The sequence below is a fragment of the Sciurus vulgaris genome, assembly GCF_902686455.1.
Source record: "Sciurus vulgaris genome assembly, chromosome: 7".
NCBI lineage: Eukaryota > Metazoa > Chordata > Mammalia > Rodentia > Sciuridae > Sciurus > Sciurus vulgaris.
Window position 1 is genome coordinate 142,516,658 of NC_136467.1, and position 288,358 is coordinate 142,805,015.

The 288,358-nt window shown below is 42.9% G+C and overlaps 4 protein-coding genes and 3 long non-coding RNA genes across 16 annotated transcripts; 3 read left to right on the top strand and 4 right to left on the bottom strand.

Moving 5' to 3' along the window:
• Nucleotides 1-7,704: 7,704 nt before the first annotated feature.
• Nucleotides 7,705-32,098, bottom strand: TFAP2A (transcription factor AP-2 alpha). Of its 5 annotated transcripts, XM_079148810.1 has the most exons (8): nucleotides 30,543-32,097; nucleotides 21,439-21,496; nucleotides 21,062-21,299; nucleotides 18,000-18,051; nucleotides 15,681-15,912; nucleotides 13,675-13,793; nucleotides 11,621-11,762; nucleotides 7,705-9,768 (listed from the first exon to the last, which is right to left on the bottom strand). In XM_079148810.1, the coding sequence occupies exons 1-8, from the start codon at nucleotides 30,613-30,615 to the stop codon at nucleotides 9,480-9,482; spliced, it is 1,203 nt and encodes a 400-aa protein (XP_079004936.1). In that variant the 5' UTR covers nucleotides 30,616-32,097; the 3' UTR covers nucleotides 7,705-9,479. The 5 variants fall into 5 exon arrangements, with proteins under 5 accessions (XP_079004936.1, XP_079004934.1, XP_079004933.1 ...); XM_079148808.1 differs by having other exon boundaries at nucleotides 21,062-21,496; nucleotides 30,543-32,098; XM_079148807.1 differs by lacking the exon at nucleotides 30,543-32,097 and adding an exon at nucleotides 26,171-26,304 and having other exon boundaries at nucleotides 21,062-21,496.
• Nucleotides 32,099-104,429: 72,331 nt separating this feature from the next.
• Nucleotides 104,430-211,178, top strand: GCNT2 (glucosaminyl (N-acetyl) transferase 2 (I blood group)). 5 transcript variants are annotated; one of them, XM_079148957.1, is made up of 4 exons: nucleotides 104,430-105,067; nucleotides 132,352-133,812; nucleotides 205,036-205,128; nucleotides 210,537-211,178. In XM_079148957.1, the coding sequence occupies exons 2-4, from the start codon at nucleotides 132,891-132,893 to the stop codon at nucleotides 210,725-210,727; spliced, it is 1,206 nt and encodes a 401-aa protein (XP_079005083.1). In that variant the 5' UTR covers nucleotides 104,430-105,067; nucleotides 132,352-132,890; the 3' UTR covers nucleotides 210,728-211,178. The 5 variants fall into 5 exon arrangements, with proteins under 5 accessions (XP_079005083.1, XP_079005084.1, XP_079005085.1 ...); XM_079148958.1 differs by lacking the exon at nucleotides 104,430-105,067 and adding an exon at nucleotides 105,142-105,622; XM_079148959.1 differs by lacking the exon at nucleotides 104,430-105,067 and adding an exon at nucleotides 105,142-105,607.
• On the bottom strand, nucleotides 115,997-155,730 carry LOC306666732. Its single transcript, XR_013765384.1, has 3 exons — nucleotides 155,602-155,730; nucleotides 144,548-144,692; nucleotides 115,997-117,469 (listed from the first exon to the last, which is right to left on the bottom strand). It is a non-coding gene; the product is annotated as an uncharacterized lncRNA (long non-coding RNA).
• On the top strand, nucleotides 146,301-151,705 carry LOC306666733. The gene is made up of 2 exons (XR_013765385.1): nucleotides 146,301-148,831; nucleotides 148,936-151,705. It is a non-coding gene; the product is annotated as an uncharacterized lncRNA (long non-coding RNA).
• Nucleotides 193,451-196,092, bottom strand: LOC306666734. Its single transcript, XR_013765386.1, has 2 exons — nucleotides 195,620-196,092; nucleotides 193,451-195,576 (listed from the first exon to the last, which is right to left on the bottom strand). It is a non-coding gene; the product is annotated as an uncharacterized lncRNA (long non-coding RNA).
• A 33,520-nt stretch (nucleotides 211,179-244,698) lies between the features above and the next one.
• On the bottom strand, nucleotides 244,699-266,051 carry LOC306666465 (uncharacterized protein C6orf52). The gene is made up of 6 exons (XM_079148594.1): nucleotides 264,908-266,051; nucleotides 262,085-262,173; nucleotides 259,895-260,239; nucleotides 259,490-259,580; nucleotides 255,893-255,938; nucleotides 244,699-245,405 (listed from the first exon to the last, which is right to left on the bottom strand). The coding sequence occupies exons 3-6, from the start codon at nucleotides 259,963-259,965 to the stop codon at nucleotides 245,263-245,265; spliced, it is 351 nt and encodes a 116-aa protein (XP_079004720.1). The 5' UTR covers nucleotides 259,966-260,239; nucleotides 262,085-262,173; nucleotides 264,908-266,051; the 3' UTR covers nucleotides 244,699-245,262.
• A 272-nt stretch (nucleotides 266,052-266,323) lies between these two features.
• PAK1IP1 (PAK1 interacting protein 1) lies at nucleotides 266,324-284,883 on the top strand. Of its 2 annotated transcripts, none has more exons than XM_079148593.1 (10): nucleotides 266,324-266,480; nucleotides 275,332-275,494; nucleotides 277,994-278,114; nucleotides 278,190-278,264; nucleotides 278,754-278,806; nucleotides 279,177-279,322; nucleotides 279,411-279,508; nucleotides 282,352-282,451; nucleotides 283,394-283,514; nucleotides 283,663-284,883. In XM_079148593.1, exons 1-10 carry the CDS (start codon nucleotides 266,397-266,399, stop codon nucleotides 283,857-283,859), a joined length of 1,158 nt encoding a protein of 385 aa, XP_079004719.1. In that variant the 5' UTR covers nucleotides 266,324-266,396; the 3' UTR covers nucleotides 283,860-284,883. The 2 variants fall into 2 exon arrangements, with proteins under 2 accessions (XP_079004719.1, XP_079004718.1); XM_079148592.1 differs by having other exon boundaries at nucleotides 266,326-266,480; nucleotides 275,329-275,494.
• The last annotated feature ends 3,475 nt before the right edge of the window (nucleotides 284,884-288,358 follow it).

Below are 288,358 nucleotides of genomic sequence, written 5' to 3' on the forward strand. Positions count from 1 at the left end.
TCCTCTCACTCCTCTTCCCACAGCCTAAACATGTTAGCGGACATGTTTCCACTGACAAACTAAAACTGGGATCTTGAAGGCTTGACTTAAATAAACATCTGGACATGGATGTGAATATTGAATTTGACTCATCCCCCAAGAACCCTCAGTCTTTTCATCAGACTCTTGAAATGAACCAAGACCAGTGGGAATGGCATCGAAGATCCATGCAGGTAGAAATAACTCATTACTTTCAAGCACTTCCCTGTCTTTTTGGGGGGAATCACCAAAAAGCTCCATAGAGTTTCACCTCATAAGGATCTGCTGTATTCTAAGTCTGCAGAACCAATGGACCAGGTCCATTGACATTGCCTTCCTCTTCTTAGCATCATGAAATAAACCTCTGCATGAAAGAAAACTACCTAAATCACTGAAATCAGTCTCAATATAGGGTGATTTGGGATTTGGAGAAAACTATTCTTTACCCTGATGTTCTCATTTTACAAACAAGTGGAAAGCTGTGTTCTCATAATAGAGCTCCTCCGTTTGTGTGTATTTGCATAATAATTGCTACACAAAATCAAACCTCATGCTTCCTCTTTCTCATTTGGCTTCGTAATTTTTTTCCCTAGCATCAGAAATACTTTTTATATCTGCTTCTAAAGTCTTTTCCAGAGTTCATCTTTTCATTCTGTGGTTCCTGTTCTCTTTTTGGTCTAATGAATAAAAGACATTTTCTCCTGAAGCTCAAAGTCCAGCCAAACTATTGAATCAGGATTTCCACTTTTACCAAGAGGGTATGATCTGAAGGCAGAGATCTTCAGATTCAACTTTTATTTACACCTGTCCCGGCAACAAAAGAGTGTGTACATGTGCATCTGGGAACCTGCACTGGGGACATTTTGTCATGGCCGTCTGCGGCAGAGTCCATCATTACTATGCTTCAGGCTGGGCCTTTCTCTGTATTTTGCTGAGCTTGTTTGTGCCTGTCTTTTTATCCCACTGGGCTGCGCAAACACTCCGCAGAAGCAGTCGATTTCTGAGGTTTCAACAAAAAAAAAAAAAAAAAAAAAAAAAAACTGAGATGAAACATGTTTTCGCTTTGAGGGTGACCTTTGACCTTTCTTTCCAATACACCTGACACCAGGGGCTCAGAAGACCTGCTTGGGTCTGGGCTGCTGATGTTGCGTTTTTGTTGTCGGTTCCCTCTCTTCCCCCTCCCTCTCTTTTTCCCTCCCCCCCTCAACTCCATGAAAAGTTGTTGCAATAATCGCAGCTCCCTGCTCTGTCAGGGCCAAGGAGGCGGGCGGGCGGAACACGCAGGGTGTTTTGTTAAATGCTCCCGTCGTTCGCAGGGGCTGGGACTTGATAAAAGGAGACAGTTTTCTGAAAAGATTTGATTGAAATGGCGTGTGCCAGGGCTGATGGGAGCCAGCGAGGGACAAAGCGCAGAGAATCCATGGACACTCGAGCAATTATGCCTCCACGCTGAAGGTGGATTAGCGCGCTGGAAAGAAGCATATGTTTGGCCCGGGGCGACACTTCCCCCCGGCTGAGCTTAGAGAATGGGAGCGCGGAGAGCGGCTGGACCCGGAATATCAACTATCTGCGAAGCCCCCCTCCCCAGCCCAGCCCAGCCTGCCTCCCTGCACCCGCCCCGGAAAAGTCGGAGTGCATTTTTACAAAGAGCAAGGGACCGGGGGCTGGGGAGGGAAGGGGAGGAAGGGGAGGAGGGAGCTCAGAGGTACAAACGGGCCTGGGATTGCGCCACCCAAGACTTTTCCCTCTAGGGTCATCCTCATGGGACACCCTAGCCTTGGTGTGGAGACCCAGAGGGGGCCAAATCAAAGCTTCCCCATGGAATCTCCCACTGCTAAGGTGGTTTGTTAGCTAGAATGGGTTTTGGAAGGTTAATCGAATCGTTGCACTAAAACAAGGTCTAAAGGACTTGGTAAAGATTCTAATAGCCAATGGTAGGCGCTAGAATGGGCAGAAGGCGCTGCGCGAGCCAGTGGGTCCCCAGGCGCGCCTTGGGTGTAGGTGAAGGAAGGCCCCTGGAGATGTGTCAGACAGATATTTGGTGAAATGATTTGAAGGTGGAAATCTCCAAGAGGCCGGTGGGAGAGAAAGGGCGCACAGGCCACAAGTCGGATCCCCAAGCCTCTGTTTAGAGATCTAGTTCAGGGATGCTGAAACTTCGCGCTGTCCTGGGAGTGGTGGAACCAGAAAGTTTCTCAGGTTCTGCCTCCAGTCACGAATTCAAGCGCCATTCCCATTTAAAAAAAAAAAAAAAAAAAAAGTCCTGAAAACCCTGACCCGAAGCCTCGTGGCTCTCTCGCTGCACCCACAGCAGTGGAAGAGGGGTGGGGGCGCAAGCAAGTCCCAAACCTCTCTCTCAGACTTTTCCTGGAGTTTAATTGGGTCTAACCTGGACGCGAGTACTGGTGACCGCCGCCCACACCCGCCTCTGACTGTCCTTGGTGACTAGCCCAGTCCCCGCTGGTCCCCATCGGCCTAATCCCAGGCGGGACTCAGGTCCAGTTCCACCCCCACCGCCCCATCCACTCCGCCCCCACCACCAGACCCTCAAAATCAAGTTGATTGCTCCTAATAAGACGGGGCGCGCGGTGGAATTTGGTGGGGGTAGGATTTAGCAAGGGTGGTACCCCTGATGGCAGGCAGGTCGCGGGTGGGCGGGGTAATAGCAGGTCACCCGGGGCGCACCGCACCTCCTCCTCCCAGGCGGTGGTCCAGGCGCCTGGAGCCGGGCTCTGGCGCTGGGGACTGGTTCCATGCTGTGGACAAAGGCTCAGCTCAGACTTGGGGGCTCCAAAAAAGACAAGGGGCATCCTGAGATAGGATATGGTAGCTGACAAAGCAAAGGGAAAATTGGTCCTCGCATTAATTCAGTGCCGGGGGGGGGGGGGGATTATTTTGAGCAATACTAGCTAAATTTAGTTTGGCCATATATGTATTTTATCATATGTGTGCGCGTGCGTGTGTATATATCCCATATTCCCAGGAGAAGTCGGATTTTAAAAGGGCGATGAGCAAGAGAAAAGTGGAAGAAATTTGTTCCCAGAAAAAATAGGAGCTACATTTTTTGAGTTGTAAAACTTGAGTTGTGATATCTTAAAACTTCAGGCCAGAATGGATTCCCTCAGAGGCTGCATCATTTTCATTTGGAGGGCTTGCATTCAGGATTGTTATTAGAATTCAAAGGATTGAGGGGTTATTTATTTATGTCTGTGCTGAGGGTTGAACCACATGCTAGGCCAGCTGTCTACCCCCTGAGTTACTTCTCCAGCCCCAGGACATGATCTTTACTTTCATAAGAAGTTTACCTGCAACCTGAGTTGGGCCACTTAAAAAAAAGAAAAAAAAATTTGGCCCTGATGTTGAAAATATTCCCACCATCTAAGTAGATATCTTACGGAAATCCAAAGTCAATCTACAAAACTTGCCCCAAGATGGTCAAATCCACTTTTAGTCAAAGAGTTGAAATTCTCCTCTGTGGAAACACAATCTTCCTGGGCTTCCTTCCCTACAGATTCTCCAACAATACACTAAGCATTACAGTTTTGTTCAGAAATAAACCTCTCAGTGAAAGTAATTTGGTTCTGCTGTCCTCTTCAGACATCAAGGATGAAACAGAAATACAGTCTTACATATTTGAATGCCCAAATTCAGTCTAGAATCAATCTCTCCCCCACCCCACTCCACCCCTGTCATGATCATAAGCTGCAGATTTTTTTTTTTTAACACAGGAACTTCCCACCAATTATACAGTTTTCCATCCCAACATCCTCCTGTCTTCTCATTCTGATGGCATTCCTGCTGTCTACCATGGGAAACATCACTTACTTCCTTGGAGGTGACACTTAAGTGCATGGAATGTTTCCCATCTCTGCCCACACAGGCCAAGATAAGTTTGGGCTGCTGCTTTTGTAAGATGGAAATCAAGGTCTCTTTCCATCATACAGTTGCTCAAGGTTTTTAAATGATCTATCTTACACTAATTCATTCACACCTTCAGACACACAGTTGACTAATCCCTGATCATGAATGGGGTCTTTGGTTCTAACTCTTGGTGAACTTAGCAAAGAATGTTTTTAAAGACAATCTTCTAGAAGGAACTGGTGATGGAGTCACGCTTTTGCAGTTTCTGGCCTGAGCTGGGTTACAGGGAGGACAGAGTCATTAAGAACAGTAATAATCATAGGAAGTTGAGATGGCATACTTGTGCATCTTTGTTATTATACCAAATTTAATATAGAAAAGAATTGTTCATTGAAATTCACAAGGAAAAATATCCTTAAGCATCTACGAGGGGAGGCAGAGGTGTGAGAACTGGTATTACCTGTTGTTTTCTGTGCCTTCATTTTTCTGGAAAGGGGTGGTTGTTGTTAGGAGTTGAATTGGGCTTGTCTTTGGTGTGTGTGGGTTGTGCGCGCGCTCGCTCTCTCTCTCTCTCCCCTTATCCCCTTAGATTTCCTTTCCTGCATGGCACTAAGCAACAGGGAAACAGATACATAGATGTGTTTCTTCAAATCTCCAATTTAAATAATCAAGTAAATTAAAAAGCAAATTTCAGTACTCTTGTCTCAAGACCACTGCCATCTCTGCACCTGTAACTCAGAGAATAAAAACACTGGTTATTTATGTTGTACTTTTTGCCTCTCTGATCTCCAGCGAGTTGACCTGATTTTTATAGCCCTTTTACCCAAGCGATGAAGATTCTTCCCCCACGTCACATCTCCTCCACCCCATAACTGAGTAGCTTAGGAGATCTGTAACTGGGATGAAGCAGCTGTTGGCTTCATGCCGTCCTCTAACTTGATTATTCTTTGGACACGTTAGGCAAGCATTAGTGATTGATAATGACGCTAATTAACCCCTTTCCTTTCCAAACAGTAAACTGCTGCCAGCAGGATGCTACAAACAATAAATATAAAACACTGCATACATCAATATCTGTTTAAAGCACAACTTCATTTGGGCACATTTAACTGTACTGCTTTCAGTTAACAATTCGGTATTTATTCAAGCACTTCTCCAAGAGCCCAAGGGTGAGAGACAGAGGAAGAGAGGGTTAAGAAAAGGGGCCTATGGCTTTAAGACCACAAAATGTTGTCATACCTGTCAGTTGCAACAAAGTTAAGCTCTAATGAAAACCATGCGTTTTCTTTTTTTTAAATTTCAGGTCTATACTTTTTAAAAACTTAATGAATCCAGCTTTGTTCTTAACCTACTTAAACTTAACACAAGTCTGATGACCACATATGATTTTTTTTTTCTTTCTTTGTTGGGGAAATCAACTCTCCTTCCTGACAGAATTATTGCAAATTTACTTTCAGTTGAAAAAAGAATGGGGAGATATTGTTTTGTACAGTGGTAAAATCTGGACTTTAAGCAGGACTTGGAGAAACCAGGGCAAATTGGATCTAATTGTGCAGTCTAACATAACCTGTGTTGTAAAGAAATGCACATTAAATTTGGAATTTTGATAAATGAATATTCCTAGCAAGTGAATAAAATGTATTCAATTAACTAAAACCCTGTGCACTTCTGAACTGAAGTGGAATCGACTGTAATTGATTTATTTGAAACCAGAGGTTAAGGACTGAATTAGCTAAGTACAACTGGGTATTTCAAGCCACTGACTTCTCAAATGTCAAATCCCTTCTATTTTAAATATTATTTCAGCTGCGGGGCATTGCAGTTCTGATGGTAGTTCCATCAAGAACACAAATTGTATTAATATTCGATTTTGGGGAGGAATGGGTCCGATTGTGATTTTTAAAGAGTGTTGGAGAGTAGAAGGGGCAAAGATGATAATCAAGCCAAAAAGAGCATTGTGTTTCCAGAAAAAAATGGGGTGTGTGTGGTGATTAGCATAGTCTAATGAGTAGCTTCATAATTCAACTTTGTGTCCTAATTTGATTTTATCCAAAGCGAATCACTGTTGTTAATATATAAACAACTGGCTGGTCAAGTAATCACCAAGTGCTTTAGGAAGTATACAGTGGTCACCAGAGAAAGTCAAAATCCACATAGCCTTTGGTTAGTTCAATAAAAATTACTATTTTTGGTAACAACCTCCCTAATCCCATTGTGTATATGGGATATATATATATATATATATATTCTTTAAATTTTTATTAAAAAAGAGGGACAATATTATGATCCTCAAATCTTCCAACTACAGAATAAAAATAACTAATTCCCTGCATTTGGAAACCATTGTTTATTATGACCTTGTAATGTTCTAACCCACTATTTCCTTTCTATCTTTCTCAGGATGCAAGGATTATATTGGGTTCAGGCTTTCCAACATAACAAGCATCTGTAAATCCAGATATGAATGAATGGTATTTAATAAGATCGTTTTCGTTTTAAAATGAGTATTTATGTGTCGTTGGAGAAAGAGCAGCAATGTATGGCTGTTTATGAATGCTATTGTGCCTGAGGTTAGGATCCCCCACACAATCTGAGATGCAGCCAAGAAAAACAGCCCTGATAGACAATGCTTCACTTCACCTGCTACGATGCTGAGTGCATTTCATTTCTGTCAAGAGTATGTACAGTTAGGGTTCATTCGCCTCATTATTTTGTTACATCTACGTCACAGTTAACCAGTCTCTCTAGGAAATAATAAATAACCGCTTTAAAAAACAATTGCTGCCTTGCGTTCTGAGAATACTTTCCATTTGAATTTTTTTTTTAAACCCACCATTGTTATGAATTCTCTGGCTTTGGAAAATAGAATTTAGACTCCACCAACTCGTTTGTTGGTCGAGATTGATTTTACCCTGCCTTCCATAAGGAGATTAGAAAGCAAAAGGCTGCAAAATGGACACTCTCTAATGCTTTGCTTCCTTGGTCCTTCAGAATGTCAAACCACATGAACAGATGTTAAGTCCCCCTCCCCCAGTATATTTACCTAGACACTTTTCCTATGACCTTCCTATAAACCTTCCACTTAACCAACCTCCGTTTTCTTGTTAAAAACCCTCCTCACTTCCAAAGCAAAGAATTTCCAAATCAGTTGACAAAGCCCTGACTTCGCCATCTTTATGTACAGGAAGTCCTCCCTCTCCTCAGAGCTCAGCACACAGTTCTGTTATTGTGGAAGACAGATAGGAGTGGTCTGACAGGCAGGCTCCACAGCCCTCCCCCACCCTCTGCACCCCACCTCAGAGACCATTTTGTATTTCTAAAAGGTCCTAGGAGGAGCCCTGTGGTGATCGAAAGGGGTGGGCCGGCATTTAGGGGGTAAGCTGAAAAGATTCCAGGGATCAACATAATTTCCCACTCCCCTCTGCTACCTCCAGAGCTACTTAAGGACAGCCCAGGAGTAAATTCATCTCTAGGTAAAATATTAAAATAGATGGAGACAAGTCGCCCTCTCTTTCTGTGTCCCTCCCATGTCTATTTCTACCCTGCTTCTTTTCTTCCCCCAGAAGAGTAGAGCTACTTTTAAGTTATTGACACGTCCTAGCCACAGAGAAGCCAGAGCAAACAAGTGAAGGTTGAAGTGGGTATTTCCTTCTTGCTAATGAACGAATAATTTAAATTTCAGCTATCTTCAGAGACAGATTCCAAAGTAGTTATGGGGGGAGGGATCTTCTACTCTTCCGTTCTCCATTATCCTTGTCATCCTTAATGATTGGTTCCGGAGGTTTTGTATTTGGGTTTCCAAAACGCAAATGAAAACCTAAAGGATCAACATAAATAAATAAAACTTTATTTTTAATAATAAAATTAATGTTTCTGATAAGGAAAAGATAGTATGTCATTCCTTTAGCAGTACAAACAATCTTTTATCCAAAAGAATACATTGGGTTTTATTGTGTCATTTGTCTGAATACAGACTCAGTGGAATATCTAAATGATACCCTGCTCTGAACTCCAAGTTGAAAGTAAGTTTTTATTATACTTGAGGGAAACAATGGGTTCAGCTGCTTATTGCAAGGAGCAATTGCCAAGGGAGAGTTAAACTCAATTACTGTAACCATACTGAATAAAAAATACTGCCAAGAACAAAAATACGCCTGGGTAAAGACAGCCACTGAATAAAAAAAAATCGACATAAAGCGTATCAAATATTTATTTATCTGGGCAACAAAGGACTATGATACATTGACAGGCATGGAAAGTACTGCCAGCACAACTCAATACAATACAACTAGAACTGCTTCCAATATGGCCAGTGAAAATACAGAATACCAGGTGGTCCCAAATGTTTGGAGTTCTTTGAACAAAAAGAGCGAGAGAAAGAGGAAAAATCCCTAACCCTTGGTTTAAAGACAATATTCATTTATTGCTCAAACGATGCTTTTAAGGGAGGACAGTGGAACAAAATAAACTTTTTTTTTTCTCCCCACAATACATAGAAGGGTTAGCAAACCACTCAAGTTTAAAATTTTTTCCAGGGTCCAATATCACTTTTTTTTTTCAGTTCAGTGATAAGCTAAATGTAATACTAATTATGTATAAATTTTTATTTTACTTTTTTTTTTATTTGTTCAGCTGTTTCATTGTCGCCTTTAACATGCTACAACAGGGCTAAACTCATGAATCCCAGAGGGGGGGAAATCCCCCAAACCTTGAATTTCTAAATAAGTACCATGAACCACATGAGGAACTAATAGGGAAGATTCAAAACCCACTAAACAAGAGGTAAACGAGATCACCAGATAAATAAAAAAAAAAAAAAGCGAAAAACAGACTCACCATATTTACAAATCCCATTAAATTACACATAAATAAATATATACAGAGACATGAACACTGATTCCCTTATATAACTGTGAATCGTGTTGCCGGAGAAAGTTCAAGTTGGTCGCTTTACCTTGAAGAGGGAAAACTTCTACAACTGAAGACATAACATAGAACTTCGTGTATTTGTGTTCAAGTTTATTCACAATACTGATAAAAATGTCATTATCTTCTTTGCCTTTTTTTTTTAAGTATGGCTACAATCTGAACTGAAGGATGTAAGGGAAGGTGGTGATTCAGAAGCTCATATAATTTTTTTTAACTTTTTTATGTTCTTTTTTTAGAAAAAAAAGTTTTTAATTTTTTTTCTTTTTTCCTTTTTTATTTATTTATTTATTTATTTTGAGTTGTTGGATTTGCTGTTGTTTAAAAAAAAAAAAATTTCACAAACTCGACAGAACTCTTCTTTGCTGGCTTCACGGCCTGTTCTGTTCTCTTAGGCTCCACATGAGGGCGAGGGGCGTGGGTACCGGTGGGGAGTCGGGGCGCCGGGCGGGTCGACAGCGGCTGCCCCACTGGCAGCGGAGAGAGCAGTCCCGAGGACCCCGGGCGCCGGAGGGCGGCGGCGGCGGCGGCGGCAGCGGCAGCAGCAGCAGCAGTAGCAGCAGCAGTAAGGGTCGCCGGTCCAGAGCTGTCACCTGCCGGGTGGGGGAGGGGCCGGGAGGGTGGGCGCGCGCGGGCTGGTGAGGCAGGCGGGCGGGCGGGGCGGGAGGAGAGCCTCACTTTCTGTGCTTCTCCTCTTTGTCACTGCTTTTGGCGCTGTTGTCCGTGTGGCTGTTGGGGTTGTTGCTGAGGTACATTTTGTCCATGGCCTTGAGGGCCTCGGTGAGATAGTTCTGCAGGGCGGTGACCGCGGCGCACACCGCCGGGCTGCCGAAGCCATGGGAGATGAGGTTGAAGTGAGTCAAGCAGCTCTGGATGCCGGGCTCCAGGATGGGGTTGGGCCGCGAGTTCCCCAGGGGAGATCGGTCCTGAGCCAGCAGGTCGGTGAACTCTTTGCATATCTGTCTGCAGCACAAGTAGAGCGGAGAGAGAGGCGTGAGGCTCCCCCAGGGCAGGGCCAGCAGCACACAGCACACCACTCTCCCTGCAGTGGCCCCTGCCCCCATCCAGCAACACCTGGCAGGACCCAAGGCCGCACACACAGACTTCTTGTGGCCACACGCTGGGTGACCCGTCACTCCTCCTGTCCACTAAACCATCTTTCCTTCCTTAAATGCATGTCCATCCGACCCTTGCAAATGCCTGCATCACCCCCTCTCTTTTTCTCTCTCTCTCTCTCTCTCTCTCTCTCTCTCTCTCTCTCTCTCTCTCTCTCTCTCTCTCCCTCTCCCTCTCTCCCTCTCTCCCTCTCTGTAAGACACTACACAACCCTGAGATCCAACCAACGTCTAGCCCCACCCTTCTCATACCAAACATCCTAGACATGGAAAACCATTTCACAGAAAGTTAGACCGGAAGTCAGCAACACTGCAGGGCTGATATAAGTATCAGCCTTCCTTTTCCAAAACACTTATAGACCCTCTTCCCTGCTCCTCTAGAGAGAACTCAGCATCTGTCTGTGGAATGAAGTTTCCACTATTCACCTTCAAATCAAAGCAGGCTGAATTTGGATGGAGAGGCAAAACTTTGCTCAGGATTATTTTGCTTTCAAAAAAAAGTTGGCACACAAAAAAAACCTGTTACTTGATGATAATTCAAGGTGATTTAGAGGAAGAAGAAACAGACATTTTGTTTTCCCATCCCCCCATCTCCCCAACACACACACAACTTAAGGTAAAATCTTTAGGGAAATTGTAAATGTGGGTGTGCTTAGGAAGCCAAGGAAGAGGGAAAGTTGAAATTTCAGAAAGGGTCTTGAAAAGTCACAAATGTCACAAATGCAGGCAGAGGAGGCCAGTGCCCAGAAAGCTCTGCTCCTAAATCTGAAAGCAGGGGCTAGCAGGGGCCTTTCTGAGGCAGGGCAGCCTGGCCTTGGGGGCCGCAGGGGTGGGAAGGAGGAGGAACAAGGAGCATTGGCTGCCTCCCTTCACTGAGGCCAGCTGATGTCCCCAGGCCAGAAATCCTGTCCCACCCAAAGCTCAGCTTCACCCTTCTGGTTCCATGCCCTCCTCTGACATCGACTTTTGATAATTAAGGGCTTCCAAACAAGCCTTTTAATTTCCAGAAAACATATCAAAACAGTCATTTTCTTTTCACACACCACCTGGAGAAATCTTTTCAGCTCAGGCACCAATGGGAATATAACTTAGGCCATTTTGAAACCTATTTGACATCTTGCCTGTAGGCTAAAACTTGTGTGGGTGTGGGTGTGGGGGTGGTGTGAGAGAGAGAGAGAGAGAGAGAAACAGACAGACAGACAGACACTGACTTCTGAAGAGGGAAGAGAAAGGAAGGTAAGAACTGAAATACAGGATTAGGGTAAAAGCAGGACAGTTCTGACTTCCCTATTTTGCAGGCCACTGCTTCATCTTTGCCCTTGAAGAACATACTGATGGGAGACAAAAACTGACACAGACAAGCCCACAGCCCCTTTGAGGATTTGATCCTGAGCCCTCTCACACAGTCCCAAATCCACATTCAGCTTCGAATTCCTCCTACATCTCAACCCATACATATTCATTTAAATTTTTTAAAATGAGAAGGGAGAAGAGAGGGTCACTCTGGGCCCACACTAACGGTCCCAGCTGTGTTTCTTCTTTCATATAGATCAGGGTTTCTAAGACTGTATTGTAACTTCAGTATTTATCACAGCAAAGCTGATGGATGCCAAAGGGAAGAGGAGAAAATGGAGCGCAAAAACAATTTTTCTTTCTCTCGACAATGAGACACAGAGACCCTGCAGAGGTAAATGCCTTACTTTGTAGCCAGAAGCATGTTTTTTCTTGTCACTTGCTCATTGGGATCGGAATGTTGTCGGTTGAGAAATTCAGCTACTGCTTTGGCAGGAAATTCGGTTTCGCACACGTACCCAAAGTCCCTGGCTAGGTGGACGGCTTCTCCTGGCAAGGGGGGAGAAGAGGGAGGTTAGGGCAAGGGAATGAAAAGAAGTGGGATCCAAACTTCCCTCGACTCCCTTATTTTCTTAATTTCAACCCAAAAGTTGAAGGAAATGCAAACTACTTGTTTTCTCATTTTAGTCACTTTTTTTTTTCCTTCTCTATGGGATCTGGTGGGTGTGTTTATCAGTAAACATAACATCTGTCCTAAAAAGCCAAGATGGTTTGAAAATGTGAATCCCATCCACCACCTCCAGTTCCTTTCTCCTTCTTGACTCACACTTCCCCAACTTCTCTTTTAAAATGGTGCTTGTATTCCAACCTCACACCTATCAACACATTCATAAATGATATTCATAATTACTCCTCGAGCTTTTCTGCAAGGGAACAACTGGGGGTTTACATTTTAACTTGATCACATATAATTATCTGTTCATCCAAACCGATTAACCAGGAGGATTTGAGGGTCACTCCACTGAGTCTGTCTGTGTTGTTGATTTTCGAATCTTTGGTTTTAATTTCCTGAACCAGTTGGTTTTTACTGCAGGGCTTCCTGCCATTAGCTCCAGCTCCGGAAGAACGCATGCGCCAATTAGAGCATCAAAGCCCTCTCCGCAGAGCTTGTTTCCATAAAATGGAGCGGATCACAAACAATAACAGTTCTCCAGAAACTGCCTCCCTGCTACAGCACTCAACCCCCAAACCCAGACCAACTCTCACACTGCACCCCGAGCCACCACCCCCATTTCCATGGCATGTAATTCTTTGGGGTAAGACTCTGGATTCTCTATGTACTGCTATTATTTTCATAGAATGCTACTGTAGTTGAGTTTCAGGCTCTGAACAATTGCTGGTTTTTTAAACAGTTATATTATTATCATTTTGGCACCCCTAACAGATGGAAATCATAGCAGTCCTCCTCAAATACGTAGTTTTAAACATTTAAAAAGTAATTTACAAAGCTATAGCTTGGGTTCAATTGCAAACTGTCTCCTCAAATACAAGATGTAAATAAGATAAAATGCCTCCTTTAAATGTGAATGTTACTTTTAAAACCTACCTGATAATTTAAGCAGCTTTCTTTTTTCCTATGAGCATTTACCACAAGATAGGAAGACAAACGAGAGCTTTACATTCATTCCAACACCCAAACTTAAGCCAATTTAGTATCACAAAAAACATGGGAATCTAGAGGGGACAGGAATGAGAATGGACTCCAATGACAGTTTATCTAGAGCAGGGAGTGAGGACAGGCTTGGTTTCTTGTTTTGAGGAGTTTAGAAGGTGTGTATGTGGGAGGGGGGTGTGCACGTGTATGTGGGTTAAAAACTGCCATAAGAAAACTTTCTTGCAGTCTTGTAATTCTTTTTTCTTTCTATATCCAAACAATCCAAAGTCTAAAATTGCTCACTTTCTTCCCTTCCAGGAGAGAAGTACAATTAAACAAGAGATAAGGGAGCATATGTTTGGAAAACAAAAACCTACAAGGGCATATAACCCTGAGCTTTCAGGACGGTCTTAAATCAGGCTGCAGGTCAAAGATTCCCAAATTAATTCAGGAAGTAATGGTCACGCATTTCTCAAACGCAGATGTCAGAATAACTTAAGTGATTTACTGCTGAGTACTTTAAAGGAGACAGAAACTTGGAGAATGTGCAGTTCTTAAATTTGTGCATTGTTTAGGTCAGAAATGGGCTGGGAAGGTGTAATTTTGTGGTAGATGGGAAGAAGGAAGGAGGATAGGAGTACATGCAAATAGTTTTTCAGCATGCAAGAATTTCGTTCACTTCCAGCTACATTCTTTGGAAAGATGAAACTGCCCAATTGACACAAAATACACCCAAACATCTGGTCACTAAATAGTATCCATTTCTGAGAAGGCAGTCCCTTCTAGTTAGCAACTGGATTTGCTTACCCTCCACTAGTGATGTGAGTAGGGTAACGTTGGCAGCTTTACGTCTCCCTGCTGGCAGATTTAATCCTATTTTGTCCAGTTTTTCTCTTAAAGATCTTCCTCCATTTTTAGACTTCGCCCTGTTTCATAAATATATGAGAGATAGGGATTTAGAAAACATCAGGTTGCTCTGCATCACATTAAAGTCATTTTGAAAGCGTCCTAAAATATGCCCTCAAAAATTCAGAAGTATGGCCCCAAGACATTTAAAGGAAGGGGACCTAGGAAGGAGTGGTACAGAAAGATTAGAGGAGATAAATGCTTGTTAAACTGTAAAGCACCCCCAGCGTTTGGTTGTTACTGCAACTATTGTGGCAGGTTGGAAGGTTCTGATTTCCCAACTCTCTAAAGAAGAACCACAAACACCGTTCTGATCTCTAGAGTTGGAGGCATTCTTGAGTGCAACTGATTACTGTATATTTTCCCTGTTGTTACAATCACACAAATCCCAGTGGGGTCTTTAAATTGTCTTTGCAAGATCTGCAGTTAGGTTGTTCAGAGTAACCAAAGTTATCATCACTCTCACGTTTCATGCTCTGGCTTTAGCCCCAATGGGAAATTCATTTCACCAACTGTTTACATGCATGTCACCAGCCTAACTGGAAATGTCAAAGGCTGATATCAGCCTTAAAATATTTCCCTGATTTCAGAGACAATGGAGGCGGTTCTAAATAGATGTCTAAATAGACTCCCATAATCAGAAAGTGGTTAAGATAAATTGTTTAAATAAAACAGCAAATTAATTAATTTCAGATTTTATTCCCTACTCAAGTGCTCTTTAATTGTGTGGATTAGATTATACTCCCCTAGGTAAACAGTCTCCAATATTGAAGATGGGGGAAGGGGAGGAAAAAGCAGAGGGCAGAGAGAAGATTGTGTCAGTGAAAGATTACAAAGGGAAAGCAAAGTGACTGAGAAAGTGGAAGAGATGAGATTCTCTGCTTTCAGAACCTTCCCAAACCCCCTTAGAGGAGCTAGAGGGGATATACCCACCAGGGTAGAACTCTGAGTCCACACATAGATAAATAAATGAACAAGGTCAAAATAATGAAGTTCTTAGGTCTTATTTAAGAAGGAGAAGGGAGAGGAGAATAATAAACATACTAAGCAGGTAAGTTCAACACAGGACCTACAATCAACAACACTGGGTAGAAATCTAGAAGGAAATGAGCAGCGGCGAGAAACCTGCTGGAGGGAAGGTGCTTTACCTCGCTGACTCTTACAAAATCTTATCTGCGAAGTGAATCATTCCGACCCCGCAGGGGCGAGATGAGAATCCCTGGCCACGTATAACACATGCATTCTTTGGTAGCGACTACACATAGTGCACGTAAATGGGCCTGCTCGCTGCCTGGCACACATGGCAGTAAGTCAGAACCGTCAGATGCCTCTGGCACCGGGGATCGCCGTCTAATGGGAGGTAACAGCGACCAGGGGGCGTGGCGTGCGCGCTCGAGTTGAAACCATTCCCTCTCTACCGCTAAAAGTCATCCTACTGAAACCCGATTCAAGGGACGGCCAGGTACCCTCAAGGTCTCTACACAGTGGTAGAGCAAAGCGAGGAGCCTGAGGAAGTCTCCCTGGGCTTGCAAGGTGTGCGCGAAAAGGCAATCGGCGGCTGCACGGCGCCCCGCGGCTGCGGCGGCCGGGACTGAGCCCGCGGCGGAGCGAGCTGCGCGTGCGCGCACAGGAGCACGCAGGACCCCGCGAGCGCGCGGCGGCGGACGGGGCGCGCGCCAGAAGCCCCGCGAGCGCGGGACGGTGGCGGAGAGCGCAGGCGCGCGCTGCTTCGCTCCGCCCCCCAGGTCCCACCCACTCGGCTCTACGCTCTTCTCCCCGCCCCTTTCCTTTCCCGCGAAGGGAGGGCGGTGGTGCGAAGCGCGTTTGCGCCACCGCCGCCGCCCCGGCGCAGGCGCATTGCTTCCCGTGCCGCGGGGCGGGACGGGCGGGGCCGCGCGGGGCCTCACCTCCGGAGCACTCCGCCCAGCAGCGACGCGTTTAGACACTCGGGCGGTGAGAGGCGCCGCTGCACTTCCGCCACCGTGACCTTGTACTTCGAGGTGGAGCTGAGGAGCGAGAGGCGACCCGGAACTGAACAGAAGACTTCGTTGGGGTTCACCACGCCACCGAAGAGGTTGTCCTTGTTAATAGGGATGGCGGAGACGGCGTTGCTGTTGGACTTGGACAGGGACACGGGGCCTGCGGAGACAGATGGGGAGGCCGCGTGTGGGCGTCGAGGAGCCCCCCTAAAGTCTTGCCCGACTAGGGTTCTTGCCCCGGGCAGGGGCGGGCTCCCAGACTTGTGCCGCTAACCCCGCTTTCTTCCCGTCCAGCTCTGAAATTCTGGAGCTCTTTTTTCCCTTTTTCTCACCTCCCTTCCTATTCCCTGTCCTAATCCCTCCTCCGAATCCAGCCTCTGTTCCTAGGCTCCAGCCAGGCCTAGGAGTCTGCCCTGACCCTTTCCTCTTCGCCTAAGGGGTGCTGGCTAGAGATGGGTGGTGAAATTGCGACCCCTCGGGCTCTGAGCATCCGAGCGGAGTGGGCCCAGACAAGGTGCAGGAGAATGGGCTTAGGGGGAAGGGGACGAAGTTGCATTTGCCAACCCAGGGTGAGTTATGTGTCCTTTGGAGTTTTTGCAGGGCGAGGGATTTAGTGTTGGGGAGAAATTGCTTCAAGATACCTATTATTAAAACCAGCCTACAGTTTTAGATGGCTAAAGCAGCCAGTAAATGAGCATTTCAGATAAGGCACCAAGCTGGGAAGTGGTGCAATCTGTTGTCCCACACCGCTCATCCTGTCCTTTTGATAAATAGTTCCTTTCTTATATTCCATTTTGAAAAAGATAGGTTTTGGAAATCCATTTCAAGCCCAGTTTTGAACTGGTTGGCGGAGGGGGTTGGGGGTAAAGAACAGGCCCACCGTAGAATACTAGCAACGGGTCCTTTTGTTGAGCAAATACTTAATGGCCCTCTCGGCTTAAGCCTTAAGCGACTTCACTGGGAGGAGAGTACAGTATTCTGCCTAGTTAAAACCATGGGTCTTCATGGTTGCACCTAGCTTTGTTAGGGGAAAAAAAAAAAAAATTCAAGACCAGCAGAAAGTATACTAATGGGTTACCTTTCTCAACATCAGTATAGCTCAGATGCATTCACAACCATTTTAAGTACAGTGCATTTGTATTTTAAATTTCCACCTGGAGACATACAGTATGCACACACTGTCACCACAGTGCTCCTCATGCGTTCTTTAATGGGGATATTCTAGCCGTATGGGGAGGTGGGGGGCTCTAGGTTTTGGATAGATCACTTGTGACATTAATAGCTCTGGGGAGGCTAATAGAGACAATAGGAGTTAAACGAACTCTTGAGAGATTACTAATAAAAGAGCCAATTATCATGTCGACTTGGAAAGAGCATCTCTTAAGATTTATCCCTTGCACATCTAATTTGACGTGACAAAGACTTCACAGATGCAAAAATGAAACTTTAAACTAGCTAACAATATACTGATTGGGGTTAGAAATGAGAACAGTTTTATATAGCATCGTCCTCTGGTGGTGCCTAGAATCCTGAAATGTAACATTGCCACCATAACCAAAAAAAAAAAAGGTGCTACCAAGAGTGAATAGCATTTAATGGAGGAAACTTTATTTCTACTCACTAAACACAGTTCAAATTACAGATCCATCCAAATCACTTGACACTAACAATCTTCGCTCTGAGCAAATATGCTAATAATCCTGACATCTTCAAAATGCTAATTTTAAGCAAAAGCTAAATTTTTGTTAGCCTAATTCACAAGAAGTTTTAAAACCCTTAAACTCAACAAACAAGAAACTAAGAACATAAAAGCCATCCCCCCCAAGCTCTGGTAAGGAGTGCTTCATATCATCAGTCCTTATATTTACATGAAATTGTACTATTTTAGCATGGTACACTTCTTAAAACTCATGGCCTTAACTCCATAGAATGAATTAACTAAACTATTAAATGGTTTCAAAATTGAAATGCTGCTTCCAAATCAGTTCAACTATTGCACATTTCATGTGTTTGTCCAAATATCATTAAACTAAATTAAATGGTCAAATCATGACTCAGAACAAAGCTAGCCTGTTGCCATTACCAAGATACTGAAAGCTGATTATTTAAGCACAGTTCTATGACTATTTGCTAATTCTGAGCCTTTAGGAAATCCTATTTGAAAAAAATAAATACAGTTCTGCAAGTTCTCTTAAATAGCACTCTGCCTGTAAGGACATGCTTGGAATGCAGAAGGAAATGGCTTACCTTTCTTAATTACAGTTTGATCTGGGATGTTAATACCCGGGTCTTCTACATGCTGCAACAAAAGGATACACATGGATGTAAGTGTATAATCAAAACAAAAGGAAATGAATATTCCCTGCAAGATGGGGGGAGGGGAAGGTGTAGAATAGAAATTCTCCCTCCCATATAATGACATTTATATATAAACATCTCATCTTGGCTTATTGGAATTTGGGGCTTTGCAACTCAATAGGTTTCACTGCACACCCACAGCCAATTTCTCCTCCTCCAGCAAATAATCCATGTTTGAGGGGGGTGGGGTTGGAAATAAAACTTTCTTTAGAAATTAAGTTTTGGAGTGTCTAATCTTTCTCACAGTTAGTTCAACCTTTAGAAATGCACCTAGCTTTAGTTTGGCGCCTCAGCGGCTTCGGACTTCAGTGATGCCAGTGCGCAGGTAGCAAAATCCAGAGAAACACAATAGAACAGGAGGGTGTTGGAAACCGTTCAGGTAATGTAATAAAGAACAAACACAGTACACCTTCACTTATGGAAAACTAGAAATTAAAAAAAAAGACTACTGTCTGCACTGCATGTGACAGGAATATGAAAATTATCAAAAATAAAAAATCTTTGAGGTTGCTTTCCTGATGTCCAGCAACAGACTTGTCAGTGCAGATTTTTTTTCCCTTTTTTTTCTTTTTTTTTACAGATGGATGGGTATATGTGTGTGTGCTCCAGTCAAAACGTGATTAGAAAGTAAAATGAAATCATGTTTCCTAATGCAGAAACTGACAGGCAATATAATGTCTGGCTGTGTTTACAAATTAGCACCAGGGCTGCTGAGATAGAAGATTTCGCAATCGTTACCAAACACAGGCATTACCATTTAAAAAACTATTACTTCCTTCTCTAGTCTTTGTCCAACAATAATACTGATTCGAACATTTTCCATTCTGTCTTGGATTTATGCTCCTGTTAATTGTGCCTGATCGCAATGATTCCGGGTGGATGGTACTAAGTTGCTTTATTACAGGTTTTATTATACTCAATGCTCTCATTTGTAACTTGCCTAAAGTGCTTCTGGATTTAAGTATAATTAAATTGAGAAATGTTCAGAAATGACTACTGCTGCAGTTCTTGTGTTTTAACTATATGGGGAAATATGATCCCTTTATGCATGCACCCTAAACCCATAAAGTAAATGTAGTGTGGCATAATACTTTTATTTGTGTTATTTCTAGACCTTGTCCATACAGGGAAGACTGTTAAGTTTAAAACCCCACTGAGATATTAATGATTAAATAATTTTCACCATCGATTGGATTTTCTTAAATATTTAGCAGTCATTCTTATTAAAGGTTAACTGTTGCAGCAATGGGAAAATTGAAAACAACCCTTTTCCTGACCCAAATTCCTTTGAAAGAATTTTTTTTTCTTAAAAGGTGGGGGAGGGAGAGGGAAGAGCTACAATTGGGTTTCCTTGGTTTTATTTGATTTTTTGGTTAATTTCTCCTACAGACCAATTTCACCACAAAGAGTGATCATACAGGTATTAAGAAATCCCACCAGCCGCCTGAAATCTTTGCAAAGTAGAGCAATTCTAATTCACAGTAGCTCCAAAAGCTTACAGCATTTTTTTGGTGATTTAAATATTTCCAAAGAGCAGGCAAGGAAAAGGAGTCAGAGACTGAGAAAAGGAACTAAAAGGATCACAACTGCCAATTCTTTTTAAAATTGCTCCTTCATAAGTCATCGTCCCTTTTATTTTACTTCCCCAAAAATGCACGTTAAATATTTGTTTCTAAAAACATGTAAATCTGAACACACACACAATGCTCATTAACGCTTACACTGAATCAAGTGCCCGCTTTCTTGTTTTCCAAGCAAGGCTGCTAAACATAACCAACAAATTTGTGATTAACTGGGCCAAATGAGAGTTGTAATAAATTTTGTTTTCCTATGCAACTTAAATAATGTTTTAAATCTCCCAAGCAAGCAGGTAAGTTCATATGACCATTTTCCTTACAATCTAATGCAGTAATCATTAAACTGTCAACGGACATACTGCTGCTGTATTTGATGCAGTAATTTGAAATAGCATTTTAGCAAAAATCACATCCAGATACATTTCCTCTCCAAAGAAAAGCAGCTTTAACAGAACCCTTTACAGCTTTAATAAAATTATTGACCTACTCTAATTCCATTTTGGGAAGGATGTGAGGAAACCATAAATATATAGAGTTGAAGCAGAGACGCTGGTTTAAATTTAATTTCAAAAAGTATTTTCAAATTATCAATAGACTGGTTTGCATTGTAAATAGTAAATGTGATAATGCCATGCTTATTTAGGAATCATTTTAAACTACATTTATTGATAACTGAATTAGAACTCAAATAACGTATTACCCAATAGTCTCAAAACATTTAATTTAATATGGGGTGTAGCAAGTTCTGATAGGCGTTGGGAACCTAGCTAATGATTTATGAGGTCACCACTTAGCACCCCTAGGAAGAGAAGCCTGCATTTTAATGTCTCTCTACTTGGATTTGCTACTTACTTTTCTTTAATCAGAATAGGGTACGTGTAACTTTTGGGTCTCGCTAGAGCTTGTAAAATCCGGCTAAACGGATCTTCATTGTATGTCTTCCACATTTTTCTTTTACATTGTGAGGGCCTTTGATAGGTTCTTTTGGTTAAATTTAACAGCTTTCCCAGGACAGTGAGAAATCCCCATGCCACACTCAGCGGTGGAATTAGATCTTCTCACAATCGAAACAGTTTACTGTGGTCGAGAGGGGAAGATATAGTTAATGGTGACATTCCTCTGATTTATTTCTGTGTTGGTGGACATGGTAATGGAGGCATTGTTTGAGGGAGCTCCAGGAACCATTGTTCTGGGGGCAGTCGCAATTGCTTTTTAATTTTTTAATTCGGCTGTTTACGTCGGTTCTCGAAGCACCCCCACCCAAACAAATATTTTATAAAGGAAATGTCATCGAGGAAAACCCTACGTTCCCAGAATCTTCTCTTGCGGGTAGGTGAGAAGGGGGGATGCGTTCCCTCCCGCGCGGCCTCTTACCGGGACGTCCTCGATGGCGTGAGGTAAGGAGTGGATCGGGAGGTCTCCAAGTCCCGAGCCAAGCCCGTGCGGGCCGTGCAGGAGGTCCTCGTGCCGCCGGTAGTCCCTGCGAGGATCCAGGCCCGACAGCTGGTGGGGCAGCCCCCGGTGCGTGTGCAGGAGCCCAGACTCCTGGCTCTGCCTCTGGCCGGGCCAGCCCGGGTGCTGCGGCTGCGGCTGGGCGTGCAGGGGGTTCAGGCTGTAGGGGTCGTTGACGTGGGAGTAAGGATCTTGCGACTGGGGGTAGATAGGCTGGTAGGGCGGGGGGAAGTAAGGGGGCTGGAAGTCGGCATTGGGGGTGTGGGACAGCGGCGGGGCGCTCGTGTAGGGAGATTGACCTACAGTGCCCAGCTGGGGCAACCGCGCCGTCCCGTTGCTGGTGCCGTCGTGACGGTCCTAGAAGAAAGAGGGAAAGGAAAGAAGAAGAAATCAGGCGTCGAGTTACAACTGTCTCCACTAAATGCACTCAAGTCTAGGTGGGAGAACTCCAGTTCCCCTCCACAAACCGCCGGGGGGAAAAAATCAGCTTAACGCTGTTCATTTCGGAAAATACCCCAGAAGTGAAACAGGCAGGCCCTTCCAAAAAAAAAAAAAAAAAAATTATACACACACACACACACACACACACACACACACACACACACACAGCAAAGGAATTAGACCGTGTACCTACAGGGCACAAGAGACTCTCCTCAGGCGTTTCTTTCAAAGGGGGAGAAGATAGAAAAGGGTCTCTTGGAATACAGTCCCTTCAATTGCAGCGTGAAACCTCCCTTAAGCAAAATTAAAATTCCTACTAAATATTAAACAGCAGAAGCGGCCTTTTCTTGTTCCCCGGATTTGAACCTGCCTGCCACTGAGTTATTGTTTACTCTCTTCCATTTATTTGGAGGGAAAAAAATCATAAACCTTCAAAGATTATTACCATTTCATGACTATTTAAATAGAAACATGTTTCGCACAGGGGCTGTAACGAAAGCACACGTTTAAATTACCAGCTTAAAGAAGCTTTTAAGTGCAGGATCAGGGATCTGTCTTTTCCGCTTCCTCAGTTAGGAGCTTTTTCTCGACAAGGTCTATTTATGATAGAAATGGGGAGAGGGGGACATCAAGTCAGGTTTAAAACAGGAAGATTCAGCCTTATTTGGTTTAAAAGCGAGAGGTGCACCCCGGGGCGGAGGCCCCCGCCCCTTGCACCCCAGCCCCAAAGGGCAGAAGAAACGCCTGACTTAATGTTCCTCTATTGCAATTCGCTTGCAAAACAAGCAGAGTTGGTTCCAGGGAATGCGAACCCTCGGAGGTTCAGCCGCAGACCCTGAGGGTAGGGGGGCACACCGGGCTGCTTTTTTCCTGCAGACAGATTAAGCATCAAATGTTGAGAACACCTCGGGAACAAATGAAGGCGCAAGGAAATAGAGATGAACATGGCGAGAAACACGCCTTGGGAAGCAGCTGCGGGGTAGGTCTGAGTGCGCGAAGAGGTCGAGCGGGGGCGGGGTGGGTGGCAATGCATTAGATTTAGGGATGGAAAAGGGCGAGAGAAAGAAGGAAAGGAGAGAGATGCAAATGGAAGAAGGTATCTCGAAAGAAGCCTGGGCATGAAACCCGAGGTCTCGGGCAGCTTCGCGGCACCAGGTTTCCAGAATAAAATTCCTAAGGAAACAGGGATGGGGGTGGGGGTGGGACTCACCATAGCTGAAAAACTGTGAACTAACATCTGCGAAGAGTCTGGGGTAACGAGTCAGGGTGGAAAAAAAAAAAAAAAAAAAAAAAAGCAAGCCCGGAGCACCCGGCTGCCCAGCCGCCCGAGCGCGCCCCACACAAAAGGCGCCGAGAGCCCCGCGCCACCCAAAGACTCCAGTCACGGCGCGGACGCTCCACCGAGCGCCGGAGCCCCGCTCGGATCCATGCGAACTTGAATCACCGATTCGCGCGGCTCCTTCAGCTGGTCGAACCCACAGTCTCTATCCTGCCGTGATCGGTTACGATACAAAGTTCTTTAAAAAATGAAGAACCCCAAAAAAGGAAAAAGTGTGTATGAGCGTGCGCGTGTGTGTGTGTGTTTGTGTGTGTGTCCCTTAATCCGTGTCTCCCCTCTTTTCTTAGCGGCGGCTTCACTTGAGCTTCTAATAACCGCGCTGGGCAGCGTTCCTGGAGCCTCCTAATAGCAGATATTCATGACTATTAATATTACACGAATACTTAATAAGGGAAGAATGCCTGGAAATCGAGCGTGAAGCGGAGAGGCAACTCGCGCCGGAGCCGGCTCTCAATGCAGTCCATTGACGGGAGCCTCAGTGTAGCAAATCGGAGGTGGGGAGAGGGAGCGCGAGAGACAAAAAGCGGGCGAGAGAGGGAGCGGGCGAGCGCGCGGGGGGCCGCGGCGCGGCGTCTGGCGAATCACAGGGAAGGGGCAACATTTTAAAAGGTTGCAGGGCATGCAAAAGTGAAAGAGAAAGAGGGAGCGAGGGAGACCGAGGGACGGAGCGCAGAGAGGGAGAATGTGTCTGCGTGCGTGTGTGAGAAAGAAAGTGTGGGCGACCGAGAGGAGCTGGGAGTGGGGAGAGGGGAGGGAGGGAAGGAGGGAGAGCCCGAGAGGAGGAAGGGAGGGGAAGGGGGAGGGAGGAGGAGGAGGGGGCCGAGCCGGAGCCCGCGGAGGGGGAGGCCGGGGGAGGGGGAGGGGAGAGGAAGCCAGCGAGGACAATCAGACCTAAAAGACTGGGGCAGACCTCGGGTTGTAGCGGGGGTCGCGCGTAGCGGGCAGGAGCTGCCGGGGACCGCGTCCGAGCGTTCATCGGGCTCTCCGCTCCGGAGGCACTGCCCAGTCCTCTCCGGCCACGGGCTCCTCTGCTCCGCAGCGGAGTCTGGGACTCCGGACTCGACTGCCCGCTCCCGCGCGGCTCCTCCAAGGCCCAGTGCCCGGACTGAGACCGGCCAGTCCGCTTCATGGGCCCTCTCCTCGGCCTCCTCTCGAGCTTCCCTCGGACACAGGGACCAGACCGTGCGCTCGCGGCCGCTGTCGCTCCTCGCTTTACTCTCCCGGGCCTCGGCTCGGGGAGGGGGAGCCGGGACGCGGCCCGGGGCGCGCACAGACACGAGGCGGCCCAGCCCGGGCGCCGCTGGCACGGGTTCCCGGCTCCCGGCACAAACCCGTCCGACTGGCTGGGCCACTCCCGCCCGACCCCCCCCCCCCCCCCATGACACGGCTCTCCCTGCGCTGCCTGTCTGCCCGCCGGGTTGTCAGAACAAGCGGCACCTTGCCTTCTGCGTGTCCCTGCAGAGCCCTGGCATAATCAGACAGCCCCTAGCCGGCTCGGAAACCCGAAATCCCCGCTCCAGCGCTGGCCCACAGTGGCCAAAGTTGTAGAAACAGCCTTGAGTTTCTCTGGTTTTCTCTCCCTCTCGTTTCTCATCCTTTTTGGCCTCATTCACACACACCCCTACGGAATCCCTCTGAGGGTGCAAGTTCATCTCCCGCCTTCCTTGTCCTGGTCCCTTCTGTGCGCGGAGCTGCGCAAAGGTTCGGAACCGGCCTGCCAAGGGCGCCCCCACCTAGAACAGGGTTTCGGCCTCCACGAAAGTAAAATGCCCCAGCCTCGGGCCAGAACTGAGACCGGTACAAAATGATCGTCCTAGCAGAAGATATGGGGTTCCGTTTCATCCCAGCCCGTCCGCAAAGCCCCCCTCCCCCAGGCCCGAAAACAAAGCAACTTGTGTGACGTGAGGTCCCTGCGTCCCTCCCCATAAGCGATAGAAGTCCCTAGAGAAGCGCCGGTACCCGTGGGATGTCACCCTATGCCCTATCCACCCGGATTGGGGGCAGGGCGAAAAGGGGGAGCCTGAAAGAAGAAAGATGTAAAATAGCATGCAGAAAGAAAAGGGAGGAGGGAGTGGGTAACACATCGTTCGCATACTCAGTTTTTTATTTCAAGTGACGGCAAGACTCCCGCCTCTGTGCGGGTACACAGACATCACTGCCTGACACTCCCAGCTCCAAATGCCAAAAGGCAAACGAAAAAAGAGAAAGAAATAGCAAAAGTCGTAGCTGCTAGGTATTTATTCAGACGATCTCGAGCCTCCTACGCCCACTCTCTCCCCTGGACTCATCGGTTCATTTAATGGGGTTTGGGAAGGCAGGGTAAGGCTGGTTCCCAGAGCCTCCCTCCGATGGATCATTCGCTCTCTGGCCTCCCTGGCTGCCCCAGAGAAGCTCTGGAACCCTAGGTTTTATGCGTTCCAAAGGGCGCGCTCTGTGGGCTGGCGGGCTCGCAGCACCAGGGGCTGGCCCACAGACGCGCCAGGATTCCCACGGTCGCTCAGCTGAACGCCAGCGGCTGCTGGGGCCGGTGCTCCCGGACCCAGAGGCCAAAGGGATCCATGCAGCGCATCCCCACCACCGCCACCACCACGGGGTGTATCCACCCAGTAGCTCAACGGGAGAAGCTGCTTAGAACTTTTTGAAACAGAGGAGAATAGGAAGTAAGCCCAACATCTCCCAGGCTGAACCCACTTACAGAGAGGTGCAACTCATCTCAGAAGGAAGTGTGAGGTCCCTTCTCCAAGTCCAAGAAGAGAACCTCAGAAAGAGAGAAAAAGAAAGGAAGAAAGAAGAAACTGAACGTACAAGTAAAAGAAGAAATACTAAAGATCAGAGAGGAATTTGAAAGGAGAAAGGGTTTTCTTTTTCCTTTCTCTTCCTGGTGATCTGGGCCCCCAGAATCTCTGAAGAGACACGCGGAATGCACAGCACGTGCCCAATTGCCAGCGATTGTCTTAAAAAAAAAAAAAATGCTCGTCTTCTAGCCCCTCTCTTAGACACCAGCTCAAAGTGGTCAGAGGAGGGGAAAAGTGGGACAACGGCTTCCAGTGGGGGAATGAAAAAAGGGAGCATCTACATTCTCCTTCCCCAGATTCTCCGCGTTCTTCGGGAGAATCGGAGGGCCGGCGCGGCGCTGGTTAAAGTTTGTCCCACCCGCATTTCGCAGCTGGCTGCAAGGAAAGGAGGAGGAGAGGCAGGGTCGAGCTCCGAGTCGATGGCCGCAGGGATGTCTGAGCCAGCACCGCGCTTACCTCGCAGTCCTCGTACTTGATATTATCCGTCAGTTTCCAAAGCATTTTCATGGATCGCTGTGAATGGATTTGCCCCTCTCCGCCTCGCACCCAAGTGGAGCTACTCTCTGGGTAAGCGCAAAGTGCCGGCTGCCGGCTGCCGGCGGTGAGCACAGGAGGAGGAGGAGGGCGAGGAGGAGGAGGAGGGTAAGGAGGAGGAGGAGGAGGGCGAGGAGGAGGAGGAGGGCCAGAAGGAGAAGGGCGAGGAGGAGGAGGAGGAGGAGGGCGAGGAGGAGGGCGAGGAGGAGGAGGAGAGAAGGGAAAGAGCTCCCGTGTGCGCTCGGAGATCTCCCTCTAATGGTAGAAACTTTTCCCTTTTCCAGCTCTTTACCAACAGCCTAATCGCCTCATTAGCATATCAACAATAGTCCAATTGCTCGCCAGTACCACAATCTGCCGCCGGCCGCTCCGACCCAGGTATAAAGGCCTCTGCAAGCTGCGAACTTGCTCTTAGAGCGCACGCCTGCCTGCTAGCCGAGAAAATCTTGCCCGACTCCACCTCGGTCCCCTGCCCCAGAGGCCGCTACCCCAGACCAAGTCTATCCCATTTCCCTTCCTCTCTCTTGGCTTTCTCCTAGCCAAAGACACTTTCCACAAAGCTCCGCACTAGGCAGGGTCCGAGTGGCTGCGAATGGGGACCAGCTTGTAGTACCCCCACCCCCACCCCGGCCAACACCACGACCCGCGCTGCCCTTTCAGCACCATCCAATTTTATTAGAAATCATTATCCCTTTCGCAATTAAAATAACCACCAAACCAAGACCAACGAAGTCACTCCAGGATTTTTGCCCAACGAGAGATCGCCTGGACTCAAGGCAGCTACCCCCTCGGGCCGCAGCGCCTTGGGAGTTTTATTGGCTTTATGCTTTCCCCCAGGTTGGAGATTCTGCCAAACAGCTACAGTCGCTGGGCTGGGGTTTGCGAGCTCTTAATTGCCGCGTGTAAAATAAAAGTTGTACCCTGAAGAGGTTACTCCACCGCTCTGGGGGTTAAATGACTTTCCTCCCGTTTGTATAAAGCTAGGACCAACTGACAATTCAACTTGTTGTTCGGGTTAAGGTTTCTTAGATGCGACTACACAAGAATACAGAACTTCTTTTCTATGGAGACACTCGGTGGCTTCTGGAATTGAGCCCAAATACAGACTGGAGTGTGCCTGCAAATCTAGGTATCTTGTCATATGTGCATCAAAATAAATCATTGGGAACCAACTCTTTTCTGTGCTAATCTGCTCCAGTTTTCCCAAGTTCCCCCTTTTTAATTAAAGAAGGAAGAGTTCCTTTATGATTTGATGTTACTAATGCGGGGCTCACTGGCAGCACAGTGCCCGGCTGGCTGACAAGGAACCTGGAGGCTGGGAAGCCACCCCCTGTCCAAGTTGGCCAGTTCAGTGTCTCTGGCTCCATACAGGGGCCTGCATGCTCCACTGGAGCTTCTGGCCCCACTTCTGTTTTAGTCAAATACTTTTTAAAATGAGAAAGGAAAAGAGAAAGACCTAGTGTGATATTTCAAATACAGAGTAATTCCTCTGGCTGAGCTTTCCTATGCATCCTCCAAAAAAGTTTCTCTCTCCAGTTTAAATACTGCAAACTCTTCAACAATAGTCAGTCTCCCCTCAGAGACCTCTGATTCATCTGAGTCTGTTTTTCAAAATATCCAGGCCTCGCAGGTTCCACAGTGCATCCTGCACGTGGGTGGAAGCTGTGGAAATCCAAGCATTTTCTAACAGGTGGAAGGGAGGCAGGAGGAGGGAGGAACCCACAGAGGGGCAATGCTCCCACCAGAAAAAAGCCAGAGCCCCCCTAAAAACTAGGGACAGGGCTAGAGTAGGCCAGAGAATTCAGTGCTGGAGGAATGACCTCCAGAAGCTCTGGACACTGCCTTGAACTGGATTTCAACCTATGGATTGAGAGCAGTTTCTTAGTCAAAGGAGCTGGAGGCCTGGACTCCGCTCTGCCTGGAAAATGATCAACGTCTAGGGCCAGATTCTGTGGGCCTGTCGCCCAACGCAGTGGTTGATGTGAGGAGCCAGAGTACTGACCCAGTGATAGCCACAGCCACAGTGCTCCGTGACCTGTAGGCCAAATCCTAGTCCTGAGAACAAGATTTGTATGCCCCGTAGACTCTCTACGTTATGCTTAAGGGAACTCAGAGTTTCGCTTTCTTTTCCTTCGGTTTGCGGGTTGGAGAAGGCATTTAAGGCCTTTCATCCTTTCCAGCTCCACCTCCACCCTCCTGCCCTGTCATCACCGCCCAGTGCCCCGCAGATCTCTGGCTCCAAACCGGCCGGCCTGCTAAACTGTTGTTGTATCCCCGCCGAGGGTGCTATTGACGTGCAGATTGAGGCCTGCCAGCTCTGTGCCGCCTCCCGCAGTGTGGGTGCTGATGAAAGGCCTGGGAGAGTGGCCGGGTAGCCCCTGGAGCCAGCCAAGCTACATTTGTGTGAGCTGCATTACCACCAGTCACTTCATTGCATGTCAATGTCCCAGCAGTGCTGAGATCCAGGGTCCTGGGTCAGCAGCGCCAGATTTGGGGTTATGGCTCAGGGATTCAGGCCCGATCTGGGGAATCTAGTATCTCTATGAAGCCAAGAGAAACAAAGAGACAGGGAACCAGCATGACCTTGGTTTTTCTGGTTATTGCTACCTAATGAGAGATGGGTGTCAAAAGACCCAGGCTGGTGCATCAGACACTCTGGCCCCCAAGCCACAACAGATTCAGGCCTCCTGACACTTCCCAAACTGTGAGTGCCCAGGAGCAGGCCCTCAGCTCCCTCCTTCTCCCTTTCAGCAGCAATCTCTCTGTTTTCAAATCTTAGACTCACTGGAGACCCAGCCCCAGGCCAATCCTGGACTGCAGGTGCCCTCTCACTATCTGAGAATTTTGCAGCCTCGTTTGTCCAAATTTAAGGAGAAAATCCAAAAGACTTTTAATGAAGAACTCCCTCAACCTTCAGCCCCAGAGAAGAGTATTAGGAAGGGCCTTTTGAGCTCACAGGGTTGGACAGAAATCGATGTGGATTCCCAGGATTTGTGTTTGGTGTGGGATTTGCATCATTAAACCACAAATTTAGTCTGATTTAGGGGATGAAATTGCACTGAGCATGGTTTACTTAGGAAAGAATATAAAAATACTCTTAACAAAAGTAACAAAGTAAAAGATGAAAATACACAACGCCTTCCTTTCCCCAACTCCAGGGAATCTAGTGAAGATGGAGAATTCTCTAAAATTTACTTTTAACGTCCTAAACAAGAAACAAAACCAAAAATTGCCCCAGGAGGAGCAGGGTCTTGATTTTTCCTTTAGGAAGGTCGAGGCGTTCGGTTCAAATTGCCCCTCAGGCTTGTGGCACAACGAATCTCACCCTAACCAGGCCTCACTTGGCCGGGGCGAAAACAGGGCCCCGCGGTTCCGATTATGAAATCCGCGACAGGGGAGAGGCGCTACTTCGCCAACCTGACCAGAGCCGCCCTTGTTTCCCGTAGGGAAAATGCCTGGAAGTTAAAAGGAGAGCGCTGGACGAGTGTTCAGTGGCCAGGATCGGGTCTGGGGCTCAGGAAGTGCAGGACGTGGAGCCTAGCCAGCCTTGTGGCGCCTGCGGCCTAGCAGGGTCAAGTTTGGCAGGCGCAGCCCTCCGAAAATTCCCGACCCCCTGCCTCATCACCCGTCATTTATCCACAAGCCTTAGCCCGCGCGGCAGAAGCTCACTTCGGGAAGCAGACTGAGTGAGTAGCTAAAGTTTGGACAAACTTAAGTATTTCTCAAGGGAGAGCGCTCCCCGCTGAGAGCCAGCGCGGCGGAACCCTTTCCATTCTGCTCACTCACTAGGTCCCCGAAATCCGAGGACACCAAGAGAGACAGGTGCACCGGGATCCCACCCCGACGCGCAGCCCGGGGTCTAGGGCGAGGCCGAGGCACAGCGAGCCGGGAACCTTCACCACCGCGCACCGCAACGCCAGCCCAGTCCTCCCCCCGTCTGAATTAGTCATCCACCCGAGTTTCTATTGGGGATGGGGGTGGGAGGGTGGGAGAAAAAGCTGTAACACAAACCACAAGTGACCCCGGGGGCCACCTGTGGAGCGTGCGGCGGACTTTTCGCGGCGCCTGGCCCCGAGGGCGGCGCGCTTTGCCCCCAGCGCCGCGGCCGCCGCCTGCGCTCGTTTTTCCTGTCTTCTCCCTCTGGGAGCACTCCCTCCTGGGCGCTGCCAGGCGTGCCTCACCTACGACTCCCCTGCCCTGGGCCACGGCGCTTCCTCTCCGCCTCCCCCCTCCCGGCCCCCATCCCCCGCTCCACCCCCGCCCACCTCAGCCCGGCCAAGGCAAACCCGCGTACCTGCCAGTCCCCCATTTTGGCAAGTATGGACATCGCGGCTCGGCGCTCCTGGCGATGGGTCCCCGCCGGGCATGGGCTGGAGGGCTCGGCCGGGCCCGCTCCCTGGAATCGCTTAGGCAAATCCTCCTTTTTACCTGCTCACCAACATCTCACCTGGTCATAAAGAGCTGGGTTGCTACCTGCCGACGCATGCGCGCTGGCCCAGGAATTTACTCCGCCAGCCCCAGTCCCAGCACCTCGCGGAGCTGACCTGGGAAGTGATGGATTTATAGCCGCAGCAATCTCGCCATCAGCTCCAGCTTTTCCCAACAGCCCCAACCCGCTTTCCCGGTCAGTCCCTGGCCAGGGAACCGAAGCGGACTGACTGCTGAGGTTTGCTGGGCGCGACGCGAGTATGAGTCTGTGTTTTCGCACCCGAGTAGTGGGGGCATCTACGTGCTCATCCCAGGGCTCCTCTGCCCTGGGAACTTTTTTGGGGTTAAGGGATTCTCCACCCTGGGTGAGAGGTGGGGGATGGGGGGCAAGACCCGAAGAAACAGCCTGACGCTGAGAGACTCGGTGGTGCACCTGGAAGCTCGCGGTGGGACCAAGTCCCTCCCCCGCTCTTCGCCCGCCCACGAGGGTCCGGGCACTGCCCGCCTTAACGGATCTGAGTCGGCCACCCTCAGGGCCGTCTCGGCGTTGGATTCTAGATCAAGTGTTGCTTAATAGGTGAACACGTTCCTGATTCTGTTTCATCTCTGCCTTCTAGATTTAGTCTCCGCCCGCAGCAGAGAGAAAAGCCCTGCAAACACACACACACACACACACACACACACACACACACACACACACACACACACTCATACATTTGACACTTCCATATGAGGCCCACCCCGTGCCATTTTCAAAATGCCCCGCTTCTAAGGCTTCCCAGCTCTTTATTTTTTCCATTAAAATTTTGGAAAAGGGAGAATGGGAGCGCTGGTGGCTTTGGGATGCACAACTGGGGTTTTTGGTTGGGGTTTACTTTCCCATGACAGATAAAAATCACTCGAATGATTTCACGGCTGCTTCTAATTAGAGGGGAGCTTTAAAAGAAGCCACAGGATTTGGGGCTCCCAAGGAGCACACCTCCGTCGGGTCAGGAACCACACCTGGCCAGGAGGGACGCCGGGGTGGGAAGATTCGCCTCGGGCCACGGCCCCCCAGCAGCCGTGCCAGCCCATTCCCCGCAGTATGAGATCGGGTTGTCCTGAGTTTGGGTCTAGGACCCAATTACTCTCCCAGGCTACCATCACGGGGACTTCAAGACGAACAAAGAACCGGTTTCAAATCGTCTTCTCAGACATGTCAGGCAAATATGTGTAAAAGGTCAGTTCCTCACCGCAGAATGGAGCAAACAGGTCGTCAGTTCCGAAGGCTCCCCTTTCCAACCCTATGTTTGAGCTTCAAACCTTGGGGAACCTGCTAGACTGTTCTGCACCCTCCTGGGTTTCCCAGGGAGGGGGTGTCCGTGGAGTCCCCCTTGTCGTCGTTTCACTATTTTACTCGTCCCTAATCTGCGGCATTATCATTTCAGTGCTGCTTCCCTAGTTGATTGGAAGCTTTCTTGGATCTGTGTTAGAACCTTGGTCAAGGAGTTTGGGGTTTGTTTGTCGGTGTTTTTGTTTGTTTTGTTTTGGCAAGAATTTAAAATAATAATTAAATGGTGTTTTTAGCTCATAAGCCTTTATTCTGCAACTTCCCTGACATTTTCCAGACTCTAGAAACGAGTGGTGAAGCCTAATTTTTGAGTCCAAGACCCAAGTGAAGGATTGCCTGTAGCTCTCTAGAATTCCGGCGGGGGGCGCTGCGCTCTAAGTGAGCCCTGGTTTCGGGTCTAGACAGCCCCGCCTCTCCCGATAGTGAAAGGATCAACCTTGGGATTCGGCTGGGTGGGCCAGGCCCAGCCCAGGAAGAGGCAACGGGCGTGTGTCGGGGGCTGGGTGGGGCGCGAAGAGTGTCGTCTCCACCCTGGATACTTCTTTTGAGAGACAGATGACACGTGCGGGAAGAGGGAAGCAAAACTGCGGGCGGGGTTAAGTTCGAAGTCCAGCCGCTGGGCAGGGTTGAGGGAGGATGGGCTGGGGTGTCCGCCCTTGGGAAGGAGAGCCCTAGGTGTCGTTCTTGCTGGGGAAGGGAGAGGTTGGAGGAGGAGGAATTAGGGAGCAGCCCCGGGCTGGAATTGAGCTTTGGAGTGAAACCACTTGGAGTCCGCTTTCAGTTATCTTCTACATTCACTGGTTGTGTGATCTTAGGCAAGTTACTGAATTTGTCTGAACCTCAGTTTCCTCCTTTGTTAAGTGTGTAATGGGTGGGAATTCAACAGGAGAAGGCGAGCAAATTGCTTAAGACAATGTCCATTGGATAACGTGAGCTCCAGAGGCTGGTGAGCCTTGTCAAGGATGGTCTACACCACTGAGTCTTGTCAAGGATGGTCTACACAGCTACCTCCTCCATGGAGACTTGTAGCACCCAAGATGGGATCAAGTCAAGATGATCAACTGATGATTGTCCCTTCCTCATACACATCTCCACTGGACACTGGTCAATTTGCCCCTTCTGGGACTTCTTTCTCAAGCCCTGGTCCTGCCAGCTTTGCATCCTACCCTTGCTACCAGAACACTGACTTTGCTCCTCAGAACCTTTCCCCACCTGGAATTCCTTCCCTGCAGCCCTGGGGAACTCAGCCACCTCCCAGAGCAAGGCATGATAGGTGGGAAGTTGGCACCTCCCCAATTCATTCTACACCTAGGTTCCAGTCAGTCTTAGAGGCCCAGACCCCTGCCCAGCATCTGGGCAGGCCTAAGGCCACTAACTGCCTTTAGCACCCCTTCTTAGCATCCAGGCAACCCCTGGAAGTGTGGCCTGGGAGCTCCTTTGAGTGAGAAACTTGTGCATTTTAAAATTATCTTGTTTTTCTGCTTGTTTAGGAGGATAGCAGTGAACATTCTCCCCCACCCCCTGCGATGCCACCACCAAGCAGGTTCTGTGGCCCATGGGCCCTGGAATTCCCCACCTGATCACAGACTTTTCTGTGTGCCATTTGTTGTGGGAGGTCTGAGCCGTGAGAAGGGATGGGATGACCTGGTGACAGATTGCTCAGTGCTCCCAACTTCAGGTAACACAGAGCTCCTTCTCTCCGAGGCCTGTGGTGTGAGATAAGCCAGTGGAAACCCTTCTCTGGCTTAACCCTCCTCCCAGCACCCTTGGTCCCCCAAATGAAGCAGGATAAATCTCTTCCTTAAATTTAATCTCTACTTCAATCTCATTTTTATCCCACCCTGGAAGCTCCAGACTCTTTCTCACCTATTTATTCAACAATGGGTGTACTCCCAACAGCTCCTGCCAGAGGGTCCTGAAAGGTACTTGGAAATCTGGACCCACGTCACTTGTGTGATGGCCTCGGGATCGCTTTCCCTTTTGGGGAGCCCGGGATCACTGGGCACGTTGAGTGATGGTTCTCTGCACTGCTTCTTCCCCCTGAAGTGGCTCCTCCTTTCCGCCCTTGGGCCAGGGCAAGTTCAACTCAACTTTTGTTCTTTCTTGTGCCACTCGGGGTAATCAACTGACCCTCAGGGCTACAGCCAGGACGGAAGAACGCGAGACTCCTCAAATGAAAAGGTGAGGCAGACTGAGCGTTTTGCCACCCTGGACCTGGCTCCTTCACAGGGAGCGATGAGGGCCCCAAAGTCCTCTGGACTCCCCAGTGGGATTAAGGCAAAGGAACAGGAGAAAGTAACCACTGGAGAAAGTAACTAAACCTCTTAGCGAAGGCACCCAGGGAGAAGGTGGGGAAGGGAGGACCAGCCACCCGGGTACGCATCCGGGATGTTGCACCCTGGCGCTCCGGACTGCGCGGTTTCACCTCAGAATCAATGGATATGGAAGGTCTAAGGCGCGCAGCAAAGGGGAAGGCCCAGAGACCATGAAGTCCCACAGGCTGGAGAAGCGTGTCACCGCTCGGTGCGCCCGGTCCACTTGCGGCCTCCGGGCGCTCTCGGCCCTGCGCAACAGGTGCAGCGGCTGTCTCCGCCGCCCGCTGTGCCAGGGCCGCCGCTGCGCACTGGTGCGGAACCACTATCAGAACGAGTTTGCGCTTCTGTTTACAAAGCAATCCTGCCATCAAAAGAGGAACAAAATCACCACTTATCACACCCTGTCATAAAGTAATCTGCCCCGGAGGGAAACCCTAACAGAGGACCGCGCAGAGTGTGGGGATGGGGTTTGGGGAGAGGGGGTAGAGGAATGGGGGACTCCCCAAACCCGCCTTCAGAATAAATCGCCAGGTCCAGTCGTGTCCCGACAGGCTGGGAAAGACAGAGGAGGGTGCCCTGGATTCTTGAAACAGGTGTGAGTGGAGTGCCCACTCTGGGCCTGGGACCCTTGACTTTTTGGAATTGGCCCACCTGCAGCCCCCTTGGGTGGATGTTTACTTTCCTAGTCTTCAAATATGTTCTAAAGACCCTTCTAAATAGATCAACGGAAAGTGAGAGGAAAACAAAACAAAACAAAACCCAACTGAGTTCTTGGAGACCCTTTTGGTGTGTGTTTAGGGCGTAGGTAATTCCTGAGAGGTGGGAGAAGATTTTAATCCCTCCTCCAATCCACCTGTCCTCCTCCCACTCCTGTGCTTGTTCCTAGAGGGGTTAAGGTAGCCCAAGTAGTACCCGTGAATGGTGTGGAAATGGGGGAGAGACAGAAGCCCTGGGAACTGATAAGCTATTCCTGTCCAGCTTCAGAAGCCTCTGGTTGCCTCCCCTCCTTCCTGGTCCTGCCTCATCTAGAAGGAGGTGAGAAACCCTGCAGGTATTCAAACCCACACTAGTGGAGTGCCTGATGTGTCCTCCTTGTTTGCCTTTCCCAGGATCAAGAGAAGGGTCCCCTCCCTTCAGATGTCCCTGTGAAGTGTCCTTGGTATCAGCAGTTCATATCTTAATATAACCAGATTTTGAGTTTATACCTTTGCGATTCTGGACATTCAAACCACCCCCTCCCCAGGTCTGGTGGCCAGCAGTTGCTGAGTTGGGAGTTGGGACTCTAGTGCATGTGATCAACTTTGATTTGGGACTCTTGCTCCCCATAAGTTCAGCCTGAAAAGTGTCTCATCACTAGCCTTAAGAGATCACTTGGGCTCCTTATGGGCCTCTAAGCCCAACGTGAGTGAAAGAGCAGTATGGGGGAGACATGTGGGCATGCTGCTCAATGTCAAATGATCGTTTCCGCCTATTGAAGGCCTAGGAAAGGTTGTTCCATCCTGTTTAATTCCTCGTGAAAACAGAGAATCCATGTTATGCTTGTATCATTGGGCAAAATAATCTGTAAGGTGTGGAATAGTACTTTCCAAAGACTGAGAAATTAAATTGGAAGGCAGGATTTCCAAAAGCACAATGGGAGAGGATCTCTGATCCTTCTCAAAAAAAAAAAAAAAAAAAAAAAAAAAATTAATAAATAAAATAAAATAAAAGTCATCTTGGGCAGTTGATAACCTAAGCAGTTGCTTTCAAACTTTGCTATATATTAGCATCATCTGAAGAGTTTTAAAATCTGAATGCCCAAGCATCTCCTGGAACCAAATAGATCAAAATTTCTGGGGATAAGATTCAGGCAAAAACATTTTTAAGAGCATCCTAAGTGATGCCAATGTGCAGCTCAATTTCAAAACCAATGGCTTAGGTCAGTACTGCTCAAAGTTTGGTCCTGGAATCAGCAAGATCGGTATCACCTGGCAACTTTTAGATATGCAGATTCTCAGGTGGCCACTGAAATTTCTGGGGGTGGGACCCTAGCAATTAATATTTTAACCTGCCCTCTCAGTCATGCTGGTATACTAACAAATTTGGGAACCATTGAGGGAAATGTGTGCCTCTATCTGTGTCAAACTTTTGGGGTTGCCTTTTAAAACTCACAGTTACTTTTCATCTGTGACCTTATAAAAACTGAAGACCCCAGATTTATATTTCCTCTTTTGGGAAACAGGGCACATCTCCATCCTAAATATGGCAAAGTGCAAATCTCTCAAACAAAATCGCTCTCCATTCATATTAGCCAATTTAACAAGTCCAACATTGCTGCTAAACTCAGCCATTTGTGACATCTCCTGGTGGCAGGGGTGCTTTTTCCGGGGTTAAAGGTTTAGAAACACAACATAGTGTGTCCACGTCTAAGAACAGAATCAGCCTTTGGGTGACAATAAAGTTTATTTGGGATCAGATGTCACTTTTATTCCCCCATTGGGCTTCTTTTTCTTCCAGTCTCCCCTCTTCTCCCTTCAGTCCCAACTTCTCACACACTTGGTGTCTCCATCTCACTGGCTCAGTCCATGAGTTTGGCACTTGTTCTCTGAATGTGAAACCCCCAAACAGTGAATTCTCCAGTACCCGACCTCTTCCTGCTAAATTAGGGGGAGAGAGATTTCGGCTCTCTGTTCCATTGTCTCTCCAAACTTGCTGGGATAAGTCTGCTGACCAGGCGAGCGCTCAGTCGCAGAGCCCTCTAGGACTCTCTCCCGCTGCATGGGCAAGTTTTCTATAATTGTACTTAAGGCCCCCCGGAGTTGGGTTGTTGGAGCGGCTTGGATGACTTTTCCTAGGCAGGCGGCCAGGCACGGCTGCAGTCTCAGCTTTACGCACCAACCGCAAGGTGAACGCACCAAATCCTCTGGTTTCGCAAGCAGCTCCAGGTAGGGGCCATTTCCCCACCCACCAAGAAATCCTCAGGAGGCTGCGGTTGGCTCAGCTACGCTTCGGGAGGGCCCCGCTCACCATGCGGGGTACAGGGGTCTTTGCCTGGAATGACAGTATTTACGCAAACAGGTGGGCATCGCTTCCCAGCTACGCAGAGGGGACGCGCAGGGGCTTCTGGCAACCGGCGCTTAGACCCCCCAAAATTTCAAACGCCTCTTTGCTTTACCCATCCCGCCAACTCTCAGGTGGCCAGGCGGTGGCTCTGAGGCCAGCCCTAGGGCTGCCTGCAGCACGAGTAAGGGGCAGCCGCACGGGGCGCTGAGGCTAGCCCTCGGGATTGACCGTCCCTGCTGCGCGCTCTGGCGCCAAATCCCTGCTGGCCAGGAGGCGGGGAGCTGATTTGGCTCCTTCCCATTCAGAATTTAGAGACTTGTGGAGACAGAGAGTCTCCTAAATTGAAGCAAGTCTCCTGAAAGTCTGGGAAGGAAGCCTCAAAACTTTCTACCATGCAAAGCCCGGGCTGTCGCCAGGGGTCGGTCCTGGTTGCTTTTGTGCAGGCCCTGGAACGTTCGCCCAGTACTCCCCTGCCGGCAGGATTCAGGATCCTAGACTCCCGTCAAGGCTTCGTTTACTTTCAGTTTGCACTGACTAATGGCGGAACAGGCCGTAATGCGTGGTCTGGGATTTTCTCAAGTATTTACCACTTAATCTAAAGATAGGAGATAGGGCCTTCTCCTTTCTTAAGCACATCCTGAGGATGTGCTCATGGGGACCCGCAGACTCCAGATTCTACTGCTTTCTCAGGAGACCACAGACTTCAAAAGAGCAAACCTTTGTTGCCATTCAAACCTTTCAGACTTTAGTTTTAATCACTGATACTTTCTTAACAATGGAGTCTTATTCCTTTTGCACGTGTTGCTGAAAGGCTAGATCTATAGTAAAAGTGCGATGCCTGTAGGTATTTTGAGCCTGTACGGATTATTTATCAAACATCACAAAAGGACAAACCAGTTACCTTTGGATTTCCAACCTCAGATTCAAAATTCAAAGATATGTTATCTTTGCTCCCCAAATCTGTATTTATTTTTCTTTAGGTCATTGCCTTTTCTTTTTCCTTTCTTTTTTCTTTTTCTTTTCTCTCCTCCCCCTTCTCTTCCTCCTTCTTCTTTGCAAAATAAAACATTATCTAACATGTCTCTGGAACCCTGGGGAGGGGCATTGTTCAAGTGGCCCTGTGTTTATTTCAACATGGCAAATTGCGTTCAAAATTTAAGTTGACAATTTAACAAGACCAGATCAAGTATATGAAGTTTTGAAAGAACTGACAGAGCACTGTTTCCCAGCTCAAAATGTGCTCTTTCTGCAACTTACAATGTAAATTGTATAAATTGTATAACCTTTCTAATTAGATAATTTCAGCCACGATGTTGTGCATATAAGAATTATACAATTTTCCTTTGAAGTGTGGTGCTCCGAAGAATAAAAAGGAAGTTTTCTCTCTGGTAATGATTGAAAACAAACACCAAAACCTGACGATTTATACACACAGTCCCCTTTCCCACTCGACTTGTCCCTTTGAGAATTACTATTTAAAATACCAAAGTTATAGGATATTGAGTTAACTGTGGTCTTCAGCCTAAATATTTGATTTCTAATTCTGAAAAACCTGTTTTCATTTGCTTCAGGAACTTTTAAAGGAAAAGTTGTCTAAGATGCATAGTTGAACAAGGACTCAGACAATAGCATTTGACTACTTTTAATCTCTATCTAAAAACTTTAAAACTATGGTTTGAATGAAACTCTCAGATGTACTAAATATAGAATAAATACTTAAAATTGTTGAAATAGATGTTTTCCCATTTTATTATTAGAGCACTCAAGCAACTATTATATAAAATTCAGGTTAAGTACCACATGTAAATAATACATATCCCATTTATGTATTCTTATGGTGCTCAAACATTTGTACCAAAAAGGATATTTACATGATTTTCAATGTCTTTTTTCTTTTACTTCTACTATTAGAAAGAGAATCTAACAATGCAAAACCTCTTCAAACAACAAAATTTCTTTGACCTTGGCAAGTTCTGGTGTGTACCTCCAACACTAGATAGGAAGAATCTGACTTGTGATGTTTGAAATTAAACAGCACCTGGCTCAAACCTCTGAAAGAGAAATTCAGTATGTTTTCCATGGTTTTATCCTGTGGAAGAAACTGCCAGAATAACACAATGTTTAGGACCTTAAGAGTGTTCATTACACTCATTACAGGTGTGTGTATACTGAGCCCAGTTCAGGAGCATATACCCAGCCTAGTGCAAGTACATTACCTGAATCCAGAGTCACTTAGCTTGTTGGTGGCTGTTAGTTGGCTTTCCATCACTGGGACAAAGTAATGAGATTATCGACATATAAGAAGGAAAGATTCGTTTTGACTTACAGTTGCAGAGGATTCAGTCTCTGGTTACTTGTTCAGTTCCTTTGGGCCTGTGACGACGCAGTGCATCATGTTGGGAGTATGTAGGGAAGAAAACCACTCACCTCATGGTGTCTGGGAAGCAAAATACAGAGGAGGGGACCAGAGCCCCAATATTCCCTTCTAGGGGATGCTCTGAATGATCTCACTTTGCACACATTCTAAAGCTTCCATCACCTCCCAATAGCACCACAGGCTGGGTCCAACCCTTTAGCACACAGTCCTTTGGGGACATTTCAGACCCAAATCATAACAGTGGCCAGGCAGCTGAGGACTAGCTGCCCAGGCTGGTGACCTTCCCCTGACCACACCTATTATTGAGCCAATCCATTGCATCCTGGATTAATAAAAAATAAAGGATTTGGGCTGGGGAGATAGCTCAGTTGGTAGAGTGCTTGCCTCACAAGCACAAGGCCCTGAGTTCGATCCCCAGTACCGCAAAAAATAAATAAATAAATAAAAATAAAAATAAAGGATTTGGACTAAAGAATGCTAGTGAACCTAAGCATCCAATCTGGTTTAAAGAAGTTGGAATTAAATACAGATACTATGCGTGTATTGTTAATTGCAGGCAGGAAAAGTGCAAGGTTGATAAAAATCATCTCCACGGCCTTGACTCTGGACAAAGCTAGAGAAATCACTCCTCAGTCTCATGTCCACATTTCCTTGGTGACCATTTCCCAAGAATGAGTTCAACTTCCTCTGAAAGTTACAAGAAAAGCCGAAAACTCAGGCACGGTGGTCTATACCTGTAATCCCAACTCCTTGGGAGGCCGAGACAGGATTGCAAGTTTGAAGTTGGCCTGGGCAACTAGCAAGATCCCCAGCAACTTAGCAAAAACCTGTCTCAAACACTAAAAAAGGCAGTCTCTAAATAAAATATAAAAAAGGAGCTGGAGATGTGGCTCAGTAGGTAAGTGCCCCTGTGTTCAATCTTGGGTACCAAAAAAGTTCTACAAAAAATTATAATAAAAAGACTGGAGATGTAGTTCAGTAAAACGTCCCGGGGTCTAATGTCCAGTAACACACACACAGACACATGCACACAAGAAAACATCAACTCCTAGTTTGAATATGCCTACACTTATCTGTGTCTTGAACAGTTTGGTCACACAACTAATATTTTGTGACAGTAAAGTTCAGTACCAGGACTCCACTTTCTGTATTTTAGTTCTTAGTTTTGTAGCATTACATTTTCATCTATTAGTACATTTGTGAAGTTTCTTAGAGCAAATTCTCCCTTTTCCAATTGATAGCTGATGGAAAGGCAGAAATAATTCTGTAGAAATTACTATTTAATTGGGAGGTATTAGGGGGTGATAAGAAACTTGGCAAAAACAAGAACAACATTTAATGAGCTGGGAATTTTTTTTTTTTAAATAGAAGTATCTACCCAAAGAGAATATTTTGTTCATCAATAATCGTTACATAGGGATGAGGAAGCAGCTCAGTGGCAGAGTTTACCTAGATGTGCAATGCCCTAGGTTGGCAACACACACACACACACACACACACACACACACACACACACACCCTATAGTATAAAAATGAATTGTGATAACAGATAACTAAAAGAAATCTCCAATAAATTTGACTCTACTTATTCCTATGACACCACATCTCATTAATTTCTATAAAGGACGATGTGACTTGAACATTCAGAAAGAGGTACACTTCCTATTTTTAAGAAGTTTTCACAATCTCTTTGCAAAGGTACATTTGGAAGCAAAATGGAATCATGGTGACTAATATTTTCTCCGAAATTCCTAATTCCATGATGAAACATATGGATCATCAGCAATCTCAGTACCATCAAATAAGTAAACTAAAGACAAACAACAAACAAATCTCTAATGCCCCTTCCCCAAACATTTCACAAATATTCTACGTAGATGTAACTGGTGCAGATTAGAACTGGAATTCTTTTCCTAGACATTTGCTGCCCCCATGTGTCCCTTTAGGAAATTGAGTGTCAAAAATAATTCATGCTCATTTAGCATGTATTTGGATTTAGATAGTAACAAATGCCATCAGAGAAACACTCTACAGACATAGAAAGAGCACCAGAAACACACAGAGAGGAGAGGGAGCGCCTGACTTTTGTCACAGACTTCTGGGCTCATTCCCAGTAATTACATAACCTCTCAACATCGTAGACCTTCAGGCTTGAAATGGGTGGTATGCTGGTGGGATGGGAAAGTTAGCCAGATTTTCTCTAAGGTCCCTTCTTTCTCTAATATTTGGCCACTCTCATGGAGGACAACAAAAGAGACCTAGGAAAATCCCATTTTTAGCTAAGTTGTCGACTTGGAACTCTGCCAAAAACTCATGAATGAATTTTTTTGTTTCATCATTGGAATCCATGACCTTGGTTCTCTGTCATCTTGACAAACTTGCTTCTCAATGTCTGAGTAGCTCTGAGCCTGAGAAAACAAGAAGGAATTCATTCTCTTTAATGTCCAACAATTACACGGTACACTACTTGTGACTTCAAAATCAGAATCATTTTCTGTGTTTATAGTATGTATCAATAACAGGTACCTCCTCCCCCTACTTTCTTGATAACAGAACCCAGGATTTGTTCAGTTATCAGACCACCACATGTCTAAGGAGAGGCTGTGTGTCTCCTTTGCCCAAAGGGATTATCAAATGAATTCATTTATTTGTTTGTTTTCAGTACTGAGGATCTAATCCAGCAGCATCTGCCACTTAGCTATATCCCAGCCCTTTTTATTTTTTATTTTGAGGCAGAATCTCACTAAATTGCTAAAGCTGGCCTCAATCTGTGATCCTCCCATCTTAGCCTCCTGGGTCACTGGAATTACAGGTGTGCCACCAAGCCCAGCCAATAAGTTCAATCTTATTTATTTCACTTCCATCACCTTCCATATGATTATTAGTGATATGAACTCGATTACCATTTGCCTTGAATATGTAAAGCCTTAGCATTTTACTATCATATCCAGATGCTCTGTTCTCAACATTTAGCTTTCGTGACCGTTTGAAAACTCCTGCAGTCGAATTGTTCTTCTATGTTATGTATTTCCTTATTGTTATTTTTTAAAAATTATTTTGCAGTTCTGGGGATGGAATCAGGGATCTTGTGCATGCTAGGCAAGTATTCTGATGCTGAGCTTCACCCCCAGCTCTAAAGGAGTGCCTTTAAGGTTTTTTTCCCTTACTTTAAGCTTTTGTTGTTGTTTTCCTCATTGATATACTCATTGCCACTTGATGACTTATAAAACCCTTGAACTCTTTTAATATGTGTTTTATTCTCTACACACGTGAAAAGTTAATGGAATAGATATTCATCTGATATGCCCAGCTCTCAGTTTATGAACCCAACTTTGGGTATCATACATTAGTGCTGAATGTTCACCGAGCTGCACACCATAACTGACAAAATCAGCAAGGTAAGTGGCTGTATCCTTTGTTGCTTGGGGCAACCTGACTCTTGTCTTTGGCATTCTTGGGTTTCCTGAGCATACAGGCACACTAGTAAAACATGGGTCTTACTACGTGAATTACATGCACGTGTACCCAGAGTTAAACAAGGCCCATTTCTAAGACAGCTCTGACTTTTATCCTGATCACCATCTATTATGACACGAAACTGAAAAATCCAAAGCCCCAAAGGCAGGAAATGCACCATTTCAGGCTAGCCTGGATGAATTTCCAGTTTCTCCATTACCAGATGGCCTAATATTTAACTGAATAGAAAACAGATTTAGAGTGCAGAAAATATTCAGGTATCCTTATCTCAATAAGGGGCCTGTTATGCGACTTCTCTCTGTGTACCCAAAAGCCTATGACATTTAGTGGGCATTTTTACCGACAATAGCTGGAAATATCTGACAGAGAGGAAGTACATAGATGTGCATCCTTCGAGTCAGCTGCAGAGTGACAGGCATGACCTCATTGTCCTTAGAATCACTGCTCAATCTGATAGAAGAGCAAAGCACCAGGAACTATCTGCAGTCTGTTCTTTCCCAAACGTCAATGCAATGATTCCCAAACGTCAGTTCCCATTCCCATGTTTTGCCCATTCTTGCCCAAAGAGGCCTGATCAGCTTCAGTATAATTTATATGCTTCTTACAGACTGCTGCTGGCATGGGTGGAGAAATGCCACCATGGGCATTTGGGAATGTCGACGGGTTCTCTGAGCAGCATAGGCCTGGAAATGGAAGAACCAGATTCGAATGTCAGCTAGCCACGAGTTGGCTGCAGGTCCTCAGGCTAGTTCCTTCTTGTCCCTGAGTCACATATCTTGACCTGGAATACAAGAGTGTCCATGGTAATGATTCCTGAGGCCCTTCCCAGATCTAAGGGGCCGTTTAAGTCAGATCCACACATCTATCCACTGAGTGCCTGCAATAACACAGCCTCGAGACAAGAACTCTAACAATGATACATATAACTAAGGAAACCGTTCAAGATGGACGACATCACCAAATGTGTCCAGTTCATCACCTTCTGATGGAAGTCAGGTAAACAGTTCAGTGCATTTACAAGCAATCCTGTTTTAGAGGCATCACTATTCATTAGGCAAAACATTTTCACTGATGCGTGTCTCACTCCAAACCCTATCTTATAAAATCCAAATAACTTCTGTCTGGCATGCAGATAATATGACATTTCATTGTACTATTGGCTTCCTTAAAGAGAGCTATGTGAATACATGCCAATAATATTCAGGAATATCATAAAAATTACACCATTTCCTTAAGGGAATTGAGTCATACAATGAATTTTGTATAATAATCTTTATAACCAACTTTGCTGGTTTTTAAAAACAGGATTAGCATTACAAAGTTCTTCACTCTCTAAGTATATAATTATGCTACATTTGCATATTTAAATATACAAAAGTCAGATAAAAAAAATACATTTATTTTAGCCACAGACACCTGGGCCTGGAAAATCAGGAGAAGTTGGCCAATTCTTCTTTTGTCATTCACTCAGAGTGATGATAGACAACTGGCAAATTTTAATCTATCCTATTTTCCAATGTCTAAAGATTTGGTTGTTTTTCTTTATAGCTTATTGCAGTACTTAAGAATCCTCAATGTCTGATTTTGAAAGTTTCATTTAATCTTCATGCATGGATTTATATCTAATTTTTTTGTTCTGTCTGTGTGAGATGTAGACAGCTGTTGGAAACTGTTCTTTGCACAGTGACTTCTCATTCTTAGTCATTATCTCCAAGTGAGGCAACGTGATGTAGTTCTTTCAATTAGTCATTCAATTATTCAGAAAATATTCATATTTTCATAACAGTGCCATGAACTGTTCCAGCTTTTGAGTTTAGAACAGTGAAAACAAAATACAAAAATCTGCCCTGTTGGACTTTGTATTCTGGGAAGAGAAAGCAGATCATAAAGAAAATAAACAAGTAACATATGTGATATGTGCCAGAGGCAGTAACACACGCCTGTAATCCCAGCCACTCAGAAAGCTGAGGCAGGAAGATGGCATGTCCAAGGTCAGCCAGGGCAACTTAGCAAGACCAAACCTGCTCAAAATAATAATTAAGAAATAATAAAATAAAAGGGATTAAGGATGCAGAGCACCCCTGGATTTAATTCCCAGTACCACAAAAGAAAAGGATAGATAGTATGTTAGGAAACAGCATGGGCCAAAAGGAGACAGACATGAAGAAAAGGAAGAGCTTGGAGGCACTGAGACAGTGGGTGGTTTGCAATTTAGAAAAGGATTCCCCCAAGGATATCATCAGAGAAGTATTCCAGGGAGAGAGGCTAGAACGTGCAAAGGCCCTGAGGCAGAAACATGACTGACTTGTGTAATAGGAGTGAGTGAGCAAAGGCAAGAGTAGTGACAGCAGAGGCCAGGAGAAATTGTGACAGGTGAGGGGCTGGGGGATGCAGGTGCTCACAGTGAAGAGCCTTGCGAGCTGTTATAAAGACTTTGGCTTGCTAGGTGCGGCTCAGGAGGACGAGGCAGGAGGATCACAAGTTCAAAGCCAGCCTCTACAACTTAATGAGACCCTGTGTCAAAATAAAATATAAAAAATAAAAAGGGGCTGAGGATGTGGCTCTGGGTTAAGTGCCCCTGGGTTCAATCCCTGGTACCAAAAAAAAAAAAAAAAAAAATAGACTTTAACTTCTGCTCTTGAGTTAGGAGCCTTTGGGTACCTTTGAGCCAAGGAGTGACATGATCTGGCTCATATTGGAAGGGTCTCCTTGGCTGCTGCATCACTGCAGGGGGACAAGCAAGGAAACAGGAAAGCACTGGTGCACTGGGGGCCTGGAGTGGGAGGCAGCAGCTGGTGGAGGTCACTAAGAGCATGCCCGCAGGTGACCAGGGAGGAAGCTCAAGAACCAGCCTTGGGTTCTTTGCTGTTGGCAGTCAGGGAGGTGAAGGGCGGCTCCAAAGTGTGCCGAGGAGGAACAGACCAGGCAGTGGAGGGAAGCCACAGAGCACAGGTCGAAGTTCCAGCAAGAAGGAGTGAGCAGCAGTGTCAGCCACCCCTGTGAGCCGGAGCTGGAGGAAGACAGAAAGAACACTTTGGTTTTGGCCACACAGATACCAGTGGATGCGGAAGACAGAAAACCAGCAGAGACTGGAACCAGAGCCCAGCAGTCGTAGCCAAACTCACCACATAATTCCCGGATACTGGAGCCGATCACTGATCCTTTGACCCTGGGCAGGGAAGACGGGAACCATCATCCCACGCAGGACGGTCCAGTCTTAAAGAGACCATGTTGGCGAAGCTCCCCCATTCCACTGGGGTCGCCCTCACACAGAATGCATGGTTTCAACCACAGGTATTTATTTCTCACCGTTCTGGAGGCTGGAAGTTCAAGATCAAGATGCCAGCAAGAGGGCTGGTTTCTGTGAGGCTTCTCTTGCTGTGCCCAAACATGGGTACCAAGGGGGAGAGAGAGAGAGAGAGAAATGTTTGTGGGGTTCCTTTTCTTTCTTCTTCTCCTCTTCCTCCTCCTTCTTTTTTTTCCAGTATTAGAGATGGAACCCAGGACCTTGTCTTGCTAGGCAGAGGCTGACCTCTGAGTCGCACCCCAGTCTTATCCCTCTTGTTATAAGAACACTGACCCAGGCTGGGATGTAGCTCAGTGGGTTCCATCCCCAGCACTGCAAACGAACCAACCCCCACACTAGACCCATTGATTAGGACCCACTCTTGACCCCATTTAATTCTACTTCCCCAGAGGCCCTATCTCTGAGTACAGCCATTTTGGAGAGCTAGTCTTTCAGTCTATGAATTTGGAGAAAAGACATGATTCAGTCCCTTACAAAGTCCCTAGCACTTGTTAGTGCTCAAAACTTAATTCGTCCCTCAATTAATCCATTATGGTTTATTCAGCGCTTTATTAATTTTATAATTTAGAGCATGAAATATACTAAAACGCATAACCTCATTGAGAAATTTAAAGATATGTATTTAACTTGTTTAACAAAAAGCTAACTGGCACCTAAGAAAAAAGTTGGCCAATACTGCCACCTACTGGAACCTTGTTCAAAGTTCACTTGTGGGACTTGCTCCTTTGTCAGTACCTGGAGTTTAGCTGCCGCTGCTGGGATTATTTTTCTCTTTGAAGTAAGTGTGAAATTAGATGGTCTTGTTTTCAGTTTAATCCCTGGATAAGTATTCCAAAAAAAATGCTCAAAGCTTCTAACATGACAGATTAGGTTTTCCAATTTGGTGAATTAATTCTAAATTTGACAAATGTAAGTTGTAGACAGGGAGTAATGGACGGGGGGGGGTGGCGGGGGGAACAAAAACAAAAACAAAAACAAAAACCTCTGCCTCTGGAAACAACTTAAAGCTTCATTGGAGTTCTTTCTTTCTTTTTATTTATTTTTTTCATCCAGCATAAAATGTTTGGTCTGCTGGCTCACACAATCCATGAACAAAGGGGATTACACTCAGAAGCCTGGTTGTGGAATATGAAATCTTCAGACCTTAAACTAACACATGTTCACCTGCTGATTGTGAGGGCCAAGTTCTGACATTGGAGAGTTGATTTAGCTGGCCGCGTGATGATGGGGAGGACCCTCTGCCTGAGAGAAATGCAGCTGACTTCCTAATGTGGAAGTCACATTAGTTGTGAAGAGAAAAAAACAGGCATGTCTTACTTTGCTGGGTAGAACGAAGATGATACAGCCTCTGTGTGAAATCACACTACATAAGCGTGCACACATGCTTGGCCTGCGGGTGGAGCTCAGTGGCCTAGTGTGTGTGAGGCCCTGGATTCCATCGCCAGCACTACTGGGGGGAAAAAGCGTAGGGGAGGGGGATTATATTTTGCTGCAAACAACAGAAAACTGATTGCAGTATTTAAAGCTGTTTCTCTTACTCATTTAAAAAATCCAGGTATACCCCGGCCTATTGTGGACCAGGCTATGTGGACAATGACCCAACAGACACCATTTAACCCTGAGACTCCATGACACGTAGGAAATGCTTCTCCTGTGGGAACATCCCGCCTCTGTACCCATCAACAGTTGCTTAGCATAGCATATTTGGCAGCACAAAATGGCAATTCTTATATAATGTAATATTGTTCTCTTTTTGGTTCCTATTTTTCTTGGACAGTATACCCTGTCAGAGAATGATTGTCTAGATGTTAGTAAACGTTCTTTAACTTGTACCCAACTAAGGTTGTTTTAACATACTTCCTCTTCTCCTTATGATTTTTAGATCTCATGATGCTAGTTTGTAGTTTTGAATCATAAACAGCTACTTATGATTAATGTACCGACATGCTTTAGTTATAGTATAAAAACCCCTGCAACCCTGTGCTTGGGCCTGTTCTCCCAATAGCCATTTTGGGGCATTGTGTGTGACAGTCAGCCAGCCCGCTAATAAAGACTCTCAAATTTGAACTTCTCAGTGGGGATCGGTCTGTTCTACAGGTTGTGCCCCACAACAGGCCTTGGTTTGTAAATGAATTCTATGAAGTATGGACCCAGTTTCCTTTACCTTTTTTGTTTGTTTGAAAACATTTCAGTTTTTATATTATTGTGGAAAGATATCTCTTGTTGAGCATAAAAATTTTGGTCAACTATTTTTTTCTCAATGCATGAACAGTATCTTCTGTTTTCTAGAATTCCTTGTTGCTACTGAAATGTTACTTGTTAGTCTTGCTTATTTGAAAATAATTTTGCCCTTCGTTGCTTCTTTTTTTTTTTCTTTCTTGCGATGCTGAGCATTGAACCCAGCTTCCTTTATCTTGTCCTCTGCCATCAAGTGGCTATTTCGTGGTTCAACAGCTCCAATTATCAAGTCCACATTTGAGCTAGCAAAACACTTTTCCAGTTAGACTTGGTAAGAAATGTAACATGCACTTGGGCTTCTATTCTAGTGTCTGGAACTTGGTTACATAGCCACCACTATGAAAGAAAGGCTGCAAAATGCAGGGTTGTTTTTAGCTGGACAGCTACATGAGAAACCCCCCAAAATCTGGAGTGCTGATACAGAAAAAGTGGGGTAATGGATGTTGGGACAAGCAACTTGTAATATATACCGTGGTATGTTAACCTTTATGTGACAGGGGAATAAAAAATACGTATACGATGTATTATGTATTTGGAAAAAGTTGAAATACTAGAAATAATAAGTATCTAGTAATGGTACATGTCTTTGGAAAGAAAATCCAGACAACTGGGGGAAGGGGGAAGAACAGATCATTTTTGCAACTCACCTTCTGTGGTTTGAAATCTTATATTATGGCCATGTGTTTCCTATAGAAAAAAATTAGAATGCAAAAGCTAACATTGGACTTTGTCATTTTCATACCTGGATCTACTTTTTAGCTAAACATTTTCCCACCTCCCGCTTCATTGAGGTATAACTGGCGTATAAAACTGCATAAATTCAAAGAATAAAATGTGATATTTTGATGTACATATACATTGTGAAATGATGACCACAACCAAACTAATTATCATGTCCATCATCTTTCAGTTTCCATTTTTGGGTACCTGGGCATAGTGGGAGTATTTATGATCTACTCTCTTTAGCTAAAAGTTTCTAGAGGGAAGAAATTCGACAAGAGAAGTGAAATCCCTCTAATAGAAGAAAAGACATCGGGAAACATGAGCTGTAGGCTTGCTTTTCGTCTTTTTGCAGTGCTGGAGATTGGACCCAGGGCCCGGTGCAGGCTGGGTAGGTGCTCTACCACTGAGCCCCATGCCCAGTCTGTGAGCTGTGTTTTCATCAGGATCACTGGAAAGACGAGATTCATGCGCCGTCACACGCCCTTGACAAGATTGTGTGGCTGGAGCACATGCTCCTTACACATCCCCCAAAGGACTGTGTGCTAAGGCATCTTGCCCTGGGTGGTGCTTCAGGAAAGTGGTGGAGCCTTTAAAGACGGGGGCTGGCGGGAGGGCTTCCTGTCATGGGGAGTGTGTCCTTGCAGAGGGTGATGGGACCTAGCTCCTTCCTCTTTCTCTCTTTCACTTCCCAGTCATGAAATGAATGACTTGCTTCCCCCTCACACACACTTCCACCCATGATGTGCTACCTTGTCATAGGCCCCAAATCACCTCAGCTAACTGATCGTGAACTGAAGCCTCCAACATTGTGAGCCAAAATTAAGCTTCTACCTTTGTATCTTGATTGTCTCGGGTACTGGTTATAGTAACAGAAAGCTGACTAACACAGATGAGGTTTGAGAAAAGCTTGGAAGAAATGGAGGCAAATTAAAAACTTGGGATAAATAAAATGTTTGTTCTTCAGAGTCACTAACTTTCCTTTATTATATGCCTGCACTCTGCCACTTATGCCAATAAATGTACAAATAAAAAATTCACATTTGAACATCGGCATTAAATATCCTGGACAAGATGCTCAAATCCGGTGAACATATTTGAATGCTTAACTTTTATTTTTTTCTCCAAGAGGAAGACTGGAGGTTGAGATATGTGCCAGGTGTCTCAATTCAGGGCCTTGTGAGAGGTGGCACTTGTGAGTTTTGCAGCCCACGGGGCTGCACCTGACTGGGTCAGTGACACTTATCTGTTGCTCATGCCTAACGTGCCTTTAACATGAGAAAAATATCTTCTCGTTCTACAATTTAGAAACGAACCTTAAAATCTCTAGCAAGGCATATGCAAGCCAGGCCGCAATGGCAAGCGATAGAATACCCCCCGGGCTCATGAGGAGCCTTTCAGCACTTGCTGCTCCCACTGGAAATGGAAGAGTGTGGCGCCTGGGAGGTGCCTTCTAGAATGTTCTCTCAGAGGAGGGGGAATCTCCAGACTGATGGGGAACCACTGGTAACTTAAGACCCTGAAACTAAAGGACACCCTCTTGGCCAGGCTCGGTGGTCCTCACCTATAATCTGAGATAGTGGGGAGGCTGAGGGAGAAGGATCACACATTCAGGGTCATTCTGGACAACCTAGTGAGGCTGCCTCTCAAAATTAAGTTAAAATTTAAAAGAAGCTGATAGGCTGGGGATGTAGCTCAGGGGTAGAGCGCTCCTGGATTCAATCCCCAGTACCAAAAAAAAAAAAAAAAAAGAAGAGAAAAGAAAAACACTTTTAAGGAGAACTTCTATGATTCAGAGCCGAGAGGCAATAGGCTTAGCAGAGGAGAGAGTTCTCAGAGAGCTGCATTCCAGTCCCAGAGACACAGCCACTGTCGTTAAGCATTAAGGTTAGAGTTTTAAAAGGATGCAGGGTTAGTAATGAAGGCACCATTTGCAGTGGACAGAGGCCCAGGAAGCTGACATTGGCCTCCTTAATTTTTTCTCTTCACTACTTTAGGTAAGAAAATATTCACCCCCAAAGTGGGGTATGTTGGGACATTTAGCATCTATAAAACTATATATTAATGTTTTTCTTCACCTCAATATATACGAATTTAGTGTTGTACCGATTTAAAAATGAATTTGCAGAGGATCTAGCAGTTCCTCACAAAACTGAACATACCTACATCAAGATCCAGCAATTCCACTTCTAGGTTATTTATTCAGCCGAGTTGAAAGCATAGATCTTCAGAGAGGATTGTGGGGAAACGTTTTAAGATTTATTCATGATATCCAACAACTAAGAACAGTCAATAGGAGAATGAACAGAGCAACTGTGGTAAGTTCATACAATGAACAAAAGCAATAAGAGTCAAACTATTGATACATTCAACAATGAATTAGAAACACACTGTGCTCAGTGAAAGAAGCATTACACAGAAGAGCACTGGTTTTTGTTTGTTTGTTTTCGGATCAGTGAGGCCTCCACATCTGTAGGTTCTGCATCCCAGAACTGAAAATGAACAGGAAAAAAATTTTTTTCATCTGCACTGAACATGCAAAGACCTTTTTTCTAGTCATTATTCCCTAAACAATACAGCATAGCAACTACTGACATAGCATTGATAGCATCTTAGGTATTATAAGTGATCTAGAGGTGATTTAGATTATATGGGAGGATGTGCATAGACTACATGCAAACACTGCACTATCCTATAGAAGGGACTTCAGTGTCTGGGAATTTTGTGTGGGGGAAGTCTGGGAACCAATTCCCCCAAGGATACTGAGGGATGACTGTGTGTGTGTGTGTGTGTGTGTGTGTGTGTGTGTGTGTGTGTGTGTAATTCTAGAACAAAAAAACCTAATCTGTGGTGTGGGGAGAACAATGGTTGTCTCTAGAGATGGGAGGGTGGGAGCAAGAATCAATTATAAAAGGGGGCCTTTTAGAACTTTCTGGGGTGATCTTTACTGCATTTTAACAGAAGTTTGCTTAGCACTGATAGAGAATATTCCTTGCAGGTCCTCGAATGGCACGCTTAGGAACTTTTCAGTAAACAAATACTGACCTCTAATAAAATAAATCTATGTGGCAGTATATGGGGAGAAGGGTACTGCTGCCCTTGATATACTTTGGAGTGCATCCAAAATAAAACAAGAAAAATGGATTGATGCACAACCAAAGATAGGTAGGTAACAGAGGAAGCCAAGTAGAGTGTTGACTGTTGAATCTGCTTAGTGAGTGTATAAGAGCTCACTGTACAGTCCCTTCAACTCCCAGGTTTAAAAACTTTTATAACAAAAGTTGTAAAAACTGATGCTGAATTAGAGCTCTGATAAAGAGCTTGGGCTACAATCTTACATATCTTCGAAGAAAGTATTCCCATGAAGTTGAGCAGTGTTTGTGGGGAAGTTGCAAAGAGAAAATATGTCAGCAACTGAGAACAGTTTTATTGTGCATCTTGGTTTCTCCAAACTGGGACATAATAAAGCCTCAGTAAACGTTCTTTGAATGAATGAAAGAAATGAATAAAGGAGACAGGGCTAAACCAGTGACTCCAAAACCTGTAATGGAAGGGTGATCCTAACAAGAATATTGCAGAACACCCCATGCAGACATATTTAGACTGAAGCATAAATAAATGTCTAAAGCAATCAGACCTTAATATTCAGTGTGACCAGAAAGGCTTTTTTTTTTTTTTTTTTTTTTTTTGGTATTGGTGCTTTACCATTGAGTTATATCCCCAGCCCTTTTTATTTTTTATTTTGAGACAGAATTTCATTAGATGCTGAGGGTCTCACTAAGTTGCTGAAGCTGGCCTCAAACTTGAAATCTTCCTGCCTCAGCCTCCCAAGCTTCTTGGATTACAGGTATGCGCCACCACACTCAGCCAGAAAGGGAATTTTGAAGTGATACCTAAGACTAGCATGTTGCCTTAACAACTTGGATCTTTCTTCAGCAGCAAGGCACACTCCAGAGCAAATGATAACTTCTGTTCTGAGAAAGCATAATATAAAGCCAGGCTTCTGGATGCATTTTTGGAACATGGTTATAATGATTCTGCTAAGAACTGGTGCATTCTGTTTCAAGGACCCCTCAAAATACACAGAGCTCAGGGAAGGAAGACTGAACCTGGGCCTTGCTAGGAAAGCCATCAATCTGGAATTTTCTTGGGACTCAGGTGGTCCTGAGGTCTTAAAAATGGAGGGCGTCAATACATTCATCTAAAGTTCACTCTTTTTTCCATGAAGTTGGGGCATAGGAAATCTGCCTAACCCAGTGGTTTCTAAACCCTGACTGCACATTAACAGCCTCAGGAGAGGTTTACATGGTATTAAAAGCTGAGTCCTTGACCCAACCAATGGAATCAGAATCTCTGGGATTAGGATTGTGGTTAAGCACTGATACACAAGCAGGTCTAGAGCCAACTGGCTCAGACACTCAAAACTATGGGAAGTCGGAAGAGCCAGAGTCCTTGAAGCACAGCCTGGCCCAAACTAGAGTGGAGCCCCTTAACATTGGTCAAGGCGTGGGGAGAGGGCTGGGAGTCATTATAACCTGGGAAGCCTGGGCCAGAGGCCAACAGATCCAGTAACGGGACTGACTTCTTGCTCTGAAAACAGAATACGATAATGACAAGCTTTATTGTTATCATTATTTATTTTCCTTTCACCTTACTAAGGCATTCTTGTGTCCACCCTTCAAGTGAACTGTCTCATGAGGTGTGAGGATGACCTCTAACCTCCAGTCTTGCTTGTAGGCTTATAAAAGACTTTAAAAGACTTACAAAAGCCTTTTTGTTCTTTTTGTTGAAATCGTTCTACTTCCTGGGCCTCTCATCTGTAGATCCACTCTCTGTCTCTGCCACAATAGTCGTGGGAGAACAGGACTAGGGCCCAGGCTACTTTTGCATCATGACTACAGTCTTTGAATTAGCACTGAGGAAGCATCTAGAAGAAAAATTGTGCGGTGTTCTCCAAGGATGGAGTGAACAGATGTTATTTTTCCCCCAAATAAATCTCTGCAAAAAACTTGAAGCCTATTATCATTTATAAGTTTCTACCTGAGTAACATGTTTTTGTCACTTATTTCACTGCTGTAACTAAAAGTCCAATGCTTTTAGAATGTGTCCTTCTGTATAAAATTTATTGCAGGAACTGGAGATGTTTTTCAGTGACAAAGAGTGTGCTTCATGGGCATGAGTCCCTGGATGTGATCCCCGGCATTGTAAAAAGAAAGAAAGAAAAGACATCAATACAGAAAAAAATGTCTTGAGATAAATTTAAAACCATCTTCTAGTTACTGTAACAGATTTTGGCCACATTTAGGTTCCCTAATGTTCGATGTATAGATCCACTACATGAGAAACTCAAGGAACAAAGAAAGTGTTACATTTATTGCCACAATAAGCAAAACGGAACATTAAAAAATATGTGTTCATAAACAAGAGCAAAGATGGTATGACTGTATGAAATTAAGGACATTACAGCTGGACTGCATAGGAAGAGCCCGACTGATTTCTTGCAAGAACATTTCCATCAAAGCTCATACATAGTCAGCAAATGAAACGGCAGGCTGGTGAGCTCAGTGAACTGCCAGTGGAATCGACACATTATTTCCTAGCATCTGTTGGTGGGCATTATGTAAAATTCGAAATGCAATGTGTTTTCAGGGCAGCCTTCTTTTGTTACCCACCCAGTCAATTTTCATGGAAATCAATGTGTTTACCTGAGCCCCACGTGCAGGCACACGCACGCATGTGGGACTGAAGTTCAACTACAGATACAGCAGCGCGTCAGCGGCCACACCCATGAATTTCGATGCAACTCAGTGTTCCACCACAGGTGACAGGTGTTCTGACTCTCCAGGGATATAAAGCCCCCTGAAATGGTAAATGCACTCAATTGCCAGGACGGGGAGGGAAAGGAATGTCTTAGATTGTGGAGAGACACCACAAGAGCCCCGTTGTCTTGACATCTTGCTACACAGGGATCAGCAGCACCGGCACCTCCTGGGAGCTTGTGAGAGATGCAAACTCCTGGGCCCATCCCAGACCTACTGACTTCAACAGGATCCCCAAAGGATTTGTTTGATAGTGAAATTTATAACGTACTGATTTAAAACAAATTCTTAAATGTTCATAGTTATTTTAGAGTGATAGTCAAACGTTTTCTGAGCATTCGCATACAGCATGGTGACAATAGTTACTAATAATATATTGCATACTTGAAATCTGCTGAGAGTAGATCTTAAGTGCTACATCATCTAACAACAACATAAAGCTAATTATGTAAGTGATGGACATGGTAATGAGCTCGATTCCGATAATCATTTCACAATGTATACAAACATCAAAATAGTACTTTGTGCTCCTTGAATATACACAATTTTTGTATGTTAAAAAAAAAAAAAAGTGTTCTGCCGGGTGCAGTGTAGCATGCCTATAATCCCAGCAGCTCAGGAGGTCGAGGCTGGAGGATTGTGAGTTCAAAGCTAGCCTCAAAAAATTAAGACGCCCTAAGCAACTCAGTGAGACCCTGTCTCTAAATAAAATACAAAATAAGGTTCAGTGGTCCAGTGCCTCTGAATTCAATCCCCAGTACAAAAAAATAAATAAAATAAAAAAGGTTTTCTGAGGCTAGAAGCAGTGATACATGCTTGTAATCCAAGTGACTCATGAGGACAAGGCAGAAAGATGGAAGTTCAAGGCCAGCCTCCACAATTTAGCAAGACCCTGTCTCAAAAAAAAAAAAAAAAAAAATCAAAAGATCTGGGAATCTAGTTCAGTAGTAGAGCACTCATATTTCAATCCCAGTACTGGAAAAAAAAAATTTTTTTTTTCTTAAGGGAGTAGTTTTCCCAGAGGACAGAAAGCTTAGTAAAAATAAAGGTTGAAGCCAGCTTTCTTTATAAGCAGAGGCAATCCCACCTGCTTTTTCTGTTTTTTGCACATGTGATATTGGAATGCATTTTCTTTACCAAGACTCAAACACTTCAGACGTCTGCAAAGCATTCTCTTCTTTTATCAGAGTCAACCAGGATCAATACTTTTACTTCCTTTTAGTTTCTATTCTATGAACTTCTATACACATATACAACTTCTATACAACTCTTCTGAAGAGTGAATTAACTTTAGAATCCTGATTGGGACTTGGGTGCCCCTTGGAATACGATCCTGAGGGGCCCCTGTTGTCCATACCCCCTTGAAGACGGTCTTGAAGCCTTACGCTATTGTCCATCTTGGTAGGTGACAAGGCCCAGGAAACCTTCTCTCTCCTCTTCTCGCCTTTCTCTTTTTCTCTTCCCAAGAAAGATAATCTACAATTTGAAGTAGGTTGCCTAAAATAAGACACTGGGTCACCCCCATGCATGGCCCCCTTAGACCTGTGGAGTTGTTGGTTCTCTTCATCTTTTTAATTGGGGGGGGGGTCGCTTAATCTACTGAGTTTATACTGGGTTGTTTTGTTAGCCCTACAATGCCAGCAAGATAAGTTTACATATTTTGGATGTATAATTTCCAAAAGCTAAACTGGAGGGTAAGTTGTACGCATTGATGTGTAATAGAAATAATCCATGCCCCTCTCTTGCTAAAACAAGTACAGTCATACTGTAGTCTCCTTGGAGATTTGTTCCAGGATCCCCCACAGATACCAAAATCTGTGGAGTCTCAAGTTCCCTTATATAAGGTGGTGCAGTATTTTCATATAACCTAAACATCCTCCTGTGTTCTTTAAATCCTCTCTAGATTACTCATAATACCTAATGCAATACAAACTCTCTGTAAATAATTTATTCTGTATTGTTTGGAAATAATGACAAGAAAAGGTCTGTAACCAGGCATGGTGGTGCATGCCTATAATCCCAGCAGCTTGGGATCTAAGGCAGAAGGATCGCATTCAAAGCCAGTCCCAGCAACTTAGCGAGGGCTTAAGCAACTTAGTGAGACCCTGTCTCAAGATAAAATATATAAAGGGCTGGGGATGTGGCTCAGTGGCTGAGCACCCCTGGGTTCAATCCCTGGGAAAGAAAGAAAGAGAGAGAGAGAGGGGAAGGAAGGAAGGAAGGGAGGGAGGGAGGGAGGGAGGGAGGGAGGAAGGAAGGAAGGGAGGAAGGGAGGGAGGGAGGGAGGGAGGGAGGGAGGGAGAAAAAATCCGTCCATGTTCAGAACAGATGCACCTTTTTTCTTTTTTTCCTAAAAAATCTCTATCCATGATTGGTAAAAACAACGTGGCAGAATCCACAGAGATGGAGGACTAACCTCATATGGCCATTTCTCCAACTGCAATGCTTCACGTCTGCTATGCTGCTTACACATTTGGAATTACTTTTCAACATGGTAAAAAGTGAGCCTAATGAAGTTGTCTTCTAAAGTCTACTGGGCATTGTCTCGTGCTGTAATGCAAACGGTATTATTCTATGTGCTCGCCATGTTATGCTTGAAGTCTTGGTCATTGCAGATCATTTTTCCCTCAGAAAGTGAGGTGGTTCCTCTGGACTGGGCTGAGGCGTGTTTTGTCCTGTTAAGTGAACTGCAGTCCAAGAGTTCAAGACCCCCTCAGCGGGGGACACCCACGTTGGGCAAGTTTTCAGGCCGGATGGCCCCATCCCCAAGCAACCGAGGTGTAGATTAATGGCTTCTGAATAGGCCCAAGAGCTGGGGTCGTGATAGAAGAGCAGCATGATAGCACAAGGAACCATCCGAAGCTGGGTGGCAGATACCAGAGGATTAAAAAAACCCTGTCGAGTACAACAACTCTGCTCACCCAACAGTCACATCTTGAGCATTCTCGGCCATTTTTATAATATTTATACACTGAATTTATAAATAAAACAATATATGCCAGCGAAGTTCCTTCTCTTCAGGTCACTGTATTCCACTCCGAATCTTCGTTACCACAGATATGACCGAGTTTTCCTCTACTCACTGGAAGGTCATAATCTAGGCAGGAAGTAGCTTCATAACCATCAAACCCTAATAAGGGTGTATTAGCAAGAACAGTCATACAAATGAAAGAGAGATGCAAGTTAAGAGTAAGCACTCTGGAGCTAGAATGCCCTCTTATTAATCTTGTGTTTTACTCTTTCCAGTGTTCAGTACTTACTAGCTGTGTGACCTTGGCCAAGTTACTTAAACACTCTGTTCTCATTTTCTCATCTACAAAATAAGGATTATATAAAGACTACTATTTTCAAAGCAACTTTTGACAACACTTGTGCTTATTACTTGTAAAATACTAAGTTTATGCTAAATAAAATTAATGTGTAAGAGTATATGGAAGAAGCCAGGCACAGTGGCGCACGCCTGTAATCCCAGTGGCTCGGGGTGCTGAGGTAGGAGGATTGCGAGTTCAAAGCCAACCTCAGCAAAAGCAAGGAGCTAAGCAACTCAGTGAGCCCCTGTCTCTAAATAAAATGCAAAATAGGGCTGGGGATGTGGCTCAGTGATCGAGTGCCCCTGAGTTCAATCTTCAGTCCTTTTCCCCTCAAAAAAAAGAGTATATGGAAGAAAAACTAGCAAGAGATAGTAGCATTTCCATATATGGTTATAAGGAATTTAAATTTCTCCTGTCTCAACCTTGAAGTTTTGATAGGATTAAACTGTACCTTGTGCTCCAGGGACGGGCCCTGATTGACTTGGCTCAGGTCTATCAGTAAATTCCATTTCGGTGGTCATAAAGATTGATTTAAAAATAGACAAGTGACCCAATTAGGACAAGTGAGAAAAAAAAAGGCTCCCAGGAATTCCAGGAGATATCAGGATTGAGTAGGTTTTCTTTTTGGATGATGTAGAATGAGAATAAGGGCAGAAGAACTGCAGTCACTGTGCTACCACCAGGGGGCAGTGTTTTACTCAGTTTTTGCATTTCTGTGACCAAAAGACCTGACCAGAACAATTAGAGGAGGAAAAGTTGTTTTTGGCTCACAGTTTCAGAGGTTCAGTCCACGGTTGGCTGACTCCATAGCTCTGGGCTATGAGGCAAAACATCATGGCGGAAGGGTATGGTGGAGGAAAGCAGCTCAGGATATGACAGCCAGGAAGCAGAGAGAGAGCTCCACTCACCCATGACAAAATATAAACACCAAAGGCATGTCCCCAGTGACCTACCTCCTCCAGCTACACAATACCTGCCTACTGTTACTCCCCAGTTAATCCATATCAAAGGATTAATCCACTGATTGGTCACACAGCTCATAATATAATCATTTCATCCCTGAAAATTCTCGCAAATGAGTATTTAGGGGAGTCTTCATAACTAAATCATAGCATTCCACTCCTAGCCCCCAAAAGCTCATGCCCATATCACAATGCAAAATACAGAGTCCATTTCCAAGAGTCCCTAGAATCTTAACAGTTCCAACAGTGCCCAAAAGTCCAAGTCCAAAATCAAATCTGAGACTCAAGGCAAGGCAAACTCTTAGCTGGGAGAGTAAAGATCAAAAGCAAGTAAAATGTGTCCAGTCAATAATGGCGCGGAATAAACTTTTCCATTCCAAAAGGGAACAACTGGGCAGAGAAAGAAGGGACAGAACCAAAGAAAGACTTGAATTCACCTGGCCAAACAAGTTTTGTAGCTTCACATCCAGCATGTGGAACACGTGATATTGTGACATTCTTTACAAAGGGCTTATGGAATTCCACCCCTATGACTTTGTTGGTTGCAGCCCACGTGTCCTCTTTCTTGGTTTGTTTCTACTCAATTCATGCAACTTTCCTCAGCAGACGTTCTATGTTATGGCATTTCTTCATCTTGGGGTTTTCCGCTGCAAGTTTGACTTCCCTCTTACCTTTATGCATCACCATCTCAGGGACATCCCACAGGGACTTTGACACTGATATATTTTCCCAGGCCCCAGGCCTTCCTTTGAAATCTTGAGGGAAGCCTCCATGACCCCCTAGCTCCAGCATCCAGTATTCCTGCACAGCCAACATCACAGAGTTGATGCCAAATTCTGCCACCATATGGAGTAGTAGGTAAGCCTCCTGGGACCGCAGCTGCAGCAGCCTCTGAGTGCCTGGGTGGCTGACCACGATGAAAAAATTTCCTAGGCCCCCGTGAAAGACAGGCATCCCTGTGGTCTCTTCTCAAAGAAATTTTTACTTTTATACTCTTGAGATGGGTGTGATCTTGCCAATTCCCAAGATGCTCTCAAACCACCTTTTCTACAGTTTCTAGGGAAAGTACTTAGTGTTTCTTTAATGGCAGTAATCTCCTTAACAATCACATCTTCCTTAGCCCTAGTTTAACTCACATTCTTCTGGCCAAATGGAGAGATTTTCAAATCTTTCTGCTCTGCTTTCTGCTCCTGATGATCATGGTAAACTTGTCTAAAAGCTACCAGCAATATCTATGCTACTGCCTAAATGCTGTGCTGCCTTGAAATTTTCTCTACCAGATTAACTAGTCCATCACCTTTAAATTAAACCTCACAAAAAGTCTCAGGAGGTGGACAAAATGTATACAGCTTCTTTGTCAAAATATAACATGAGTGGATGCTAGTCCAATTTCCAACAAAGTCCTTCTCCAAAACCTCATGAGCTCAATCTTTACTATCCAAAGTCCTGTCAAAACTTTGGTCCTCGAGCTCCCACCAGGATTGCCCATTAAGTTCCACTTGCAACATTCTAAAGTTTGTCCAGCTTGCATCTTGGAACTTTTCCAAAGTTCCTCCCCCTGAAAACCAGCTCCAAAGACTTTTTGAAGCCATAGCCTGGTGTGGTGGTTCATATCTGTAGTCCTAGCAAGTCAGGAGGCCAAAGCAAGAGGATCACAGATTTGAGGTGAGCCTCAGCAATTTAGTGGGGAGTTATGGTTTAGATATGAGGTATCCCCCAAAGTTCATGTGTGAGATAACACAAGCAAGTTTAGTGGTGAAACTATTGGGTTATGAGAATCTTAACCTAATCAGTACATTAGTCCACTTGAATGGATTAGCTGGGTGATAATTATAGGCAGTGTGGCTGGAGCAGGTATGTCACTGGGGATGTTCATTTGGGGTATATAAGTTGTCCCTGGTAACTTTAGATTAAGTACAGGGAAATGGGGGGGGGTATGAAAAATGGTGGAATGAGACAGACATCATTACCCTATGTACTTGTGTGATTACACAAATGGTGTGAATCTACATGGTGCACAACCATAGAAATGAAACAATGTACCCCATTTGTGTACAATGAATCAAAATGCAGTCTGTAAAAAAATTTTAAAAATAAATTTAAAAAATAAAAATAAATTGTCCCTGATGAGCAGCCCTCTCTCTCTCTCCCTCTCTCTCTCCCTCCTTCTCTCTCTCTCTCTCTCTCTCTCTCTCTCTCTCTCTCTCTCTCTCTCTCTCCTTCCTTGATGCCATGTCTTGAGCTGCTTTCCTTTGCCACACTCTTCCACCTTGATGTTCTGCTTTATCTTGAACCCAAAGCAATGGAGTTAGCCATCTATGCCCTGAGAACTCTAAAATTGTGAACACCAAACAAACTTTTCCTCCTCTACACAGTTCTTGTCATGTCTTTTATTCACAAGGTGAAAAAAAAAAAGTTGACCAAAGCTTGAGACCCTAAGCAACTTAGTGAGATCCTGTCTCGAGACCCTAAGCAACTTAGTGAGATCCTGTCTCAAAATAAAGAATAAAACGGACTGGGGCTGTAACTCAGTGGTAGAGCACCCTTGGGTATAATCTGGTACTGAAGAATAAAGAATGGGGCGGGAGGAGAAAAGAAAATCTGTATAGGAGAATGGCTGACCTCTGTATAGAAATAGCAGTGGGAGGTCATGTTGCTGAGATGGGCTTCCTGATTTTAGTGGGATTTGAGAGCCAATGTAAACACTAGAATCAAAGGGGATCAAATATTATAATAAGCAACCAGGATGAGTATTCAATCAGAATGTTTTCAGACACAGGAGTCTTTAGTGATGGCTAAGTCTTTGCATTGTCCCTGGGAATAAATGCAGATGGTAGCCTTTTAAATACGACTTAATCTACGTTACAAGATAAACTGATGACCCAAGCCCCAACTTGAGTTGATGCAGTAGAATTTCAGCACCCCTTATCTGTGTCTAGATTCAAACCCTGACAAAGAGGAGGCTGAGTCACCTTGGGACAGATCTGAAAATCCTGCCTTAAGTGAATAGCGTATGTGTTCCTCCAAACCCTCCCCCAAGGAGGCCTGTGCTCATTCTACATGGAGAAATATCCAGCCCTGTTACCTGGATCTTTTGTAGGTTAATACTGGCCCTGACATGCTGCTATTTCTAGAAGACCAAAAGTGTGAACTGACCACCAAGTCACCAGCGGGTCTTGTGAGGGATCAGCGCTGTGTCAACAGATCTGCACTAGTCTCCATGGCTACAGGTTTGACATTGACAGTGGCAGCAGATCCATCGGCTTGACAGTTCTTTTCTTTTTTCTTTTTTTACTCATGCATTATCATAAATAAACTTTGACAATTCTCTAACTTCCAAAATATGAGCCAGTTTCCAAACCGTAAGCCTGCAAACAGGAAGGAGGGCCTGGTCTCCAGGAGCAGAATGTGCAACACTCAGCAAATCGCACGAGGATTCCCTTAACGCTTCCTCACTGGAATCCATGGGTTCAGAAAAGGGGAAATAGTCCAGTGCTGGGAGGGCTGTTAAGGGAGTTTCAGAACGGACATGAATACCCTGTGAAGCATCATCTCCTGGCCTCCTCTGGCAGTGTGGGGCACACGATGACCTGGTAACAAATGGAGTACTGACCATGGCCTGCAGGCTCAATGGCTCCACTCACCCAGCAGGGGTCATTTCCCAGATCCCAAGTGTAAACTGGGGCAGGTATCCTCAGAAGCTGGCACGGTCCTCACACGGGATGTCCGGCCTGTTATTAGGATGCATTTTTTAGGGAAAGAAGGCAGGAAAAAAGTCTGTACATAGTAGCCCACAGCGGCTACCATGTCCAAAATACCTGGCAAGAACAACTGAGAGGAGGAAGAGTTTATTTGGGGTTTTGGAAGTCTCAACCCATAGATGGTCAACTCCATTGCTGTGGGCCCATGGTGAGGCAGTACATCCTGTGGAAAGGGTCCAGGAAAGGAAAGCTGCTCAGCTTATGGTGGGGCCGGGAAGCAGAGAGAGGGAAGGAGGAAGAGGCCACAGGACAGATGCACCCTTTCAGGGCACACCCCAGTGACCCACCTCCACCACTCAAACTCACGTAGACTGATTAGGTCACAGCTCTCATGATTTAATAATTTCACTTCTGAATATTCCTGCCTTACAGGGGCATGCAGGAAATAGCTACCGCCAAAACTATAATGGCACATGTGCAATTTCTTAAGAATATTTTTGATCCATGGATGTGGAATCTACAGGTATAGAAAGTCAAGAGTTCAACTGGGGATATAACTCAGTTGGTAGAGTGTTTGCCTCGCAGGCACAAGGCCCTGGGTTCTAATCCCCAACACCACACAAAAAAAAAAAAAAAAAAAGTCAAGAGTATATAAATGTTTCAGTTTTGTTGAATCAGGCTAGGATCCTTCTCTGATGTTTTCAATGTATAACTTGGGATGGAAATCAGAAATGATTACCTGGAAGAAAAGTCAATATGAAGTCGTTCAACTCGAAGCATTGCAGTTCACAAGTTAGCCTGCAGGTGGAGACATATTACTGTTTTAACAATTTGCTTTTTTTTTTTTTTCAGTACATTATATATGACAGTGGGATTTCTTGTGGCATATTTACACATGCATGTAACATAATTGGATAAACCCTCTTAGTACCTCCCTTCTCCCCCATCCTCCCTCTTCCTGATTCTTTGGCTCTACTGTACTGATCTCTCTTATTTTCTTTTTCAATTAGTGCTTTTAAACTATACATATAACCAGGATTCAAAGTAGTATATTCGCATAAAGACACATCACAATTTGGTAGATTTAATTCCGCAGTTTCCCCACGCCCTCCCCTCCTCCTCCCCTCTCAATCTCTATAATATCCCTTTAGTATCCCTTCTACTTTCCTGAGATCCCCCTTTTTTTTATTCTCTCTTGCTTCCATGTATGAGAGAAAACACTTGACCCTTAACTTCCTATTCTAGCTTCTTTTATTTTTTACTTTGTTGTTCTCCAGTTCCATCCATTTACCAATGAACAAACATGACTTCATTCTTCATTAGGGCTGAGTAAAACTCCACTGTGTATATAGACCACAATTTCTCAATCTATTATCTATTGATGGGCACCTGGGTTGAGTCCATAATTTAGATATTGTGAATTGTGCTGTTATAAATGTTGAGGGGGCTGTGTGGCTAGAGCATGCTGATTTTTGTTCTTTGGGGATTGGCTTTAGTTTTTGAACTTTAGAAACTTGGTACCCATTAAGGAACTGGGTGCTTTCACCAAAATGTTGCAACATTGACTATATGTTTTCTTCCGGCCATGGCAGTGTTTCTGGCCTAATTTTTAGGTCTTCGGTCCACTTTGAGTTGATTTTTGTGCAGGACGATAGACATCTAGATTCATTCTCCTACATATGGATAACCTGTCTTCCCAGCACCATATGCTAAAAGGTTGTCTTTCTTCAATTCATGTTCTTCACGCCTTTGTCTAGGATCGCATGACTGCATCTGTGTGGATTTGTCTACGTGTCTTCTATTCTAGTCCATTGGTCTCCATGTCTATTTTTATGCCACCAACATGCTGTTTTTGTTACTATAGCTCAGTAGTATCATTTGAGATCAGGTATTGTGATGCCGCTAGCGTTACTATTTTTTTTTTTTTTTTGTACCAGGGATTGAACTCAGGGGCACTCAACCACTGAGCCACATCCCCAGTTCTATTTTATATTTTATTTAGAGATAGGATCTCACTGAGTTGCTTAGGGCCTCACCGAGGTTGGCTTTGAACTCATGATCCTCCTGCCTCAGCCTCCCAAGCGGCTGGGATTACAGGCGAGCGCCACCATGCCTGACTTGAGCATCACTGTTTTTGCTCAATATTGCTTTGGTTCTTCTGGGTCTTTGATTTTTCAATATGAATCTTAGGACTATTTTTTGAAGTTCTGTGAAGAATGTCATTGGTATTTTTGAAGGAAATCACATTGAATCTGTAGGTTGCTTTTGGTAATATGGCCATTTTGATTGTATTAATTCTGTCTATTCAAGACTATAGAAAGTCTTTCCGTTTTCTAGGTTATTCTTAATTATTTCTTCAATGTTATGTGTAATTTTTGTAATACAGATCGTTCACCTCCTCAGTTAGATTTATTTCCAAGTATTTTTTGAGGTTATTCTGAATGGAATCTTTTTCCTGATTTTTTTCTCAGCAGATTTATTATTGGTGTATAGAAAAGTGATTGATTTTTTTGCATGTCAATCTTTTTTGTGTGTCCTAATTAGTTACACATGAGAGTAGCATGCATTTTGACACATCTTACATAAATGGAGGGTAACTTCTCATTCGTCTGGTTGTACGTGTGGCTTACACGGGTTGTATGTTAATCTTGTGTCCTGAGACTTCTTTGAACTTGTTGATCTGCTCTAGAAGTCTTCTGGTGGAGTTTTTTGGGTCTTCTAAGTATAGAACCTCATCATCAGCAAACACATACTTTGATTTTTTTTATCCCAGTATCTCTTTAATCTCCTTCTCTTGCCTGGTAGTTCTGGCTAGAGTTTCAAGAACTATATTGAATAGGAATGGCGAGAGTGGACATCCTTGTCTTGTTCTGGATTTTAGAGGAAATGCTTTCAGTTTCTCCCCATTTACTAAGATGTTGAGTTTGGGTTTGTCACATACAGCCTTTATGATATTGAAGTAACCCTAGTTTCTTCTAACCCTAGTTTCTTTAGTGTTTTTAGCATGAATGGGTGTTGAATTTTGTTGAAGCCTTCTTCAGCACCTATTGAGATGATCATGTGATTTTTAAAAATCTAATTCTATTCATGTGATGAAGTACATTTACTGATCTGTGTATATTGAACCAAACTTGCATTCCTGGGATGAAATCAACTTGATCATGATGTAAAATCTTCTTAATGTGTTTTGAATGTAGATTGCTAATATTTAATTAATGATTTTTGTGTCTGTGTTGATCAGGGACATTGGTCTCTAGCTTTCTTTCCTTGATGTGTCAATATTTGGTGATACTGACTTCATAGCGTTTGAGAGTTTTTCCTCCTTTTCTATTTCATGGAATAATTTGAGAAGGATCATCATTACTTCTTCTTTAAAGGACTAGTAGAACTCAGCTGAGAAATATGGTGGTCTTAGGCTTTTCTTTGTTGGAAGACATTTTATTTTTTCTAATTAGTTACATATGATAATAGAACACATTTTGACACATCATACATAAATGGAATATAACTTCTCATTCTTCTGGTTGTACATGATGTAGAATCACACTGGTCATGTAGTCATATATGCATATAGGGTAATAATGTGTGATTCATTCAACTGTCCTTCCTACCCCCATACCCCCTCCCCTCCTTTCACGCCCCTCTGCCTAATCCAGCCTAGATGCCCTTCAACAGACGAATTGGATAAAGAAAATATGGTATATATGCACACTGGAATACTACTCAGCCTTAAAGAAGAAAGGAAGGCTTTTTTATTACTCTGTTTGATATTTCACTGTTTGATATTGGTTTTCACCAATATCCTCTTAATATTCGGGTAGCTCTTATATGTGTCCAGAAATGTATCAATATCTTTTACGTTTTCCAATTCTTTGCAATATAAGTCTTCAAAATTGTCCCTAATGATCTATCTGAATTTCACAAATGTCTGTGAGGATATCTCAGTTTTCATCTCTAAATTTCTTGATTTGGGCCTTCTCTCTTTTTCTTTTTGGTTTGTTTTTCTCTTTTTCAATTTGCTTTTTCTTTTCAAACTACCAACTCTTCATTGCACTGATGATTTGAATTGCTTTTTTAAATTCTCGATTTAGTTTAATTTTGTCTCTGATTTTAATCGTTTTATCTCCTAATGGTTTTGAAATTAAATCGCTCCTGTTTTCCTAGGGCCCTTGAAGTATTACATTAGATTGTTTATTTCTGGGTTTTTTAGTATAGACACTACATTTCCTCTAGAATGGCTTCATAGTGTCCCTCTTATATAACAATCTTGCCAAAAACGTCTAATTGATTCTAACCGTGAAGAAACAAGCAGACAAACCTGATTGTAGAACATTCTGCAAGACCTGATCTAAACCCTACTGAAAAGTCAGTATCACCCAGTGCAAAGAAAGAGCAAGGCAGGAATCTAAAAACGTTGATCTCAGAGGCTGGGGTGTAGCTCAGTGGTGGGGAGCTTGCTTAGCATGTGTGAGGCCCTGGGTTTAATCTCCAGTATGGGGGTTGGGGGGAGAAAAAGAAAAAAATGTTTTAGTTTTTAAATACTTTTTAGTAGGTATTATAACACCTATAGAAATTAAATTTAAAATAATTGGGAAGGGAAAAAATGGCAGAATGAATCAAACAACATTACTCTATGTAAATTTATGATTACACAAATGGTATGCCTGTACTCCATGTACAGAGAAACAACATGTATCCCATTTGTTTACAATAAAAAAAAAAGAGACGACTCAAGCTAAAAAATAAAATAAAATTTGATATAATAAATGTTAAAATTTAATTTAAAAAAAAGCATTACATACCCATTGAACTTTGAATGCCAAACATATGAAGATATAAATTGGAGAACAACTATTGAAATTGGAGTTTGAGACAAAACTCAGTTCTCCGCTTCTGCTGGCAGGTGGGGTCTGTGTAAACTGCAGGTCCAGGAAGCCCCTTTCAGTGTTAGCAGCTCCTCACAGCAGGGGGTGCTCAAAGCCAGATGCTTCTCCACGACTATTGAGTGGCATGTCACAGCTTAAAATGGCAAGCTATGCTCTCCTGTGTTGCAAGACATCCCAGCAGCTCACCACCAACTTCTCTCCACGTTCTTGTCTTGCAAATCTGAGGAATGAAATTCATGGGACAATGAAAGGCAAGAGCGAAAGGGGTAGGATTTATTCAAGTGTGAAGAACAGAAACAGAATTCTCACAGGGGCACGAGGGAGTCCCTGGAGGGATTGCCAGCTGAGCGTGCTAGTCTGGGGGTTTGTATAACGCCAGGTCAATGCTACTTATCAGGGTTTGGAAAAGTACTAACGCTGTTGGTCCAAATTTATGCTAATCAGGGTTTGGAAAGTGCTGATGCTAGTTAATCCCCAAGTCTGAACTTCCACTTGGGTGTGCCCCGCTTCCATTTTCTCAAAGCTCACCTGCAATTCCAGCTTCCTAGGAGGTAGACACAGGTCAGCAGATGGCTGTTTGGGGTTCTGAGCTGCGGGCACTGTGTGGAGTGGGCATCACACCAGGCCAGGTGGGCACGTCCTGGCTGCCTTGGCCCCGGCGTGCTGTGCCTTGGGCCTCTGCTGGCGCAGCAGGCTCTGCGCAGCCATGGGTTGGGCTCGCTGTCCATGCTCCAGCCTGTCCCAGCCACTGCTCCACAGCAGCTCTGGGACAAGGACTTGGCTTCACTATCCATAGCAAAGCAGACTGAAATTAAGGACCACTTGCTCGTGACTGTTTTTCTGCATCCTGCATTTTCTAAACTGAGAGTAAAGGTGGAAGGGCTGACCCTCCCACACCTGGAGATACCAAGGAAGGTGAGAGTGGAGATCGCCCCACGCCCAGACCAGTCTAGCACAGGCTAACCAAATCTGCAAACGTGTATCACCTGGCTTTTGTTTCTGTACATTGTAACAGAGTCTGTGGGACTAGCTGAGAGGTGGTCTAGCTCCTTCTCCCCAGTTTGATCAAACTACATAAATTTCAGTTTTCATTTTCCTATCCTTTGCCTATATTTTATGTGATGGGCCACTGAATCCAGCCAACTGGGGTTCAGGGAGACTTCTAGGGCTAGAAGTTTGAGTAGATAGAATTTCAGATGAATGATACAAATAGCAGCACCTCTCCCACAAACACCCCACACCTATTCTGACCACAAACGTATACAGACTTATCACAGGGAGAAGAGTTTTTATGCATGCGTAGTTCACAGGTTGGGCATGCTTCATCCAAAAATCCAAAATCCAAAGCTTTTTGACCACTGCCATGACTCCACAAGTGGAAAATTCCATATTTGGCCTCCTGTGACTCATTGCAGTTGAAATGCAGGCAGGAGCTTATATTGTCATATTATGTGCGTGTGTGAGTATGTAAAAACACAACACACCATTATGTACAGCTATAATGCACCAGTAAAAAAATACGAGGAAAATACAGGAGCACTAAAAATATTCTACAAAATTACTTGAAGGCTTTGTGTATGAGGTGTATATGAAATATAAATGAACTTCATGGTTAGACTTGGGTCCCCTTCCCATTATCTCATTACATATGTGCAAATATTACAGAATTATAAAGCTAAAATCTAAAGTCCAAAAACTTCTCATCCCCAGCATTTTGGATAAGGAGTTTGCAAAAGTATAGATACAATAACTGGAATTAGCTTTTTGCACTTGACAGCATATCACGGAGCCCTTTCCATGTCAGTGTATAGAGACCTGGCCAGGCATTTATCTCTTGGCAGCTTGGTGTTCTACAGAACAAATGTTTCCCCATTAATGAATATTAATGATTTTGTGTTGGTTTTTGCATGTTCAAGTGCCTGTCCACGGCAGAGTTGTGGTTTACCCTGCAGCAGCTGGGGCCAGACTGCCTGAATTTGTGTCCTGACACCTTCATCTAATAACCATGTGGCCTTGTGCCTGGTACTCTATGAGTCTTAGCTACTTCATGCATGCAATGGGTCAAATAAAAATATCTGCCCTCACGGAAAAGTTGTGAGGATTGAGGAGGAAAATCAGTGGACTCGACACTCATGATTATGTACTCAGGCATTGACTACAACAAAGACTCTGTCCTATGACCAAAGCTTTGCTAGGCTCTGAGTCCTCTGCTAGACTAGGCCAACCCTGGCCTTTCCTCCCTGTCCTTGAAGGATCCAGGTTGAGCTAGAATCCTGCCAGGCAGCTAAGGAAACATCCTCCCCTCTTTATCACCCTGGCTGCTGGCTGCCTCCAGCGAGCGTCTCGTCATCAGTTTGTCAAGACAGTGCCTAAGCGTGATGCTTCCTCTTAGCGACTTTCCATCCCCTGAACCCTTTCCTCTGCTCCAGGTTGTAAATCCCTCCTTGTCCTCTTTGGAGTCCGGGTTGAGTCCAGTCTCTCTCCTCACTGCAAACCAGGCTGAGGTGGCCCCTACATCCATCACCACGGCTCCTTTGAATGAAGTCTGCCTTACCACCTTTGGCAAGTGTTTTCTGAAGTGTTTTTTCTTTAACAACCAAATACATACAAATGTTTATCCACTGTCCCTTCATGGGGAGAGTCCTGATTTGAGCGTGTGCTGATTTAGTGGTGTAACCACTCCACCATGGCCACTTCATGTTGCCAACTGGTGCACTTGGTATTCACCCTGGTCTTGTCCTGCCTGGGTGACCCAAATACTCACTACCCTGCCCTAATTCTGCTTGTCTTTGAGGGAGGATGCCTGAAGGCCGGGATTGTATGTTGAGGATGGAAGCGAAGTGACACATACTGATTCCTGATTCTTCTGAGCCTCATTTCTTCTTGTGCACAGACTTTTTTCAGTAAACAAAGAAGCGTGTATTTTCCAAGTCTTATTTTTAGAACTGAATTCAGTGTAATATATTTGGAAAACCATTGAGATCACACTAAGGGTCTAATATAACAAAATTAGCTATTACATTTTTGTGCTTCTGAAAATATAGAAAAAAGTTCTTGGGCTGGCTCAGTTGGTAGAGTGCTTGCCTACAACATTTAAGGACCTGGGTTCAATCCCCAGCACCACAAAGAAAAAGAAGAAGAAATTCTTAGAAGTGGTTTGATTGGAAAAATAGCATTAGAATGTAATATCTGAATAGATATTGCTGTAATATGGCAATCAAAGCTTAACTGTAATGATTGATACCACCTGTAACTGCGTGTAAACACACTTCCCTCCACAATCTCAGGCAGAATGGATATCATCAAACTTTCTCATCTTAACTTTACTTGCAAAAATTTACCTGACCATTGTTTTATTTTGCATTTTTTCTCACTTTAATTTCCTTGAAGATCTCTTCACATGTTTATATGTTTATTAACATTTAGGTATCATCAGTGAATCTTCCAATTATACCTTTTGCTTATTTTTCAATTAGGTTGTCTTTTTCTTAAAGATTTACCCGAGTGTTTTTTATATTGTAGATGTTATTATTTTGTCCATTTTGTAAATGGCAAAGATTTTATCTTTGTCACTAGTCCCTTAAAATTGTTTATTGTGCCCTTCATTGTACAGAATTTTAGATGAATCAAGTCCATCTTGTTATCGCTGTTGTGAATTTTCTGCATAGGAAAACCTTATCTAAGCTAACATTACAAAAATATTTCTGTATATATTTTCAAATACTTCTACACTTTCCGAAGAAGATGTTTATTTACCTAGAACTAGTGAGTGTGTGTGTGTGTGTGTGTGTGTGTGTGTGTGTGAGAGACATGAATCGGCCATATGTATCAGCAGATTATGTTTTTACTTTTTTTTAACTGCATCAATAAAAACAGATATCAGAAGAATAAAAAAAGTTATTGGAAGGAAAATATTGATGGAATTTTAAAAGCTGGGGAAAATGAGCTTGGAAAGAACAGGAGTAGGAGGGAAACTTTCTCTTGGCTAAGTCAATCCCTTTCTCAAGACTCAAAGATAGGAAAGAGCATCTCGTGGACCTACTTTGGGCTAAGGAGAGTCCAGAAAAGGTAGGTTTGTACCTTGTGTTCAACTTTTTGTGTGTGTGTTTTTATCACTAACACTAAATAAGAGGAAAAAGTGGATGCTCAGCAAAACCCACAAGTATCTTATGCTATTATATTTTCTGGCCCAAATCAATGAAAAAAGACTTACTGCTTTTTATTCATTATCTGTTCCCCCCAGCACTGGGGATTGAGCACAGGGACACTGCATTAGTCAGCTTTTTCACCACTGTAACCAAAAGATCTGATAAGAACAATTAGAGGAAAAGTTTATTTGGGGGCCACAGTTTCAGAGGTCTCAGTCCATAGACAGTTGCTTTGGGCCCAAGATGAGGCAGATCATCATGGCGGAAGAACGTGGTGGAGGAAAGCAGCTTTCAAAATCTCACTGGATTTTCTCCATGTGTTGAACATAAATTGCCATCAGTCTTTTTTCTGTTATAAGATGGTCGGAAAACACACATCATAGAGGAAGATCCTCTTTGAAATTTTCCTTCTGTGTTACCTGCAAGCCAAATATCTAGGTAACTACTGATATTCCCAGAGTCTTCAAGTCCCTGGTTAAGTGTTTCATTCTTTTGTGTTTCTGTTTTTGTTTTGTTTGTTTGTTTGTCCGTTTTGACATTTTTAGTGCTGGGATTTAAACCAAGGGTCTCACACATGCTGAGCACATATACTACCCCTAACCCTATCCAGTTAGCTTTACATGCTCCAACTTGACCTCCCTTAGCCTGTTCTTGATGCAGTACCCACCCTGGCTTATCTTGATTATATTCTTGGGCTATCTGGAAGAGGGGGATTCTCTCTGGAAGAATTTTTGGGTTCTCCTCCTCGTTCACGTTTTTCTCAAGAGATGACTTGGTTAAGTTTTGCCTTTTGCATTTTAAGTGAGCCTGCGCTACATTTCCTGGTGATCTCTATCCTCACTATCATCCTTACCCTCAGCAAGCACTGGATTAACACTAGGTTTAGTGTAGTAGATTGTATTCTCCTGAGTTATGGGAGAAGTTAGGAGGTATAATCATGGTTGCTGCACTTAAGAGATCTAGTTGAGGAAAGAGAATCTTCACGATACACAAATAGAAAATAAAGTCGTGTGAAGGTGCCTCACAAGGCAGAGTCACTAGGAGCTGGAGGAGGCCACTGTCTTTCCTGAGGCCTCTGTTGGTGGAGAGGCCAGAAGCCTGAGAGTGGGCCTCAAGATGGACAGAGGAAGGGCAGCGCTATGCTCCATGTTCCATCAGGGGTGGGTGGAGTGGGCACGACAGGGACATGTGAAAAGCAAAGTCTTCAAAATCATAGAAATAGTGAGAAAAGGGTGCTTACTGGGGTGGAGGGTAGTGTTTAATGGGTACAGAGCTACAGGTCTGGGGTTCCATGGTGGTGAAGGTTGCCTGGCAGTGTGAATGAACTTAATGTCATTGAGTTACTCCTTTAAAAAAGGTTCACATTCCACGAGAATGGGAAGTTACACTCCATGTGTCTATAATGTCAAAATACACTATACTGCCATGTATAAGATGGGGCTGGGGATGTATTTCGGTTGGTAGAGTGCTTGCTTTGCAAACACAAGGCCCAGGGTTCAAACCCAGCACTGCGAATTAAAAAAAAAAGAAAGAAAAGAAAAAAAAGAATATCCATGTATAACTAAAAAGAACAAATAAAAAAATTTTTTAAAATATATAAATGGTTCAAATGATTTTTGTGTTCACACTCTTTTACCCCAGTAAAAATAAACCGTGTTCCCCCATCAGAATTTTTGAACCAGCTGAATAATTAGACCAGAGACTAGTTAAAATTATAACTCCATTTACTTATTGATAAAAATCCCTTCCCTGTTATCTGGTCTGGATTGTATGGGAGCTATTTTACAATCACATATGCTGCAGATAACTGATAGCAAAATCCAATAATTCCTTTTTACAGAAAAAATAATAGAATTATCCTTTTTCTTGACTAAAAACATGAAAATAAATTTTATCCAGAGCCCACTGTGAAAAACCAGTTTTCCTCCCTTCAAATATTCATTTAAATGTTCCAGATCCATAAAAGTCTGTCTCCTTTCGTTCTCCTTTGAATTGCTGGTGATCTTCCCTAGTTTCCTCATTAATGAGTTAAGTAAAATCCTTATCTTCATCTTTATTTTGTTTTTTTCTTTTTAGATTCAAGATATTTTATTAACAGCTACTACAAACAGTAGGATAGCTCAATTAGATCACCAAGTACAAAATCAACATACAAAAATCAGCAGTTTACATATATTCAAACAATCTTTTGGAAGATTTAATGGAAGAGAAGATTTTGTATATAACAGTAAGAAAAAATATATTAACATGTTTGTCAATAAAAATGTGAGATCTATTAAAAATAAAAATTAAAATACCACTGAGGCAAAAAAAAATAGTCATTGTACAAATAGAAGGGCCATATTATTGTGTAAATTAATTTGTAAATTTAACAAAATCTCAATGAAAACTTAACAGCTTTAAGCTATATCACCTGATGCTAAATTTAGTGGAAAAAAAAGAAACATAGAAATGGGACCAACACTAAAACATACTAAGGCATTTTTAAAAGCCTAAATAATTTAAGAGTACATACTGATCTATTAGCAAAACAGAATGTCCAAATGTAAGTACACGCAGATACATATAGAAACTGAATGTATAAAGAGGACATCATCTCAAATCACTGGGAAAAAGAAGTAGTCAATAAATGTTATAGGGATAAGTAAAGTAATATCCCTGCCTTACCTCATATACCATGATAAATTCCATATGTACCAAAGATATTTTTTAAATAAAACAACCATTAAATTATAAGAAGAAAACTTGAAATTTTTTTCTTTACAGATCTGGAGTTAGCAAGAACTAGCTAATCTTTCATGACTCAAAATCCCCAAGTCATAAATTATTTCACTGGTACTTTTTGTTACATAAAAATCAATTTTTCATGGAAAGAAGCAACATAAACAAACTTTTTAAAAAAGACAACTAAGGGAGATATTTACAGCTCATATCACAAAGAGCTATCCTTCCTAACATGTAAACTGATAAAATAATAACACCTTCCAAACAGAAAAAGGAAATAAAATTTGCTATTAATAAACAACTTCAATAAATAATTTCACTCATTAAAAAAAGAGAAAAAACCGCAGATGAAAGACCATTTTTTCTCTCTCCATTGGCAAAAATCCAAAGTTAGCTAACATACTCTATGGATAGGACTCTGGAGGGAAGAGCGTTTTCTCATGCATTCTGACAATGGTGTGTTAAAGTCACCTAGAATTATTGTGTTGTGGTCTATTTGATTCCTGGAATTGAGAAGGATTTGTTTGACATACTTGGATGTGCTGCTGTCTGAGGCATAAATATTTATGATCATTGTGTTTTCCTGATTTACGGTTCCCTTAAGCAGTATGAAATGTCCTTCTTTATCCCTTATGACTAACTTTGGCTTGAAGTCCACTTTATCTGAAATAAGGATGGAAACCCCTGCTTTTTTACTGAGTCCTTGTGTGTGGTATGTTTTTTCTGTCTTTTCACCTTTAGCCTGTGGATGTCCTTTTCTATGAGATGAGTCTCTTGAAGGCAGCATATTGTTGGGTCTTTCTTTTTTAATCCAATCTGCCAGTCTATGTCTTTTGATTGATGAGTTTATGTCATTATCATTCAGGGTTATTATTGAGATATGATTTGTATTCCCAATCATTTGGTCTTATTTTTGGTTTTTTAACTTGACTTGGTTTCTTCTTTGATTGGTTTTTCCTCTAGGGTAGTTCCTCCTTTTGCCGACCTACATTGTTGTTTTTCATTTCCTTCTCATGGAATATTTTGCTGAGGATGTAATTTTATTTTCAAGATTAAATATTTTGTTTTCATTGTCTGAGGTTCTGTCTACCAAGTGATCTAGTCTGTTGGTGATGCTTTCCACTAAGTTTTTTATTTGGTTTATGTTTCCATCATTTCAAGGATTTCTGTTTGTTTGTCTTTTTCCAGAATCTCTATCTCTTTGTTGAAATGATCTTTTGCTTCCTGCAGTTGCTCTTTCAACTGCTTATTGAAACGATCATTCATTGCCTGCATTTGCTCTCTTATCTCATCCTTTGCTTTGCGAATCATTTTAATTAAATATGTTCTGAACTCCTTTTCTGACATTTCTTCTATCATACTGTCATTGGATTCTATTAATATAGAATCTTGGTTTGTTTGGAACACTTTCTTCCCTTGTTTTTTCATGTTGTTCATGTATCTTCCCCTCTAGCAGTGCAGATCTGGGGTATTGCAGTTTCCCCCATAGACTTATGGTGACCCTGCAGGTTTCCAAAACCTCTTCTTTAAGGGGGAGATCAATATTAGCAGTAGTACAGACAATATGCAGCTCTAAGCCAAATAGGCCCTATGATGATGTTAACAATATTGTCAAAATAAACAGAGAGGATGAGTTCAATTATTTTCTACAGTATAACCAATAGATTTGCAATGAGGTCTGCAGTTTCTAATGGTGGACAAAGAGGATGGGGAGGGGTGTAGGATGTAACTGTTAATGGGATAAGAAGAGTATATGGAAGTACTAGATCATAGGAAGAGTGAAATCGGAATCAAAGGAAGTTGGTTGTTAGTGTGAGGAAAGGGAGAAAGAGACTCTGAGGAGACAGGTAAACAAAAGGAAACTAGAGCAAGAAAAATAAAGAAATAAAACCTTAAATTTTTTCAAACAGGAGAAAAAAATGTCTACACTATAACAGTCATGTACTATTCACACCTCCCAGTCTTCAGTAGCCTGCCGATGAGCTTCCAGTCTCCAGCAGGCATAGTGGATATACCAGCAGACTGCAGGTGATTGAGGTGGACAAATGGGGTTAACAGCAGGGGATGGATAAGCAGCAAAGACTGCCTCACAGAGAAACAGATTTCCTCTGCTCGAAACTCCAGTTACAGAGCAACAAGGAAGGCAGCCTCCCTCTAGTCCACCATCTTGGACCTTATCTTCATTTTTAAATATAAGCATGATTTTACCTTTTAAAAATCCATTAACAGAATCAAATGGACCTGTAACTTTAATTCCCAAATTAGATGGACATGCAATATCAACCAGGGCAAGGGGGTCTGCTCAAGGAAGATCTAAGGCATAGAGCAAAGAACTGATTTCCTCCAAGGGCTGACTAACTCCCCAAAGAGAAAGAAGAGAGGGGCCAAGCCTCATCCACCCAGTCAACATCATCTAAATTTGAAAATTGGATAAATCATTTTTTCTTCTGGGACAGATAACAGAAGGAATTATGGCAATTGAGTTCCTTTCTCATGAAGCAAAATATAAGGTGCAAGAAGATGTTCCCTCCAGTAAATCTTATTTTGTCTAATGCAGCATTTCCAAAAATATAGAACACATTAACAATGGCATCATTTTGGGAAGCAGAGGTGCATGGAATTAAATAATATCAAAGCACAAATTTTTAAAAAATAGCAGGATCCACAATAAGGAAAAAATCAGATTTTTTTCTACTATGGTCTTGCCTCTTCTTTAACAGTTACAAGTATCATTTTTTAATAAAGAGAAAACCAGCTTCAGAATCAAAGTCTTTAGCAGGCAACCTAGTTGAATTGTAAAATATTTACTTAATTTTTACCATACTAGTTTTTGTTGCCTATGATACATGGCAAGTTGTAGTGGTGTTTTTCATTTTACAGTCACGGAGGTAAGGATCCTTTTTGAATTCTTTTTCTTTAATAGGTGAGTAACTATTACAAAAGTTACAAAGTGAAATGTGTTGGGGGCTGTGCCATGTTGACGTCGCCAGAATGGCACCAGATCACATCGGCAGCGAGGGGGTTCATTGACATAAGCATGCTCACAATCGTGGGTGCACACAATGTATGCGCATGTGTTCTCAAGCACTCCTAATTGTGCCTGCTCAGACATCTAGCGTCTTGCTAATCTTTGCATAAGAGGCGTGGCCCTGCTCTCCGCCTCCTGGAGGTGATATAAGCGTAGGCGGAGCGAGACAGAGACAGCAGCCATTAGCAGAAAAGCTAGCAGAGACACAGGAGCAGCTAAAAGAAAACATAGGGCAGCAGCTAGAGGGAAAAACACAGCAGCTAGTAGGGAAAAGTGGCGGCAGCTAGTAGGGCAGCTAGCAGGAGTAGCAAGCCTCTCTTCCTCTAAGCTCTAAGCAAAGCCTGTCCTTCTCTCAAAGTCTCTCTTAAGCAAACTTTCTCTCTGATAAGCAAAGTCTCTCTCTCTCTCCTCTCAAAGCAAGTAAACCTCATTTCCTCTATCCTCTATAGACAAGCAAGCAAGGAAGCAGCCCAGAGATAGAAGTGGCTCAGTTTCCAGTCCACCACCCATAAAACCTGTGCAAATTGTTGCTGTAAGTGGTGACAAATATCCAAGGATTTTTGTACCACTAAGAGTCAGCGACAAATGGTGGCTCGTCCGGGGAATGGGGAGCATGCAGGGAAGGAAAATTAACAACCTTACAGGAAAAAAAAAAAAAAAAAAGGGAAATCTGCACGGTGGGGAAACTGAGGAACTTCACAGGAATAGGGTAAGGGAAAATTCAAGATCCGCCTCCGGGAATAGATACAGCAGGGAAAGTAGGAACCTCGCAGAAGTCTCTGGCCAGAGCAGTTTAAGGGCGAGGGATAGTAAAAAGAAATAGTGTTGGTCAAAAACTAAAGGTCACAAAGGACACGACAGTGAAGTGCAAAAATGTGTGTATTTGTGTTGTTTGTGTTTAAAAATAAAATAAGTCAAGTAAAATAAGTCAAGAAAAGTTAAAGTAGTATACAGGAAGCCGAGTCGAAGAGGGCTCAGGTACAGGGAGCTGGGTAAAGTAACCCCCAGTGGACTGGCCAGGTATTAAAATAAGATTTTGTGTGTTTGTTGTTTGTCAAGAGTTCATGTCTTTGGTCACATTGTAAAGAGGATGATAAAGGAGCTCCGGAATGTGTGCATCTTGTATTGTTTGTGTGTTTGTACTACTGTTAGTGTGGCCTTTGTACAGTGAAGGATAAATTCAGAAATATCATGAAGTCAGTCTGAAGGGATAATTCAAAAGGAGGTGTGAAACAAGAAAAAGAAGTGCTGGGAGAGATTAAAAAGGAAGTTAGCTGGGGTAACCAAAAACAGGAAAGTTCTGGGGAGGAAGGAAACACTGGGGAAGAATTAGAAAATAAGGAAACCACTGTACAATCATATGTTCAAACTCTAGCAGAAATAAGCGCAGGGTTTATAGAGGAAAAGTTGCTCAATGTGCCACAAGGGGATCTTCATAAACAGGATCTAATAGCAACAGAAAAGAACTGTTAAAGAGAACAAAGTGAGGAATAATTGCATGGTAATGACTTAGAAAACAATTACTCAGAAAGTGTAAGAACAAGGGAAAAATGTAGGAGAAAGCTAAACCTAATATAAAGAACCCCAAAAAAGGAATAACTAAGTGGTAGTGAAAACTTAAGAACAAGGGAAAAAGGTAGGAGAGAGCTGAATCTAATACAAAGAACTTTAAGAGGCAGATACAACTGATTGGAAACAGCTCTGCAGAGCAGTGTTATCAGGAGGACAATGTGTAGTTGGAGAGCTCAGTGGCAAGAAATAGCTGTTGAAACTGCTTGCAGAACACAGTAGCAAGGTAGAAATGTTGATATGCTAATAGAAGGCTAATATGCTTCAATAGATACTCAAAATTAATATGATCCTGGAGTGTATGCCCATATATACAGCAGCAAAGAGACAATGCCCCAGCAAAAGAAAAGCCAAGAGATAACTATAGTAAAATCTGTTACACCTTGTACCCCAGACCTCTGCCCCAAGTGCAGAAAGGGAAAACATTGGGTTAATGAGTGCAAATTAGTTACTGATGTTGAGGGCAAGATGTTACCAAATCATTTAAGAAACAAGGCACAGAACTCTTCAACTCAAGGCCCACAAAATGGAAGCAGTTGTCATAGCCCTTGTAGAGTTTGGGAAGTAACAGATCTTTTTGCTGATAGTGATTGCATCACTCGGGCAATTCCCAAACTGGAATTGGTTGGACCCATAGCCCCTCATAAGCTGATTTAGCCACACAGATGATTTTCATCTTTTTCTCAGTAAAGCAAGCTGCTTATTTTCATCCTGTGTAACTCACTTTCTAATCACTCATGTTGATACCTCACCTTTGAGGAGGGTTTATAAGTAAAGGGAAGTGCACTGACTAGAAGGTTAATGGAGTTAATATGAAAAATGGAGAGAGGGTGAAACAATTATTTTTTCAGCACAGTTTGGCACCAGATTTTGGGGAATTTTAGGTTTTACACTAATAGGTTTGGGTGTGCTTGTGTTAATTCTCTTACATCTACAAACGCCTTAAAGCCAGTCAACAGGCTTATGTCATCATAAAATAGGCCATGGCCGCCCTTGAAGCAGAACAATCTCCCAGTATATGGCTTGGTGTGCTGGATCAGTAGTCACAGACGGGTAAGATTCATGGGGAGCTCATACCAACCTAAGACAGGAAATGAGGGCTAGAGCCTCATTGTCCAATGACGGGTAAGGATGTTGCTCTGTCGTGGACAACCTAAGACAGACACGATCCCTGCCAGCTTTCCTTTCATTGTATAAAAAGAAGGGGGAATTGTTGAGGGCGGTGCCATGTTGACCACGCCAAGGTGGCGCCTGATCACAATGGCAGCGAGGAGGTTAATTGACATAAGCACACTCAGGTGATTTATCGTCCACGCACACAGTGTATGCGCATGTGTTCTCCAGCACTAATTGCCTGCTCGGAGCATCTGGCCTAATCTTTGCGTAAGAGGCGTGGCCCTGCTCGCCGCCTCCTGGAGGTGATATAAGTGTAGGGGGAGCGAGACAGCACGACACGCCCGGCAGCAGTGGAAGGCAGATCGCAGAAGGGAGAACTGAGACGCATCACTAAAGCACCTTAGGTAGACGTACCCTTAGTTCACAGGATGCAGGACGCACCAGTAAGAAGTAGCAGAAAACTAAGAAGACATGGATATCTCTGAAGGCAGAGTCTCTCTCTCTCTGTCTCTCTCTCTGTCTCTCTCTCTGTCTCTCTCTCTCTCTCTCGCTCTCTCTCTCTCTCTCTCTCTCTCTCTCCTCTCAAAGCAAGTAAGCCTCATTTCCTCTATCCTCTATAGACAAGCAAGCAAGGAAGCAGCCCAGAGATAGAAGTGGCTCAGTTTCCAGTCCACCACCCATAAGACCCGTGCAAATTGTTGCTGCAAGCGGTGACAAATATCCACAGATTTTGTACCGCAAAGAGCCAGCGACAAAATGCAAGTAGAACACCTATGGAGAAGGAATACAAGAATAGCTTGTCAGCAATGAGAGAGGTCCAGCTGCACTGCTGAGATACCCCTCCAGGCAGGGCTTAGATGGCTAAGGACCTGGGACTGTAGCTCAGTGGTAGAGCGTTGGCTTAGCAGACATGAGGCCCTGGGTTCCCTCCCCAGGATCTTAAATATCAGGTGAAGAAATCGTACTTAATCCCGCAGGCCTTGGGGTATCATGATAGAGTTTTGAGCAAGATCATGATATTTAGGAATATTGATCTGTCTGCAGAACACAAAGCTTGGCTTTATTTTATTTATTCATTTTGGGATACTGGAATCAAACCCAGGACCTTGTGCATGCTAGACAAGCGCTCTACCCTGAGCTACATCCACAGCCCCAACTCCACCATTTTAAATTTTTTATTTTGAGACAGGCTCTCGCTATGTTACTGAGGCTGGCCTCATACTTTGTCTTCCTGGTAATGAAGTCATCTCTGCCTTAATCCTTACACCTAAAGGGGCACACACCTGTAATCCCAGTGACTCGGGGAATGGAGGCGGGAGGATCCCAAGTTCCAGGCCAGCCTGTCTCAAAATAAAATAAGAAAGGACTGGGGGTGTAGCTCAGTGGAAGAGCCCTTGCCTAGCCTGTGGGGGCTCTGGGTTCAATCCCCAATACTGCAAACAGGAAAAAAATATATAAAGGCAACCTGATGCTAACCCATCAGTTATTTTTCCATTCTTCTGCCTTTCTGTCCCCAACCTTACAAGGAAAGTGACTTTGGAATGACATCTGTTGTTGGTGGTGGTGGTGTTTCTGCTTTCTTCAGTCTTTCTCAGTTTACAAAACCAAACTCCTTTGCTCAGCTCTATAATATACTTGTTCATTCTGTGGAAAAAAAGTATTATCTGATTTAAGAGTCAAAAATAAAACCAATTGAGATTGTTAAACTCACTAGTTATAATTTTTTTTCTTTTACATAACTAAAAACAAAGATCTGCCAACCTAGAAAACTTCTCCATAACCCTAGTAGAAAAAAGAAAATGGTTTTAGTGCTGAATAGGCATCAAACCAGAATGAAAGGAAATCACAGTCGACCCACTGAGACGGCTCTGCTTGCAGACTCAGGTAGATGCAGGCATTTCACATTCTGGATCAGCAACAATTAGTCCTCCAGTGAGAGGACCTGCAGAATCTTGCTGGAGAGAGTTCCCCCTCATTTCACCTGATTTGCCAGGAGGAGATGGCCATCTGAGTTAGTTGGCTTAATACAAAAGAAAAAAATCTTTATGATAGGAGGTAATTTTGCAGAGTTTCCTGCCCTCCCTCAGCAAATGAGAGGTAGACAGTGAAAAACAAAAACAAAACACTCAGCGAAGGGAGCCACACTGCAGCACCCTTGCTTGGCCACGCCTGGCAGGGAAACAGGAGACCCCAGACTCAACTTTACAATGATGTCTGTGCTGCTTTCTGCTAATTCTCCTAGAGGAAGAAAAATTGAGAGACACGCATATATAACTGGGGTTTAACCCTTCAATCCTCTAAGCATCTTAAAGGTGCAAATATTCTTTTTTTCTCCTTCCTGCTAAACCAGCTTAGTTCCTTGAGCAGGCTCTTAGAATCACTGTCTCTCAGATGAGGGGTCTATTTCCTACCCCCAGTACTTCCTTCTCCGTCTCTGTGTTCAGGAGTGTCTTGTGACCCAGGCAAGCTGTATGTATGCTGGGGCTGCAGGGTTGATGGAGAATATTTTAGTAATCAAATGCGAGGGGTTTTCCCAGGGCAAGTGCAAAACCGGTAAGTCCAACCGGAAGATGGAGTAAAGAAGAAATAAATGCCTTGGCCTCACAAGTAAGGAGCACACTGCATATCATGCTAAAGCAGCACCTCCCCAGAAAAGACAGCAAGGGGCTTTTATTGGGGCAACTCATATACAGTCACGTAGGAAAGACTGTCACGTGTAGAGGAAGCACATTTCTTGTGAAGGTCATGCTTCTTCATAAGGGGGCATGCTCCAAAATGTCAGCTGGAAATGCCTCTTGGGGGAGAATTTAGACTTATAACAAGCAAAGTTGACTTCAGGTCACCTACAAGGCGTGAGTCAGAGTGAAAAGGGGAACCGGCCGGTTCCTGGTAAGTCTCTCTGGAGGGCCTTATCTGCAACAAAAACCTCTGAAGGAGCATTGTCATTTCAGGGGACTGCAGTGTTCCCCCTGCAAGCACAGGAGATGGTCCCTAAAATACCTGCCTGGTGGCTGTCATCCTGTGACACAGAGAAGATTTGGACAAGGAAGCCTGTGGCGGAGGTAGGTGCAGGGACGACTGGCAGGGGAGGGGCCAGGAGGGCGCTCCCTGTTGGGTATCTTCCCAGAGTTCCAAACGGGGCTGGAGCAAGGGTCTCATGAAATTGCCCAGGCTGCCCAGGCTGGCCTTGAACTTGTGACCCTCCTCTGAGCCACTGGGATTACAGGTGTGCACCACAGACCCCTGACTCAGCTATTTTTTTCTGCTACTGCTCTCTTAAAATGATCACCATGTAGAGTTCAGAAAGCAAGGAGCTGGGTGTGTTATGGGGCGCCACTTAAGAACAGACCGATCACCACTGAGAAGTCCAAATTTGAGAGTCTTTATTAAGCCTGCCGGCTGACTGTCTCACACAAGACCCCAAAAAATGGCTATTGAGAGAACAGCCCCAACCACAGGGTTGTAGGGGTTCTTATACCAAAAATTACATCAATCATAAGGGTTTGTTGCTATGATTTGAAATTACACATTAACATCATGAGATCATCGACAGGAGGAAGTGGGTCAAACTGACCCTTACCTAGGTACAAACTAAAGAATGGTTACTAACATCCACACAATCACCGTTCACATGGTACATTGTTTAGGAGGAATAGGAATCAAAAGAGAGCAATTCTTTACTACATAGGAGTTGCCATTGTATATTATTAAACATGTCACACCAAGTAACTGAGGATGGGCACAGAGGCGGGGTGTTCCCATGGGAGAAGCTTATTTCCTGGGTAACATGGAGTCTCAGAGCAAAATGGAGGCTGTTTAGTCATTTCCCTTAGAGTCTGGCCTATAACATTCTCATGGAGCCAGAGCTGTCAGCCCATCACATTCCCCACTGGTTTTTTGTACATAATCAAATAATTGATTTACTAATAGTGTATAGGTGATTATAGTGAGTGTGCAACACCATTAGCTTAACAGAACGGATTCTATCTCTAACATATTTAAGTCCAAATCTATTTGTCTACTTAAAATTTTGAAATTCTGGTTTCCAGTAATCAGGGCAGTGGTTCCTACGCTGTGGAGCCCACTATACCTATTCCCACTAGGAGTGGAACTAAGCCAGGGGCCGCTTGATTAGATATTAGTCCTGTATGTTTTTTTCTTCCCTCTACATCATACACCTGGGGAAAGATGTGAACAGTAACACAGAAATCATCCCATTTGGTAATCTCAAAAAGTTGAAGAGCCAAACATGGAGTTATTCCTGACATAGTCCAAGTAAGAGAAACAACATGATTAACATTTTTTTCAGTCTTATCTTTAGATGGTGGTTGGGGTCTCTGAGGGCTGTCCATTTTTCTGTTGCCTTAACTCAGATGTGATGAGTCCATGTTGTGAGCCAGGTTCCTTCCATTTTAGCCAGGTGTTAGTCCTTTCTGGAACAATTTAATGTAGACATAGTCTTCTGACTGAAAAGGTGTTGGAAATCAGTGGTCTCTTGGGGCCAGTTCTCTCATAAGTTGAACCTGTTGGAGAGACTTAACAACAGGTTAGAACAGGAGCAGGTTCTTGGTAATCTCTCAGAGGTCATCTGTTTCCAACTTTCTGGACCCAAACTGGCCCTTATTTTTGTGATATAACCCAATTTACCTATCTATATTGACTGTCTTTTAAAATTCTTATTATTACCCCTCTAATTTTAGGGACTTTTTACTGCTGTAAGGAAAAAGGGCGATGACCACTCTTGCTGCTTCAAGCTGAGAGGGGGTGATGTGGGGTGGGGCAAGCAGTAAAAATTCTTTTTTAGAAATTGGATCTTTCTAGGGGTAAAAGTCTTGTTCTATGAAAGAAACAAAAAACCTTGAGTACAAAATAAATAGCATCTGGAACACGTCAATGAATATCATGAAGGTGATGGAAATGAATAATCTCTTACCAAGAGGTGGAAGAGCTGAGAAGTTGTTCACATAAAAGGCCTAACAAAGTCTAACAAGGCTGGAGAGGATAAGGCCTTAATTGTAAATCTTAACACTGTCGGAGTTATCAGGAATGTAAACACAACGTTTAGTTAAGTTACTTACTGTCATCTGATTTTTGTAAAATACCTTTTTATTGGCATGATCTCTTTGTTTAATAGAGATCCCTTTATTTTTGTTAATTAGGGTTAGAGAATCATACTAGCAAACATGATTAAGTCTACCTATATCAGAGGTTAAGATGATCTGACTAAAAACTTATAACTCTGGCAGTTTCTCTTGATAGCTATCAGGCACTTTTGTCTAAGAATCTTTTTTGTTACCTCCAGTCTTATTTATTTTGGGGGCTAACACAAGTATACATCTTAAGTTACATGAAAATAACTATTGTTTTGTTTTTAAAATGTCCAGGAATGAAATGACTGTGTTTTGATTTTAACTGTTTTGCTAGGTGTTTAAGACCAAGCTTGTCAAATTGACCTTGTTCCTATCTGCTGTTAAGAGTCAGCTGAGTTCCCACAGGGGTCACTCTTGGGGAACTTGAGAGCAGCTTCTTAGTTCCTTTAGTGCCATTCATTAGGTAGGGTCTCCTTGATGAGGTGGCTTCCTTTGGAAGCATTAGGGATCTCTCCCTTTCCCAAGGACCCTCCTCTGCAGCAGGTGCACTGATTGGCTTCACATACTCTAGTGGTCTCACCAACCTTCCTGATCGGAAGGTTGTGTGGCCCAGAATTGCAAAGCTCCTTAGAGAAGTTCTCTTGTTCCCTGGGTTTAGGCTGACTCTGAGGGCAAGAGCCAAAAATTGATTCTTTTGACCCCTTTATTTTAATCTTAATCTTTAAGTCTTGATCTTAAACATCCAGCAAGTCAGTTTCACCAGTCATACAGTAAGAGTTCTGGGTTTCAACTTTAATGTCTATGACTTTATAGTTATTTACCAGCTTTTATTAAACTGGGGTCTATATTATCTGTCCTATAGGTGATGACTTATTATCTCAAATTAATTTAGTTGTTCTTGAAGCAGTACCTCTGTAAAACATTAATCAGTCAACAGTTACAAGGAAAAGTTACAAGGAAGAGTTATAAGGAAAATACAAAATGGAATTAACAACAGTAAAAACATTTTTAGTTGTGTAATAGCTATCTTAAATTTTGGCTGAGCTATATATTAGATCCCCTGTTTGAGATCACAGTAATTCTACAGCAAAAAAACAATCTTTTGAATATAACTTTAAGTGAACTGAACTCTGACATATTTTGGAGCCACCGTAACATGTAGTAAGGTGGGAGGCAGAACCTTATCTCAGGTAAGGCAGGGCTCTTCATAAATCTTAGGTAAGTGGTCTAGTTCTGAAGCTGATCTCTATTTTTTTTTAACTATCATTTTATAAAGTTTACATATATTGTTTTCTAAGTCTATGTGAATGTTAGTTAACACAGTATGATATTACACCTAAAACATGAGTCAAAGAAAGCTGAGAGAGCTTTTAACTTTTCTTTTGTTTAGTAAAGTGGCAAAATGTTTTTCCTGTTTCATGATATTAACTTTTAAACAGATCAGGCTCTCATTATCTTTTAGAAATACACTTACATTTTTATCCCAGTGCAGAAGGTAACACAAGGTTTAGGTCCAGTTACAGAACACTAAATGATATAAATAAATCCCCAATAAAATTTCTTATTCTGATAAGTGTAAAATCACCATTACAACTTTACTTTGGAGAACACCAGCTTGATAAAATGTTCTTTTAAACCTTTTAAAGACTTGTATACCTGGAAGATATGAACACACTTAATATATAAATAAGAGTAATAGAATCATAAGTACATTGATGTTTTTATATTAACCATGTTTAACTTTTAAAGAAAATTTAGACTTTGTAATGTAGTACAATACTCTAAAGTAACAGTTGCTGTTTAAGCAGAATTGTTCAAATCCCCATTTTTTTATTGTAAACAAATAGGATACATGTTGTTTCTCTGTTTGTACATGGAGTAAAGGCATACCATTTGTGTAATCATAAATTTACATAGGGTAATGTTGTTTGATTCATTCTGTTATTTTTTCCCTTCCCCTGCCCCTCCCACCCCTCTTTTCCCTCTATACAGTCCTTCCTTCCTCCATACTTGCCCCCCACCCTAACCCTAACTCTAACCCTAACGCTAACCCCTCCCACCCTCCATTATGTGTCATCATCTACTTATCAGTGAGATCATTCATCCTTTGGGTTTTTGAGATTGGCTTATCTCACTTAGCATGATATTGATATTCTCCAATGTCATCCATTTTCCTCAAATGCCATGATTTTATCATTCTTCATGGCTGAGTAATATTCCATATATATATATATATATATAGAGAGAGAGAGAGAGAGAGAGAGAGAGAGAGAGAGAAATAGCTGAGAGAAAGCTATGTAGTTTGAATCTATCCCAGTTATTGATTCTTGCTTTTATTTCTTATGCTATGGGAGTCCTGTTGAGGAAGTCTGGTCCTAAGCCGACATGTTGAAGATTTGGACCTACTTTTTCTTCTATAATCTACAGGGTCTCTGGTGTGATTCCGAGGTCCTTAATCCATTTTGAGTTTAGTTTCATGCACGGTGAGAGATATGGGTTTAGTTTCATTCTGTTGCATATGGATTTCCAGTTTTCCTAGTACCATTTGTTGAAGAGGCTATCTTTTCTCCATTGCATATTTTTGGCACCTTTGTCTAGTATGAGAAAATTGTATTTATTTGGGTTTGTGTCCGTGTCCTCTATTCTGTACCATTGATCTACCTGTCTATTTTGGTACCAATACCATGCCATTTTTGTTACTATTGCTTTGTAGTATAGTTGAAGTTCTGGTATTGCGATACCCCCAGCTTCATTTTTCCTGAAGAAGGATTGCTTTCGCTATTCTAGCAAACCCCCAATTTTTAAGACTAACTATTCTAGAGAATAAAACTTAATAGATACAATGTTAAGAGTAAATTAATGCTTTCAGAATTATTCTTTTAGCATATAGACTGAAATTCGGTTTATATCAGTACCTTAATATTTGACCTTAGGAAAAAACCTTCAATAGTTTTAACTGCTGTGTTACTTACATATACATGTAAACCTTTTAAAATTTACTCTTAATTAACATTTTTTAATCACTTAGACACTCTTGTTGATTACTTAGATGTATTACAGCCTTATTTTATCACATAAAGACTTTTTATCTAGAAACATTTTTATTAAATATATTTTTATATCTAAAACCTTGTAATGTTTTAATCTGTTGATCCCTTTTTTAAAATTTATATTCTGAAATAACCATTATAAATTTCTGAATTTAGATAAATTACTCCATTTTAATCAGATGAAATACTTTGTTACTCATAGAACCCTATTTAAATAAAGTTGAAACTTTTGGACCCTTTATATAGAATAATACCTGTTAAGACTTTTAGTAAGCATGTTTTCAGTGATGACATAAAGTAAATTTAAATCCTTTTTTTATTTACCAATTTATGAAAACACCAAACATGTTTTAAGTATGTTACCTTGTGGAATTTAAGGAGTTAAGAGTACTTGATGTTATATTTAACAATTAGCATTTTAACTTTTTAAACCAATCAGATGTCTCTAACAAACACATCCATGATCAATCCATATGTTAATCTAATTTAGTTATTTTTTTTTAAAAACCAACATATCAGAAAATTGTATTGAGCCATTTCAGTCATTTCTTTCCTGTTGAAGAAAAACCTAGAAACAATGGATATTAGACATTTTATAAAATTAACATTTTATTTAGTTTTTGACCACCTGCAAACAAAACTGTGTTAGTAACTTGAAAGCCATACTTTTGTTTAACCAATTTAAAAACCTTTTAAATCATGTGAATCAAAAATATTTGGATCCATTTTTTAAAATTTTATTTTATGAGCTCACATGTCAACTTTGGTACCAAATATATGTAGACATGAAAATACACCAGTGTACATATACATAAAATAAACAGATGGACAAAGACCTTATAGCTTATTTTTTAAGACCCATTAGATTGAGAGTTAACCCGTGTAAACTGGCCTCTGAATGAAACAGAGCATTAAGAAAACTTTATATTTGGATAAAATAGGTCTGATTAAAAATTAACCTAGGTGCACCAGATAGAAATTATGAACTCAAAAACAATAGAATTTTAAGTCTTTTTGGCCTCCATCCTGAGATGAAAAAGAATTAAGAGATTATAGACAAGGTTATGCCCTATCCCCTCCTGAAGGAGCTTCCTGAAGAGACAGTAAGGGAGCTGCTTCCCCTGGTCTCCCTGGGAGAGCCCCCTCATGTTGGGGTCTTGTTCTAAACTAGTTTTCCTGGTTTCTTGGATAGCAGTCATCAAAATTTTAGCCTGGCATTTTGGTGAACCAACTCCAATAGTTGGAAGTTCCTATTGGCAGCAGTTTACATTTTAATGTAAGCTTCAGCGAACATGGCTAAAAACATTTTTAACCATTTTTTTTTTTTTACCCAAATTTGACTATAAAACATTTGATCAAGATGTTCAGGTTGCCCAAAGACAATTTGGTGGTCCCCTGAGGAGGCCATCTGACCTCAAAAGTTGGTCATTCAATCTCACAGAATTTAGAGAGAGAAAAGACATCGCAGTGGGTTCCATAGAGAGACATCTGACTCTCTTCTGGAATTCCTGGAAATTAGTTAACATGCACTGGAGGGGAGTACATGACTGATGTAAGGGAGACTGACACATGCTTACATTTAAAGGCAACAAAAAACAGAAAAGGACAAACAAACACAGAACAGGTAAAACACCAAAGACGCAGACAAGTGGCCACTCCAGATTCCAGACCAGAGGGATTGAGCAACGTCTTGCCAGTCCCGGACTCAGGAATTAATGCTGTGTCCAGCCTTCCTCAGAGTCCCCAGATGCGGATCCACCAGAAACAGACTTACCAGTCCCCTAGGGGTGCAGAAACAGTGACTCTCTCGGAGAATTTAGTTCAGTCCTGGGGCGGGGCTCCACAGACCGTGCAGCCTGGGGCTGAGGAACGTCTCCCAGAGGCCTTCCCCTAGGAGCAACGCTGTGGCCTCTCCCCTCCGCAGGAGTTTCCAGGTCAGTGGTGAGTGGTGATTGCCCACCAGGCAGCGAGGATCTCACTGGGGCCTCCAAATGTTCTGGGGCACAACTTAAGAACAGACCGATCACCACTGAGAAGTCCAAATTTGAGAGTCTTTATTAAGCCTGCCGGCTGACTGTCTCACACAATGCCCCAAAAAATGGCTATTGGGAGAACAGCCCCGACCACAGGGTTGTAGGGGTTCTTATACCAAAAATCATATCAATCATAAGTGTCTGTTGCTATGATTTGAAATTACACATTAACATTATGAGATCATCAACAGAGGGGGAAGTGGGTCAAAATGACCCTTACCTAGGTACAAACTAAAGAATGGTTGCTAACATCCACACAATCACCATTCACATGGTACATTGTTTAGGAGCAATAGGAATCAAAAGAGAGCAATTCTTTACTACATAGGAGTTGCCATTGTATATTATTAAACATGTCACACCAAGTAACTGAGGATGGGCACAGAGGCGGGGTGTTCCCATGGGAGAAGCTTATTTCCTGGGTAACATGGAGTCTCAGAGCAAAATGGAGGCTGTTTAGTCATTTCCCTTAGAGTCTGGCCTATAACATTCTCATGGAGTCGGATCTGTCAGCCCATCACAGGTGGATTCCTATTTGAAACTGCCTGTACCATGTGAACAAAAAAGTTCTGTAAGAAGTCCCAGGTGTGGATTGCAGCACAGTATCAAATAGACCTGAAACAGGAAGTTCATCTATTTTTCTAACCGAGACCTGTAGCTTCTGCTTCCTGCTACTGAAGTCAGATATGAGTATATTTTTTAGAAGTGAGAGAATGCCGGGGCTGGGGGTATCTGGAGAGGCAGTGTTGTTTTGGGTGTAAGGAGAAGTTAGCAAGCAGAAAGAAATGGAGAAATAAGACTGCAGAACTGGGCGCCATGGTGCACACCTGTAATCCCAGTGGCTCAGGAGGCTGAGGCAGGAGGATCACAAGTTCAAGGCCAGCATCAGCAATCTAGCAAGGCCCTAAGCAACTTAGGGAGAACCTGTCTCAAAATAAAAAATAAAAAGGGCTGGGGATGTGGCTCAGTGGTTAAGCACCCTTGCATTCAACCCCTGCTACCAAAACAAACAAACAAACAAAATCTACAAAAAGAGGAAGAACTAGAGTTAGAAGTCTGCCCTTAGGCCAGTCTTAATTGACAGCCCAGATGAGAAGCTCTCTAACTGCCCAAGTCCATGCCAGTAGCTAATTTAAAACAATATAGGATACCTGCGAGCCAAAAGAGACGACCACTTTCAGAAGCTAGAGTGTTGGTACCAACAGACCCTCGGCACTGTAGCCCTGGGGACCCTGAAGAAGCAGATGGCACGTGGAGACTTACAGGAGACTGCTGAGTCTTAAATACAACTGGGCCACCGTGTCTCAGCTGTCCAGCCATGGGTTCAACCATACAGAAGCTGCCACAGGTAGAGGAGAGGGGTTCTCGGTGACAGACTTTGATGCTTGCTTCTCTGCCTCAATCTTGCAAAAGAGCCAGCTGTGGCTTGCTTTCCTGTGGGGAGGATCCTGATTTGTTTACTGTGCCGCTGTTACCAAAGTCCTAGTCTAGAGGCCCGACTCTAGGGGTCTAGCAAACCAGACCCAGCCACTTGGCCCCAAAACCAAACAGAAAAGGTAATGGTTAAAAGCAGGAAAGGAACTTTTGATCACTGTAGTTATACCAGGAAAACAAGGGGACCATGTCCTCAGCACGGTCTTTGGGTTGCTGACTCAAACTTTGTTGATCATTATCTTGGTTCTGGTTCTGGGTAGTGGCTCCAGAGAAGTCTTAATCACTTGAGGGGAAAAATTTCCACTTGTTTCTCAAGATGTTTATCTATCAGACCTGTGATCCTGGACAGGGGACAGTTCAGATCCCAGAAGGTGATTATTATTCTTCAGGGGTGGTCTCCTCATGGGTCATCTGTTTGTCTGCAAGGGGCCATTGTTCCTGGAAGGCATAGGCAATGACCAGAGCTTCTAGGTGCCACTCCAGGGGTCTCGAACAGCATGTTGCAAACCATGCTTCAGTTATGAAGGGGCAGGGTAGGTTAGGCCAAGGTAGGGCTAACAAACTTTGAATTTCCAGTGTGCAGATGAGCACTCCCTAAGTAATGAATCTGTCCATGCACACAGCTGAACAGGTCACGAAGTTGAAGGTCACGAGGGAGACAGATACAAACTGAAGGCAGATATGCCAAGTTTTATCCTGCTTTTAGTTACCCTCTTGGGCATCTGCAGGCCCAAGAGCCACTGCTCTTAGCATAGGAAGCCTCTCTTACACTGCCACAGGGCTTCCTAAACTCACCAGTTCACCACCACAGTGTGGTCAGAAGGGATTTGGTCTTGATGCAGGGCTCAAGTGTGGCAACACATCGTATCAGTGACACTGAGTTACCATCATAACTGGAAAGCAAGCTGGAAGTACCTGGAAGGCAATGGTGAGTCACAGGACTAACTGAGCCGGGTTCAGCCCAGTGACGTTCAAGAGGACATTCCATGTGAAATTCTTCAGAATAACCTGAGCAGGAGCCATTCAGGACATTCAAGTGACTAAACATAAAGAGCAGTTGCTACGCACCTCTAGGCCAAATAAGAAACCTAAATCTGGTTGGCTTATTTGGATTTTAGAGAACACATGTCATCTGCACATGAAAACATTGCCAGCTCCTATCTGTCCCCAACAAAACTGTGCTAGACTGGGCACCTGAAAAAAAAAAAAAAGCCAGTCATTTCTTTTTTTTTTTTTTTAAATATACATTTTTTGTTTTTAGTTGTTGATAGATCTTTATTGCCCTTGTTTATATGCGGTGCTGAGAATCGAACCCAGTGCCTCTCACGTGCTAGGCAAGCGCTCTGCCACCGAGCCACAACCCCAGCCTGCCAGTCACTTCTGAATTGCAAAAAGCAGCATCCTTCTCAATGTCTGTGGGTCCCTGTGATCCCCACGCAGATACGATTTTGGAAGCGTCTGCCACCAATGCAGACTGGAAATTATGGCAGAAGCCCATGAGCACCTCCCAGTAATAACCACTAGCATTGGGACCAGAAGACTTTCAGAGGCTGCCACCAAGCACCATTTGAGAGACGATCCCTATGTGCCTACCGGGTGTGGATTGAGCTTCAATGACTGAAGGACAAAAATAATCCTGAGACCTTAAATACTCATAATGTCTTGGCCAATGTCAGAGAAATGCTCAATGCTTTGAAGGCAATGCCCAGAGAGGTTCCATAATGAGATGGAAATGGTTTCTATGGCAACGTGCTGCCAGAGGAATGCAGGGAGGCACCACCATAGCCACAAACGGGGAGCCTCTTTTCCCCTACAACTGACTTTGCATCCACCCAACGAGCTGCCAGAACCGACTGCCTCACGGCCAAGGCCCTAGAAACAGCTTCCGATTGACATACATAAAGGTGCTTGGTTTACGGGTGGCTGTGCTCCTTGGAAAGCTATTGCTTTGAGACAAGCGGTGGAGACTCTGGTTGAAGAAGGTCAGACCTCATCTCCACGGGCTGGGTTGCATGCTGCTTCCCTAGCGGTGGACAGGACTTGCACTGTGCTGACAGCTCTTGTATTTGGGGCCATACTGACTTATTGGCCATAGCCAATGGCCTGGTGGTAGGGTCTGGCCGAAGGGCAAAGAAAAGCTGAACTATGAACAGGAAGGCCGTGAGAGGCTCAGTCTGTGGGAATCACTTGAGAAATTGAAGTTGAGCATTAAAATAGAGCACGTCGGTGGCCATCAGAGGAGCCCTCCTCCAGGTTTGCACTGGATTGGAACACCATTCTTGATTAGGGATAGAAACTTAGTTCTTACAGTTCTGGAGGCTGGGAAGCCCAAGACCCAGGCCCTGGCATTATTGAGATACAATCAACATACCATACACTTCCTTTGGAAGTATACAATTCATTGACTTTCAGGACACTTAGAGTTTAGAACGTTACTCTGTAATGTTCAATCAGTTTTTTTTTTTTTTTTTTAGAATTTTTTTGTTACCCTACAAAGAAATCTCCAAAACACCCTCAACCATCATACCCCACTCTTCCCACCCTCCTCTCTCCGGCCCTAAGTGGGCCCTAGTCTACCTGATACGCTTGGTCTGGACGTCTCCTGTCAGTGGAACCCCACAACATGCGGTCCCTTGGGGCTGGCTTCCTTCACTTGGCCTTAGGTTTTTGGTTCATCCATGTTGCTAAGGGCCTCAGTACTTCATTGATTTTTATGGCCAAATATGTTCCATTACTTAAAAATATAAAATGCAACTTCCTGAGTCCCACCTTCATCTTACTGAAGTTCTAGGGGGTACTGTCCTGTAATCTGTGTTGGAATAAGTCCTTTAGGTGAACCCAGAGTTACTGATGGGTCAAGAGGTCCTGCATCCAGGTGGCTCGCAGGAGGGTGAACACATGAGGATTCTTCACTGACCCTCCAGCTATATCCCCCAAGGCAGGCCACTACCAGAGAGGCCAAAATTTGCTTGGAGCGCATCAGTTGTCCCCTCAGAACATTTTTTTGGTTATTGCTAAGCCCTCCTGGAACACCCACCAGAAGTCCCTTTCTTGTCTTCTTGTCCCCCTCTTTGTCTCCGCCTGCTCTCGGTCTCCCCACAGGCCCAGCCTTCTCCTCCACCGGCTCCCAGTGCGTTTCAGTTAACAACTCGGCACACTCTTTATCAAAAAGGGCTCTGGAACAAACAAACCCCTAACCTGCCAATATTGCTGGTCTTTCTTAGTATGTTTTCCAAAGAACGCTTCTCCCTCGGGGATGATGATGGAGAAGAGCAAAGAGAAGGAAGAACAAATTTTGTCCTCTGCCTTCTCCCCCCCCCCCCCCCCCCCTCCAGGACATCTGGGTCCTTGAAAAGGGGAGGGGCTGACAGTTCACCTGCCCCGCCCACTGGGCAGCAGCCCCTGCTTGGGGCGCTGTTTCGCGGTCCTCTCCATTTCTCCTGGGAAAGCCCATCCTGACATTCCCACATCAGGTGTCTAGCTGTCTCCTACTTGAGGGGTGCTTTCTTCTTCCCCAGACTCAGTTAGCTTGAAATCAGCAACCGCTAAACAACAGGCGGGTAGGGTGGGGCTGGTCCCTCCAAGATCTACCGATTCCTGTTTCCATCTACCCAGGTTTTCTCCATCCGTCCTCTCCTTCGGGCCTCCTTCCCTCCTGGGAAAACCGAGGCCCCTGTTGCCCTTCCTCAGAGTGTGACTGATTTCTGTGTTGAGCCTGGGAGGCGCCCCTCCTCCCTCCACCATGGGTTGTAATGTGGTTCAACTGCACTGCTTTATTTTAACAGTCCTGTTTTTGGATGTTGGCTGTACTTTCTAAAGTGGAAATTATTTTAATAGTTCACACTTACCAAGTCTGTATTATGGGCATCTCCCGCTCTTCTTGATCATTAGAAGTGGAAAAACATGTTGTGCTGTGGCTCTCAGTGGACCAGAGCCTGAACCCAAGCACAGATTCCAGGGGACTGCACTGCCACTTCCCAGCAGGCTTAATAAACTTTTGTTAAATCTCTGCATTTAGCTAGGTGGCCGTGGTGGACACCTGTAATCCCAGCAACTTGGGAGGCGGAAGCGGGAGGATTGCAAGTTTAAGACCAGCCTCAGTAATTTAGCAAGGTCCTAGACAATTTAGAGAGACCCTGTCTCAAAATAAAATTCAAAAAGGCTGGGAACAGGGCTCAGTGGTAACATTCCCCTGGATTTAATCCCCAGTATGTACAAACAAACAAAATTCTTCATTTGAAGTTTTCCTGATCTACCCTACTTTGTTTTGTACATTTTATTTATGTATTTATTCACTTTTGGTACAGGGGAGCTTCACCATTGAGCTACATCCCCAGCCCTTTTTATTTTATTTTTTTTTAAATTCTGAGACAGGGTCTTGCTAAATTGAAAAGGTAGCCTTGAACCTGTGATCAGGAGGCTGCCTCAGCCTCCTGAGACGCTGCATTATAGGCAGGTACCATAGCACCCAGCCTAATGGGTGTGTCAGATGAGTGAAGTTTTGCTGCTGACTGTATGGGTTGCAGGTGCTCATTTTATCCACAGAGCTGCAGATAGGCCATCATGGGATAGAGATAGGGCTACTTAACTAATTGTAATATAATTTGCCTGTAAAAGTGCCCCACGTCACCATGGGGTTTCATTTCTAAGGCGTACCAACTGTTTCCAGCCTACTCAGAAAGAACACTAGAACCCCGTAGGGCAGAGATTTCAAGCATGCTCACGAGCAGCCTGCACATCACCAGGGAGTCTGTTAGAAATACAGAATCTTGCCAGGTGCAGTGGCACACACTTGAATTCCAGCTACTTTGGAGGCCGAAGTAGGAGGATAGCAAGCTCAAGACCAGCCTTGGCAATACAGCAAGACCCTTTTTCAAAATAAAAAATAAAAAGGGCTGAGAATGTAGCTCAATGGTAAAACACCATCTTCGGTGCCAAAAAGAAAAATTAAAAAAGAAAAAAGAACTACAGAATCTCCAGCTCTACCCCAAACTACCAAATCAGTCTGCCAAGTTAACCTGACCATCAAAAGTATTTTTATGCGCTAAAGAGTGATCTATTAATCTGTGATCATGTGTGCAGTTTCAGGGCAGGATTTCTGTGTGCCTGTCTACCATCTCAACAACAGGGTTTGTTCTTTCTCCTGTTCTGTTCTCTGAGCTCCAAATCTCCCTCCTTGAACTCTGTTCCTCCTCCATTTCTATTTGGGATAATGACTACAAGGTTTAGGATTAAGCCAGGTGGCCCTCCCAGTCTATGGACCTAGATGTCCCTTCCAGGATAGATTCCATGTGACGACTTCTCCTCCCCGCCCCCAACTTTTCTTCTTTACAATCTAAAATCTGACCACTTTGGTCATTTTAGGGGTTCAATTAAGTCTATTCATAATGTGTGACTGTCACTGCCATCTGTCTCTAGCTTGTCTTTAGCTAGAATGTGTGTGACATAAAGGGATAACCTACAGATACTATGTGCACACAAAGGTTTTTGGTTTTTTTTTTTTTTTTTTTTTTTTTTTTTTTTTTTTTTTTTTTGGCAACTTCTGACATCTCTACAGAAATCCCTAAGGGGAAGATGAAGCACAGCCAATGGTTATGCTCAAGAGATATTTCCAGAAGGATTTCCTCTATGCATGAGCTCTCAGAGTCAAAATGTGCCAGAAAATCAAGAACAAGTCTGTCTCTCAGGAAATGTGCAGTTCTCGAACTCTGGAGACCAGAGCACCATCTACATACACAATGAGAAAGATAAGTGCCTCCTGGTCACGACACTGCTCTCTGATACTGTGCCCATTTTTAACAAGGTTGGAAGCAGAACAAGAGGCATCGTTGGATTTGAATATCTGATGCCTGACCATCTCCACACAATGAGCCAAGTCCAAGGTCAACAGTTCTCAGGTGGACACAGCACAGAGCGTGCAGCGGGCCAGCAGTTTTTCCTGCACATTTACCTAATGTGTTTGGGTCTTGAGCGTGTGTGGTTGGCCCTGTACATATTGGGTTTGCTGCAGAATTTTCTGCATTGCTGCCTGCACTGCAGTGCATCTTTTGGATATGAGATGTCCCCCGAAACCTCGTGTGTCATTGCGGGAATGTTCAGAGATGGAATGATTAGCTCACGAGAGCTGTAACCTCATCAGTAGATTAATGCATTGGAGGGATTAACTCCAACATGCCACAGTCGGTGATTTGAACAACGGCAGTTTACTTCTCACAGTTCTGGAGCTGAAAGTCCAGGATCAGTGTGCCAGCAGAGTTGGTCTCTGGTGAAGGCCCTTCCTGACGTGTGGGTCACCACCTGCTCACTGATCTGACCTGGCCTGTTCCCTGGGCACACGCACCTGGTGTCTCTCCCTCTTTTCATAAGGACACCAGTCCTATGGGATGGTGGCCATGCCCTGGTGATCTCATCTGACTCTAGTTACTTCTTTAAAGACCCTACCTACAAACGCAGTCACATTCAGAGTTACCCGGGGTTAGAACTTTAATACAGGAATTTGTGGGGAGGGGCACAATTCAGTATTTAAGAATCTGTCCTAGAGGGTCTTAGGGATGATGAAGCTAAGACAGGGACCGGGGGTCACAGTAAAAACATGCCCAAGGTCATGCCCAAGGTCATAGTAAAAACATGCCTGAATTTGAAGTCACATTTCCTCTTGAAACCCATGCTCTTAGCCACCATCCCACACTGCCAGAGGAGCCAGAGCAGAGGGCAGGAATGGCACACGCTGCCTGCCACTGCTGCTCAGAGCGGGAAGGAGTGGGTGCCGTTTTCTGGACCTGTATCCCTCACGGCCTACCTGTTAGCACAAAACAGCCGGGCTGGATGCAAACTTCATGGATCAGTTCAGCTCTTTTATTCAGGAATGGAGTCATGGGTCTGATGGACCCACTTTCCTGGTGGAAAATGAGCCACTGCCTAAAGGAGGAGTTTGAGCTTATATACTGAGAGGTGATTTAGTGAGCATGTCCGTTTGGGCACTCGGGATTTTGGGTTTTTGTGTTGGGGGGTCAGTGGTCAGCAGTCAGCACCTGGAGAGAATTTGTCTTGGAAGAGAATAGTGTTTCCTAGAGATTCTCATTCTAGGCTTGATGAAATGCTTTCCCCCCACCAGTGGCCAGCATCTGAAAAGGATTTATCTTGGAAAGACATGAAAGCTATCAATGTGTGGCTTTCTTTTCACTCCCTTTTCTCAGGCCACATAATTTTGGGGTTTTTCATTTTCCATATCTAACACTACCTAAGAATGTGATATAGGAAGGATGCTCTCCCTGTATCTGCTGACTGACTTAACAGGAGATTCAAAATGTCGATTACTGCTTACCTGTGGACATGTGTCAGAAAGAGTAGGTGACGGAGCCTGGCTGAGGTGGGAGAGATCCCCAGCTTCCCAGGGTAGATTTTAACCTCACGCATTCCTCAAAATGTTCCTTAGATTATCAGGAGAATAGGACATCTACATAAGTCACTGTTTCCACTCAAATCTTTCTAGGTTCAACAGCCCAACAGTTGATTGATTGATTGGAACTTCACAACCCTCTGGGCTTCTACTTCTCTGAGTTCTTTTAAAGGCTTTTGTCCATATCCTGCATCCCTTGGATGCTAATCACCCAAAGACTTATAGTTTGTCTGTTTACCTGTGCAGGTACTTTCTTCAAAAAGGGCTCTGGACTTGCACTATGTTCTTGTGAAATGAACAAAGGAATGAGTCAACAATTTTAGAAATCATATGCTGTCTGAATGTGTCACTCAAAAATTCAGGTGTTGGAAATATAATCCCCACATTCAGGTGCTAGTGATATTTGGAGGCGGGACTTTGGGACATAATTAGCTGAGGGTGGGGCCACCGTGATGGCATTAGCAGCTTTATAAGAAGGGTGATCTGAGCTGGCATGCTCTGTCCCACCATGTGACACTCTCTGACATGTTATGATGGAGCCAGAAGGCCCTCATCAGATGCCCAGCAGATGTCGGGACCACGCTCTTGAACTCCCAGCCTCCAGAACTAGGAGCCAAATAACATCCATTCTTTATGAGCTACCCAAAGTACGATGTAGTTATAGCAACAGAAAACCAGACTAAGACCTCAATGAGTGTTTCCTGAAGTTTTTGAAGGACTTCATCAAATAATTTAGAGACCACTTGAAAGTGTAGAGCCAAAGATGATCTCCCTGGTTTCTCATCATCTGACGGCAGGAGTTGATCAGAGCTGGGCCTCGTGGAACAGAGACCCTGTTTCCTGGGCATTATTTTACCTGATATTCAGAACGACTCCACAGTGAGGTCCCAGCAGCATCCCCCTTTCAGGAACAGGAAATATGAGGCTTCTAGAAGGCAAGTGAATTTTGCAAAGGCCTTACCACTCATTGACGGAGTCTCACTTCGGAGTTCAACGGGGAGCGCCTGTGCCATCGTGGAAGTCGGAGCCTCTGGTGGTGGTTTCTCAGGCACTGTCGTCCCTGGGCTGAGATTCTTTGGGACATTCACAGTGGCTGGGAGGGACTCTTCCCGCATGGTTAATGAGCCATGTAGAGCTGAGTCAGGGTAGACCAAGGCTGGGGACACATGGGTCACTTTGTGACTTAGGGTGTGGGAGAGGGAGAGATCTCCTCTACTAGTCCTTCATTCTCATGGGGGCTGTTTGACTGGATCTAGGAAATCGACCAATACAAAGCTGGTTAACAAGAGAAGAGCAGAATTTTAATAACTTTACACGTTCCCCGGGATCCTCAGGTTCGTTACAGCCCCAATTACTAGTCTCCCATGATGAAGGCTCTGTTCTCATCCTGACGTGAGGAGGACATTTCTCCCAAAAGGACCCTGATGGCTTGCTGCATGTAGGGCGCTGGGTCACATGGCTTTCCTGCAGTTTTCAGGTGACGTAGGCTTGAAATGACCATTATACCAGTTCAGCATGTTTTGGAACAGCCCTCCTTAACCCCTCCTGGGGTCAGTTATTTAATCTCACATGCCTCTGTTTCCTTAGTTGTCAAAAAAGATAATACACTCCCCATGGAATCGTGGTGAAGACGGGTATAAGATGGTTTATTTACCAGTACACACCCACCTCCTCTGGGCTGGTGTCCCTACTGCCATTTAACCATTTTTAGATGCTTTCGTAATGAATGATGAAACATATAAATGATTAAGAGCAAGACCAACAGTGAGAAAAATGGGAGAAAAACTAAATGTAGGGTCCTCAAGTTTAAGCGGATAATTTATCGACTTTCTCTATCAGCTTTACATGGCTGGGATTATTTGGGGTTAAAAAAAAACCAAAACCATGATTCATGGAAGCCGTGAGACCCGCCTGAGCTGCCGTGGTGATCTCAGGGTCGTCTAGCCGGGGAGAGCTCATCCCAAGAGCACTCCAGTCAGCCAGCCCAACAGATTCATGACGTCTGCGTGGATCCTTACGGGTCACGAGCTTAACCCAGACCAAACACCTTTGTGTCTTTCCACAGTGTCAGAATTTATGGAATAAAACAAATTCACAGGCTGTGCCATTTTCAGCAGTAACAGTTCACCAAGTACCTGGTTGTCATAAGCCAGGCAATCACAAGTTCTTCTATTCTGCAATTTCTAATATCTGGAACACTCAAGTCACACATCGCACTGCACATAATTTTATGTGTGTGAGAGTGTGGCAATTTTCCTGGGCAAGGCTCATGACAAGTGACCAGGTGACAGCATCAGGGTCTCATGCTTCATTTGGAGGTCTGGTCACCGTGTGATAAACTCGTGGGCCTGGTTTTTTCAATGTGAGTTTGATATAGCCACGCGCCCTTGTGCTTCTGATTAATTCAGTAAGTTTACAGGTGGTCATTTTTATTAGCATAATTAATTTTATCCATTTGTGCCTGTGCTTGTGCCAGGTAGGTGGTCGTCGTTTACTTGTACAAAGCACAGAGTCATCTCGCCTCATCACTGAAACTTGGAAAGGAATAGCTTATGGCAAACTACTGCTTCACAGAATGGAGTAACTCAGGTTTAGGCCTCGCCTGAAAACTGATGCTCTGTACGTGGAGTAACCCAGATCGGGCACAGCCTTGAGGATCCAGAACCATGGCTTCCTACCGATGAGTGGATGCAGTGAACTCTGCTACTACTCTGGAGAGAAGAGGAAAGAGGTTTCACTATTTTTTTTTTTTTTTTTTTTTTTTGGTACCGGGGATGGAACCGAAGGCTGCTTAACCTCTGAGTCACATCCCCAGCACTTTTTTGTATTTTACTTCTGTATTTATTCATTTTGCCATTAAGTACCAAGGATCTTCATTCTCAGTTATGAAACGGAGTGTGTGACTCAGATAATATACCACTATTTGAAACTAAGAGGTCCCACCAGCCCTGGCCTCCCCAAGTCTTTAGTCCCAGGATCACACCTCACTCATTGCACGAGATAATCAAGCTGAAGAAGAATTAAGGAGGTACACTGGAGATACAAGCGAACAAGGAACATTTTTACAAGCAGGTCATCCCAGTGACTTAAAAGGTTAAGTTTCAGATTAATTTACAGAGTAGTGACAGAATTATTTAGCCTCAGTAAAAACAAAGACAGTCGTACTATTTTAAAAAGATCAATTCAGAAGTACTAATTCAGGTAAGCATGCAAAATTCAGAATATTAAAAAAAAAATGCAAGACCTGGTTACCCAAAAACACTCAGGTGAAGATGCCGAACAGAAGAGATGAATCAGAAGCTGAAAGGGACGCTTCAGTGATCAGCAAACCAATCCCTCCTTCTATGACTGAGAAAGTGCACAGACACAAACTGGCGAAGCTCACGTGGGGACATCAGGGTGCACACAGCTCTAACTCCTGGCACCATGTGCAACCACATAAACTTAAAATAAGGTGGCAAATCCCAGAACATATTAGCCCTTTGATTTAAACCAAAGATTTTAGGACTGATACACAGGGAAGGGGTAAAGTTAACAGAGCACAGTAGCACCTCACGTTTCAGAGATGGAATGATCTCTTGAAGATTTTAATGCTCTCTTTTCACAATTGGTAGATTTCTAGACAATTTTCTGAGTTATAATAAAATGTACTAGCTTAAAAATACGTGCACTCTTCAGCTACGTCCCACACTTTTTTGCCTATCTTTTAAAATTGAGAACTGGGTGTTTTTAGCCCAAGAAACTTTCTGTCAGGCCTACACTTTAACTGCATGTCTTAGGAATAAACGAAATCTGTGATATTTTGGTAACTCACAGTTTATTTATAAAATGAAAAGCTCTATCAAAATACACTTTTTACTGGGAAAAATAAATAAAACAAATGAATGGATCTACATAAAGCCAATGTTAACTTTGGTAGACTTTAGCTTAGGACAGTCTGTAACAAGCACATTGGCCCTGATTCCTCCAGAGCGGCTCAAGTGCCAAGTTAAGAATTCTTAGAATTTTTTAACTGCGATTTTTTTTGTGTTGACACTCAGTTTCTCATTTCACGTCATCTTCAGCCAAGCTCTGAGCACTTAGAATTCTCTGACTCCTTGCTGGGAGCTTAGTCAGAAGCATCTAGAACACCGTGGTGGAAGAGTTGCCGTAACGCAGCAACTGCTCTGGCTGTCCCCACACACCAGCTGTTGGTCAGATGGCCCACACCTTCCTCATGTCCACCTAGCTGCTAGCTGCTCTTCACCAAGGTGTGTTTCTCTTCAAAGAAGAACTTCTGAACGGCTTCAGCATCTTGAAGTTCTAGAACCTTGAAAAGCCCAGCTCTCTGCTTGGCAGGCTTCTGTTTGTTTCTTTGTTCCCAAAGCCTGTTCTAGAAGTTGGGGTCGCTCTGCCACCTGCGGAAGCCAGTGGAGAGCACCCCACACAGGCCCCTGGCGATGGGGCTGTTCCATAGGTCAGGAAACTTGTATTTTAATAGAGACAGGGTCTGGCTCAGTTGCTGAGGCTGACCCTTGAACACAGGATCCTCCTGCCTCAGACTCCCCACCCGCTGGGATTACAGGTGAAAGTTCACTTTTTTTTTTTTTTTTTTTTTTTTTTTTGGTGGTCCTGGGGATTGAACCCAGGGCCTTTTGTATGCGAGGCAAGCACTCTATCAACTGAGCTCTGTCCCCTACTGAGTTATATCCCCAGCCCAAAAGTTCACTCTTAAATCTGAATAGATACACCTATGTGAGCACTCAGGGGCCTACCTTCTTGAAATATCAACAATTATTTCTTTGGAGAACCAATAAAATTGGTGGGCAGGGTATGCGCACGTTTGAACTTGCCCCAAGGTAAACCCTGCCTGGAGAAAAATGTGGCTGTTTACATTTCTCACTCTTAAAAAGATTAACAGTCTGTCTTCCGCCTCTTAGGTCTGGAAGCGGCCACAGAAACTTGCCTGAGTCAAAATCAGGATTTGAGAACATCTCACAAAAAACTTACTGAAGGTGCCCAAGCCATTTCTCCAAGACCATTCCTTATGAAAACATTTATCTGAACATAAATATTGAGTCAAAAAGAAGCTGCAGGAAAGCAAAAGAACTGGCCTGACTCTGGATTGAACCTGACTCCTGTGCAGCCGAGTCCCTAAGAACCGGAAGGACTTGGAGCAGCTTTGCCAATTTCTGAGTTCCTGATTGGAAGACGCGTGCCTGCAGAAGGCAGAGCCCATTTCTGCAAGGAAGTAGCAGCCAGGTCTCCAGTTGTCCTGGGAGTCAAATAACTTCTGAGAAAAAGAGACGGCAGAGAGGAGGCAGCTGTTAATCACGGTGGGTAACTGAAGTCTTTTGGTTGGGTGTTGCTGAGGTTTTCAAAAGGCCAAGTCTGGCTCTTTGCATGAAAACCTCAGTGGTGGGATAGGAAAGGTAAATCGAGTTAAATGCTAACAATTCATAATGGTTTCTGCTGGGAGCACCTCAGGGATCTTTAGGGTCCCTGAGCCTTAAAAAGTACCCAGTCACCAGGTTTTGAAAGCATGTGGTCCCGGCAGCCGGTGACCTGAAGGACCTCACTTCTAGAAGTCCTTCTCTTGGCGGTTTTGAAATCTGGGCCCCATCTTGCAAAAGCAGCGCAAGGCAAGAGTTCTGTGCATTCGCTGTCTGGGTTTGTCATTGCTGTTTGTGCCCAGTGCTGTGTCCTGGTGTAGATGGGTCCTTGCAGGTAGCCACTCAGAGCGATCATCTCCACCTCCCAGGCTGTGAAAGCAGGAAACAGCTGAAATAATTAGATTATGTTTGGATGGGAGATTGGTAGGAGAGATGTGGAGTTCTGGAAGATTCCGAGGTTGCACCAGTGAGTCTGGGAGTTAGGTGGGTTCCTATAAGGTAGGTCTGTCTGCCTGTCTAGCTATTTTTACTGCTGTAACAAATACTGGAGAAAAGAACAAGTTAACAGAGGAAAGTCTTATTTTGCTTGAGTCTCAGTCTGTGGTAGTCTGGACTCTGCTGCCTTGGGGCCTGGGTGGTGGTGAACACGTGATGAAGCAGAGCTTCTCACATCATGGGAACGGGGGGAGAAGGCCTGGATCCCAGCACCTCTTCAAGGATACAGTCCCATGACCTCACTTGCTCCCGCTGGGCCCCACAGCCTAAAAGTTTCACCACCTCCTGGTAGCACCGCAGGCTGGCAACCAAGCCTTCCGCACATGAGCCTTTGGGAGACATTGAAGATCCAAACCATGACACTGTCTGTCTGTCTGTCTATCATCTAGGCCCCTCTGAGTTCACACAGTTCCATGCAAGAACCAGAATTCTGCATTTCTCAATAGACCACCAACCCAAAAAGCAGATTTTTTTTTTTTTTTTTTTTTGCTCTTTATCCCAAACTTTTTTAGAATGTCTTCAAATCAAATTATGCAGGCTCACCACAATTACAGTACGCTTACCTTTATTCTCCTTGTGTTAATTTCCGATTGAATCTGTCAGTGCTTGAGTTGCTCTAACTTAAGCCAGTCCATGCTCTCTGGATTCAGGGCTTATGTTGGTGACTTGAATACAGGGTCAGAGCTCCCTAAGTGGAGCCTGGGGTGGTCTGGACCCAGGTGCATCTGCAGTGCCCCTAAATGTCTCTTACTGAGCCATAACAGGAAGGATCTGCTTTTGCCTGAATAAAGTGGCTAATTGGGATGAATCAAACATCATTACCCTATGTAAATGTACGATTATGCAAATGGTATGCTGTTACTCCATGTACAAACAGAAACAACATGTATCCCATTTGTTTACAATTAAAATAAATTAAAATTAAAAAAAGAACAAATTTGATTTTGGAATGATTTTTTACATGTTCAGAGCTAGTACAGAATTCCTATATATCTATCACCCAATTTCAGTTTCCCCCAATTTTCTTTTCATATTGCGTCTATGCTCCATTTGTCAAAACTAGGAAGTGAATGGATACAACTGACTCTGAACTCCAGACTTTATTCAGATTTTTTTCACCCATTTTCCCACTTATGTCCTTTTTTGTTTCAGGATCCAACCCACATTCCTTATTGCATTTAGATGTCTTTAGTCTCTTCTGGTCTATGACACCTTCTATTTTGACTGCTTGCCAATTTTGAGAATACTCTAGAACAGTCCTCAAATTGGGTTTGTCTGAAGTATTTTCTCATGATTACACTGCAGTTATGAGTATTGGGGGAAAGGGGGCCACTGAGGAGAGACACCTTCCCATCCCACTGAATCAGGGTGGGGATAGCCACAGGAGGTCCCTGCAATATGACTGTGGTCCCATGTTCAAGTTCATGTTTGCCAAGTTTCTCCACCAGCACAGTTACATTTTTTTCTCTTTCTTTGCTCCATTATTTGAAAGTGAGTTATCGGGCTGGGGTTGTGGCTCAGTGGTAGAATGCTTGCCTAGCATGTGTGAGGCACTGGGTTCGGTTCTCAGCACCACATAAAAATAAATGAAAAAAAATTTTTTTAAGTGTTTAAAAAAAAGAAAGTGAGCTACCAAGTCAACCTGCCCTCAGAGATGGGGTGATTAGACTTCCGCCTGGCCTAGCAGAGTTAGGTGTTTGCTTTGAGAACTGAGAATTGTCCTGCTCTGCCTTACCCTGTTCGTCACCTGCCATTCCTTTGCATGACCGGTGGGAGAGTGTCAATCCCTTTCCATCTGACTGAGGAATTAAACGAAGTTCTAGGTACTGGTGATGCAGGACAGAGAGATGCAGGAAACAGACTAGGGGACTAGACTTGGAGACTGGCAAAATGAGATTTAAACCCGGCTTGTGCATAAAACCAGGGTGGAACCTGGTCTGAATTTAAGCTGTTTCATCTAAAAAGTTGGAATAGTAATGCGTCCTCTTGAGTAACCATAAGAAGTAAGTTGTATATGAATGCAGAGGTGCTGCATGCAATGTTTGGTATTCAGTAGGTACTTGATAAATGCTAACTGAGAAGAAAATGATGGCACATAGCTGCTAAGAGTGGATCCTGGCACTGAACCCCCTGCTTTTGAGATGTTTCTCCTGCTTCAAAGTTGTGACCTTGGGCGAGTTACTTAACCTCTCAGTGCCTCCGCCTTTTCTTGGGTGAAAAGGGAATAATAACAGCATCCCTCTCATGAGGTTGGTATGAATATGATTTGTGGTATGTAAAGGGACCAGAACAGTGTTTGGCACTCAGTGTGTTACAAGTGTTTGCAAATATTCTGTATCCTTCAACACAGTCATATCTTAGGCAATGAAATACGCCTCGATTTAAGATTTAACCATCCTAAATAATTCAATAGATTAAAATTTAATCTTTCCATGTGCTAGACTAGACTAGGCATCCATTGATGAATTTAGTATTTAACCATTCTACAGAATTCAAAACACGTAGACATTACACTGATTCAGTTATTTTCTTTCTCTCAGATTCTACTCCCCAGTACTATCAAGATATGAGATATCAGATGCTGCACCTAAGTATACAATTTGAGTTTTAGAATATTATTATGTTTCTATTAATGGGTGAAAGGACAACCACAATAAAACACAGTGCACGTGCAAAGAGTGTGTGTTCTGACGTGGTTGGGGAACGTGTTCTTTCAATGTCAAATGGGTCACGTCTTCTACAGCTTCCTAATGTAGGGGCTGCCCCTGGCCCAGTCCTGACTTTGCTGTGTGGGTCCGGCTCACACTCTCTGGACTGCCTCCTTTTCCGGGGTCTGTACTGTGAACCACAGGAGTCTGACCTCCTCCGGCTCCCAGATCTGTCTGCTCCTCTGGGAAGCCAGCTACCTCCCACTGAGCATCCTTACTCTCCTGAGAGGGGGACTCTGCACTCAGTAAGTACAGGGCAGGTGGAAAGTTCACATCGGTCCTTTCTGCTCTTGGGGATCCACTGTCTTGGGCTGTGTGCTGTCCCGTTTGAAACCTTGGCAACAGTAACTGTGAAGTATAAGCATGTCCTGACCACAGAATTGCTATCTAACTGAGCTGGATTCGTTTGGACTCTCAGTGATAATGAACAGTACAATGGTCCTTAATCCTGAACCTAAATATCCCAGAGAAGGTGCTGCTGTAGTTTCAGTATGGTGTAATCCATCCTTTCCTTTTTTTAGGGGTACCTAGGATTGAGCCCAGGAGTGCTTGCCCACTGAGCCACATCCCCAGCCCTTTTTATATTTTATTTTGAGACAGGGCCTTGCTAAGTTGCTTAGGGCCTCGCTAAGTGCTGAGGCCGGGTTTGAACTTGTGATCCTCCTGCCTCAGCCTCCCGAGACACCAGGGTATGTATCAGTGCACCCAGCAACCTGTCCCTTTCAAAACACATGTTGAAGTTTAATTCTCCATTGTGAGATGATAGGAAGAGATGAATCCAATTGGGGACCTTTAAGAGGAAATTAGGGCTTGGCACTTATAACAGGTTAATCCATCCAAGCAGATAATGAATTAATGGGCTAGTGGATTACTTTGAGTCTGGATCAGCTATAAACTTCAGTTTGACTGGGTCTCTTGCCTATGCCCTGTCTCTCATGACATACCTTGTGCTGTCTTGGGACTCTGTCAGCAAGAAGGACATCCTGCATGTAGTACCTTGACCTTGAACCAGAACCATGAGCAAAAACAAACCTGTGTTTTTTATAACTGACCCAGTCACTGGTATTGTGCTATTAGCTACAGAAAACGAACTCAGATAGCTGCCAAGAATTGTCACCTCTGTGTAACTCCATGGTGTGGGGGGCAATTTCCCTCCAAAGAATGTGGGGGCTGTCATCAGAGCAGACTCAAAGTTGCAGCTGTCTCCTCCAGGAGATAAACTGTAAATGACTCAGTATTTCCTTCAAGGACCGTGACCTTTCTGCTACCTGAGTCCTTTGAATTCAGCCACTTTTGATTAATCACCTTCCAGGTCTGGACCAACTACTGGCTCTAAATCTCTCCTCTAGAAGAGTCAAATTCTTTAACATCTGGGCCCCCATCTCTTCCTCCGGATGAGAGTTGAGTTTGATAGAGCAGAGACCCTTCTATCCAGAGACAGCCTGTGCTCTCCTACTTAGACCACTTTTTACAGAGAACTGGTTCTTTCCACACTTCTCATGCCATGGGACCTAAAAAAGTCCCTTCTACCCTCCTCCAGCCTTCCAGGGGCCCCGTCACCACTGTTTGGACTCGAGACGAACGTCTGACCCACATCAGGCTGATCTGGAACATTCTCCATGAGTTCCCCTTTAAACCAGTGTTTGTGCGCTAGCTGGTTGGCGGTGGGGAGGCTGAGCTGGTGTGCTGATGGTTTGGGGCAGTCAGGAGACCACGTGTGAGTGAGTAGAGAAGGTGGTCAGTCTGCAGTGCCGAGAGACCCACGGAGACAGGGAGAGAGGATGGCTGTCCATGAACCCAGCTATGCTTCTTGCAGCTGAGCAACTTCCCTGGATGGTTTGACCCGTTCCACTTGGGAATGAATGTGTGACTCCTAACACCCACCCTATGGGGCTGGGAGCTGGCTCTGACCCCAGGAACCCTTCATTCTTGACTTTGCTCTTGCTTGTTAAGTACCCTGCTGAGATGATTCCCTCTTCTGCTTTATTCCTCCTGCGTTAGTCTCTCCTCGCATCCTCTCTTCTGAGGTCCAAATGCACCATTACCAGACTCTTTATTACACTTAGTACATCTGTTTGTTTGTTTGTTTGTTTGTTTGTTTGTTTGTTTGTTTATACCAGGGATTGAACCCAGGGGTACTTAACCACTGAGTCACATTCCCAGCCCTTTTTATATTTTATTTTGAGACAGGATCTCACTGAGCTGCTTGGGGCCTCACTAAGTTGCTGAGGCTGGCTTTGAACTTGTAATCCTCCTGCCTCAGCCTCCCTAACCGCTGGGATTACAGGTGTTTACCACCATGCCCGCCTGTATCTTTATTTTCTAATTGTTATAGAAGTTTGTCCCTGGACCCAAATTTGACAGGGTTATTGTTGCCTGGTTAGTTTGTGTGTCTTCCAGAGCTAGACCTCACCAACGACTTTGCACTTCTATCAGCATATCTGTGTTTTAACAGCATTTTGTCTCTGTTAAAAACTTCGTGCTATTTCAAAGACTACTTCTCATTATAACAGATTCAAAAGATACAGAAGTGTACCCATTAAAATCTAACTTTTTTTCTAAAATAAATGTGTGTGAATCCTTGGTCTAGCTGGAATGCCTGATTTTTAACAAGTATATTTTTTTGATTTCTGTGAATGGAAAGGAGAGCCATGTGTTTGTGCATAGGACGAGTGTGTCTACCTGGGTGCACAGGCACGTGTGCACACATGGAAGCTGGACACACCTGCACGCACTTATGTGCTTATGTACCTGGCTGACCTCTGTTCTGATAGTGCTCTGCCATGGGGAGAGATGGCCTCTAACAATATTTTTTTAAAGGCTAAAGGAGGCTGGATGTGGGGCCATACACCTATAATCCGAGGCAGGAAGATTCCAAATATGAGGCCAGCCTAAGCCACTTTATTAGCGCCTGTCTCAAAATAAAAACAAAGGGCTGGGGCTGTATCTCCATGGTAGAGTGCTTGCCCAGCATGTACAAGGACCTAGGTTCAAACCCCAGTACCATCAACATTTTATTTTAAAAAGCAAAGAATATGTAAAAAGTAGGAATCAACATTTGTTAGTGGTGTTGATTGCTCTGTTAAAATTGAGACAAAACTCTTACTGCAAATTCTTTTTAAAACAAATGTGCATGACATTTTCCTACTACTCACTCCTGAAAGGATGTTGCATCTTGCACTTGCTGAATGGATTGCCCAGCACTGCTCAGGTGCCTCCCTCGAAACTTGCTCCTTGGATAGGACTTGCAGAAGCCAGTATCCTCTGCAAAAGTGAGTTTGGTGGCAGGGTATTGGCACCAAAATAGAAAGGTAGACTAGTGGTACAGAATAGAAGACAGAGACAAACCCACATAAATACAGCTACTTCGTAGTAGACAAAGGTGCCAAAAATATACATTGGAGAAAAGAGAGCCTCTTCAACAAATGGTGCTGGGAAAACTGGAAATGAATATGTAGCAAAATGAAATTAAACCCCTGTCTCTCAGCCTGCACAAAATTCAACTGAAAGTGGATCAAAGACGTAGGCACTAGAACAGAGGCCCTGAGCCTAGTAAAAGAAGAGGTAGGCCCAAATCTACATTATGTTGGCTCAGGACCTGACTTCCTTAACAAGACTCCTAAAGCGCAAGAAGTAAAATTAAGAATCAATAAACAAGGTGGATTCAGACTAAAAACCTTCTTCACAGCAAAGGAAACAGTAATGTGAAGAAAGAACCTACAGAATGGGAGAATTTCTTTAACAAACCTGTCTAAGATAGAGCATTTATCTCCAGGATACATAAAGAACTCAAGAAACTTAACACCAAAACCACAAATAACCCTACCAATAAACGGGCAAAGGAACTAAACAGACACTTCACAGAAGAAATACAATCGATCAAAAAATATATGAAAAAATGTTTAACATCTGTGGCAACTAGGGAAATGCAAATCAAAAGTATTCTTTCATTTCAAACCCAGTGATGGGAGGCTGAGGCAGGAGGATCACAAATTCAAGGCCAGGGTGGACAATTTAGTGAGACCCTATCTCAAAATAAAATTTTAAAAAGGACTCAAGATGTAGCTTAGGGCTTGCCTATCTTGTGCAAGGCCCTGGGCTCAATCCTGGGTATCAAAAAAAATTAAATATGAATAAATAAATAATAAAATGCTAAAAGAATGAGTTTGGACAACACTGGGCTAAATAAAGAGAAGCAGATTTCTTAATGGCGTGGTAGCTCAGAACCTTCTTTAGTGACTTTTTTGCACTGTAAGCCTTCAGGGGTGGGTGGGGGGATTAAAATTTCACAAACTGACCTTTTGTGCAGACTAAATCCCTAATAAAAGATGATCAACACCTAATAGACATTTGAATGAGTAGTCAGTAAAACCAAAGAAAACATCAATTTTAGACAGTTTTAATTTATCAAACCACAGTTGCACTCGATAAGCATCTGTCCTCACAAGGTTATTCAGTGTAGTAGCAGTGCCAGGTCTGGGGGCACATGCTTGTAATCCCAGCAGCTCCGGAGGCTGAAGCAAGAGGATCACTCATTCAAAGCCAGCCTCAGCAACTTAGTGAGGCTATAAGCAATCTAGTGAGACCGTGTTTCAAAGTAAAAAATAAATAAATAAAAAGGACTGGGGATGTGGCTCAGTGGTTAAAAGCCCTTGGTTTTCAATTCCTGGTCCAAAAAAGAAAAATAAAACAGGGTTGGCAGTCTCTGCAAGAGGTCGGAAGTCAAGGACAGGGCAGAGGGAGGAACTGAATGGAAATAATCGTCCCTACCCACCAGACTTCCCTAGCTCTAGAAGGATACACTGGACACAATAAGGCAGTGTTTTAATTTCTTCCTGGCTAATCTCTTAATTCCATTAAACTGAATCAAATTTTCCCGGACACAGAACTTAATAAAAATATCAAATACTCTTTTCTCTTTGTTTTCATTAATGTTATTTCTCAAGAGATTTCTGATCTCCTACCGTAGTTTAGAAACATGGTACTTTCTCAGGGTGCCTGGAGTTAGCATCCTGTGATATTCCTGGAGCATTTTGACATTTCTGCATTTCAGGGTTCTGCTCTTAAAAGTGAGACTAAACAAAACAGCTTCATTTATAAAAGCAAGCATGCTCAGGGATAGAGTGAAAATAACAAAAATAACTCCTAATGCTACAACTCTGAGATATCACGATTAGCCTTCTGATGTGTACCTCCTCGTGTGAGAGAGAGAGAGAGAGTGTGTGTGTATGTGTGTGTGTGTGTGAAGTCACGACTTTCTCCCCAGTATACAAAGCACTTAGCACATTTCTAGCTCAGTACCTGGTATGGGGAACACATAGTAGAGCTAAATATTCTTTTATTATTATTATTATTATTATTTAAAAATTTTTTACTTGTCAATGGACCTTTATTTTACTTATTTACATATTTATATGTGGTGCTGAGAATCAAACCCAGTGCCTCACATATGCCAGGCAAGCGCTCTACCGCTGTGCTACAATATTCTTATGTAAATAAATATTTTAAAATTGGGATCACTTTAGGTCTATTTTTTGTGGGGAGGTACAGGGGATTGAACACCCAAGGGCATTTTATCATGGAGCTACATCCCCAGTCTTGTTATTTTTTATTCAGAGACAGGGTTTCACTAAATTGCTGAGGGTCTTGCCAAGTTACTGAGGCTAGCCTCGAACTTGTGATCCTCCTGCCTCAGCCTCCCACGTGGCTGGGATTACGGATGTGTGCCACTGCACCTGGATACTATAGGTCTATTCTTAACTAAGCCTTAGTCTAAGATAGTCCTTTTTGAAGACTTTCAAAATTATTGTAGGAGATCAGAGTCCTATGTCCTCCATCTGAGCTGCCCAATGCCCATCCAATAATGGACTAATGTTGAAAGTTTGATTGGCCTGAACTTTTTCATCAAGAATTTCAGAAGATGAGATTTATTTCATAATCATGATATGGCATGAGGATGGGCGGGGTACAATAAATCTTTTACAAAGAAACAAAAAGAATTTCAGAAAACTTCCTTTCTTACACAAGCTAGCTGAGAATAAATGGACCACCTATAAGAGCAAGTAGAAAAATTTAAAACAAAGGAAAAATCCCTTACTGGTGGTGGGGCCTGCTTCCGATGATAACTGTTTCACAAACCGTCTACATTGACATCTGTTTTAAAGGTGATTTGACAAACTTGTGTTGAGCAACATGGCAAACTGAGAACACATATCCATTCCTGAGCTATTTCTATGCTCCAAATGTTGTTGAAATAGTCTTGGTAAAAGGAACGTGGCTGTTTACTTTCTTTATTACAAAATAAAAACAAAAACAAAAAATACCTCATCTCTTCCAAAAAATATAGGAGACGATTCAGACTATTACCAAACTCTGGACTATTAAGATTATACACGTTGCCAGGTGTGGGGGCACTGGCCCATGGTCCCATCTACTGTGGAGGCTGAGGGAGGAGGATCCACAAGTTCAAGTCCAGACTCAGAAACTTAGCAACGCCCTGTCTCAAAATAAAAATTAAAATTAAAAATGTCTGGGATGTAACTCACGGGTAGAGCACTGTGTTCAATCCCCAGTACCACATACACACAAAATTATACACATTAAAATTTATGCCACATTCCATTGATATGAAATGTCCAAAACAGGCAAGTCTACAGAATCATAAAATAGATTAGTGGTTGCCAGGGACCAGGAGTTTTGGGGCAGGGACTGCAATGACTAAATGGTTTCTTTGGGGAATAATAAAATATTATGGAATTAGGGGTAATGATTGTAAAACCTTCCGAATATACTAACAGGTGCTGTCTTGTACATTTCAGATGAGTGAATTGTATGGTAGATGAATTAAATCTCAATAGAGGGGTCACGAAATTTTTATAATAACTCTGTGTTTGTAATGAGTTTATACTTTCAGAGTCCTTTCACTATAACCTTAAAAAGTACACAGAGCAAGTTTAAGTCTCCTTCACAGTTGGTGAAATTGAGGACCAGAGAGATTTAGTAATTTTGCTAACCTCACACAGCTCTTTAGAGATGGAGACAGGTTTACGATAAAAATATTACAGTTCCTCTCCAGTAAACTGCAGTGCACTGTCCAACATCACATCAATGAGTCATCATTAGTGTCATGTCTTTGATATGTTATTATTGTTAAATAATACAATGCTTATTAAGTGCCACGCAACACCCAATGTGGTTCACCAGTCATTATAAAAACTCATATACTACATTTTGTTGATTTCATTGTACTGCTTTTAGAAGCTAGCATATTGGTCCAGGTCACCCCAGGGGACATTTGGCACTACCTGGGGCTATTTTTGACTGTCATCACCTATGGGGAGAAGGTGCTACTGGAATCTCCTGGGCGGAGACCAAGGATGTTATAAACCATCCGCAAAGAATTATCTGGTTTAAAATGTCGCTAGTGCCAAGGCTGCTTGCATTTCATAACGACCTTTCCTGGAGGTGTTAGCCAGGACCAGGCCCTCAGCTCACGTTCGTTGGATCCATCAGTACGTGTGGCAGCTGCTTGAGCAAACGTTGTGCTGAGCAAAATGAGCCCATCTCAAAAACACAAAGAAGGCACGATTTCACTTCTGTGAGATATCTAAAACAACCACACACACAGAAACGAAAAGGTAGAAGGTGATCCAGAGGGTGATCCGGGTGGGGAAACTGGGGGTCGTTCTTTGATGGGTCTAGAATTTCAGTTTTGCAACAAGGAGAAAGTTCTAGAAATCTGTTAACATACAGTTAACCCTACTGTACATGGAAATGTGGTCACAATGGTAAATTTTATGTTGTGTGTTTTTCACCACAATTTTTTTAAAAAAAATGTCTGAGCCAGTCTTCAACACGAGCCATGAGGAGTAGAATCTGAAGTGTCCGGTTGTGGGCCTCAGTGTTAGGGGTCAGAAAAGGATTCTGGGTCAGATTTTCCAGTGGCAGTAAGGGGACCTGATCAAAAGCTACTCTTGCATTGGGGCTATTATGGTTGGGTGTCCAGTTGGGGTCCAGTTTCTTAGTGCCCTACACAAAGAACTGAGCAAGACATGCAGAAGTAACGAGTAGAGATTCATTGAAGGAGAAGGAGACCGACGTCCTAAGGTAGTGGAGTGGCTGGAGGAGACCTGTGTCTTGTGTAAGGTCTTGTCTTACACGCTGAGCTGTGAGATAGTCTCCTCCCTACACGGACCTGAGGGAAGACGGTACCCCATTGGCTCCCATTGGTTATTTTAGAATACCAAGCCTGGCACAGTTATCATGGGTGATAAGTCTTCAGTGGCTGGAGTTGTCATGGTAACGGGACACAATGATGACTCAGCTCCCTGTCTGCTCCTCCAGGGGCATTTTTCTTGTACCCTACCTCTGCCATCTTGGTGTCCCTGAACTCCTACCCAACACAGCTAATTTGACCAAAATGAAAGAATATGTTCAACATGGGAGGCTGGGTGGGTGACAGGGGAGGGAAGAGGGGTGGGAATCTGCAGAGCAAACCCAGACTAGAGACACCGAGTCAGTGGTTGGAAACAGGCCAGTGTCTTGGGCTAACTCTGGGGTTTATAACAATTTAATAATTTAGAAGATAACTAAAGAGTTAGAGGTCATTCATAAGTGAAATGGTATTAGCACTAGGTGCCCTTTGAAGGAGGTGTGTGTACTTATTGACTTTGCTGGCAAAGTTTTCAGAATCATTTTGTTTTGCTTTGGGTATATTTGCCTTTTCCAGATAAGGTAGCCTGAATGGAGTATTATCACTCTGTGTCTCAAAGTGCAAATATTTCGCCAATCTCTTTGAAAAGTACAAAGATATTAATCTTCAGCTTAGGTTGGTATCTGAGGGTAGAAGTTAAGCTCTCTCATCCACTGTTCAATTTGTCCTTGAGTTGAATATGGAGTTAGACAGAGACACCTACCTGTGACATTGTGTTTTCTGAAGTTTTTCCTATGGAACAAAAGGAAGGAAACATTTGCAGCTTGTTGCGTCAGACCAGCAGTGACCACCGGCCACCCTCAGAAGTCACTTTCCTTCTCTCAAGGTCCTTTTTCTTTCTTCTATAAAATGGCATGAGGAGATGGACGGCCTCTAAACTTCTCTCCGTTCCAGTCACTGCATGGACCTTTAAGTAGTCATTCAGCTTTTCTGAATGAAAAGAAAAAAGTCAAAAGAGTGATAATTTACAATTTGGCTTTAGTAAAATTACATGAAGATCATTAAATCAAAACCATTTCATTTTTATTTGACTGTGCCCAGGACACTGGGGGACTTTGGATTTGCAAGACTTGTCTCTAACCCTAAAAATGACCTGAGCGATGTGCCCTAACCCCAGGCGCCCCTTGCAACCTTCGTCTTCATCTTCCTCTCCCGGCTGCCAGCCCCTGCCAGCCCATCTCACAGGACCCCACCAGTACCCACATTCCAGCCTGGTAACAGCACCTCCTCTTGTCACTTTTTTTAGAACCTCTATTAAGAGTCACCGGTTGACAATGGCTTAATGAAGAATATAGAAGCCATCGCTTCTTTGAAACCTCTTAAATGTCACTGTTCACACCTTGGTTAGCTGGGGGACTGAACCTGGGGCAGGCAGGTCTTTTAGTGCCCCTCAAAAGTCACATTGAGCAGGGTGCGGTGGCACACGCCTGAAATCCCAGCAGCTCAGAAGACTGAGGCAGGAGGATGGCAAGTTCAAAGCCAGCCTCAGCAACTTAGCAAGACCCTGATCCAAAATAAACTATAAAAAGGGCTGGGGATATGGCTCAGGGGTGAAGCGCCCCTGGGTTCAACCCCTGGTACCAAAAAATAAAAATAAAAGTCACATCGAATCAGTCCTTCTTATGTTTTTGCAGATGCATTCTTCCCTTCAAGCTACGCACAGTCTGATGGGGAATTAAATGCTGTGCTACCATGAAAATTCTGCCTTCTTATCCACCGGTTCAGTCCCTTAAAGGAAAGGAAGGTCATGTCAAGCTTCTCCCTACATGGCCACTAGGTGGCAGCACCACACCTTCCCAAAGCGTGCAGTCAGGCAGATGGCATGTGCGGAACAGCCAGTTCACTAGCGGTGCACCTAGACCCTGAAAGGAACGAGGAGCTAGCGTTTGAGTTTTAACCAGGTGTCTGAGTGCGCTTCCACTTACTAACTCCGGGATCCGCAGAATGATCCTGCTAGATTAGTTTTATCTTTACTTTACAAAACACAGAAAGGTAAAGTAACTTGCCCAAGGCCCCACAACTAGCAGCGACCAGCACGCAAGGCAGAATGCAAATTCCACACAAGTCTGTCTGTCTGTCTCTCTCTCTCGTGCTGAGACTCAAACTCAGGACCTCATGGAAGGAAGCTGCTTTACCACTGCGCCCACACACGTCCCTGCTTGAAGCCTACCCTCTATGCTCTATCAAATGTGCTGTCATTGTATCATTCCCAGGCAAATCTAGAAAACAAAGCAAGAAGTAAAAGAGCACCAGGTCTACAATGGACATCTTGATGTCATGAAAACGTGATCATCAGGGCATCAGGAAATAGGGGCGGGCTCAGCAAACATTTTTCCGGTAAAGGTCGGATGGTGAATATCTTAGGCTCTGCTGGCCGCCTGATCTCTCAGGCTCTGGGTCTCTATGGCAAGAACTCAGCTCTGCCACCGTCATGTGAAAGCAGCCACAGACAGTGGGTTAACAAATGAGCATGGCCGGGTTCCAATAAAACTAGTTATGCATGCTGAAATGTGAATTTCATAGTATTCTCACATGTCACAAAATATTTTTATTCTTTGGATTCTTTTCCAACCACCGAATGATGCAAAGTCATTTTTCACCCGCAGGCTGTATAAACACATGTGGAGTTGGACTGGAAGTCTCTGTCCCACTCTGCCCCCTGCCCCAACTGTAGTTTTGCTGACCCCTGGTATAGAGGAAAGAAGAAGGACTGAACGTAATTCAGTGATGAGTGCCTACCACAAGTGAGATGCTAAAACATAGTGACCAGTGGACAGAAAGAACGCTCCTTGGGTTAGTGGAAGAACAAACAGACACATCGTTATGGGAAGGTAGAAGGACTTCCAACCCAGACTTGGGAGAGTCACCAGGGAAGCCATGTCACACCAGGACCTGAAAGATAAAAAGGACCTCATCGAGAAAATGGAGAAGAGCCAGGCATGGTGGCGCATGACTGTAATCCCAGCGGCTGGGGAGGCTGAGGCAGGAGGATTGTGAGTTCAAAGCCAGTCTCTGGCTCTAAGCAACTCAGTGAGACCCTGTCTCTCAATAAAGTACAAAATAGGGCTGGGCATGTGGCTCAGTGATTGAGTGCCCCTAAGTTCAATCCCTGTTACCCCCTCAAGAAAGGAGAGGGAGAGAATATTCCAGGTAGAAGGCCTATGAGGTCAGAAAAGTAAAACATGCTTTTCTGCCAGTAGCTCAAGTCTTCATGCTGCCAGTAGCTCATTAGCACATCTCAGGCAAGTTGGCGAACCTTTGGACTTCAATTCCCTTACATGCAAAGTGAAGATAACGTCGATCCTTATCTCAAAGGTTGTCAAAGTTCAGCTTATTTCCAGTGTTCCACATTTGTGAATGGAATGAGTTGGTGTGAATAACGGGCAGGTTCCCTCCAGCCTGGAAATGCTACTGATTCTCCATCCTTATTTTCAGGTGAAGAGACCCTGCCACTGAGCAATTCTAGGTGCCGTCAACAGCAGTGGCGACCTGCCTCAGGACACCTGCGGCTGCCTGAAATTGAGGAAATCGTGTTCCTTGTATTCAGAGGTGACCTCAGTGACTGGGGTGGCAGCCCCCTCCAGGGGAAAAGGGCTGCAGGTTGGCACACATATGGCCCTTAGCCCATATGGAAAGCCCACCCTGAGTTACAGCTGTGGCCTGCCTGGCCTGGTCCTGACATGATGTTGACCAGATGCAGGAGTCCAAAGGTACTCAGGTCTTGTTAGTCGGTTGGTCCCTGGGGCTCCTGTTCTCAGATCCACTCGTTTCCTTCATTGTCAGGGAAGAGCTGCAGACTTACAGTTGATCCCCTTTCCTTAAGTGAATAGTCATGTTTCTCTTCCTGCTGAAAATAAGAAGTCAGCGCAGATTCCTCCACGGCCTGGAATTGACCCACAGACCGACTTTGGCGACTGTGGGAAGTCGAATGAGTGACAGAAGAAGGAGGACGCATCCCAGGAGCATGGCGTGGAAGGCGTTTGGGTTTGTCATAGGGTTTACTACGGCTATATCGATATTTTGTTGTTGTTCTTCTTCTCTACCAGTAATTTTGTCCCACTAAAATACCGGCAAGTAGGAGAAAATCACAAATGCTTCAGTCCTCCCTGCATTCTGTGACATCTGACAGGAAAACATTTTTTCTTGGATGAAAATATACCAGTGACATCATTGAGAAATACAAGTTGCCAGCAATATTTGATCCCAAACCACAATATAATGGAACCTCTGTCCAAAGATGAAGCCCTGTTCCCTTGGGCGCATACCACGGTTGTTCACATTTGAAAGGCTCTTCAGAGAGATTTAAGCTCCCCAAAATGTTTTCAGTGTCCTTGCGGATGAGAAGACCCCAGCTGCCTTCAAAGACAAGTGGGAAAGCTCTGGAGCTGTCCCTCAATCCCTCTGTGGCTCCTAAGAGGGAGTCTGTGGTCTATGGTGGGATTTCCAGGTTCAGACTGATCTCAACTGCATGAAGGACCTGGTAACCTCCGAGGTCCCAGGAAGTATGTCCTCAACACCTGTGGGCAAGATCTCCCCCTGGAAACCAACAAGGAAATAGTTCAGTATCTGGAAGGATTTAAAGGGAAGAACATTTTCCCAGGGGTGCTGCCTCCTCCCTGTTCATCAGAGTGGTACCCAAATACAGGTGCCCTTTGTTTTCCTTCGGGCTTGGACTTGGAGGAGAACAGCACCCCTTCCACGTGGCCCGACTGTTCCCTTGGCACTGCCTATGTGACCCTTACAAGGGAATTTGCTTCTTTTGTCCTTAAAGATTAGAGGTCCATTGATTTACTCAAGTGGTCAAAGAACACCTAGTCTCCTGATGAGCACTTCTGGGTGACACTAAACCGGATTCCAGGTATGTGAAATTTGAATTCACTTCTTGATAAACTTAGCGTCGTTTGCCTGGGTGGGGCGGAGGGTCTGCAGACACGTGCGTGACTTGCACAGTGAAAACGCCTTTGACTGTGTTATGGGTGTTCACTGCATCCCAGACTTTATGCACACCCTGGAGATTGTTCTGCATGCCTATTTCAATGAAGTAATATAAAATAAATTATACTTTTCACATATCACTAAATGTAGCATTTGCTTAGAGAACATGCTCATTAAATTTCTCCTGATGTTGTATGTCCCAAACCTTTGATAGGACACCCAAAACTGTATTCTTTCTTTTTTGAGAGGGTGGGTGCTAGGGAGGTCTGGGGATCAATCTCAGGGCCTCATGCCTGCTAGGCAAAGGTCTACCACTAGCTCACAGTTCCAGCCCTCCAGAGCTGTTTTCTCAAGTGAAGACAGTGTTGTTTAGGCGATCTGTAGTACGGAGTATTCCTTACGGTCTCGTTTTGTGTGCATTCAAATTATCGAGTTTGAAAAGTTTGAGATCTGAAAATGTCCACAAAAGTCTATAAGAACAATTGGCAAATCTCCACAAATAAAAATTTTTAAAAATTCAAAATATCATCAAGAATTTCAAGAATTCAGGACCGTGGATATAGCTCAGTGACACAGTGCTTGCCTAGCAAGAGGCCCTGGGTCCGTCCACAAAACCAAAAAAAAAAAAAAAAAATTTTTTTTTCCCAAGACTTTCAAACTATCAGCTAGGTCCACTATGTGGGCTATGGTCACATGGTCGCCTCATTTTGCCTGATGAATGGAAACCCTCTGAGGCCAGGCTGGCAAAAACCTTTAAGGCTTCACCTGTCATGTAAAATTTGAAAGCCCTGCATGAGTTATAGGTAGATAAAAATTTTTTTAATATTTTTTCATATTATAAAATTCCATCTTGTTGCAGAAAATGTGGGAAATATAGAAAGACCTAAGCAATAAATATATACTTATAAGTATATATATAAATATATATTTATATATATTTAATATATACTTATAATATAAATATATAAATATATACTTATAATAAATTGTATATTGATATAATATTTAAATTATATATTTAAATTATCTATTGATAATGCAAACACGTTAACAGCAATGACTTCTCAGTTTGCATAATGTGCAGTTTCTTTGGCTTATAAAGATTGGTCACACTGATAGAGGAGATCATTTTATTCCCTGTTACTGCAATATATCATAATAATTTCCCTATGTTCTTGAAAAATACGAAATGACTGCATTCTTTATCTTAGTATGGATGTACCATAATTTGCTTACCAACAATTGAAGTTTTCTTCCTGGTTCTGCACTGGGTAAAATGCTCTTGTAGTCACTGCTACATGACATCACAAGTAAACATCTTTTCACATAAAGCTTTACCACACTTTCATGTTGTTCCCTTTGAATCAAGACCTACTGGATGGAACAATAAGAGCATTTGAAGTTCTCTATATGTAGGACCAAACTGCTTTCTAGTATGTTCGAATTTCCCATAGTCCACTGGCCTACAAAATGGTTTATTTCATCAAATCTCTGCTAACAGTGGGTGTTCTTTTTAAGAGCTGCTTCAACTAAACAGAAATAACTGCACTGTTTTTATGTATAATTCATAGAGGTGAGTACTTTTAAGTCTGTATGAGCCATTTTTGCTGGGGTTTGTGGATGGCCAGATTCCTGCCTGGTGGGTGCGGGACTGAAATGCTCTTGTGAATGATGGAGCAGAGCAGTCGGGTTGGCTCCTGTATGGAGCAAAAAGAATGGTGCCTAGAAAAGCAGAGAAGACTGAGGTCATTTGAGTGGACATAACCAAATTGTGAAATAATCAGGTAATTGCCAAGAGAAAACCTGCCTCTGCTGATTTAACTGGCTCTTCGCCTGGGCCCAATCCCGAATGCTCTCAATGGCTCCCCCTTCCCTCTTAATCTCCAGCTCCACACTCTGGGTTTGTGAAGCAAATATACAACCATGGATATTAGATGATTTCATTCCTTAATTGGTAAAAGGTCTAAAATCATATGAAGCTTTTTATTTACCTCTCCAGCAAAATTCCTACAGAGTACTATCTATTTTTCATACTTCGGTGAAAGGTACAGAATGCCAAGCCATAAAGAAATTGTGAGTCTTGCTAATGAGCAAGTTAAATTGTCTATGCCTGATACACACAGTGCAGTGTAAGGGGGGGCAAGCCCATTAAAATTGTTTTTTTCTTGAGAGAGAGAGAGAACTGACAGCTTGTTTAGATTAAGAGATGCCTAAGATTAAGAGGCTGCTGCCTAGGATTATGAGGGTGTCTCCAGGAATGACTCACTTGTGGGACAACAAACTAAGAGGGAGACCCACCCTAATGTGGGCAGCACAGTCCAACAGGTTGGGGTCCTGGATGGAACTAAAAGGTGGAAGGAGGAAGCAGAAGCAGACCTGAGCTCAGTTCTTGAGCGGGCTTTGATTGCTGCTGTGACCTTCTGAGGACTTCAGACTCCAGATCCTTCACTGTTCCAAAGCAGACCCACTGGAGACTCTCCAGGGAGCTTCCAGGACTTTGATCCTTGACTGGGGTTGAATCCTTGGTCCCTCCTATTCTGAGGTTTGAGCTTCTTGGACTGAGCAGCTGCTGGTACCTCCAACTCTGCAGTCTGCAGCGGCCATTGTGGGACTATCCAGCTTCTGGTCCTGTGGGCCAATCTAATCAATCTCCTTTTTATACTCAGACCTTTATGTATATCATGTTGGTTCTCTTCTTCTACAGAACCTGCCTAATGCAGAGTGTAGTCCTTGAAGCAGGCTCATCTAAAAACCAACTTCTAGCCAGGCCTCTTGAGTTCCTGGGGTTACAGGTGTGTCCACCTGTACCCACTAGAACAAGATTATTTTTTCAAGGGAAGAACAGAAGGACTAACATGGAAGCTTTATTTAATTGAATCATTTGACCCTCACAGAACACCTCTGAGGGAGGTGGTTATTATTATCCTCCGTTTGCAGATGAGGAAACTGTAATTCCAGAAGGTAAAATTTCTTACTCTGGGTTGGTTTAAACCTTACTTCCTGCTCATTCTAGCTCATTCTAACCTTGCATACCACCTTTCAGAAGTTCCTGTTGTTCAGGCAGCTCATTAATCTACTCTTTGAATACCTGTAAAATATTTGAAGATCTTTTGTTTTCAACTATTTCAAAAGAATTAAACTTACAAGAATCTGAGTGAGACATGCTTGTTGCTGCATGAGTCTTACTCTAGTACCACTTCAAGGGCCAGAACTAGAGAAAAATAGGCAGTCATGCCTCAGTATCATTGGGGGATGGATTCTAGGACCTGCCTCAGTCACCAAAATCTGTGGTTGCTCAAGTGCCTCATATAAAATGTCTTTGTATCTAATCTGTATATATCTTGTATGTTAAAAAATAAATAAATAAGAGAGCTGGGCATGTGGCACACACCTGTAATCCCAGTGTCTCGGGAGGCTGAGGAAGGAAGATCATGACTTCAAAGCCAACCTCAGCACAAGGGAGGCATTACCAACTCAGTGAGACCCTGTCCCTAAATAAAATACAAAATAGGACTGGAAATGTGATTCAGTGATCGAGTGCCCCTGAGTTCAATCGGAGGAAAACTCCCCACTCAAAAAATAAAATAAAATAAAAAATAAAAACCTTCTATTTTTGTTTTTGACAGATTGGTAAGAATGAGCACATGTTTTTATTACTATTACACTACTATTATTATCATAAAATTGTTTTTCTAATAAGAAAACTAATTTGTGACTATTTTAGAAAATGGAAAATAGAAAAAAAGAATACAGAAAAAAATAATTTCTCATAATCCCAACATTCCTCTGTTAAGACAATTGAGTTTCTTTTAGTCTTTCAAGTGAATTGGAGATCTGCAACTGGAAATGTTAGCAGATGCCTGAAATCCCAGCTAATCAGGAGGCAGAGGAGGAAGATGGCAAGTTCAAGATCAACCTAGGCCTTTTAGGGATACCCTTTCTCGAAAAATAAAATTTAATACGGTCTGAGAATATAGTTATAGACTGTTTGCCTAGCATGTGCAAGACCCTGGGTTCAGTCCCTGATGAGAAAGAGAGACAGAGAGAGGGAGAGAGGGAGAGGATTGGTGATTTGCTATACCTTTGTTTTATATTGGCCCTTGACTCTATGTCTGCAAAAATATTTTAACCTCATGCAATTTCATTAGCTGCTTCAAACTTCAAACTGTCTAGGGAAAGAGTGACATGGAAAAACTCACAGTTGCACATAGCTTTGTTCCCTAAGACAGGAAGTTTCATCCCTGGAATGGTAGGTAAAGAGCCTGTTTGCCTTGCTTAGGGAGAAACCAAGGTTTAGAAAGAGGAAGTAACTTGCTCAAGGTATATAATTTGCAGTACTGAGGTGAAAACCTGCCTCCAGACTCCTAGCCAGAGGCATGCTCTACTCAATCCTGCTGCCACCTTGGGAATTCCCTTCCCCAGCGGGGAGCATTTGATGGGACGCACATCTGGGTCTGTTACAGCTCACTCTGGATCTCAATCCAGATGCAACAGGATTCCCTGCCATGAACTAAATTTATGGGTAGAACCTTAAAGATGAGGGGTCTGGAAAGGGAATCCAAAAGTTCCCTTTCTGGAAAAGACATCCTCTGAGTAGGTAAATATGGAAGGAAGTTCCAAGAAAAGAGAATAATTGTCCTGAGTCCAACGATGGAGGGACCTAATGGAGATTCAGGCACTTCCAGGCCAACAATCTCCCTGAGCAGTTTCTTCTTGGCCCTGGAGTGGCGAGATATCCTCAAAGCCCTCCAGGATTCTGTAGGGAAGATTCTGTAGGGTGTTGTCATGCCTGGGTCACAGAAGTTGGAGAAATCTGACGCTGGGCAGGTTCCCTGGGACAGAGACTATTTTCAACTCAGGGCAGATTTTCAAGGGCAAAAAGATCTTTGCACCTTCCACATTCCAGCTTGTATTGTTCTATATAAACATTGGGTTTAAACAGCCTTTAGCTTAAAGAGGCCGAGACTGTTCCTGTGAAATGCTTCTGGGCAATTTTATCCTCTGGGAACAGGGAGAGCTCCGCAGAGACCAACTTACTAGAAAACTACTGGAGGAGGAAATGGAGTCTTCCTGGGTCTCCTCAGTTTAATCCTGGGTAGCAGTTAAGATCCAATAACCTGGTGCTTATGTGAGCTACACTTAAGTGTCATATTCCCCAAACCTAGCACAGTGCCTGGCATAAAGTGAATACTCAAAAAAAAAAAAAAAAAAAAAAAAGTTGAACGTCTAAATGAATCACTTGGTTGTGACATGGGAGATTTCTGTTTCTAAAGGTTTTTAAAGATGAGCATGTGTGTATGTTGCCTTAAGATGCGATGTGCCCACAGGGTACTATGATTTTTCATCTGTCTTCTTAAATCATTAGTCCCCATATTTATCTTAGTTACAAGGTTTGACTCTAGGAAAGGACAATGCTTATCTCTAATTCAATGGGTCATGTTCCATTCCTCGGTTCTCTTCAGGCAAAGTCAAGTGTTTCTAGAATCTAATAAGATGTTGGCACTGTCTGGACTTTAAAATGTACTTTATTTAATTAGTCACTGCCAAAATATTCCTGTGAGGTATGAACTTCATTTGGTGATAGAAAAACTGAAAATGAAGCCTTGGGCCATGTAGAAAAGTAGTTGAGCAGTATTGCAATTCTATGGAAACCCATTCTTCTGACGTTAAAGGCAGATCCACCATGTAAATTCAGGTTTCAGCAAAATTAAGTCTTTCTTTCTTTTTTTTTTTTTTTTTTTTTTTTTTGCTTTCCTTATTTTTTGCCTGGGGCCCTTGGACAGTTATCTCTTATAAGGAAGATCTCTCCCCTGGTGACCCATGAGCCAGATTGCAGACAACGGTCAGTTCCTTGTAGACTGGTTTTGAGGAAGAAATAGGAGGCTGCAATCCCAGGGCCTGGGGACCCTACAGCAGGAGGATTCAAGGATTCATTTCTTTGCATTCTGTTCTGATGAAACAATGTATTTTAATTGGAAGAAGGGGGGCTACATTCTTTCATAATGTTATTGTTAAGATCAGAAGCTCAACATCTTCCCCAGAGTAGACGTCTACCTGCATCAGTGATCTTTTACTCCTACAACTTCAAAATCACATCAAGGACTTTCTGGGATATAAAAAGAAGGAAGGAAACTGGACATGGGGATGTACACCTGTAAGCCCAGCAACTTAGGAGGCCGAGGCAGGATGATCCCAAGTTCAAGGTCAGTCTCAGCCATTTAGGGAGGCTCCAAGGAACTTAACAAAATCCCTTCTCAAAATAAAATAAAAAATAAAAGGGTTGGGTATGTAACTCAGTGGGTCAGAGCCCCTGGGTTCGATTCCCCAGTAGAGTGCGAGAGAGAGAGAGAGAGAGAGAGAGAGAGAGAGAGAGAGAGAGAGAGAGAGAGAAGGAAGGAAAATCTACTATAAAGAGGAGAAATGAAGTTTGCACTGGGGTTGGGCCCATGTTCTCCCCATACCACCCAACTTGTAAAATATACTCAAATCAAACTTGAGGTTGACTTTCTGCAGCAGAGAAAAATCTACATTGTAAAAATACCCGAGGTTCTTTGGTTTAGACTCCTCCCTTGGCACTTGGCATTAAAAGCCTTGGATTGCCAGGTTCCTTTTTATGTGCAAACACAGCTATAAAGTGCCTTGGGCTCAGAGGCTCTAACTAGCATGGCAATATCCTTTGTCTTTCAGCTTTTGACCTCAGCCTCACATCACCTCAATGATACTTAATTGAGCTTGAAAAGACCAGCTTCTCATCCACTTCCTTATTAACCCGTTTCCAGCTGTTTTCAGGTAAGCTATTGAAGCCTGCAGAATTTTCTCCCCATACCTTTACTTTCCTCAGGGTTTTCTCTCAAGCTCTGAAATTAGCTCTGACATCACTGGACAGAACTGAGCTTGGTGTTGTAAGTTTATTTCCTCTGGAACCTTCCCAACACTGAATGATTTTTGTCTTGACTTCAAAATTCAAAAACTAAGACGCTGGGGCTGGGGAGGTAGCTCAGTGGTAGAACACTCTCCTGGCATGCACAAGGCCAGGGTTCCAAAAGGAAAAACAAAAACTACCAGACTCAGATTCAAAGGTATGAATGACCAGCTACCATGGAAGCCAAAGTCGGGCCTGGAGATCTTCAATTAACTTGTAGAGTCCCTAACTGCCTATGAGACCCATGGAGGTGGTTTTTTAAATGCAACCAAGAAGAAACCAAGAGGTATGAGATCAGATGACTTCTTCAAGGGCTCCAAGTCTCTCAAGAGTGGTCTTGATTCACCCAGAGACTTTCTGGGATAAAAACACATAACCCAGGGATTGTGTTTGTATCAGGGATTGAACCCAGGGGCACCACATCCCCAGCGCTTTTTTATATTTTGAGACAGGGTCACACCAAGTTGCTTGGGGCCTTGCTATATTGCTGAACTCTGAGCTCTGAGAAGCTCCTGCCTCAGCCTCCCAAGCTGCTGGGATTACAGGCATATGCCACCACTCATGCTTCCTGGCTATTTTAAACCCTGAGCTTCAGCCCATGTCCTGTGATTGAAAAGAAACTTCCAAGAGGGTAAATCAAGGTAGTACATTTAACCTCCATCAATACATAAGAATAAAAAGAGGAGCGCAGGAAAACAACTGGAGTAGAGAAAAAAATCAAAATGTCTATACCCTTCTGATTTCAAAAAAAACAATGAAATCCAAGCCGTCCTCTGGGACATCACCAGGCCTTCCCAGACACTGAAAAGTTTCTCTTGGGTTCTCTGGCTTCTAACTTGGGCACAGAGATGGTGTCCTGATAAAATGAACATATGAAAATGACTTTGGGCATCCTGTGTTCCATAGTAAGACAAGGATGATGAAAGGAAACCCTTTTCTAAAAACATTGCTTGACACTATCTTAGTGCAAGAAAAGTTGGTTTGTGTCCTGGAATGAGAGCTTATGAGTATGCCTTCTGGAGGTGCAATCAATTGCAGACTGACCTACGGGGTATAAATGCATACCCTGCAGGGACCAACCTGCGGGTTTAAACTGGTTCCCATTTTCTTCAGCACTCCATGCCCTGTCTGATCACTGCCTCCAACCTGGAATTTGGGGTATTAATTTTGGTCTAATATTCAAGCCAGGATGAGCCATCTCTGTTCTTTTTGGTCATTCACTGCCATCCCCTCACGTCATTTCACCTAAATGCAACAGCATAGAGTCCAGAATTTAGAAGAATGATTAGTGGTAGATTGCAAAAGAGATCAGGAAAGATGGAGGGTCAGGAGAACCAGCGTCTCCCATCTGACCTGCAAGAGGAAGAATATCAGAGAGCACCAAGCTGACAAAAAAGAAACCAGGTTCTCATGCATTCTTTTGAAAATGTCCAGCATTGTCAATGTTGCTATTTTAAATAAATGTAAGAGTTTCCAGAGCCGGAAGTCAAAGGACCCTTGTAGTTTTTCAGGGGAGGTACAAGAATCTACTGCAGCAAAGCACTAAATCCAAGTGTCCGTGGCTCTGAGCTGTAAATTCAAGGAGCAGGCAAATGATTCAAGATGCGTTTATGCCTGCAGTATCTGGGGAGTTAGAACTGGGCCAAGAACAAGATGACGGCCAAAATAAACAAAGGGAGAGCTGATGTCATTGTCTGGATAAATCAGGAGAAAGACTAAAAATGACTCGCCTCGTTCAGACAGGCATAGTTAGGCACCGACATCTTCATGTAAGCATCCCGACGGCCAAATGCATTTGATGTGGACGGTGCCTACCTACAGGGATATTAAAAATTAAATACAAATTAGATAATTTTAGCCATTTCCAAAAAAGCAAATGCTTTTGTCTGATGACTGTATGAAAGAAGTGATTCATTCAAAAGGATTTTAGACAGACACACAAAAAGTAGCTAAGGAAAGAAATCAGGGTTGATTGGATCCTGTTTGGGTCGTGTAGACAAGATAGTGAACAGCTGAATCATGCTGTAGAATCTGACTCCTAAAACAGCTGAAGACTGAGTTCTGGAGAATTCTTCCTGGGTCCTTTCTTAGCACAGTTTCCTGTGCTCCTGATGCGTGTGAAATACATTTGGCAACCGACTCATTAATGCGTTGGCTTTCATTTGGGAGTGGAGAAATTAAAAAAACAAAACAACAACAACAACAACAACAAAAACTCGCTCAACTCTTTGGTTCAAAAGTAAATGTCGTGAAGACAATGCCTAACGAAGGCCCAGTAGATCTAGGGACCATGTTAGGCTAGAATCTCAAATTTTAAAAGCAGCTTATAAACTTGCATCTTCCTCTGTGTCGTGGGTGGATGCGTGTTCAATTCCTCAGAATTGAACCCAGGTCCTTGCACATGCTAAGCCTGTGCTCTACTCAGCCTCCCACTGTGTTCTTTTTAAAAATTTTTTCCAGTATTGATGATTGAACACAGGGACACTTCACACTGAGCTATATCCCCTGTCTTTTTTGTTTGTTTTTTAAATTTTGAGATAGGATTTCATTAAGTTGCCCAGGCTGGCCTTGAACTTGCTATCTTCCTGCCTCAGCCTTGTGAGTCACTAGGATTACAGGCCTGCATCGCTATGCCTGGACCCTATGTTCTTAATAAAATCAAAAGGTGCTGTCTAGGGGCAAGGGGTAAATGAAAATACAGGATGTGAAAACATTTGCAAACTATAATTTTATATTATCTTTATAATTAAGAAGATGTATTAGAAAAATAGGTAGTTGTGACTCATCTCTTAGAAATTATTATCTGGAGTCTCACACTAATGTGATCAGGGAAATGGAGAAATGAAAGCTTAAGGATAAAATCAATAAGTATTTGATGGTCTACTCTGCACGATAATGCTAGGAGCTGGCAGCAGATCAGGGATGCTCTGTTCACAGCCCTACACAGCCAGCTAGCTACCAAATAACAACTCATCAGTGGGTCCTGGATGGGCTCACAGATGGAAGGGGCAAGGGAGGGGCAAGAAGCTTTCAAAGGAGAAGCAATAAATTGTGTCATTTACTTGAAGTAGGGGTGTGGGGCAGGCTCTGTGTGTGTGAGAGAGAGAGAGAGAGAGAGAGAGAGAGAGAGAGAGAGAATGGGCTTCTTGTTTGCTCATATTATTATGCCTCTTTCCCAGCCTCATCTGTTGTCTGACACCGAGATGAACTCTTTTTATATGTTATCTCATGTTTATTCTCATGATTGACCTAGGGTGGTAAAATTATTCTTATCTTTTATACATAAGGAAATGTTTTTAAAGTGTTTATAAATCTGAGTAGGGTGTGGTGGCGCAGTATAATCCCAGTGACTCAGGACAGGAAGGATCACAAGTTCAAGGCCAGCCTCAGCAACTTAGAAAGAGGCCCTGTCTCAGAATTTAAAAAAAAAAGTGTAACTCAGTGGTAAAAGCACCCTTGGGTTTAATCCCTATTGCCAAAAAATAAAGTGCTTATAAGTCTAACTCTGAGAACCTCTCTCCTGAAGTTCTGGAAAGTACAGGAGTCTACCTCTTCCCTGCATCTCTAGGAATCAGGCTGCTCTGTATCCCACCGAGGCAAGGGTGCACTGAACTTCCCATTCACCTAACTTTATCCTCTGTGCAATTTTTTGGAGGTAAGGACAAAGTGTGAGTCCTTTCTGTATTTGCATGTTTTAGATAAGTTAGCCTCCAGTGGACAGAATGCCCCAGTCACTTTGTGTGGTAAGCGAGATGTGAGGTCAGCTTGCTAATTAATATGCCTTTTTAAGGACCTTTTCATAGACCCAGAGAAAATTCAACCCTGGAAAGAATTTGCCTCAACAGCCTGTCCCATGCTATGCTTTATAGCAAACCCAGCCAAAGGCGGGGGGGCTCGTGTGGAAAAAGACGGGGTTAAGCAATTCATTTTGAAGCACGATGTTTTTTATTGACAGAATCTCTCTCCAGGCAGTGTTCACATGCTCCCAACTGCAGCTTTTAACTTGGCGGTGCTGTTTAAGCAAACAAACCCAGGCAGTTGAATGCAATGATTAACAGGAAGCTGGGGAGCTGACACAGTTACCAGCCTTGGGCTGGGACAAGAAGCGGGTTTGAAGTCCTAGAGCGATGACTTGCAGAACGGCCACCTCACCCACAAGGGATCTCACTGTGGGAGCAGGTACACTTGCTGGCCACTGAGGCTGGGGCGGAGAGCTTTGCAGAGGAACAGGTCAGCAGGCAGGGCAAATGCCAAACAGCTACTTCAGAAATGTGTCAAAGAAAAGTGAAAATGCAACAGAGCCGTAAATGAAGAGGGAAGGAAGAGGGAAAAGAAGAAGAAGAAGAAAGAAAAAAAGATGAGAACTGTTAGCTGCTGATCAGAAGTGCGTCCACCAGGAGGATGAGGTCGGAACCTGCAGGAGACGTGAGTTAACTGGATCTGGGCTCTGATCACATTTCAAAGGACAGTTTGCTCATTTCCTGATTTTGAACGATGGGCTCTTGGAAGTACTGTCTTTTTAGCCTATCTCTTATCACTGCCGTGATTTTTGTATTCATTTACAACAGTAAGTTATGGGAGAACCGACGCTTTCTGAGGGCTGTGCCCTTCAATTCCACGCTGCTGGCTGAAGCCTGTCTCCAGATGTTGAGGGGGGAGGTGTTGTACCCAACAGAGAATGCATTGAAAACTACCCTGGCTGAATCTACCTGCTACGAGTACAGGGTTCAAAGTCATTATATAACAGAAACACTCTCTAAGGAAGAAGCTGACTTCCCTCTGGCATTCACACTGATCATCCACAAAGACTTTGGCACTTTTGAGAGGCTCTTCAGAGCCATTTACATGCCCCAAAATGTCTACTGTGTGCACGTGGACAAGAAGGCCACAGCTGCATTTAAGGATGCGGTGGAACAATTACTGAGCTGCTTCCCAAATGCCTTTCTGGCTTCTAAGATGGAACCCGTGGTCTATGGTGGGATTTCCAGGCTCCAGGCGGATCTGAACTGCATGAAGGACCTGGTGAACTCCGAGGTCCCCTGGAAGTACGTCCTCAACACCTGTGGGCAAGATTTCCCCCTGAAAACCAACAAGGAAATAGTTCAGTATCTGAAAGGATTTATAGGGAAGAACATTACCCCAGGGGTGCTGCCCCCAGCTCATGCGATTGGTCGGACCAAGTATGTCCACCGAGAATTATTGAACAGCAAAAACTCTTACGTGCACAAAACAACCAAATTAAAACCTCCTCCTCCTCACAATATGACCATCTACTTTGGTACTGCCTATGTGGCCCTCACGAGGGAATTTACTAACTTTGTCCTTCAAGACCAGCACGCCCTGGACTTGCTCTCCTGGTCCAGGGACACGTACAGTCCTGACGAACATTTCTGGGTGACTCTCAATAGGATTCCTGGTACGTATGTCTCTTTCGTTGTGGTGGTTTAAGAGACAGGGACTCCTTATGTTGCCCAGGTTGGCCTTCAACTCCCAAGCTCAAGCGACCCTCCAGTCTCAGCTTCCTGGGTAGCTGGGACTACAGGCACATGTCACCACACATGACATTTTTTTTTTTTTTAATAAATATGGCATTGTGTATACTGAATAAGCTGCTTAAAAGATAGTAAAAGAATTGACATTTCAAACTTCAGTTTCAAATGTTAATTTTCTAAATGTGGAACATTTATTTGTCAATGTTATTTTTAAATTAATTTTAGTTTTTATTCAGAAATCATAATTATAGACATTGATGGGGACAATGTGATCTTTTGACAAACGTTTGAGATTTGGTCTCTTAGTTATTTGAAACATGTAGTACGTTATCATTGACTATAATCACCCTGCTGGGCAGTATTTCTCAAAAGTATTCCTCCTGTCAATCTGAAATTTCATACCTTTGATCAACAATTCCCACTGTCAGTGAATTCAACTTTTTTAGATTCCACATATAAGTGGGACCATAAGATATTTGCTTTTTTGTGTCTGGTTTATTTCACTTCACATAATGTCCCCTAGGTTCATCCATGTGGTCCCAAGGAATAGGATTACCTTTTTTAAAGACTGAATAGTATTCCTTTTTTCTACATATACCACATCAATGTTAATTTTTTATCAAAATCTTTATAGCAGCTCTGCTCACACCTCAACTCTATTTGGCAGTTGAGAAACAGAGGCATAGATTAGCAAAGCTAAGTTGAAAAACTTGACTATCTGATTTGATTCTGCTGATATACCAAGCTACCTCACTGGGCCCAGAGACCCATAGGCCCACTTGTGTACTCAGCCTAGACACAGGGCAAAAGACTTAGGGAACACTAGTCCTTCAAAGGATCAAATTCAGTCTAATTCCCCTTCAAGGGCCAACGGCATTTAAAATCAGGGATAAAATTTGAGTGACAATTTGGATATTTAATATTATTTTGCTCCTGTTGTAAGTCCCATAGCTAAATTTCCATCCTTTCAAAATCAGAGCAGGACACACAACTTTTACATTTTTTATTTGTAAATTCTTTCCTGGAATTGGATCAGAAATTTAGAGTGCCTTAAGTATTTCTAGACCAACACCTTCATTTCATATGAAAAACAACTTCAGTGTGGTTAGACCATATGCTCAAATCACCCAGTCAGTAAATACAAAAAGCCCCCATTAAGCCAACTCTCCTAAGCCTGATGTTCTTTTAAAGCTGACTTTCGCTGGGCGCAGTGGTGCATGCCTGTAATCCCAGTGACTTTGGGAGGCTGAGGCAGGAGGATTACAAGTTCAAAGCCAGCCTCAGCAACTTAGTGAGAGGCCCTATCTCAAAATAAAAAATAAAAACGGCTGAGGATGTGTCTCAGTGATTAACCACCTCTGGGTTCACTCCCTGGTACCAAAAATACATAAATAAAATAAAGATGACTTTCAATTAGATCTCTATTGTTTCTAAATTAAATCTACCTTTTCTTTGGTCTAAGTTCCAAGCGACTTGATAACCTTAAGTTGTTTGCAGTGAACCTCTCAATTGTGCTAGTCCAGCTCAAAATAAAAATTCAGACTGTCGGGCTCAAGGAGAAAAGTTAGTGCAATCTATATGAGGATCAAATTTATGGTTTCTTTACATTGGTGGTTGCTTATTATCATTGCCTGTAGCTTTTAAACATATCTAAGGCCAGGTCCGCTTCCCAGAGGGTGTCCCTGCTGGGGATGGACCCAGCAGCGGAGCTGGTATAGCTTCCAGGTGATTCTCAGGTCGAGCCACTGCAGAGGCATGTTTGAGGTGTTGGCACACAAAGCTTCCTAGGTGTAGAACACTTTGGAAATCTGCTTTTCTAGAGCAAGAAGGAGTAATGTCATGATAAAGAGGAGCTCATCCAGTCAGGAGGGGAGGCAGCCTCCGCTGCTGTGCAGAAAGAATTGTAGTCTACAAAACACGAAAGACAAAAACCTCACTTCTCTCTTATATATGACTTAGCCTGTGATGTAAACCATCCAGGCCCGTGACAGGCTGCAGGGGAGACGCTGACAAAGCAGTCTCCCGAAACGGTTGCTGAGAGGGTTAAAAGGCTAAACTCCACTTTTTGGGGAAGGACCCAGACGAACAGAAAGGAAATTCAATCTAAAAATAGACTTAGATTCTTTTACTTATTTATTTTCCAGTACTAGGGACTGAACCCTAGGGGCACTCCACCACTGAACTACATCCCCAGCCTTAATTTTTATTTTTTAATTTGAGAGAGTGTCTTGCTACATTGCCCAGGCTGGCCTTGCACTTGTGATCCTCCTGCCTCAGCCTCCTGAGCTGCTGGGATTGCAGGTGTACACCAGCTTAAAGTATCTTAACAAAAGATATCACATGAAAGAAAAATAGGACCAAGTCTGTAATTTTGGAAGATGAATCTAGGGTTGGTGGGTGAGAGACACAAGAACCCAAGGAGCTGAGAGTAGAAGGGGAGCTTCCGTGGCGATGAACAAAACCAAGGATGCAGAGGCCAGGGAGATGCTGCCGAGGGAGCCCCAAGTGCTGAAAAGAAGTCTCCCGAGTCTTTTCCCGCCCTGAGAGTTCACAGTTGTAATCACTGATTGAGCAGAAAGTTCATGGTAACACCCTGACCTCTCAGCATGATCTAGGGATTGCAACTGGATTTTCACACATCTGGTAAGCCGCAATGTGAGCAAAACAATAGAAAACAAATCCACTGAGTCATGCATTCCAAAAACGTACAAGAGCTGGGCGTGGTGGTGCATACCTGTAATCCCAGTGACCTGGGGAGGTCACAGCAGTAGGATCATAAGTTTAAGGCCAACCTCAGCAACTTAACAAGACCCTGTCTCAAAATAAAAAAATTTAAAAAGGGTTGGGGATGCAGCTTGCTGGTAGAGCACCCCTGGGTTCAATCCCCAGCACCCGAAATAAATAAATAAAAGAAAATTTTTAAAAAATGGCCCGACCACAGCTCTGCTGTCCTAGCAGCAGCAAGAAGTTGACTGCACTTTCCTCTCAGAGTCTCCACCTCTACTTATTTTGCTTTACCGGCTTCTTTTTCCTTACCTGAATTTCTTTCCTTCCTTCCTTCCTCCCCTTCCTTCCTCACTCTTACCCTCCCACCCTCCCTCATCTCCCTCATTCCTCCCTTCCTCCCTTCTTTTTTTTTTTTTTTTTGGTACTGGGGATGGAACCCAGGGGCCTTAACCCTGAGCCACATCCCCAACCCTCTCACTGAGTTGCTTTAGGGCCTCACTAAGTTGCTGAGGCTGGCTTTGAACTTGTGATCCTCCTGCCTCAGCCTCCCGAGCTGCTTGGATTACTGGCACGCGCCCCTGCACCCAGCTCTTTCTTTCTTAATGAGGTGCTGTACCTTAATGAGGGGATGCACCCGGGCCTTGCTCACGCTGGGTGAGCGCTCTACCATTAAGATACACCTCTAGCCCCTTATTGTTTGCCATCCTTGCCTCTGCTCCAGAGCTCCTGCTTGCTAATGGGGTCCCCTCCCTGTGGCTCCTACCATCTCCTTTTCCCCTGGCAGCTGCTTGATTCTGCGCCGTCCTGACAGTAACCTTATTCGGACTCTCGCAGAGAGTCTTGCTTTGGGTCACGGTGTCACTGTTCAGTGGCCAGCTTTCACTATCACTTGACCCCACCTCCGAGCTGATGTCGACCTCTCTGCCGAGAGCTGCCCTCCACATAAGCCCCGGGTTGTTCATTTTGCTGTGTCCAGCGTGACAGGGTCATGTGGTTTAAAAAAACAAAAATGGTCACTTGTACATAATATGTCCCTGAAGAGGTGGCTGGTCCCCTGGAGGGTTCCCAGAAGATAAGACTGTGCGTGGCCTACTCAGGGGAAGGTGTCGGTTGCTGAAAATCACTGGCATAGGGCTCTGAAGACGTTGCCTGTGAACTTCACCGGCTCCCCAGCCCTCCTGCCATCTTATCCCTGTCTTGTCCACCTGAGTCCTTCCCTCCTCTCCACAATGGATGATGTCTGTCTCTTAGTTTCTCTTCTGACTCCGAGGTGGATGATGTAGGATTAGGAGAAAGAGCCCCTGGTAGGCCTGAGGGGCCGCTTCAGCCACCACCCACCTTCCTTCTCAGGTGTCCATCATCTGGGCTGAAGGATAGCACCCCGTGGGAGTTTATTTCAAACCCACTTAAAAATGCAAATGAATGAGAAAAGCACCTTTCTCAGACAGGCTTTGTTTGAGGTAGGAGGAAGAGGAGATGGCAAAGTGCTTGAAAGCAAAGGAGTGGAGGAAGAAGGAAAACTGGAGAGGAAGAGTCTCAAAAACACCCTCAGCTTCCCCCTACTTTGGTACACCAGCCTGTTGGCTTCCAGAGTGGGCATTTCCCCCAGCCCTTGATGTAGGAGGCTGGTTGCATTTCCGACTGTGGTAGAGTTCACAGTGACCTGGCTCTTTGTCACTCCTTCCGACTGGTGCATCCCTTCAGCCCCTCCCTATGCATGTGACCTGGAATGCTGAGGTGCCAGGAGTGAGATCTAAGAGGAGGAGGAGGTCACACCAAGGAGGTCTCAGGGATGACACTCGAGGCCCATGGTGCGCCTGGGCTCTGGGGTCCAGAGGGTACTGGCATTCCCCAAACCAATCAGGCTGACAGGGCTTTTGAGATCACTGGGTCTCCAGACAGACCTGGAGGGGAGAAAACGTGAGGGGATGAGTTTCACTCTTAGCCTGGTTTGAACCATCTCCACTTTATATCGCCTGGGAAGGAGCTCGGTGAGTTAGACCCCAGTGAGTGCTAAGGGACGAGTCTCTAGGGAAGGTGGTAAATGGCCCCAGAAACTTCACCTTTTATGGTAGATTATCAAGGAAACAGTGGCAATGACTTTATAGTTTCTTTAGAAGAAGTGTGGAAAGGGGGTCAGCCCACGAGTGAGCTTTGCTGTCTCTGTCTCCTCTCCTTCAGTGGTCACTGGGCTTCTTCTTGGGCCTTCGGTGGCTCACTTCATATTCTTAATCACTTTTCCTCTTTCCCCAGCTAAGTTACACCATTCCTGGTTCATTTCGCTCTAGAAGACAATTCGTACCTCTGTCACCTTGAAAGTAAACCTTGATAGGACTCGGGACACAGAAATTCAGTCTTAGTTGGGCACGGTGGGGCACACCTGTAATCCCAGTGGCTCGGGAGGTTGAGGCAGGAAGATCACAAGTTCAAAACCAGCCTCAGCAACTTACTGAGGCCCTGAGAAACTCAGTGAGACCCTGTCTCAAAATAAAATAGAAAAAAAAGGCTGGGGGTGTGGCTCAATGGTTAAGAGACCCTGGGTTCAATCCCTGGTTTGTGCACGTGTGAAGAAAAAAAGAAAGAAAGAAAGAAAGAAAGAAAGAAAGAAAGAAAGAAAGAAAGAAAGAAAGAAAGAAAGAAAGAAAGAAAGAAAGAAAGAAAGAAAGAAAGGAGGGAGGGAGGGAGGGAGGGAGGGAGGGAGGGAGGGAGGGAGGGAGGGGGAGGGAGGGAGGGAGGGAGGGAGGGAGGAAAAAGAAAGAAAAGAAAGAAAGAAAGAAAGAAAGAAAGAAAAAGAGAAAGAAATTCAGTCTCCTCTATGTTTGAGGTTAGTGTAACAGACCTGTTTTTATAGAACGACTCAGCAGAACTGAGGACTACCAGATTTTGGCATTTTATTCACTTTTTAAATCATTTCCTCAAATCAGATATTGCCCTAATAGTTGAATTGATTTATATGCACTTTATATACCCAGATATATTAACAAGAAAATGAGTTGAGTAATAATAATGGTACATGTGAACACTTTGCTTCGTTAATTATTCCATATTCTAGGATAGCCAGAGACAGGAACCTGTTTCAATATTCCACTGTCCCTCTGAGTAGCAATTCTTTTTAAAAAAACCCAAACCAGCATTTATTCTTATGACGATCTGTCTTAATTTTGTACTGATGAATCTAAAAGTATATTACAGAGAAGAAAGAAAGCCAGAGTTGGGTTCCACTGAAGTCGAACCAGCTATCATCAGGTGGAATGCATTTTAGACTTAAGTGGACTGTCGAGTGTGTTGGACTAACGTCTCCAGATCAGCTCCTTCAGTAGAGTTACAGAGGAGCTCACTCTCACTAGTGGAACTGGAAGCCAGCAGACCTGGGCTAGAATACTGAATCCACTACCAGAGAGTCTGTTTCTCTTTGGGCAAGATGTCAAATGTCTCTGACTGAGCCTGACGCCTCTTGTAGATCCAGGGGATAAAACGTCTCCTTGTCGGACTGATGGAAGGGCTAGAGAATTGTACCTGGCACATTGTAGGAACTCATTCAATATTAAAAGAAAGCGTGAACAAATACATTAAATACTTGGATGTTGGTTCTTGAGGTTTTGTCTTAGCATTGCTATTCTAAAGCTTTAATGCATACCATTAGGTATAATCTTTTGTTAGAAATCAAGTATGTGGCCGGCTGTGATGGCACATGGCTGTAATCCCAGTGACTTGGGAGGCTGAGGGGGGAGGATGGCAAGCGTGAGGTCAGCCTCAACAACTTAGTGAGACCCTATCTCAAAATAAAAAATAAAAAGGACTGGAGATGTGACTCAGTGGTAGAGCATCCCTGGGTTCAATCCCCAGTACCACCAAAAAGAAGAAAAAGGAGAAGAAGAAAAAGAAAGAAGTCGGGTACGTGGCTGCAGGTGTTAATATCCCTTCTTGCATCTAACTCTTGTGTGGCTCTCTGGACCCTCTACTGCGTGTGCCTCTTCCTGCCAATAGATGCAAGAATGTAAATGAGAGATTGGAGCCAGAATCTAGACTTTGGCCTAAGCTCCTAATTCAAAGGGGTTCCAATAGCACATGGAGTAAAGAATGGATGAATAAGAGGGAGAAGAGTATGGTCATCCCTCTGTACCCACAGGTTCTGCATCCAACGATTCAACCAAGCTCAGATAGAAAATATTCTGGAAAAAAAAATGCATCTGTTACAGAACCTATATAGACTTTTTTCTTGTCATTTATACTGAACCAAGTGTTATAAGTCATCTAGAGATGGTTTAAAGTATACAGGAGGATTGCATAAGGTTCATGCAAACACTATGCCCTTTTGTAGAAGGGATTAGAGCATCTACAGACTTTGGTATCCATGGGAGGTTCTGGAACCAATCACCTTTGGACACCAAGAGATAACTGTACAATTCTGCTTGTCTCAGAAAATATTTTCTACAAATAAAGAAAATTCTCCTTCTGTTTTGCACAGTTTATTTTGTGAATTTTTAACTCTGGCTCAGCTTTTAGGCAGTTACAGGGCAGGAATTCTAACCCTCCCATGTCCCCAACCCACGCTGTCTATTCCAAAGGGCAGACAACCTTTGCCACTTATGCCCAAACCCATTAGAAATCACCCTGGGGAAGTGTGATCGGGCTGTGGGAGTTATTAGTCATGGGACTGCTAAGGTCAGTGTAAATTACCCTCTTGATGCATCTTGAGGTCTGAAGTGTATGTTTTAGTTCAGGTCTTGAAAAGTGAAATCAGGCATTAAGGGAATTTGCCAGAGTAATTTTGACTTCAAGAGGCTTTTATTTAAAATGTCCAACAAATGTAGTTAAAATTGTTTATTTGGCTGTGACTTGAATTCCCTGTATAACTGTTGTTCCTCAAATAGATCTTTTTGCCTTAATGCCAACTTTTCTTCTAGGCCCTTCTTTGCCTGGAAAATTCCAGTTTTGTTTTTTTTTTTGTTTTTTGTTTTTTGTTTTTTTTTTTTGGTACTGAGAATGGAAGGATCTTGCACATGCTAACCATGGAGTTTTACTGCTGAGCTACACCCCAGTCCCCGGTTACCTTCGAGAGCCCAGCCCAGCTGAGCTGCCCTGTTCCGTGGAAACTCTGACATCCGGGTAGTCCCAGGCAGCACTGGTCTGACTCCCTGCTTGCACCAAGTGCTTCTTTTCACTTTACTGGTAACTTCTGGTAGCTTCTCTGTAGGGCTTGTGGTTTAGGCATCCGTTGGTCCTGACAGAAAGCAGAGCCTTTATGTCTTTGTGAACATCAACCCACACAGCCTGGGGTTGAATTTAATTCCCCTGGCACTGCTAAAATAAACATGGTTCTGCTTCCATAGATCCGGTCTTCTGCTACTGAGTCACTGAGAACTTACAATAAATGAGACTGGGGGTGCAGGTCAGGGGTAGCACGCTTGCCTGGCATGCAAGTTTGATTCCCAGCACCACAAAACAACAACAATGACAACTTATAATATATAGACAGACTTACAGTGGTTTTTCGAGCCTCCCTTTTACTATAAAGCCTTTCTAGAAGGCATGGAAATTGCCAGCATCCCATCATAAATCTCTACAATGGCAGGGGACTAAGGGATTTCAGCCCCCACTCAGTTAACAGCTTTATTGAGGTATCATTTACATACCACAAAATTTACTGAGGTATCATTTACATATCATAAAGTCATTCCTTTTATAAGTGCACAGTTCAGTGATTTTTAGTAGATTTAGAGTCATGCAACCATGACCTCAATCTAATTCAGAGTATTTGTGTCACCGCAAAAACAAAACAAAAACTTCACACCTGCTTCCTCTTTTCCGTTTTCACACCCAGCCCTCCTTTTCTGTGTATGTGGATTTCCCTTTTCTGGCTCTTTCTTTCTTTTCTTCTTCCTTCTCCTTCTCCTTCCCTTTTTCCTTTTTCCTTCCTACTGGAGGTTGAACCCATGGCCTCACACATGCTGGGCAAGCTTTCTACCACTGAGCTATATCCCCAGCCCTTTCTGTATTTTTAATTTTGAGACAGGGTCTTGCTAAGTTACCAAGACTGGCCTCAAAATTGCCATCCTCTGGCCTCAGCCTCCCATGTAGCTAGGATTACAGGTGCCCACCATTGTATCTAGCATTTCTGAATATTTTGTACAAACGGAGTTATCCAAGAGTGCTCTTTGGTGTCTAGCCCTTTCAGTTACCATCAGGATTGTGAGGTCCATCCCTGTCGCTGCAGGAACAGTACCTCACCTCCACACAGATGAATCCTGTCCCACCCACGGCTACACCACACTTGCTTGTTCATTCATTTGCTGATGGACATTTGGGTCGTTTCCACCTTTTGGCCAGGATGAATAATGCTACTATGAACACTCCTAAACAACTCTTTGTGGAGACACAAGTCTTCACTTCTCCTTGGTAGAGACTCAAGGTAAAATTGCAGGTCCCTATGAAAACTCTGTGCTTACCATTTTGAGGAACTGCCAGACTGGTTTCTGAGAGGTTGCCACGTGTCAACGCAGCAGTGTCGGAGAGTTTCAATTCCTCTGCATCTTTCTCAACGCTTGCTTTAGTCTGCCTTTTCCATTTTAGTCATTCTAGTGGGTGTGAAATGGTACTTTCTTATAGTTTCTATTTGCATGTCCCTAATGAAGAGCAATGCTAAACATCTTTTCATGTGCATGTTGGCCTTTGGTATATCTGAGAACTTCAGTGCCTTTTGGACACTGTTGCAACCTCTATTTTACAGATGGGGAAACTGAGGTATGAAGAGTTTGTATTACTTGTCCAAACCAATACTTTATCAGTGTCAGAATGATTGCCCTGTGATGCAGATGGAATCCACTAAGAGGTGAAATCGTCAAGCCAGCTGGCATGGCACCTGTCTGTGATGCTGGCTATTCAGGAGACTGAGGCAGGAGGCTTGCCAGCCCCAGGCCAGAGCAGACAACATAGCAAGGCCCCAGCTCAAAAGAGGGAGAGAGGTGAAATTGTTCAGCATTGAATTAAGGATTAAGGACACACTGCACGGGCAAAAGCCTGGTAGAAACCAGGACTAACCAGGAATTAGCTACGATTCATTTCATAAAAAAATAAAGCCTCCCGTTTAATCCTGTCCTGTGTCCTCACTGTGATGAGAGCCCTTTCTGCAGTTACGTGGGACTCAAGTGGCCACGACTCCCTCCTGCGGTCTCTGGCTGGTTTGCATTTCCTCCCAGCTCATTAGCTGTGAGCTGATGGTGCGTCCTGTGAAAGCACCCAGGAAACCACTCCAGACATGGGAACTCACGCTAGCGATTGTATTAAGCAGACAGGCAGAGTGTCTGCCCCAGGCTGAGAGAGAGAGAGAAAATGGCAAGGAGCTATTCTTAAGAAGAGGAATTTCGCGGGCTCCTAACAATCTGGACTGAGGACTCACGACGACGTCCGCAGGCTAACGATTGGACCAATGGCTGACGAGGAAGTTCGAGGGTTAACGATTGGACCAATGGCTGATGGAGGAAGTTCGAGGGCTAACGATTGGACCAATGGCTGATGAGGAAGTTTGAAGGCTAACGATTGGACCAATGGCTGATGAGGAAGTTTGAAGGCTAACGATTGGACCAATGGCTGATGAGGAAGTTCGAGGGCTAACGATTGGACCAATGGCTGACGAGGAAGTTCGAGGGTTAACGATTGGACCAATGGCTGACGAGGAAGTTCGACGGCTAACGATTGGACCAATGGCTGACGAGGAAGTTCGAGGGTTAACGATTGGACCAATGGCTGATGAGGAAGTTCGAGGGCTAACGATTGGACCAATGGCTGATGAGGAAATTCACAGGCAAACGATTGGACCAATGGCTGACCAGGAAATTGAGGGCTAGCAATTTAAGTTGTAAAATGGTGTGGAGGAGGCAGAATAATGGCAGCAGCAAAATAGCAGGGGAGAAATGAGTGCAGCCTTGTTACCGCATTGTCCCTTCGTCCTGGAGTCCTAGTTTGTGCTTCTGTGGCCTTTGCTTCTTGGTTCCTTTCGTTTCCCAGGGTTTGCCCCTTGGCTGGAGTCTTCATTTTAGCACGTGTTCCTTGGTCTGTGCTGTCTACATGCGACCACCTGGAAAGTGAGGAAGGGGTTCTTTAGATCATCTTCAGGCCTCCCTTTTGATTTGCTGCTTTAAGTACTAATCTTGGGCCAGGGTGTAGCTCAGTGGGAGAGCGCTTGAATTGCATGCATGAGACCTCGTTCCATTCCTAGGACCACATACACCAAAAAAGAAAAAAGGAAAAAGAAAGGAAAAAAGAAAACTTATTCCAGTGTTACCCATCTTGTCAAATTGAGGACAGTGTCTGACAGGATTCCACAGCCATTTGATTTACCTCAGATATTCATAATATGTCTCTTCCTAGTCTTCTCCTTATTAGGAATGAAGTCAACTTCGAATTCCTGTAACCGTTGCAATTCTAACTTCCTTTTAGCCTTGGTGAAAAAAGTCATAACAATTCTTATTTGACCCTTGTAGAATTTTCCATTCAAATACTGAGCCATGCAGAGCTGTTTTTAGCTGCTCTTGTGACTTTGGAGGGCTTAGTCCCACTCTGTGGGACTCCAGCATCTTCAGTCTCTGGAATCAGGCAAAAGCCAAGAATGGGATAGGGCATAAGTTCCCCCCTGCTTTCAGAGTAAGGAAAGGAAGGTTAAGACAAAAGGTCAAATGGAATCAAGGAAAAGGCAGAGTTAGGAATGAGAGGTCACAGATGACAAGATGTGGGGTCCTGAGGGTGGAAACCCCCAGTGTTTGAAGATTGTAGAGCCCAGCACAACCTGAGGCAGGGGCAGCTATACACTGCTTCATTTTTCCCCAGTGTGCATGCAGTATTTTTAGCTTATTCCTTGCTGCTTCCCTAGAATGGAAGCTTCTTTCCTGGCTATACTTCCGGTTTTAATGCGGAGCTCCCAGCACACCTCTGTGTGCGGATGTGCTGGGCGTGAGTTACATACTGACCCCAGCAGCACCTAAGCCAGGCAAAGCCCTGGGCAGTTGGAGCTCCTTGGCCCGACACTTCTGGATGAGAGCAACTTTGTCCTATTTTTGGAAACAGGTACCAAATGAGTAATTGTTTTCAGTATGTGTCACAGTGTGAAAACCAATAAAAGGTACTTCCTTATTATCCACCCCATATTAAAAACTAGATTTCAAAATCTCAGAGAGGCAAAGTTTCCACCGGCTCATAAAATGGAAGAGCTGAATCTGTAACAGAATATAGATCTTTAGGTGAAATCATATTTTAATAAGTATCCTATGTTAATTCTACAAAATAGGGCAATTTCTACACCTAGAAATCTTTTTTTTTTTTTTTTTTTTTTTGGCAGTGCTGAGGATTGAACCCAGGGCCTTGTGTGTGCAAGGCAAGCACTCTACCAACTGAGCTAAATACCCAGCCCTAGAAATCTCTTAACAGTAGCATTATTCTCTTGATACCATAATTTTTTTTTTTTTTTTCTGGTAGTAGGAATTAACCTCAGGGACCCTCAGTCCTTGAACCACACCCCCAGTCCTTTTATTTATTTATTTTTTAAATTTGGATATAGGTTCTCACTAAGTTGCTGAGGCTGGCCTCAAACCTGTGATCCTCCTGCCTCAGCCTCCAGAGTCACTGGGATTACAGGTATGTGCCACTTGCACCCGCTAGAACAAGGTTATTTTTTCAAGGAAAAAACAATATTATTTTTTCAAGGGAAGAACAGAAGGACTAACATGGAAGCTTTATTTAATTGAATCATTTGACCCTCACAGAACACCTCTGAGGGAGGTGGTTATTATTATCCTCTGTTTGCAGATGAGGAAACTGCAATTCCAGAAGGTAAAATTTCTTACTCTGGGTTGGTTTAAACCTTACTTCCTGCTCATTCTAGCTCATTCTAACCTTGCATACCACCTTTCAGAAGTTCCTATTGTTCAGGCAGCTCATTAATCTACTCTTTGAATACCTGTAAAATATTTGAAGCTCTTTCGTTTTCAACTTTTCATTTTCAACTATTTCAAAAGAATTAAGCTTACAAGAATCTGAGTGAGACATGCTTGTTGCTGCATGAGTCTTACTGTAGTACCACTTCAAGGGCCAGAACTAGAGAAAAATAGGCAGTCATATCTCAGTATTCTTGGGGAATGGATTCTAGGACCTGCCTCAGTCACCAAAATCTGTGATTGCTCAAGTGCCTCATATAAAATGTCTTTGTATCTAACCTGTATATATCTTGTATGTTAAAACAACAACAACAACAAGAGAGCTGGGCACATGGCACACACCTGTAATCCCAGTGTCTCGGGAGGCTGAGGAAGGAGGATCGTGACTTCAAAGCCAACCTCAGCACAAGTGAGGCATTACCAACTCAGTGAGACCCTGTCCCTAAATAAAATACAAAATAGGGCTGGGGATGTGGCTCAGTGGTCGAGTGCCCCTGAGTTCAATCCCCAGTACCCTGACCCCCGCCCCCCCAAAAAAAAAAAACAAGAGAGAAAGCAAACAAATGTATTACTTGCACAGGAGTATCACAAGAATGAAAAGTGAGTAGCCAATAATCCAGAGACACTTACAAGTTTATTTACTCTCTTCAGAGGGGACAGGGAAGTGGGAGATGCAGAGTATTTTAGAGGAAGAGTAAGTGATGTACTCGAAGGACAAATTTCATATGGCATCAACGCTAGGTATCTTTCCTGTGAGTTCATCTTCCCTGTTTGATGACATATAGGGAGGAGACTGGTGTCAACTGCTATCCTGGGGGAAGAAATTCCTTTTGTCACATAAGGGAACGTCAGAGCAAACCCCTCTGTGCTTCAGCAGACTCAGGATGGGGAGAAGGTCAGAGCGATCCTTCTGAGGTCGACTCTAGTTCAAGGTACAGGGCATGTTAAAGTGCCATGTTCTGGGGCTTCATGTTTGGGTTTCGACTCCTTTTGTATACATTAAATCATCTTTAGGTGGTTTATAATACTTAATTCAATGTAAAATGCTATGTAAATAGCTGTTAATACCCTATCGCTTAGGGAATAATGACAAGAAAGAAAAGTCTATACACCTTTAGTCTAGACACAATTTTTTTCTGTGTATTTCCCATCGAGTTTGGTCGGGTCCAGGGCTGTGGAACCCACAGCACTGTATATGCTGTATATGTATATGCATATGTATATATGTGTATATGTATATATATGTATGTCCCCAGAATGTTGGTACACAGCACCATGCTGTCTACTCACACTAGCGAGCATTCTCAAACATTCCATCTCGCGTTGTCTCATGCTGACCCACACGCATGCTCAAATGATTCTCTGCTTTAATTTTTAAATTATATATTTAGGCCACAAGTACATCTCCAGTTCTAATACGAGGATGTGGAGTTTATTCTTTCCACTTCTCCAGCAGTGAGAAACCTGGCTTCCACGAAGCTCAGTATATCTGCTTATCCTCAGTCCCACTCTAGATAAGCAGTCTCCCTCCAGGGTCCAGAAGCACCGGCCCCAGGGTGTGCTGATCCCACCTCCCATAACTGCAGCCATGGCCTCTGAGAAGAGAGAAGGAGCTCTGAACCATTTGTGATAGTGTTATAAATCCAATGCTGCCTGACTTCAAGACCGCAGGCAATACGTTGGATCTCCCTAAGCCTCACCAGCTCATCTCTAAAACGGGATGGTAGTTGTGTAAAATGGCACGGTAATTGTGCTACTTCAAAGGGTTGTCGTGAGCACTGAATGATCAGCTTCATGAAATACTGACCAAACACTGGCCGTTATAAGTATCTCTCAATGCTACCTTTCGTTATTGTATTGGTCAGGGAATACAGTACAATATAATATGGAGAAACAAACATCACAGTCAAATTAGGCTAATTAAGAAGGGCATGTGGTGGCATGCACCTGTGATCCCAGCTCCTAGGGAGGCTGAGGCAAGTGGATCTCAAGTTCAAGGCCAGCCTCAGTAACTTTATCAAGATCCTATCTCAAAAAGAAAAGAAAAGAAAAAAAATTTGGGATGAAGCTCAGTGGTACAGCACTTGCTTAGTGTGCCCAAGACCCTAGGTTCAATCCCCAGCACCAACCACATACACACACACACACACACACACACACACACACACACAAAGAGAAACAGACAGAGATAGAGAGACAGAGAGACAGAGAGAGGGCTTAGGACTGGGCGTGTAATCAGTGGTAAAGCACTTGCCTAGCATACACGAGGCCCTGGGTTTGGTCCTCAGTAGGACAAAAAAAGCAATAGAAGGGGCTGGGGATATAGCTCAGTTGGTAGAGTGCCTGCCTTGTAAGCATAAAGCCCTGGGTTCAATCCCCATCAACGCAAAGAAAAAAAAAAAAAAAAAGGCAACAGAAGCAGGGATGCTTAATATAGGAACTATTTTTTTGAAGATGTGGGCAGAGTAGAGAGAAAATAGGGATATTGCAAGACCCAGGGCAGTAATAGCAAACTGTTACCATGTTTGAACGTAGGGATTGGTTGGAAACCATACTGTGGATGGAACACTTAGGGAACTGTGACTTTCAGACTTTGGTCAAAAAATGCAGTTATCTTGATGTGACCAACAACAAAGGAGCCAGAAAGAAGCAGCTGGGCCGCGTGGACAGGCAGAAGGAGCATGCCACGGGGGCCGAGGGAGCACCTGCAATGAAGATGCGCCCCCAATGGCTTTGTGAGCAATAAAGAAGCCGCTTAAAAACTTCTGGAGGGAAAGGAAAAGCAAGGCCGCAGTGTTTCTGGCTTAGGTGTGTCGTCCATGACGATGCTGATGGACGGAATGTGAGAGAAGGGAGGGCGTGGGAAGGGATCCACCACCTCACTGGAAGCGACACACTCTCCTACTTCCCAGTGTTTCTCGGTGGAGCAGATCTGACCCTGAGGCCAACACATTCCTGGACCTCCCAGAAAGGGCACAGGATGGTAAAGGGACGGGATGAGCCAGAGCTAGAACAAAGCTGTCACGTTCAAGTCCAGGTCCGCCTCTTCCTAGCTGGGTGAGCCAGGCAAAGATCAGAGACCAGACACCCAAGTTTCCATATTAGAAAAGTGGGCGTGTCGCCACCCCAGATGCCAGCTATTGTCACTCATACTTCCTGGTTCCCTGTTCTGCCACCCATTCTGCTCCTCAGTGCAGCCCCCACCCTCTATAGAGTCCAAGTGCCTTAAAGGGCCGGCGCCCAGATCTATGTTCACACTCAGAGCTGCTCTGAATGAAGTTTCAGCCTCCTGTTTTCCGCGGCTCTGTGTCTGCTAGACACTGCTCACGGGCAGGAAGGAGAGATGGTTACCTTGTGGCTGACAGTGGTGTCAGAGGAACCCGGGTAGTGACACCATGAGCAGTCATAGGGGCCCTGGGATGTGGCCCTGCAGAGTACTGGACCATAAGTGGTTCCATAAATGGCAGCTATGCAAAAGGGGCTCCTGTTCCCCACTCACCTTGAAAACCCTCTTGGAGTAGTTTTTCTGGGGGAAGAGATGATGTGCTCATTCACCCCTCATTGTTTGGGACGGTATCGTGTGACACAGAATGGCGCACGTGCAATAGACGTTCAGCACATCCACGTAACAGCATCCCGTGGACACTCTGATCTTTAACAGCATAGGCTTCTTGTACCTGTTTTTGTCCTTTTTATACAAGTGGAAATGTACAGCATGTACTCTTTTTTTTTTTCTGACTCTTTTTGGTTAACATCAAATTTAGGAGGTTCATCTTTTTCTGCTGTATCTCATTTATTCATTCTTATTACTGTGCAGAGAGGAAGACCAATATCCGGAAACACTTTTGGTGGTCACAGCTGGTGTGGGGAGGAAGCAGAGGGTGCTACTGGCCTTTTGTGGGTAGAGGTTAGGGATGCCCCCAAATATCCCACAGTGTACCCATGCACAGGACAGACCCTTACAACAGGGCTTTTTTTTTTTAAGTTCTGGGGATTTAACCCAAGGGTGCTTTACCACTGAGTCACATCCCCAGCCCTTTTTATTTTTTATTTTGAAACAGGGTCTCACTAAGTTACTTAGGGTCTCACTAAGTTGCTGAGGCTGGCTTTGAACAGGTGCACACCACCACGCCCAGCACAAGGCATTTTGACCCTCAAATGCCAATGGCACCAAGGTTGAGCAAACCTGATACGTAATAACTGTTGGTGGGTGGTTGGGCCCATGATCAATATGACTGCAGAGAGCATGGAAGTCCATTGCCCTTGATAGATATAGATCCACTTCTGTGAAGCCAATGCCTGGGGATGGACTTGCTGAGTCACAAGGCGCAGATGTGCTCAACTTTGCTAGATGGTGTCATTTTCTCAGAGTTGTACTAATTCACACTTCCCCAGCGGTGTCTGAGCACTCTGGTTGCTCTGCAGCTTCATCGATGTTTTCTGCCTCTCCTTCTTTTTCAGTCCTAAGCCTCCGTGTTCCTCTAGCTCAAGCTTATGAAAGACCAGCTAGTCAATTCAGCAGTATTTGTCGATAGAGTATCCTGTCCCATCATTTGCGAAAGATGGATTATGCACAGGTGTGGCTGCTGTGTACAGTAATTAGAGATGGCATTTGGGGAAGGATAAGTGTAACCAGGGTTCCTCTCATTTAAATAATACTGTGCACCAGCACATTTCTCTATACCCATTTCATCCCATTCTTCCCAGTGCAGTTGGCCCACCACGTCCGTGGTTCTGAAACCAGCAATTCAACCAAACTTCGATTAAAAGCACCCATCCCTCACATATGTACTAAACATGTCCAGACTTTGTTCTTATCACTGTCCCCTAAATAATACAGCATAACACATATTTCCATAGCATTTATACTGTTGTGCATAGGTTATATGCATATGCTACAGCATTTTGTAGAAGGGACTTGAGCATCCGGGAATTTAGTATCCTGGTAGGTTAGGGGTGGTTCCTGGAGCCAATCCCTGTGAAGGCTGAGGGGCAATTCTACCACATATTAGTTTTCCATAGTAAACTGTGCTCTAGGAATTTGAGTACGTGTTTATTAATTACTTGCAAATTGTACCATGCTGTTTACCCCCAAACATTTTTTTTTTTTTTTTTTTTTTTTTTAATTTTATTTTTTTCCTTTTGGTATGTTTCTTAGTTGTAGAAAAGTAGATCATTTGGGACCATGGTTGGGGGGTGGGGCAGGAAACCAAAGACTTTTGGTCTCTGGTCCATTGATTCTCAAACTCCAGGGATCCACAAAATCAGCACTATCTGGGATCAAAATGTAAATCAGCAAGCTGACTGGGAACCTACTGAACTCTTGAGGTAGGACCCTGCAGCTTTGTATTTTAACATCCCCTCCAGACAAGGAGATATGAAGTTAAAGTTCGAAACCACTGATGTGGATCATCCTCACCCCAAGCTTACAGACACACCAAATTAGACTAACTTCTTATAGAAACAAATGTTTTGGTAACACAATTAATGAGCCATTTACCCTCCCAAGGTTAAACAGTTGATTTCCACAGATGAACTCAGTGGTAAGTTTCATCTTAAGATGTGAACCGATGGACTGGGATTGTAGCTCGGTGGAGAGTGCTTGCCTAGCATGTGTGAGGCCCTGGGTTGGTTCCTTAGCACCACATAAAAATAAAAGGTATTGTGTCCACTGACAACTAAAAAAACCCAAATATATATATATATAAATATATATATATATAATATTTATATATATATAAATTTTTTAAAAAGATGTGAATTGGCCATGACTTATTTTTGGTAACTTAGTTTTTATTTTCTAAATCCCTAAAAGTCAGAATCTTAGTTTTTTAAATTTTTAATTGTTAAATGCACACTAGCAGAAGCCTGCTGCTTGCCTGTCTATGCTTCAAGATTTGCCTATTTGAATACTTTGTGTTTTGTGTTTTGCAAGTGTTTGCATAAAATCATTCAGCATCCAGGTTTCCATGGTATCTTCGCTGCATCTAAAGCTGGTGCAGCTCATTCTAGCTCAAGGTGTAATGACATGGTCTACAGTGATCCACTGGACTTGCCCCTTGGGTTTCCCAGCCTGGGCACAGTGGGGCATGCCTGTAATCCCAGTAATTCAAGAGGCAAGGCAGAATTGAAAGTGCAAGGCCAGCCTCAGCAATTTAATGAGACCCTGTCCCAACATGAAAAATAAAAAAGATTGGGGATGTTGCTTGGTGGTAGAGCACCTGGAGTTCAATCCCCAGTACTGCAAAAAATAAATAAATAAGATAGTAAAGCAAAATAAAATATAGCACGTTAAACATTTTCCCCCCTGTGAGATAATTTAAAATAATGCTTTGGGTTCTACAATCTAGATAACAACTTCTTCTGTTGTTAATTAGATGAACGATATAGAAAGTAAAATGATTGGGCCCCAGGAGGAGGATTTTCCCCAGTGAACCAACCCTCTTGGAGGATATCTCCGTTATGGGAGAACTGTCATTCTAATTAAAGAGGAGCTTTAGAAATGCCTTCTTCCTTCTTCTCTTTAGCATCATGATCATCACCATTCAAAACATAAAATAAAAGCAGTATTACCAACCATCTGACCACCTGGTACAGAGTTTCTTAATTGGATGTCCAAAGTAAACGGGACCGCCACCAGTATCCCCTGCTTTCCTACCTATGACTAAGTTCAAAGGAGAAGACAAGTCCCTGAATGTTATAATTATGAATCCCTGAGTCATTTGACCTGCTTCAATAACAAATAAACCAAATGCCCTTCCAAAAGAAAACCCATCAGCACTCCCAAGAATTGACAAGACCTCCCTCCTCTCATTTAGCTGGCCTCTGTTACCAGTTAAACTCAGCCCCTCGATGCTGCCTCAACAAATTTTATCCAAGTCAAACCTTTTTGCTGTGCCCTATTTGCTATAAATTTTAACTTTACCGATCTAGTGTTTCTGCTCAAACCTGTGTCCTTTCAAGTTCTTTCCCAAGTAAAGACTAGTAGTGGACTGAGAATGGAAAAACAAATCCCAGAACAATTATGTGCCTTGGAAGCCGAGGAAGGTTGCAGAAGGAAGTGTGACCAGAAGTCTTACAACGGTTGTCTTTTTGTGTGATTCTCTAACAACAAGATTAAGCATAAGACGTTTCTGTTTTTTTTTTTTTTTTTTTTAATATAACAACAAAGTCTTTTCTACCTCGGTCACTAGTCAGCCTAGTCAGGTTGTGTGCATCCGACTTGGTTTCTCTAGGTCTCATAGAGTCAGGTCCAGCCTACCTCCTGCTCCTTCCTGTGGGAAAGCCAAGAGGCCTGGGGCCCATGGACACTTCTTCCCTTCCTCCTTTGATTATTTTTCTTATTCAATGAAATTCCAAGTCCTCCCTCATTTCAAGTAATGGATACCTTCTTTTTGTTGAAGTTCTGTTCTACCTATTTTCATAATTGGGAAAAAAGTCTTAAATGATGAACAGACTATAAAGACTTCTGAATGTTAAACAAACAAACAACAACAACAACAACAAAAAAAAAACCTTTCTAATAGCTCCAGGGCAAGGTAAATGTGTCTAGCCTGATTAATTAGCTGATTCAGGAATAATTGCTTTCAAAGTGAGGAACAGGCTTGGTTGCTAGGCCTGCAAGCGTCAACTTTGTCCTTGGCTGCAGTAAAAGGCAGGTAGGGAAGGCTGAGCCATCCAGTCTCAGTAGCACAAAAGCTTGGAGTGTCTTTTCTGGATAAGCAGGTTGTACCACCTATCAGGAAGGAAAGATAACAGCAGACATCCTTTAATATGACGTGGTTTTATTAAAAAGTCACCTGTAGGGGGTTTTAGTAACTGTAACCTACGGTGGGCAGATTGGCCCAGACAGGCAGAATCACTAAGGGGAGAAAATAGCTATATTTTTCATTTATAAATAATGCCATTTGAAGTCCTGGATTGAATCCAGCAATAGTATGGAAGTTCCTATTTTGGCCAGGGTCTGTACTTCTTTATATTTTTACTGCCCTTATTAATGTCTATCCCCAAAAGCTTGTATAAATTTGAACCCCTGTGTTACAGACCAGTTGGAAATACTAATATATAGTCTGTTGCCCTAATTCAGTTATGCAGTATCTCTACACTGAATATGTTGTCAAGCTGTAAAAGTTTTAATATTTATTTTAAGCCACAGACTTCACCAAGCAAGATACTGAATTACTCACAGTTGCTTAGAAATAGCAGACATAATAACCTAATATTTAAAAGCATCATTTGGAAAAAAAAGAAGTTGGAGATTGAATTTTCCTTTATCAGGAACATTAGGTAATTTTTTGTTCTACCCTACAAGACATTAAGAACTAAATTGATCTGCTTTGTCCATATAATGGCTGCATTTTCTTTTTCTAATTGGCCTAAAACTCCAGCGTTGGGTTGCAAATCGTTTGTTTGTGGTGGGTGTGAGAAGACTGCAGCAAAGAAAAAAAAAAAAAAATGTATAGACCAGAAAATAAAACATGTATACAATGAATGCTGGGAGAATGAGAACAAAAGTGATAGGCATCTAGGCTGACCCATAACTTGGCTCTTGTGAATACTGCGGCAGTGAACATGGGTATGCAGTGAATACTGCGTAGAAAGAAAACAAAACTGCAGTGAGTTCAGGATATAGTATTTCATTCAGTTTGTGTCTGGGGTGCCTAGAGTCATGGGCAGTAGTTGCATTGATTTTCTTAACCAGGGTGAAAGCAGGAAATCAGTGTGTGGTCCTAGGATGCCATCAACAGCAGGGAACAGACTTTCCAAAAGGAAGAAGCAGCTGTGCATTCAAGGACATTCTTCAGGGGCTGGGGTAGAGGCCCAGTTTCCAATAGGAGTTAATGCTGTGGGCTAGCGGTTCTGAGTTGTTAAGTTTAGACAAAATAGGGAACATGGGCAAGGTGGTAATTTGGTGTTTTAAAAGTCATTTAAAGAGCATGTTAAATAAGAAGCTTTACTCTTTATTTCGTTACAACATAAGTCATGGAAAAGTGAGACACTCCCAAACTCTTTGGCCAAAATACAATTTACATATGGGAAAAGACATGCATTTCCTACCTTTGGTAAAACACTCTATAAGACGCTTCTCTGCGCATTCTGGATGGTTAAAACCCAAACGCCCTTTGATCCCGTATCTGAACCACACTGGTGGCCAGGATTCAAGTTCCTGTCTGCAAGCCTTCCGGTCTCATCCACACCAGGGGATGTCGCTCGGGACTTGTTCATCTGACCTCCACGTTGTGCAACAAACACCAGGGGCGGATGCTGGAAGCCAGGGGAGAGGGGCTCGCTTCAAAGCCGCGGGCCCAGAGCCCCTGCAGTTCCAGATGCCCGGGGACTGGAATTCCTCCCCCTGGAAGCTGCTGTTTTGGAAAAGAGCGGGGCGGGGCCGGAGCGCTGACAGTGCAGCGGGGACGGGGGAGGTTCCCTTTTATTTCAGGTTTCGACACTTGAGTCAGGTTTCGTGACACTTGAGCGTCCCGGGGAGCAGAGGCTGCGCGGTGTCCCGTGGGCGGTGCGGGAGCCGCCGAGGGACCGGGCTGTGCCGCTCTGCCCCGAGCAAGAGGGGGCGAGCTCGGCAGCCCGCGGGATGATTTGCAGGAAGCTGTGCGCCTGCCCGAGCTCATCGCAACTTTGCGGGTCACTGTGCTAACACCCCGAACCGGTAACGACAAGAGGGGTCACGGGAAGAAGCTCGGGAAATGAAAGGAGAGAGATCCGAGAAACGAAATCCCGGGGGCGGCGGGGAGAGTTGCCAGAGTTTTCGCAAAGCAGCTCGCAGACGCACACGGCGAGGCAGAGGGAGGAGGAAAAGGCTGGGCTTCGGCAACCTGCTCCTGGGATTCAGACAAAGGAGGCTGGAAAGAGGCGGGATCGGTTTCTGATAGCAGCTCCGGGAGAGAAGCAGCAGCTGGATGAAACTGAGTTAATCCTCAGCGTATCCTTCCCAGCAGGAATGACTGGACTATGTGCCGCAATAGGAACTCGGGAGAAAAAGTAAGTTTGGGGAAGGAGTTACAGATTCTGGCGCACGTTGACATCTCTCCCCTCCTTGAGGTATGCCTTCATCCCTGCGGTACCTCTTCATAGTTTCTGTCTCTACTGTAACCATCTTTATCGTGTTCTATGTGTTCACTTTTGGGGGAGATCAAAGCTACCAGAAGCTAAATAGCTCAGACACTTTAATGCTGACTCAAGTTTGCACATCCTTTGTCAACGGGAAAACTCCTTTCCTGTGGAGAAACAAACTAACGATCTATGAGAAGTCTTCTTGCAGGGAATACTTGACCCAAAGTCACTACATCACAGCCCCTTTATCTCAAGAAGAAGTGGAGTTCCCTTTGGCCTATATAATGGTCATCCATCACAATTTTGAAACCTTCGCCAGGCTCTTCAGGGCTATCTTCATGCCCCAAAATATCTACTGTATCCATGTGGATGAAAAGGCCACAGTTGAATTTAAAGATGCAGTGGAACAATTACTGAGCTGCTTCCCAAATGCCTTTCTGGCTTCTAAGATGGAACCAGTGGTCTATGGTGGGATTTCCAGGCTCCAGGCGGATCTGAACTGCATGAAGGACCTGGTGAACTCCGAGGTCCCCTGGAAGTACGTCCTCAACACCTGTGGGCAAGATTTCCCCCTGAAAACCAACAAGGAAATAGTTCAGTATCTGAAAGGATTTAAAGGGAAGAACATTACCCCAGGGGTGCTGCCCCCAGCTCATGCGATTGGTCGGACCAAGTATGTCCACCGGGAGCATCTGGGCAAGGAGCTTTCCTATGTGATTAGAACGACAGCGCTGAAACCACCCCCTCCCCACAATCTCACCATTTACTTTGGCTCTGCCTATGTGGCTCTGTCAAGAGAATTTGCCAACTTTGTTCTCCATGACCCAAGGGCTGTTGATTTGCTCCAGTGGTCCAAAGACACTTTCAGTCCTGATGAACATTACTGGGTGACACTCAATAGGATTCCAGGTAGGTGCAATTCCATATTTCACATAAAAGGGTGTACAGGTGGCCCTCTTTATCTACAGGTTCCCATCTCTGGATTCAACCAATGTTGCATGGAAAATAATTAGAAAAAAAATTGAGTCTGTACTGAGCATATACAGACTTTTTCTTGTGATCGTCTAAACAATACGGTAAAACAACACTTTGCATAGCATTTACATTTTGTAGGCATTTAAATTATCTAGAGATGATTTAGAGTACATAGGAGGATGCGCATTGGTTACATGCAAATACTCCGCCATTTTGTAGAAAGGACTTTAGCATCTGCAGATTCTGTTATTGAAGGGGACTCTGGAGCCAGTCCCCCAGGGAAACTGAGGTGTGACTATATTTGAGAGGGCTTTTGAAGAGCCTGCCATTTTTTGTTGGGAAATACAAAATGAAAAAATTGAAATATACAGTTCTTGCCTTAGTCCTTTCTAAATACAGAATGATATTCTTTGTGAGCTCATTCAAGGATTCTTGCACTACCAAATAATACTCTTCTGTGGTATCACTTTGCAGTTTATCATGCTCTTTTGCACGCATCACTTGTTAAATCTTTCCCACAATAGGTATTTCTGTTCTCAGTCCACCTGCTGCACTTTCTTTGCTCCAGATTTGTCAGATTTGCTTTTAGCTCCAGGTCTTTGCCTTGGCCATCCCCCTGCCTCCCCTTAGAGCTGTGCAGCCTTCTCCTCACCTGCAGGATCTCAGCTCTCAGAGGACAGCAGCTCAGAGCACTAGCATGCCACCTCATTTTCCCTACGGGGAGTCTGTCACCATCTATAACAATCATACTTAGCTTTTTGCATGGATTTGGTGTTGGCCTCTTCTGGATGAACTCTGTGAAGTCCAGGACATTTTCTCTTTTGTTAACTTCTCTATAATCTGTGTGCTCAGAACACTTAGGAAGTGCTTCATAAATATTTACTAGATGAATGAATGAGTGAGCAAGTGAGAGAATAAAGGAATGAATGAATGTAAAGTGTGAGGCTTTACTGGGGCACCACAACTGAGACCCCTTAAACTCAGTGGGCCAAGGGATATCTGGACCGGGTACCATATTATATTTATGTGGGTTTTTTGTTTGTTTGTTTGTTTGTTTGTTGTTTTTTTGAAAAAAGACACTTAAATTCAGATAAATAATGAGATCCCCGGAAAAACTCTTTTTATGTTTTATCAGCGCATTTCTACCTTTACTTATTTACCTGATGGATTAATTTATAAATATGTAAAACCTGATAAAATTCCTTTGGAAAGAAACAGCATGCTTTGGACTCAATGAAAAATACAAAATGGATCTCTAATGAACTAGACAGCATTATTATAGCAAGAGAAAAGCAATCATTGTTCAGGTTGTTGGGGGTCTGCCAAGTTGGAAATGCTGGTAAGTACTCTGGGGCTGCAGGGCAGGGCCTGTTGGGTGATAAACACGCCCACATTCTGTGGAAAATACCACGTTTGGCCTCTGCATCCCTGGGTGACTAGTCTGATGAACCATCTAGCTTCTGCATTACACATTTTCTTTTTCCCTGACTTTCCTTCCCCGCTGGCTATATCTTTTCACCCTTGAGTTGTTCCATGAATGGCATATGACTTGGGAACATTAGGTACTTAGAGGCCCATTTTCATATTTAAATATTTATTCTCTTTCTACTTCTGCTATTCCATTAAAATTCATAAGGGTTTGGTCTCAGCCACAAGCTGCCTCAGGTGCTGTACTAAGATGAAGGCATTATGTTACTCAGCAAAAGTAACAAAATGGTTTGTCATTTTTATTTTTTTAAGAAAAATATGGATTTGGGTTCATGGTAAATGTTGGTGATGACTTTGCCAGAGGGTGGTTAATTTTATCCGTGTCAAATCAGTGTAAGCAAATCAAGGACAAAAGATCCCCCTATGAAAATTGAAGTCTTGGTGTGGTAGGTAGAGCCACCTGTAGTCAAAGCCACCTGGAGGCTGAGCAGGAGGATCACTTGCACTCAAGCATTTGGGGACAGACAGCCTCAGCAACATACCAAGATTTCCACCTTTTTTTTTTAAGATGTAGATGATTTATTTATTTATTTTTGTATCAGGAATTGAGCCTGGGGGCGTTTAACCACTAAGCCACATCCCCAGCCCTTTTCTATGTTTTCTTTGGAGACAGGGTCTTGCTGAGTTGCTTAGGGTCTCACTAAGTGGCTGAGTCTAGCTTTGAACTCATGAGCCTCCTGCGTCAGCCTCTCAAACCGCTGGGATTATAGGCATGTGCCACAGCGCCTGGCAAGATTCCCATCTTTTTCTTTTTTGTACTGGGGATTGCACACAGGGGCACGCAACCACTGAGCCACATCCCCAGCCCTATTTTGTATTTTATTTTTTTATTTTTATTTTTATTTTTTTTTCTTCATCTTTTTTTTTTTTCTTTTTTTTTTTTTTATTGTAAACAAATGGGATACATGTTGTTTCTCTGTTTGTACATGGCGTAAAGGCATACCATTTGTGTAATCATAAATTTACATAGAGCAATGTTGTTTGATTCATTCTGTTATTTTTTTCCCTTCCCCCCATATTTTGTATTTTATTTAGACAGGGTCTCACTGAGTTGCTTAGCGCCTCGCTTTTGCTGAGGCTGGCTTTGAACTTGCAATCCTCCTGCCTCAGCTTTGGAGCCGCTGGGATTACAGGCAAGCGCCACTGCACCTGGCTAAGATTCCCATCTTAAAAAATAAATAAATAAAAAGTAAAATAAATAATAATTCAGTTGAGGAGAAAAACGCTTTCGGCTCTAGGTTTGTGGTGTGAAGCACTGGAGTCTGCCCTCTCTCAGCAACAGCAAGTCACAGAAACTCCCAGAACCTCAGACCCCCAGCTTCGAAGTAAGGGGCTCATAGAGGAAAACCCTTGTCTTCCTACATGCACCTTTCTTTGCAGAAGACGTAACACCCAGAACCCCGTAAAGACATCATGTGCCGTGCAGAGAATCTGTAGCAAGAGCGTGGACACCAGTGATCCCGGGGTCCACACTGCCTGTGAGCTTGAAAGTGGCATCCTTGAAGGAGTCGGAGGAGAGAGCGTCTTTAGGGAGCATCTCCCCAGAGAGGAAGCTGAGCTCGGCCCCTGTCAGGTGGCCTGTCCACTCTGATTCTGTCAGAGATACGTTTCAGGATGAGGGGACGTTTCCTAGGGCTTTGCTCCTTCCTTTCTTAGATTCTTGGCAACATCTCGCTTCAGGGTGAAAGGACATACTGCTTGCAGATGGGGCCTTCCCAAATTACAAGTGAGTTGAAGAAAACAAATCACCAAATGCTTTCCCATCTTCACAGGCAAAGTAAAACCTTTTCAGGTACTCAGGTGACTTCAGCCTTGGCCATGCTCGAGCCTTCTGTGATTTGGACTGTGCCTCTGGTTCTTTATTCCCAGACAGCCTTGAATCACATCAAATCCTCTTATTTTTAGTGTCAGGTTTTAAGGGGAAAATTTCTATAAATGCAGCATCAGGCTGGTACAGTGGTGCACCCCTGTAATCCCAGCAGTCTGGAAGGCTAAGGCAGGAGGATGCAAGTTTAAAGCCAGCCTCAAAAATGGTGAGGTGCTAAGCAACTCAGTGAGACCCTGTCTCTAAATGAAAAATACAAAATAGGGTGGGAATGTGGCTCAGTAGTTGAGTGTCCCTGAGTTCAATCTCCAGTACCCCACCCCCCAAAAAATTAGCATCAGTATGGTGTTTTGCAAATGGGCGAATACAAATAGCGCTGTTCATTTCTTCCTTCAAAATTAGGTTCCTCCTGTCTCCTAAACACCCTCAATTAAATTGTGTTTGATGGAAAGACCCTGCCCAGGCATATCAGGTGTCCAAAGACGTTCCAGGAAGATGAGTAGTACCCTAGAATCAGATGGTGTCAGAAGACAAAGTGGAGATCATTTAAAACTGGAAAGACTGGGTAGAAAGGATGCTCACTTACTCACAAGGCGTCAGCTGATTTTCTCTTTTACTTTCTTTTATGTTGTCTTTCTAGGGAGAGAATAGCATATCTCTTGGTTTTCAACACCTTATTAGAAATGGCCAGGGCCTGAGGATACAGCTCAGTGATCGAGCCCTTGTCTATCATGCGGGAGGCCTGGACTCCACCAAAACATGGGATGGGGGTGGGGGATGGAAGAAAGAAAGAAAAGATAAGCAAAGGTACCAGACCAGGCCAGAAGGAGGCCCTGGGGGGTCCCGGCCTTAAGCCCCTCTTCAGGGAGCCCACCAGCACACTTGTCACATCTTTTCCCCGGCTCATGAGCAGTTATGCATTGGGGAGGGGTCCTCTCCCATCCGGCCGCCTTCTCCAAGGAAGGCCAACGGGACCCCAAACCTCCAACACTGCAGAGCATTGGGCTCTGATGGCAGTAGCTCATTCTCCCTTTGGGGGCACCCGTGTGACCTCTTAGACCTTCATAGTTATTGTTACATATTGCCTTAAGCAGAGTCCATTTTCTCTAGCACTTTTGGTTATTCTGGCATTTTCCTTTGACCTGCCCCAAGGTAGAGCGCCAGAGGGCTGGTGGTTTCTGTTTGGTTTGGTTTTGCAGCACTGGGGGTGGAACCCAGGGCCTTGTGCATGCTAGGCAAGTGCTTGACCACTGAGCTACACTGCCAGTCCCCTTGGAGACTTTGCTTTGAATCTTAAGACCTTGTTGGGCATTTGTGGGCTGGGCTGGTTTCTTCACAGTGCAGTCTGGTAACTCAGTTATCTTTTCCTCCCACTCCAGGGCAGGCCGGTCCCTAAGGCAGGGCTGCTACCTGCTTTGGTTTCGACTCCTTTTCTTCCTCCACTGCATTGTTCTGACCTTTCTCATGCCTGGATGTTTATCTTCCATAGGAATGTTTTCATTTGTCTCTCTTCCTTTTTCCATTTTGTATACATTTTTTTTTTTTCAAAACCTCTTGGTCGAAAAATTTATCTCAACCCCGCAAAGGGACCACGTGACCACATTTCCTCATTTTTTTTTTGATTCTAAAAATAGTGTGCTTCCTACTCTATTTTGCTTTTTTAACTGTGACTTTTATTTATATGTGCACATTCTTTGAGAGGGGGTTATGACTTTTTAGGTCGCAAGTGTCAGAAACTCAAAGGAGCTTAAATAAACACCAGAACTTAGAGGATCACATAATTGCGATGCCCACAGGGACTCCAGTCTAGCTGCATCCAGGCCCCTTTTCTCCTCCTTCCTTTTCTTTTTCCTTCTTGTGGTGCTAGCAATCAAACCCAGGGCCTCACACATGCTAGACAAGCGCTCTACCACTGAGCTACACCCCCACTTGCTGCTTTTTCTTTGTGAGACGGTGTCTCACTATGTTTCTCAGGCTGCTCCAGAACTCCTGGACTCCAGTGTTCCTCCTGTCTCAGCTTCCTGAGTCCCTGTGACTACGGGCATGTGCCACCATGCCTGGCTTAGGACGCTCCCTTACCAAGTCATCTCTCTACGGAATGAACCACTATCCCGATTTGCCCAAATCTGAGGTGGGCATTCTGGGCATGGAGCTTCCATGTCAAGAACCAGCAAAGTCCCAGGCAAACTGGATGAGTTGGTTTCCCTATATCTCTGCTGCTTTCTGGCTTGGCCGCATTTGGGCAGTTTGTCCCCATACGGTATCAAAAGACTGCTGGAAGTAGCTCTGGCGTTGCTTGGTTTTGACATCTGGCATTCCTGGGGGGAAAGGAAGACTTTTCCTGATATTTCTAGCACCAGTTAAGGGGAGGCCTCAGATTGGTCCTGCTTGGTCCAGATAGGTCCTGCTACTAACCCGGGGGCTGCTGAATGCTGACCTGCCTTTCTTGGGTCATTTGTCTGCCTGGAGCTCAAGGCTAGGGACAGGGCCTGGTGGAGATGACACAGAAAGGTAATGCAGCAGACACAAGCCCACTGCAGATTGCTTCCTTACCCCACACTGGGGGCATTATTAATGATATCTCTATGTGATATCAGGACAGATGAAATATACATGGCTTTAACCACTTGAGCAATTTGAACTTGAAAAATATCAATTAAATTTACTTTTGTGGGAAAGGCGTGATCTCAGCATACCCTTTTCTTGTACAAAAACACTTAAAAATAATATTATTTTATTATATTTGGATCACTTGTGCATGATCTCCTTCAATCCTTTTAAAAACCTTTTAAAAGGGAGACTGTTGTTTCCATTGTACAAAACAGAAACTTTAAGACTAAAATACATAACTCATCCAGGGATAAAAATTGAATATTCTTAGCAAGAAATAAGAATAAACAGAAAAATCCAGAGGAGGAACAGTAACATTTATATACTTATTTTCTTTTATTTATTAAAATCTTTTTTATTTATACGTGTTGCATTTTGATTCATTGTACACAAACGGGGTACAACTTTTCATTTCTATGCTCGTACACAATGTAGATTCACACCATTCATATAATCATACATATACATTGTATACTTATTTTAAATTGATCCTAGTTTTGTTCATTTTTCATTCAATTGTTGCAATAACTGCAAATCTTAAGATGAAACCTAGCAAACACAAGCTTTCTTGTGTTATGGTTATATAGTTGGACCCACTCAAGAATTCTTCCTTTCCTCCTGATAGCTCTTTTTCCCAGAAATTTAGCTTCTTCTTATCAACAGAGACACAGAATAGAGGAGGGGAGATAATGTTTACTGAATATCTGCCGATGGGGCCAGATTATCTCCCTTGAATCTTCACAGGAATCCTACCTGAGGGGTACTGAAGTTGACATCTTGCAAATGTCGAGATGGGCTCAGAGGAGTTGACTGATGGGCTCTGTTCCCAAAGCAGAAAGCACAACGGAGCATGCGCAGCGCCTACCTGGACCTCTGCATGCTCACAGCTGAACTCGTGTTCTTCTCCCTGTGTGTCCCTGAATTCAACGCAGTGTGCTCAGGCTGGGTTCTCTCTCTCCTCGCCATCTCTCGGCCCTCTTCCCTGTTCATATGGCTTTCCCTGGAGTGTAGGTGTTTGGGGCTCAGATTCCAGAGTCAGAGGGAACCAGGTTGGAATCCCAGTTGAGCCATCACCACCCTGGTGACCTGACATTTGCAAACCTTAGCAAACCTTAGCGGTAGAGAAGGGATACAGCGTGGGGCGTAATCCCAGCGGCTTGGAGGCTGAGGCAGGAGGGTCGCGAGTTCAAAGCCAACCTCAGCAATTTAGGGAGGTGCTAAGCAACACAGTGAGCCCCTGTGTCTAAAATAAAGTACAAAATAGGGCTGGGGATGTGGCTCAGTGGTCGAGTGCCCCTGAATTCAATCATTGGTACCAAAAAAAAAAAAAAAAAGGGGGGGGTGTGGGTGGGGGAAATACAGCACACATGGTAAAGCAAGGACCCAGGAGCCAGCCAGACAGCACGAATTTGACCCTGACTCTGCCATGTACACGCAGTGTAACTTTGCATAAATTACTTAACTCCGGTATCCCAGTTTCTTCATCTGTAAAATGAAGAAAATAATATTTACTAAATCTGTGAGCTTAAATCAATTATACCCGTGCCTGGAACATATTTTAATGTTATTATGTTACTATCTATAATAACAGTAGAACAATGTGAATATTTCTCATCCTCATCCTGCATGCTTGGAACCAGAAGTGTTTTAAATTTTGGATAATGAAAACATTTTAGAATATTTGCATAGGTCTTTGAGATAGGGATAGGACCCAAGTCTAAACACAAAACTCATTTATATTTCATGTCTGCTTTGTACACGCAGCATGAAGGTAATTTCGTTTAATGTTTTAAATGATGTTGTACATGAAAAAAATAGTTTTGTGGTGTAAATTTTCTACTTGTGTTACATCAGTGCTCAAAATATTTCAGATTTTGGAGCATTTCGGATTTCAAATTTTTGTATTAGGGATACTCAACCTGTAGTTTATTTTTATCTACAAAATGCATATTCATTCACCTGATGTACGTGCTAGGAACTGTGCTAGGTACTGGGATATTGTAGCGAATAAGACAAATAAGGTCCCCACCCATAGAGTATGTATTCTAGGAGGAGGAAGACAGACAGGTAAGCAAGATCATTAGAATCAGGAAAAGCGCTATGAAGGAAATATACCTGTTGGTACAGGAAGGGAACTTCTTTAGATGAGGTGGGTCTAAGAAGGCTTCTTGGCAGCGGCAGTGTATGAACTGCATCCTCAAAACGAGGGTGAGCCAGCCACACACTTGGGAGGGAGGCTGCAGGTGGAGACTAGGGATGGCAAAGGTCCTGGAGTGACCAAGAGCCTGGAGCGTTCAGGAGCCAGAAAAGCAGCCAGTGGAGCTGCAGCCAAAAGGACAGGGCAAGAGCTGGCCCAGGAGGAAGGTGGGCAGCATACGAACGGAGCTGGACTTGAATGACAAACCCGACAGCATCCGGGTGGGGTTACTGGCGTATGACACTGGACGGTGGGTGTAAGTGCTAAGCTTAGTACCTGCTATAAAAACTCGGTAACCAGGATCCAGCCGTTGGCCGTCTTCCTATCATGATGTTGTCATCCGTCCCTCCTCTGTCTCCTGCACTAGTATAATTTCTTCTAACCAGTGTCCCTGCCTCCATTCCCAGCCTACTCTAATCCATCTTCCAGAGTGACAGAATGACCTGTATAAAATGCACCTCTGATCATGTGCTTATTTCTCTCTCCTTCCTGCAACACCTTAGCCCCTTGGTTGGGCACAGAAAGCTCAACTGGCCCTGGAGTCTTCTCTAGCTGTGCCCCCCCAGCCCATGCCACACTCCAACTCTCCCAGGTAACTTGCAGGTCCCACCTGTGCCAATTCCAGCCTCCCTGCAGTGATTCGTGCCAGTCCCTTGAGAGGATGCTCTGGGGTGCTTCTTCTCTCCTATCCTGCATCTGCTTTTAAAATTTGCTGAGAGTCACATTCTCTACAAAAACCTTTCCTAATTCACTTCTCCTGGGCCACATTGTGCTGTTACCACTTCTGTTGCAAGTGCCTAGTGGCCCTCTAGACAAAGCTTCAGGGCAGAAATGGCATGTATCAATTTTTGCTCTCCTTAAATATAGCACAACCTCTGACCCATAGGCTGTGCTCAGTAGAATGTGGAGCCAGGCTCGTATTAATTTAACTTATACAAATCAACTGTACATGCGTGTGCGCACACGCACACACATTTTGTGTAGGTTCAAATGGGTCAGTCATCTCAGCCTGGCCTCCTTTCCACCCAATGAGTGCTGGGTTCAGAGTGCAACAAAGACTTTGCTTATCTTCTGGCCAACTTGTTCATCTGGTGCTCATTAGAAGAAACAGCCCTCTAGATCAAGATGAAAAGGAAAATGAGCCATATTGGAATTATGGAGACACTGTATGTCATCGTAGCATGACACATTCCCAAGGGATTTTTCCAGAGGAAATTTTTTTTCCCTTTTTCTTTTTGTGGTTACTGTGGACTGAATCCAGGACCTTGGACATAGCAGGCAAGCACTCTACCACTGAGCTACATTCCCAGGCCTTTTTATTTTTTGTTCATAAAAGTTTCTCAGGCTGGGCTTGAACTTGAGGTCCTCTTATCTCAGCTTCCTGAAGAACTGGTTGAGAGGAATTCTGAGTGTTATGTTGTTTTCCCCTAATGCATTAACTTTGCAATTGAACTTCGATGTAGGACACATCAGCAACTCTAAATATTTGCTGAATTTATGGAACAGCGAGTAATTGACAAAGCCAGGGCACAAATTCTTGTCATCCTGTGTCTGATGCAATGTTTTGTCCCCTGTCCACAATGCAATGCATAGAATCACTGTTTTCTCACTTTTTTCTTTCTTTCTTGTTTCTGGTTTTTGTTTTTGTTTTTGTTTTTTGGTTGTTGTTGGTACTGCAGATTGAACCCAGGGGCACTTTCTCACTGAGCTACATTCCCAGCCCTTTTCAATTTTTATTTTCAGACAGGGTCTCACTAAATTGCTTGGGGTCTTACTAAATTGCTAAGATTGGCCTCAAAGTTGCAATCCTCCGACCTCAGCCTCCCGAGCCAATGAGATTATAGGTGTGCGTGCGCCCCGTCACCACCACTGCCTCATTGCCATTTCTGAACCAATGAGTCATAGCCCTGCATCATCTCCCAGGCCCCCTCCCTCACTTCTGTTGCCTTCTGGACATCTCTTCCCAAGCCCCTGCTGGCAGGCTCCGCCTTCCCTCTGCCTCCTCCCCACTAACCCCGGCTGCAGTCCCCACAATTCTCCCTGTGCCCCAGGCCTCCCGTATCTAATCGGCGCATTCTGCACATTCTGCCAGAGGTGGGACCTCGCCAGCTCCCCTTTGACTGCCCTTAACTTCAGCCCATTGAGTCGCTCAGACAGATTGTTGGATTCATCCAGTGGCCTCTCCGGCTCAGGTTTCGCTCCTCAAAACCTTCACACAGCTCTGCACACAATTTTCTTTTGAAGGCATAGCTCTGAGCACGACCTTGTCAATTCCCTAGTTTCCCCATCAGTAACTGAGGTGTTCCATGTAAGCAGGTCAACATGGTGCCTTGTCATGATAGCAGCACACGGATGGCGATCACCTCATCACCTCATCACCTCATCATCTCCATCACCTCATCGTCCATTCCCACTGTGGGAATTCCCAATTGACCTGAAAGGAACATTCCAGAAAACCCACCGTGCCTTGTTCTCCTGCCCTTGGTACTTTTGTGCCGCTCCTCTCCGTTGCTCCCATTTAGAAGAGTGGCCTCGATGTGACTGCATTCGATGGCTTGTCACTTAGGAAGCTCCTGCTGCTGTTTTCTCCTTGGTTTTATACCTTTTTCAAACATCGTTATGATTCTTTAATGTCCTTCTATACTCTTTGCATTATAATTGTCAATGTGGATTGCCTGACTGGACTGGAATCTCTTTCTGTGTTTTTGGCAGCTTAATATAGCAAGTCCAGTGGCCTGACAGTAAATACTTATTTATTGCATCGAGTCAAAAGGGAGTAATTTCTTGTTTTCCTTTTTATGATGCTAGGAATTGAACCCAGGGCCTGGCACATGGTAGGTAAGCGCTCTATCACTGAGCTACCGGGAAACCCCCAGGAAACAATTCTTTAATATATTTATTTATTTGCTTATTTATTTATTTATTTATTTTTGTGGTACTGAGGATGGAACCCAGGGCCTCACACATGTGAGCTACATCCCCAACCCACCAGGAAATAATTTTCAATCTGCCAATGCCACTTGGTGTTGCTGCCCAATCAATCGCAAATCATCATCACCTCCTACACACAGACCCTAGGTTATATGGCCAGATCCTAAGAAGTCAACTTCAGACAGCATCTTCCAGCTAAGCTCAGTCTTTCCTGGACATTGGACATTTCCTGAACCTCCACTGCTCCTGGGAACAGCAAGGGGGAAAATCTTTTCCATTCAGTTTTTCTAAAGCATCTCTTTTTTAAAAAATTGGCTATGGGGGCTTTAACCTAGGGGTGCTTAAATAGTGAGCCATATCTCCAGCCCTTTTTATTTTGAGACAGGGTCTTGCTGAGTTACTGAGGTTGTCCTCAAACTTGGGATCCTCCTGCCTCAGCCTAGCATGCACATCCCCACAGCCACATTAAAAAAAAGAAAGTTATATCCAAAGTAAAAGTGTGTTCATTGCTTTCTTAAGAAGTCCTTTCTTCAGGTGGTTTCTCTAAGTCAAATCTACTCAGAAACTGGTCTTTCTCTCACCCTCTGGTCTGTACAGCGTGGCTGGCTTCTTTTCTTAATATGCTTCCGGACAGAGGCGTGAGTGGCAGAAGTTTTCCCCATTTACCTTGTGTCCTCCTTACTGTCCCCTTCCAGGAAATGCACGGGTAGACATGGCACTTTCAAAGCTTTTGCCCTGGAACACTAAACTTCCATCAGCGTCACTGTCTCTTATCTTTCTCTGCAGCCAGATTGAAAAGATCAGACTTAACTAAAAACACCGCAGGTCAAACTCGGATCTTTCCTGAGTGAGCTGGAGACCCTCGGGTCATCCTAATGGAGTCAGCTTTGTGCCGTGACCAGTCTGTCCCCTCTTCTGGAGGTTTCCTGTTCCATCTTTTTAGTTAACTCCTTCCTGAGCCCAATCCTCAGTTCACTTTTCCAACCTGTCATCTGTCCCTGGTCCCAGTCTGAGCTCCCTGGGGGTCTAGGAAGGAAGATTCTGCCTTGGACTCCAGGTCTCTGGTGCTCCCTGTGAACACTGCCTTTTTTGAGATCCTGCTGTCCTCCCTAGGTGTTGTCATCTCCGGAGAGAAGGAGCACCTCCCTGTCTGCCCTCCACTCCACTGCCCTCCACTCCACTGCCCGGCCTTCTTGACTTCTCTCTGCTTTGTTTCCCTGCCACGTTTTGGACTTTTCCTAGCGATCGATCACTCAATCCAAACCAAGCTTCCCAATTTCAACTTTCCCATAAAAAAGTCCCCTCTTTATGTGAATCTGGAATAACGACAGAATTTAGAAACAAAAGGGACCGTGAGATCATCTCATCCCATTCCTAAAATTTTTACAAATTTGGAAATTGCAAGCCAGAGAGATCACGTCTTGGTTGATTGTCCTACTCCATAAAATGAATTTCTAGTCCAATTACTTATAAATCATACAGAAAGATCACCCGAGACATACTGTGGTATGGAAGGGAGGGGACTTTGGGAACTAGTAACATTGTAGTAATTATTATCTCTGAGTCCTGCCATTAATATTTAGGTTGTTACTAAACCCTGTAATATCTACTGGGGAACATTCATATAGTTAGTATGACATAAGTGCGTTCTTTTGGGTTCACTATGAAGCCCTCGCATGACAGTTAATCACTTTGTCCTCATGCCTCAGTGATTTGCTCATATGTGAAGAAGGATCACGTAGGGTTTTTAACATGCCGTAGACCTAGCGCTGATTGGCACGCTTGCCCCCGCTACCCACAATGGCTTGAGCTTTCTTCTCTTTCTCATTGATCAATTATCGACTATTCTGTTCTCAGTGGTTCCTTTCAGAAATGATTCTGAATCAGGGAGTGAGTAGAATCAGTGGTATCTGAGGCGACCAGTTCTTCCTGGTTTGCCAGGGACTTAACCAGTCTTAGCACTGAAAAACACATGTTCTCAAAAAATAAAAACAAGGGCTGGGGAGATAGCTCAGTTGGTAAAGTGCTTGCCTTGCAAGCACAAGGCCCTGGGTTCAATCCCCAGCACCGCAACAAACAAACAAACAAACAAAACACGTGTCCTTCATAGTCCTGAGCAGACTACAGACCTTGTTCCCTCCAAGCCTCCCCCACCCCATTCCTGCTCACCTTTCTACTCCCAGGGCGAGTCACCATTCAGAATTAGTGCCCTAACTACTTATGTCCATGGAACAATTCTTCTGGACAACTGGAAAATGTGTTACTGGAAACCACTTAGTTATGTCAACACACCCAAGGGGAGCGACCAACACCACCGTACCAGGCACGAGGGTCCGACCAAAGCAGACCAAGATCAGGCAACAATTTTCCAATTGCTTTTGTGGTCAGAGTTTGGAGTTTATACATTTTATATTTACCTGTCCATTTTTTAGATGCCAGGACAGGAAAATATAACATTTGAATCTAAAATCACTTTAACCAGTGGGGGAATCAGATACAAATATTACTTTCTGTGAGGTCCAAACACAGGATGTATCTTGCAGGAAAATAGGTTCCAGCTTCAATTTCTAGAAAAGTAGAAGAAATGTCCTTTTGGGGGGATTTCTCCAAGCACTCTGCCCTAACAAACTGTCTAAACTCTGTGGGAATGTAGCTGGCTTGCAGAGAGGATTGGATAAACTGAAAAATGAGTCAAGAATTTAATAGGGCTATTAAAAGTGGAAATTGGAGAAAAACACTGCCTGTCTCTATTTTAGGATTGTTTTGTTTCCATTTATGTGAAAACGTCCAGAAGCTGAGGACCCTGGATCAGTAAGATACAGATCTCTGGCAGGCAGCAATGATGTTGTAAAGTACTGTAGCTCAGTGGCGGAGCTGCCTAGCAGTCCCTGGACTCAGCACTGTAAAATAAATAAGTAAAGTAAAAGAAAATACTGTCTCTGGAGCTGGGGGTGTAGCTCAGTGAAAGAAACAAAAAAATCCATACAGTTCGGGCTTTGGAGGTAGTTGGTATGGAAAAAAAAAAAAAAAAAACAACAATAATATCCAGATTTGGGCAGATATTTTCATTGTGAATTTGCAGTCCTTTTTCTCAGAAGTGACATTTGCAGAGAAGCGTTTCTGTGAAAGAAAGTTACCCATGTTGGTCTCTGCAATGGAGCGTAAGATTTTAGATTATGGATTTGTGATATTTTCATGGTACTGAGGATTGAACCCGGGGTGCTCTTCCACTGAGCTACATCCTCAACCCTTTTTCTATTTTATCTTCAGACAGAGTCCCAAGATAAATTATCCAGTCTGGCCTCCAACTTGCGATCCTCCTGCCTCAGCCTCCTAAGGTGCTGGGATTACAGGTGTGCACCACCACATCCCACTTGGAAGTCTTGACCACCATGCATTTGTCTCTATCTCCAGTTTTTTTTAGGGTACTCCAGCAGGCCAGCTCTCTAAAAAAGTAGCCAAGTTGAATGCACTTTGAATAAACAGACTCAAGAGACTATACTCGGGGCTGGGGCTGTAGCTCAGTGGTAGAATGCTTGCCTGGCACGTGTGAGGCACTGGGTCTGATCCTCAGTACCACATAAAACTAACTAAATAAAATAAAGGTATTATGTTCATCTACAAATAATTTTTTTTTTTTTTTTTTAAAGAGAGACTACAATTGGGAATGAAGGGATATTTCACTGTGCTGGGGTCGGAGCAGAAGGCATTATCAAGACTCTGCCCTTGATAATGTGACCTTGAGGTTTTGGGGGCGCCAGCCTGCACTTAGGGATCTTTTAAGTGGCAGAATGACCCCCTCGCACACAGCTGTTATGGTGCCCATTACTTGTCCAAACTCGGTAAATCCAGCACTCTGCCCTCTACCCAGACTGCGTTTGCAAAAGGGTATGATTTGGCCGTGGGATGATCAGCACTATTATTTGCCACCATCTCATACTTCCTCATTGGGAAGACACGGAAATTAATAAGTGATTGCAACAACCCTGAAGTTGCAAAATTTAGGCCCGGAGGAGGATGATTAAAATCTAAGAGCACCTAACTACAGCCTCTGGGCTAAATCTGCCCTTGAGCGAACAGTGATTTTTTTTTTTATGTTTTTTGAGTGGTCAAAAACAACATAAAAATAAACCCACTTGATGACAACAAGGGGTCTATTAAATTTAGATTTCTGCGTCTGTAAGACAAAGTTTAGTTAGGACACAGGCACAAGTCGTTAGGGCCACTTCCGTATTATCCTAGCCAAGCTGAGCAGCTGGGCTGCAGCCTGAAATTATGTATTATCTGGCTCTTCCCAGAAAAAGTCCTGACAGACGGATTTGCCTGGAATTTTTTGAGCAAGAAGTTTTGTCATAAATGTGAGTTTTCTAGAAAGTCAAGATCTACCCTTTTGTGCACAAAATGATGATTTTTTTTTTTTCTAAAAGGGTTCCGGGAGTGTGGCTCAGTGGTAGAGCATTCACCTACCATGCATGAGACCCCGGGTTCAATCCCCAGCATTGCAAAGTGATTTTCTGAATAAACACATTTCAGAAATACCTTTTCAAGTAGAGCATGTAGAATATATATGTATCTATTAGTGTGTTTCTATTTCTCTTTCTTTTTCTTTTCTTTTTTTGGTACTGGCAATTGAGTCTAGGGGCGCTTAACCACTGAGTCACATCCCCAGCCCTTTTTATTTCTTATTTTGAGACAGGGTCTCGATATGTTGCTGAGAGACTCACCTAAATCGCTGAGGCTGGCTTTGAATTTGCGATCCTTTTGCCTCAGCCTCCTGAGCTGCTGGAATTACAGGCATGGCCTCTGTACCCGGCCTCTATTTCATTTTTTGTTCTCTGCTTATTTTCAAGAAAGTCTAAGTGTTGATCTAGAGGCTCGTTTGCACCATCTTCATGGTCTTGAAGTCCTTTCACGGACAGTAATGTGATCTTTATAAATACTAGAGGTATTGATCTTGGAATGGGGAAAAAAATGGGTGTTGAGCTCTCTCTCAGCGCTGGTTACTCTGAGTGCAAAGGACCTCATGCGGCTGCACTTTGGATCTCAAACCTGGTTCATTCTCAGACCATCACCTGTTGCTGACAACAGCGTTCCAACCTGCCACTTCCCCATCCCTCCTCCGATTTGCGACTTCTCATCTGCTTAGCTCTGAGAACATTTGTTGCGACCGTGTCTAAACTGAGAGCTAAGAGGCTGGGGCTCAAGAGGGTTGGAAGGCGCGGGAGCTTTGGTGCTTCAACCAAAGATGGCAACGCAATCGCCCTGTGTGTGCGTGCACACGCGTGCACATAGATATTCGTGATTTTAAAATCTGCAAATTAGTGATGACATTTCGGAAGTTTGGGAGTTTTTCTGATCAAATCCGGACTTCCTCACTTCTCTTCCACATCGGAGATCTGGCAGCGCCGGGTCCCTGATGCAGTGGGGCATCAGTTGCTGGCGTGGAGAGGGAGCCACTGTTCTCGGGGGAATGGTGCGCGGGCTCTTTCCGGTCCCAGTCCCCACCCTCCTCAGCGTCAACGCCTTGGGCTTGGCCTGGTGTTAGCTGCCTCTGTCAATTCTCAAGCCCTGCTGCTCCACCCTCCACCATTTCCCCTCTCACTGCGTCTTACCCACCTGTGCACATGGGAGAATGTCAGTCCAGCCAGCTGTGTGCAATCATTATTTTGGTTTCTTGGAGACTTTTGGTTTTATTTACCTTCTGTGTCTTGCTTGTGGCCGGCCAAAAGGTTTGAGGTTGCCAGACTGACCTAACCAAAGCCTCCTGGGCAGGACGCTGCAGTCCGGCTGGAGTTGCACACTGCCTTCACACGCCTGGAATCCCAGTGACTCAGGAGGCTGAGGCAGGAGGATCGCAAGTTTCCAGCCGGCCTCAGAAACTGAGTGAGGCCCTGTCTCAAAATTAAAACATAAAAAAGGGCTGAGGATGTGGCTCAGTGGTTGAGCACCCCTGGGTTCAATCCCCAATTTAAAAAAAAAAAAAAAATCCTTTCTGAGCTTCCACAAATGAATGACAACATGAATTATTTACCTTTACTCGCTGGGCTAGAGGAGGGCAGTAGGTCCAGAGTCACGTTACACAATAGGGACACCACAGTCTGAAACAATTAGTTGTACTTTTCAGAATTACTAGGGGAGAAGAGTTTGAGGATTCCTAACATATAGAATGATAACAATTGAGCAGATGGAAATGCTAATCACCCTGATTTAATGATGGCACTTTTTATATTATGTATATGAATGTCAGCGCTGTGCAAGTGTACAAATATGACCTGTCAATTTAAATAAAGAAATAACTGCCTTGATTCAACAGCCAGTAATGCCCAGGGTTCCAATCCCACACCCCCTCCTCTGTCCACCCAGCTAGGGTGAATGCAAAATTTTAGGTAAGTTTAATAAGAACTAAGTCATTGTTCAGGAAAAGGGATCCCACCCAGCTCTTGGAAGGCCCTGCCCCCCAGAGCCCAGCTCTTTGTCTCACTCTTGGGGCTGGGCCCATTATGTCCTATGAGCTGTAGTCCTTGGGGCTATTCTTTGTTTGTGACCATAAAGGTTATCTTGGGGCACAGAGAGGCGGGATACAAAATGCCCACTTGATGACAGTTTTCGATTTGTTACACCAACTAGAGTGAACCAGAAATATGTCCAGGTTTGGAAGTTAATAGCTCAGCTCTCCCAGTTATTTACTGGAAGAAAATGCGTGTTCTGTTACCAGAGAGATCAGGCAAAACAAACCTGCTCGTGCCAGCCAATAAACAGTCCTTACCCCCTCTTCTCAGTGTGTTCATCTCAACTAGTGTAAATAAGCCAGGGTGAGCTATATACATGTTTCCTGGGGGTTCCTTTTAGGGTTGTTTTTTTTTTTGTTTTTTTTTTGCGGGGGGGGGGGGTTGAATACTGCTATTTTGAACTTTTAAGTCCTGTTGCAATTACCCTGCTTGCAATCTGCTTTAAATAAGTCACAATGAAAGATCTTGCGGGTTCAATTTGAATCGGTCCCCACGCGCTCCCTGTTGTAGGATCAAAGAGAAAGGAAAAAATAAGAAAAGACAGGACCTGCAGTGAAGGAAGCCCTTTGCTTCCCTTCCTACTTCTCAGCCTTCCTCTCCTGTTCTCCACAGTCCTTCAAGAATGTATTTTGCAGAAAAGGATGTGACTCTAGAGCAAATGAAGGGAGCGAAGGCAGCAGAATGGGCTTTTTGATTGTCCTTCTCCGATAGCTTTATTTCCTGTGTGTTAAGGGGGAGCGGGGAGAGAAGGAAAAGAGTGGTATTTAACCTCTGGGACTAAATTGACCCATTTAAAAGCTTTAAGGTAAACGTTTCTCTTTTCCGTTACTCAGAGCAGAAATCAAAATACTAGCTCATTAGCAGGGTCCAAAGTGTTGAATATTGTTTCGAACGAGAAGCCAGAGCAATAGTCAGAGCCAAGCCTTATGGAAGATACGCTAAGTGCCCAAATTCTTGCCAAACCATGACCAAGAGTTATCTCATTGAATCTTCCTACCAGCCATGTGAAATAGGAGCCACTGTTATTTACCATTTCACAGACAGAGGGCCTGGTGCCTAGAGAGGTTAAGTAACTTCACCCTGATCACAGCAACCAGCTGGAATTTAGCCAGGCAGACTGGCCTCAGGACAAGGGAGCTGAAGAACAAGGCTCTGGTTTCCATTCCGCTGAATGACTTGGGGAAGAATATTTTTTTTTTAATCAGCCTCAGTTTCCTCATCTGTAAAGTAAAGGGGTTGTGTGTGGTGATCCCAAAGCTCTCTGCCAATTCTTTAGCGGTTCTCCAAATCAGCCTCTGTTGTGCATTCCCTGCTGTCATTGATTAGTAAGGTGAACTATAGAACATTAAAGGCAGGGAGGGGCAGGGAGATTGCTGCCTTATGCTCCAATGTTTTCCTAAGGGGGGGCGGAGCTGCTGCTCTGGTGGCTGCGTGGAGCCCACACAGGTAGAACAGCTGGCTAACTTCCAGAGTGAGCTGAGAACAGGGCCTGTTTTTAACACGTTTTCTGTGGCTGCAATAGTACATCTTTTACTTGGACTCGTCACTTTCCCTCCAGAAGTGTCCTTAGCGCCAGCCTCAATTCCAGATGCACACCACATTTGCCACTGCGGGCTCACTTGCAACCAACACCTTGCACAGGTGAGCAACGAGAAGCCCTGTGCAATGTGACCAGACCTGCTCTTCCTGGTTCCCCCCGAACGACAGTGACTGATACTTCCAGGAATTTTGCAGCAGCCTGGAAGCATTTGTTCTTTCTTCAGAGTAGAAGTGGGAGAGGAGGGTGAGTAGGAAGGAGACCGAGACTTTAAAGAGAACCTGCAGGTAGTCAGTCATGCACACATTATACACAATATCACTTCGAGAGCTCAAGTCATCTGAAGCTCTGTGTGAAATGGGAACCAATGTGTGCTCTCTGGGAACAATGACTATCACATTTCTCTCCAGCAAGCACAGGAAGGTGTGTTTGCTTCATTGTATGCATAAGCACCCATCTAAAGTGAAAAGTCACCCTCACCCTGCCCCCACGGGTGCGTTCTTAGTTCTGCTGCTGATAGCCTGTGCATTTATAGGCTGCGCCACACATCAGATTGTGTCTGATTTAATCCAGCAAACCTTGCCCATTGAAGTTTCATTTTTTTTTTTTTTGCTGCTGATCATCAGGCATCTGTCCTTATCTGTGTGTGCCATGAGGCAGAGATAACCCTGAAATGAAAAGAGGTAGCAGAGAAACAAGAAGAAAAAAAAAAAAAAAAAAACAAAAAACAAAAAAAAAAAACAACCCAAGGAGCAGATGTGTTGAGTGCTGTGGTTTCCAAGGGCTGCTAATAAGTTGTGGGGCTTGCCAGTAAAAAGAGAGTCACTTATTCTAGAAGGCATGGGGGAAGAGAAGGGAGATCGGAACTGAATAGACTGGCTGGCTCGGAGTAGGGGAGGCAGAGGGAGTGATGTAAGAGAAACCCGTCTTTCCATTCCAGCATGTAATTTGCTAAGAGCCATCACTTGAATTTCATATGCAAATGAGGAGGCTTCCCGGAGGCTGGGCTGGGCTGGGCTGGGCTGGGCTGAGCAGCAGGGATTCAGTATTGCGGGGCTGCACACCAGAGCCGGTTGGGAAAGCATCACATCTCCAGCCAGCCCCAAAGAGGATGGACGAGACACTGAAGCCCAGGACACAGGAGGATTAAAGAACTGGAGGAGAGCAAGCCAGGCTTCTGGGGGAAGCTGTCGAAATTCAAGATTGCAAGAGAAGTCAGTTCATCTTCTCACACTTGTGGTTTCGGGGACGAGGATCGTTTCTCAATCTCTGAAGAGAGATTCTTTTCCTGGGGAAGTAAAAATAATGAACTATTGGAGGAATTACTTTTTGGCTATCAGTGTGCTCGGTGTGTTTTCTTTGGTGCTATTTTACAATAGCCAGGTAAGCCTACCAAAAAGTTACGAGAGGCGAAAGGGTTCCAGTGAAAGGTCTCTTAGGATCGGTGCCTGCAATCACACCTTAGAAAAGAAGGCCACCTTTCTGTGGAGAAAGACACTGCCATCACCTTTGGGAAGACTTTCTTGCGAGGACTACGTGACCCAGAGTCACTACATCACAAGCCCCCTGTCAGGAGAAGAAGCTGCGTTCTCCTTGGCATTTGTCATGGTGATCCATAAGGACTTCGATACTTTTGAAAGGCTCTTTAGGGCCATTTATATGCCCCAAAATGTCTACTGTGTTCACGTGGATGAAAAAGCCTCAACTGAGTTTAAAATATCTGTGTGGCGGTTACTGAGCTGCTTCCCAAATGCCTTCATGGCTTCTAAGAGAGAATCTGTGGTCTATGGTGGGATTTCCAGGCTCCAGGCGGATCTGAACTGCATGAAGGACCTGGTGAACTCCGAGGTCCCCTGGAAGTACGTCCTCAACACCTGTGGGCAAGATTTCCCCCTGAAAACCAACAAGGAAATAGTTCAGTATCTGAAAGGATTTAAAGGGAAGAACATTACCCCAGGGGTGCTGCCCCCAGCTCATGCGATTGGTCGGACCAAGTATGTCCACCGAGAATACCTAGGCAAACATGGTTCTTTTGTAAAAAATACTAATATTTTGAAAACCTCACCTCCACACCAGCTGACCATCTACTTTGGCACTGCCTATGTGGCCCTTACCAGGGAGTTTGTCAACTTCGTTCTCCATGACCCGAGGGCTGTTGATTTGCTCCAGTGGTCCAAAGACACTTATAGTCCTGATGAGCATTACTGGGTGACACTAAATAGGATTCCAGGTAGGTGCCAATGTCCATTCCCTTGTCTTTTTATGGATAGGTTGAGTTTGCTAGCATTCGGTTGCTCCAGAGAACTGATTCATTTGAAATTCTTTGGGGGAAAAGAAAAGAAAAAAAAAACCTTACATGCTTAGGAAATGATTCATTTGGTTGCTTTTAGTGACAGTTTTGTGCTGGCTCTGTGGTCTTATAAAAATATGTTGTATACAATGATCTAAGAAATCCTGACAGTAAATCTGACAAAAACTTCCTTTGGTTGTGTATCACAAAGTTGCCAACTTTGAGCTCAGTATTTTGAATGAATATTTTTCATAAGCACAGCTATAACATAATGAGACTGATTTTTAAAAGAATCATTCCGGCAATAGGTGACTTTTCCATCAGAGGCATGGGATGTACTGTCATTGACACAACCATCCTTTTCATTGATGCACAAGTTCTTGGAACTGTTGTGGGTGGGGCTGTTTTTAGAATCTTGGAAACCTCGTTAGGTGTTCACAAATTATCACTCCGGCTTAAATGTCTCTGATATGAGATCCAAACAAGTACCCAGGTCTTGAGTCATCTCTGTTCAACGAATCTAGCCTGATACTGTGTGTCCTGGAGGAGTGGTTAACACTGAATGGAGTCATACAGGAAGAGGTTCTAGATGGAGTTGATCCAAGGAGCATTCTCGGTTTTTTAGGTCACAGATTTTTATTACTAATTCCAGTTTGCAGCCTTGTGCTTTTATGCTCTGTGAAGGCTTTGGGCTTGTTGGTTCAGAAAGGGGTCCCAGGTCTGCCAGGCAGCTGAAGGCACAAGACAGACACAGACCCCCTCTTTGATTCAAAACTGGGCTTCTTTTCAAAATCCCGTTTCCCATTGGTGGCCTGTGGCCTGTGGTGCCTCTTTCTGGGAATGGTCCAGTAAACTTGTTCCCTATACTTGCTAGCAGGGTTGTAGTTAGGAGTCCTGTGTGAGGGTGGCCCTTTGCCTGCCCTTCTTGAAACAACTGGCTCGTGTGTGGTGGCCTTATCCAGCTCGCTCCTGAATGGTGTTTGTAGCTACCTTCATATCTGAAAGTAGACTCAAAGCAGCAAGATAACTCAGCATTCCTAAGCACTAAACCAATGTGATAGTCACAGAATTCTATTTAAGGACAGACAGTGGACAGGCAAGGTGACTGGGATAGGCTGGCATAGGCTGTTCTGTGAGAGTTTTCTTTTCAGAGATACTAAGCTGTCAGGTCACAAATATTTGTAGAGGGGCAGTGACCCAACCTTTATCCTATCATAGTGAGTTTTAACCCCATTATTTACCAATACCTAATTTAAACCTATGTATGCATCTTGGACATGGCATGGAATACAGTATTTGTTGGTATAGTTTGTGCCAGACGTTACATTGTGCATCTAATCACTGTTGGCAGTTGCAAGTAGTGAAGGTATTTTGCTTGTGCGGTTCACATAGCTCTTCCAAGGCTAAGCTGGGTTCAGATCTTGGATTTGATTGCCCTGAAGTTCTAGCTTTTCTCTTGTAGCAGGAATAGAAGAAACAATCCTTTCTTCTTTCCTGTATTTTCTAAATAAATTTTCTGCAGAATCCCAGAGAGGAGAAAGGAGAAAGGTGACTGGGAAAAATGAGGAAGGGTGTGGAAGTAAGCTGCACATGGCCATCGAAACTGGACATAGGTTAGCAGGGACGTGAAGAGGGTGCACGTGTGTACGTGTGCGCACGCGTGTTGAAGACAGTGAGCACGTGAGGCCTGTCGGGTCCCCTGAGCTAACCAAAGTCACAGGTGCCCTTTCTGGAATTGACATCACCACCCCTACTGGCTTCTGTTTCTGGGTTTTCTTTCTGCCCAGTCTGGAACAGGCTTTGATCTGGCTCTTCCTTCTCTGAGTTGGTGGATATGGTAAGTGATCTTCAGTTAATGTTCTCAGAAAGGCAGGAGGGAAGCAACCAGGCTGAGATGCAGAACCCAATTACTGCTTAAACAAAGAAAAGGAGGTATCCAAACAAGTTCCTCTGTTCTCTCCCCGTCTCTCCTGTCCTCTGCCATCTTGGTGTCTGCCTGACTCCGTTGCCCACTGTATCTTCTCACGAGACTTTCAGGATCAAGCAAGATTCCTACTCAAGAAGCAGGAGCAAAATTGTCCTACTCTCTCACGAATTCTTTTCTTTTCCTCTCTTCCTCCCTTCTTCCTCTCTTCCTTCTTTCCCTTCCTCTCTCCATACCTGGATGGAACCTAGGGCCTTGCACATACCAGAGAGGCACTCTACCATTGAGCTACATCCCCAGCCCTAGGTTGGCTTAAAAAAAATTTTTTTAAAACAAAAAACAAGAGAGGTTGGGGGAGGTGGCTCAGTGGTGGAACACATACTTAGCGTGCACAAGACCCAGGATCAATCCCAGTGTCCAAAATAAAAACTGAAGATATTAAAAGCTTCGAAATTTTTACTGTTTGCACTCCATAATTACTAATGTTATTGAGTATTTATTCTTCCAGAGGTTATTTATTACATTTATGAACAATAACAATAATTAGACACTGTAGAAAACATTTACCAATGATTTTTTTGCAAGTTCACCACAATGCTACTCAGTAAAAGAAAAATGGTCCCTATTTTAGGGATCATTCTGTCTGCAAGATGTGTTCTTGATTTAAATGGATCCTATACAGGCGTTTAGGATGCTATTTTTAACTCAAAAGCTCAACTTTAAAAAACGTTTTGAAGCATTTTAAAATCTAGGTCCAAGGAATTTTGCAAGACATGGTTACCAGGAAACCTTTATTCCCTAGTGTTCAAAAATGATCAGTGTACTCTCATTTAGGCTGGTGGAACTCTGCAAATCCCTGCTTGAAGCTCTGTGATGGCTTTTCTTTATCTTAAGAGTCATTACCATGCAATGTGAACTGACCTCCAGGACCTGAGCCCCACCCTTATCTCTACTCTCATCTCTTTCTGATGATGACTCACTTTATATTCCAGTAAATACTTGGCCCTACACACTTTTGCAATCTGCACTATTTTTTTTTTTCTGCTTCTGTAGTTTATTGGCATCTTTTCCATACAGTTGTATGTTATCAGCTCCCAGTTATCCATGAGACCTGTGAATATTGTAAGAAGGAAAAACAACGATAGAAAGTGGAGATTTGGAAGGGGGAAAGAGCCCTCTGGAGAGCTGCTGTAGGCCAGGGGCATGTCTGTCTTTATAGGTATGGCTTCATCTAGCCATCATGACTCCTAGAAGAGAAAGAACATCCTTATGCACAGTGGGAATCTGTAAAGGAAATCAAGGCTCTCCCATCTCTCCTCTGCCAAGTTATCTTTCACAGTGCCGGAGTGATGTTCCCAACACCTGTCTCCTATTATTTCATAATCCAGTGCTCTTCCCTTGTCCAATAAATGAATGGAACACTCTTCCATGGACCTTTCTGGATATCATCTCAGCCTGAACTTCCAGCTGTCTCTCTAACTCCTCACTGATACTGACCTCTCCAGCTACAGGCCAGGTTTATGCTCTTTCTCAATCAATTAAATCTCCACCGAATCATGGATCCTACCCTTTACTCTTACTCTTCTCACAGGGATGTCCGACCATACTTTACAGATCAGCACAAAGGTCATCTCCCTCATAAAACCTTTTTTTCCACTTTGAATACGAATTAAACTTCTTAGAATTCTTACATTAAAGTTGAAATTCTTACGATACTTCATTTAAGATATTGAACTATGCATTCATGCTTAAAAGCGCCTCAAAACGCTTTGTAATAATTACCTCCATGGGACATGATATTGGGCATCACATAATGACAATTTAAGGAAAGAGACCCTTTTTGATCCCTTCTGGGCAGTATTGAAGGAAAGAAGGAAACAGAGAAGAATACTGAATCAGATCAAATAAGCATGGAGACTGCAATATGAAATTGAGTTTCTAAGTAAATACCTACTGTCATTCGGTTTTTAAAATTTTGTTCTTTTTAGTTGTACATGACAGTAGAATGCATTTTGACATATCATACATACATGGAATGTAATTTCCCATTCTTGTGGTTGTACATGGTGTGGAGTTACACTGGTCATGTAGTCATATTTGAACATAGGAAAGTGATGTCCAAATCATTCTATTACCTTTCCCATTTCCATCCCCCCTCCTTCCCCTAATCACCTCTGTCGAAATCTGGTGACCTCCCCACCTCCCCTATTGTGAGTCGGCACCCGCATATCAGAGAGAATATTCAACCTTTGATTTTGGGGAATTGGCTTATTTCACTTAGCATGATAGTCTCCAGTTCCATCCATTTACTGGCACAATTTGCACTATTTTTTGGTAGCTTTTGATGATGTCTTCTCATGAAGGATGCCCTTCCCACCGTCTCTATTCAACCCTCTTTGTTCGTTATGACTTGTGTTCTAGGCATCTCGCCTAGAAGTCACCTCTGATGACTCCCCTCGCAGATAGGGGGTTCTCCCACCCTGGTTCTCTGATACCCAAAGCCCCTGCTGCCAGCACTGAATTTCGATTACCTGTTAAGAACTATCTCCTCTTCCCTACCTCTCCAGTGGCTGAGCTCCTTAAAGACAGGCAGTGTGACATTCACCTGTGTGTTACCCATCACTACTTGTGCACTGGGCATCTGCCTGATTTGAGGATGTGCAAAGTGCTAGCTGGTTGTGGATGGGGTCTGGGGAAGGATAGGAATGTGCTAAATAAATAGTTATAAGAAGATGGGAGGAATATGGAAAAGTGTCCTGTACCCTGGGTGGGTGAAATTACCCTGATAATTTCAATAGTAAAGATTACTATCAATAGGTAAAATAGAGCTTAAAGATATAATTCCACCACAGCCAGGCCAACAAATATCAGTCAACAAGGGGGAGACCTTGTGGAATTAGTGTGGAAGGGACAGAAGCCTTCCTTAAATATCTGGTTCCCAGGCAGCCAAGTTGGGCCCATCATGCAGTTGGCATCTGATGTCAAGACTGCACCAGCAGGTGCAGGTGTAGACACCTCCAGTGAGTTTCTGTCTTACCTGTATGTACCTGGTTTGGGTTTTTCCCACACTTGACACCACTCAACCCTCCTGTTAGTACCACATCGGGGTTACTCAGGGTTCATGGAGAGCATTGTTTCTGAGCTTGTTTGATGGAATGAAGGGTGTTCTGTAATTTGCAGGCTTAGAAAACAAGAATATAGGAATGCAAAAGGTTAAGGAAAGACAATAGGGGGACGGAACTGAAGACATCCCTCTAGGTGTTGCTCTCAGCAAATGTAAACACTGAGATTTGTAGGTTTGTGTTCTCTACAGAAAGGTCACCTGGACCTTCAACCAGGCGGGGCTGGATCAGTCTTTTTCAGAGTATGCATTGTGTTCTCAGTACATCAGCCCAAATTTAGAATTCGGTTTCTAGAACCACAAAGGATGCATGTACCCATGACTGAGAAATACAAACACTGATGGACTGGTAGAATTTTGCCTCAATCAGCATCACCAGGATACTCAGGTTTACCAGGGTGACTTTTTTTTCCATGGCCAGAGGACAATCCACCATGGCACCTGCTTTGTCAATGTGGGAGATCAATTCTGGTTGAAGGAGAAATTCCACAAAGCATACTTTTGTGGATTTCTATCCAATGAACAGAGTTTTTAAATGATATCATATTTATATAGCCACATAATACTAAATATGCATAAATGTGAACATCTTTTTCAAAATATTGTATTAGCCATGTGGACCTGTTCGACTTGTTCGATCTCCATGGTGAAGGGCTCTATGCTCTTTTGGGGCTGGTGATTCAGGTAGGATTATGGAGGAAGATTTATGGCTATGGTGTACCTTGACTCTGGAGAACATAGACTGATGAGTCTACAGCTCATCAGAGGCAGAGCTCCTGGGGGGGAAACCCTAGACAGAAGACACGGTATTTACATAACTAAATCATGCTATATCTTAGCCATTTATACACTCATTTACGATGGTTCCAGCCATTGGCTCCATTGGAATATGAGATCAGCTCCTTCACGGTAGACTCTGTACCCAATCATTTCCCTCCACCCTTCAGATGAAAATAATTAGGAAATTCTACTCTTAATTGCTCTTTAATTCCTAGTCACTAGAACAACTTTTTATAAGAAAAAATTGGATTAAAGTATATATGAATATTGAATTAAGTATAAATAACAATCATGATTGGTAAACATTCATTAAGCTGAATTTAACACGAATTTAATCTCAGCAGAAAGGATTAAGGCAGCTACTATTTTAGAACTGGCAGGACATTTTCCAACTCATTCAACTGACTGTATTTAAATACCTACCAATTATAAAAGAGGAATCTTTTCTAGAAGCAACTCTTCTCTTTTTTTAATGAAAACAGAATTGCATTTCAATGACTCTTTAAAACAACAAAATATTAATTGTATGTCAAAACCACATATAATCGATATATGTATATATCAATGCACATAGAAAATGATAAATATATACTGAATAGCTAAATTTTCTCTGTAACATAAATATTTCTACCTTCTCTGTACATTTCCTTCCAATCTTGGAGTTCTCAAGATATTATGAAGAGGGCTTTAGAGTCAGAAAAACATGGTTGAAGCCCCTCCTTCCAATATTTGGGAGGAACTAAGTGATAGCAGACTTAGCTTAGGCTGATCTTGTTTTCTCCTCTATAATGTTACTTAGTTCCAGCGATATGAATAATATCTCTGGATATTATATAAGAATATAATAGTACTTAGTTCCAGAGATAGGAATAAGATAATGCATACAGTGTGGGGTCCTTGGAGCTGAGCATGCCCAGTGTCCCCTGCAGAGCCTGCTACAGCACAGATTGCCTGGTCCCACCTCGCAGTTTCTGATTCAACAGGTCTGGAGCAGTCCAGAATCTGTATTTCTGTACAAATTCCCAGGTGATGCTTCTTGTCTAAGGACCACACTTTGAGAACTGATGACATCGACCAATAAACCATCTATTACAGACACTGGCACATTTAGATTTGCAGCAAAGGTTCGTTCTGTTCATTTCCAACCAGGGACTTTCTTTGAGAAAAAAGGCAGCTACCAGTAAAAATGAAAGTGAGTTTATACAAGAAAAAGATTTCCAGTGTTGATTGTTGGTGTAGGACTGGATAAAAAGGGTGTGCAAATGACTGATACTTAGGAAGAACTCGTGGTGATGAAAATACCAAGGACTTTGGAAGGAGATAAAGCTGACAATGAATTTTAGCTCTGTCCCTATTAACTTCATGACCTTGTGTAAATCAAACTTTAAACTTTCACTCATACCTTCATAATAATGAGGATGATAATAATAATAGTTTGGTTGTTTTGAGAACTAAATGAAAAAATTGGGTGTAAAGTGAGAGGTTCAGTGTTTATGCACTAAATAATATAAATATTTTATAAGAAATCTAAATCTGACCTAATTTTCCTCCATTACTGAGATCTGCCAGATACTGAATAAAATCAGTTGAAATCTCTTTTTGCTGCAAAAGAATGTCTACATCCTGATTCACCAACCATGTGAAACTAGTTATAGATATAACCAAAGAGGGATAGTAGACAATACAGGAAAACGTGAGGAATTTAACAAGTTCAGGTGGATACTTACACTTGATCATTTTGATTCCTTTTAATGTTATTGGTGCAATCTTTGTAGACTATTAAAAAGCTTGACTGAGCCCTCAGAAAGCTTGACTGAGCCCTCAGAAAGCTTGACTGAGCCCTCAGAAAGCTTGACTGAGCCCTCAGAAAGCTTGACTGAACCCTCGAAATAACACTGCCAAGTGCCCATTTTCCAGTAAAAGAGGGTTTCCTTAAAGACACAAAGAATATCAGTGGTACTGTAGCGTATCTATTTTTGAGATCGCTGGACATGAAAGGAGCAGGAATTGGGCTTAACTGGTTGCTTTATTTTCTTAAACTCTGCCATGTTCCCGAAAGGACTTAACATGTCTGTTTAGTACATAACATAATTTCTTGGAAAAGGAAATCAACACAGCCAACACTTGAAAGAAAAGAGAAGTTTTTTTCACCTTCTATAGAAGTCTTCGCCAGCCCAGCCACATCCTTCCCGTTTTGGGTGTTCAACTTCCTCAGTGTTAAAATGAATTTTACGAAGTCCTAGCCACTTACGCAGGCATAATTTTAAAACTCTATTGTAAAAATGTGTAAACACACAATAGTACAGAGAATAGTACACCCATCCTCTCTTGCCCACCAACCTGTTTCAGGGACCATCAACATGTAACACAAATGCAAAGCAAGTAAACTTAAAATCGATGCCAGATCTTGGAGTTGACTGTACAATTCTCAGAAATGAACAACCTTCTTTTTTCAAAGAAAATACAAAATTCCAGTAATCCAGACTAAATCTTTTTACAAATCCTGTCATAGCCATTGGGCACGTGCCTGGCTTGAGCCACAACTTAATATGTTTATTCCTGCACATTCTAGATCCATCTCTGGTACATTCAATCTTCTTGTGAATATTTTAATATTTGTAATTTAATCTGAGAGGCACCCGATATTGAGATCCATTACTTTGTGTGAGGGTTTTCTGACCTTACAGGGCAGTGTGGAGGGAAGATTATGGATTCTGGAGGAGGAAAGATCTGTTTTCAATTCCACTGTAATTTCAATTCCACTGTAACTTATCCACTAATAGCTCCATCAACAGTGAACACATTACATAACCAACACAAACCTCAGTTAATTTTGATTTAAGACATAAGAGAAAGTTTGGAAGGTGTACTAAAAAGATTGGAAAAATAGCTTGTGCACTTTTTATTTTTATTTATCATCATCATTATTATTATTATTATGTAGTGCTGGGGACGGAACTCAGGCCTCTGCACATGCTATACTACTCTACTAGCCGATCAGTACTCTACTACTGATCGGCACCCTCGGCCCAAGTCTGACCTTTGAAACACTTTACGATGCACAACTAAGAATAGAATATTATGCAGATATTAAACCATGTGTGAATGCTTTATTTTCCTTTTATTTAAATACTTTAAGCTCAAGCCACTGTATAAGAAGGGCTCGGGACCTACATAACTATGCAATAAAATTATCTGATTCCCAGTCTTTGTCTTTTGCTAGCTCTTTGAACTTGGATATATCACGTAACCTCTCTGGGCCTTGGGATCCTGTGTGAAATGAAGAAATTGGACTAGGGGGTCTCAGAAGAGTTTCTATATTGTTTTGTTTTAACTTTGGTACACGTCACGTAGTGGAAGCAGCAAAAGTTTTAGAGGCAGTCTCCTGCTGTGAGGTCTTCCGTGGACATCCCTTCACTTGTGTGTAAATTGGGGACGCACTGATTGCATAAGATTGTTGTCAAAGTCACAAGGCAAAGGAAGTCTGGCCTTCAGCTCAGCCACTGTTCATTGTTACCTTCTCCCTTCCTCCCCACCCCCTGGTCATTAATGTCATGACTTTCCTACTGTCACTGTAGGATTGATGGGATAGTGTCCTCTGAGCCATAAATTTCTTTCCTTGTGGGTATCTGGATGTCAACCACCACCACTGCCGTGACTTAGGTTGGCCAGAGGCATCATGGAGAGGAGATTTTTGTATTCTAAAGTCTTGACAAAGTGAGGAAATTGGGTACTGAGTGTTTACACAATGTCTGCATTTCTTTGGTTGTGTTTTTAACGTAGCACAATACCCCTCGTTTCTGGAGAGGAGAGAGAGAGAGAGAGAGAACACGCACACCCATAAGTGCTAATCAGATCCAAGACTGGTGTAGTGACTTAGTGGGGGTGGGGGTTTGTAGCCCAGCAAATTATGTAATCTCTCCAGCTCTCAGTCTCTGTATTTGTAAATTGGGAATGATAATAGTTCCTCCCATTGCATGCAGATTATACGGATTTATACACCTCTAGAGCTTAGGATGTACCTGGTGCCTGTAAGGATCCATAAATATTAGCTGCTTTTATTCCACAGTTGCCCCCAGTAAGGACATTTGATGAGGGCAACAGGAGCTGGAAAAAGCAATCCCTCAGAGAGGCTTCTGAGATGACTACAAAGGATCTGGATTAAATCATTGGGGAACTGCCTCCTTCCCTCAGCTCCCTGTACCACCAGGGCTCACCCTGCACAGGGAAATGCAGAACAAAGGAGAAAATCGTGTTGATCCATGGTGCCAGGTGCAGTGTGTGCAGGGACATCCATTCATTGCCTCAGTGCCCAGAAGCAGTCACCACCAACAGCCCTAGGTCAGGGTTGACGACTGGGCACTGGGGAGAGGGACACCAACAATTTCTGGACAACCCGAATCTCTTCTCTGCCCCAGCAAAAAATGCAGTGTTCTTTCCACCAGAATGAGGAGCACCTGAACCTGGTTGAAACGGGGTGTCTCAGTGAGTGGCATCTTGCCATCTCCCTATTAGCTCCCATCCGTGTGTCTCCACAGGGGCCGGGAAAGGAAGGAGTGTATCCAGTGAATTAGATGTGGCCTCACGGACCTTCAGAGTACAGTGGTTCATGTGGAATTGAGAATTTGGAATGGAGATCTTTTCCATCCAAGGGTGGGGACTTGAATCATGGTTTCTTCTAGATTATGACCTTGGACAAAGTCTCTTCAACTCCTGAAATTTAGTTTCCTCAGCCAAGGAGTGATACATATGTGTGATACACTAATCACAAGGAGTGATACACTAATCTCATGGCAGGAGTAGGGGGCAGAGGGAAAGAGCACCTCTTGTGAGAAATGTATCGGCTCTGTAAAACTCTCTACCTGATGACTTACAACTGTAACTCTAGAGCCAGTTACCACCACCGGCACTAAGGAAGGGCCCACTCGGTGTGGGTGAGGTAATGGTTCTTAGTTAAGTAGAGTTAAGTAGAAGATATGGAAGAAGTGGGACCTCAGAGGGGTTCGTTCCGGAGTAACAAAATGATTTTGTGCAGTGGGAAATTTATGATGCAATTAGAAGGGATAATCTCATGGATTAAGATGAAGGAAATTAAGCCCAGGAAGATGAAATGATTTTTCATGTCACATGATTTTTTAAAAATTTCTTCCCATCCTTTTTATTGGTGCATTTTTTTCGTACTTGTTACTTGCACATGATATGACAGTGTCGTTGGGCCAATATCATTCTCCTTTCCCTCCGTGGTCCCTGCCCCTCTCCTCTACTCCACTGATCTCCCTTTGAATTTCATGAAATCCTCACACCTTTCTTTTCCTTTTTCCTCTCTAGCTTCCACTTCAGAGAGAAATCATATGACCCTTGGTCTTCTGAGTTTGGCTTATTTCTCTTAACATAAGGGTCTCAAGTTTCTTCTGTTTTCCTGGCACATGATGTAGCAGCTGAACCGAGTCAAAAGATGGGCCTTCTCGGTCTTAATACAATACTCCTTCTATGTTTAGTGCTTCTCACAGAGCCTCTCTGAAATGCCCTAGGTAATGGAGCAACGGGCAGGAAGAAGAGCTCGGTATCTGTGTTATCTAAATAATGAAAGCGATATGTCAATGACAGGCTTCCAGACACATGTTTAGGAAGCATAGAAATGTTTAGCTAAGTATAATCTTTGCACTTGCCGTGAAGGAGATCCACTTCATTCTTCACGGCTGTTGAACTGAAGCAGCTTCCTTTTCATTTTTGTGATTCTGCACAGTACGGTTCACTCTGTGTTTTGATCATTGCATCCACCCCCACAATCAAGGACAGTCACACCAGTCCCAGGGATCCCTTCTGCTGCTTCTGGCAGGCAGCCCCTCTCCCCACTCCCTACTCCAAAGCCTGGGCAGCTCTCACCTGTTCTTCACCTGAACCATCTGACCCGTTCCCCATCCCAACAGTTTTGCCTTTTCCAGAATGTCATAACAAGGGAATCATAGGGTATGGAACCATTGGAGTCTGCAAGCAGTTCCTTTGGTCCTTTTTGTTTGTTTGTTTGGTGTTTTGTTTTGTTTTCAGTATTAGAGATTGAACCCAGAGATGCTCTCCCATTGAGCTACATCCCCAGTTCTTTTTAATGTTTTAAATTTTACTTTATTGGGAGTCTTGCCAAGTTGTCAAGGCTGTCCTCAAACTTGGAATCCTCCTGCCTCAGCCTCCCAAGTCTTTGGGGTTATAGTCCTGTGCTACTGCACCTGGCCCGGAAAAGCTCCTTCTTAGTCTGCCTTTTGAAAATAATAAAATCATTCTGTATATTCCAAGGTGAATATGGTGTTTCCTGTAGCTCCTCTGGCAGCTTTAATAGCTGTGAAATATTGATTCCTTTTGCTCCACTCCTTTCCCTGCCCCCGCCAACATGTTATTTACTTTTTAATAAACAATGGAATCAGTTGGACCTGTAATTTAAAAGGATTGGGGCTGAGCACTTACCTAGCATTCATGAGGCGCTGGGTTCTGGGTATGATCCTCAACACCCCACACACACACACACACACACACACACACACACACATACACACACACACGAAAGCTAAGGTTATTTTAGTAATACTATTCACTTTGCGTAATAAACTAACGCAGCGTGTAATTATGTATTTGCTAAATGTTGCATGCTTTTTATATTCCGATGATCACCAAAGCTGTGTTCCACTTTTATTCCAGAAACGTGACAGACCCTCAGAACTTCCCTCGCGGGGCCTTTCAGTGGGTTAGATCAAGGCAGAGCCCCATACCGAGCACATGACAACGCCCCACTGTGGGTTCTGATCAAAACGCACACAGAAGAGCTCTGTCTAGATTTGTAGGTGGCTCAAGGGTTTACTTTTTTTTTTTCCCCTCTAAGTTGAATATCTTAGTGGTTGGTGTTGATCTGCAGAAGACCATAATTCAGAGTTTCTAAAATATTGAAATAACTACTGCACAAGTGAAAATACCAACATTCAAGGGTTTAGAAGTAAAACTCTCTCAATTCCTAAAATCCAGGTATTCCCAACAGCTACTGCAGTCCCTAAAATGACCGCAGACAGACAAGGGCACAAGAGCAAGGGACTCGGGGGCCAACCGGACATTTGCGTTTCATTTTACAAATGTATATAAATATCGTATTCCTGTCCACTCGCTCATGTTTTTGAACAACCCCCGCCCCACCCCCCACACACACTGGGACTTGAACTCAGGGGCATTCTACCACCAAGCCACATCCCCAGTCCTTTTTATTTATTTATTTTTTTATTTTGAGACAGGGTCTTGTTAAGTGACTGAGGCTGGCCTCAAACTTGCAATCCTCCTGCCCCAGCCTCCCAAGTCATTGGGATTACAGCACCATCACACCTGGCGCTTTCTTGAGCTTTGGGATAAATTACATAGAGAAAACAATACACACCAGAATTGAACAGATCACGAATTTTCATACTGCTTTTGTCTGTACCAGAAACCATGTCCCCAGTACTCCTGGAACCCCTGAGTTTACCTCAGTTGCTTCCAGCCCCAGAAATAAGATGTCTGTTTTTATGTCACCATATAACTTCCAGCTGAGACTCAGTGCCTTTCATCCCAGAGTTCCGGTTAATTGGATGATTCAGGAAGAAGTGCTAGCCCTAGATCTCTTGGATTTATGCATAGTCCATGGAAAGGGGCACAGGGACAGCGGGGAGATGCACCCACACATCTCAGGCATGTGGCAGGGACTCTCCCCATTCCTTCTGTGTTGTACATTTATTTGGGTGTTTCTCCTATTTGTAGTCATGCACAGAACGGTTCCGCTGTTCTGTCTTGAAGATTAGACTTGTCATGGACAGGGACTGACTTCTAGAACCAGCAGCCAATATATACCCCAGGACAGTCTGCAACAAGCCACCTTGAACAACGTTGGCCTGTCTTGGGTTGCAAGTAGGACTTAAAATTAGATGCCAGTCCGCAGTGAGCATGAGTTCTTAATTGGCTGCTTTCCTTGGAGTTGGAGGGGAGATTTTACAAGTGTGGAATGAACTCCTGATGTACAGCCCACTGCGGGGTAGCCTGGTGTCTGATTCAAAGGCGAAGACAGCACCGTGCGTAGGGCAGGATGGAAATTTGGCTGATAAGATCATTAAGGAATTTTCCCTAGCCAACCATGGGCATGCTGTGTTCTGTGATTTTTAGGACCTGCCGCAAGAGGGGGATCCATACTGTTGTGCTCATATTTGACACAGTCACGTAAAACCTGGGAAAAGCCACTAGAAATGTGAAACACCTGATTCAAGCTATCAACAAACACACCTAAATAAATAGATCGCAGAAAAAAAGTTACTGCTTGATGTTAAGTGCTACAAATGACAGTATCTCTGAAGTTGGTGGAATGCAGTAGAACTTAAGTCCTAAGGAAACGGTGTTTTGAACTCACAGACCCATCAAAGCAGCAAACGTGTATGTAAGTGATACCTGGACTCATTTGATTTAAGGAAGCCCAATATGCTGATTTCAAAGGTGAAGGCGATTTGGAAAAGTTTATTTACGATCTATGTTCAGTATAGTTAGTTAGCTATCGAATAGTCATGCTGCTGTCTTAAAGTGATATGTAAGTACTTATTTGCGCAAAAAGATGCTTTCTGAAGTAACATGTTTTTTTCTATCTTCTTTCCCCCCCCCCTTTTATTACCATTGACAGAAAAAAATAGTATTATTCACAGTTCCCCTGGAGCTCAGGGGCCAAAGACTCCATGCAGAGTCACGTGGCAAAGCCCTGGTATCAGTCTGGATGCACAGAGAGGGGAGGGGAAGACATTCATCACACACTTAAAAAATATAACGTTTCCTTAATGTTAATGGTCATTATTTATAGGTATGAGATTTTGTAGCATGTGAAGATTTTTTTACTGTAATGTTTCTTTTTGTACTTTTAAGCATTATTTGAATTCACTTTATAAGAGGGTCCTATTTTCCACAAATAGTAGAATAATAGTTTTAAGAGGAAAAAAAATAAAGATTCACCAGGTAAATGAGTCGAGTGTAACACTAGCTAATTTAAGCAAGTTGGAAAGTAAACAGCTGCTTCTTTCAACCTTGCTTTTAAAATTTCTGAAACTTAAGATAGAGAAAGTGGCTATTATTTGGTGAAAAAGTAAACTTTCCTCACTGAGGCATGATACGGGGCAGTGGAGAGGAGCAGCGTAGGTAATACCACAAAGTATTAGACCTATGAAGAGACAGACGTTCAGTAACAGATTTCCCTGCAGAACAATGTTCTCAGCCCTGGTTACACGTTATAATCATGTAGGGCATTAAAAACAAAAAACAATGCCCAGGACCCACACCTGACCCCTGAGAGAGAGGCTCAGGCGCTAGTGTTTTTGGAAGTTCTGCAGGTGATTCTAATGTGCAGCCAGAGTAAAGAAAGAGCCAGAGAGATAATTTTGAGTTTGTTCATTTGGTAGGGAGGATTGAACTCAGCAGCACTCTATCTCTAAGTTACATCTTCAACAGTTTTTATTTTTTGAGACAAGGTCTCTCCAAGTTGCTTAGGGCCTTGCTAAGTTGCTGAGACTGGCCTTGAATTATCAATCCTCCTGCCTCAGCCTCCTCAGTTGCTGGAATTACAGGCGTGCACCATGGTGTCCTGCACAACCACAGAAATGAAAGCCAAAGTTAGGAAGACTGAACGATGGAGTTTGTTAACTAGTCAACTTGACCCTCGTTCATTCCATACCATTTGCGGCTGGTTGCTATTGTTAGAAAGCTCAGCTAAGGCCAGGTGTGGTGGCATGTGCCTGTAATCCCAGCAGCTTGGGAAGCTGAGACAGGAGGATTGCAAGTTCAAAGCCAGACTTCGTGAGACTCTAAGCAACTTACTGAGATCCTGTCTCTAAATAAAATATAAAAAAAGGGCTGGGATGTGGCTCAGTGACTAAACTGGGTTTGTAACCCAGTTTTAAAAAAAAAAGAACCACACACTTAAAATGAGATTTTTCTAGGAGGAAAGGGACCTCCTGAGGTTCATGGCTTGAAAAAAGTCTGTCCTAATTCTCTGATTTCTTCTGATTAAGGATGTCTTCACTGGGGTCAGGAGTTCCTGGATGACAGTCTAACTGGCGTGGCTGACCTTCTCCCCACAGGATCTGCCCTCCTCTAGTAGACTCACCTGGGTTGTCGCTGGGTGGCCTCAAGGGGAAGGCAAAAGCACATTTGCATCTCTGCTTGGGTCATGTTTGCTAATATCCCATTGGTCAAATCAAGTCACAGGGCTCCACCCAGACTCAGGATGTGAACAGTCGTATTTTTCATGTAAAAGCTTATTTTCCCACGTCTTTGCTGGTTTTACAACCAGCTGTCCTTGCTTAGCAGCACACTGCATTACAGAGTGCCCCCTCCCCAAGAGCCCCTCACCACGGCTTTAATGCCAGCAGGCCGTCATTGGCGTCCCCTGTGATGGATTTAGCAAAGCCCTAACTTCTGAGCAGCTTAGAGCTCTTATTGGTGATAAATCATTTTACAGACTGATCATCCCTAATCGGAAAACCTGAAATCCAAAATGTTCCCAAATCGGTCACTTTTGGAAGACCAACATGGTGCCGCAAGCGTAAAATTCCACACTTGACCTCCTATAAGAGGTCACAGTAGAAACTTTAGCATAAACGAAAAATATTGCATGAAACTACCCTCTGGCTGTGTGTATAAGATGTATAGGAAACAAATGAATTTCACATTTAGACTTTGGGTCTGTCCCTGAGGTCTCTCTCTCTCTCTCTCTCTCTCTCTTTCTCTCTCTCTCTCTCTCTCTCTCACACACACACACACACACACACACACACACACACACACACACACCCAAATCCAGGAAGATCTGGATCAGTTTGCGCACCAACAAACCGGGCAAGGGTAGTCATAATGAATGGTGACCAGTTCTCCTTTGGCTCTTACCACGTACCAGCCACCATAAAGTACATTACATATGTCGCAGCAACTCCATGAGGTACAGGTGCTGTTTTACCCTAATTTGCAGGTAGGGAAACTGAGGAATGGAGCGTTTACCCTGTCAACAGTCTCATAGTTAGTAATTGACACAGTAGGCACTTGAATCCAGGTAGTTTAATGTCAGACTCTCTCCTCTTAATAACACGTTACGCTGCCTCTTACTTAATAAGTGATGGATAGCTTTCTTAGGACAAATTCCAAGATTTTAAACTGCTAAGTCAAAAAAGATGCACATTTTAAAGAGTTTTGATACAGAATGTCATGTTGCTCCCCAAATCGCACTGGTTTACACTACAAAAAGAGGACAGTTGGTCTTAGGGTTGGACGTAAGTAACTGTGGTTGAGCTTGTTTTCGTATATTGGACATTTGCACAAGCCAAGGTACAGAGAGCTTTGGAAGATGGAGACCCATCAGGAATTCCCAGATGAGTGGCAGGAGGGCCAGTGTCTGTGGACAGTGACGAAAGATGAGGAAGGCAGTGCTGGAGGATGAGATCTGGAACCCAGGGTCACAAACCTCATGCCTACAGGGCCAGGCAGGCAGCGTGGCTGAGTGAAACATGGTGTGGACCTGGGAGGCGGGACAGTTCCTGGCTGCCCGTAACTCCAGTGATTGTCGTCTAGAGACTCTGGGAGTCTGCCCTTCCATGGGAAATCTGGTTTTTCAGCATTGACTCAATTCCACCCACTTATGGGGGTCAAACCCAAAAGACCCACCAACCAGCTTTGATTCTGAGTAACCAGCCTGTAAGATCATAAAGCCCCTAGCATGCTGTGGTCAGCCTGTTGGCATCTTCCCAAACTGAACTGATCCACAACAGCCAAGCCCAGGCTGCAGTTCTGAGGAGCTGGAAGGGGCAACCTGCTTGATTAGTGACCATCAGACAGCTCAGGGGCAACATTCGGAGGAAGAAGAGAAGTGTTAAGCTCGGTGCAGGGGGAGCAAAACCCGAAATATTAAATGAGTAGTGGGGTGAGGAGTCGAAATTCTAATGAGATGTGGGATGGGCACCTGCAGGAGCAGTCTGGGACCATGGCAAGCTCTTGCTTTCATTTGTGGAAGGGCAAGAGGTTGATGCGCATCCCAAGCTGCCTTCACGAAACAGATGCAGGGTGGACCATGCAGAGCAACCCACACCCCCAAAACAGGAGAATGAGAGGATCAACCCTGGCTATGGAAAGAGCCAGTGGGTAGTCTGCAGGCAGAGAATAGTGTGCAGGCGATTAAAATCGCCCTGGTGAGAGCTGTCAAGTGCCTGTGCCAGGAACAGCAAAGCACCTACAGCAAAGCACCTGTATTGCACAAAACTTAAACAGTCATACCTGGAAGGGAATAATTAGTAAACCTGGGGTAATCATGAGGGTGTAGGGTTTGGAAAGATGCTTTGGTTTAGCAGAGGAAAGAAGGCTAACTTGTCAGGCTATATGTCTGAGACTGACAAGCCAAAAAACTTTGCCACCTGGGAAAACTTTTCCTAATTAAAGGAGCATTTGACAAACGCTAAAGGTGATAAACCTATAGTGAGAGGCTGGTAGAGGGCCAAGGTCAAGGTAAGCACTTAGGTCAGGTAATGAAATCTGAACTGCTCTGTGCCAAAGATTGCCCGTGTTTCCAGTTTCCTCTAAGCTTTCCTGTTTCAAACCAGAAGACTGTCCAAGAAAGTCTTGTGTGAAGGTGTTTGGGCTGCTACGAAAAATATCCATAAATTTAAACATAGCTCAGTGGTACAGAACTTGCCTAGCATGCCCTATGTCCTGGGTTAGATCCCCAGCACTGAGAAGATGTATATATAATCTTCCCCTTTTAGATATTCTAAGCTGCAAACTCCAGGAATATCTCATGCATGGCTTTACCCATAGGATGCATGCAAAAAAGCATTTGGATAAGAAAGTAAGTTATCTTGAAATAAAATCAACAAGTTGGACTAGGGGTGTAACTGGACGGCACAGTACCTGCTTCCCTAGGTTCCATCCCAGCGCTGAAAAAACAAAAAGTTATTAAGCACCTCCATGCTCCTGAGCAATTCACAGCGGACACAGCTTGGCAACAAAGGGAAATACATTAGAAATTTGCCAAAATTGCTTCAATTCTAAAATTCTGGGGTTTCTTCCTTTTTCTGTTCCATCTTTTCCTTTTCCAGCTGAGGGAAAGTCAATTCATTGGCAGTTTTCAGAGATACAGGCAGAGATGTCATACTAAGGAATCTAGGCCTCCACCTGGACATTGCAGGACTCTAGAAAACATCATGTTAAACAGGACAGGACCTCCCAGGTTTAAAATCCTAAGTGATTAATGGAATGGTAGTAGGTGAAAAATATATATCTTTTTATTTCTAAAAAAAAATCCAAATTAGTAATTAGAAAAACTGGCTATACGTTATTGAACACCACCTTTCCCTGTTATTGATGCTCAAGTTTTTTATTGTTGAAGATGATCAGCCGTGAACATTTGGTGTGCTTTTTCTTTCGTTGAATCAGCCTTCAGCACATTCACAAGCACAATTACTAAGTCACTGAAACAAATATGGCTCAGATGTGTGTCAATAAACTTTTTTTTCATAAAAACAGTAAAATGTTTTTAAAAAGTTCTATAAATATAGGGAAAAATTGGTATTTCCTACACCTACATTTCATATGCAAGTATTTGTGTGTGGTATCTCAATAGTATACAATTTCATATTTTTTTAAACTTCAGATCACATATTCTTAACCCGAAATGACCTTGCCTCTCAGGGTGTATTTGGTAATATATGCAGAGATTTTTGACTGACACACTGGGATTGAAGGTCTTCTACTAGTTAAAGGCCGGGGATGCTGCTTAATATCCTAAACCATGCAGGACATCCCCCACGACAAAGAATTACCTGGTTTAACTGTCAGTATTGCCAAGGGTGAGAAATCTGCTTTAGACACAAAACCAGTGTCTTCCACTTATAAATGATTTATTACAAAACAAGTTTCTTCCACAGATACATGATTCTAATAGGGAGATTGTCTTCAACCATTTATTGAACTGTTCATTGCTAAGCACAATGCATGTATTATCTTGTTTAATAGAGTCAGTTCTCCATATCTGTTGGTTCTGTATCTGCAAATTCAACCAACTACAGATCAGAAATATTGGAAAAAAATAATGCATCTGCACTAAACACCTTTTTCTTGTCATTTTCCCTAACCAGAACAATTTAACAGCTACTGACATAGCATTTACATTCCATTAGATATTATAATCATCTGAAGATGACTTGTACTTTGTACTGGCAGAGTACAAAGCTTATAGGCAAATTCTCTACCATGTTATATGAGGGACTTGAGCATCTCTGGATTTTGGTATCCAAAGAGATAGAAAGATAAGGGTCCTGGAGTTGACCTCCCAAGAATATCAAGGAATAATTGTATTAACAAAATCCTGTGAGGATTTTAAAATTATTATACCATGTCTTCAAAGAGTTCAGTAGTTGTTTGAAGTCATGCAACTGCTAATAGCAAAGAAAGATCGGAAATCCTATCTAACTTCAGGGCCTGTGCTATTAGTTCATGTATAATAATTCCAAAGTGAACAGCTTTATATGCAGAATTCTGCATTTCCAAAAATTATTTTCTTGCCAGGCATGGTGGCGCATGCCACCATGCGCCATGGCATGCTGGCGCAAGCCAGCAGCTTGGGAGGCTGAGGCAGGAGGATCGGAGTTCAAAGCCAGCCTCGGCAACATAGTGAGACCCTGTCTCAAACTAAAAAAAAATTTTTTAAAGGCTGGGGATGTGTCTTAGTGGTTAAGTGCCCCTGGGTTCAATCCCCAGTAAACGCCGCCCCCCGCAATTATTACCTTAGCTTATTTTGAAGATGTTGGTATAAAGGGCAAAATGAAATGGCACTTACGGTGGCTTTTCCTATATGTTACCAAACTGATTTTCCAGGATTGTCCCAATTTTCCAGCACCACATTAAATGGTAAGAAACCCTTTTTGATACAGTCTCCTCAGCCTTGGCTATTCAGCATTTAATAACAAAATTTCTTGTTTATTTAATAAATGCAAAAGTACATCTCTGACCTGAAATCATAAGCATTTGCTGAAACTTGCTACCACACCTAAATCTCCCAAATAAAGACCAACCACCTGAGAACCTGAGGAGGCCCATCAATGTAAATAAAGCTTGCATTTCAAAGAATCACTTTCATTTATTTAACAAATACAGTTATTTGACCAATAAAGGCTGAACCTCAAGAAAAACATTCCTGGTTACTCTACAAACTTCATCTGTTTACATATGCCCATGAAGAGTAAATGAGAAAATTGAATTTTGCAGTTGGAAATATTTTCTCTGGTAATATTGACAGTCTTCTTTTTGCCCCATCCTAGAAATGACAAAAAATTGACCTTTCCTAGGGTACTTCTGAATCAAAGGTACACCCTTCAACATATCCCATAATGACCCTCTTAAATTCTTGACAAACAAGGGCAATAGTAGTCATAAAAGCAGCAATAATAATGGAATCAGATCCAGAATTTTTCAAGCAGTAATTGTGTCGTTACAAGATACAGAAATCATTTTGGTAGTTTGTGAACCAGTATTTTAAAAAATGAAATGAGACTAGACAGCAAAATAAACAAGCACATTGCATGTCATAAGCCTAAGTATTGTTTTGTAAAACTTCTGTTTGTTTTATATGAGTGTGTGTAGGAGAGACAGATGATGTAATTTTTCCCTGCTGTGGGTTGCAGGAAAAACCACTGATCTAATCCTACCTACTTCATTGGAAAGTGAGTCTCAAGAGATGTTAAAAGATGCCCGAGAATACCCCAGCTGGTTAATAGCAAAGCTAGGATGAGAACAGAATTCTTTGATCTTGAAGCCACTGTGTGCCATCAGGGGGTTTGGCCTGTCAATCTTGGAGAAAAACAGGAAGCCCAGTTGGGCTTAGCAGAGCCTATTAGCGAGTAGAGAGAGCAAATAGTGTTGTGGGGCGCAACTTAAGAACAGACCCATCACCACTGAAAAGTTCAAATTTGAGAGTCTATTAGCTGGCTGGCTGACTGTCTCACACACTGCCTGCAAAATGGCTATTGGGAGAACAGCCGTGACCATAGGGTTGCAGGGGTTTTTATACCATAAATCAGTACCTCAATCGTAAGTGTCTGTTGCTATGATTCAGAACTACTAACTAAGATCGTGAGCAGAAGGGGAAGTGGGTCAAAATGACCTTAGGTACAAGTTAAAGAATGGTTACTAACATCTAGACAATCACTGTTGACATGGTACATTGGTTAAGAAAAATAGGGATCAAAAAGAGAACAATTTTAAATTATATTATATAAGAATTATCATTTTATGCTGCCAAACATGCTACACTAAGCAACTGTTGATGGGTACAGAGGTGGGGTGTTCCCACGGGAGAAGCATTTCCTACATGACATGGAATCTCAGGGTAAAATGTTTAGTCATTGCCCATATAGCCTGGCCTATAACATTTCCATGGAGTCAAATATGTCAACCTGTCCCACTAGATGTTGGCACAAAGGATAGGATTGGAGCTTTGGGATCTGCATGTATCTTTTAACCCATACCAAATTAAATTGCTTACCAAAGAGTGGGCATATTGTATTTGACCTATTCAATGTTTTACTTGCCATTATCTCTTCAAAGTAATAACCAAGTGATGCCTGCAAAATATTCAAATTGAGCTGTCACCAGAAATCTTTATTTGTTTGTTTGTTTGTTTCCACCTTGTGGTGCCAGGGATCAAACCTAGGGCCTCATGCATGCCAGTAAAGAGCTTTACCACTGGGCTAGCAGGACAGATGTGGAGAATGGATGATGGATGACTCCCTTGGGGCAGACTGAAATGAGTTGTCCCTTGCTGGGAAGGTAGAAGAAATACTTGTCAATATTAAGAAGAAGAACTTTACTACACCCTAAGTTTTTGTGGCCTTTTGGGAAACCCAGACAGCAACGGGGCCTGCCAGATTCACACACAAGCTAAGTGGTTCTCACCACTGCATTGATGAGGCAGCCCTCTGCATTGGGAATGGTCATTCCTTTGTTCCTGGGCCCCAAGTGCTCTGTGACATCAAAGGCTGTAGGTGGACTGGCTCTCTGCTGACCACAGCTTTTCTCCACAATAGATGAGCTGATGTCTTCAGGGAGTGGTTTTAAAGGTCCGTTAAGATGCGGGGCTCCGTGGAACAGCACTTGCCTAGCACAGGCAAGGACCTGGGTTCCCTCCCCAGCACTGAGAAAAAATTTTTTTAAAAAATGCATATATTCCCAAAATTGAGTACACATGATTTAAATTAACCAAAGGATGTAAAAGTAGCAGATTGGATCATAAGAGCAGATTTGGGGCGAGAGAGGAAAGCAAGGAAGGGACCCAGCTCATAAACTTGAAAAAGACTAAGAAAGGATTTCAAGAAGAGAAAAAAAGTCAGGTACTGTCAATGCTCAAAGTCAAGCAGTGACCTCTTCACGGTCACTTGTAGTTTCCAACGCTTGGTCATGCCCACAAGCCTCTGGGGATCTTGTACAGAGGCTGGTTCTGGAGCCCAAGATTCTGCCTTAGCCCTTAGTTGACACCCTTGTTCCCAGTCTAAGCACCACACCTGAACAGCAAGGGGCTCTGCCCATCCCTGCCAGATCCCTCAGTGTCTTCCAGAGTTTTGGCAACAGAAAGGCAAAGCAGAGTTCAACTCCATCCTCTCCCTCCCTCCCCTTCCACTTTAATAAATGCAATATTTTTATGCACAAACATGGATAATATTTAAACATAGAAACTCCTGAGCAATTGAAGTTCGGGGTTTCAGTACCAGGAAGGTAATAGGTGTATATGTTTATTTGAAAGATAGTGTGGGTCATTAATTATACATGCACCATCTTATCTCTTAAAAAATGGAATGCGTTTCAGGGTGAGTCGGTTGGGATGATCAATATTAATGAGAATGAAAGAGGAAGGAAAATGTCTTTTCAAAAATGTAGCCAAAGGTTAAGAGACATTTGGTCTTGGGAATGTTTTATTCACACATTTCTGATGTTGTTATTCAAACCAAATAGACTTGTAAACATCCCACACGTCAGCTAGTCTTGTTGACCTAAGTAAAAGGAACTAAATTCTCTCTTTTCTTACCAGACTCCTGTGCTCAACCCCCAACTTAACCAAGGCAAGTTTTAATCTAAATTCTTTTAGAGTAATTTAAAAAACAGGGAAGATTCTCTTTGGATAGGCAAGCACTAAAATCATTTTTTAAAGTATTAAATACAAGGTATAATGCGATAGGAAGTAATGTTACCTAATAAAGTGTTTTTTGTTGAATACTCCAATGCTCTTCTTAAATACTTTCAACTTTGGGCAGCAAAAATAAACCAAAACCAAAAAAAAAAAAAAAAAAAAAAGACTTGCTATACAGAGAATTATTGTTAAGGATTCCTGCTATTTACAGGGAAGACTGACAAAATTCAGTTTTAGTTGTGAGACTTGGGTACAATTCTAGATTTAGGTCATCCTGTAATTATCATGTGATCACAGGGCAAAAGAACAGAGCTGTTTTTCTTCTGAAAAATGCATGTTTTTATTAATGATTTTAAAGAGGAAAAGTTATTCTACATGCCTGACTCCATTAAATTTCTTTTGGACTATTTTTCTTGTCCAATTTATTTTCTTATTAACTACCCATTGTCTTTGGTAAATTTTTTTTTTTCTTGTAAACCTGTGAACTAGCTTCCTATTTGCTACTTCAACTTTGCTACCACAAAGTTGGCAGTTTAAACAACGTAGAGGTCTGAGGTCAGAAGTCTGACACAGATCTCTGGACTGAAGTCAAGGCGTGGGCTGGGTCACGTTCCTCCCGGTTGGCTCTGGGTACCATCTGCTTCCTTGCCTTTCCAGTTCCTAGAAGCTGCCCACACTCCTGCCTGGTGGCCCCTTCCCCATCCTCAGTCCACACTCGTCCTGCCTAACCGCTGGGCACCATTGTCACCAACTCTTCTGCCTCTTCCACTGCTGCCGACCCTTGCCAGGACATCAGACCCACCCAGATAATTCAGGAAAGTCCCCCTGGGTCAAGGTTAGTTCCTTAGCAACCTTCCTTCCCCTTTACCACGCAACTGAACATTTTCTCAAGGTTCCAGGGATTAGGATGTGGACATTTTAGTCTGTGTATGTGTGTTTGGGGGAAAGGGGACATTATTCTGCCTACTCTAGAGTGTCTTATTGATATTTAAGAAGCATCTTCTAAGAAAGGGATGGTTGCAGTTTGGGGACGGATATTTGAATAGTGCCATTACCTCAAAATTATGTTCCCAGATGGTTGTGGTGGTGCACACCTATAATCCCCGTGACTCAGGAGGCTGAGGCAGGAGGATCACAAGTTCAAAACTAGCCTCAGCAAGTTAGCAAGACCCTGTCTCAAAATAAAACGGGCTGGGGCAGTGTCTCAGTGGTTAAGTGCCCCTGGATTAAATCCCCAGTACAAAAAAAAAATTACGTTCTGATTATATCACTCCTGGGTGAAAAACGATGCTGTTCTTAGCAAGTTGTTCCTCTTGGGATTGCATTTATATCAATTTCTAGATACAGTACTCCTTTTCCAGTAATCAGGTTTGTATTATTATCTTTGGGTATAAATTACCCATGTGGTGTAATGAACCCTTTAATCTGTGACTTATCCAAGATTTATGGAGATGAGACGACTATTTGTGATAGCTTAGCCTTGTGTTTCTCAAATGGGGAGATGTGCTCCCCCACAGGACATGTGGCAGTGTCTGCAGATTTTTTTTTTTTTATTATCATAACTGTGGGAGAGTATTATGGGATGCTGCCCAGTGCCCTACAGTACCAGGAAATTCCTCCACCACAAAGGATGTCCTTCCAGCCCAAAGCAACCATGGTGCAGAGGTGGGGAGACCCTGGCTTGGAGAAATGGCAGCCTGAGACACCCCACCTCCACCTCTTTTAGTTTTTGAGGCTCTTTACATTTCAAAGAATTAGATATTACGTTAATATCTAATTAGGGTTTGATATTAGTATGTTGATTAGAATTGGAGTCGTACATCCATTGAAATAGATATAATACCAATGAGTGGGTCAGCAACTAAATTTGATCAAAAGATCAACTGGAAGAAGCCAGACGTGTGGATCAGGGCACCCCATCCATGTGAAACGTGAAAGAAGATATACTGAAAGAAAATAAGCAGGATCTGGACGCTTAGGATGCAGTCGATGCCCTTATCTCGTGCTTCATCTCTGCTCTCCTCTCTCCACATGCAGGAGTGCCTGGCTCCATGCCCAACGCATCGTGGGCCGGTAACCTCAGAGCGGTGAAGTGGATCGACATGGAGGATAAACACGGAGGCTGCCATGGTGAGCCCTCTGTGTCCTGCTCTGGCCACAGTGCTTGCTGGTGTTGGCAGGAGCCAGCCGTGAGCACGGTTCTCAGGCAGCACGTGCAGACCCATCTGCGAGTTACGAAACAGGGAAGCCTGGGGCTTCAAGTCATAGTCTCTTGAAAATAGGTTTAAATATCTCACAGACATTCTCCAGCTTCCAAACAGCCGTGGAGATGGAGATGTAGTCTCAAACGATAAGAGTGCTTGCTTCTTTAGAAAGTACTAAAGCTCCGGCTTCTTACTGCTCTTTCCTCTGACTGTTCCTTTGGGAGTGAAGCTTTTGGGAGAAGTGAGGTCATGTTCTGACCAAAGCGAGCTGCATCCTCGTCCCTCATGTCAGCCTCTCTCCCACCTGGCTTGCAGAGCGGCAGCAATGGCAGGTGACACCAAAGAGAGAGGGTCCCCTTCCAAATGGACAAGGGCTAGAAACCCTATGTCATTTTCATGTCTCTAGAATCGTATGGAGAAGGACTTGTATATCCATCCTGCCATTCGTTCCATTCAGAATAGTGCCTGATGCTGGGTGGGCATGAGTCTGCGACAGCTGCCATATCAAAGTAGCACAGACTGGGAGGTGTAAGCAATGGAGATTAAGTTCTGGAGGCTGGAAATCAACATCCAGGGGTCAGCAGAGTTGCTTCTCTCAGAGGCTCCTGCTCTGCCGTGTAAATGACCATCTCGTGTGCTCGCATGTTCTTTCCCCGGTGTGTGCCTGTGTCCTGATACCCTGTAAGGACCCCATCAGATTAGATTAGGCCCTACCCAACTTAATTGCTGCTTTAAAGATCCTATTTCCCCTCTGAGGTGCTGCGCGACAGTGTTCAGCACGTGAATCGGGAAGAGCACACAGTTCAGCTCTGCACAGCACCCTGTAAATATTTCCTGGGTGAGTGAGTGATTGAGGGGATGAATGAGAACATGCGGATCAGCCTCTTCTCCCTGGGGTGACCAGGCTTTGCGTCCACCCTTCCATTCAGTCTGGGGTCCCTCATCCGTCTATCTCATCTACACCTGTTCCAGGTGAAAACCTCCAGTTACTGTGTCTCCTCTAACTACACCCGACCGCTTCCTCATGGCCGTCTCTTGACGTCCCCCTCCGCTGTGAACAGCAAGCTCCTCATGTCACCGTCCAGGCATTTCCATCAAAGGCATAGTCACATCTTTCCCTTCATCAACCCATGTGCTCCCCGGTGGGGGGCTGCTCCACCCGCCTCCATTCTTATCATGGCCTGTCCTCCCTGGAGAAAGGAGGAAGATGGGGAGGAGGTCATTTTGCTCTTTGATCTCCTGAGTTTTCTTTAGAAAACTGATCCCAAGCACCAGTCAGGTTCCCAGTATTGGCAACATGTAATCTTCTCCAGATGTTTCCATCAACCGCTGTCTCTCTCCCTCCCTCCTGGACCCGTGCAGGCACCCCCTGCATCCCCAGCTATAACCCAAGAGGACTTCACCTGTCCACACCAGGTGGTGTGGAAGGCACCATCACCCTCCAGCTCCAGCCTTCCTGGCCGTGACAGAAGCTCCCATCCCACAAGTAAAGAGCTACCTGCAGTCTCCTTGCCATTACTGGTGTCCAGGACCTCGCCCAGTAGAGAAGATGTAACCCAGTTGGGCTTACATTTTTGGAAGGATTCTTACTGATCACCTGACAGAGAGACCTCGAGAGTTGACCTGTTATGGTTTGGATATGAGGTGTTCCCCAAAAGCCCCTGTGTCAATGCAGGAATGTTTGGAGGTGTCATGATTGGTTTGAGACCTGTAACCTAATTAGTCCATCTTAGCTTGGAAGGACTAACAGAGGGGTTGTGACTGGAAGAGGTGGGTCACTGGGGGCGTGCCTCAGAAAGGTTGTCCTTCCCCAGGGCCTTTCCTCCACCCTGCTTTCTTGCTGACGTGAGACAAGCAGCTGCCCTTCTCCCATGATGTGTTGCCTCACCTTTGGCCCAGAGCAATGGAGTCTGTGGTTATGGACTGAGGCCTCTGAAATCAGGAGCCCCAAATAAACTTTCTCTCCTCCTCCAAGTTGTTCTTGTCAGGTATTTTGGTCACAGCAATGCAAAACTGACTAAAATATGGTACTAGCCAGCAATCTTTCTAAATGTGCCAAGTTTGGGTGGCACACTTCCCTCTCAGACAAATCTCCCCTTCTTCTTCTTTTAGTACCCATTATGCCAGTGAAAGTCTGCAAACTTTATGGTGTACAGGCATAATAATGGTCCTCCGAACCACTATATAGAGAAGAAAAAGGTGGATTCCAAAGGAGATAGAACATTGCATGTCATCTATGACTCAATAATACAGTATGGTCCTTTTCTTCTTGATCATCTAATTTTTTTTATTAAAGTCTTCTTTATTTTTACAGACTGCATTTTGATTCATTGTACACAAATGAGGTATAACTTCTCATTTCTATGGTTGTACACAATGTAGATTCACACCATTCATGTAATCATACATATACATAGGGTAATACTGTTTCATTCTACTATCTTTCTATCCCCCACCCCCTCCCACCCCATTTTCCTCTACACCATCCAAAGTTCCTTCATTCTTCTCTTCCCTCCCCCACCACCCACCTTGTTATATATTGTCATGCACTTATCAGAGAAAACATTTGACCTTTGGTGTTTTGGGGATTGGCCTATTTCACTTAGCATGATATTTTCCAGCTTCATCCATTTACCAGCAAATGCCATGATTTTATTCTTCTTTATGGCTGAGTAATATTCCATTGTCTGTATATACCACAGTTTCTTTATCCATTTGTCAATTGAAGGACATCTAGGTTGGTTCCACAATCTAGCTCTTTTGAATTGAGCTGCTATAAACATTGATGTGGTTGCATCACTGTAGTATGCTGATTTTAAGTCCTTTGGGTATAAACGAGGAGTGGGATAGCTGGGTCAAATGGTGGGTTCATTCCAAGCTTTCTGAGGAATCTCCATACTGCTTTCCAGAGTGGTTGCACCAATTTGCAACTCCACCAGCAATGTATGAGTGTGCCCTTTCCCCACATCCATGCCAACACTTATTATTGTGTTCTTGATAATAGCCATTCTAATTGGAGTTAAATAAAATCTAATTTATGTTAACTTGGTTTCTACTATACCCTGCAAAATGCCGCAGGATTAATCTTGTATAATCAGTTTTATCATTTGTTTCTTCTGTTCAAAAATCTTCCAAGGATTATTCATGCTTACAGGATAAGAGGTCAAACCCTTTCTTCTACATCATTTGGCCAAAGTTGTTCTATTATGTGCCAAGGAGCACCTCTGGAAATAGCTCCAACTTCCTACCATTCTTGTCTCTAACTCGTTCCCAGCAAAATTCCCTATTCTAGGAGAAAATTCCCAACCCTACAGTTTTTCCAGAGGTCTTTCCTCCGATCTGTCTGCAGCCACCCGGTGCTGCCCAGTTCCCCCATCCACGGTCTCTGTACCCACCCTTCTCCATGTTTTCATCCCACAGTGATTCATTAATGCCTAAGCCTTGCCAGGCACGTTTCCAGAAGCAGAGGAGGTAGAAGTGAGCTTAATGCTCTGATTCCAGGCTCTTCCAGAGGTCACATGTAGTCTGGGCTGCAAGTCAATAAGCGAAATGCCATTTTCCCTCTCGGCACTGATATGCATGTATCAGTGGGTGACCAGTGCCAAAGAAAAACAAATCAGGTGTCTTAGCTTTGTCACCGCTGTGACTAAAAGACCTGACCAGCACAATGGTAGAGGAGGAAATTTTATTTGGGGGCTCACGGCTTCAGAGGTCTCAATCCATAGACAGCAGACTCTGTTCTTGGGGCTCAAGGTGAGGCAGGACATCATGGTGGAAGAGTGTGGCACAGGGAAGCGGCGCCCAGATGATTAGGATGCAGAGAGAGACTCCACGTGCCAGAGACAAATACATACCCCAGAGTCACACCTCCAATGCCACCTCCTCCAGCCACACCCCACTGCCTTCAGTTACCACTCAGTTAATCCCATTAGGTGCTTAATTCACTGATCGGGTTAAGGTTCTCATAACCCATTCATATCTTCTCTAAAACTTCTTGCATTGTCTCGTGTGAGCTTTTAGGGGACACCTCACACCCAAACCACAACAGCAGGGAAGAGGGAATGGTGGTCCAGGGAGACCTCATTGAGAAGGTGGCATTGAAGCAGGGTCCTGAGGGTGTGCTGGAGGGCCCCGAAGGCTCTCTGGTGAAGGGCAGACGGGAGGAAGAACAAGTGGAGAGTCTCAGAGAGCCCACCTGTGTGCTTGGGACTGGCAAGGAAGCCAGTGTGGCTGAAGTGAATAAGCAAAGGTTACAGCGGGGAGGTCTGGGTCCAGTAAGGCCAGGCGTGACCAGAGTCTGAGTCTGAAATGCCCTTATTAGGGTCTTGAGTAGAGGAGACGTGCTCCACTTATATTTTAAAACAATCTCTCTGGCTGTTGTGCTGAGACTGTATGAATGCGGCAGAGGAGTAAATCAGACAGGAAGATGGCGGAGGCCCAGGGTGCTGGAAATGGGGGTGAAGAGTGGTCAAATTCTACTAGTATTTTTTTGGGGTGCTGGGGATCGAACCCAGGGCCTTGTGCTTACAAGGCAAGCACTCTACTGACTGAGCTATCTCCCCAGCCCCTCTACTAGTATTTTTAAGGTCGAGTGGGTACAATTGCTGACAGATGGGACATGGGGTGTGAGAGAGAGGGGAAGAAGCCCCCGGGCGCCGAAGAGTAGAATTACTGTGTGGACTCCCAAGGGGAAGACTTAAAGAGGAGGTTTGTAGGGAGGAGAATAAGAAGTCCAGCACGATGCACACCTGTGATCCTGGTGACTTGGGAGGCTGAGGCAGGAGGAGTGCAAGTTCAAGGCCAGAATGGGCAGCTCAGTGAGACCCTGTCTCAAAATTAAATTTGAAAAAAAAAAAAAAAAAAGGATGGGGGTATAGCTCAGTGGGAGAGCACTTGCCTAGCATGCGTGAAGCCCTGAGTTCCATCCCCAGTACCTGAAAAAAAGAAAAAGAAGTTCGGGGCTGTCACATCACATTCTGAGGCTTATTACCCACCTAGCAGGAGGCGTGAAAGTCGGCACTTGGAAAGGCTCGACCAGGGAAGAGATTCAGCCATTGCAACCGGTAACAACCTCAATCCCACAGCCCTTATTCTCCGACATATCGCATACCTGCTGACACCTTCTATGCTATCTCCTTGTGCTACTTAACTCTCTTCTTTGTCAAATGCACAATTGGAGCTCTTGTCCTGCTAGAGGGACTTTAAGTCCCTCGAGGGCCAGGACTACCCAGTCACACTTCCTTTGAACCTCCTCAGGGGTCAGTTCTACCTTTCTGCCCTTGGCTTTTGAGAACAAGCACGTTGTGACTGTGTTTTCTGTTCTGCCCTTTGCAGGCCACTACGTCCATGGCATCTGTATCTATGGCAACGGAGACTTAAAGTGGCTGATGAGTTCGCCCAGCCTGTTTGCTAACAAGTTTGAGCTTCACAGGTATCCCCTTACGGTGGAATGCCTAGAACTGAGGCTTCGAGAAAGAACCCTCAATCAGAGCGAAACCGCCATCCAACCCAGCTGGTATTTTTGATCTCCGGCAGCTCACGTCTGAAGGCAAACTGCAGTTGGACAGAAGAGCTCTTCTTTGTAGGAGACTTTAGCCTTGGTTAGGTTTTAGGACCACAGTCACAGATTCAGGACCTGGTTACATAATAATGCTTAAAATATCCACTGGACACTGTGAACACACTGACAGGATGGCAGGGCAGAGCCATCTGGGCACTTTGGCCAGTCTGGAACCTTCTTAATGATCACCTCTGTGTTAGGCTTTGCTATGATTAATGAGGAATTTAAATATCATCAGATCTTTGCACCAGATACTCATCATATAAATACATTCTAATAGAAAGGAGGATGGTAGATGATCCTATTTAGGAAAAAAAAAAGAATTTAGTCTCTTTGAAGAAGGAATCTTCTGTAACACCTTAATAGTCTTTGCTCTGTGCTTAACCACACATGGGCACAGAAACAGCTTTCTGTAACAAAAATGGACCTTGTTCTTGAGTTTCCACACTTAACGTTTTCAGTTTACCGGTGTCTGAAGTTACGTGCACAGTGTAAAGCCATTAATGAGAGAGGATGTGCTCTAAGATAGGAGTCACCGTCTGCTACTTCAGGGAAAGGATCTCGGGGGCACATAACGTTTCTCCATCATATGCCAGAATGTTCTTTGATCTCTCTTGGATCTTTTCCACTGAGAGAACTGAGGAGTCCTCACAAGAATGAAGGCATCCTAGAGGTGCTACTGCATGGGTCCAGTCTCAAGTCAGAAACCCCTCAGAATGAATTACTTCTTCTGTGACTCCCTTCCCCCAAAGTTATCCTTCTTGCAAAACAGAGACCAAATTCTGCCAGGCTTTTAACTACATCGTGCTATTTTTCTCTGAGTAGTCATACACTGCTCCACGTGGATAAGGAGAGTCTCAATTTTTAAGGGCTTTCAGTTGTGGGTGACTCATCTATCCCTCACCCATTCATTCAGCCTGCATTCAGAAACTGTTTCTTGAGCATTTATGATCCTTCAGACCCATGCTGAGGCAAGAAGGAAATGAAGGCAGATTTCTCACTCTCAAAATCTTGGGAATAATGTTAATAATGAGAAGCCTGCTCTGGAAAATCTTACAAAGTGTTGTATTTCACACATCCCTAGGCACAGTTAAAATATTGTGGCATCAGGTGCAGGAAAGCAGTAATTATAAAATGAGGGCCAAGTTAGAGATCATTTGGAAGACAGGAGGAGGATGCAGAATCGGAAGTGGGTAGTGTTCTAGGCATTCTGCTGGCTCCTGAACGTCTCATTTCATTCACCCTCGGCACCCTCACCCTCTTGTGGGGTCCGCTTGATCCACCCCCATTTTGCAGCTGAAGTAACCGAGACTCAGGTTAGCAAGCATTAGCAAGCACATTCTTCATCCGAAAATTGGGATTCTCTTACTAGTCTTCATTTCCTGATCTGGCATATTGAGAGAAGATGAAATAAAGCCATATTTATATACCAGAAAGGGAGATTTTAAGAATGGTCTCAGTGTTAATATTGAGAAAAAGTCCTGGCACCTCAGAAAGATGTGAAGTCTACTCTAGTATTCCTCTAATCCTCTGAGCTCCTAAATATTTATTTATTCTAATGAAAACAACTACTACAACAGATGATAGATTTAATTAACACAGTTTTATTTTTTGCTGTAATTATTCCTGTTGAATGTAAATCATATTTAAAGGGAATGACTATGATAAAACTTTCTTTTTCCTGCTACTGAAAAAAAAATGGAACTGTATTGGATAGTAAGGGGTGGAAGGGTAAGGAACGCATCCAGGTCAAGATGAAGTTGTCTCTTTTCAACTTATTAGTCAAGTGAAACATCTGAGAAGAAGAAATGTTTTACACTGGATCTTTCTCATGTAGCATGAGGAGTTTTCCGGAATGGAAGATGTTTACACATCCATCGCTGGTCATCTCTCCTTTATCTTAAATAATATTGGAAGAGTGGAATGGAGTGTTTGAGCTAGTGGATTTCTGCTAGCCCATCAAGATACCCTGAAACTACTATAGCCAAGTTTGTTTATGATAACGTTCTGTGTTTTTTTCTCTGAAATAAATTAATATATTGTTTTACACATTTGGGGATATTGTGTATGTTTACTTGGTGGTTAGTTGAAATCCAATAAGAACCTATTCAACAAGGTGATTGTCCTAGGTGGGTGGAAGGAAGGAAGGAAGGAAGGAAGGAAGGAAAGGAAGGAAGGAAGGAAAAGAAAAAGAAAATACATTCACACATACATACCTGTCTAAAAATTTCCATCTCCTGAGAAACAAACTTACCCTTTGCAGGGTGTTGGGGAGAGTAATTGGAAATGCTAGAGGAGAAAGCAAAATGGAAGACCAGCTTTATTTAAGTTGGACACAACTATTTTAAAATTTGTGTTTGCCTGCCCCGTTTGCCTGTCCTGGGAATTCATTTGTTAAACTCAAGATATAATTTAGGAAAAAGTTTTGTGTTAATACTATCCTAATTACTTGTCAAATGCTAAAATTTTTGAGCAGCACTTTAGCTGTAAGTTTGCTAAATGAACATCACCTCTGACAGACACATGGAAAATAATAAATACTATGGAAAATAACCACTTAAAGGCATCTTACATACCCTTGTTTATTTATTTATTTATTTATTTATTTATTTATTTATTGTTTTGGGTGGTGGGGATCGAACCCAGGGCCTTGTGCTTACAAGGCAAGCACTCTACCGAATGAGCTACCTCCCCAGCCCCACATATCCTTGTTTAAGTGAAAAATATCTTAAAGCTAAAATGAAAAACATTTCAGACTGCAAAAGTAATGAGAATAGATGTTCAAAAATTGAAAATAATGCAAAATATAGAATAAAGTGAAATAACATGGAATAACAGAGAATAAAGAGTGAACTCTCCTCCCTGGAGGCAGTCACTTCTTTGATGTGTCTTTGGAAGTGCTTTTGCACTCAGTGACATACACACTATATATGTAAGCATCCTCCAGCAGTGCTGTCCAGTAGAACGTCTGCAGTAACAAATTCTTTTCATCTGTGCTTTCCAATATGGTAGCCACCATGCCCAGGAGCTCCTGAGCACTTGAAGTGTGGCCAGTATTCCTCAATATGACTGAGAAATGTTATTTTTAACCTTCTTTGGCTTTACTTGATTTAAATAGCCACATGTGGCTCATGGCTGCTGCACTGAACAGCACATTCCTGAAGGTAGAAAGCCCTTACCTGTATATAGAGAATGGAAATACACACGTACTTTTTTCAAAATAAGTTGATTATATGGGCATATAATAGAAATTATATCCTTTTGCAACCTACTATTTTGGACCTTTTTAAAATAAACTTTTTAGTTTAGAATAACTTTAGAAAACGAAAGTAGAGTTCACAATGTACCCCGCATTCTTTCCCCCCTAATATTAACACACTACATTAGTATGATACACTTGTCAAAGTGAATGAGCCAATGTCAATACAATATCATCAAACTTTATACTTCGGATTTCCTTATGCATTACTTCATGCTCTTCTATCCCAGATCCCACCCAGGATACCACACTAGATTTAGTCATCCTGTCTCCAACAGGCTCCTCTTGGCTGTGACTGTTAAACTTTCCTTGTTGATGACCTTGACAATTTTGAGAGCACTCTCAAAATTCATACACCAAAACCCAATCACCAGTATGATGGTGTTAGTAGGTGGGCCCTTTAAGAGGTGATAGAGACTGTGCCCTTACAAGCAAGTCCCAAGAGAGCTGCCTCACCCCTTCACCATGGAAGGACAGAGCACAAGGGTGCCATCTATGAACCAGAAAGTGGCCTCATCAGACATCAAGCTGGCTGGTGTCTTCCCTGCCTCTAGAACTGTGAGAGATAAATTTCTGATATTTATAAGCCATTCAAGTTGTTGGTATTTTTGTAACAGCTACCCAAACAGACACATTCCAAAAGAGAAATTCTATACATCTCTATTTCAAATATGGAGATGCTTGAGAAGAATAAGAGAGAAGATCTATAGTCATATCGCTAAGAGATTGGTGGAGGATGCGAGGGCTCTCTAGCTGTGACATCTGTCACCCCACTGATTCTCAGGGTTGATGTGGGCTGATCTGGCTGGCAAGGCAGGTGTCCCCTTCTTCCCTAACCAATCCACGTGTGTCCCTCCTGAAGCTTCACACACTGTCAGAGGACATTCTTCTGTCAAGGGTGTATGAATATCTATGGTTTTCCTGCTAGAACCTCCAAACTCGCAAGAAAGTGGTACAGAAGAAGATAGCGGGTGTTCAGAGGTTAAAATGTGACTTGTGGTCTCATAGGTCAGTGGTTATAAACCTTGGATTCAGATTCGTTTCTTACTAGGTAGATTTAATGCGAGCGAGGGGGAAAGCGCTCATTACTGCCATGGCTACACATTTAAACTCTGGTGCTTGATGCCTTTCGTGATCCCCTTTCACATACCTCTGAGCAGGTGAGGTGAGGTAAGGCCATGATTAGCATTCATACCATGGCTTTTACAGAGAACCCGGCAGAAAGCATTCACATTAGACTTGCCAGTGTTGTTCATCAAAGATAACTCAACAGAAGAGGAATAGTTTAAAGAATAACCACAGTAATAACACGAGATTCTGTAGGGATAACAGCTACAGAAAGCAACAGGATAACTTAAACGCAAAATAGAGAAATATTTGAAATGTAGGAAATTTACTAATCACTAAATGTAGAAAATTTACTAAAACACTGATGTTACAGTGATTGCCATGCATGGAAATTTTCCTATCCTGATATGTGATGGAGAAACTTTTTTAAAGGATGGTAGAAATCTGAGGAAATGTCTTTTCGAAACTTCTACAGATAAAAAAGAGACTAAAGATGTCCTGCTGTGTTTTCAAAGGATTTTTGAACAGGAAAATTCCATTCAGACGTTTACATATTGAATTGTGTCAGGGCCAAGTTCTAGGTTTATAGTACATAGTAAGGCTGACTGGAGTCCCTCCCCGTGGTAACAGTTGGAACTGGTTATGCACATGACAAAGGTGTCAGGTTTTGCTTAGCATTATTTTATGCCTTAAAGCTTTCTTAGGAATATTTGACTCCCACACGTATTAAGCTCGGTGTTTGTTTTCAATTACTTGCAATAATATAAGCACTTCCTACCTGCCAGGCATTGAGCTCATTGTTGAAAATCAACAGACTTGTCTTCATAGAACTTACTACAAATGTGCCTTTGTAAATTTTCAAGAACACTGTATTTTCTAGCAACAGAATGAGAAGGACTATGACCGATGTATACCTGGTTCTACACCTGAAGCAAGTCAAGCATGATCTCTTCTAGTCACCGTTAACTTAAAAAAATAAAAGATTAACAGGTTCTTTATATCCTAGTTGGAGTGAGAAAAGTATAAAATATTCCAACGAAGATAATTTTAGACAGTGGCTAAACACTGCAAAGAAAAAGAAAGCAGAGAATGGCAATATAGGAGAACACATATGGGGTTAGGACTTCAGATGAGGCTGTCAGGCAAGGCAGGTCTGCAGAGGAGACATTGAGACTAAAGTTTTGTCACCTGCAAGTGATCACAAAGACTATAGCTGGGCTTCAAGACTTACTTCCACCAACATACTTTTTGACCTTAGTAAAAATTCAACCTGTCGGGGCTCCTTGGAGAAAAAGCTGGTTGGGGGCCTGGGGTAGGGCAGGTATGAAGATGGGTCTGGAAAAGACTTCTGCACAGGAAACAGGGAAGTGCCAAAAAATGATGCTGATTGACAAGAGATGCATTTCTTTGGATACAGAGGAACAAAAGTCACCATAAAGGGCTCCTACTGACTCAATCTAGGACAATTTGAGCATCAAAATAATGATAGCAACAGATTGCAATCCAATGACCAAAATAAGAACCCATGGGTGAATACTTGTCTATGCGTATACACGTATACACATATATAGACACACACAGGCGTAACACATTGTTAAATAAAAATTTTAAGAGGCCATCAACTTGGACTAAGCTGCTGCTCTAGGTGCCTACAGACCAAATATATAATACAAACCCAGCCTAATTAAATCAACCATGATTCTCTAACCCAAGGGTTAGCAAAAATTTTCTGTGAAGGGTCAGAGGGTAAGTATTTAGGACTTTATTGGTCACATGATTTCTGTTTAATTACTCAACTCTGCTGTTAGATCCAAAGACAGCACGTAAACATGGCGGCTGTTTTGGGTTTTGTTGCTTTGCAGTACTGCAGATTGAACCTACAGAGCTACATCCCTGGCCCTTTTTATTTTTTATTTTGAGACAGGGTCTCACTAAATTGCCCAGGCTGGCCTTGAACTTAAAATCCTCCTACCTCAGCCTCCCAAGTAGCTGGGATTACAGGCCACCGTGCTCAGTATGGCTGTGTTCTAATAACACTTTATCTATAGCCCGAGGCTGGAGACTATAGGTCCCTGCTCTAAGTGTCCCTTTGTCCCCAATATAAGTGGAAGCCTGAAGAGGGTGAAAAAGCCTCTCGTAGATGTGAATTAGCAGCCATGAGAAAGTGATGGCTGTCCCACCTGCCCTCCACCCCCAGCCAAGCGAGGGGCCAAAGGTATGGCTTGAAAAGTCGAGAGCGTGCGCACCAGGCCTGGCCTCTGCTCCTCCAGCTAAATCTTTGCTTGAGGAGTGACTTTGACTGAGCACACCATCTAGGTGAGCAGGGAAAAGAGGCGGAGAAGGCTGGCAAAGCACAGAAAGGTGGCAAGGCAGGAAAGAGAAGCAGCCTCTGTTTGGTGTGACAACAAGTGAGACCTCCTCTGGCTCCAAGGAACAATAGGACACAGGACCTGATTCACTCTATCCTAATTTTGCCAAAGAGAGCTTGCAGCCTGGCCAGAGAACAACCCACACTTGAGGAAAAGTGTGAGCCAGGGGAAGACATGCAGACAGCAGAGGGCTACCAGCTGCCTGAGAGAGAGAGAGAGAGAGGGAGGGAGAGAGGGAGAGGGAGAGAGGGAGGGAGAGGGAGAGAGAGAGAGGGAGAGGGAGAGAGAGAGGAAGAGAGGGAGAGGGAGAGAGGAGGGAGAGGTAGAGGAGGAGAGGGAAGAAGAGAGGGGAGAGAGAGAGAGGGAGAGAGGAGAAGAGAGAGGGAGAGGGAGAGAGGGAGAAGAGAGGAGAGGGAGAGGGGAGGAGAGAGGGAGAGAGAGAAGGGAGAGGGAGAGAGGGAAAGAGAGAGGGAGAGGGAGAGAGGGAAAGAGAGGGAGAGGGAAAGAGGGAAAGAGAGAGGGAAAGAGAGAGAGAGAGAGAGAGAGAGACAGAGAGAGAGGGAGAGAGGGAGAAAGAGAGAGGGAGAGGGAGAGAGGGAGAGGGAGAGAGGGAGGGAGAGAGAGAGAGAGAGAGAGAGAGGGAGGGAGAGGGAGAGAGGGAGAGGGAGAAAGAGAGAGGGAGAGGGAGAGAGAGGAAGACAAGAAGGGAGAGAGAGGGAGAGGGAGGGAGAGGGAGAGAGAGAGAAGGAGAGGAAGAGAGGGAGAGGGAGAGAGGGAGGCAGAGAGAGAGGGAGGGAGGGAGAGAGGGGCACCAGTGACCTGCCACACTATAGGTATTAAAACATTTACCTGTCCCTTAGAAGAGAGAAGGCAGGGCTGCCCCAGGGAGACCATGTGCTGAGAGGAGAGGGAGGCTGAGCTGGAAGAAGGAACCAAGCCTGCATCCCACCACACAGCATTTCCCCCCAGCCAGGGACCGGGTCAGTGGCAGGAGAAGGCAGCATTACATTGGCCCAAGACTGGAGCTTTACAGGGGATGTAAAGAAGACATCTTGGAAATTGTGGAGTCTCCTTAAGGTGCTATTAGGAGAGCTGTCATAGAGAAGATTTAAAATGACACAATCTTGGGGGACCAAGATAGCTGGGGGTCAAGTCTTGGTGTTTAAACTCAGGCTGAATCTTGGAAAAGGAAATATGTGTAGCAATAACTCACCAATCTAAACTTCATTTACAGAACACTTTGGGCTACATGTGCCAGAGTCCAGAAATCATGTCTGTGCATGCACATGTGCACACGCATACACACACACACACACACACACACACACACACACACAAAGTACTTGACACACACACATACACACAAGCACTTGACACACACACACACAAAGTACTTGACACACACACATACACACAAGCACTTGACACACACACACACAAAGTACTTGACACACACACATACACACAAGCACTTGACACATACACACACACACAGGCACTTGATCCAGGATCTGGTTCCTAGAAATAACTTGAATTTTTTGTCGTTGTCATCAACAATATCACAGAATGATCAAGAGACAGAAAAAGGAAATAAAGTGGCTACAAATGAAAGGCTAACTAGTGTGAGCCAAATTTCTAAAATATTATTTAAAATAATATAATTCCTTATGTGATTCAGAGAGTAATCAAGAAGCATTTATCTTTAGTCTAGCTTATTGGAGAAGGCAAAGAAAGCATACTACTCTTTAGAAAAACTGCCAATGATTAAAAAAAAGTTGGTCCATAAAGAAATGCATTTTGACCATCTAAAAAATTTACCTGAGGATATACGCATCTACCTGTGAAGGCAGAGTCTGAAAAGTGTTGATAATGAAAATCATTAACACACGTGCGTAACATATGTTAAAATTTAGTCCTCAGCTCTCCGCAACCCACAGTTTACAGGGAGAGTCTGTCTTCACATATTCCCCAGGAGGCTGTGGGAGCCTGGCTGTGGGACAGGTTGCCACCCAAGGTTGCTAGGGATCCTTCAAAAGTAAATAAATGAGGGGAATGAGTCACCCGTTCGATTATTCATTAGAAGAAACTCCTGAGTCCCCAGATGTGTCAGGCCCATGCTGACACTTTAGATAAAAACCACCAAGAGCAAGCCCTGCCTGATGGAGTACTCCAACCTGAAAGGACAGATTTCTGGAAGAAGCCTCCCACATAAAGGGTCGAGAAGGACAAGCCAGATGGGAAATCGCTGGAGTGGAGCCAGAAAGGCAGACTCAGGGAGCCTTAGCCAGAAAGGAGGAGCTCTGGCAGATAGCCGAGGCAACACAGGAACAGGAAATGAACCCCGTCCTCTCCCCAGGTAGAGCCAGATGAGACAGAAAGGGGGTGTGTCACCAAGTGACCTTGGTAACGGCCTGCTTTGACCAAAAGAGATCAGAACATGACCATCAAGTTAGAAGTGTCACAATACAGCTGACAGACTGGCCCGGTCTAGAGGCTTCCAGAGAAGTGAAATGTTTGAGAAACTTTTTTAAAAACTCCTAACAAGGTGAGATGGAATCTTAGGGTAGTTTTGATTTGCGTTTCTCTTATTATTAGAGATGCTGAACACGTTTTCATATACCTGTTGATTGCTTGTGCATCTTCTTCTGTGAAGTGTCTGTTCATTTCCTTAGCCCATTTGTTGATTGGATTATTTGTATTCTTGGTGTAGAGTTTTTTGAGTTCTTTATAGATTCTGGAGATTAGTGCTCTATCTGAAGTATGAGTGGCAAAGATTTTCTCCCACTCTGTGGGCTCTCTCTTCACATTACTGATAGTTTCTGTAATGCATAAAGCCGCTCCCCAGCCCACCAGGTACAGCCATTTTGCCCGCCTCCCAACCACCTGTCAATCTGCACTCTGCCCGCCTCTTACGTTGCAGGAATTTCCGGCTTATGCTGCCGCCATTTTCCTGCTTCCCATGTTCCCTCCTAACATGCTGTTGGTTCATCAGTCAGTTTGCAAGAATTCTCCTCCACTATTGGTTCCTTCCAGCCCCGGAGTTTCCAATATCTGGGAGAAGCCATATGCCATCTTCTCTCTTTTGCCCCTTCTTTTCGCCCTGAGTGGTAGCGCTAATCGTCGGCATAAATAAAGTCTCTTGTGTGAGATCTCGGTGTCTGTGGAGCGTTTTTTCTGGGAGCTATAGCCGAGCCACAACTGAGCCAAGCGAGCCAGCGACGGCTGCCTTACATCTCAGGAGCACGCAGCGGTGGCTACCGGGGCGGCTGCCCAAGTTGAGCTGCATTTTTTCCCCTTACAGTTTCCTTTGCTGAGAGAAAGCTTTTTAGTTTGAATCTATCCCAGTTGTTGATTCTTGCTTGTATTTCTTGTGCTATGGGAGTCCTCCTGTTAAGGAAGTCTGATCCTAGGTCGACATATTGAAGGTTTGGACCTACTTCTTCTTCTGTAAGATGAAGGGTCTCTGTTCTGATTCTGAGGTCCTTGATCCATTTTGAGTTGAGTTTTGTGCAGTACAAACAGAGAAACAACCTGTATCCCATTTGTTTACAAAAAAAAAAAATCCTAACAAGGGGTGACAAAGGGGTCAAAATTGAAGTTGTGGGGATGCCACCTTTGTATTACTGTGGCTCAAATTATAACCATAATCACTATGTTGGACAAATATTATATATTGTAGATTCTAGGCCCCTGCTCTAAATGTCTCTTCTGCCAGTATCGCAACCAAACGGCAGTTCAAAGGCCAGCGTAGGCAAGCCTGTGCTGCGGCCGTAGTTGGGAAGGCAAATGTTGTCGAGTGCTTTAACCATGATGTTTGAAATAGATCCTTGCTCTTCCTATGTGGCTGAGGACTATGGCTTCACTACCCCTTTGTCAGGAGAGGCTGGCAGCCTTATTACCTCTGGCACATGTAATGACCTTCTGTGAAGATTTTAGTGTGTTCAAACAGCTCTTCAAAGATATCTACGTGCCTCAAAATACCTACTGCACGCGCAGAGACAGTGGCCACACTCAAGTTTGAAACTGCTCTGAAGGAATTAGTGAACTGCTTCTCAAATGTCCTTATATCCTGGAATCTGAGTCTCTTACCCAGGGGGGAACATTTGAAATCCAGGAGGACCTGGACAAGCACGAGAGATCAGCAAAGGTCAAGATTCCTCCTGAAAACCCACAGGGAGACAGTTTGGGATCTGAAACACTGAACAGGGAAAACGTCACCCCTTATCCAGTATCAGTTCTGAAATCTGCCAAAAGGATCAAAAATGCTCAGAACCAGAACACACTTTTGTGTCCCAAAGAAACACAGAGAAAATTCTGCCACCCATATCAATTCAAAATCAATTTCGATTGCCTGTATATGCTAGGAAATGTGTTCATTAATAAAATAACCACTGAATTACTCCAGTGGTCCCAAAATACCTACAGTCCAGATGAACACTTAGAGATGACACTTGAGAAGATTCCGGACGAGTGTGGTTTCCTTTTGCATTCCCTTTTGGCTTGTTGATTTTTATTTTTAAACCAAGGTAATATGTAATGATGACTTTGAAGTCAAGTATTATTGAAAAAGTTCTTTTTATTTTTTATTTATTTATTTATTTTTTTTTTTGTGCTGCTGGGGATTGAACCCACGGCTTTATGCTTTCAGAGCAAGCACTCTACCAAATAAGCCATATCCCCAGCCCTGAAAAAGTTCTTAAAATGAAGTTATAACCTTGCCTCTCTCCACATGCAGTGCCAATCAACAAAGGCAACTATCATCCTGTTTTAGCTGCTTCTCCTGTTGATGACTTACTTCCACCTAAGCAATATGCTTACACTGCCTCTCTTTATGTATGAAATTAGAACATGAAAAAGCAGTATCCTAGCCGGGCACAGCGGCATACTCCTATAATACCAGCAGCTTAGGAGGCTGAGGAAGGAGGATTGTTGGAGCCCAGGAATCTGAGGCCAGCCTGGGAAGCACAGGGAGACCCTGTCTCAAATAATAAACAAATAAATAGCAATATCCTGTTAAGAATTAGGATTTGAATCCTGTACCCACAACCCATAAACTTTCCTTCACTCCTTTTAATACCATGGTTTTAAGTTAATTGTTAATATTTACATTATCATAACTATCAAGCTATTGTTTATGGCCTGCAAGCACTCTTCTGATTACTTCTACTTTTCCTAAAGATTTTGCTTTTTTTCTGAGATTAACAATTGCCTTGTTTTTTGTTTTTTTGTTTTTTTGGGTTTTTTTTTGGATTGTTGTTGTTATTTGCTTTTTTGCTTTGAAGATTAAACCCTGGGCCTCATTCAAGCTAAGGGCATGCTTCACCAATGGGCCCCAATCCTATCCCCAGGTACTTATACACTTATGACTAAATTTTTCAAAATGCTCAAACTCATCTGTGAAATTATTATTTTTTCAATATTTAACTGTCTCAGCTTCTTCTTCCCTCCAGTCTAGACATTTTCCCTGTAAGCCTGTTCTCGGCTCCTACCTACCTGGGAACTCTCATCCTCATTACCATGATGAAATCTGTAATATCCCATAGAATCAACAGAATTCCTCTTTGAAGTTTACCTTTCATCTGTTTATTATTTGTCTTTCTTTTTCAGTACTGGGGTTGAACCCAGGGCACATGCATGCTAGACAAGTTCTCTACCCCTGAGCTACACACTCAGCTCTTTTTATTTTATTCTGAGACAGGGTCTCACTGGCCTGGAACTTGCAATCCTGTTGCCTTAGCCTTCCATGCACCTGGATCACTGAACTCTGCTGTTTTCTATTTTTCAAAAATACATAGAAGGCTGGGCACAGAGGCCCTGCTGATAATCCCAGTGACTCGGGAAGCTGAGGTAGGAGGAATGCAAGTTCAAGGTCAGACTGGGCAAGTTAGCCAAACCTTGTCTCAAAATAAAAAACAAGGCTGCAGAAGTAGCTCAGAGGTAGAGTTAAAACCCTATTCCTGGGTTAAAACCCTAAAAGAATAATAATAATGTATAAATAAAACACAGAAATATTTAAGAATTAAAATAATACGACATCACACATCTGCTTCAAAATAATCTGAAGGTGGCTGGAAATCTCTCTTTATTATTGTTTTCACTGGTTGATAGGTTTGGGGGTGTTTTTTGTTTTGGTACCAGGGATTGAAGCCAGGGTTACTTTACCACTGAGCTACTTCCCCAGTCCTTTTTTTAATATTTTATTTTGAGATAGGGTTCAGCTGAGTTGCTTAGGGTCTTGCTAAGTTGCTGAGACTGATTTTGAACTCACCATCTTCCTGCCTCAGCCTCCCAAACCGCTGAGATTATAGGCATGTGTCACCAGCTTGATAGGTTTTTGAGAGCAAATTATTGTTCTAATTTTTATGTTTGAAATTTTCTATAATAGAAAGATTTTAAAACTTTTATTTTTGAAGTTATTGTAAATAGGAAAATACATTCCATTATGTTCTTCTAATAATTTTACTTATAAAATTTATAATTTTTTAAAATTTATTTTTATTGTAAACAAATGGGATACATCTTGTTTCTCTGTTTGTGCATGAAGTAGAGGCATACCATTTGTGTAATCATACATTTACCTAGGGTAATAGTTTTTGATTCATTCTGTTATTTTTTTTTTCTTCCCCCTACCCCTTCCACCCCTCTTTTTCCTAAAATTTATAATTTTTAAATTACCAAAAATGATAAATTTTTTTAGTTTTTAATATTAGTTTTTAACTCAGCCAAATTACTGAATTCTTATCCATCTTAATAGCTTTTTAGTTGATTCTCTTGCATATTCCATCTATTTAATTCTATAAGGTGCAAAGAAATGATAAATTAACCTAATTTCCAAGTATAAGTTTAATTTCTTTACCATATTTGTTGGCAACTGCACTCCAGATTAAATTATTATAATACTATAATAGTAGAGAACAATGAATTCCCATGATTCTATCAGTCAACCTCACAATCATCCCTAAAGTGCTATCCTTGTTACATTTATCTCCCTCCACTTTATTTTTGACTAGAATACTCCAAATCAAATTCAGTCCATTGTTTTATTTCACCCTGTAACACTCTACTATACATCTTAAAAGAAAAAAAAAAGGACATTTCTTACCAGACATAATGCCATTGTCACCTGGAGGAAATTAATATTCCATTAATGTAACTGAATACTCAATTCAAATTTCTCTAGTTGTCCAAAGAACTTAAACAGTTGGTTTGTCTAAATAAGGATATGAACAGGTTTCACTCATCAAATTTGTTCAAAAACGTCACTTAAATCTCCTTGAAATTTCATGTCTTCTATAACAGATCTTTTATCTTGCAGCTCATCCCACATTTCGGATGTGACAGATCTGCTCTCTTGTTTTGTTTTCAACTTGTTTCTCTATCATTTCCTGCAGATCTGAAATAGGATGGAAGAGCTTGATTGAGTTAGCCTTCAGTTGGCCTGGAGGTCATGGGGACTCTCTGGGGGTGCTTCATGCTGCAGGGGATTATAATGCACCTTGAAGGTGCAGGTGAGGACTGGTTGTCTCACTTTTAGGTACATTATGATCAATACATAGTGTACCTCAGACAGAGGACACTTCTTTTCAACTGCCTGTTGAAATACCCCCAAGAGAATCCACCACTCACTCCCAAACTGCTCTACTTCCTGCACCTCATCTGTCTTTGTTCAAGGTAGAACTTTTGAAGCATCCTTCATTCTTCTTCTCCATTCACTCCCACCTTCCTGTATTCGAACCTTTCCCTCTATTCATACTACACTACCCTCGCCAGAGAAGGTTCCTTTTGGGAGATATTTGAATAGGCTTACAATAAACAGAACTGTCTAAAGACAGAGGTTCATTTCTCTAACTTTCCCAGGCTGAAGACACTAAGACTCATTCAAGGCCCTAAATTCTTAATACATGGTTACTTAAATATTTATGATTGAATGAAGTTATTCCCTTGCAGGTCATGATAAATATTGGAATAATACCACTAATAAGTAGTATCTTTCCCAGCACTTCTTTACTAGTATATTAAATTATATTTAAATATTTAAAATATTACATTTGGTTTTGTTCTGGTAATCCTATTTATAAGAAAAGAATTTACAGTTCAGCACTTCACAAAGTCAAGGGGTGATGCTCAGTAGGTTTCAGGTCCATGTTTGTGGTAAGAGCAAGGGCCAGGTGACTCCCACAGAATTCACATTCATGTTCAGAGAGAAATCAGTTACTTAGCATCAGCTGGATGTATACAAAAGAGTTGCTTTAGGGGACTGTTGCTAGATTAAAGGAACCTGAGATGATTACTTGGATCCATGTAAAAACATCAGTGTTCACATTGATTGAATTCTCAGTATGTGCCAGACGCTGAGACAAGTGTTTCCTATGGGTCACCTAAGTTTCTCTCAACAGTTCCATGACATAAAGCCTATTGCGATTCTTTCCTTTTACAGATGCAGATGCCGTCTAATAAGCAGTGGAATGAACACTTGAAGCAGGCTATCTGACCTGCAGCCATTATTTCTGGTCCCATCTCATGATGGCATAGTGAAATTTTCCGTTTTGAAGATGACTTGACATTTCTAAAGTAAGGATGCTTCGTGCTGAAGGAAACGTTTACAATCATCTCCCAAATCTGCCCAACGCCTGAAGAGAGCAGCAATCCAATCCAATCCAATCACTTCCTTCACTTGCTGCAGCTTGCCTGAGGGCTCTTGTGTGACACATTCCAGCTCCCTGGGATGTCTCCTTTTTCATTTGTCACTTCCTGGTTCATTTTCCTTCCCATGCATGTGAAGGGGAGAAAATACTCTTTCTATTGTCAACACTTAGAATCTCATGACTGGGACAGAATCCTTTTAACAAAAGACAGATTAACCAAGAGGGAAAAAATAGCAATTTTTTCACACACGCAGCGTACATCACATGAGAGAAAACTCTCTCAAAGCGATATCATTTCAGTTATTATGTTCAAAATGTTCTTGGATATTTTTGGTTCTTACACTTGCAAATTGATACTTAGGATCATTGAAAAACATCAATAAAAAGTTAAGAATCTTCTTTCATGTAGAGTATCCAAGAACCACCAGGAGAAAGAGGACTAGAAACCCAAACTTTGATGAAACACGAAGGCATTGAAACTTTAAACCACAAATATGCACAAGGGAAACAACAAAGATCAAACCATGGTACCCGTGGGAAGAAACAGAAGGGGGATACTTATTTCTACAAATATTAGAGTCAGAGTCAGACAAGTGGATTTGTCCAAGGTGAGGTGACATTCCCAGAGGTATAACAAATTCCCCCATTTTTGAATGGGATCGGGATGCCTGCCAGGCAGTAAGAATGTCTGTGAACCTGGTTTGGATCTGAGAAGAAAAAAAGGGTCTGATTCTTCCCAAAGGTACTTTTTCATTTTCTTCTTCCATCTTCGACAGCCATGGCTGCCCAGATGCCTTATAGACACTCAGAGACTTTTGCTTTGGCTGCAGTGGCTTCAGTCATGGATCCATCCCAATGACTTCATCCGTCTGAAGCTGCTTCAGGGGTCCCACTTGAGTACACAAGGAGCCTCTACCCTCTCTGAGACTAAGCGGAGCCTGCAGTTACCCTATACAAACAGACTTCTTGGTTCAGTCCATGTATTGCTTCCCTTTATGCTGCAGGATAAGTCCTAATAAAACCTCTTTGGGATGGTTTTGTTTTGCCTGTTTATGACTTCAAACTACACTAAAGCATGCTGAACTTGTTGCAGTAAAAGTTGGTAGCACTGAAGTTTGCAGGCACTGAAAGCAGCCAGCAGCCAGGGCTGGTAACACGGAGAGTGGCTATCAGTCTCAGAATGGCAGATGAAGGGCAATGGAGAGCTGCCAGTAGCTACTCGCTCTGCTGCTGAAAGAGTTCCAGGGAGCCGCTGGGAGCTGCTGGCTCTGGCTGCCAGAAGAGCAATGGGAAGAGAGGCTAACACTGGGAGCTGGGAGCCATTGGCCCTCAAAGCTCAGAGCTGCTAGCACTGAGGGAGAGACACTTGGCCTGTGTGTGATTTTTATACACATGGAGCAAAAGAATCCTCAGCCATGGTGAAACATTTCCAAAGAGGAAACTCATGTGAAAGAGAAAACTCATGTGATAAGCCAAATTTATAACTCCTCCTCTACTGCCACCACATTATTCTTAAGAGTGAAATTTCAGGGGCTTAGTGGTAGAATGCTTGCCCAGCATGTGTGAGGTACTGGATTTGATTCTCAGCACCACAAACAAATAAATGAATAAAATAAAGGTCCATTGACATCTAAAATGTATTTTTCTTTTCTTTTTATTTATTTATTTATTTTTTTTTGCGGTACTGGGGATCAAACTCAGGGCCTTGTGTTTGTGAGGCAAGCACTCTACCAGCTGAGCTATCTCCTCAGCCCTAAAATGTATCTTTAAAAAAGGGAAATTTTAGAAGCATTTTAAAGTCAATAATAAGCATGCGCAACATGACTCTTAGGCTCAACATTTAAAAGAGATTGTAACCAGTTCCACAGAGGAAAAAGAAGCCATAGGAATTAGAAAGATCTTTTCTGTCATGTGTAGAAATTAAGGCAAGAGGAAAAGATAGGCCATATTTATCCAATCTTCATCTCCACTTTTAGGGGAATTTTCTTCATAATTGCCATAAGGTTCAAAGCAATCCTCCAATAACTATTTAGATTTACCTATGAGTTTCCCTTATCTCTCTGCTTGTTACTTTCTTCTATATTTAACTTATCTCTTTCTTAGATTAATATTTTTATATACTCGGGGCACATCCTTGAATGGTTATTTAATTGATGTTCTGAAAGCAGGGCAAACTATTTATATTCTTCCATTCATTTTAATTCTTAAGTGATAGGTTAGTTGGGTAGATAAATTTGAAATTAAGATAATTTTCCTTAGGTAGTACACACTTGTAATCCCAGCCAGTCGGGAGCCTGAGGCAGGAGATTCACAAGTTCAAAGTCAGCTTCAGCAATTTAGTGAGACCCTAAGCAATTTAGTGAGATCCCTGTCTCAAAAAAATAAAATAAAAAGGGGTGGGGGATGTGGCTCAGTAGCTAAGCACCCCTATGTTCAATCCCCAGTATTAAAAAAAGGGGGGGAATAATTTTCCTTGGAACTTTGATCACTTTTAGTATCAAGTATCACTAATAAGAAATTTGTTACCACTGAACTTTTTCTACTTTCTAGACAATCTGTTCTTTTCTTTGGAAACTTGCGTTTTTCTCTTTGATGCGGAAGACATGAAATTTCACTAGGAAGTATCCAATGTATGGATTTTTAAAAATGTATTCTGCTTGGCATTCAATGGGCACTTTCAATTAGAAGACTCATTTTTTTCTTTAGCTCTTGTTAATGATTTTCTAAATACCTTTCATAGGTCTTCTATGTCATTCAGATTTTAGGCCTTGGGATCTCACTATCTGGGAAAGGAAATCGCAGAGCCATGATTGAAGGGACAAGAGCAGTGGTCAGCTTTAGGCATGTTTCTGCCCTGTATAGATCCCATTCTTATCTTTTGGAACTTCCCAAACCTTATACAGTTTTCCTTACCTTGATGGCAGCAAGCGGCAGTATTAAGTTCTGGTCCCCTTCATGTTCCTTTGCATTTCAGCAACAGCATCCAGTTAACAGCTTTGGTGGCAACAACTGCAACATCACAGCTTACACTGCAGCTTCCAGGAGAGGTTATGAGGTCCTTCTGCCCTAAGGCAGCATGTTCTGCTTCTCAGAATGTGGAAATTCAGGAAGGGGTATCTGCATCTCTACCATAAAGCCTGGTCCTCACCCCTCAGTGGGGATCTTCACAATACATGAAGACTGAACAAGGCATACTAAAAGTGTTCTCATATCCCAGGGCGTGTATTAGTTTCATATGGCTATTGTAACAAATTGCCCCAAACAACACAAATTTATCATCTTACAGTTGTAGAGGTCAGAAGTCTGACATGGGTCTCACTGGGTCAAAGTCAAGATGTTAGCAAGACTATGGTCCCAATCAGAGGATCTAGAAAGTATCTGCTCCCTTGCCATTTCTAGCTTCCGGGAGCTGCCCACAGACTTTGTTGTTGTTTTTTCTGTTTTTCCTTTTTATTGGTACATTATAATTATATACAACGGTGGTTTCTACTGTTATATATTTGTACAAGTACACTATACAACAGTGTTAACTCGGTCAGTTTTATTCCCCAGTATATCCCGTCTCCCTCCCCTCCTCCATCCCCATGGTCTCTTCTCTCCACTCCACTGTCTCCCTCAATTTTCATGAGATTCCCTTCCCCCAGTTTCTCCATTCTTTTTTTTTTTTCTCTCTCTCTCTTTCACTTAGCATAATGTTCTCCAATCCTAGCCATTTACCAGCAAAAGGAATAATTTCATTCTTCTTTGTGGCTATCACACCATTTGTGTGTGTGTGTGTGTGTGTGTGTGTGTGTGTGTGCTTGTGTGTGACACTTTATTCATTTATCCACTAATGGACATCTTGACTGGTTCCATAATTTGATATTGTGATTTGAGCACTGTAACACATAGGTATACACATATTGCTATCGTATGCTGACTTTAATTTTTTAGGATAACTCCCAAGGCGTGGTATAGCTAGGTCATTTGTTGGTTTCATTCCTAGTCTTTTAAGGGATCTCCAGGTTGACTTGCATAGCAGTTGTACTAATTTACAATGTCACCAAGAATGTAAAAGTTTTCCTTTTCTTCACACCCTCTCCAGCATTTACTGTTATTTGTATTCTTAATAACCACCATTCTAAATGGAGTGAGATAAAAATCTCAGTGTGGTTTTGATTTGCATTTCCCTAATTGCTAAATATGTTGAAATTTTTTTCTTATATTTGTTGGCCATCCATATTTCTTCTTTGAGAAATATCTGTTTAGTTCATTTGCCCATTTTTTATAGTTTTGGGGATTTTTTTTTTGAGTTCTTTATATATTCTAAATACTAATTCTCTGTCAGAAGAATAGCTGGCAAAGATTTTCTCCCATTGTGTAGTCTCTCCTCACAGACTTAATTGTTACCTTTGCCTTGCAGAAGTTTTAAATTTGATGCCATCCCATTTATTAATTAATGGTATTATTTCCAGAACTCTAGGAGTTCTATTGAAGAAGGTGTTTTCTGTGACTATATGTTGGGGTGATGACCCTGTTTTCTTCCACCAGTTGCAAAGTTTCTAGTCTAATTTCTAAGTCTTTGATCCATTTTGAGTTATGCAGGGTGAGATATACGAATCTAGTTTTATTCTTCTACATATAAATAGCCAGTTTTCCCAGCACTATTTATGAAAAAGGCTGTCTTTTCCCTAACGTATGTTTTTGATGTCTGTGTCACAGATCAGATGACTATATCTGTGTGGGTTTGTTTCTGTCTTCTAGTCTGTTCCATTGGTCTATGTGTCTGTTTTTATGCCAGTACATGCAGTTTGTGTTACTATTGCTCAGTAGTATAATCAGAAGTCAGGCGTTGTGATGCTTTCCAGTGTTGATTTTTGACTTAGAATTGATTTGACTGTTCTAGGTCTCTTATTCTTCCAAATGAATTTTAGGACTGTTTTTTCTGGTTCTGTGAATAATGCCATTGGTATTTTAATGGAGATTGCATTGAATCTGTAGGTCACTTTTTGTAATATGGCTATTTTAGCAATATCAATTCTGCCTATCCATGAACATGGGCATTCTTTCAGTCTTCTAGTGTCTTCTTTGATTTCTTTCTTCAGCATTCTAAAATTTCATTGTGGAGGTCCTTCCCCTCCTTGGTTAGATTTATTCCTAAGTTTTTTGTTTGTTTGTTTTGAGGCTATTGTATGTGGAATTGTTTTCTTGATTTCTTTTCCAGCAGATCCTTTATTGGTGTATAGGAAAAATGCTGATTTTTGTATATTGATTTGTGTCTTGTGTTTACATACTTTAGCTCATGGTCACTTTCCTCCAACTTTGAAACCAAAAACGTTACATTTCTCTGACCACTCTTTCCTCATCACATCTCCCTCTGACTGCAGCTGGGAAAGGTCATCTGCTTTTATGAACAAATATGACTACACTGTGTTCCCCTTCCCTCCTTATTACCAAATTATTAAACAAAAAGTGGGAGAAGTAGATTCTGAAATTCATATATGTTACTAGCATTCATGAATCATATATTTTGTTTATGACTTTATACATAGGATTTTATAATAGACTATGTGTTGCACCAGGAATCACTGAATGAACATTCACGCAGTAGAGAGCCAAGAGCCTATTGTCATGAGAAAGAAGTTGAACCAAACCCTCTGAATTTTGAGAGCTGTGTGAAAATCAGTCTAACTTCTTAGTAGAAGAATTTGGCCATTAGAAAGAAGGGAGTCAGTGAAACTGGTTTCCAAGATGGCAAGAGTCCTCCACTCCCAGGTGACCGGTTGGCACTGATTCTTTGTGACTTGAGAATTCTGATGGATAAGAGTTCTGTTGCTTAGGGCTTAGGGCTGCTTGTACAAGATTCCCTGTGAACAGAATGTAACCCTCAGAGGCTGTTTTGTTTTTAAAACCTGCTGTATTCTTGGTAGCATTATTCATAATCATCAAAAGTTGGAAGCAACCCAGGTGCCCAACAGACAACTGTATAAACAAAATGTGATATATATATATTCAATGGAATATTATTCAGCTGGAAAAAGAAAAATTTGAACACATGGATGAAACTTGAAAACATTATGCTAAGTGAAATACATCAGATATAAAAGGTCACATATTGTATGACTTTATTTGTGCGACATGTCCAGAATAACCAAATCCACGGAGAGAGAGAAAGAGGATGGTGGCTGCCAGGGCATGGGAAGAGTGGGGGAATGAGAAGTTAGTATTTAATGGGTACAGAGTTTCCAGCTGGGAAGATGAAGCGTTCTGGGGATGGATGGGGATGATGACTACACAACATATGAGAGTCTTTCCGGCCACTGAAAGGTATGTTCAAAATGATTAAGATGGTAAATTTTTTGTTCCATGGATCTTATCATAAAAAACAATTTTAGTGGGCTGGGGATAGAGCTCAGTTGGTAGAGGGCTTGCCTCAAAAGCACAAGACCCTGGGTTCAAATCCCCAGCACCGCAAAAAAAAAAAAAAAAAAAAAAAGAAAGAAAAAGAAAAACTTAAATAACAAAACTGATGCAAAAGTGTTCTGCTCCAGGACTTATAACTGAGCAGCCACGGCCTCTATCACCCCACCTGGACCCAACCTTCATTATGTGGGCAGGTACTTTGCCCTCCTACAGTGCCCATCTCTACCTCTCTCCATAGTCATATCTCAAAGCTCACCCTCCAGTAATAGTAGTAAATTCATAAAGTTGCCCATCTCTTCTTTCCAAGGTCTAAATCCTTCCCTGTTAAGTGCCTTGGAATTTCTAAGTACTTACATGTTTCTTGATGGAATATGACATTTGTTGATATAAGTAAAATTAGGAACAATCCACTACAACATTTAAATTTTGGAATGCCTATGGGCAACCGAGCTGAGTTATCATGTCAGTAGTAGGATATACTTAATGTGACGCTCAGAAGAAAAATCTGTGCTGCAAAAATAAATGTGAGCTCCTCCAATAGAATGCAGACTAGACTGGAATGGGCATGGATGAGTTCATCCAGACACGATTGTGAGGCCTCGCACTGAGTTAAATAGAGGAGTGAAAATGGAGGCAACATCACCAAGTGTTTCTAACCTCCTACCTGGAATAGCCAAATTAAGGATTCATTTTAATCAGGATACATTGTGTTTCAGGGAGGGAAGTTGAACCAACAAAGGAATTGTATTGGAGATTCATGATTTTTCATAAGAATGGAGGTGCAGAAAATGAAAAGCTAGAGAATATAGCATATGACTCCTATCCTGTAGTATTACTATCTGCTTCTCCATGTCAATTTTTTTTTTTTTTTTTTTTTTTTTTTTTTTTTTTTTTTTTTTTTTTTGTGGTGCTGGGGATTGAACCCAGGACCTTGTGCTTCTGTAAGTCAGTTTTAAGCCATAGCACCAGCAATGGGCTTGTCTTCTCCAGCTTCACCACCAGAGAAGGACTGAGCTCTTCAATTCCTCTTCTAAAGCTCCCAAGGAAGAGCCTATCTGTTCAGTGGAGGTCACAAGACTGTTATGGGCCAGGCTATGTGGACAATGATCCAACAGACTCCATCTTACCCTGAGACTCCATGTCATGCAGGAAACGCTTCTCCTGTGGGAACACCCCACCTCTGTACCCATCAACAGTTGCTTAGCATGGCATGTTTGGCAGCACAAAATGGCAATTCTTAGATAATGTAAAATTGTTCTCTTTTTGGTTCCTATTTTTCTTGGACAATGTACCCTGTCAGAGAACGATTGTCTAGATGTCAGTAAGCATTCTTTAACTTGTACCCAACTAAGGTCATTTTGACGCACTTCCCCTTCTGCTTATGATTTTAGATCTCATGTTAGTTTGTAATTTTGGATCACAGCAACAGACAATTACAATTAACATACCAACATGCTTTACTTACGGTATAAAAACCCCTGCAACCCTATGCTTGGGGCTGTCCTCCCAATAGCCATTTTGGGTGTTATGTGAGACAGTCAGTCAGCTGACTGGCTAATAAAGACTCTCAAATTTGGACTTCTCAGTGGTGACTGGTCTGTTATTAAGTTGCACCCCACAACCAAGATCACCCCACCTGAACATTTGTGTTCCCCTCAAAAATTCATAAATTGAGCTGGGTTCCCAGCAGCTCAGGAGGCTGAGGTAGGAGGATTGTGAGTTCAAAGCCAGCTGCAGCAATATAGCGAGGCCCTAAGCACCTCAGTGAGACCCTGTCTCTAAATAAAATATAAAAAAAGGGCTGGAGATGTGGCTCAGTGATTGAGCCCCTCTGGGTTTCATCCCTGGTACCAAAAAAAAAAAAAAAAAAAAAAAAAAAAAAATTCATAAATTGAAACCCTAACTCCCAAGGTGATGTTTGGAGATAGAATCTTTGGAAAGTGATTATGTCAAGCATGTCAAATCTTTGTGAATGGGATTAGAGCCCTTTCCACTATATGGAGACACAATGAGAAGGCTCCATCTGTGATGAAGTGGGCCCTCAGCAGACACTGAATCTTCTGGTGGCTTGATCTTGGACTCCCCAGTCTTCAGAACCGAGAGAAATTCAGATGTTTATAAGCCATCTAGTTTAGGGTATGTTTGTTACTGTAATCCAAATAGACTAAAACCTACCAATCTAGAAGCAGATGTGGTTGGTGTAGGCTGGATTGGAGTATACCGCCAGTGTGGTATTGAGAACGGGGTGCCATCCGTGCAGCCCTCTTGTATAAACGAGCTATTTTGTGAACGGGACCCCCAGGAAAAGGGCGTGCAAGCACCGAGGGTGCTGGCAGCCGCAGCGGCGACTTCGAGGGCCAATAAGGGTCAAATGGGATGCGCTGGGCCCCGGGCTTATCAAGGCTGTGCAGAGATATCTACCTGAGGAATGAGCAGCTGTCCGGAGACCCCATCTATCAAGGACAGGGGAACCTAGCCCTGACCCCTCTCCCTCATCATTCCCTCCTTCCCTCCTCCCTGCTCCCTCCAGGACCGTTCAGTTTTGGGGGGACCCAATAAGATTCAAATAAAGTGGAGGGACCAAACCAAAAGAGGACAAGTATTTAGCTGTGTGAATTTTAACCAATAATGTATAGGTCCTTGTGTATGAATGCTGGAAAAAGCTCTTAAATAGAGCGCTTTCTAGCCCCTCGGGGCCGCTCCCTCCCCCCAGCCATTGCATCGGTCTGAGGGGCTGGCTGCGGTCCAGGCTCGAGCTCGCTTTAATAAAACCTCGTTGTGTGATTTGCATTACCGTGTGTTCACTTTGACTCTCTGGGGATTAGTCGGAATGGGACCCTAACAGTGGTTACCCCTGTAACCAGTGGATACCCCTATATCATACTTGCTTATCATACCAGAGGGGAAGGGTCAGTCAAGATGGGAAAGTCCTCTCCAGAATCCCCAGATTTGAGTGAGAAAATCATTTCCTAGAAAAGCAATGAAGAGGTCCAGGCAGATAAAATCAAGTGTCCGCTATACAATATGCAAGATACTTGAGGCAGAAACCTACTTATGACATGCAATGAGCAAAGGAAATAGATACACCAGCCACTCACCCCTCTCCCTCTAGGTGCCCCTCTTGGTCTTTAAAACAGATCCCATCTTGGTAATCATAGGACTGCTGCTGGCTTGGGGCATCTGCTGCTGACCCTCAAATTGTATCTCATTCAGGGGAAACTAAGGCATATCATTAGGTCTCAAATGATTGTATAACAAACAGGAGTCCCACGATGGAGAGGCGGGGAACGAAGGTGGTCAGTCCGCAGCATTCCCACACTCTTCTTTCATTACAAGAGCGAGCTTCATCTTTTTTGTCTCCATCTTCCCAAAGGTTATGCCATCAGATGCAAGGGCTTATTGACGACTGGTCCACACAATCCCAAATTAGCTTCATCAGAATGGAGAACTCATTATGTGATTTTTCTCTTTCTTAATATATCAAACATCAGCACCAGCAATCAACACATTTTTCCAGGCAGTGGTCATCGATCATGTCAAGGCTAAGGTTGACTTTTGCTTTCTTACATCTCTGCTCACACACAGAAACATCTATTGGTCCTGAGTCATCATCCGGTTGGAGAAGATAGTCACGGACAGAACGAGAGCATCCACAGTTGATAACCTATAACCCACACTGCTCCAGAATACAGGCCAAGTGGGAGTTTATCATCATCGATTAGGTCACACCCTGTTTATCTTCAACAGAAGGACTTAAGCAGGTGGATCTTGGTGGGGCCATAATGATCCGTGGCTGATGATATCGTAGTTAGTCAGAAGCCTCTCCTTTCACTCTCTGCTCTAAACTCTGATAGTTATAAACGATGTGAACATCATGGGAGCACCTGTGCTTTGGTTAACTTCTCTGTTTTCCAGAACCATGGGGCACACATCTTTTTCTGTGGCTGAAATTTTTTCAGTTGACTGTCATCTTGCTTATCATACTCAGTTTACCACCGTCTGGTGGCTGCCATGAGATGGACCCTCTTTGTTCATATTAGATTTTATTTGTCCTTATCATTGACAATCCAGAAAATTCTGAAAGAACATGTTTTGTCAGCAACTGGACGTATCAGGCCCTTTGAGCCTTCTCAGCCTCACAATTGAGCATTTTCTACCTCCTAAGCTATTCTGATTCCACTTGGTAAAAGAGGGCAGAAATAATAACTTCATGCTTATCACTTCACAGGACGAACAGAAGCAGAATGTTGTCAGAAGTGATGTGGATTATTCCAGAAACAGAACAGGAACCTTTAACAGATGAGCTCAGAGCCAGGCGTAGTGGCACACACTGGTAATCCCTGCAACTTGGGAGGTTGAGATAGGAGGATCGCAAGCTTGAGGCTAGCCTCAGAAACTTAGTGAGGCCCTCAGCATCTAAGCTAAACTCTGTCTCAAAACAAAAATAAAATAAAAAGGACTTGGATGTAGCTCAGTGATAAAGTAACCCTGGGTTCAATCTCCAATGCCAAAAATAAATGAATAAAAAAATAAAGAAATATGAATTATGCTGATGCTTTCATTGAATTCTTCACTGAGTAAAAACCTTACCTTTTTCTAAATCCAGACCACCTTGATCAATGGGAACTAAACTGCAGTTTGATGGGAGTAAGAAGCTCTGGCATGGGATTGTATAGTAGGGTGACTTCAGATAACAATTATGTGCTGTATATCTCAGGAAGCCAGAGGAAAGGATTTTGAACATTTTGATGATAAAGAAGTGATAGGTGTTTGAGGAGATTGATATGTTTAACCTTATATAACATTAACATTATACCACATATACATGCATCAAAACATGACATGGTACCCAATAAGTATGTATTTTTGTTGCTTTTATGTATCAGTTAAAATTCAATGTGTGTGAATCTAGACCTTCTTAATCAAGTGTCACCAAGTTCTGCATGTCGTGTTACATATTGTCCCAACAAACTGAGATTAAATTATAATTGTGCCTAAATCTTTAGAAGTAAGACCTTCATCTGCCAGCTTCTCACTATTCATTCTCATTAAGCCACATTAGGTGATAAAATATTTCTTAAAGATCCATATGCTATATTTTATTGAATCCAAAATACCAGTAAGACTCAGAGTTTTATTGGATACAAAACTTTGACAATTAAACAATGACAGTGCTTTTTATGATTTTTTTAAACACAAAATTCTTTAAAAGGGTGTTTTCTGTACCAGAGGTTGGCAAGCTACTGTGCACGGGCCATCTGACCTGTTCTTATAAATAAAAATTTTTTGGAACACAGCCAAGTTCATTCATCTACCCGTTGTCTATGGCTGCTTTTGCTCTTCAGCGACAGAGTTGAGCAACTGTACAAAGACAGGATGATCTCCAGAGTCAAAAATGTTAACCTAAGAAATGAAAGTTGTACCACATTTGTGTACAATGAATCAAAATTTTAAAAATGAATAATGCTATAGTAAAAAAAAAAATTACCTGGTCAACTACTGTTCTAGCTTCATTTAGACACATTTTCTTTAAATCACGTTTTTCTTTTTACTTGCACACAAGTTTGATGTCAATGTGTGTAAATGGGTTGTTTCTTTTAGAACATATGCTAGAAAAGTTGATCAGTTCTTCAACAATGACGATCTGCTTCATTAAATTCAAATTTTTGCACCACTGATTAGTTTTGGAATTCTTTTCATTTCATGCCAAATCATAGTGTAAACTTTTAGAAGATTTGTTAAATAGGATCAGCAATATGAGCTGGGCTTCCCCGGGCACTTCCACTGTTGGTTACCCGGGATCACTCTAGGGCTAGGGTCATTTGACTGTTCTGAAAGGCAGCAAAAATAACTTTTCCTCTACCCTTCAGAGTTTTTAGGCGGTCCTCTCTGGAATGAAAGATTAATAAGAGGAAGCAGTTTATTAACATGTATGCCTTCTGCATACAAGCACAGGAGATACCTAGAGAAAAATGAGTAAGCCTCAAAGACTCAGAATTCAGTATTTGATGCCATCTTTAGTTCAAGGGAAGAAGGATGTGGGGGTGACAGGTCATGGGGAGGTAACCAGGGAAACAGCCAACACAGGGAGGGTTCATCCTGCAGGTTGAAATGCCTTCTCCACTGGTAAGAGTCTCTATTGACTTAGCCATTCTTCTATTTCTGGTTCAGAAATGAAAATACCCTTATGAAAGGAGATTTCCTTTATAGCTGTACCATGTTAAAAAAAAATAGATCAAAACGGAGTTCAGAGGCCATGATTAATCAGATCTCAGATAAAGCCACAGCTGTACACCTGGCTGCAGCCATGCCCGCCGGATGCGTTGACCTTTGAAAGGTTGTTAACTTGTTAACCTGTATGAGCATGGACCCCTTCTCCCTAACTACTCAGACACCAAGCTCTTACCAAATCCCTTTTCTACAAGGCAACTTAACTTCTGCTAGCACCAATCATGATTCCTCACTAACAAATGTTATAATTACCAGCAACCATGCCAGTTTGAAGCTGTAAACGCAGTCACCATTTTGTACAACCTTGCAGCACATTTTCTTTTTCTTTCTTTCCTTTTTTTTTTTTTTTTTTTTTTTTTTTTTTTTTTTGAGAAAAAGGAAAAGAAGTTTTATTGCTTTACTAGCAAAGGAGAAACACAAGGGGCTCCTGTCCTAGAGGTTGTGATTCTGCCCTCCAGCAGGAACAGGGGACTTTTTAAGAGGTGATTCAAAGGCTGTATCCTCTGTGTTCTCTGTTGGAGTTGAAATTCACTTACTTGTTAATTTGGGAGATAGTCATTTCTGAGAATGAAGCACATTTTTAATACTGCTCAAACCGGTGTTTTCCCAACTGTAAATCAATTAGCCCCAGAGAAATGCAATTTTCTTTTTTGTCAACTAGGTTGATCTTATTCTCAGTTGACAGAAGGCTGAGAATAAACAGGCATCTTCTCTGTTTTCAGAGCTTCTCCTCTATCTGCTGTTTCACAAAATAAATCAGCTCAAAATAACCCTTTGGCACGAAAGGCATCTTTGGGCTATTTTCTGGTCCCCTGCAGTTGCTGAGATCCTCACTCACATGCCTATCAGCGATATTGGCTGTCACCTGGGCTCTGCTCTTATATGACCTCTCCTCCTTCAGCTTCGAGTGGGCTTCCTCACATGACGGCAAAGTATTGCAAGAGAGTGTGAAAGAGTTTAATCAACCGTCTGCTGTGTCACATTTGTTGATGGCCTATTGGCTAAAACAAAGTCTCCTTGTCAAGTCCAGCATTATGTAACAGGGTCATAGCCACTCAGAGGTGATTCATTTGGGGCCACTAACATAACAATCTGTCATAAGAACACTGGGGGCAGGGGATGCATCCCTTTCTTTTTTGGGTAGGGCAAAGAGGGAATTTTAGCAAGAGAGTTTAGGTCTCCCATTAGATAGTATAAAAATCCAACTAGACCGGCACAGTGCACATACCTGGGATCTCAGCAAGTTGGAATGCTGAGGTAGGAGGATTACAAGTTCAATGCCAGTCTTGACAATTTAGCAAGACCCTGTCTCAAAATAAAAAATAGAAAGCACTGGGGGCGGGGGGGTAACTCAGTGATAGAGTAGTCCAGAGTTCAATTCTCAGCCCGCAAATTAATCAATGAATTATTAGGGGAACAGAGCAAGCATAAACCATGACCTAATTCTTGGTACATCCATGCGTATGTGTGTGTGTGTGTTATTTTTTTCTTTAATATTAAAACAAATACATCCCCATCATTTTGGAACTTGGAGCTTCAGGAACAAAGGTCTAGGTTGGGTGCAGTGTATAATTCCAGCAATATGGGATGCTGAGGTAGGAGAATCACTTGAGCTTGGGTGTTTGGGACCAGACTGGGTTTGGTGTGACCCTGTCTGAAAAAAAAAAAAAAAAAAAAAAAAAAAAAAGTAAAATAAATCAAAATAAAAATACAGGTACAAAAACCATTCTGCCATTTTTGTTTTATTTCTGTGGAAGTTCTACCTGCAGTCTGCTTCCTCCTAGTAGAAGGGACTCTGGTTGAAAAGGCAAGCATAAAACAAGTTTCTCTTTCAGTAGGTCCACAAGCGCAGCTCTCCCAGGAATGGTCCTCATTTTTGCGGGGATTATAACCTTACCTTACCGAATGAAGCAAACTCCCAGTAGGGGTGGAATAGATAGGTCCCAGGAAGTTCAGGCACCTCCACCCTAAGGCCAATTGCTACAGCTCATAAGTGAACTTGTAATAAACCACCACCACCTTCCCCAACCTTGTTGCACCCCTGTTTTCTTTTTCAGTCAGTGGAACCATTATTCACGCAACTGCACCAAATCTGGATCCTCCTGTGCCCATCACTACCGTCCACCAGAGCCAGCGTTTCATTTCACGCATGCGCCTTGAATGTTTCCACTCTTCAAACACACCACCACCTGCCTAGGATAAACCTCTGTCCTCTCTTCCAGGACAGCCCAGAGGGCTTCACAGCTGCTCTCCCCACCTCTGCCCCTGCCAAGCTATTTTCCTCAGGACAGCCCTAGAGATTTTCTAAAGACCCACACAGACCACGAAAGTGCCCTCCTTAAAATCCTTTAGGTCACCACGAAGAATGTGGATCTTACTAACGCCGTCAGGGAAAGCAACTAGTAAGTGCCTGAATTTATTCACGATCTTGATGCTGACCCCTGCATTCTCAACAGGTGACAGTAGCATCCCCAAGGAGGTGAAAAATGACTCTGGAGGGAGAGAGAGAAAAAAAAAATTCTAACTTTTTCCAATGTACAGAGAACATAGAGTTTATGTATCTATGCAATTAACATTTCATGGTGGGAGGGGATAATTAGGGGGAAAAGTGTCCAAATAAGGGTCGAGAAACAAACCTAACTGTATCTCATGTCCTCTTCCCCCAGGACACAGTTTTTATTGTGTGACACTGACCTGTGATAGAAATATTTCACAATCTGTGCTGCCTAATTGGGTCATTGATGTGGCAAGGGTAAATGAGGAGGCAGATTTTTCATTTTGAACTTAAGTTTCAACAGTAGCCCTACGTGGCTCGCAGCTGCCTTATTAGACCACACGGCTCTGTCCATGCTGATGGACGTCCTTTTGATTCAAGGACATCAAACTCTTGACACATTATCTGTATCCATTAGGATACTTTTGCTATAAATAACACAAATTCAGAGTGGCTTAATAAGATAGTCCCAACTTATAACAGGTCAACTTAACTGGACTTTACAGTGGCATTAAAACAATGCCCATTCAGTAGAACCAGAATTGGAATCTGGATCTTTTCCTAAGCTGGTGACACTTGGTACAATCTTGTGAGGCTGGGCAGTGGAATCAAGCTACAGCTCCCAGTCAGCCATGTAATCATGAAGGTAAACGACCCATATTTTAAAGTGAACTATGTTGCCAGCATTTTTTGGGTATTGCGTTTTAACCTCTGTTAGAATATGGATATGAGATTTCTTTTTCAAAAAAACTCATGTGTTAGGGAATTCAGGAATGTTCAGAGGTAAACTGATTAGACTGTGTGAGCTATAATCTCATCAGAGGATTAATCCACTTGGATTGATTCATTCAATGGAATAATTTTTCTCATTTTTTGGCATATCAATCATACATAATGATGCAATTCATTGTTACATATTCACACATGCACATGATATAACAGTATAGCTTGGTCAATATTGGTCCCCATTACTTACCCTTTCTCTACTCCCTGGCTCCACCAGACCCTTTCCTCTACTTATCGCCCTTAGATTTTCATGAGATATTCCCCTCACCTTTGTTTTTCCTCTCTCATTTTTCACAAATGAGAGAAAACATGACATTTGATCTTGTTTGACTTATTTCGCTTAACATAATGCTCTCAAGTTCCATCCATTTTCCTGCAAATGACTTGATTCCATTCTTTATGACCGAATGACATCCATTGTGTATTATACCACTTTTTCTTTAGATGGATTAATAATTTGAATGGATTCCTGGGTGGTAACTGTGGACAGGTGAGTCCTGGCAAGAGGAAGCCAGTCAGTGGGGTGTGCCCTCAGGGATTATGTCTTGCCTTTGGATCCTGCACACTCTGCTTCCCAGCTGCCAAGGGCTGAGCAACTTTCCTCCTCCATGCCCCTCTGCCATGATGTCTTGTCTCACTCAGGCCCAGAGCAATGGAGTTGGCTGACCACCGACTAACCTCTGAAACCCTGAGCCCCAAGTAAACGTTTTCTCCTCTAAGTTACTCTTGTCAGATGAAACCAGTCACAGCCATGAAAACCTAACACAGCTTCCCATCCTATCTCCAAAATGCCCACTTGTGTGTATACATGACTATTTGGTTATTATAAAATGGGCTTTGTGTTAAACGTTTCCCCAGCTATAAGCTAAGTGTTCTGAGAATGTCTAAGGTAGTCTAGCCCAAGCTATGATGTTCACCAGGGTCAGTGCGTTAAATACATTTCTGACTTACAGTATTTTTAATGTATGGGATTTACGGTGACATACCCTCCACTGAAAGTCAAGGAACATCTGTATGTTATACACAATTTCCGAGCAGAGAGACACTAGGGTTGGCTAATCAACAGCACAAGGCCATTATTATGAATTCAGATGTCACTCCCATCCTGAGTGTGCCAGCACTACCTTCAGGTTGTACCCTAATAGTCACAAGATGGCTGCAGCAGGGCCAGGCATCACATCTAAATCTAATGCTCAAAAACAGACAGAAGCTGCCTCTTGTTTCTCCTTTTTAAAATGAGGGAAACTTGTCCTCATAGCTCATAGTCAGATTTTATCCTGCTTCCACCTAAACAAAGGCCCCGCAAGAGGAATAAGATCACCGCCCATGGCTCAGACCCTGCAAGAGCCACTCCCTGGAGATGGACATGGTGTTGGTCCCCAAAACGCGGCTGGAGAAGGGGAGGGATGCCTGCACAAGTCGGGGCCCTGTGGGAAAGCAAGGCCCTCGTGCTGGGAAGGGAGTGTGAGAGGAAAACCTCGCCCTTGATTCCAGGCAGAACTAAACTGAACCAGTTAGGGTGCCCCGGGCTGGTAGCTCTAGAGGTGCTGCCTGTATCAGCAATATCAGCTTCACCCAGCAGCTTCTTAGAGAATTAAAAGACTTTCAGGTCTGATATGGTTTGAACTATCCCCTAGACACTCGTGTGTTGAAAACGTGGTCCCCAATGCAGCAATATTCAGAGGTGGGGCTTTAGGAAATGATTGGATAGGAAGGCTCTAACCTCATCAGTGGATTTATCCATTTGGTAATAATTTGAATGAATTATTGAGAAGTGGCAAAAGATGTTAGAGGTAGGACCTAGTTGGAGGAAGTAGGTCACTGGGGTGCACACTGGAAGGGCATACTTTGTCCCTAGCCCCTTTTCTCCCACCCCTCTGAACCGAGCCGCTTTCCTCTACCTTGATGTCCTGCCTGACCTCCAGCCCTGAACAATGGAGTCAGCCATCAATGGACTGAAACCATGAGCCAAAAACCCCTTTCTTCCTCCATTTCGTTCAGGAATCTGTCGCAGCAATGAATAGCTGACGAACACAGTGTCCCACCATAGCCCTATTGAAGCAAACTGGGGATGGTACTCAAGAATGCGAGTCCAAACAAGCCTTCCAGGAGACTCCGACAGACCCCACAGTTAGAAAAACATTCTAGTGGTTCTAAATGAGGGCAATTTTGTTCCCAGGGGACATTTGGCAATATCCGGAGATATCTGTATTGTCACAACTGGGGTGCAAGGGTGCTGCTGGCATCTAGTGGTAGAGGGCAGGACAATGCATTAGACAGTCCCCAAGCAAGAAAGCGTTCAGGACAAGGTGGCAAGAGGACCGAGGTTGAGAAGCCCTGCCCAGGGAGAGGCCGCGTCATCCCAGGTGCAGACCACTGGGTCTTCCATTAGGAATTCAGGTCTTTGGGCCCAGTTGGTCCAAGGTTTAGTGTCTGTTAAACACGTCCAGAACAGAGGAGATCTTAAATTCCCTTTGCCCACAGTCTGATCAACTCTCCTAGAACATATACCTTCTGGCCTTCTGGTCAGCCATATCAGTCCAAGGGGACTCAAGTATCCATGCAAGATAAACAATAAAACAAGACACAACTTCAGGACACACACACATAAAATTTAAAAGGAGCAGTCAAGACACCATTGAAGTTTCTGCACTGGCTTTTATTTATTTTTCAGAACTGGCTGTTATAAAGGCCCAAGTTTTTCATCTTAGAAAATAAACAGTCCGTTTGGAAAAAAACAGCTTTTTCCATGCTTAGGAATATTTCTGTTCAATTGAGACAAGTTCATCCCCACTGTCACCCCCAGCTTTCTTACAGAGCACCCGAGGGTCAGTGGAGAACAAACATCTAGTTCCAATTGACATTTACTAGACAAGATGCAAATGGGGAAACCTTGCATGAGAATTTAATGCTACAGGAAGTCTACAATACAGAGTAGCTAATGTCACCATCAGTTAAATTTAAGCCCAACTTATATTAAACCTATTTTCCCGTCTTAGAGAACAACTTGTTCTACCAAGATAGTCCTAGGAGCTCTTTCTGGCTTTTATTTAAAATAACATGCTTCCAGGAATAGATATGCTGATGAAGTTAGTTTACCTCAATCCATCATATCAATAACATTTAAATACTGGAAGCTTTTATTTATGTACAGAACCCAGGACATTCCTGGAAGATTTCTTGTTTCTACAAAAACAAAACAAATGCAATTAGCCTGATAGTTGGGTAGATACTGAACACCTTGTTTCACTTTGGCGTCTCATCCGGGATGTCCGAGTGGACTGTATCCAGAGGCTGCCAGTGACAGTTCATGAGGGAGTCATAGAGTTCTTCACTTTTCAACATAAACTCCTTGTTTAATTCTTCAATATTCAAATGAAGATGTGAATCTGCAGAAGACAATAACGGACATGAAGAATAGAGTTTTAAAGAACACATTGGAAATGATCGGAAACTAGAGTTTGTAAAAAGCCTAAGCAGGAAGAATTGCAGCCACTAAAGGTTAAATTTTTAAAATTCTGTGTGGCCTTTCAGTAAACTTGAAGATACAAATTTAAGTTATAGAAGAAGTGATATTACCAAACTCAACAAACCCAAATGGTGGAGGAGAAAACTGAAGATCCAAGTGATATTCTAGAGATGAATTTCCATTTGGGGAAACAGGGAAAGAGAAGGTCAAGGGTAAGCCCCGAGTTTCTGACCCGAGTACCTGGGTGGACAGAGTGCCAAACAGTGAGCCAAAACCAGGACTCGTAGGACACTTGAGAAAAAAAAAAAAAAAAATGCTCCTTCATCTGCTTAGTTCACAGATGACGTGAATAAATTTTATACAGTAACTAATTCAAAAGCACACAGAGACCTGGGGTGGAATGGTGTTATCATGAAGGCATTAGACCTGGGTTTTCAGTCCAGGTCATCAGATTTCTAGAGGTTTCTAAGACTTTCAATATTGTGGATTTTTTTAAATATTTTTTTTTTCTTTTGTCCTTATACTAAAGTCACTAAAGAAGCCCTTTCTGTTTTCCTTTGGGCTTTTTGGAGACCTAAATGCATTCCAGGAATATCCTTGTATGCCTGATAGGGACTGAATGCCTGTGTCCCCAACTCCTCCCACATTCACATATTGAAGCCTTAATTCTAAATATGGTAGAATTTGGAGATGGAACCTCGGAGAGATAATCAGCATTTGGTGAGGTCATAAGGTGGAATCCTGGTCTAGTGCAATTAGTACCCTTATATGAAACATCTAACATGCATGGACAAAGAGGTCATGCAAGGACACAGGACTCATCTGAAAGCCAGAAGAGAGTTCTCACCAGAAACCAAATTGGCCAGACCTGGACCTTGGCCTTCCAGTTTAAAGATCTGTGAGAAAGTAAACTTCTATGGTTAAGCTGCCCAGCCTCACACTAATGCAGTACCCTTCTGGATTAATCATTTCATGACTGAGATCAAATAGCCACTGGTGTCTGTGTTGTCTGACTTTTGGTCCTCACTTTTAAGTCATGTAACCTTTGCAAGCTTCTAGTCATAAAATTAACGTTTCTATTTTTGACCCCTTAATTTTCTGAAATTTTCTGTCTAAAAATCACGCCTCAGGTTCCTTTCCTACACAGTGAAAGGCACTTTCCTCCCACCACCCTCTCTCTCCTGTAACATGTGGGCAAGAAAACAGTGTGGTCGGCTACAAACCTCAGATGGTGTGATCCAGGTATTGGCCACAGCTGTAATAGAAGTCTACGAAAGCAAACTACTTACTTCTTCCCTAAACCTGTGGGCCTTCTGAGACCTATGCTTTTGTGAGAGGGTGGGTAGTGACAATTTTTCCTCTAAGAATTTGATAATTGAACCTATGAAGGAAAACAGGCAGATTAACAGGAGAAAAAGTATACAAATTGATCACAAGTGTGTGGGGGCATCACATCCAAGAAAAGTGAATACCTGAAGACTCAGATCTAGAAACTTTTTACTATACATTCTTTATAGGGGAGAAGGGGAAGTAGACAGTAGACAACTTAAGGGAGAGTGAATAATTACTAGGAAAGATGAATGGGCCCTCATGAGACTATCAGAGCATGGTGTCTGTCTTCAATCTCCTTCCTGTGATGTAGGTAAGCTTTGATCAATTTGGTTGCACAAATTCCTAGGAAGGGGATCATGAAAGCCATTTCCTTTGGAGGATCTGTCCCTGGGGAAGTTCAGAGAAAGGCTTTCCCTATATTTTCTGCTCTCCAAGTGCTCTTGGTTTGAAGTAACCAGCTCAACCAAGCACCGTATTTGCCGAACACCTTCCCTGTTCAATACAGTAGCTACTAACAACAGGTAGCTGTGGAAGAAGGAGCACAGCTAGCCCTGCATGTGATTTGAGGACAAAATACACACCATGTTGAAAGGGGTGAGGGGAAAGAGGACAGATTAGTAATGGGTTTGGTTTCAGATTCACAAGACGAGAGTTCTGGAGATGGATGGTAGTAATGGTTTCACAAGATTTTGAATGTACTTAATGCTTAAGAATGTTTAAGGTGAAAAATGTAATGCTATGTATGTTTTACCACTTAAAAAATTTAGAAAAATATATACCACATTTCAAAGACTTGGCAGACAGATGTAGAAGTTTCATTAATTCTTTATGTTGACTACATATTGAAATAATATCTGGGCTATTGTCCTACTCAGTTTAGTTCCTATAAAAGAACCATATACTGGATGATTTATATAAACAACAGAAACTGATTTCTTGCAGTTCTGGAGGCTGGAAGTCCAAAATCAGGATGCCAGAATGGTTAGGTTCTGGAGAGGGTCCTCCTCTCAGTGGCAGATGGCCAAGATGTCATATCCTCCCGTGGCAGAGAGCAAAGAGCAAGGACCCAGCTCATTAGTGATTCTTACTAACCTCATGACGCCATCTAAACCTAACCACCCCCAGAAGGTCCTGTTCCCTAAAACCATCACATTGTGGGTTTGGGGTCACCATAAGAATTGGGAGGAGGGACACACTCTTTTCATGACATATGTTGAGTAAGAAATATAAAACTGGGTGTGGTGGCACACACCTAGAATTCCAGTGATTCGGGAGGCCAATATAGGAAAGTGGTAAGTTGGAGGCCAGCCTCCGCGATGTAGCAAGACCCTGTTTCAAGTAAAAGTTTTTTGTTTTTTTTTTTTTTTTTTTTAAGAGGTCTAGGAATTGTGGGGTTCACAGGTGATGTAAGGGGCCAAGACCAGGCTCCTGCATCACATGAGTGGGCCCCAAAGGAGATGCCTAGGGTGCAGTCTTCCAATGAGGACTGGCAACTGCTATGCCTCACCTCCAAGAGTTCCACCTCCAAAACTAACCCTCCCACCCTAGCAAACTTCACCATCCTGAGGGTGGAGATACCGGCAAACTCCAGACAACCTCACCTACCAGATAAGACGGTAAACAGAGAAGATACTGAACTTTAACAGAAACAATGTTCAATTCTCTGTCAAGAATTTTCTTTTCCTGCTCTCACATCCAATATTTGAGACCAAGTACTTTACAGGCATAAGGACACTGAGGACTGTGATGTCTATCAGTGTATTACAGTTTTGTTGTACATTCTTCTATTTTTACATTTTAAAATTTGCTTTTATTCTATTTTATTTTTCTTTGTACTTTCCTTTCACTTACCCATTTCCCTGCAATCTCTTTCTCTTTTTGCCTAACAGTCAACTTCTTTAGATTTCTCTTCCACCCTTCCTATGATCTAATACCTCTATACTCTCACCTCCTACCTCATTAACCTCTCATCCTACCCACCCCCATTCTCTGTCCACCATTAGAAACTATAGACCCTACTGCAAACCTACTATTTATTTTGTTGATAATAATTTAACACACCATTTATGTTTATTACGGCAAAACTGTTAACATCTCAATAGGAGCTTTTTGGTTTAAGCCTGCATATTATTTGCATTGGGTGCTGTTAATATTGATCTCCCCCTTAAAGGCAAGGTATAGAAAACCTGCAGGGACACTATAAGCCTATAGGGTAGAAACTAATACCTCAGATTTATACTGCCAGAGGGGAAGACACACGAACAATGAAAAAACAAGGGGACAAAGTGCCCTAAACAAACCAAGATGCTACAATAATATAATTCATTGATAGCATAGAAGAAATGTCAGAAGTTCAACTATATATAATTAAAATGATTGGTGAAGCAAAGGATGATATAAAAGGGCAAATGCAGGAAACAAAAGATACTTCCATAAAGAGATAGGGATTCAAAAAGAAAAAAAAAAAACAGAAATCACTAAACAGATTAGAGAGCACTTGGAAGACAGGACCTCAGGTAATGAAGACAAAATATATAATCTTCACACAGTGAAGATGGTAAGAAACCATGGATGGAACTTCCAAGAATTACAGGATAATATGAAAAGACCAAATTTAAGAATTATCGGGATAGAGGAAGGCACAGAGTTATAAACCAAACCAAAGGAATAAACAATCTATTCAATGAAATATAAAAAAATTTCCCAAACCTGAATTAAAAAATAATAATCCATCCAAGACACTTACAGGACACCAAATGTACAAAATTACAGATTCACACCAAGGTACATTACAATAAAAATGCCTAGCATACAGAATAAGGATAGAATTAAAGGTCACAAGAGAAAAGTTTCAGATTACATACAGGGGGAAAACCCCATTCAGATCTCAACCCAGAACCTCAAAGCTGGGAGTCCTGAAACAACATATACCAAAGTCACTGGGTGACTAACACACCTTACTCACAACTGGATAGATATTTCAAACAAAAACTAAATCAAAAAAACTGTAGAACCCGATAAAACAATTTAGGCTCAACAGACATATATAGAATATTCCGAAGAGTGAATACACTTTCTTCACAGCAGTGTATTGATTCTCCAAAATAGACAATATATTATACCACAAAGCAACTCTTAGCAAATACAAAAAAATAGAGATACTACCCTGCATTCTATCAGATCATAATGGAATGAAATTAGAAATCAGTGATAAAATAAATAGAAGCTACTCCAATACCTGAAGACTAAATATGCTATTTAATGAGCAATGGATAGCAAGAAAATAACAGGGAGGAGATAAATTCTTAGAGGTAAATGAGAACATGAATACAACATATCAAAATATCTGCAACACCATGAAGGCAGTGCTAAGAGAAAGTTCATTGTATTGAGCCCATTCGTTAAAAGAATAAAAAGTCAACAAATAAATGACCTAACATTACATCTCAAAGCCCTAGAGAAAGAACAAATCAACACCAAAAGTAGTAAAAGAAAATAATTAAAATCAGAACTGAAATAAATGAAATTGAAACAAGAAAAAATTGAAAAAGTTGACAAAAAGTGGGTTCTTTGAAAAAATAAAATTGATAAACCCATAGTCACACTAACAAAGAAAATCCAAATTACTTAAATTTGTGATGAAGGAAATGTAATAATGGACACTACCAAAGTACAGAGTTAGAAACTATTTTGAAAATTAATACTCCAACAAAATACAAAATCTCAAAGACATTGACAAACTGAATCAGGAGGATATACACAGTTTAAACAGATCAATTTTTTTTTTTTTTTTTGGTGGTGCTGGGGATCGAACCCAGGGCCTTATGCTTGCAAGGCAAGCACTCTACCAGCTGAGTTATCTCCCCAGCCCTAAACAGATCAATTTCAAGTAATGAAATAGAAGATGCCATCAAAAGCCTACCAACCAAGAAAAGTTTGGGACCAGATAGAGTCTCAGCCAAGTTCTACAAGATCTTCAAAGAACTAATACCAATACTCCTCAAATTATTCCATGAAATATAAAAGGAACCCTTCCAAACTCATTCTATTGAGGCTAGTATCACCCTCATACCCAAACCAGATGAAGACACATCAAGGAAAGAAAACTTCAGGCCAATATCCTTGATAAACAGATGCAAAATTTCTCTATAAAATTGTGGCAAATTGCATACAAAAACATATTAAAAAGATAGTGCACCATGAACAAGTGGGGTTCATCCCAGGGATGCAAGGTTTGTTCAACATATGGAAATCAATAAAGGTAATTCATCACATCAATAGACTTAAAGACAAGAACCATATGATCATCTCAATAGATGCAGAAAAAGCATTTGACAAAATACAGCATCCTTTCATGTTCAAAACACTAGATAAACTAGGATAAGAGGAACATACCTCAACATTGTAAAAGCTATCAATGCTAAACCCAAGGCCAACATCATTTTAAATGGAGAAAAATTGAAAGCATTCCCTCTGAAAACCAGAACAAGACAGGGATGTACCCTTTCACCACTTCCATTCAACATGGTCCCTGAAACTCTAGCCAGACCAATTAGACAAAAGAAATTAAAGGGATATGAAGAGGAAAAGAAAAATTCAAACTATCTCTATTTGCCAACAATATTTTATACTTAGGAGGTTCCAACAAATTCTACCAGAAAATTTCCATAACTAATAAATTCAGCAAGATCACCCACAAATCAAATGCATTCCTATACATAAGTAATGAATCCACTGCCAGAGAAATTAGGAAAAGTAACCCATTCACAATAGCCTCAAAAAAAATTGTTAGTAATCAACCTAACAAAAGGTGTGAAAGAGACCTCTACAATGAAAATTACAGAGCACTAAAGAAATTGAAGACTTTAGAATATGGAAAGATCTTCCTTGTTCTTGGATAGGCATAATGTATTGTGAAAATGATCATTCTACCAAACGTGTTATACAGATTTAATGCAATTCCAATTAAAATACCAATGATGTTCCTCATAGAAATAGAAAAAGCAATCATGAAATTCATTTGGAAAAATAAGAGACCCAGAATAGCCAGAGCAATCCTTAGCAAAAAGAGTGAAGCAAGAGTTCATCACAATACCAGAACTCAAACTATACTACAGAGTTATAGTAATAAAAACAGCATGGTGTTGGCACCAAAACAGACATGTAGACCAATGGCACAGGATAGAAGACACAGATACAGACCCACATAATACGGTTATCTCATATTAGACAAAGACACCAAAAACATTCACTGGAGAAAAGATAGCCTATTCAACAAATGGTGCTGGGAAAAGTGGAAAACTACATGTAACAAAATGAAATGAAACCTCTTCCCTGCACAAAACTTAACTCAAAGTGGATCAAAGACTTGGGCACTAGAACAGACCCTGCACCTAACAGAAGAAAAAGTAGGCCCAAATCTTCACCATGTTGGCTTAGGATCTAACTTTCTTAACAAGACCCCTAAAGTGCAAGAAGTTAAATCATGAATTAATAAGTGGGATGGATTCAAACTAAAAAGCTTATTCTCAGCAAAGGAAACAAATAATTTGAAGAGCCTACAGACTGGGAGAAAAACCTTTACTACATCCACCTCAGATAAAACGTTAATCTCTAGGATATAAAAAGAACTCAAAAAACTTAATACACACACAAAAATAACCCAATCAATAAATGAATTAAGGAACTGAAGAGACTTCACAGAAGAAATACAATCGATCAACAAATACATGAAAAAAATGTTCAACATCTCTGGCAATTAGAGAACTACTAAGATTTCATCTCACTCCAATCGGAATAGAAGTTATCAAGAATACAAGTAACAATAATTGTTAGTGAGGGTGTGGGAGAAAAGGTACACTCATACATTGCTGGTGGGACTGCAGCTTGGTGCAGCTTTTGATGTTTATAGCAGCTCAACTCATAATAGTTAAACTATGGTACCAACCTAGGTGTCTTTCAACAGAAGAATGAATAAAGAAAACATGATTTTATAAATAAGTGTGTGCGCACGCTGTGTGTACGTGTGCGCGCGTATGTATGTGTGCGCACGCACGAGATAGAGTATTACCAAGTTTTAATGAATGAAATTATGGCATTTACTGGTAAATGGAGTTGGAGAATATCATGCTAAGCAAAATAAGCCAACCCCCCCCCCAAAAAAAAAAAAAAGGCCAAATGTTTTCTCTGATATACAAATACTAATTCACAATAAGGTGGGGTAGGAGAATTGTTACTTTAGGTTAGGTAAAGGGGAATGAAGGGAAGGGAGGGGTATGGGGGTAGGAAGAATAGTAAAGTGAAACAGACAATATTACCTCTTGTACATGTATGACTGCATGACCGATGTGATCCTACAATATGTACAATCAGAAAAATGAGGAATTATACTTCATTTATGTATGACTTATCAAAATGTATAAATGCATTCTACAGTCATATACAACTAATTAGAACAAATAAAAACATTTAAAAAAAAAGAAAATCCACTCCAATAATGTAGGAACAGGAAAAGAAAAGAACTGGGGATGTAGCTTGATGGTAAGTGCCCCCGAATTCAATCTCCAGTACCAAAAGGGAAAAAGGAAAAACAATTATTAATTCCCCCTATCTCTTTAGTTTTCTTAGTCATTTTGGCTTCTAGGGAATTTTAAGTTGTCTATGTGGATGACCTTATGTTTTGTGTTACATTTCTACTGAGGTAGAAGAAACAAGAAACAGGTATAAAGGAGACAAAGGACGGACAAGAAAATAGGACTTAAAAACATTTTTTTTTTAGTTGTAAATGGACACAATACTTTAATTTTTTTACTTCTATGGGGTGCTGAGACAAACCCAGTGCCTCACATGTGCTAGGCAAACACTCTACCACTGAGGTATAACCCCAGCCTGAAAATAGGATTTTAATTCAGAAGTTCCACATACTTTTCCAGGTTCACTCCCTAAGTCAGTTTCTCTTACAATCCTGTTACTTCCAAATTCCTGTGAGATCTGTAAATCTACCAGGGCACTGTTAATTCCTCAATAGATTAAGCAAAGAGATACAATACCTCGAAGAACCTATAATTCAGGGGACTTTTTAGCAATATTTATTGATTGGATAACAAAGACCCCATCAGCCTGAGGACCCTGAGACTGACCAGACCACGGGAACCTGTTTTGAGATCCCTGGACTGATATCATTCCTATCTTTCCTATCCCTCACCAAGTTCCTTTAAAGAACATCTGGGAAACCCCCAAACCACATCTCTCTCCAGATGACCCACATTCTCACATATGTTCCATGCTTTACCCCAAAGGCCCGTCTCTTGAGATTGCCCTTTTTCTCCCTTAATTACATGTATCTGCTTTCCCAAAGGTTTACTCTATCTATGCCTTTGCACTTGATGAAATTCTTGTCATCAAGTATGATAAGAACCTTGCTGGTCTCAAGTTGAGCTCCCCCTTGTTTCTGGGAACTCCTTGGACCTTTCTTTGGAGACACCTCTTCTCCCATGACATCACTGAGCCATTTTACTTCAGATCTATGACTAGCTAACAGTTGGTCACTAGGTGCTTCTGCTAAGAAACTTAAGAGCACTTTAGATATCACACTTAGCGCACGCCTGTAATCCCAGCTGCTTGGGAGATTGAGGCAGGAGGATTGTGAGTTCAAAGTCAGCCTCAGTAACTTAGTGAGGGCCTAGATAACTTAAAGAGATCCTGTCTCAAAATAAAGAAAAAGGGCTGGGAATGTGGCTCAGTGGTTAAAGATCCCTGGGGTCATTCTCCAGTACAATAAAGAAAAGAAACCTCCCTTACCTGCCCAACGAGAGGGGTATGAATGTCCCTGTTTTACAGTAGGGGAAACCCACACATTGGAGATTTTGTGGAATTACAGAGCTAATCAGTGGGACCTGAACCCTGGCATGTTGGATTCAGAAAGCTCACTCTTCTTACCAGTTCTTCTATCATTTTTAATGTCTGCATAGCTAATGAAGGCAGGGAGAATAGCTCATACTTTAACCCAAAAGAAAACCCAGAGAGCTAAAATACATAAATATGTAAATTAAAGTACTCAAAACTAGAACTGCATAATAGCATGTGAAGATTTCTTTGAAACATCAATTTCCTGTCATTTAAGCTTTTAGCACCTGCTAATGTGCAAATTCTGTTTGCTCCCATCTTTGATGGGGATCACAAAGACAGTGGGTGGGTTTGTGGAACAGCAGCTCACACAGGAGAAAGGGACCAGAGACCTGTCAGAAGAATTGGGCAATAGTGTTCTCTGCCTTTCTCCTCTTTTTCTCTTTCCCATTACTTAAAATACAAGCAAAATATTTTCTTCCCTTCCTCAAATGGGGGACACATTCAAGAAACAGGGTCCTGCTCTGCACAAAAAAACCTTGTTCTTAAAACAGATGAAGAATGATAGAAACCACCACCTGCCTATTATTTTAGAACCACCTGTCAGAGTCCGTTTTGTGCCGAGACTAGGTGACTTATAATAAATAGAAATATGTTTAGCTCATCTTCTTGTGGCTGAAAAATGCAGGACTGAAGGGCAACGCCTGGCCAGGGTCTCCTTGCTGCTTCATCCCATGGTGGAAGGGCAACAGGTGACAAGGACTGGCTCATCATTTTACCACGAGTCTACTCCCACAGTAACGGCATCAATCCATTTCAGGAGGACAGAGCCCTCAGGATCTGGTCACCTCTTAAAGGTCCCGCCTCCCAACACTGTTGCATTTAGTTTAAGTGTCCAACACCTAAACTTTAGCAGACGCCTTCAAACCTTAGCATAACCCAAAGTCTAAACTTACGGAGGGAACAGATATTGGACTACCCAATGTCTTTTCACTGTTCGGAAATTTCTCCAGTTCCCCATCCTTCAGAAAATCCCACAGGGGTGGCTCAGCTGACATTGATCCTACAGAAACAGTTTCCCCAAACAGGACCAATTACTGAAGAGAAAGGCATCAGCAACCTGTCGGAATGTTCCAGGAAGATCTTGCAGTTTCAAGTTGAGTGGGTGAAGCAGCTAGAAATGTGGTTAAGTTTTGTTTTCAACCATGTGGACACAAGGTTCAACGTTACCTTCTAGTGGGCCCTCATCTTGATTTTCAGCTGCAGCTGTGATTTCCTACAAAGAAAATGGGTATCTTGAGAGAGAAGAAAATTTTAAAGATTGAACACCAATAGGTGCTTTCTTGGGGGAAAAAAAATATTTAGCTCCTAGCATGTGTGAGGCACTGGGTTCAATCCTTAGCACTGCATCAAAGTAAATAAAATAATTTTAAAATAAAAATTCAAAATGCTAACTGCCTTAAACACAGTTTGTTAAATTTTGATTAGAAGACTCTTTAAAGTTTTCAAGGTAATGCAGAAGCTGCAGAAGAGCAAGCCAGTCAATCATGTTTTTTACCTGAGAGTAAATTCCAGAAGCACTCCTGAAATCAATCTGTTGGTTAACTCGCACTCTATGGGCTCCTCTGGAACAGCACACATTAATGGCTCCTTCTACACACCTGCTAGGCAACTTCATCTTTAGGTATGTACAACTGTTCCAAGGAACTGCCCTACCCAGGAATTACCTCCTGTCACCAATGCTTAATTAAACCTCCCTTGCTAACAAAAACAAGATGATGATATTGAGAGTCAGATTTATCTCTTTAGTCCATCTAACAGTATGTTGCCCCTTCACTCTAAAATATGTCCTAGTTTGGAAAATAAATGATATAGTTACTGTAAGTCTAATCACACAATCTGCGTTTTTTTAAATTTGGAAATGGCCAAGACCACCAGAATCTGCTTAAAGGAGGTCTTTCCTACAATACAAGGTCCAGAAAATCCCCCATGTCCTCCTTTTCAATGTGTGCTCTGATAAATGACCAGGGTGGGATAAAAGGAAACCACCTGGAGACTGAGCATCTTTCCCGCCCAGGTTGCCCTGTTTAAATGGCGGGAGGTAGCCCAGGAAGTTGTGCTGCTGGACCCCAAAGACCCGAGAATCCTTCTGAAGACATTCCTTCCTCTGATCTTGGGTAAGTCACAGTATCAAAATGTAAAAGTGGGGGCTCTTTGGGGTTTGGAACTAATCCACTAATTTGGGGGGCTAAGGATCAGGCAGAACATGGTAGGGAGTAGTTACAGCATCTCTTGGAGGACATGTGTCAAAGGCGGCCCAAATGAGGTCTTGGGAGTGGGAAACCCATTAGAGAGCCTTCCAGCTCCCCCTTCAGGGATACCCACGAGGATGGCAGGCAAATGGCAGTGTGGCGACTAGTCAGAGAATATATTTTTAGTGGCTAAAGGAACAAATCCATTCTGTAATTCAACTTTAGAAGGGGATCAAAAAAAATCCAGAATGTGCCAACCAAAATGGTTAGAAGAATGGAAAGAAGGATTGGTATGGTGAGAAAAAAGGATGTTAATTTTCTTTTGAAAACAACTTTTGAAGCTGGTGATATACTCATACCTAGACCTCCCTATTTAAAGACGCAAAGGTAACCACTCAGAGAAAAAGGGAGGTGTGAAAGAAAGCGCACTACGCTCAGGGTGATGATTTTTTTAAAAAGTGATGCAATACTGGACATCTGCTGAAAAGGAAAAACCCAAACTCGGTTTAAAAAAATAAAAAAAAGATGAGAAATCTAACCAGACATTTTTGCATAAGGGGCACCTGAAACAGACTAAAAACAAAATTGAAAATGAGAGTGTGGGCAAAAAAGATGTGAAGGAAAGGTAAATTTTAGAAACCAAGGGTTTAGATATTAAATTCAATTTTGGTGTTAAGACAAAGGCCATCACAGACCCAGAAACTTTTGAGGGCAAAGTGCAAACTTCTCTAAGATGTGAATAGCTTATGCAGTCAAGCAGAGGGGACACCGTGCAACCAGAAAAAGCAGAGGAAGGACAGCAACAGACATGGGTCACAGACACTAGTGAACATTCTACGTGATGTGTGCCCTCAACCGTAGGCCGTGCCTCCCTTGCCTGTGAGATTGGCTGATCATACACAGAGCAAGGAGCAATAAGCACAGCTCACCATAGGAAGGTGAGGGTAGGCGTTTTTTGTGAGTGATCTTCTGTTTAACACTTTAAATGTTATATCCTTTCATCTAGCCCTTCCTCTTCCAGACGAGTATTCTTAGCAAAACAAAAAGTGGCGCATGTTTGAAGATAAGAAAAATTTTTGAGGCACTGAAAAACATTTCAAATGTCAGATAAAGGATGAGATAAAAAAAAACACAGCACATCTAAGTGGGAGATCTTAGGATTTTTTTTCTTGGTGCTGCAGATTGAACAGCATGCTAAGCACAAGCTCTAAAACTGACCCGACCCCTAGATTGAGGATCTTTAGAAAATTTTAATGAAAGCTCTCTGTAAACAATCTATAAACAGAAGCCAGCAAAGAAGCCAGATGCATACTACATAGTCCTCTTAACCAAAGCACCCCACCTGACCCCCAAACAGAAACAAGGCCCAACCTCACTTACTCAGCAAGGGCATAGGGGGAAGATCTACAAGACTTAGATCCACTCCAACAGTGCTTCCTTCCAAGAGGGAGGGAATGAGGAAGAGGGAAGGTATGGGGAAGGTTTTCCTTAATAGAAATGTTATGTTTCCATGTCTGGGAAATATGTTACTCTAGCTGGGTGCAGTGGAGCATGCCTGTAATTCCAGCAGCTCTGGAGGCTGAGGTAGGAGGATCACAAGTTCAAGCCAGCCTCAGCAATTTAGTGAGGCCTGAAGCAACTTAGCAAGATCCCATCTCAAAATTAAAAATAAAAAGGGCTGGGGATGAAGTATGTGGGCAAGTGCCCCCGAGTTCAATCTCTGATACCAAAAATAAGTTACTGTAGTAATGGAAATATTAAAATATTTCCAAAGTGTGCTCATGCCCTCTATTATAGTCAAACAGATCCTAAAGCTACTTCCTATCCTTGTTTAAATGTTGAAGAGCAAAAATCTATTTTGTGATAACTTATACTTTAGAGGGCTTGGGATGCAGTTCAATGGTAAAGCACTTGTCTGGCATGTGCAAAGCCCTAGGTTCCAACAAAACACATACACACACACACACACACACACACACACACACACACACACACAGAGCAAGAATTTAGGCCAAAATTCATCATTCCATTATTTTGTTTCCAGAAGGGAGTGAGGACTTAAATCACTTGCAAATCTAAATTTCTTAGGTCATGCATATGGCCAAATACATCAAATTGTCTATGTTCAACACGTGCAGATGCTTTCAGGGATCTTTCATATTATACCTACATGAGCCCGTTATTTTTTTTTTTTTCCCCCTTAGGACATCAGTTTTACTCTCTGGTATTAAAACAGAGAGCCAGCCAGGCACCCTGGCACACGTCTGCAATCCCAGAAACTTGGAGAGGCTGAGGCAAGAGGATTCCAAATCTGAGGCCAGCCTCAGCAACTTGTCAAGACGCCGTTTCAAAATTAAAAAATGAAAAGAACTGGGGATGCAGCTCAGTGGTCAAGTGCCCCTGGGTTCAATTCCCAGCACCAAAACAAAAACAAAACGGAACAAAACAAAAACAGAGCACAAAGCCATGGGTGTGGGACTTTGAGAGGACATGGAGGTGTAAAGACGGGGAAAAAAATATATATATATACACTTGCGGGCACATAAATGACAAGATTCATTTCAGGGAGGGTTACCTGAGGCATCGCTGAAGTTCCAGCTGGGTGTTCAGGAATCTCGCGTGCAGGGGAAAGGCTGGGTCCATTCCCACCGGCTGCGCAGCTGTAGCTGTAGGAGAGAGGATAAGAGCGCTGTGGCCGCTCATACCTGTCGCCACCATGGTAACCCTGGCCAGTGTGGGACCCTGGCTGCACTCTAACAGCAGAGGAATGACAACCACTAGCCAACCAAGGCAGAATCATGTACAACACCTTTTTCTTTCAAGGAACTTTTCAGGGAAGAATGACTTCTACTTCAACTGTTTAAAAACACTTACTGTTCAAAGCAATAGTTTATCAGTTGCCAAAAGTATCAGTTAGAACATAATGGCTTTTATTTTCATTCAAAGTAGCAGGGAGTTGGGGGGAGCAGAACCCACTCACCTTTGCCAGTAGCAGTAATAATTATTTTGTTGGGGTATGGCGAAACTGGCAAAATTCTCCCATCTGGCCATTTATCCAGAAATCTTCCAAAGGACGACGGAAATCCACAGTTTTATTCCTGGGTCGAAAATGTCAGCATGTGCTAACCCTTATAAACACTTCTTACAACCTATGAGATGAGTCATTACATTGAGTGGCAATTCCTGGTAGGCAATTAATTGTGTGACTTTCCTGACAAGGGGGCAAGGGTGGGGTGGAGGCAGACTGCACTGAGGTCAGCTGGGGAAACTTCTGCAAATTCTTCCTCAATTCCAGCAACCAGCCCCTTTTCCCCAAATGGCAGGTCTGGGAAACCAGCAAAAGCGAGCGAGAGAGAAAATGAACTACAAAGAACCCAGACGTCTGCACAGCACCCCCTACCATAGGCAAGAGTCACTCTTAATAACTAAAACCTTAAGACAACCTCCACAATCTGATTTTTTCCCCCCAAGTTATCTGTGATTAGAACTGGCACTTAGTGATTTTTGTAATCCCCATGCAGGTTGAAATCATTATCCTAACCAGCTGCAAAATCAAGAGGCAGAGAAATGTCTACCACACATATGCCCTATATTAATGCAGGGATAGGATAAAAGTTTAAAGAGACTAGGCATGGTGGCACATGCCTATGATCCCAGCAGCATCCTGGAGGCTGAGACAGCAGGATCTCAAGTTTGAGGTCAGCCTGGGCAATTTAGTGAGATCCTGTCTCAAAAGAAAAAAATAAAAAGGGCGGAGGGTGTTCAGAGGTAGAACACCCCTGGATTCAATCCCAGTAGTACTAAAATAAAAGCGTCTGGGGATGGAACTTGGTGATAGAGAACCTCTGAGTTCAGTCCACAGTAGCAAAAGTAAATACGTTTTAAAACAATATTTCTGGGCAGGGGAGATAGCTCAGTTGGTAGAGTGCTTGCCTTGCAAGCACGAGGCCCTGGGTTCAAACCCCAGCACTGCAAAAACAAAAAACAAACAAAAAACCCCACAATATTTCTGTTGTTCAGAGAGTACTGAACCCCAGGTCTTGTGCATGCGAGGCAAGCATTCTATCACTGAGCTAAATCCCCAACCCCCACTAATTTTTAAAAGGAGAAAACATGATAAAGTGGAATTTCCAAACTTTAACGTGCATGCAAACTTCCTGTATATGTTGTTTAAGACACAGGTTCTAATCCAACAGATTTGGAGTGGATTCTCAGAGTCTGCATTTCTAACCAACTTCCACCACTGTAAGTAGCAAGGCTACATGTACAAAGTGTCAAAATTTGAGATAAGTTTGAGTCTAAATAAGGCACTTACAGTTGCCATTTCCCTGAAGCTTGTCCATAACTATTCAAATACTCAATGTAGTCTACCTTGACATATGATGTGAAAAACAATGAACACAATGAATTCAGATTATGCAACTAGTCACCAATTATTTCCTTAGCTCCCACCATCTGCAAGGCAGGGCCATGGGCACTGGTGGTACCTGGAGCTTGTATTCTAGCTGATCTCTCCAAGCCTTCAAGGGATATTTTATTGATTAGCACCTGTGGCAGACATTGCCAGGTGCAATGGTTTTTTTCTGTCTTAATAAAAGGACTCTGATTTTATTTGGAGCATTAGGTCCAAGAAGTGCACATTATTTCTTAGCTCCTGCCTTGAAGACTGATGTGGTAAGGTGGACTGAGGAAAGCTATGTGGATAAAGGCATTTGCTTAGATGGGAGACCTCTTTGTCCACCAGGCTTAGTGCAGAAATTATAGCTATGAAGGCTTGATCCAAAATACCTCTACAGCTGTCTTGGGCTACAAGGTGACATCAAGGGGGAGTTATATGCATGAACTTGGTCCTGACAGATTTTTTTTTTTTTTTTTTGGCTTGGTCAAACTTTACTCAGGTTTCTGGCCCTTCTCTTAAGCCTATCTGCCCTTGATTATGAAATCTAATGCTAGCAAAAGAACCCTGCTAAATCAGTTTAGCCAAAACCCCTCATCCTGGATATCTGATCATGATCATTGTCTAGTCAATTCCTAATCCTCCACCATCCTTCAGATGATATCTCATCACCCTGGCTTGTCTCCAGCAAGGATCCTGTTAGAGGGGTTTAGCCAGAAGCCTCCTCACCCCCCGATGCTTCCTCTTAGTTGATTTCCATCCACTGATTTTTACCTCGATCCCTAGCTATAAATTCCCACTTGCCAATGTTGAATTCAGAGTTGTCTGATCTCCTCCACCGCTAGATCCAGTTGCAGGGGGCCCTATATCAACGACATAATTCTGAAGAGTGCTTTTGCGAGTATCAGTGAACATTTTCTTTTAACCATCTGGGTCCCAGCACTATACTTCTTCCACTGTTGTTTTATTACATCAAAGTAAACAAAATCCCTAATTAGAGCAGCTTAGATATCCCATAAAACATATTAAAGATTCTTTCCATAAAAACTTTGAATTTTTCCTTATCATTTTAGGACTGGTTTTATTTTACAATAAATCAGAAATGTGGCTATAAGTGGGTGTGTGTTGAGGCCATAGCTAGAATGCAGCTGTTGAACACTGATAAGGTGGTAAGGAGGCTGAGGAAGGTTGAGGCCAATGTATCATGTTAAAACCACCCAAGAAGGTGCCAGGAGCTGAGGGACAGAAGACTGTGAGCAAGGTTCCAGGACGAAGATGGACATTTAGGGGCCCCGGAGGTGACAGTGATAAGAGGACTCACAAATGTTGTTTTGCTCTTACAATTCTCAACTTCAAACCCCTGTGGACTCCCACGAAGCAGGTGAAGTAAGGCTATGTAGAGGCGGACGATTAGAGTCCAGGGAAAGTTGACCACTGTTGTGGTTAGGATCTGGAATGTTCCCCGAGGCTTGTACGTTAAAGACTTGGTCCCCAGAGCAGCAATGTTCAGAAGTGGGACTTTTGGGTAGTGATTGGATCGTGAGGGCTCTGACCTCATCGATGGATTAATCCACCATGGGCTCATCGCTGAATGAACTCGTGAGAAGTGACAGAACTACAGGAAGTGAGACCTAGTGAAAGGGAGGGTTCTTGGGGAATCCCCAACCCCTTTTTCTCTGTTTCCTGGCTGCCACGAGGAAAGCACCTTTACTCCACTACACCCTTTTGCCAAGCTCCTGCCTTGCTGCAGGCCTTAGAGCAATGGAGCCAGCCGACTGTTGACTGAATCCTCTGATATTCTCAACCGCCCCCCCAAATCTTTTCTCCTTGTTTTCCCCTTGTATATTGTCACAGCAAAGACAAGCTGACAAGCACTATCTGCTTCCTTTAGCTGTGAAATACAAAGCAGACCAAAGTCCTCTGGAAATACAACCACATAAAACCCTGCAGTTGCTATTTTTCACATTAAGAAAGGAGGTTATTTGGGCAGGAATATTAGATTCCGTATTTCTAACAGGGCTGATTTTTTTCTCCATTGTATCCTGTTTTTAGCCCAGGATTTCCACCTTACCAACACCACCATCCAAAAAGGAAAACTAGAGGGTTCCTCGCCAAACTAAAGCCAGGTGCTCAGTGACTACCTGTTGAATGAGTGAATGAATGATTACATGACCTAAGTTGCAAAAACAAACAAACAAACAAAAAAAAAAAACGTTTTAATCAATAATTTAAAAGTAAAATTTGGAGAAAAAATTTTGTTGTTTTAGTATTGATAACAGTTGGTAGTTTTTTGGCAACTACAGTTTTCATGAGGTTAGACATTTTTTCACATCCTTTTTGGAGAAAACGGGTTTTAAAGGAAGTAAGTTCAGTTCAAATCCAGTTGAGCAGGTGTGTAATTCTGCATTGTTCTTCAGTAAATACCTCAACCTGAGCAAGTCATGAACATACTGAATGAAAAGAATGAAATGAAATGCTGCTGCTTTGTTCTCTGTGGAAGAGGATGTTCAAGAGAAGGAAATGCAAAGAGCAGCAGCAGCAATAGTGGCTGTTACTTAACTTTGTGGCCATGAAATATGGTTCTGAACATATTTCAGCATTTTGAACCCAAGACTGAGTCAGGGTGTTTTACCCTTAAGGTGGCATGTCTTTGAAAATGGAATGAAATTTTATCAATAGTGTCCTCCACACATTTACAGGCACAATTTTGCATATAATTTCAAGGGACTCATCCACAACCCCCCCCCCAACTCATCCTTAGCGTTGTATTAGATGCTAAGTTTTCGAGAATTGAGCTGATTGTTTTCGAGAATTTCTAAGTTAAGAGTAAATCACTTTGTTGTGTTTATGGGACCTACACTATAGTTTCCACTGTAGAATCAACTATAGTTTTAGATTCCTGATTGAAGCAAAAGACTTTTTTTTTTTTGAGTTGTAAGGTTCTCCTCTAAAACTTAATATTTCTACAGGTAAAAGGTGCTGACTATAATGTTAAAATTTGTGGAGGCAATGGGTTTGAACTGGGTACCTGCCCTCCTCCCAACAGACCAAACCAATAGAGTTTAATCACAGTGACTAAGTTTGGTAACTGAAGGTCTTAAAGTCAATCAACTGATTAAGTTATAATCAACAGGCTAGCCAGTGGACTAACCTATAGCCAACTGTTGTTTTTCAAGGCCCATCACCATTTTTTATTAATGTCTGATCACGTTGCTTGGAATTCTCAGAACTTGCTCTAGTTTGGGGAGTTGCAGAATCTGCTCATCATATTTTGTTCACATAAACTCTGCTACATTTATTGGTCTAAGGAATTTTCCTGTTAACAATGGCAATTACCCTGTAATGCTAAGTTAAATTAGTTTCAAAAAAACATCAAAGAACACTATTCTCAAACAGTAGTTGAGACTTCACTGGGGGTAATGAGGCAGTGTGAGGGACATTCTAGAAGCAACAGTACAAAGCATGTGATTTTGAAAAGTGTATTCAAATTTCTCTTTTTGCATGAGATACTTCTGCTATTGCACTAAGATTAACTTGCTAGTTAAATGCAGAAATCCATGTTTAAGATAATATGAGGCTTCAAAGAAACATCCTGACTCATTATCTGTTCAATGTCAAAGAAACACCTTCACACTCCTGGGATCCTACTGGTTCTCTGCAGGATATAATTACAGTAAATAGAAACTAAGGTCAAAAATTTGACTTTTTGTATCAATAAAATTAGTACCAATTGAAGGAGATGGTCTGTATCATGAATACAATGATTTCCATTAGATGACCTTGTTTATAGCATTTCAATGTCTGAGTGTTTACAGGTGGAGTAGCCAAAGTTGGCAGAATAGAGGCTCTTCCTGGTGCTGCCATGACAAAGCATCCGAAGTGAAATCGTTTCCACAAGACCCAAGCGTGCATCACTTAAAACGTGTACTGAGTTAAATAGGGCAAGTCAGTACGGGCAATTCAGAACACCCGAAAAAAACAAAAAACACTAGGAAACAAAAGGGTCTAAGCCTGAAGGATTTACTACCGTTCAAAGGGCGCGAGTTTGAAGATTGGAAGTTGACTCATGCACAAACCCGTCAGATTAACCTGCTACAGTGGTTACTACTATATGACCTAAGATTTACGCTAATGGGAGCTCGTGAAAAAACAGTAATTTCCAATACACCCCTGCATCTCTATTTAAACCTTTCGATTTAGAATCTCAAATGTAGAATGCTTTTGTAAAATGTTAATGGTTTTATTAACGTTTGGCTTTGCCCTTAAACTGGGAATAGGAGGGAGAGGGAGGTGGTGAACTGACACAGACGTCAGATTTCCTTCTAGACTCCTTAGGGTGACTGTGCCCTTCTCCCTCAGGTCATCTGTTCTTTGTGCCCCTCTGGTGACCTGACCCCAGGGTTAACACGCGCGAACCAGGCTGGAAGGAAAGGTGTGCAGCGCGGCAGGATCCGGCCCGGGCGGGCAGGAACGCTGGAAGCCGACTTCCAGGGCCCCAACTCGAGTCTTGCACACTCATGCCGATGGCTGCAACCCGGGCGCTGACACCGCCTGCTCTGGTACCGCGGAGCCGAAATCCCACTCCTCGTCCGGTAACGACAGAAAGCCTCCTGCCACCGCTTCCGGCACGAAAAGGAAACTTAACATCTTATCACTGCCCGCCAGGAAGCGCCGAGATGCTGATCACACCACAACATCTGGAACCACCTCCACATCGCCCTCCCGCCCACCAGACGGCGAACCCGCCCCTTCCTGAGAGTTGCGGAAGTGTGGGGCTTGCGCAGCTTACGCCCCGCCCCCACTCCCCTCAGGCAGCCAGGTTCAAGGCGTCTTAGAATTTGCCTGTTTGAACCTAATATTTTTCTCCTTGCAATGAGAGCCTTATCACATGGTGCCCTCCTTTACTCTCCGCTTGCAAAAGGTCTCTTGATCTTCGAATGTTTCCCGGATACAGGCACCTAAAAGGCAGCCTTACCCTATGACGTATAATCTGAGCGCTGACGCAGGAAGGACCCCGCGTCGCATCCGGTTCCGTCAGCTCCCTAAGGCCGCGCCGGGATCCCGGGAAAGGCACGTGAGCTGCTGAATGGAGCTCGTCGCTGGGAGCTATGAGCAAGTCCTTTTCGGGTTCACAGTACACCCGGAGCCTCAGGCGAGTGGCGACCAACAGGTAAGATATGACGAGCGGAGGGACTACGGGAGAAGGGGCGGGGAAGATCGGGCTCCCACCCGGTCGAGGTAAACACTGCCGCACTTGATAGTGATTGTCTGATGTTCACGGATTAAGTGATACATCTGTCCCGGGAAGCTTGAGTAAAAGCCGATCTTTTAAAACAAAATTGACATTTTGCCACATAAAATAGCGTTTTTCTGGTATGGTAGACAGGCGGGGAAGCGAAAAAAAGTCGTTTTCGTAGAAATATAGAGTAGTGGTTACCAGAGGCTGGGAATGGATAGGGAGGGTAGCGGGGATGGTACAGGGGTGCGGTTGGGTGGGAGGAATGCCTTCCAATATTTTTTGGCGTAGCACGGTAAATATAATTGACAGCAATTTTGTATTTTAAAACTACCAGTAGAGAGGATTTTGAATATTCCCAACACAAGTAAATGATACTTGACTTGGAGTGTGCCATTTACCCTGATCTTATCATTACACAATGTATGCAGTATTAAAATATCCACTATATTCAAAATGAAGACACAGTGTCCACAAAGCATGAAGAAAGTTAGTATTTTTGCACTTGGAAAAATGAGTTGTTGATTGTAGATTTAAGTTGACAACCAGTGTAGGTATTCAGGATCCAGTGAAAGAATATTCTGCTCTTTCATGATGTTTCTCCCCTGGTATTTTACAAAATGTTAGGACTGGATCAGGATCGACCTTTTATAGATTTAAAAAAAACAGTAATACCAATTTCTTCATTTATATAGGTACTTAATGTGGGTAGGGAGGGAGGTTGAAAAGATGCCAGAGGTACAGATCCTGCTGTAGAGACCTTCCTGACAAGGAGTAGTAGAGGAGGGAGATAAATAAATGGAGAGAAATTGTTGCAGAATATATTTTAGTAGATGTAGGAATACAGATTAAGTAAATTGCTAACATGGTAGTCAGACAGGTATATAGGACTATGCCTGAGACTAGAAGTTCAGTATCCTAACTTGTAGTCCAGAACTATTTTATTCCTGAAGCAATTCCAGGTATCTCTTAAAACCTATTTCACCACGTACTTCTTTCCTGTGTTTTCTTTGTAGTAAAATTGTTTACTGTGTTCCAAATACACAGTAGTCCTCACAGCAACCCTCCAAGGCAGATAGAATTATTCTCATTTTACTGACGAGGAAAGGGAAGGTTCTTCATAGACAGGTTAAGTGAATACTTAGGTCCACACAGCTAGTATGGCAGAGTAGACACAAAATGTCAGGGACAAAATGTCCCTCTACCTGCATCAAATCCCTAACCATTGGCCATTAATGCTTCTAAATTCTAATCTAGCTTATGTAACTAATGTAATTCGTGTGATGCACATAAATAAAGATTATTTGGCTTAAAGCCATAGTAGCCTCTCCTTGAGTCAGAAAAGGCCCATTGGCCTGACTGGTGGAAGGAATATCTGCTCCTGTGGTTCTTTAGGACATATTTTGCAGTAATAAATCTTAAACGTGTACGTAGAAGTTTTGTGGGTTTTTTTTTCCCCCCTTCATTGATTTGTTTTGCTAATACTTTTTTTGTTATGGCTCCTTCAGCTTATGGGAGCCTGTATTCTATCATCCTTTGATTCATCCAGCCAGACTTTACAACCTAACACAGGGCAGGAGGCATGGAGTTCCTGAGATTTCTTCACTGGTGATTCTCTAGGGCTTAGGCTGGTACTAATGGAAATGTCCTTATACTGTTTTTCTCTTTCTAGGACTTGTCATTGTATTTATTTTTATGTAAAGTCATATTAACACATTTATGTCTCTCCCACTGGAATGGAAGCTGCTTTACAATAGGGCCTTTTGTTTACTGCTGTGTTACCGACCTAAAGTAGTGCCAAGCATATGGTAGGTAGTCATTATTTGCATGAATAAGTTCAAATAAAGTTTTAAATATGTGACTAAATGAGTGATATGGAAGTCTCACAAGTAGATGTAATAAGAATTAAAGATTTGGGTGGCATTTTAAAGTATACAGTTCTGTCACCTTTACTGGGTTCTGGAGTCGCGGTACCCAACGTTGCCTCTCACCTCCTTGTATTCCTTATTCAGTTCTCAGGATTTTTATTTTAATCCACATGTCATTGTGTAGTTTTTCTCCATTTATAGGATCCATTGGTAGTGTTTATGGATGGAAGAACCTTGTATTTTTTTTTTCTTTTTTTATTTATCGTAAACAAATGGGATACATGTTGTTTGTCTGTTGGTACATGGGTTAAAGGCATACCATTTGTATAATCATAAATTTACATATGGTAATGTTGTTTGATTCATTCTATTATTTTTCCCTTCCCCCCCACCTCTCCCACCCTTCTTTTCCCTCTAAACAGTCCTTTCTTCCTCCATTCTTGTCCCCCTCCCTAACTCCAACCCTAATCCTAACCCTAACACTAACTCCCCCCACCCTCCCCCTTATGTGTCATCATCCACTTATCAGCGAGATCATTCGTCCTTTAATTTTTTGAGATTGGCTTATCTCACTTAGCATGATGGTCTTCAATTTCATCCATTTGCCTGTAAATGCCGTAATTTTATCGTTCTTTATGGCAGAATAATATTCCATTGTGTATATATATATACCACAGTTTCTTTATCCACTCATCAATTGAAGGACATCTAGGTTGGTTCCACAATCTGGCTATTGTGAATTGAGCAGCTATGAACATTGATGTGGCTGTATCTCTGTAGTATGCTGATTTTAAGTCCCTTGGGTATAGGCCAAGGAGTGGGATAGCTGGGTCAAATGGTGGTTCCATTCCAAGTTTTCTAAGGAATCTCCACACTGCTTTCCAGAGTGGCTGCACTAATTTGCAGCCCCACCAGCAATGTATGAGTGTACCTTTCTCCCCACATCCTCGCCAACACCTGTTGCTTGTATTTTTGATAATCGCCATTCTAATTGGGGTGAGATGGAATCTTAGGGTGGTTTTGATTTGCATTTCTCTTATTACTAGAGATGTTGAACATTTTTTCATATGTTTATTGATTGCTTGTACATCTTCTTCTGTGAAGTGTCTGTTCATTTCCTTAGCCCATTTGTCGATTGGATTATTTGTATTCTTGGTGTAGAGTTTTTTGAGTTCTTTATAGATTCTGGAGATTAGTGCTCTATCTGAAGTATGATTGGCAAAGATATTCTCCCACTCTGTAGGCTCTTTCTTCACATTACTGATAGTTTCCTTTGCTGAGAGAAAGCTTTTTAGTTTGAATCTATCCCAGTTATTGATTCTTGCTTTTATTTCTTGTGCTATGGGAGTCCTGTTGAGGAAGTCTGGTCCTAGGCCAACATGTTGAAGATCGGGACCTACTTTTTCTTCTATAATCTGCAGAGTCTCTGGTCTGATTCCAAGGTCCTTAATCCATTTTGAGTTGAGTTTTGTGCAGGGTGAGAGATATGGGTTTAGTTTCATTCTGTTGCATATGGATTTCCAATTCTCCCAGCACCATTTGTTGAAGAGGCTATCTTTTCTCCATTGCATATTTTTGGCGCCTTTGTCTAGTATTAGAAAGTTGTATTTATTTGGGTTTGTGTCCGTGTCCTCTATTCTGTACCATTGATCTACCTGTCTATTTTGGTACCAGTACCATGCCGTCTTTGTTACTATTGCTTTGTAATAAAGTTGAAGTTCGGGTATTGCGATACCCCTTGCTTCATTTTTCCTGCGAAGGATTGCTTTAGCTATTCTGGGTTTCTTATTCCAGATGAATTTCATGATTGCTTGCTCTATTTCTGTAAGGTACGTCATTGGGCTTTTAATTGGGATTGCATTGAATCTGTATAGCACTTTTGGTAGTATGGCCATTTTGACAATATTAATTCGGCCTATCCAAGAACATGGGAGATCTTTCCATCTTCTAAGGTTTTCTTTAATATCTTTCTTTAGTGTTCTGTAGTTCTCATTGTAGAGGTCTTTCACCTCTTTTGTGAGATTGATTCCCAAGTATTTTATTTTTTTCGATGCTATGGTGAATGGGGTAGTTTTCATAATTTCTCTTTCTGAGGATTCATCACTTATGTATAAAAATGCATTGGATTTATGAGCATTGATCTTGTAACCTGCCACTTTACTGAATTCACTTATGAGTTCTAACAGTTTTCTGGTGGAATTTCCTGGTTCCTCTAAGTATATAATCATATCATCTGCAAATAGGGATAGTTTGAGTTCTTCTTTTCCTATTCGTATTCCTTTAATTTCCTTGGTCTGTCTAATTGCTCTGGCTAGAGTCTCAAGAACAATATTGAATAGGAGTGGTGAAAGAGGGCATCCCTGTCTTGTTCCAGTTTTTAGGGGGAATGCTTTCAGTTTTTCACCATTTAGAATGATATTAGCCATGGGCTTAGCATAGATGGCCTTGTTAAGGAATGTTCCCACTATCCCTATTTTTTCTAGTGTTTTGAGCATGAAGGGGTGTTGTATTTTATCAAATGCTTTTTCTGCATCTATTGAAATAATCATGTGATTCTTGACTTTAAGTCTATTGATATGGTGAATTACATTTATTGATTTCCGGATGTTGAACCAACCTTGCATCCCTGGGATAAAACCCACTTGATCGTGGTGCACTATCTTTTTAATATATTTTTGTATGCGATTTGCTAAAATTTTATTGAGAATTTTTGCGTCAATGTTCATTAATGATATCGGTCTGAAATTTTCTTTCCTCGATTTGTCTGTCTGGCTTGGGTATCAGGGTAATATTGGTTTCATAGAATGAGTTTGGGAGGGTACCCTCCTCTTCTATTTCATGGAATACTTTGAGAAGTATTGGAATGAGCTCTTCTTTAAAGATTTTGTAGAACTCGGCTGAGAACCCATCTGGTCCTGGACTTTTTTGTGGGTAGGCTTTTGATGACCTCTTCTACTTCATTATTTGAAATTGTTCTATTTAAATTGTGTATGTCCTCCTCATTCAATTTAGGCAATTCATATGTCTCTAGAAACCTGTTGATGTCTTTGAAATTTTCTATTTGGTTAGAATATAGATTTTCAAAATAGCTTCTAATTATGTTTTGTATTTCAGTCGTGTCTGTTGTGATATTTCCTTGTTCATTCCGAATTTTGGTGATTTGGGTTTTCTCTCGTCTTCTCTTTGTTAGAGTGGCTAAGGGTTTATCAATTTTGTTTATTTTTTCAAAGAACCAACTATTTATTTTGTCAATTTTTTGTATAGTTTCTTTTGTTTCAATTTCGTTGATTTCAGCTCTGAGTTTAACTATTTCCTGTCTTCTACTACTTTTGGTGTTGGTCTGTTCTTCTTTTTATAGGGCTTTGAGCTGTAGTGTTAGGTTGTTTATTTGTTGATTTTTACTTCTTTTATTGAATGCGCTCCATGAAATAAATTTTCCTCTAAGTACTGCTTTCATAGTGTCCCAAAGATTTTGATATGATGTTTCTTTGTTCTCATTTACCTCTAAGAATTTTTTAATATCCTTCCTAATATCTTCTGTTATCCATTCATCATGTAATAGCATATTGTTTAATCTCCAGGTGTTGGAGTAGCTTCTGTTTTTTACTCTTTCATTTATTTCTAACTTCAATCCATTATGATCTGATAGAATACAAGGTAGTGTCTCTATCTTCTTGTATTTGCTAACATTAGCTTTGTGGCATAATATATGGTCTGTTTTAGAGAAGGATCCATGTGCTGCTGAGAAGAAAGTGTATTCGCTCTTGGTTGGATGGTATATTCTATAAATGTCCATTAAGTCTAAATTATTGATTGTGTTATTGAGATCTATGGTTTCTTTGTTCAATTTTTGTCTGGAAGATCTGTCCAGTGGTGAGAGAGGCGTGTTAAAATCACCTAGTATTATTGTGTTATGGTCTATTTGGTTTCTGAAATTGAGAAGGATTTGTTTGACATACATGGATGAGCCACTGTTTGGGGCATAGATGTTTATGATTGTTATGTCTTGCTGATTTATGGTTCCCTTAAGCAGTATGTAATGTCCTTCTTTATCCCTTCTGACTAGTTTTGACTTGAAGTCCACATTATCTGAAATGAGGATGGATACCCCAGCTTTTTTGCTGAGTCCATGTGCATGGTATGTTTTCCCCCATCCTTTCACCTTTAGTCTATGGGTATCTCTTTCTACGAGGTGAGTCTCTTGCAGGCAACATATTGTTGGATCTTTCTTTTTGATCCAATCTGCCAGTCTATGTCTTTTGATTGATGAGTTCAGGCCATTAATATTCAGGGTTATTATTGAGATATGATTAGTATTCCCGGTCATTTGGTTCATTTTATTTATTTATTTATTTATTTATTTATTTTGAGACGACTTGGTTCTTCCTTTATTTGACAATTCCTTTAGGATAGTTCCTCCCATTGCTGATTTGTTTCTTTGTTTTTCATCTCTTCCTCATGGAATATTTTGCTGAGAATGTTCTGTAATGCTGGCTTTCTTTTTGTAAATTCTTTTAGCTTTTGTTTATCATGGAAGGATTTTATTTCATCATCAAATTTGAAGGTAAGTTTTGCTGGGTATAAGATTCTTGGTTGGCATCCATTTCTTTCAGGGCTTGAAAAATGTTGTTCCAGGCCCTTCTAGCTTTTAGGGTCTGGATTGAAAAATCTGCTGATATCCGTATTGGTTTCCCCCTGAATGTAATTTGATTCTTTTCTCTTGCGGCCTTTAAAATTCTGCCTTTATTTTGTATGTTAGGTATTTTCATTATAATGTGCCTTGGTGTGGGTCTGTTGTAATTTTGTATATTTGGAGTCCTGTAAGCCTCTTGTACTTGATCTTCCATTTCATTCTTCAGATTTGGGAAGTTTTCTGATAGTATTTCATTGAATAGATTGTTCATTCCTTTGGTCTGTCTCTCTAAGCCTTCCTCAATCCCAATAATTCTTAAATTTGGCCTTTTCATGATATCCCATAGTTCTTAGAGATTCTGTTCATGATTTCTTACCATCTTCTCTGTTTGTTCAACTTTGTTTTCAAGGGTAAATATTTTATCTTCAATGTCTGATGTTCTGTCTTCCAGGTGTTCTATCCTATTGGTTATGCTTTCTATGGAGTTCTTAATTTGGTTTATTGTTTCCTTCATTTCAAGGATTTCTGTTTGTTTTTTTTTTCAATATCTCTAACTCTTTATTGAAATGATCTTTTGCTTTCTGTATTTGCTCTTTTAACTGTCGATTTGCGATCATTCAGTGCCTGCATTTGCTCTTGCATCTCGTCATTTGCTTCTCTGATCATTTTAATTATGTACATTCTGAACTCCCTTTCTGTCATTTCTTCTGCCATGCTGTCGTTGGGTTTCATTGATGTAACATCTAGATTTGTTTGCAGCATTTTCTTTCCTTGTTTTCTCATATTGTTCAGGTATCAGTTGACCACTGTGATATTGCAGATTTCCTCTATTGACTTACAATGTCCCTGAAGATTTCTAGTGTATCCCCTCTTAGCCTTCAGTAGCCTGAAGTCTTGGAGGAAGTTGATAATGCGGTGCTCCACAAGGTAGCTGACTCCCTAGGGGTGGTGGCCTTCCGGTGGGGTATATTCCCTGCTAGTGGGCAGAGGTACCTTCACTTGCTGATGAATGGTCATCCAAAGGGGAAGTAGGATGTGGGCTGATGGAAGGCCAGTTTGGGCCTGTGTCTCTGGTTTTACAGTCCTCTGGGAGAACCTCACCCGACAGGGAGGACTCAACCGGTGGGAAGGTCTCGCTGGTCAGTTCCCCTCCCAGAGGTTCCGTTCAATTCACAACTACCGCCTGGGCTGGGCAGCCTTCTTCTGCAATGTTCCCAGGGACCCGGACCTACCTCCTGGGCCTGGAAGCCTCGCCCTTCGCAGACGAATCTCCTTAGGCTGCCTGTCCTCAGAGAAGCTGCCTGCAGTCCTGGAGCCTTTGCTCCGCCCCTCAGTTTGTCTGTGGGGCTCTTCCACCAAGAAGCCGCCTAGGCCCTGGGACCCTGCTCTGCACTTTTCGCCTGTCTATGCAGCCCCTCCTCTGAGCAGCCACCTGGAGCCCCTTAAAATTGCTCCGAGCTCCGAGTCCCAGTGACCCGCCACACGCCTTTTCCTCTGGCAGCCACCTGGTGTTCCGTGCGGTCGCTCTAAGTCTAAGTGACCCACCACGCACCTCCTTCTCCACCAGGCAGTCACCCAGAGATCTGGTGCGTTCGTCACGAGTCCCAGGAACTCACTGTGCACCTCCTTGTCCCGACTGCCACCTGTAGCCCTGGTGCAGTCACTTCGAGCCCAAGCACCCCGCCGTGCTCCTCCTCCTTCTCCAGACAACCCCCCTGTGTTTAGGAGTGGATGCTCTGGGTCCAAACCACTCACCATGCTGCTTCACCGGATAGCTGCCCGGAGCCCTGGCGCAGCTGCTCCAAGTTCAAGCGACGTGCTGAGCCCGTATTTCTCCTTCTCCTCTGGGCAGCCCCCTGTGTTCAGGGGTGGTCGCTTTCAGTCCAAACAGCTCACCGAGCACCCTCTCCTTTGGGCAGCCTCCCAGAGCCCGGGTGGGTTGCACCGAGTCCAAGCGCTGTGGTGAGCAGCCACCTCTCCGATGCTCCCAGTTGTCCGCGTTCACTGCTCCAGCGGGGGGAGGGGTGTCTCGCCAGCAGCTCTAATTCACAAAATTCCCTGCGTTCAGGGCTACCGCCCCATCCGGGACACCTCCCCAATGGGAGAGACTCACCCGGCTGCTTTGAGTTGGTCCCAAGTCTCTCTATATCTCCTCTTCTTGAGTCCTGGAGCAACACGAAACGCAGCCACCCTCTAGTCCGCCATCTTGAATCCTCCAAGTACCTTGTATTCTAGAGAACTATGATGTGACTCTGGTGCTGATCTCCTGTTTACTCTTCAGCAGCAATGGACTCCTGTGGCTGACTTCACTCATCATGCTCACACTGCCTCCTTGTCAGCAGTGGCTGTGAATAGTCGTTTCATAGTCACTGGGAGCAAAGATGAAACAATTCACATTTATGATATGAAAAAGAAGATAGAACATGGGGCTTTAGTACATCACAATGGTAAGAAGTTGTATCCTTTAAGATACCGTGAAGGTTTTATTACTGTATACGTTGACTTCTCTTGGACTATTTGTTTTGTGTCTGGTAGTTAACAGAATCTGTGCTAGGAGAGAGAGAAATGGGGAAAAAAAGGTTGCTCACAGTCCCATTGGACTAGGTCACAGTTGGCATTTTGGGAGATAGGTGGTCTCTTCTCTGTATTTCAGTCCCGTATACCTACAGCTGGGCCCTGTTCCCATAAACACTGTAGGTGTATGAAACTAAAATAGAGGAGCAGGCGTAACTGCACTGGAGTTGAGGAGGTCAGGGATTAGAAGTCACCCACTCATGGTTGGATTTTCCACACTGACGGTGAAGATGCCCAGGGGAGTGGCAAGATCAGAGGGTAGAGTGAATAAATAAGGTTAATTTTTTTTTCTCAATTCCAAACATTTTATGTTGTAGTCATTGAGTTTTCCAGAGTAGAGACGAGGGGCTTATTGTGTACAGTTCAGGATGGAAAAGTAAAGATAAAATTCAAAATAGTAGACTTGATTAGCTACATATTAGTTTGGGGAAACTCAGCCAATGAGTTTGGTTTCCTATAAAGAAAGATAGGATGTGTTCCCTTTTCCTTCCCTCACTTTGATATATTTCAGAGGTCACTGGGCATTGATTTTAGCAATTAATTTGGAGTGATAAATGTTTGCCTTCTATTGCACAGTCCTCAGGTGTCATGCTCCTCAGTAGAAGCTGGGTTTTGAGTGATTTCAGCATACATCCCTTTTCTCCTGTGTCTCCCAATTCCAGTTCATACAGGAAGGCTTCTTTGTTTCTTAGGTTTAGAAGAAATAAGCTAAACAAATCTGATCTGTTCAAATCAATTAATATTAAAAATAAGATAAAGACTAGAGGGAGTTAGATGGGAGAGGAATGAAGTAAGATTCCTGGTTCCCTCCATTCCTTGTACAACTCCTGCTTTTCGTACACTTGGCATTAGACAAACTCTTTTCTAGGGAGCATATGGAGTCACGGGCAGAAGGAACAGAAGATGTGGGAAAGCAACATTTCCAAAGGAAGAAATAGAATGGAAAATAGGGAGAGAGGAAAGCATGGGCAAAAATAGTTAATGTTCTACTTTTAGAAGGCGGGGGTACATGACCCTGCATATTAGTGCTTCTGTCATGTGCAAAATTATTCATCAGAGATCTTTGGCTCTTCCAATATAAAGTGTAATATAAAGAATTGACCAGCAGGTGTATAGATGGGAAATAGTGACCCACAGGTTCATTTGAATTCTGTAAAGGACCAAATAGTAAATATTTATGGACCATATAACTTGTGTAACAATTTCTCAGTTCTGCTGCTGTTGTGCAGAAGCAGCCCAGTATGGTCTAACTGAAGGAACTGTGGCTGTTTTTGAATAAAATTGCATTCGCAAAACCAGAACACCAGCCACAGTTGGTCTAGAGGTAGCAGTTTTTTGACCCCTGAGCTATAGGGCAGTAAAGTGAGGTGAGGTGACACAGACTTCAAAGGAATAGGGAGTTTTACTTGAGGGTAAAGCTGTAATGGTATGGACTGTTTGGGACTAGAATTTGATCTATAAGGGAAATTTGTGGCAGATCCAGGCTTCAGTTTTGGTGGAGGGAAGGAAGTTTTGTTAAGAGGTTGAAATGATGAAGGAAAATTTATTTACCCTGGGAAGGAGTTTCCAGAGGCATAACTGAAAAGTGTGACATTCTCATAAAATTGTTCTAAAAAATTCTCATGGCAGTCAATGAGAAGTGTATGAGTTAAATCATGATAATACTGAGTCAATAGTGATTGAATTATTGCTGATATAGATAACTCATTATTTAGAAAGTGAGAGTCATCGCTGTAAATTTTGTTTTTTGTGTTTTTCTCTGAATTAGCTGGATAGGCAGTTGGTTTTGTTTGACTTCTACTAAAATTATCCTAGCCAGCCATCTGGCTATGATATGATTATGGAGACAAAGTAAGGAAATGAACCAATTAGCTTAAATCTGTAGCTAAAGCTGAACTAATTCTCAAAATGTTTGCCTAGACTTAAAACTGTTCTTGGGCTGGGGTGTTTTCTCAATGGTAGAGTGCCTGCTTAGCGTGAATAGAGCCCTGGGTTCAATCCCCAGCACTTCAAAAAACAAAACAAGCCAACGAACCGAAAAACTGTTCTGGTATGAAACAATTGAACTATTTCACCTAAGACTTGTAGGTTATTACCAAGTAAAACTTCAAGTCTTACTTAACTAAGTTTATTTAAGATGAAGTTTACTCGTATACCTAAAAGTTTAATACTAAGACATTGTATGGCGTTCCCCCCACCCCTCTTGAGTGCTGGCGATCAAGTCTAGGGTCTTGTACCTGCTAGGCAAACACTCTACTACTTATCTAGGTTCCCAGCCCAGTGTTGTACTTAACTATAGCATAGCCTAGCAACTGGAAATGAAGTTTATATTAAAAATGAAGAAAACTTTGCACATCTTGGTTTTTCGACAGGCACAATAACTTGCCTGAAATTCTATGGCAGCAGGCACTTAATCAGTGGAGCAGAAGATGGACTCATTTGTGTCTGGGATGCAAAGAAATGGGAATGCCTCAAGTCAATCAAAGCTCACAAGTGAGTTGGCTCTTTCCCATTGGCATTCTCACTGTGCCACTCAAGTTGGGGCCTAACTTGTTGGTTTCATTTTAGAGGACATGTGACCTTCCTTTCTATTCATCCATCTGGCAAGTTGGCCCTGTCTGTTGGTACAGATAAGACATTAAGGTAAGTCATTAATTCCCAAAAGCATCTTTAGTAAATTGTGTCTCTTACTATGTTAATTAGCCTATTGTTTGTATTGTTCCACGGTTTCAACCATTTAAAGGTATGTGATACATGGAAAAGGTAGAAAGCTAGTGAGCTATTTCATGATAGCAGGATAAGAATGGTCCATATTCACACACGATGTTATGCTCCAGTTGACATAAGCTGTGAAGTGAAGAGCAGGGTGCTCCCAGAGAGAAATGTTTGCTGAGGTGAAATCTTTTGAAAATAACCATGGGTACAAAACAGTGAGAGGCTGTGGGAATGGAATGATCTTTAAATCTTGCTTAATGTTAAAAATAGAAGATGTTGCTACATAAAGATGGCAGGCCATTTAAATAGCCAGTACTTAATAAAATAGTCATTTGATCAAAGCTTCATTATGCTTATGCTTTTCCATCTAGTAAGTTAATTGATGTTCGTGCCTTAAGCAAACTTGTTATTTTGCAGAACATGGAATCTTGTGGAGGGAAGATCAGCCTTCATAAAAAATATAAAACAAAGTGAGTGTTTTGTTTGCAATTTATTTTACAATTACTTGATAGGGATGGACACACATTCTTACCCAAATGTGTGTACATTTATTTCCTGCAGGATGGTAGTTGCCTCTGAAAGCAGATGTTTCAGGTTACTTCTCCCATTTTAGATCTGGGTTCTTGTAGCTCTGCCATGCACAGCTGTATTATTTCAATAATTCTTTGAACTCACTTCATTGTCTAAAATTTAACTTTCAAAATGTATTCCTTAAGTTTGTTGGGAAGATCGAATAGGAAAGTGAATGTGAAAATACAGTACAAATATTTACTATTTCTATTATTTCTCTGATCATTTTAATTTTTAAATTAAATAAATCTGACTTTTTTCAACTTACAGATGCTCACATAGTAGAATGGTCCCCAAGGGGAGAGAAATATGTGGTTGTCATATTGAATAAAATAGATGTCTATCAACTTGACACTGCATCTGTTAGTGGCACCATCACAAATGAAAAGAGGATTTCTTCTGTGACATTTCTTTCAGTAAGTTATCAGAAATCAGTGATGGAAATGTGTGGAGATGGTCAGAACTGCTTATGACATTCTGAATATTGTTTCTTTTCTCTCGTAGGACTCTGTCCTTGCAGTAGCTGGAGATGAAGAGATTGTAAGGTTTTTTGACTGTGATTCACTAATGTGCCTCTGTGAATTTAAAGCACATGAAAACAGGTATTTTTTTTCCCCCCAATCTGTGTGTGTATGTGTAGTCTTGGTAAATGTTATATATACTTTTTATGAAGCAGAATGCTTTTATGAACACAACCACAGAGATAATCAGACATGTGTATGTGTGTACGATTTCTGGGATCTAAAAAGAGGGGGAAAATGTTACCTTCCTGTACTTTGTAATGCAATAATGATAAAGTGATTAGAACTGGTCAGTTGCACTTTTTTTTAGTTAAACCTGTTAGACCTGGAGCATGAAATAAGCATATTTGAAAAATTAAAAACTAAGCAATCTTGAACTTTGTCCCTGGCCACTCTTGTCCTTTTATTTAGTCCCCCGTGTCCAATTTCTCCTTTCTATGCTATATTTTTCCAGTGAAGAAAAAAATAAAATTCCACCATTGAATTCTATCTTTGAATGCTTACTGCATTTCTAGGTGAGGAATAATGAGTCTCAGAGTAAGTAGTTCATTGACTTGGCCACGATTACCCCAGAGTTAAGTAAAGGAGCCAGTCCCAACCCAGTTCATCTGACTTATGTCCCTGCTTTTTCCATGTAATTTTGAAAAATTAATGACAAAAACGAACAAGTGACAATACAGGTATATATGTGTTGGGGGCTGTGCCATGTTGGCGGCGCCGGGATGGCGCCTGATCACATCGGCAGCGAGGAGGTTAATTGACATAAGCACACTCAGGTGATTTTCTCATCCACGCACACAATGTATGCGCATGTGTTCTCGAGCAGTAATTGCCTGCTCGGATTGTCGCCTAATCTTTGTGTAAGAGGCATGGCCCTGCTCTCCGCCTCCTGGAGGTGATATAAGTGTAGGTGGAGCGAAACAAACACAGCAACCATTAGAAGCAGCCAGAGGGAAAGACACGGACAGCAGCCATTACCAGAAAAGCAGTAGCCAGAGAAGACACGCCACAGCAGCCATTAGCAAAAAAGCCAGAAGAAAGAACACAGCAGCGAGTAGGGGCAGCGGCGGAAGGCAGATTGCGCAACGGAGAAAAGCCTGTCTTTCTTTCAAAGTTTCTCTCTTAAGCAAAGTTTCTTTCTCTCTGATAAGTGGGGTCTCTCTCTCTCTCTCTCCTCTCAAAGCAAGTAAACCTCATTTCCTCTATCCTCTATAAACAAGCAAGAAAGCAGTGCACTAAAGAGAAAGATAGAAGTGCCTCAGTTTACACTCCACCACCCATAAGACCTGTGCAAGTTGTTGCTGCAGGCGGTGACAAATATCCATGGATTTTGGAACCGCAAAGAGCCAGCAACGTATATGAATGCGGTCCATCTGCATTTTTGCATGTTCTTCTACTTAAGTCTTAATTCTTATTTTTCAAAGAATGATTAAGAAATTGGTCTTGATACTCAGAGTCCTGCAGTCAGTGTATAGGCCTTACTCTTTCCCTGTACTAGAAATAAACCACATTCAAGCAAGCCATTTCAAATGTATTTCTAGAACAATATTTAGCCATTTGTTAATTTATTTCAACAAGTATTCATTGAACATCCGATTTAGAGTACTGTACTAGGGTTGTTTTGTCTGGGTTTTTGTGGTGCAGGGAGGGCTTCATGCATGTTAGGAAAGCACTCTACCACTGAGTAATAACCTCAGCCATGTACTAGGTGTTTAATGATGAACAAAAATGACAAGAGCTTGTTCTCTTATGGCCCTTATATCATATAAAGCAATAAATTTTAAACAAGCAGATCTTTATAAGAAGGATAATTAGATAGGCTAATGAAGGGGGTACCTTAAGGGTTAAATAAGTTCTTAGGGATTAAAAAAGAGCCAGATGTTTTTGTTTATTTTTTCTTTTCCTGGTCCTGGGAATGGAACCCAGGGCCTTACGCCTGCTACTGCTGAGCTATATTCCCCAGCCCCAAGGAATTGAGGGAGGAAAGAACTTAGTGTATTTTAGGAACAAGTAGAAGACCTGCATGACTCCATCAGAGTGGGCATGGAGAGGACGGTAGGGACCAAATGGTGCTTGATTTCATTGGCAGGGTGAGGAATTTGAACTTTATGCTGTGTCTTTGCAGGTATTGTTCTGTTTACTTGGCAGGGCGTGGTGCTGGGGATCAAACCCAGGACCTCATGCATGCGAAGCAGGCAGGTCCTCTGCCACTGGGCTATTTTCCAGCCCCTGTTTTGTTTACTTCTTAGGGAAAATTAAAGGCAAGCAAACTAGTTTAAAGAGCCAACCCCGTAGACTCATCACCAACTTCAGCAGTTGCCACCTTAGGGCCAGTGTGGCTTGTGTATCACCAGCTACTTCCTCCTCTCCATATTTCAGCCTGGAAGTAATATGATTTGATTTCATTAAAAGGAAAAAAAAAAAAAAAAAAGAAAGAAAGAAAGAAAGTAAAGAAAACTTAGAGGGAAGAAATGGAAGTAGAAAGACCAATTAGGTGACCTCCATAATCTGGAAGAAAAAAGCAGTTTGGAAATGATGGCACTGGAGGTGAGGGAAGTGGGTGCATCGAAGGGAGCCTTATCATTGTCATTGTTGTCTCCTTCCTGCACTTCTTGAAGGTGCTTGAGGTGAGGGTTTTTAGTTATCATTACTTATTTGAGATAACCTAATTGTGTACAGTTATCATCATTTCAATTTTTTCTTAGGATGTGACTAATAGTTCATTTTAGCCTGTATTTTGGCCTGAAAACAACTCACTGGCGAGTGGTAATGTGTAGCAAAGTTACATTTTTAAAGCTCCATTCATTGAGTAGTTTGCAAATACTGAAGCACTGGAAAACACAAGACTGGTTTACAAGTTTTATGATGATGATCACACTCTGTGGAAGAAAAGATCTTTTATAGCATTAATATTTCTATCCTAGGGTAAAAGACATGTTCAGTTTTGAAATTCCAGAGCATCATGTTCTTGTTACAGCATCAAGTGATGGGTTCATCAAAATGTGGAAGCTAAAGCAGGATAAGGTCAGTATCTGAGTGCAATAGAACATAAATACACAGTCATACAAATCTTGCTGCCAGCACCAAGTTAACTGAGGTGGAGTTTTTTTTAAGGGTAAAGACCATAGACTTGAGCTTTATAAATTTCTTCCTGGTATGATGGATAATAGTTTTAAAGTTAGGTTCCCACAGAGCTACCGTAGGGCTAGCATTTGGAAGTTTGAGCTCATAGGATCTCAGACCTCCCTGGCATTCCTAAGCGGTCTACTTGCCTTTTTTTTTTTTTTTTTTTTTTTTTTTAAATAGGGTTCTTTGTAATGTATTAGTTAGAGAGACTGCCACTACTAAAAACAATTTGGAAGGTTCTGTTCTATTGTGGAACTAACAATTTAGAACCAGATAACTGAAAATTTAAATTCCCTACTGTAGTCTCCTTATGTTCTCATTTTATTATTTTTTATTCTCTGGTATCCATCCTGTGGTTGTGGTTTGTCCAGTCTGTGCTTTGTGCTTTGTTAAACCCTAGAAATAATTAAGACATAGTCCATTACCTGAGAATCTATAATTTTTGGATACTTCTTAGAAATTGGCTCTGAACAACAGTTAAACTGATCATGAATCAAAACAGTAGATTATTTCTAAATAATAATAATAATAGCATATTTTCTGCTCAAGAAAATACTGGCATGCATCATGTAGTAATGGGATTGTATTACATCAAGTGTGTCGTTAGATGATTTTATCATTTTTTGAACATCAGAGTGTTTATACAAACGTGGATTGTAGAGCCAACCACACAGGTAGGCCCTGTGGCAGGCACCCTTTATATGCAGTCTGTCATTGACTGAAACCTTGTTTTGCCGTGTATGATTGTGAAGTAAATTTTAAATCAAAGTAACTTGGTTCTTGAAAAAGAAAATACTCAAAATTCCTCTGTTCGATTCGAGTTTTTCCCTTCTGTTTTAGAAAGATCCTCCGTCTTTACTCTGTGGAGTGAATACTAATGCTAGGCTGACATGTCTTGGAGTGTGGTTAGACAGAGGAACAGACACAAAAGAGAGCCTTCCTCGAGCAGCAGAGCCTTCTGGTAAATGAAGTTGTTCACTTAAAAAATTTAAACTCTGTTACCTCTTGAATAGTTGAATAGTGGATATCCACACAACTTCACTTATTTTCATTAATTCATTCATAAAGGGGAAAAGCAGTCTTTAAATGTGCTGTCTTTTGTGTTTTAGTAAATACAGAACAGTCCAAAATCGGCAAAAAGAAACCTGGTGATGTGGTGCAGCAAGAAGACACATTAAAACCTAACTCAAAGAAATGTGGTTTAAATGATGATAGTAAAAAGCCTGTGAAAGGAAATAGTCTATCAGCCAGGAAGAGGAAGATGGTAGAAATGCCAGAAAAGAAGAAGAGAAAAAAGAAGACCTAACTGAAGCACAGGATTCCCAGATTGATCCCCCAAAGAACTCCTTTTTTAATGGAATCATCCTTTAAATATACCTAAATATTTTTTCTGAGTAAAGGCAATACTATTTTTTTCTGGAGAAAATATACAGCTTGGAAAACCACTTTTAGGTGTTTTTTTTTTCTAATTTTATTTCATCTTTTTAAAAATGTGCTAAAATTATTTTTGGCACCTTTGGCCTATAGTTTATTAATTATATATGGTGGTATATAAGATGTTAATTGTAACATGCAGTTTTTATTTTGTGTAAAACAAAGATCTTTCCCCAAATACAGAAATTTAAAATAATGCAAAATCTTGAACACTTTCTTTTTTTAACAGTGTTGGAGATTCAACCCAGGGCCTTGAGCATGTTAGGCAAGCACTGTGCCTCTGAGCTACTGCACCCCCAGCCCTATGAACACATTCTTTAATAGAGATAAATAAAGGTTATTTTTCAAACTCTTCTGCTTCCAAACAGTGGATGGCAAGAAAATTTAAGGGTAGGAAAACAACATTTCCCATTATTTTTGCATCTCTTTCTGCTATCAAAAAATTGACTTGGTTAATCTAACCCAAGGTAGTCTTAAAACTAAGTGTGAGGGTTTACTTTAGATTCTGTTCTCAGCCACTGATTTATTTCAGTTCAGCTCCAGTACCATAGTCTTGGTTGCTCTAACTTTGTACTAAGCTTTGAAATCCAGAAGTGTGATTCCTGCAACCTTGTTTTTGAAAATTGTTTTGCACATATTTCATCCATTGGGTTTCCATAGAAAATTTAGGTTCACCTTGTCATTTCTGTAAAAAAAATCCAGCTAGCATTTTGACGGGGATTATATTGTGTTCAATCTGTAGATCAGTTTGCAGCTCAAAACCTGACCAAAGGACATCATTTAAATCTTCCTTATTTTCTTTCAACAATGTTTTTAGCTTCTAAGTTTTGTACTTTTGTTAAATTCTACATATTTTATGCTATTATAAGTTGACTCTTTTTATAATTTCATTTTCAGATTATTTGTGCTAGTTGTCTTATTTTAATATGCTGTGTTTTCATTCAGTTCAATGTATTTTTTTCTCTTTGATGCATACATTATTCCTGTTATCTATCTTACTGATTTATAATTCGATTCCATTTGTGGTTGGAGAACATACCTGATACGACTATAGTTCTTTTAAATTGGTTTCATGGCCCAGGATGTAATCTGTCTTGGTAGATATTTTGAATCTGTATCCTGCTGTTGTTGGGCAGAGTGTTCTATTGATCAGAACCTATTGTTGATGGGATTAGGTTTTTCTAGATCCTTGGTGATTTTCTGTTTACTTGTTTTGTCATTACTGAGGGAGGGCGTTAATGACCCCAACCTCAGCAGTTGTGGATTTGCCGCCAGTTCCATTGGTTGTTGCCTCACATTTTCTGCATCTCTGCTAGGATACATAACACATTTAGAATTCTTACTGTGTTGGTGGACTAATTCTTTTTTCATGGTGTAATATCACTTTCTGATATTTCTTTGCTCTCATGTCTATTTAAGCTGATATTTTTCCATCCTTTCCTTTCAGCTGGCCTATACCTTTTATATTTGGAGTTTCTTGTAGGCAGCATAGAGTTCTTTTTTCCCCCGCCGACTTTGGAGAAATGGTCTCAGTGTTATCCAGGCTGATCTTGAACTCCTGGACTCAAATGATTTCTCTTGCCTCATACCCCTGAGTAGCTGGAACCATACCCAGTTGGAGTCATATTTAGTAATGCATTTTGATAATATGTATCTTAATTGGTATATTTTTACCATTTATATTTGTGTTACTAATAATGTGTTGGACTTAAGACTACCATTTTAATTTTGTTTTCTCCCAGTTTTTTGTTGTCCTCCACCCTCCACACCCACCTGCACCACCCAACTGGGCGTTGTACCCAGGGACTCAATCCCACTGAGCATCTGCAGTCCATTTTTTATTTTGTTTTGAGGTAGAGTCTTGCTTGACTTGAGCAGAGGCTGGCCTCCAACTTGTGGTACTTCTGCCTCCACCTCTCATGTAGATGGGATTATAGATGTATGTTATTTACCTGGCCTTTTCTGTTTTCTTACTTTCCAGTAAGTTACTTGAACAGTTTTTAGAATTCCATTTTTGTTTATTTATATGGTAGGGGTTTGGGGGGCGGTTGGTGCTGGGTATTAATTGGACCCAGGGTCTTATGCATGTTAACAAGTACTCTACCACTCAGCTACATCCTCACCCGGTGCTCAGTGTGGTACTGTTGAGTATATCTCATTTTAGAATCTTTGTCTCCACTACACACTCAGTTAGTGCACACCTAATTTAGAACAGTATGCTAGTGTTACCATTTTACCAGTTGAGTATAAAAATCTTACCTCCTTTTTATACCCTGAATGTTCCTCATCTTATAAATTGTCTTAAACACATATTTAGATTTACATTAGTGTCAATTTTTTCTTCAGCACATGTAATTTAGAAAGCCTGAGAGGAGAAGGAAGGCCTGTTTTTACCTGACTTTAGCATGTTTTTCCTGATGTTCCAGTATGTTTTCTTTTATCACTTTGTGTTTGGAGAACTCCCTTTAGCTATTCTTAGGGCAAGTCAGCTGATGTGGATTTTCTTAATTTTCCTTTATCTAAGAATGTTTTGATTGCCTTTTATCACTGGAGGAGAGTTTTGCTGGATGTATGATTCTGGGTTGACGGTTCTTAAGCTGTTCCTCTTGCCTTCTGGTTTCTGATGAAAAATCAGTCATTTTAATTGTTTTTCTAATGTATTTTTCCCCTCCGATTGCTTTCAGGGTCTTTTCCTTGTCTTTAAGTTTCAGAAGTTTAATTAATTGTTTTGGTGTGGATTTTTTTGGATTTATTCTTTTGTAGCTTTTTAAGACAGACAGGGTCTCACTACGTTGCCCAGGCTGATCTCAAACTTGGGAGAGAAGCGGTTCTCTTGCTTCATTCTCCCTCCCAAGGGAGAATGTGCACCATGCCCAGCTTATCCGTAACCAGTTCCTCATCTTCTTGAATCCATAGGTTTGTGTCTCTTGCCAAATTTGGGAGGCTTTTAGGCATTGGTTTAAGTACCTTCTCTTCTCTGCCTTTGTTTTATTTTGGTACTTTGACATAATAAATATGCCTTTCCTTGTAGTCCTTCAAGTTCTTAATGCTCTCTCCTGTTTCTGCCCAGGCTGTCTTTTCTGTGTTGTTCAGATCAGGTGCTTTCTATGGTTCTGTTTTCCATATTGCTGATTCCATTCTTTGTACTTGCCATACTGTTATTGAGCTCATCCACTGAGATTTTTATTTTGGTTATTGTATTTTTCAGTTTTAAAATTTCTGCATATTTCTCTTTCTTTGCTAAGACTTCCTATTTCTCTGCTTATGTTTCTGTCATTACATTTGTTTCAAGCATGCTCATAGTTGCTGAAGTGTTTTCATCGTGGCTGTTTTGAAGTCTGAGATGACAGTGTCTGTCATTTTCACATTGGTATCTATTGATTGTCTTTGGTTCTGGGCATATCAAGTGATTTCTGTGGAAACCTGGACATTTTTGAATTGTGTTATGTAGACTCTGCACCTTATTTAAGCCTTTTGTATTAATTGATTTCCTCTGACTTTGCTTAGGAAGGGAAAGAGACATATTTCCAGCTGGGGGTGGAAGTGTACTTTTGGTGATAGCTGAACTTTCCTCTTTAACCTTCACTGACAACTGGAGATAGGGAGATTCCTCATTTATTCTGGGTGAGGCTAGGGGCTTGGGTTTCCCTTTGGTCTCTACCGACATAGTTGTGAGGGGTCTTGGTATCAGTTACTGAGAATGGAAGAACCAGCTCCCTGCATGGCCTTCTGGCATTCTAGCAGGAGTGTCAGGCAGCTGTTAACAGACTTGTGAGAGTGGAAGTCTATACCCCCCGACTTGGCCTTTGCTAGAGGTTAATGTTGATCCATGAACTCGTGTTATTGGGTTGTCTAGCTCCACAGGGTGGAGGTAGGTAGTGTCTTTGCTGCTACTATAACAAAATACATGAGATCTCAGTAATTTTTTTTTTTTCTTTTCTAGTGCTGGGGATTGAACTCTGGCTGACTAATTTTTAAAGACTAGAGATTCATTGGCCAAACCTATTGGTTCTAGAGTCTAGGAAGTGCAAGTGTGGCACCAGTGAGGTGCTCGTGCTGCCTCCTGGTGGAAAGCAGAAGAGCAAGCGGGTGTGGGGAGGGCAAAGGGGAGGCAGCCTTGCTTTAACGCAGCCCACCCTTGAAGGAACTAACCCAGGCCTTCCTCAGGAAGGAATTCCACGTAAAGACCTAGTCACCTCTTAGAGCCACACCTCCCAACACCACCACAGTGGCTGTCAAATTTCAGCATGGGTTTCAGAAGTGACAAACCATCTTCAGACCATATCAGAGTCTATGTTAACTCACCTCTTGGTTTATATGGTAAAGTCAGCTTAATTTTTAAGAATGAATTATTTTGTTAATCATTGACCT

Excerpts from the sequence above, each read along its gene's own strand:
- TFAP2A (XM_079148806.1), bottom strand. The coding sequence starts at position 24,048 with ATGAAGCGGACTGGCCGGTCTCAGTCCGGGCACTGGGCCTTGGAGGAG. Across the intron at positions 21,497-23,829 it reads GACCCCCGCTACAACCCGAG|GACCGTCACGACGGCACCAG; the intron begins GTCTGCCCCAGT and ends TCTTTCTTCTAG. Across the intron at positions 11,763-13,674 it reads ACTCACATCACTAGTGGAGG|GAGAAGCCGTCCACCTAGCC; the intron begins GTAAGCAAATCC and ends CCCCCTTGCCAG.
- GCNT2 (XM_079148956.1), top strand. The coding sequence starts at position 177,990 with ATGAACTATTGGAGGAATTACTTTTTGGCTATCAGTGTGCTCGGTGTG. Across the intron at positions 178,915-205,035 it reads GACACTAAATAGGATTCCAG|GAGTGCCTGGCTCCATGCCC; the intron begins GTAGGTGCCAAT and ends CTCCACATGCAG. Across the intron at positions 205,129-210,536 it reads TAAACACGGAGGCTGCCATG|GCCACTACGTCCATGGCATC; the intron begins GTGAGCCCTCTG and ends TGCCCTTTGCAG.
- LOC306666465 (XM_079148594.1), bottom strand. The coding sequence starts at position 259,965 with ATGGCCAGATGGGAGAATTTTGCCAGTTTCGCCATACCCCAACAAAAT. Across the intron at positions 255,939-259,489 it reads GAACTTCAGCGATGCCTCAG|GAAATCACAGCTGCAGCTGA; the intron begins GTAACCCTCCCT and ends TTTTCTTTGTAG. Across the intron at positions 245,406-255,892 it reads AGATGAGGGCCCACTAGAAG|ATTCACATCTTCATTTGAAT; the intron begins GTAACGTTGAAC and ends TGTCTTCTGCAG.
- PAK1IP1 (XM_079148592.1), top strand. The coding sequence starts at position 266,397 with ATGGAGCTCGTCGCTGGGAGCTATGAGCAAGTCCTTTTCGGGTTCACA. Across the intron at positions 266,481-275,328 it reads AGGCGAGTGGCGACCAACAG|CAGCAATGGACTCCTGTGGC; the intron begins GTAAGATATGAC and ends TTTACTCTTCAG. Across the intron at positions 275,495-277,993 it reads GGCTTTAGTACATCACAATG|GCACAATAACTTGCCTGAAA; the intron begins GTAAGAAGTTGT and ends GTTTTTCGACAG.